The sequence below is a fragment of the Anastrepha ludens genome, chromosome 3 (genome assembly GCF_028408465.1).
Source record: "Anastrepha ludens isolate Willacy chromosome 3, idAnaLude1.1, whole genome shotgun sequence".
Taxonomy (NCBI): Eukaryota; Metazoa; Arthropoda; class Insecta; order Diptera; family Tephritidae; genus Anastrepha; species Anastrepha ludens.
In genome coordinates, this window is record NC_071499.1 from 119113061 (window position 1) to 119401418 (window position 288358).

A 288358-nucleotide genomic window follows, 5' to 3' on the forward strand; every position below is an offset into this window, starting at 1 on the left:
TATTTAATTTTTTTATTTATTATTAAATTTTTTTATTTTTGTTTTTTATACATTTTTTTAATATATACATTTTTTTTTGTAGAAAATTTACTGCTTAACTTTTTGACCTAAGCCGCAACTTTTTTTAAATATGCACCATATTTGCAAAATTTTATTAAAACCTTCGGTGTAATGCCAAATGCAAAGCAGATTATATTTACTCAATTTTATTTACTCTTTCATGTCTTAAACTCCTTGGAGCGTCCGTGAATGACCTTTAAAAATAATCTAATATATTTAGCATGAAACCTTATTCATGAAAATATCATAACGAGAGTTTATATTTTATTTTAAGTGACTTAACGAAATATTTATTTTTTAATAGTTTTAAAACATTTTTATTTTTTTAAATTTATTTAAAGTGACTTAAACACTCTTATTTTTTAAGCGTTCTAAAGACATTTTCTCATATCTTTTTTTCATTTTAAGAAATTCCTTTAAAAAAGTTTCAACTATTTAAAAAAAATGTCTCAGGAATTTTAAATAACCTCCGATTTCATCATCATTGCTCCCTGTTGGAGCATAAGGCCACACGAATTTCTTCCATTCGGGTCTGTTTCCCCCAATATCTTAACTTCACTCGAGCTTTGGCGCATGACACGGGTTTCTGACACCAGCAGTCGTATCCCGGGGTTCGCTGGTCGTCCTCACCTGTGGCTGTCAGGAATTGCAGTCAATCGCGGGCCCCAATCGCAACCGTATACTATCTCTTTCTCTCCGCAATACATGGCCGCTGCAGCCCCATATTATCTTTTTTACTTCTAGCTTATCCTACACTGACTTCAGGTATGTTTTGCCTCATAAGTCAGTATTGGAGGTGCCATTTGGTCAAAAAATTTTCAGGATTTTAAGAATTTGAAAGTATATACCTTTTCATTGTTTTAAGAATAAATTATATTTGATATAAATAATATTTTTCGGTTTAGCCGAATACCCAATAAAGAGTGGAAGTGTTAATATAAGTATTTTTTACTATCTTTCTGTTGCGGATTTTTTTCAAGTCCATTTTTGAAGGTTTACTTTCAACAAAAAACGATTTTTTTCCTATTATACGAAGCTTCTCAATTTACTAATTTTTAGTTAGGGTTCCTTCGAAAAATATAAAAATATTTTTTAAATATTTTAATCCTTTACCGTGGCACTCAATGGAACTTCTAAGATTAAAAAAGCCGCAGTTCTCGAGTTTTGAGGGTATCTTTACCGGACATTGTCCATTAGGTAACCCTGCGGTGGGACTTGGCATTGCTCCAAAGACTTTCTGCAGAAGCTGTCTGGAAGATGAGGGGGAATAATTTCAGCACCCTCTTCTCAGCTGCCCTACACTCGTCGGGCTAAAATTTAGACATCTGGGTTCTACCTTTTTCCTACACTGGTGGATACTTCAGGTTTAAATATCACACATCTGATGAGGTTAATACAAACCTAATTAGCGACTGTTGGTCGTCATCTCCTAATCCTAAGCCCCTTCTTCCTTTTTTCCACCTGCTTTGTTCTCTTCCATCTGTTTTTCCTCTATATGGAATCACACTGGATGAATTTTGATTCTTTGCCCAAGTGGGTCCCGCACGTAAGCAGCCACTAATTATATCTTATCCTTTATTTTTCTACTTGGTGTTGCTACAAAAAAATATTTTTTTTTCTTTTTCCTATTATTAAGTTTTACAATATATTAATTTTTTATGTTAGGATTCCTTCGGGAAAACAAAAAAAATTAAAATATTTTAATCTTTCTCTTGATGTTCCTATGAAAAAAATTTAAAAATCCTTCAAAATCTTTTTCAAGAACTTGAAAAGTATTTTTATTAAAAAAATTCCAGTATATTTTTTTTTTGATTTTTGTTTTTTGGGAATTTTAGAATTCAATTATTTCACATTTTCAATTTTCAATTATTTTAACAATCTACCATTTTCTTTCCCTATAGTAGTTATTTAAATATATATAAAAATTAATATACTGTAATATTTTATGCTGGGATTCCTTTGACAAAAAAAAAATTCTAAATATCTTAATCTTTCCTTTGGTTTAAAATTTAAAAATCTTTCAAATTTTTTTAAAGAAATCGAAAAAAAGATTTAATTAAATTAAAAGAATTTCAGTATTTGTTTTTGTTTTGTGCACAACATTTTTTTGGGCAAAAAAGTTTTTTTAGGAGTTTTTCAAAAAAAATTTTTTTGGGAAAAATCCTAAAAACTTAATTTTTTTTCAAGAACTCTTTAAATAAATTTTTTTTTATTTGCAAATATTCTGAAAATCTCTATAAATTTAATTGATTGCTTTATGTGGGGAAAAATCTTAAAAACTAAATTTTCTTTCAAGAACTCTTAAAATAATTTTTTTTTATTTGCAATTATTCTGAAAATCTATATAAATTTAATTGATTGCTTTATGTTCTTTTTTTTAATTTTGTTTCCGAATGACAGAAAACTTATGTCTAATTTTATAAATTTAAATTTTTACGTTCAAATTTCTAAATTCTACTGATACTTATGACTTAACGCTTTATTTTTTCTTTTTTCTCTTTTTTGCTGTTTTTTCCTTTTTTTCTTTTATTTTTTATTCGTTTTTTTTTTTCTTTTTAATTTTTTAGTTTGAAAACAAACAATTTACTATTTTTTCTCTCACAAATTAAATTCGTCCTTCAACTGGCGAACGCGTGCCCCAGACAACTCAGTCTTCATGCCTCGCTTACCCCATCTCTTCGCTTCCAATATTTTTCAACCTTGTGGTAACATTGGCCGACTTTGTCCAATTGAGTTCGATACTATTAGTTTTGCTTCACTGAGATGTGATGACTGACAACTGATAACGGTGCATGTACGTGCGCAACACTAGCACCGGTTCCGTAGCTGGGTCGAGGCCAAGTATGAATTCTATAAGCCAGCGGGCGTTTCATGAGCCTTCGAGCATTGATAGAATCTGTATAAAAGGAAGTAGAGTAAAAAATATGGAAAACGAAAAATTTCAAATATTATTCAGTATTAAAAAAGTTTGAAAAAAATTGATAAAAAATCTGATGTAACACTTCCTGTACCGCTGCTGCAGTAGCCACCCTTGCTGCAGCTCACGTGTCGCTCGTTACGTTTGCTGCCTCGTTGCCATGAGAGTTGCATTCCGTCTCAATTTGTGTGCACTTTTTTAGCTTTTTTTACTATATTTTGCATTTTTTTTATTGTAATACGCTGAAAAGAGTGCATCAGCAAGAAAAACATTTTTTGTATTTGATTTCAATTTTTTCCTGTGCTGCTGCACATTTTGTGTGTTGTGTTAGAATTGGTTTTTATTTTTTTTAGCGTTTCTGGTCAGAAATTCAATACCTTTGCGTTGACCGCTGCCAGATATTCTGGTAAAATAAATATTGATATTTCAGTGTTGCACTGAGTGGGTAAAAATACTCATACGAAGGGGTGTGAAGTATTCAAAGCGGAAAAAATAAATTTTCAATAATGGGAGCGATTTAGCAAAAATATTATCTAAATGTTGGCTTTACTATAAGTCTTAATCTAAATTCAATATTTCATTAGCTGACTTTAATTTTTTGAGCAGAGGAATTGGAATCTAATTTAAAAAAATGCGTAATAAAAGATATTAAATTTGGAAATTGAAAATCGACCAAACAATAAGGTTCATTTTTTTTTTTAATTGATTAAAATTTTACCGAAAATTTTTTCATGAAATTATAACAGTAAAGTTCTGCATCATTGACATGATTCAATAAAAAAAAACGAAAGAGAAAAAAAATCTTAGCTGAAAACCCAACGCTTCCTATTATCAGTACGAGTATTTAAATAAACAGAGTGTAAGTTTTTAAACATCAGCAAATACAAAAAACTTAAAAATTAATACATATTTTAATTATTTTGAACTATTAAAAATTTTAATTAAAATGGTAAAAAATCGTTCTATTGGGTTGGCAATTGCAGATTTCACTCATAGATGGCTTCAGTTAAATTTTTAAGTTTGCAGACGTAATACAAATGTAAAACACATTTTGTGTTTTGATAGTTGGCAATTCAGCTGTCAATCGGTAAGAAACATTTTTGATCGGTTGCGTAGTTTTCGTTTGGCGTTCGTTGAAAAATGGAATATCAGAACGGATATTTTCGTCATACTTTGCAGTATTATTTCCGCAGAGGGAAAACCGCGTCGAAAGCTCCAAAAAGTTATGTGCTGTTTATGGTTACGAAGCCTTAAAAGAACGGCAGTGTCGAAATTCCTTTGTTAAATTTCGTTCTGGTGATTTTTCACTCAAAGGTGAAAAACGCTCTGGTCGTCCAGTTGAAGTTGATTACGCCCTAATCATTCGATACGGATCGTCACAGTACAACGCGTGAGATTGCAGAGAAGCTTCATGTATCACATACAAGCATTGAAAATCACTTAAAAGGACTTGGCTATGTTCAAAAACTCGATACATGGGTTCCTCACGACCTGAAAGGAGCGCATTTAACGCAAGGCATTAGCAGCTGCGATTTGCTAAAAAAACGTAATGAAAATGATCCATTTTTAAAACGACTGATAACTAGAAACAAAAAATGGGTTGTTTACAACAGTATGAGGCGGAAAAGCTCGTGGAGAAGGCCAGGTGAACCAACTCAAACAACACCAAAAGCTGATATTTATTAAAAGAAGGTTTTGTTATCAGTTTGGTGGGATTACAAAGGAATTGACTACTTTGAACTCTTACCACCCAACCGACCGATCAATTCTGATGCCTACATTGAACAACTAACGAAATTAAACAATGCAGTTGAAGAAAAGCGGCCCGAATTGACAAATCGAAAAAGTATTGTATTCCATCATGACAATGCAAGGCCACACACATCTTTGGCCACTCGGCAAAAATTATTGGAGCTTGGTTGGGATGTTTTGGCACATCCACCATATAGTGCTGACCTTGCACCATCTAATTACTTTTCGTTTCGATCTTTACAAAACTCCTTGAATGGTAAAAATTTTAATAATGATGATGATGTCAAATCGTACCTGATTTAGTTTTTCGCTAACAAAAACCAGATGTTTTATGAACGTGGGATTATGATGGTGCCTGAAAGTTGGCAAAAGGTCATTGATCAAAATGGGTAATACATTACAGAATAAAGTTATTTAGTTCCATGAAAAAATTGTCTTTAATTTTCTTAAAAAATTAACAATTACTTCGTTGCCAACCCAATAATTTAAATTTGTTTAAATTTGTAATTAACAAGGAAATTTCAATAAAAGAAATAAACTAGAAACAAAGAAATAAATATAAAACAAAACTTAGTTACACATTATGTATTTATTTTTTTATCATTAAAATACGTAAACTAAAAAAAACATAAAAAAAATTAATTAAAAACTATTTTGAATTAAATTTTTTAATTCAATTGTTTATATTAGTTTTTTCCTGGTTTATTTATTTGGTTTTTTCTTATTAAAATTAATATATTACTTTATTTTTTTCTGGTTTATACATTTTATTTTTTGTTATTAAAATATTTCTAAATTATTTTTTATTATTAAAATAAATAAACTGGAAAAAAATATATAAAAAAATTTAATTAATTCAGTAATAAAAAATAAAAACAATAAACTCGTAAAAAAATAAATATAAAAATATTTAATTAATGTAATAATAAAAAATAAACTAGAAAAAAATAAATATAAAAAAATTTTAATTAAAATTGTTTTATATATTTTTTTCCAAGTTTATTTATTATATTTTTTTTTATTAAAATTATTATTTCACTTTTTATTATTAAATTAACTAAATGTTTTTATATTTATTATTTTCTAGTTTTTTATTATTAAAATTATTACTTTATTTTTTTCTGGTTTATACATTTTAGTTTTTATAATTAGAATATCAATAAATTATTTCTTATAAATAAAATTACTTTTATTTTTGAACTATTTTATTTTTTATTTTAAACAAATATTTTTGCAAATTTACTTTTTTCTGGTGCTTATTATTAAGATTATTACTTAATTTTTTATTATCAAAAAATATTATTTTTTAATATAAAATTAATAAACTGGAAAAAATATATAAAAAAATTTAATTAATTAATAATAAAAAAAATAGACTAGAGAAAAACAATAAATATAAAAAATAAAATAGAAAAAAATAAATATAAAAAAAATTAATCAAAAATCGTTTTATAGTTTTTTTTTTTAGTTTGATTTAGTTGAGATTTACTTTTCAATTTTTTTAATGCCAACTCTAATGCATTAAATCTAAATTTACCACTATTTTTATGTCACCAGAAACCATTGATAAATATTTCCCATTGACCTCAATTCTAATTTCATTGCCGTCTTACATTAACAATAATTCTCCATATCTTCCACCATTTCGACATACATCTAGTTATCAAAAAAAAAGAAAAACTAAACCTCATTTCTATTTCATACATATGAATTTCAAACAACTGTTTTCACATACTTTTTATGGCCGCTTAACTTTTTTACGCTGCATAAATTCTAATTGGTTTCCCTTAACGATCCTCTTTACATGCAACGTTTTTCTCCTAACCACCGACCGTCCGCCTTGGCCACTACTAATAAGCAGAAAAAATACGTAGAATATGCTTTTACAGCAGCATACCCAAAAGTGATAAAAAAATACAAGTTTTCTGACATTTTATTGCATTACACTTAAAAATATGTTGAGCCAAGCTTAATTGCATGCATTGGTTTGATGGCAGCGCGCTTTGGTGAAATGGTTGTTAGGCTACGAAAAAAATCTACAAAAACTGCGTGAATGAGGAAAAAATGGAAAAAATGTTTAGTTATTTGCTAAGAATGAGTGAGAGATAGAGAAAAATTAAAAATTCAGAGCAATGTTACAAGGAGAGTAAAGGAGGCCAAATTGAATGTGGTTTATAGCTACGAAAGAAGAATTTTAAGCATAAAATTGTTATATACCAAAAATTCGTAAATTACGCAAAATATGAACTTCAGTTGCAAAATGCGGGTGAATAATTAGAAACAAAAATAAAATCACCTTTTACTTTACTTTAAAGTGAGCATTTAGGAATAATTATAACTGGTTACTCATACGCCATGTTGGTGGGGGATAGTTTTGGCAGACATTTATGCACAAGCATGCATATATGTACTTTAACTGTGTGATAAATTAGTCAACCTTACATTATCTTTATTCCATTTCGGAGCTTGGAGCTATTTGATTTGATTAACTAAGGGGCAAGCTCCTTTTTCGCCTCTTTAAAGGCATGCAAGGTGGTAGAGAATTGTGCATCCGCTGCTATACATTACTATACTGATTCACTGCCTGTCCTCCAAAGAGAATCAAGACTTACACAAGCAATTAGTATACTAAGTGACTCTTACGCGCTTTCTCTTTTCAATAAAACCGATTACTTTCCCTTCCCCTCTTCACTTTAAAGATTCTAGAGCCAAGTACTTTAGCTTTCGAAGCACTTTATTTTTGTTACTGACTAGTAGGTTACTCCTAATATTAACCGCTGCACTTGTGTATAAAATATCTGCGAAACGAGTGTACCAACATTAAAAAAAATAATAATAATTGAAAGTATGTAGCCCGCGAAATTTGAAAATTCACACTGGTTTTGTACCTAACCTCGTATATACATATATTTAAATGCTTTAAATGGTCGTCTGCGAATACGCTTATTTTAGATGAAACCACGGAAAGGTTTTTAAGTTAAGGATAAGATACTCATTGGTCATATTTTTTACTCATCTACGAGTAACATTATAGGGCGAAGTCTAATAAAAACTGATTTAGTGATTCGTAATTTCGTTATTAGATTATCTTACATAGGCAAACTAGCAACTATAATGAGCTCCTTTCAGGGTCGCAAATATCATAAATTGGTATATTCAAAGCAGTGCTGGCCTCAAAACCAAGTAGTCCAACATCTCATCAGTCTGATGGTCTCAAGACCAAGATATCTTCCAGCTGTACATTAGTTTTATGAAAATGGATCTAAAAAAAATTCTATTTACTTCAATAATGCAGTAAGTAAGCAAATGAGATGAGTTGTATGGTAGGTTGGAGTATTCAACAATCGCACTGTGTGCGTGAGTTCGAGCTGCAAGCAACTGCACAAAAGTATAATTTCCCACCCTTGAACTCAGGTTGTAAACTCCACATATAGCGCATTCGGAGGTTTTATCAAAGTTAATAACGTTTAGACGAAAAGACATAAGTCAGTTCAGTTTTGGCAGTTGTGGTGTTGCCAAGTCTCGAGTGCTGCTTGAGCTTACTGAGGCCCAATTGACTAGTTGCGATCGCACTGTTGCGGCTCGTTTTATGCTTTCCTCAGAATTAATACTGTCTTGTAAGTTTAGTGCGCCTTAAAAATGCATAGATGGTCACTAAGCGCAGCTCACCCAAAACAACGAAAAAAGTAGTAGTCAAAGCAAAGCTTTCTTGCTCTCGATAAAGCATAGCAGGGCCAAATATACTGTCCGTCAATTTCTACTACACTTTTGCTGCTACTGCTATAAATTTGCTAATTTTGTTTTTTAATATTGGTTGAGTTTTCTACTACTTTTTCTGCTTTTTTGCACTTCTATTTTCTGTTTTTCTACTAATATTTTAGTTGCGTTTCCTGCTACGTTGTTCGCTATTTTAACAATATTATTCGATACATTTTTCCCCCTTTTTATATAGATTGTGTGATATGATGGTAGTAGTTTATAATACTGTTATACAGAGGGTTGTTTTTCGACCATTTCTAGGTCACTTTTACTATTACTTGTTTTAATATATATTTACTAAAACTTTTCTATTATTTTTATTTTCTAGTAATTTTTCTACTACATTTCGTACTAATTTTTAATGCGCTATTTTTTGTTCCCTGTAGTTTCTATTTCTTTACTAATATTTTATTTACGTTTTTTCTATTTTATAATTTGCAATTTTTTACAGTAATAAGTTTTGATTGTGATTATGATTTTTGCCTCTTATTTTCAATTTTTCTGCTACTATTTGGTTTCTCGAGTATTTCTACGTCACTTTTACTTTACCACTATTTGTTTCAATTTACTATAATTTTACTAATACTTTTTATACTTTTCTATTATGTGCATTTTCTAGTACTTTTTCTACTACTTTTCCAACTACTATTTCTAAAATATTTGCTACTTAATCTTTAATGCGCTATTTTTTTGTTCTCTGGGGTTTCTATTTTTTTACTAATATTTTAGGTACGTTTGCTGCTACTTTATAAGTCGCTAATGTTTAAAGTGATAACTTATAATAGTACCATATTTTATCTTCCACTACTACTTTTCCACTTGCTACTTTTAAGCTTAGTTGCTCTTTTTAAGCTTCTTTTTCTCTAACGATTTTTTACATTTTTGATTACATTTTTGTTTTTTATTTTTCTAATTTTTGTGCTAATATTTTTCTACTACGTTTTTGGCTTCTTTTATAATTTGCTAATTTTTACTTCCCTTTACCTACTTTCTCCATTGCGCCTTCTATTGCTTTTTTAATTCGCATTTTATATTTTTTCTACTAAAACTCAGATTTGCTACCAATTTCCCAACTACCTTTTTTAATATTTTCTTCTTCTTTGCTTTATTTCTTCTACTAACTACTTACTCTTCTATGCTTCATTACTACTTTTTTATAACTGTCTTCTTCTTCTGTGTGTACAGATTTCTCTACTTTTAAAATTTGCAAACTTTAGCTTCTCTTCATCTACTTTCTTTACTGCGCCTTCTATTCCTACTTTTTTAATTAAGTTACTTTTTATTATACTTTTTCTTAATTTACAATTTTTTTATTATATTTAATTTAATTCTTTTATATTTCACTACTTCTTCCGTTCGACAATTTTTGTATTCCGTTCAACTCTCCTTCTTCTAATAATTATATTCCCCGCTGTTTTCTCTACTGCGTTTTCTGTTACTTTTTAATTTGATTTTTGTTCTCTTCTTCTTCTTTTTTTTCTGTCACTTTCCCTTTTAGGTTTTGTATTACTTTTTGAATTCAATAATTTTTATATTCCCATTTTATCTCTTCCACTAATAATTATATTTTCTGTATTTTACTCTACTTTTTGATTCGTTGATTTTATTCTCTTTTGCTATTTTTCTATTTTTTCTCAAATCGGCATCATTTTCATCACTTTCTTTGCTACGTTTTTTATACTTCCTCTACTAAAATTTCTACGTTTTTTACTTGCTCATTCGTTTTTCCTTGTTCCTGTTTCCTACTAACAGGGTTGCTTTGTATTACTTTTTCTACTACGCTTTTAATTCGATATTTTTTCAGTCCCTTTTTTTAAGTTTTCTCTACTACATTTCTAATACTTTTCAACTACTTTTCTACTAGCTTTTCTACTACCTTGGTACTACGTTTCTACTTCTTTTTTACTACTTTTCTATTACATTTTCTACCACCTTTTCTACTATAATTTATATTTTTTTTATTTGCTATTTTTATTTGTTTTCCTTATTTTTCTACTCATAGAGTTGGTTTGTAAAACTTTTTTAACTCAATATTTTCGATTCCTATACTTTATTATTTTTTCTAATACTTTTCTGCTACGTCTTTTACTACTTTTCAACAACCTTTCTACTACTTTTCTACTATAATTTTTATGTTTTATTATTTGCTAATTTCTCTGTTTTTCCTTATTTTTCTACTAATAGGGTTACTTTTAGTACTTTTTCTACTACTATTCTACGTTTCCAACTACTTTTCAATTACTTTTCAACTACATTTTCTACTACTTTTCTACTACCTTCTTAATACGATATCTACCACTTTTTTCAATTCGCTATCTTGTTCCACTTTTACATTCTCACTTTTCATTACAAGCTTCACTATTTAAATGCTCGCCGACACTTATTTTTTTTAACTTATTCGCATGTGTATTCCTTACACAATTACTGCTCTTTGCTATGAAACTTTATTGCCATTGTTTGGATTTCTTCCACTCAACTTGAAGTGACAATTTTTACGCACTGACAGCGAAGAGCTAAGTAGAATTGTAGTTAAAGAAATTGAGCAACATTTTTCGTTTTATTTCTGAAGGCGGGGAGGATGACTACTTCGACGATCGCATTGACACCCTCACCAGTGCCACCAGCACCTACTCCCACTCGACTGTGACTGCTGGCTTCCGTTTAATGAATCATTTCATTTTTATGATTTCTCATCGCCGCCAGTAAGTCACGTGAGTCATGTGAACCCTAACGAAATGTTTGATAAATAAAACAAAGTGAGCACAAAAAATTGAGGGTAAAGTTGATGCAATATAAAAGTGGATAAAAAGTTTAAAAACTGAGCTGTGGTGACAAGGGCACGTACATTTACGTTTGCACAGCCCTATGCCTTTATTTTAACTGAGCGTAGGGCTAGGGAAGAGAATATCAAGTGACTATACTTTATATTGTTAAGTGAAGTGCTTTAAAAAAATTGCAAATTTCATATTTTATTTTATTCGATACCTTCACTTTCCCAACCGGCAAAGTAATCAACAAGATTGAAGGCACTGCTATGATCCCAATAACTAAGCAGATGATTTATTATTGCCGAGTGTTCTATTGAGTGTATGTGAAAAAATATATTGATTTCAGTGATGTCGCCTTATTAGTCGATTACAATGAATAGGATGGCAATGCTACTAGGGAATACTGAACCTAAAATGTGTCCTTGAGCAAGAAGGAAGGGGCAGCCTTACACAAGTATGGCTTTAACATATGAAACCTCCTCCTTTAATGCCCAGATTTAGGCACTTCAGACTATTATTTATTTCAGAAAATAAAAAAGGGCGTGGACGAAAAAAAATGTATTGCTGATGAAGAGGTTAAATGGTTTATGTTTGCCAATTTTTAAGCTTTAGATATAATGTTTTCTTTTCTGATATTACTTCTGATAAACTTAAGATAAATGATATGAGAAGTGAATTCGGTTTAACACGTTCGCGGACGTGAATGCCACAGCATTCAAATTTTAAAGCCAAGTTTTGTTCATTTAATTTCATGTATATTAACTTTAAGTTTTTGTAATTAATATACATTTTAAAGTCATGACCACTTGATTCATTAAGTACTTTCATATAACAGTTAAAATATGATGTTCTGACTACTCTTATAATATATGTGTAATCAGATTTAGGATATTACAACTAGTTTCAAAAATAATTGCCAGTCAATTTTTGCAGCTCCCTGAAATTTTTAGTGTCTGCGATCGTGTTAAATAAGAATCTATCGCAGAGAAAAATTAATCTCTTTTCCCCAAGCTTTTTGACCGCCTTTCAGACAGTTCATTCGATGAAATTAACATATTTTTCAATACAATTGTGGACCCAATTATCTTGATCTCACCCCTACCATCAACTGCATCAACTTTTTTTCGATACCATGGTGTAGATCCAAACTTGTCAACTCCTATAAGGAAAATATCAAATCTCTTGGGTATGCAGGTAGCCTATCTCTGATCTCGGTTCCTAGACATGGGAACATAAAGGGGAATGGATTTACTGATGAGATTACCAAGAAGGGGTCAACTGAATTAGCATCTTCATCTGCATCTTCCTGCCTGTTGTTAAAGGGGAATTACAATAACGTATTTCTTGAGAAAGTGCAGAAGAGATGGAGGGCCCTTTTTTCGTCTGCTATTTCGAAAACTCTTTCGCCCCAATACAATAGAAACAGGACTCAGAAAGATCTGGGAACTCCATGCCATTTCCTAACTCGTAGCTATGCTTATCGGACATTGGACGATCGGCACTCACGCAGAAAAGCTGGGTTTACAATTTAACCCCCATTGCAGAAGCTGTGGGGACATTTCAGAAAAGGAGACTATTGAGCACTTTCTCTGTAAATGTCCGGGCTTGGCAGCTCGACGATTAAGATCACTGGGTGCTCCTTTCTTCGACAGCCTGGGGCAGTTTGCCAACCTAAGTCCCATAAATCTTCTCCATTATATCAACAGTTCTGGCTGGCTGTAGATATCTGCATGTTGGAGGTCTCATTATGGTATTAAAACGGCGCTTTAGCGCTACTTGAAGAGTTCCAGACTGGCACTTCAACTATTTCACCTACCTACCTACCAGAAGATCGTAAGTTCGTAATTCACACGGCAACGACACTCATACTGAATTTTTTTGTCTTTTTGATTTCAACATCTGTGAGTCCCGAAATCCGTGTCGGCAGTGACATACCTTTTTTTGGAAAACCATTCTTTGAAGACTGAAAACTTTTTGAACGAACCTCATATGGCTAAAAAAAATTTTTATTTTATAACAGTGGATCAAAAACTAAAATAGTCAAAACAAAATTAAAAATCTGTTTTCTTTTCCATTTTACATGCTAATAAAAAAATACCCAGAAAATACCATTTCAGCTGAGGCGGGGGCCTTAAATCACTTTCTTTTATTATTTTCCTGAAAAAATAAGTCTCACGGAAGTTAACTTTGCATTCGCCAGAGTGGCCTAACCCCTTAAGATATGCAAAGCAGACAAAAAAGTGTTTATTTTTCATTTGTATTTTAGTAGTGGTTTATTTGGTAATCATTTTAAAATTATGAAATTACAAAAACAACGCATTCTATACGGCTTATTTAAGGAGTAGTATTTATTATATAATAATTTTTGTTTTTCTTTCAATTATTTAATATAATTTAATATCATTTCATTATTTCATATTATTTAGAATATTATCAGAAAGATACTAATAATTATCATAAAATATTTTTCGACTCATTTGCTTGTGCATAGAATAAATTACAACTAGTCACTTAATTAAAATTCAATACTTAGCCAGCACGAAACATACCATATTTTCATTCAAATTATATATGAAAATCGTTACTTATCCACTTAACGAAATACCTAAATCAATTTTAATTATCTTAAATTAGAATATTATTCAATAAATACTAGCTAATTTTAATTTAATCAACGAGTTAAACTGCGCTATCGAGGCCCACATCATTAACAACAATAAACACACAAATTCAACTAAGCAGAATACAATTGGCCCACCTCGCGAGAGCCCACCACAGCACTGCCCCACCCACACTCACTTCACCACTAACGCTGCTGCGGTCGGCCGATAACGTCGACTGCCATTCAACGATTGCGATGCTTGCGTACTCGTAAAGAGACTCGCATTGGCGCTTGTATTGCGCGCATGTGCACGATATTTGTAGCCGGTTATCAGTTCGCGCACCGTTTTCCGATATTTGTCCGATAGCACACAGTAGAGGAAGAAGTTTGCGGCTGCATTGATGGCAGCAAGAAAATTGAAAATATTGCCAATTATTGCTTGCACATTGTGATCGATATCGACATTCTCCGAAACAATTAAATATATAGCCCAAGGCAGTTGGCACACGATGAAGAGCAAAACCACGGCAATCAGTGTGACGGTGATGCGATTCTCCTGTGAAACGGATGAGCTATGCGACTTGCGTGGCTGTAGGGGTGACAGAAATGGTATGGCGATAGGAAATTAAAATATTTTTAGCAAAACAACAACAACAATAACACTCACCCCTTTGCCGCTCATGCGGGACCGTCGTATGCTATTCGCATTTGTCATCTCGCCGCGCAAACTCTTCGAGCGACGCACCAACATTATTAGGAAGCAATTGAAGGTAGCCAACAGGCATAGTGGCATCAAAACGAAAACGAAAAGTGTGAAAAAGTACCACAGACGTGTGTATAGCGCATTCTCACCCAAGCTTGATAGACAATTCTTATAGTAGGTGACCTAAATGACGACAGAAAGTTTGCATTAAATTAAAATTTTTGAAATTCACTTTATCCTGAAATTCACGTTAGTCTCTAGCTATGGCACTCACTTCTTCGCAATAATCCGTTATGTTGAAGAAGACAGCTTCAGCCTCTTGTGGTTCGAAGTTCTGCTGCGACTCACCCGCTTTAGTCGGATCAGCAGGTAGTTGCTCCCGCTTAAGCTCTCCGTGCATGCCATCCACTATTTGCTCGTTTCCGCCGACGTTACCTAAAAGCGGCGTACCTAAGCTCACCAAAAACTCAGAGTCGAGTAAGTGATCGGAGTGTTTATCCAAGGATAGGTAGCTTGCGACAATGCTAGGAATGTTTCTACTGGCTGTCGCTAAAAAAGCGGCTTTCGAAGCTGCGCCGTCGGAAGAAAAATAAAAATTATTATTAATATTTGTTAAGAGAGTATTTGAGAAAATAGAGGACTTATTAGGAAAAAGGCTAAAAAATTAGGTGCCGAAGGATGGTATCAATCCATGGAGTAAAAAACTGTTATGGTAAGCCCATAGCTTCTGCTCTAACCATGTGTTTCTCGCAATATCTTTATCACAGAATCGGCACCGATCGAGAGATACGAGAGATGCTACTTAAGTTTGTTGATAGGCAAGTAAAACTAACTACTCATTTTCGAAAATAGTTTTATTGTTTTTCAATTGTTGGCCTTGAAAATCAGCTATGCATCTTTTCATGTCTATTAATAAATTTTCCAAGCACTTTTTCCATTCCAGCTGAGGTAGATTAGGTTTTGTGGGTGCTCGTGGGAGAGATCACTGGAACGAAAAATCAAATTCGTCCCTTGAGATAGATACCATTGCAGTGGAAGAAAAGGCGGAAAGAACACAAAAGGAGGAAATAAGTTGGAGACGTGGAAATTCAGGGTTATGAAAAACAGACGCTAGCTAATCACACAAAGAAGTGACCGCCAAGATGCTAAAATCTTAGCACTGGGAGAGCAAGGTAGCTGAGAGGAAGGTTCTTCCCTCGAGGGCTGTGATTTTTTTCACCTTTGGAACTCACTCAGGCCTCGTTAATCTAAAAACAAAATAATTACAGGTGCGTACACTCCTTCTCCTATTCGTGGCATGAGTCTTGTTGTTTTCCCACAAAATGGAGAAACCTACTGTTTTAAGCCGATTCCCAACGACAAGTGGTTTTTATGACGAGGTTTGCCATTGCCTACCGAGGAGCTACCACTATTAGAAAAAAATTTGTTTCCTTTATTTGATTTTCAAGCAGGGAGACTCAAACCTACACTCTCCCGCAAGATAGTCACCCACCAACCCATTCGACTCCGATGGGAGTAGAATATCTCACAAAGGTCTTCAACCTGTCTATGGCCACTCTCATCATTCCTGATAAGTGGAAATTAGGGAGAGTGGTCCCACTGCTGAAGCCTGGGAAACCCGCCAACCAAGGGGAGTCTTATCGTCCGATAACTCTCCTTTCCCCAGTAGTGAAGACACTTGAGGCCCTTCTACTCCCACTCCTCACTCAACACCTGACTCCAGCCCCACACCAGCATGGTTTCCGTAGAGTGCACAGTACCACCACGGCACTCACCGTCATAAACACCCAGGTAAACCGCGGCCTTAACCAAAACCGCCCCTGCGAGAGGACTGTCCTAGTAGCGTTGGACCTACAAAAGGCTTTCGACACAGTCAGCCACGCCACGCTACTAGATGACATTTTACAGTCGACACTCCCGCCAGGGCTGAAGAGGTGGACGGCGAACTACCTGAGTGGTCGTCACTCGTCGGTAGTATTTCGAGACCAAACCTCAAAACAGAGAAAAATAAAGCAAGGAGTACCGCAGGGTGGTGTCCTTTCACCCTTGCTTTTTAATTTCTATATTTCGAAACTCCCCCAGCCACCAGAGGGAGTCTCACTGGTCTCATATGCCGACGACTGCACGATAATGGCGTCGGGCAATGACATTGATGGCCTATGCTCAAAAGTAAACGACTACCTCGCCAGCCTTTCTCGCTTCTTCACTGCGAGAAACTTAAAACTTTCTCCCACTAAATCCACGGCGACCCTATTTACCACCTGGACAAAGGAGGTCAAGCTGCCACTTCAGGTACACGTCGACGATACCCCAATTCCGACGATAAACAACCCCAAAATTTTGGGAGTCACCTTTGACAGCTTGCTCTCCTTTTCGGCGCACACAACCGCTATTGCAACGAGAGTACAGAATCGCAACAAGGTCCTCAAGTCGCTTGCCGGCAGCACTTGGGGCAAAGACAAAGAAATGTTGCTGTCGACTTTCAAAGCAATAGGCCGACCGGTTCTGAACTATGCCGCGCCTGTCTGGTCGCCTGGAACCAGTGATACGCAGTGGACGAAGCTTCAGACCTGCCAGAATACTGCCATCAGGACCGCGACAGGATGTCTCCTGATGTCCCCTATCTACCATTTACATGACGAGGCGCACATGCTCCCGGTTAAGGAGCATAACAAAATACTCGGCAAGCAGTTTCTGCTTGGGTGTCACCGTAGGCCTCACCCATGCAGACACCTGCTCGAGCCTGAGCCACCTCCCAGGCACATCAGGAGACACTTCCTCAACTACGTGGACGAGATCCAAGACAAAACGGACAGACCTCTCCAGGATCGGACAGTATACAGACAGGCTATTAACGACATTCATCGGGAGACACTTACCACCTTCCTAAGCTCCCGACCCCCGAATGCCGTTATCGGAGTCCAACCACCACCTATCGCAGACGAAGAGCTCCAGCTTCCTCGAGAGTCCCGCGTAATCTTGGCACAACTACGTTCTGGATATTGTAGCAGGTTAAACTCCTACCTATCCAGAATCGACCCCGACATACTAAACATATGTCCTGCATGTGAAGGTACCCCGCACGACACTAACCACCTCTTCACATGCCCCATCAAACCCACTCATCTAACACCTCTCTCCCTCTGGACCCAACCCGTCGAAACTGCCAGTTTCCTGGGCCTACCGTTAGATGAGCTAGACGAAGACGACCGGTAATTTACACTACACTGACAGGGCGAAGATACTGCTACAACAACAACAACAACTCCGATGGCCGGCCGTAGTTAATCTACACATAGCCAAAAGAATCACGCCACCTTGCAATTTATTATACTTTCACGCCCTCGCTGAGCTGTCGCGAAAGCTTCCCTTCCAGACGCTGAGCACAATTAGTCAAGGTGATCCCATAACTCCCATTTCCCAGGAAAACCCAGCTCACGAGTCTCCTGTCTAACTGCCTCATCAGCTCAGCAGTTTGCGGCAAGCCCTGTAGCCAGGTAAGCAAATAAGTCTGATTTCAAACAATTCAGATGCTGTTTAAAAGCATGCCTGGTATCCCTCGATCAATTTCTAGCGCGAGCCTAAGTATCCGTTGCCACCCAGCTGTAAATGATTACTTGCCAGATAGTTGTTGCACAAATGAGGTAACTCGTATTTCAAACCTAAAATTAAACGTGCGGAGTACAATTCCCCTTAAAGCTGACAAATTTTACAATAACATTCCCAGATATAACATATTCACAATGGTTTTTCCTTATTCCAATATATTTTTTTCCACCATTGTAACACACTTTTTCCCAAACCATGGTAGAAGAAACCCCTTTTATCTCCGTTCAAGTTTTCAGCGTTATAGTTTATTTAAACCCGATATGCCTCGTTTTGTTGCAGAGTTAAAATCATCTTTCTTTGTAAGGCTTAGTAAGACGAGTGTTTCACTTCTGCATTGCCCCAATTTACTACCCAATCGCTTTTGGGCATTCAAGAGCAAAAACCTGATTTAAGCTCTCGATGACACCACTCCAAAAACAACTACTACACAAAAGCATTTATGCATCATACCTTGGTAGCACTTCACCTCTCACCCCATTCACCCAATCTTTAGCATTCCAGTCGAAGTGCCCATATTACTCACCTTTCACTTGCGCGTCACTTGGTCTGACTGCTGCTGCTGTTGCTGCTGCTATTGCCATTGGCAAAGGTGTAACAAGAGAAATCGATGGTGTGAGCGAAGTTGACGGCAATATCGATGGGGCCGCTGCTTGCTTCAGGTCTACTGTATGTTTCAATCGACGCAATATTACATCCGGTTTTAGCTGCCATGCATTGCTTCCATCTTCTCCGTTACCGTCTCCTTCTTCTCGATTGTTTCCACTAGTGCTGCTACCGCTACCCAAATTGTCCCTTTTATTCACTACTGCCCCAGTTGTAGCAACTATAGCCTGCGCCTGCCAATGGCTATGCTCGGTGCGCTCATCCGCAATAGCCTGACCACTGCCTTCGAAATCGATGTATGGCGTCGTTGATGCCGGCAATGCTACATTATGTTGCAATGGTAAATGTTGTTCGTCGTCTTGTTGGTTCCTTGATCGATGTTGTACTTGTCGTTGTTGTTGTTGTGGTTGCTGGCGTGCGCTTTCGTTGTAATTCAGTTGTAGCAATGCCAATCGTTCTGGCGCATTCGCTGGGGTTATATTGCATACGCTGCCATGGATATCAATTGATTTCTTAGTGATGCGATACTGATGTTCGAATGCTGTCGAAATAGTGGAGAACAGGCAGAAGAGGACGACTCCTTGTTTTTTGGTAGTTGAGCATGTGTTGTTATTGTTGTTGTTGTTGCACGAACAAATGAATGCATAAGGTCGGTCATAGCATGAAGCGCATGATGGAGCAGAGAAAACATGAAAGTATGTGTGAAAAATATGCATGGAAATTTTCTACAATAAGGAGGTAGAATATCAACTACAACAACTACAACCACGGCACGAGCAACTACACATAACAGATTGTCCCTAAAGTACGTAAGTTGCTCGTTGGTCTTTCACACAATTTCACAGCTGGAATTCGGCCGCATGCAAACGCACATAACTACTTGTAAAAAGCCTGCATAGTAATGAGAGAAGCATTTAATAATCATCGATAAGTTAATTAATCGATTTATATACTCTAAAATTGGTGAAGAAGATATTTTTATTTTTTCTGACACACAAATTTTCTCTAATATTACCAAAAATATATAGATTTCTCAATTTATTTTTATTAGTACAAAAGCTTATAGGCCAACTGCGTAGTAATCGATATTTTTATAAATATTGAAAAATATTTTTAAACAAATCGATAAGTTTATTTTAAGTCAGTAGTTCTAATAATTTAAATAAATCTAAATTGTGGGATTTTAATGACGCTGCTTAAGCCTTAACAAATAAGTCGAATAAATAAATAAATAAATAAACAAATAAATCAAAATTGATTAATATTTGTACTAATCAATAAAATATTTGATATAAAAATATAAACACTCGTCTCCGTTTCAAATCTTAACGAAAAGTTAAAATAAAAAATTAAAATATCGATTTTTCGATATATATAGTTTCATTTATGTGAGAAAAACTTATTCAACAATCACTTAAGAACTGAAGAAATTTCATTACCAATTAAGTTAAATTGGAAATTAAAATAAAAACTAAAGAAATGCTGGTTTTCCATGGAAACCGATTAATATACGAACTTTAAGTAATAAATCGAACAGATGCTAATGCGTAAATGGATTTGTTTAGGTTTAACTTATTATCCCAATAAAATAAAAAATAAATAAATCGAATAATTAAATAAAAAAGTGTTGGTCGTCGATATTATTTTTTATCGAATTACCGAAATACATAAATGTATCGAAAGTTATCGATTTATTTTGGCAAAATATAAGAAAAAACGTATTAATAATATCAATATCCCGGTATCGCAATTTTAGTGTAAAAAATTATCAGACATATTTATCGATTTGATAAAATCGATAATAAATATGTTATCGATTAGATTGTGATGAAAATTAAAACCAAATGAAATTGAAATTAAGCTGTTCAGTATTCATTTAGACATTGAAAATAAAAAAAAAATTATCGATAAAAGTTCATGATACACTTTCATGAAAATAGATGTCGATTTTGATCTAAGAAAGTTGACTGATAGCTAAACTTTGAATATCAAATTAAACTGTTTAGATTTTAATTTAGACATTGAAAATTAAAAAATTATCGATAAAAATGTATCAAGCATCACTGAAAATATATCACGACGTCGATTTTGATCTAAGAAAGTTTACTTATAGCTGAACTTTAAATATTCAGACCAACAGTTGCATTTGAAAAATATCGAATTTAATTTCCATAAATTCCACACATTAATCAATTCATCAAAACTGGTTATAATAATAACACAGGTCGACACTGAAAATGATTCAAGCATCGGACCCGGCCTATCTTATAGATTTTTCATCGCTGAATACGAATCTGACCTTAAAAAGTTTCCATCACGTCAAGATTTTGAAAAAAATTAGTTCAAAAAGTCAAAAAAACGTGTTTTTGACCATTTTTGACCAAATGTAGTGGATGAACCTGAGGTGATGGAAGCTTCTACCTAGCCTTAAACTGAAGCCTGAACCTTCAGTTATAAGATCCAAATCGAAAATACTCTGAATCAATTGTAAATTTTGATGTAGCACAATTTTTTTAACTGCTCGCGCACGATTTTCATAGGTGCAGCCATGCAGGCTAGTTAGCCTTATCATAGTGGTGCGCTGACTTGTACCTTTTACCTATCATGTTTTTAGTTATTGGGTTTGCTTAGCACGATTCGAAAGTTGTAATTTCAAAATTGAAAGTGTCGGACTCAAATTTTTTTTTTTATATGTGCTTTTTTTTATATTAGATATATATGTTATCAGAACTGCACTTTACATATCTTTTGTGATAAAAAGTTCATTTTTAATTGACACTTCAACATAAATTGGTCAATCGATATCTTCGAAGTTTCTTTATCATCAGTTTTTTTCAGGACTACATCTCAATTTCTTAATATTAGAATCTGACCTTTACCTACATCAGATATTTTTCAAATATATAAGTTTTTTGGTTTTTATACTTTAACTGATTCCTCAGGTTTTACTATGCCTAGAGTTTGTAAAACGGATCCAAATTTATTCTGTTACATTTGTGGACAGTTTATGACAAGAAAGCAGAGACGCACATTAACTCCTGCTACTAAAGAGTCATATGAATATTATTTTAGTTTAAAAATAATAAATTTTGATAAAAGTTAGACTCCAAACTTTTGCTGTAATCATTGTACATCAAATTTGTTTTTATGGAGACGAGGACAGCGTCCTTCCATGTCTTTTGGTACTCCAATGATATGGAAAGAACCAATAGATCATTTTACTAATTGTTACTTTTGTAGTATAAATACTTCTGGTTATTCTGGGAAGAATAAATGTAAAATCGAATATCCAAATGTATCTTCAGTGACTTACCCGCAAAATCACAGTGAACTCTTACCTGTACCAAAACTACCAAAACTTGCTCAAGAAGACGATTTAGTGACAGATAAATGTACTTATTTACAATCAGTGGATGGTTGTAAAGAACCAGAAGAAATGTCCGATTCTGAGTGTTTTGATATCATTTCTGATCAACCAATTCTTATAAATCAGTCAAAACTAAATGATTTATTTAGAGATCTGAAATTATCAAAACTTCAGAGTGAGTTACTTGGTTCTCGGCTAAAAGAATGGAACATGCTTGAACCCGGAACTTTTATAACTCACGTTAGAAAGCGACAGAGAAATTTGGAATCGTATTTCTCTATGAGTGGTGAACTTGTCTACTGTAATGATGTTGACGGCCTTATGATGGAATTAGGAAGAGAACATAAGCCATGTGAATGGCGTTTATTCATAGACGCATCCAAAGACAGTTTAAAGGCAGTTCTTCTGTTTAATGGAAATTTATATCCATCTGTCCCTGTTGCTCACGCTGCTAAAATGAAAGAGACATATGAAAATATGAAAGTGGTTCTAGATTGTATTAACTATTCAAACTACAAATGGCAAATTTGTGCAGACTTAAAAGTTGTAGCAATTGTACTTGGCTTGCAAACTGGATATACGAAGTTCTGCTGTTTTCTTTGCGAATGGGACAGTAGAGCAGGAGATAAGCATTACAAAGTTAAAGCGTGGCCTAAGAGAAAGGAATTTATTCCAGGAGCCAAAAATGTCTCAAGTAAACCTCTTGTTGATTCAAATGACATCATTTTACCACCACTTCATATCATACTTGGCCTGATGAAAAATTTTGTAAAAGCCATGGATAAAACTGGTAAAGGATTTCTACATTTAAAAGAAAAATTTAAATAATATATCTGAAACTATTGAACTATTGAAAAACTATGAACGCTTGGGCTGCAACATGTCCTTGAAGATACATTTTCTTGACTCGCATTTGGATTTTTTCCCACAAAATTGTGGAGACGTTAGCGATGAGCATGGTGAGAGATTTCATCAAGATATAAAAACTATGGAGAAAAGATATCAAGGAAAATGGAATCCTAGCATGCTTGCTGATTACTGCTGGGGCTTATTAAAAGATGATGATTGCAATTACTCTAGAAAGTCACAAAGATTAACCTTCCCAAGTCTGCCGAATAAAAATCAAATTTTAGAAAATGAAAGTACTCAAAACTAAATTCTTTATCCTTTGTGTGTTTCTTCTTATTCCTTAAAACCTTGAGAAAACTTACAAAGATTAGAAGCATCCGTGAAACTTGTATTTGAAGAACAAATTGTGGATTCAAAAAATTCAAACAAAGAAGGAAGAAATTCCTTTCTAAGGAATAACAAAAAATTACCACAAATGCGAGAATATTAATAAACAAAAAAAAAACAAAAAGGAAAAAAAACAAACAAAAAAAATTTTTAAAAATAAAAAAGAACAAAAAAAACAAAAGTGGAGTGTAAAATACTGACAGCCTCCTCGTGGCACATTCTGGGGTCGTGAATTTAATAAATTTATTATGCACTAAAATATTGATTCACCAGCTAATGTCAGATTATAAAACTTTATTACTACTGTCAAAAATTAGTCTAATATAACTATATAAATTCATCTTTCAATAGTTGTTCGTGAAGTAAAAAGTAATTTAGATCACCAAATTGGTTTTGCCTTTTTAAATTATGATGTCATATTTGTCTTCAGCGCATCATAAAACCAAACATTGAAAGAAATTTTAACTAACTAAAACATGATAGGTAAAAGGTACAAGTCAGCGCACCACTATGATAAGGCTAACTAGCCTGCATGGCTGCACCTATGAAAATCGTGCGCGAGCAGTTAAAAAAATTGTGCTACATCAAAATTTACAATTGATTCAGGGTATTTTCGATTTGGATCTTATAACTGAAGGTTCAGGCTTCAGTTTAAGGCTAGGTAGAAGCTTCCATCACCTCAGGTTCATCCACTACATTTGGTCAAAAATGGTCAAAAACACGTTTTTTTGACTTTTTGAACTAATTTTTTTCAAAATCTTGACGTGATGGAAACTTTTTAAGGTCAGATTCGTATTCAGCGATGAAAAATCTATAAGATAGGCCGGGTCCGATGCTTGAATCAGAAAAATAATCATTTTTTGTCGACCAGTGTAATGAAGCACATTTTGTTTCAAAAGTTGGTAGAAATGCAAATTTAATTACTAATAATCGATAAATTGTATTCTATCGTATTACAATAAATAAGAAACTAAATCGAACAGCTAATTTAAAATATTTTGGTCAAGTATTAACTTGTCGACAATATTTTTCATCCAATTTACGAAATGCATGTATTTATCGAAATTTATCGATTCATCAAGAAAAAATAAAAAGAACAAACGTATTAAATATCAATTTATTGCAAAGGCTTAACAGTCATAGTTATCGATTTAAAAAAATATATTTTCGATCAATTTGTGATATACCGAACAAATTAATTTAAAAAATATCGAATTTAAAGTCCAATTACTCAACGCATTAATCAATATATCGAAACAAGACATAATAACAAAAGTTGGTAGAAATGCAAATTCAATTACTACAAATAATCGATATATTGTATACTAGCCTAATGCAGTAAATAAATAACGAATCCGAACATTTTATAGAAAAAAACAATTTAGTATCAACTCTTCGACAATATTTTTTATAAATTATTAAAATTCATTAATTTATGGAAAACAATTCAATTTCAAATCAATTCCAGACAACATATAAGAAAGGGGTGTATAAAATATTAATTTATCGACATCGCTTTTTTAGTGCAAAGGCTCATCAGTCGCAGTTATCGATTTAAAAAATCTTCAATCATTCAAGTAGTGGCGAAAATTAAAATCAAATGGAATTATCGAAATGTATCGATTTATTCAGGCACCATATAGAAACAGGTGTATAAAATATTAATTTATCGTCATTGCTATTTTAGTGCAAAGGCTTATCAGTCGTTGTTTTCGATTTAAAAGATCTTCTATCGTTGAATTAGTAGTGAAAATTTAAAATCAAACGGAATTATCAACATTTATCGATTTATCCAAGTACCATATAAGAGGGATGTGTATAAAATATTAATTTTTCGACATCGCGTTTTTAGTGCAAAGACTTATCAGTCATAGTTATCGTTTTAAAAAGTCTCCTATGGTTAAATTAGCTGAATTAGCAAATTAAGCTGTTAAGATTGGAATAATAGATATTGAAATTAAAAAAAAATCGATCCGTCTCGATCGACAGAGACACTCGTTCTCTGCATAGTTTCTCAGAATTTCTTACTAAGTGCACTGCGACAAGATGGCCTAATTTTTTCTGTAAATTATTTAAGATCATAAAAACAGCTGTAACCAAGGACCTCGACTAGAGAGTGTTAATATTTTGTTGATCCTCTACATAAATCATGAATAAACATAGTCTCTTCCGAGATATACAGAATTTGGTAATTGAGTTTTTTATCGATAATAATCGACTAATTTGGTTTTGACTTCGGTCACAGAATATTATAGTTTATTTATTTCAAACTTCACTAATGTGTAACTTAGTTGATAATTAATTATCGATTTATTAATCGGAATAAAATGTATCTATCTATCGACTTACCTTAAAACTTATCGATTGATATGTGCATACCACAAACAGTTTCCATCATAACACTCATCACTATTAAAGACACATCACTAGCGCACTAACCAACACGCTCAACCAACCTGGCACACTGACGCAATCCACACTCACACTCACCTGTAATGACTTTCTTCGCCAACGATTCCGTACAGAATGTCTGTCGTTTAAGCGGGTAGCGTATCGCTATAAATCGTTCGATCGTAAAACACACGGCAATGTAAATGGAAATATATGCTACAATAACACCAACAACAACAGCACGCAGAGTAGCATTGACAAAAGCAATGGCAGTTGATGTGCCATTGGGACGAGAAAAAAAGAAAGAAATGGGGGAAGAGAAAAGACCATATTAAGATATTAAGGCAGTGAAAGTACGTGAGTAAATTGTATTAAAAAAGAAAGAAATAAAACAATAACAACAACAACAAAAACAAAAACAAATTGTGAATTGTAGGCATATGAGTAACTCAAATTGGTTTCGCCACCTCAATAAATTCAGGCTTAATTCTGATTGAAGCACAAATTTGTGCGCATAGATGAAAATGGGGATGGTAGCGCTTCTTTAAGTGCGCCAATTAAATTGGCAAATTTTCAACTGCAGAGGACTTATAAGTGCTATTCCTTATATCCTTAATCACGCTTGCGAGTGCTTTTTCTGCTCATTTCTTTGGCTTAATTCGCAAAAAGCGATAAAGATAAACTAATTGATTTTCATGTCCAGCGTATACTTGGTTTTTTTTCTGTACATTCTATTTATAGGGAAAACTAGTTAATGAAGTAAAGTTAATTGATATTCCCAGCGAAGTAAATACTAAAATATATGGAAATAGCAAATGCTAAAAAATGCTAACAAAAGCATACAATTTGTAAGCGAACCTCTTAACGGAAAGATAGGACAATTCTAGTAATCATCTACTGCTGCCAAGTAACCTTTGTAAGCAAAAATGAGAGTCTCTTTGAAGAAACTCTGTTACGAAGAAAGATTTGAAATTTCTAAACCATAACAGAGTTTTTAACTATAGTTAAATTCCTAGGGAAATAAGTTAATGCGGCGCTACGTTGGCTGATTATCGTTAAAAATCGAACGTAAACCGAACATAAATTCCCCCGGGTGGTGGTGCAGCTACAAAAAAACTCAATGTTATATAGAAGTCGTTTTCCGAAAACAAAGGAGTGACTTGATCGCTTCTATTTTTTCAGCCTCATTAGGCCATGGCAATTTCGCTGTAGAGCAAACCGCTAAAATATATCTTTGAATAAGCGGCAATTGAGTAGAAATCAGATATCCTAATAGCGTGTTTATAATGTCTTTTGCAGGCCTTTCAAATTTTTCAGAAGGACGGAAAATTAATTAGCCATAAATCACAGTGGAGACCGCCACGTCAAATGTTCCTTTGAAGAGCTCAAAAGACTTAAATATTCATACCAATTTCGTATTTTCACCAACCAAATGCAGCAAATTTTAGCAGCTCTTACAATTCACCATTTTTTCAATTATTTTTAATCCATTATTGCAAAATCTAATTTCTAGTTTTCATACACGTGCTCACCATCGCACTTACCACAAGCATCACAAAGCCAAACCACGTAGCCATAGCACTTCCAAAAGATCTCCACATGACGCTGCACATAATCATAGTGTTTGAGAGATAGCAACAATGCCATGGTGAGGTAAATAATGTCGGTGATGGCGAGGGCGGTGAGGTAAATATTTGTTGTGCAACGCATGCGCTTTCTAAACAATTGGGAAAAGAAATAAAGAATATTGATAAAAAGTGGGAATTGAAAAAATTAACAATACAATTAATTAAATCTTAAAGGAACTTATGGCAATTTTTGTGGAAAAAGGAATAAAAAAATATTAAAAAATGGGAATAGAAACAAAAAATTAAGAAATGAAAGTAGTTATCTAAAAAAAAAGTAGTAATAAATAGGAGTAGAAAAAGAATTAGTAAGAAATGGGGGTAGAAAAAATTAATAAGCTATATCATTTAAAGACACTTTTGGCAGGTTTTATGAAAAACTAAATAAAAAATTATTAAAAAAATGGGGACAGGAAAAAATTAGTAAGAAATGGGAGTAGAAAAAATGGCTAAAATATATAAATAAAAGACTCTTCTGAGAATTTTTTTGAAAAAAAAAAATAAAAAATTAATAAAAAAAAATAGGGACAGAAAAAAATTATAAAGAAATGTGAGTCGAAAAAAAATTAGTAAGAAATGGGAGTAGAAAAAAATTTGTAAGAAATGGGAGTAGAAAAATTTATGAAATATCATATTTTATTTAGCACACTTCTGGCTATTTTTATGACTTTTTTCTGAACAATGAAAATTAAATGTTATAGATGATTGATTGCATTGTATGAAATTTTTCATAAAATTTCTCTTTTTGCGTATGTATTAAATTTTGTTTCAATATGTAATATTCTATTAGATACTTAACCTGAAATAAAATCAAACTTCATATATTTTTTGTTGTGCTTTTATAGGGAATCCGGAATGTGTGAAATTGAGAGCATTTTTTAAACATTTTTTTTCATTACTTATTTGATGCTGATTATCATTTAAGTATTTATTGATATTTATTTTTATTTATTTTATATATAATTTGTATTTTTTTTTTTTGTTTTTACTTTATTTGTACTGTGAACGTCTAGAATTGTTCGCAGGTGTACTATGCGGGAAAATAAAGCGATCGTTTCGAATGAATAAAAATCACTTGTAATTTGCTTGAATTTACATGAAGTAGAAATACTGTCAAGTTGACAGCTGAGAAATAGTGATGGCAACCCAGACATTTAGTTACATTTATTTATAGGTTAATTTCAAAGATTATTAATCAGACGCGAGCATGTACAATAAATAAATATTCTTCAAATATTTTACGACTCGCAGTATTGGCGATGGAGGCCCTTAGTTGAACATAATTTCATTTGAGAGAATTCCGTAAATTTTAGTCTTCTTAGGTTGAATTGGGTTAGATGAGCTGCTTTTAAAAATGATTTAAAGGAGCAACAAAGGCGCGCTGTGGTGATGAGGCATGATTTCTCTAGCCATAATCCTAAAATGCTCTTACTTTTCATTTGAAAAGCCTCACACATCAAGAAAACTTAATAACTCAAATAATGCTTTAGGCACCAATCAAAGAAGTGAAAAAGTGGAAAATTAAAAAAAATAACTTAAAGCCAACAATTTTTAAATTTCACTAGTTTGATTGTATTTATAACCTTTTTCCAATATTTATATCATTCGTATGTAAATGATGCACATTAAATGAAGTATGACTTTTTGTAAATTTTATTTTATCTCATTTGATTTTAGTTATTTATATATTATATATATATATATATATATACAGTGAACGGACAGTCCTTATAACCGGACAGCTCCAATAACCGGACAAATTTTGGGTACACAGGTTTTTCATTCATTTTTTCATACAAATATCATCCTAATAAACGGACACTCTAATAACCGGACGCGGACAAAGTACTTCAAACCATTTTCATAAAAAAATTTCTCATAAACGGACAAAATTCAAAAATATCACAAGCAAGCTTTGTTGTTCATTATAAAAATGAAATAGGTGATTCCCCTTTTAACATGTATGCACAGATTCAAGTCCTGTGTTTTAAATTAAGAGTAGTTTTCCATTCAGTTTGTTAAGTCAGTTGCATGCGAATGGTTGCGCTCAAAGTTCGTAATAATATGGCGCCGAAAAAGAAGGTACTTTCTATTAAAGAAAAAATGGAAATTATTAATGTTTTCGAAAAAGATAAATTATCAGTACGTGGAATTGCAAAAAGGTGAAGTACAGTGAGCCCAAAAATTTAATGGTAGGTACACGTTTCTTTTGCTTTGAAAGGTTCAATATTCAATAGGTTCAATAAAGAAAAAAATCGTTCTAAATGGGAGTCTGGAGTTAATGTTCATCAAAAGCGAAGCTTTCTTAAAGAAGGCGGCTCTGAAATAGACAAGATGTGTTTTAATTGGTTCGCTAAAGCTAGAAGTCAAAACATTCCGATTTCTGGTCCCATTTGGAAAGCAAAGGCAATAGAAATTGCAGGCAAACTGGGTGTACCTAATTTTAATGCTTCAGATGGATGGTTAAACAAATGGCGAATAAGGAATAATGTTACTTTCAAATGCGTATCTGGTGAAGCTGCAGATGTAAGCCAGGATGGTGTCGAACAGTTTAGGACAAAACTGCCATCTCTGTTGACCGGTTACAAGCCTCAAGACATTTAGAACGCTGACGAAACTGGGCTTTTTTTCGTGCCTTATCTGACAAAACCCTCGCTCTTAAATCCGAAAAATGCACGGGCGGTACACTATCAAAGGAAAGACTCACAATTTTGTTCTGTGCTAACATGGCTGGAGATAAGGAGCTGCTTTTGGTTATAAGTAAAGCAGCCCGTCCTCGATCTTATAAACATGTTCCAATCGCAAAACTGCTAGTGGATTGGAAGTCTAATAAAAAAGCATGGATGACTCGAGAAGTAATGAATGAATGGCTGCAGCAGTTCAATCGAAGAATGAAAGCCCAGAATCGAAAAATTATCTTGTTTTTAGATAACGCGGCTTCTTACCCAAAGGAATTAAACTTAACCAACATAAAAATTATTTTCTTGCCGCCAAATACAACGGCAGTTAGCCAACCCCTTGGTCAAGGTATAATCCAAAATTTTAATACTTTGTATAGAAGCTTAGTTTTAAAACACTAGTATTGAAATGTAAAGACTTGTACAATATACTTAATCGATATATGTACATATATGTATTTATATGCAATACTAAAGTATTCAAATATTCTTTACTTCCAAAAATTTCTTAAATAAACTATGTACAATACAATTTATATATGTGGTATATATTTTGTGACTTCATCCCTTATAAGCGGACATCTCCCATAGCCGGACAAAAACACTGCGACGGTGAGTGTCCGGTTATAAGGAATTTCACTGTATATATATATATATGTATATATTACAATATATTATTTTATTTTATTGCTTTCCTTTTAATCTGATTTAACTTTTCCTTTTTTGGATTCTTTTGAATTATTTTACTTTATTTAATTTTTCTGATAATTTTTATTTTTCTATTTTAATTTATTTTTATTATCTTACATAAATATTTTTAATTTGTTGTTATTCATTTCGACGAGTTCTTATTTTATTTTTAAATATTCGTTGTACTTATTTAATTTAATTTTAAACTACTTCATTTTTATAAATTTTTTTTTTATTTTATTTATTTTTGTTTTTCTTTTAGTTTATTTCCTTTTTTATTTATTCATGTCAATGACTTATTTCATTTGTAATTATTTATTGTACGCACTTTATATTATTTTATATTCAATTGTGAAGTATTTTATTTTAAGGGGGTAGCCTGGTTTATAGGGTCAAAAAAATTAATTTTTTTTTCGTTTTAAGCGATTCCTAATATATTTCAGAATATTCACACAAAGTTACAGAGCCTAATTCTCAATATTTCCGTAGATACCCGTAGATACAAAGCCGAAGGTAGGCGAGCGTTAGGTAGTTACGCTGTGGCCAGACAGGTATAGTAAAGGGTCCGCCATATAACTTTACGGAATTAAAAGTGCTATAAAAAAGAAACTACTTAATATTTTTCCAAACAGTTTTTTTTTATTTTGAAGTACAATCCTTCTGGTTAATGATGGAATACAACTTCATTCATATGGCTGTCTCGGCTAGCCATGCACCATCCCATACGATCGGTCCAATTTTTCAACACATTTTCGATTGTATGCGGCTGCATTTCAGCTATGACATCGCGTATGTTGGTCTTCAGTGCATCAATTGTTGCTGGTTTGTTGGCATAACACTGGTCTTTGACGGCACCCCAAAGATAATAATCAAACGGCGTCAAATCGCAGCTCCGAGGCAGCCAAACGATATCAGAATTTCGGCTGATAATGCAATCTTCGAAGACAGTGCGCAAAAGATTGATCGTAGCATTCGCTGTGTGGCAACTATATTAGTTGGAACCAAATGCAATATTTTCCAGCGTTCTTTGAGCGTATACACAACCATTTTCGTTCAGCGGAAGAATAAAACTAATTTTCTGTCAAATCAGATGACAGCTAAGTGTTACCATTCTTCAAATAATACCTAGTTCAAATCCGTAACGATAGATGGCGGGCCCTGTACAAACTTTATCTTCTTTTCTCGACTTTTCATTTTTATGATTTCTTTGAATTGGCGTACATGAATGAAAAAAAACTAATGAACCTTTTGAAATGAATCATAACTTGTTCCCTTCAGTATTAAATTCTCTTCTATTTGAACTAAAAAATAGATAAAAAAAAATGTTTCAAGATTTTTATACCAAGTTGAAGCGAATTTGTTTTTATAATATAGAAAGGCATTTTTTTTCCAAAAAGTTGAAATTTTGGAATTTTTAGCTTTCTCTCAGTTTTCTTAGTTCATCTAGAATAAAAAATCATGATAATTAGAAATCCATTTGAATTTTTTGCTTTAGATAATAATTACGAGCTGTATCTTGTACGCCAGTTGAAAACTCCAGCGTTGCAGCGCTCTACTAATTTCTATGTTAAACATTTTTTTCAACTTATTTTAACCAGTACAAAAATTTTTTATACTTTTTAAATGTTCATTAAAAGATAGGAAAAACTTGCAATTTTTAGACCTCATAAACCAGGCTCCCCCCTTAATTTATTAATTTATATTTATTTAGTTGTTCCTATTACCCATTATTATTATAGTTTTTAGTTATTGTGTTTACGTCATATTACTTTATTGTATTAAACATTTTATTTTTTATTTTATTTTTATATTTTTATTATTACTGTTTTCATAGTCAATTTTATTAACATTTTTTTATTGTTTCTTTATATTTTATTTTATTTGATTTTATTTCTTCTAATCTTATTTCATTTGTTAAGTGTTTTTTAATTATTTTATTGTTTTTTTATTTTTTATTTATTTACTTTAAATTCTTTTTATTTTACTTTTATGTATTTATTCATTGCTAAAACTTCTTATTTTATTTTATTTCCGTTAATTTGGATTTATTTGATACATTTATATTTAATATTTATTTAATTGTTTCTATTACCTCCCATTAACGCAGAAAGTGGCGATGGATAGGTCACACACTAAGAAAACGCCAGATAGCATCACGAGGATGACACTTGACTGGAACCCGCAAGTTAGCAGAGGTCGCAGTAGACCAAGAAACACTTGCAAAAACAACAGCACAGAACCGTGTAAGATGGAAGTGTCTTGTCGAGGCCCTATGCTCCCGAGAGGAGTGAACAAGGGGAAAAAAATTACCTCCCTTTATTTAATTTTTATTAGCTCTTATAGTTGCGTCACATATTTGATTTTATTAGTTTTGTATTTTATTTATTTACTTTTTTAAATTGCAAACTTCATAAATACTTTTTAATTTATTTATATTATTTCATTTTATTTTACTTCATTTCACATTTCTGCCTTTAATCTTATTTTAATTAATTAATTTGCTCTTATTATATATTTATTTCCATGACTTATTTTATTTTTTAATATTTGTTTGTACTTTCTATCTTCTTCTTTCATTTTTTATGTAATTGTTATTTTTTAAATTTTATTTATTTATTGATTTATTTATTACTTAGTTATTTATTTATTTACTTATTATATTTATTTAATTATTCATTTATTTGTTGATTTCTATTACCACTCATAAATTAATATTTATAGCTATTTTACTTAATTTTTTTACTACTCTTATTTTTCTTTTTTTTATATATATTTTTTCATTATATCAATTTCATTAATATAAATAGCTTGACATCTAATTCGCTTTGACAATTTTGCATTACTATTAACAAAAACCATATCAAAATTCTATATTGCATCACAATTTCCTACTACTTCCTCTATTTGCAATGCTGTTTATAAATAATTTTTGTCCTTTTTTTCGTACTCACCTGGTCAGCACATAAATGCTCATAGAATTTCCCAGCAATCCGATCACAAATACACATGGCACCAATATGCGTTGCACCACATGACGCACTGCGGCCACATCCGCTGAACTGAACATTTTTGGTGTCTAAATTATTTTGTTGTTCCATAAAATGTGGCTGGATGTTGTTGTTGTTTTTGCTATATTTTGCGTTGGTAACCACTTTTTCAGGTATGGTTTTATGGTGTAGTGATTTTCACAAATGTTTCCTTAAAATAATAGGGTTTTGTTATTACTGCGTTTAATAGTTGCTAATGGGAAGGTAAACGTTGCGGCAACATGTTGCTAAGGCGGCCAATGGTTTAGTGCGATGTTTTTGGTACGCAAATTTTTGAAGTTTATTTTAAAGAACTAGAAAGAGAGAAATAATGGAATAGGGATTAATATGAAGGAATTTTAGAACTTATAAATTAAAGAGCTGAGTTATTAAAAGAAATAATTATATATAATTGGCGCTTACACCCTTTTTGAGTATACCAACCCTTTCGCTTACTGCGGCCGAATTATTAGCTTCATTAAAAATTTGCTCAAAGAAAGAAAAATGTATATGGCTAATAAAAGCACTGAAGCACTCCATCAAATATGTAAAAACTGTGTAAGGCATAGATTTCACGAAGAATTTATGATCTTTATCAGCAATAAATTATAAACTGCTATCGTCGGCTCCATCAAAATGAAGTCAATGAAGAATGAATTAATGAAATCGAGCCTAATCGGAGTCCTCGAAAAGAAGCTGAATCGGAATGACGTTAAGACGCCAACGTAAAGGCACGAAAGCCAAACCCTCTTGGGTTGTAAGGAGTAATGTTTAAGCTCTGTTTTTTTGATTATTAGAGCGTTTGGAAAACCAATTCGTTTGTGTGGAGTGGTTGCTTATTGGTCTCGCAAAGCAGTTAACCTTATTTAGGTTACCGAGATAAACGACGTAGTATTGATATGAACACTATATATTTATTCAATTTACATATTTTTTTACACCCTATATATGTAAAAAAGTAAAAAATAGTGACGCACTGAACTTCAGCCCAATTTATTTGCTACTGAGGTGAGTCATTTGGGTTTATTTTCATGCTGTTATGAGCGGATATGCATTTCTTGATATCTGAAAAATTACATCAAACTAATTATTGAAAACATGAAAACTGTTTATTTTAATTCAATCACAAGACATTTTTTGCAATATAGACTATAGTAGACTATTCCATACATTATTTTTATGCTAACAAATTGCATCTGTTACAAAATCCCATTTATCATGTAAACATCACACAACTGCGAGCTCATCGATTCACCTATCATACATTGCAAAGCGTCTTCAATTCCTTGTTTAGTAATTTATTGTCAATCAAAAAATAGTGACTGTAATTGATTGTATAGTCACGTCACTCATATCACATCATGGTCTGAAAAGATAAGGTGATGCCGTGGACATCACATCACAGCATCAACACTTGATCTGATCTCAATCGCATGATGTCATGCACGTCACATCATAACCTCAACTCTTGATGTGATCCCAATCACATGATGTCATACACATCACATCATAACCTCAATGTGATCTCAATCATGTGATAGCAAAAATTAAATTCTTCTTTCCACTATTACCTGACAATCACATCACTCAGCTGCCTAGTCCCACATAGCCATCGATGGGCATGTGACAGCCAATTTTTTTTAATATTTTTGCTGATTATTTTCATTCAGTCGCCTCCAGATGCACCATGTAATTATTATTTAACACGTTTCTATCTACATACCTATATTCGATAAATAAAAGTTATTAGACAAATAAGAAATTGCGCTCAGAAACCCAATATCGCATGAGAAATATATACTTCACGTTCGGCAAAACAGGTGTGTGAAAATATTGATGCATTTGAGTTTTTGTTTTTTTTTTTTTGTTTTTAATTATTTTGCTCTGCACACATTTTAGCCAGCTGAATTACTGAAAAATTTGAAATTGGCACATCGATTCTTAGTGGTCGAAAATTAATCAGGTTGCCACTTTTATTTACTTTTGCCTTCATGTTTATGCTAAATGTGAAGAATTTTGATATTTTTATTTATAAATTTTATATGCATATGTACATACGTAATACTGTATGCAAACAAATTTTTCTCACTTTTTTTACATTAAACTGAATAATATTTGTTTAAAGTTTTTATCGAAGTTTAAAAATGCATTAAATTTGATTTACACTTCAGGCATACTTACATAACTGCATCTATACAAACATACATTCACTCACACACACGTATATATACACACATGCATTCATGTGTTTATAATTTTGTTAAACGTTAGAAATGTTTGTTTATAAAAACTTTTACCGTCAAAAATATTTCAACGCAATATTTAGACAAAATTTTCTGAGCAAAAAATTTGCTCATGATTTTTTTTTTCTACAGTTTTTCTGAAAGCTATGATAAGCAAAGTATAAACAAAAAAACTTTGGATTGCGTAATTTTTGTATACAAATTTTAGTAAGGCACTGTGCATCCAATTTTTGTTTTTTTTTAGCAACTAATCACCAAAATAATTTTGTGTAAATTGATCGAAATTATATTTATTCTGTCAAAGAAATAAGAAATTAAAAAAGTTTTTCTTATAGATTAATAAAAACATGAAATATCTTTCAATATTGCCAAAAAATCTGGGTTTATCAATTCCCCTACATATATTGCAAAGTATTTTCAGTTTTTATTTCATGATTTATTGTCAATAAAAAATTAATGACATTTATTCGTTACCCATTTTTTCCTCGTATTTTTAAAGTAATTTTTCAAGTAATAGATGAGTTGAAATAAAATCCTATATTTTCCACGCTAAGCACATTCAAGGCTAGCGCAATTGAATCTGCATATTCGTAATTCAGTCAGCAGCGGTGCTAAAATACAATTTGTCAAACCATCTTCAAAGCGGCGGTAAAGCGCTTATGCCTTGCGATTTTTGTCCATATTCCAATATCTCACTTACTTAATTATATCATGGCGACCCTACTCAACAATGCGTCTAATTTTCTTGAGACGCTTCGTAAACAAAATTCTAATATTATATTTTAATAATCTTATTCAAAAGTTTTATATTTTTAAGGTGGCAAACCTACTGAAAAAAATAATATTTAAAGTATTTCTAAACTTAATGGAAGCATTTGATGCGCATATTCCAGCATCCTACTTTTTTGAATAGATGGCAATCCTATTTAAAAATATTTCTGTGTCGAAGTATTTAAAAATATTTCTGTATCGAAGTATTCTTAACCCTTAACTGGTATCGTAAATTTGACTAACGAAACTAGTATCGTGGGGGCCGCGCGGCCCCCTATTAAAATTAGATTCTAGGATACAAATGTCTACAATTTTTTTCAAGAATTATTTTGATAGGACAAATAACAAGCTTGTTTTATGAAATTAATAAGTTTTTATTCATATACTTCTTTTAACTTATTTACTACAAGAGATCAAAAAATTTGGACAATTTTTTGGAATTTTTTTCTTACCACTATAAAAATAAAAAAAACTATTATTTCGAAAGTCTTTAGCTAACATATGTATGTTTTCTTATTTCTTATAAAATCAACTTTGAAAAAATAAACTAAAACATAAGTATTTCAACGTATAGTGGGGGTATAGTGGGGTCAGCACGGCCCCCGCAACGTACGTAGCTCCGCTCTGGTAAAAGCTTCAGCGCCGAACGTCCGACACCCGCCGCGTGTCGCGACGTAATGAGATTACCCAAAATGGCAGCCGCGTACTATGCGTAGTTTTTAAGAAATTCAAAAAAATAAAACGCGTGGGGTCTGCGCGGCCCCCACGATACCAGTTAAGGGTTAAATACTTTTCGTTTTATATGCATATTGTAATATACTTACGCTTGCGTAATCAAATAATTTAATTTTTTATATGTGGCAACCCTATTTACAAATGATCAAGATTCAAGCAATCAAAACAGATTTATTTTCCATCCAATATTCTGATATTTTCTTTAACTGCCTCATTTAACTAATATGAACTTTTTTTTAATTGCCAACTCTAATTTAAAGTGTTTCTGCGTTAAGGTGTTTTGAAGTAGGTTCTTTTTTGTGCCCATTTGCTAATATATATATATATATAGGGTTTTTCAGTAAGAGCGTTTCGTTCGGAGTCGGCTTGAAACTGTAGGTCCCTCCATTTGTGGAACAACATTAAGACGCACACCACAAATAGGAGGAGGAGCTTGGCCAAACACCTAACAGAAGTGTACGCGCCAATTATTTATTTATTTATTTAACTACCACATTTAATTATTTTTAACTTTTTATATAGGGGGCAACCTTAATTTAAACTAATTATTTCTGCATTAAGTTGCTCTAATTATTCTTCTGTTTTTTTTTTGTTGATTCCAATATGGTAATATATTAATTTACTTACATATTTAATTAAATTTAATTTTTTTATGCGTGGCAACTCGGTCTAAAGATAGGTTTAAATTAAAGCAATCTCGAACAGTTTTCGTTTCATACCAATATTTTAAAATATTGTTTTGTTACCGCATTTAAATTTAATTTCAATTTTTAATTTAATAAAAGTGGTAATTTAAACTACTTCCACTTTAAAGTGTTCTCATATATATACGTTTCATTTAATACATATTCTGTAATAAAATAATGGCAACGCTATTCACAAATATCTCTAGATTAAAGCGATCATAAACAGTTTTCGCTTTTATGCCAATATTTCAATGTATTATTTTACTATTATATTTCATAAGTTTTATTTTTTGTATAGGTGGCAACTCTATTTAAATCTATTTTTGGTATAAAGTGTCCTTAAATACTTCTTGTTTAATACCCATTTTGTAATGTAATAGTTAACTTAAATATTTATTTAATTAAAATTTTTGACAGGTTTCATCCCTATTCGCTGATATGTCTAGACTAAAACGATCACAAGTAGCTTTCGCTTCTTACCAATATCTTATTTTTATTATTTAAAACATTTAATTAAGTAAACATTTTAAATAGGTGGCAACTCTTTTTTAATTTATTTCCGTGTTAAAGTGTCCTTAAATAGCTTTCGTTTAATACCCGTATTGTAATATACTCGTTTTATTTCACTAACGTATTTAATTCAATTAATTTTTTTAAAAGGTTCCACTTCCAAACTCATGTCATTTGATACCAATATTGTAACATATAATATTTGTATATTTTTTAAGAAAGCGCAACTTTAATGCGTGCAGGAATAAAATTTTCGCACTCCCGTATTCGGATGCAACAAAGTGCCAAACTTTTAAGTGAATCGACCCAATATGATATTTCCATACACAAACATATGCAGGTTGAATTTTTATATATTCGCATAGATTTAACAGGCATTTCGTTTAAAAAAATGTTGTATATTATTAAGCGCAATATTATTTAGACTAATCCAGGAATTCAGTTTCAGTTTATAGAATAAAATGCATTTACCTGTTTTAAAAATTAATTTTCAAAAATTTTTTTGTAAGTAAGTTGGCTTGAGTTGTTTTTGGGTATTTTCTAACGTATACTTAAAATTTTCAAAAACATATTTTTTTTCTCAATATAATTTTAACTTTAATTGATTTTCTTTCGGCCCTTTCAAAGCACTATCGTAAAACTTGAATAGTTAACCAGACAGGAATTCTTCCTTTCTCTCTTTTCGCTCCTTAAAAGCTGCCCCTTTTGAAACACTTCACTTTTCCCTCTGTTGCACTTAATCCTTTCGTTGCTTTTGTGCTTGCCCATATTAATTTATCTAACACATATGTTCTGTGCCAATTTCTGTTACATGTGCCATTATTTTGCCATAAAATGTTGCATCCTTTCTGGCAAAGAATGTGAAAAGAAAAGGGAACAATGCTGTGCACTAACTCCCCCAATGCTTCAACTCTTTGCTTGCAGGTATGTGTGTGTTTGTGTGTATTCACTTTCTTTGTTTTCGTCACAAACAATATGTGACTTACTTTCCTTACTTTATGCGCCTGTTTATATGCTTCTTAGCTTGTTTTTAAGTGGGTTATTGTTTTTCTTATTTTTGCTGCTGTTGTTTATTTGACTTAAGGTTTTCTCCTGTTGTTGTTTCTGGATGGCACAGCCTTTGTGATGCTTATGGTGTTGGCAATATTTGTCTAATAACAGCAACATGAAAAGCCAACAGCCAACAAAGAGTGCAAAGAACATTGGCTAGCATTCATAAACCGCACAATTTGTGTAACTTTCTGTTGTTTTGCCATCAATGTTTTTATTATACGTGTCCGACAGAGGCCAAAATGGCGTACTTAGTTAACATACACATACATACATGCGTATATAACAAATTGGGTTGTTAAATAAGTTGCTTTTCAGGCTGCGTTGTTGGAAAAACAGGCCGTTGAAGGAAAAGACTTTCCGTTTAGTTGTATGGTATAGCCTTCTTTGAGGCGGAATCATTTTGCGACAACGTAATGAAATAATTTATCAAATAAACTGTGGCCAATTTAGCATCGAAAGCTACCTCTGGCAGCACACGTTCTTGGTTCTAGCCGAATATCTCAATATAAACTCCTCACTAAAAGCTTTAACATAAAATTTCGCTTTTCTCGAGAGAGAATTTCTCTTTCCTCATTTTTCCATAAATAGTCCCTTAGGAAATATGAAATCTTAGAGTAGTACGTTGCTAAAAAATTTTCTTCCACTTACTTCCTCGCTTCAGCTTTCCGCCTATAGAAAATCATCTTTCAGTCTTACTTTGTATATTTCACTCCCCTATAAATATGCAGCCCTGTAAGCCTGACCATTTTTGGTGATAGTCAAGCTGCGATCAAAGCACTGGCCTCAACGAGCGCCTCATTTCAAGATGTGTTAAAGAATGCAGGTCATTCTTGTCATGTCACTCTCGCTTATCCAACAACACAGAACCACAGTTTGTTGGGTCCCCGTCGACTCTGGAGTGAATGGAAATGAAAGAGTGGGCGAGGAAAGGTTCTAGACTCAACCTTCAGCGAGTGGTAGAGGGTCTAAGCATTCCTATAAACTAACTGTTCACTGCGATTAACTTGAGCGTAATCGCGGAAACCAATAGAAGTTGGTCTTCGATTACTAATTGCAGGGTCTTCAAAGGCCTCTGGCCAAAACTGAATCTTAAAACGAGAAAATGTCTGCTTGGACTCAACAGATCGACTATCAGCGTCCTCACAGGTCTTATAACGGGTCACTGCACTATTGGCACCCTAGCCAGTAGAATGGGTGTACCTCACAATGACTTCTGCAGGAATTCAAGAGATGAAGAAAAATTGAGTTGGTACCACACCTCCTACACTTCAAAGAAACCGAGCCAAAGATCTTGGCGATTATTTCTTTGAAGTGGCTTTTCAAAGTGGCTTAAGCAACTTAATTAGGATATGGAAGTCAAATACAGGTATCACAATGGGACTTAGGGCCACCGAGTTTCTTGTCATAGACAAGCAACCTAACCTAAAGTATGTAGCTCGCAACAGAAAATGCGTTAAGTCCATACTTTTGCGCTCGCCTGTCACATATCTGCACCACTCAAACGTCTAATCAAGTGGTACATTGAAAGGTACTCTACTTATATCGGTACTCGCTTTCCCCTCTCTTTATCACCACTCTATCTCACTCTTACCATCACTCTCTCTCTTACCTTCAAGCTCATTACTTCCTTGGACCCAGTTTTACACAAGCAGGACGTTTTTTTAAACCAGAAATCACGTAGAATAAATTGTGAGCTTAGTGAACCACACGATCCTCATACAGAATTTTAAGGCTCAGCCTCATTGGTCCACCACCAAGAAAGCAATACAATCTTTTCACAATAAATGATTGACGTTGGTGTATCTTTTGCTAAATTTGTGTTTGTATTTGTGTTTATATTTCTTTCATTTGTTCTCAGCAAATAGACAATTATTCCCAGTTAGTACACAGTTATCCAAATTCAGTTACGCTAAAGCTTATTTGTTTGTTCGCCTAGCGTTTGTCTGCACTTCTCACCCGGCTTATAAAGTGGTGCAATGTACATGCACCCTGATTCCCACACAATAGCAAGATTATTCACAGAAGTCGCAAATTGTCCGGTGCTATCTCTGCTCATGGTGAGCTCGCGAGTGTCCATAAAACAATGTAGACTGCTATATGCAAACGCTCTAAGGTGTGTTCTTCTGTACAGAGCACCTCTCTGATCTGATGCAGTGGATAAAACTTCATACGCACGCGAAATGAGATCCTTGTACAGGCTTTGCGGTAAAAGAGCTTGTAGCGCGTTCTGAACTTCATCAGAGAAAGCAGCGCTTGTAATATCTGTGCTTTGCCCAATTGAGTGAGTCGCCAAACAATGAGGGAAAGTTGTTGGACCGTTCGCTTGCTTCCTTCTGTTGCGAAGTTGGTTAAAAGGGAGGCAGTATTTCCCCCTTACGCAAATGTTGAGAGAGCACGGATGCTTCAAATTTTGTTTACATAAATTCGAACATAAAGGCGACCCACACTGCACCTCCTGTGCAAATGGGGTTATTGAAGATGCAGAACATTGTTTTTTGCCTGTCCGCAGTTGGAAACCGAAAGGGTTGACTTGAGAAATACTTGGACGGTTCAATAAGTACCCGTGTTTGATGGCGCAGGGCGTTCCTGTGGGAAGTTGGTGTTAGCATCGTATACTACCATCTATCAAACGACGGCAAAACCAATTTCAGACTGATTGATAAGTTAGTTTGGATTTGGCAGCTATTCTAGTAAGGGGTGTTTCGTTATTTTCGCTTAAATGGAAAAAGAGGAGTATCGTTTGGTAATTCGCTTTTTATTTATGGATGGGAAAAATGCGAGGAGATAAAAGCAAAGTTGGATGCTGTTTATGGGGGCATTTCGCCATCTATGACCACAGTTAGATATTGGTTCAACTAACATGAAGGCGGCCCATATTGCACTTTCCATGGCAATGACGGTATTGAAGACGCAGATCATTGTTTTCGTCCGTCCACAGTCTGAAACCGAAAGAATTGACTTGAGAAATAAGGTAGGAAAACCAATTCATGTTAACAACCTGGTTGATTTTATGCTTGAGTCAAAAGAAAACCGGTCCACTGTTTGCAATGTAGCAAATAAGATCATCACAAAGTTGCGTCTCCGCAAATTTTCGTAGAGAGGCAATCGGCCGCTCCCCCTCCGCGAGGTTTTATGTACATACCTAGCGGTAGCTCCACGGACAAACCGAGATGCAGTAGGGGTGGATTTTTAGTGCAGTGAACCAAAAGGTAAGTTCCACCCTTCGGCTTTCAATGATTTGTGCCACTTCTACAACAACAAAAAATTCACCCAAGCTATACAGCCCAAAATAAGAAGTATGCAACTAAAAGTTATGCCACTCACACACACCGAGTTATATCTCCACCACAACTTCCCACTGCTCTCTGCTCTTTCTCTTTTTCCCGCCACTCTAACTCGCCACTTTACGCTTCCTAAGCTAATCAAGTTTCATAGTTCCAAATAATTCCATTCCTACTGGGTTCCAGTTCGCATTGTGCCAATTTAAAGAAAGAAAGAATATTTGTAGATATATATAAATATGTGTGTAATGATCGTCTGTATGTGTATTACATCTTTCACGCACAGTTTTCTACGCCATTCGACTCGTCTTAAATACTTCATTTTACGACCCCAGTCGACCCAGTTGTAATAATTGAAATGAAAAATTTCCTATTGAAACATTTACATAACAACCTTTGCCGTCATGCAAGCTATAAACATTCAATGCCACACACATATTTGCCACTTGTCTATGGCGCATTCCTTTCGCATTAAGAAATGAGAATCCTTTAATTAAATAATTCCTTAGTTGAGAGATTGAGATGGCGATGAAATGTTTGTCGCTATTGTTATAAATCAGCGGCGGCGTTGAGCAGCGACAGCGGCAACAGCATTAAGCTCAACTACGATAACAAATATCGCGTAAATAACAACAAATGCATGAAAGTTATCAAAGACAAGAACCAAATGATATGCCGCAGTTGTCGCTGTCAGGCGCGCATTTGTCATTAAGCCAAATGTCATTTCTCCTACATCTACTCGTATTTACTTATGGGCTGTATAAACTAAAGCTAAATACGGCAACAAATACATATGAGCGAATGTGGATATGTGTACGTGTATGTGTGTACAATATTTATTCGTGCACATGCCCTTTCATAGATAAAACTATATCATGTGAGTTGATCAGCCATGAGGCAGACAACACTGTGCGACATTGAAAAGAGCAGAAGAAGCATTGGGAAGAAACCCAGAAGTAAAGAAATTTCCTGGAGCCGCCATCTGTATGTGATATTCTGCGTTCAAAAGATGCTCACTTTTTTGACTTGTATTAAAAACTTTGTAAAATTTAGTGGGCTGCAAGTAGGCCGGTAGATGCAATATCCTTTTCAATATTCTTTTTTATTTATATAAGAAGATAAAAATCTTTTTATTTCATAGACGGATTTTGGGCTCCCAGTCATTGCTTGCAAAAAAGTGCAAAATACTTAGGTTATGTTAGCCAGGTTGTTTGTCTAAGACAAGACACTCGGTGGCCCTCAGGCTCACTGTGATACCTGCATTTGATTTCCATTCCCTAACTAAGTAGCTTAAACCACTTAGATCTTTTCAAGAGGGTAACTAGTCACTCCAGTGAGTTATTTTGTAAATTTCCAAGGCCTTTAAAGAAATAATCGCCAAGATGTTTGGCATTGCTTCTTTGATGTGCAGGAGGTATTGTACCGATTCAATTTCTTTTACATCTCCTGAACTCCTGCAGAAGTAATTGTGAGGAACACCCATTCTACAGGGTAGGATGCCAATGGTGCAGTGACCCGTTATAACACCGGTGAGGACGTTGGTAGTTCATCTGTTGAATCCAAGCAGACATTTTGTTTTTTTAAGATTCAGTTTTGGCCAGAGGGCTTTGAAGACCCTGCAGTTAGTTATCACAGAGCAACTTCTATTGGTTTCCGCGATTACGCTCAAGTTAATCGCAGTGTACAGTTCGTTTATAGGAATTCTTATGCCCTCTACCACTCGCTGAAGTTCAAGCTCAGAGCCTTTCCTCGCATACTCGTGCACTCTTTCGTTTCCCTCTACTCCAGAGTGGCCGGGACTCAACAGAGTGTGGTGCTGTGTTGTTGGATAAGCCAAAGCGACCTGCTGCATTCCTTAACACTTTGAGTTGACACAGTGTCTTGTTCACCCCTTGACTATCAACAAAAATGGTAAGGTTTGCCGGAGGTGAGCCCTCAGTCTTATCGACTTTGTCTGCTGCTTTGTCTATAGCGTAGATCTTAACTTGGAGGGTAGCGAGAAAGGTATCAACATTTTTTCCGATAGTCAAGCTGCGAACGAGGATCTGACGGTGCAGATGCAAATTGGTCAATTCATGAAAGAAGGGGATTCAATCTCTTTGGTATACAGGTAACATTTCTCTGATCTGGGTTTCTAAATATACATAGGAACTTAGAGGGAAATGAAATTGCTGATGAGCTTGCCTGGAATCGACTCAATTAATCTCAGAGGTCGTCTACCCAGCCATCAGCATTTACTTGACTGTTGTTAAAGGGGAATAGCAAAACTTATTTCTTAGCAGAACGTAGATCAGATGGAACTTTCAGAGAAAAAGACTGTTGACCACTTCTCCATAAATCTTCGTGTTTGGCAGTCAGGCGATTAAGGTCACTGGGTGCTCCTCTCTTCGACAGCATGGGGCAGTGCTCCAGCCTAAATCTCAGCAACTTTTTGAGTTACATCAGCAGCTCTGGTTGGCTGTAGATACCTGCCCGTTTGCTCTGTTCCCATTTGAATTTGTCGCACAGTGTCATCGTTCACTCGTTCCCATTCCGCAAGTTAGAGTCTTCTTCATTCATTGAAGAACTTACAGCTTTGCTGTTGATTAATTAGCCAGAAATATGTGTTCGAGAATGGCCTCGTTGGGTAAGTATAATAAATGCATACGCAATTTCGATAACACATCACTTTGAGATGTGCACATCAGAGACGCAAATGCGTTTGTATGTTTATGTATTTAAGGCATATACCTAAATAAGCACAGAAATGTAAATAAACTATGAAGAACAAGTAATTGGCATTTGTGCAACTTGAAATTATAGCTGACAGTTGAACGAATATTATCATAAAATAGCTACGCTCGCAGTAATTCGTTCATGTGTACAAACACACAGATGCAAATATAAAGTTATCATATTGAAGTAAACATATTTGCTTGAAATTTCCGTTATGTAAGTATGTATTATTTATGTGTATTACAGAGGCATACGTATTTTAATGCAAACTCTTTGCTTTTCTAGCAAAGCGCTGAAAATTGTAGCCTGTCCAAAGGGCACTGTTTAAATTGCAGTCGCCAAAACTTGAATGGCTTTTGAAATAATTTAGTGGCACTTTAATGTAAATTGTATAATAAAAATTTGGTAAAATATGATCAAATATTTTTTCGCAAATATTATGCGCTGTATGGACTTTGTGACTGCTCGGTGAGCGATTCCGTGACAAGTGATTCTTCGAAAAATTTGTTTATTTGCACGCTTGAGTATAATATCAAACTAATTGAAAACAATTTTGATAAAAGTTTATAATTTTGAGATTGAAAGTTTTTAAGAAATAACGAAAAAAAAACAATTAACTAAAAACTAATATATATAACAGCTTTTTCTAAAAATACTAAAAAGCGACTTCAAAGAATTTTTATAATTTTCAAACAAAATTTTTTATTAGTATATTTTATCCAAAAAAAATAAAAAAACCTTTTTAAAAAGAACTGAAGATACTTCACTTTAAAATTTTGTTTAATTTTCACATTTTTGATAAAAGTTTGTAATTTTGACATTAAAAGCTTTTAAAAAATAACGAAAAAAACAATTAACTAAAAAATAATAAAAAAATATACAATATATAAAAATTTTTTATAAAAATATTAAAAAGCAACTTCAAAGAACTTTTATAATTTTCTTCTCAAACAAAATTTTTTATTACTATATTTTATCCAAAAAAAAATTAAAACAAAGCTTTTATAAAAGTGTTAAAAAGAACTGAAGATACTTACCTTTAAAATTTTGTTTAATTTTCTTTAAAATGAAGTAACAAATTTTTGATAAAAGTTTATAATTTTGAGACTGACCTTTTTTTAGAAATAACGAAAAAACTATTGTAATTAACTAAAAGTCTTAAGAAAAACCAATTTAACAGTTTTTTAAACAAATGTTAAAAAAAATACTTCAAAGTATTTGTTTCATTTTCTTCTAAAAAAAATGTGTTTATTCTTTATCCAAAAAAAAATTAAAAAAAACGCTTTTTTATAAAAATGTTAAAAAGAACTTCACTTTAAATTTTTTTTAATTTCCTTAAAAATTAAAAAAATAATTCCAAAAAAAAATGTTAAAAAGAACTTTAGAAAGGAAAATGCAATTAACTAGAAAATTTTAACAAAACAGATATAACTTTTTGTCTACTGTTAAAAAAAGTACTGAAGATACTTCACTTCAAAAAAATGTTAATAATTTTTTTGTAAAAAAACTTTTTTATAGGTATATTTCATCATAAAAAATTAAAAAAAAAAATTTCTGTAAAAATGTTAAAAAGAACCGAAGAAACTTCACTTCAAAAAAATGTTATAATTTTCTTCTCGAAAAAAAAAATTTGTATAGGTATACTAGCGAAAACCCGCCCGTTCCGCTGGTCGTCTTTAAAAAAATCTAGATTAATTAATTAAATTAAAACGAAAAATACTGTGTGTTTTTTATAAAAACTCTCGCACATGAAAAATAATGAAAGAAGTTTTGAATAGTAGTAGCAATTAAAAAACGTTTGATGTGATTTACTTTATTACTTTTTTTATTGTAATGCTCTTTGGTATACAATATTCTTCGTTTTTCCATGCGTTGTTGAATAAATGAACAATACCGATGGCTTACCAACTCTGGAGCATAAAACATAAAGTTGGCCATAAGAAAAACATGGGTATTCTAAATCAATACCACAAATTGATAAAGTTTGGCCTTGTGACTTATTAATAGTAATCGCGAATGCAAGGCGAACAGGAAATTGAAGACATTTGAATTCAAACAGCATGTCCGATGGTATTATTGGTATTCGCGGTATTAAAACGTCTTCACCAGAGTATTTTCCATTCAAAATTGTTGCTTCGATGACGTTATTCATCAATCTCTTAACTGTTAATCGAGTGCCATTACATAGTCGTGGTTGATTTATGTTTCTCAACATAATAATCATTGCTCATATTTTCAAGTTTAGCATGTGCATAGATGCGCTCCCCTTTACACATAAACAACAACATCAATCGTATGATACATACACTTCGTCGTGTACGAAAAAGCGGAGAAGGAGAAGAGAACTGTTATACTCCCCTCCGCTTTAACCCAGCTATGTGTTGAGGTGCGAATGACTTTTTTGCGTGAAGTCTGATATAAAATAAGTTCTATTTACTCTTCTTAAATTTATATAAACTTTTCCAGGCGAAGTAAAAAAACTGACATATATTTGCTTCAACCGTATATTTGTGAGTACACAGGTAATACGTAAATATATGAATGATATAGGTAATATCTCATATTAGCATAACCTTTCTGCAAAAAATTAAGAAAACGATCACCAATCACGCCGGCAATGATACAATGAATTTTACACTATAACTTACTTCAGATTAACGTTTATATAATAAGCGTATATGTAACATTTGAAAATTTTTTTTTAATTTTTAATAATAAGTGGTCTTCCTCTTCCTCTTCCTGTAGCTATTCCTTTTCCTCTTCCATCTCCCGCTCCATCTCCTTTCTTTATCCCGGAAACGGGCAGTAAAAATTACTTCACTTAAAAGCTTTCATCAACAGCTTCCATCTGATACCCTTATTGTACAAACACATCCAAGAGTACCTTGGTGCACCTTTTCGGCTACATCTCGAGACCCTGGTCACTCAGAGATCTAAAAAATACCCTGTATTAAAGCACTAATCAGTAGTTTTGATTTGATACCCACAATGTAAAAACACATCCTAGGGTTACCCGGGTCCTCGTTTTGGCCTTCGGCAGCGCCACCTGGTGGCGAGTGGAATCAATAAGCATATTAGACTAACCTTCACCGTGGAAAAATATATATATATACTAAATTTCATAATAATCGGCCCAGACACACACGACCAAAATGTATTCAATTCTAATGAATGCTATGTGCGGTACAAAAAATACGTGCGGCAAATAGCAAAAACACACTCACTTAACCGACGCACCACACACACACGCGTTATCGGATTTCAACCAAACTTCACAGAAACCTTTGCCAAAGTAACACCAACAATGTGTGAAACTTTCATTGTGTTCCTTAAACGCCTTGCTGAGATTACCGGAGACAAATGCACACTTTTTTTCGGCTTAATTTTTATATATGTATATAGATTTTATCATAAATAATTAATAAAAAAAGGGTTTTAAAATTTTTTTTATACTTTTCGTCTCAAAAAAATTTTTTTTGTAAGTATATTTTGTCCTAAAAAAATTTAAAAAAATATCTTTTTTATAAAATTGTTAACAAAAGAACCGAAAATACTTCAATTTGGAAACTTTTTATAATTTTCTTCTAAAAAAATGTTTTATAAGCATATTTTATTTTAAAAAATTAACAGAAATAAAGAAGTAAATTTTTATAGAAATAATAAAAAAATAATAATACGTGCAGGAAACATCTCCCTTATCTGGGTTCTTGGGCACAGGAATATAGAGGGAAATGAAATTGCCGACGAACTTGCCAAGAAGGGGTCGACAGAATCGGTTTTAGCTGTCCCCATCTTAGACATCGGTGTCCCCTTGACCATGTAGGGAAACTACACAATTACTTTCTAAAAAAAGCGCAGACAGATGAAGGTATCATGTACTATTGCGAAAACACTATGGCCTCAATGCGATATAAACAGAACGCTTAAGGTGATGGGAATCCCCCGCCATACAATTTCCAAACTCATTGCGGGTTCACTGGTCGCTGGGTGATCAGTACTCATGCGGAGAAGCTTGGAACTCCGCACAACCCCTACTGCAGATGCTGTGGGGTTCTTGCAGAGAAAGAGACTGAACGCTTTTTCTGCAAATGTCCGACTCTGGCGGGTAGGCGCTTGAGATTCCTTAGCATGCCCTTCGGGGATGACTTGAAGAAATTCTCCAGCCTAGCTCCCTTTTCTCCCCTCCACTGCACTGGATGGCTGTAGACGGTGTTCTCTGCCCAAAATTTTTCTTTGCACAGGTACGTAAGTGCTACTTCAAGTGTGCCTGGGGTTGGTTGGTTGGTTGGTTGGTTAGAGTGGAGATTCATCCTGAATCCAACTAGCGCTTCCGCACCATTTTGTTGCCACATCCTCTTTGTGCCTGGGGTACTCTTGCCATCTTAACTACCTACCTAATAAAAGAACTGAAGATACTTCACTTCAAAATTAATTTAAAAAAATAAAAAACAGAATTTGTTTAAACATGTTAAAAAGAACTGAAGATACGTCGCCTAAACAATGTTTGTATAATTTTCTGTTAGACATAGACGCTCCCTCGAGTGCTCACGATCCACCCGCGGCCAGAAGAATGTCTCACCTACTAAGAGACATATCAATCTTGAGCACGAGCGCGATGCAGATTAATTATTAATTACACTGTGTGACAAAAACTTCTCTTTATGCTCTGACCTATGAAAAATTAGTTTTCCGGCCATAAGTTCAGATTATGAGGGCAATTTTGCTTTTACTTGACGAGGCTTGTATTTTGATACAAGTCTCGAAGAAGGTAGATTTTTACTGTCACACAGCGTTATCAAGAATTAATCTTCTGCATTTTGGTTTATTTATTATTATTATTATTTTTTTTTTGTTTTAAATAATTATAATAAATCTCATTTTCCCCATAGTTACTTTTTGAAGTTTGGCAGCCATCAAAAGCTGATTGTAATTTAGTATTATAAAATTTTATCGCTATTAAAACTTTGTATTCACGTGAAATCTGTGAATTTCAGTTCCTTAACCAAAAATTTCATGCAAACTACTAAGAATCATAATTCTTGCCACCGCAACATTGGTAAGACACTCACAAAAGTTTCGAAACTTTCTTTCACTATCTTCTATGCTGCACCTACTCCACCAGCGCAATTCACTCCACTCCCTTTCTCCCTCTCTGACTCACTCTCGCTCGCCCACACACACACATATACGCAATCATATATGGCATAAAGATTGTATAATCAGAAAATACCGCAAACATAAAATAAACTGTCAGCATTTATGAAAAGAGTGGCGCAACAATGTGGCAGGCGAGAAGGCGTACGTAGAACGCAAATGACATAACGAAATTTGCCCAAATTTTATGTGGTTTTACTATGTATGCATATTACTTTGTGTTAGTATGTGCATGCATTTATGAATCTATGCATATATGTATGTGTTTATGTATGTATATATGTGTGTGTGTATATATGCATGTGTGTGTGTGCTATGAACAAATATGAAATACAAACAATGCGCCCATCAAAACTTTCGCACCTTTCCCCAGCAAACTAGTCGACGGGGAAAACTAGCGAGCAGCTCAACAACAACAACACCAAGGCACCAAGAGCAATTGCCAAAAAACAAACATAGCATGCCGAACAACAACAAATACAACAGACCACTATGGTATTGGCAACAATGTTGACCCATTTGTTTGTGTGAGTGCGCTCGTAACTTTTAACAAAAATTTATTAGGAACAATTGGTTGGTGCTGCATATGCACAGGCGTTCAAGCATACAATTGCACATGCATATGGAATGCTTGAATATGTAAGTATATGCATGTATTATGATGCTGCAGGGAATAGTGTTGCATTTGTGTTGCTTAGCTGGTGTGGGCGTTGATGGTTGCCGCGACTGCTGCTGTAACTGGGACTGTAGCTGTGGTTGTGGCTTAGAGACTCAAATACTTCACCCAGTCAGTCAGCCAGTCAATGCGTTCGTCGAATAGCGCGCTTCAGTTGTAAAAAATAGCACTCCCAACATGAACCAATTAGTGTCAGCATTTTTTTGCCCGCAACCAAAGCAGCTCCAACACAACAATGCAACCGATGGAGTTTTTGTTGCAGTTGTTGCGTAATTTCTAGTACAATGTTGAAATAGAAAACCTTTTTGCAAAATGAAATAAAATAATTGCATTTAGGTTGAGGCAAACATTTTTACGGCTCAATTAACTTGGCGCGAAGTGATAATGTTGAAAAAGGAAGAATAATAAGACTAATAAATAGCGAATAATACCTAGAAATGTATATGGACAAATATTTAATTTTTCTCTGGTGCCTCTGCGGTAAAATAAAATTGTAAAAAATACAATAACAAAATGTCATATTTGTTTTTGGTTTTGTACTTTTTTTATAGTCCCTTAGAAGCTCAAAAAATAGTATTCTAAAATATTTTATGTGGACGTATTCAACTTGCTAAATTTTATGCAAAACCGCCTGGAGCGCAGTAAGAAAAACGAAGAATAATAAATAGGGAACTAGTATGTAACCCCCGAAAATCGGGTTGGCTTTTTTCCCACGGAAAGTAAACAGCATATGTGACACTTTTATATATTAAAAGTTATGACGATTAGAAAAGTGTATATTTTTATTCATATGTAATATGTAAGAACTTATGCATATAACATTTTTAAAATTTTTTTCAGTTAAATCAGTAATTTTTTTTTTAAATTACTTCATTATAAACTACATTCACCGTCAAGTTTTTGTTATTGCCTATTTGAACTCGTATATTTTCCCAGGATCTAACCCGGCTTAACGCAATATAAAGTTGGCCGTGAGCAAAGCAATCCTCCTTTAAATGAAGCCCCACCCTTGATAATGTTTGCCCCTGGGCCTTATTTATTGTTATGGCGTAGGCTATTATAATGCGAAATTGGCGGTGCTTCAACGTAAAAGGAAGTGTGGTTTCGCTCGGCTGCAAATGTATACGAGGCAATAGAAATCGCCTTCCCTGAGCCTCTCCGCATAACACTTCCGCGTGCAAACAATTCGGATGCATTTGTTTTATGATAAGTCGTGTGCCATTCACCAATCCTTCTGCTGGGCTTAAATTGCGAATGAACATTATCACTGTTCCAATTTTCAGTTGAAGCTTATGCGGCGGGAATCTTACCTGATCTTGTGAATCTTCTAAAACAATCGTATCAGCGCTGAGATATGTACGCTCTTGACCAGGTAGCATATCGCCTATACTCGAGTTTATGATGGCACATTGATCATTTTTTGGACATAATATGGCTCGGTCTTTTAAATTATCGATTTCTATTATTCCATTATTTGGTTGGAAAACCCAGTCAATGAGGTTTCCGTTTTTTAAAAGAATTTGATCAAGAATTTTTACTATCTTGCCCTTCGCCGTGTCCTATGCGCAACAGAAAATTACAATAGTCGGGTTCTTGACTACGCATACTGATTGTGAGCTTAAATGATTTAAAACACACATTTCCACAAAGAGCAACGCTTTAAACAATTACACTGCCCTGCATCGGTTTTGCGAATAAGATGGGACCTAGTGATCCCGAAGGGAATTTTCGCGCTAAGCACGAATCTGAGTTCAAAAATTTTCCATCACGTCAGTTTTTCGAGAAAAAGGGGGTTGAAACCCCTAAAAATAGCGTATTTAGCCATTTTTCAAAAATTGTGGAGCAGAACCCTGACGTGCTACGATCTTCGTTATTGTCAGTAATTTAAGGTTGAACTTTGCTCTTTGAAATAAGCCCAAACCCAAATTGTTCGCATGCACCCTTAGAGTAGGGGGTGTACTTATGTCTACGGGGGTAGGGAAAAAAATGAACATAGGAACATATCTACACCCAAGATAAGATATAATGAAAAGTGCAGTGTTCCTAAAGTATTTAGTGTCGCTGACCAGTTCGCGTACTTCTCGGTACCACAGGCAAAACTTGCCTAAAGTCTTCACCCAGAATAATAATTTTCCCACCAAAAGGCGTCTCATTTTGGTGAATATAGCGCAAAAGATTAAATAGTTCTTTGCCCATACAAGAGTTCTTTGCTCATTAGAAAGAGAGCTAAACAAAGCAAACGTACTCATATACATGCGTATATTTGTGTGTCATCCCGCTTTGCATAGACATCGCTGTTATCAATATGAAAATTTTGATAACTTTACACGCAAATATTTCATGAACAAATTAACCAATTTTAATTTTTATAATTTTCCGGAAACATGCTCATCAAAACCTTTCTTTTGATATATATTTCATATCTGTACATATTGTATATTAGTTTAGTCAGAATAAGCGCCATGTTTTAAAATAATACTATAGATAATACCCGCCTCTGCGGTAAAATTAAATTATAAAAAATATATTAAAACAGAATTCCAAAATTTCCTAAAATATATTTTTACTATTATTTGACATTCACTTGTTAAATGTTTAACTTTTAAAGGGTGACTAGTCTTTTAAGGAGCAATCTTTTAGGGACTAGTTTAATTTTTTTCCAAAAAACCGATTGCTTTTTTTGTGTTTTTTTTTAATTTTTATTTTTTTTTTTGATTTTGTTTTTTTTTGTTTTTCAGTTTCTTTTTTATTCTATAGCACCTCAAAAAATGGTATTCCAAAATAATTTTTGGGGGCAAACATTTTTAAGTATTTCATTCGCAAATTTTTGTGCAGAACCGCCCCGTGACTTTAAACGCATTTATCTCAAAAATGCATTTCTCAAGTTGGATGTATGAGTCAAAAAATTTTCAGCCCATTCACTTGAAAAGTTAAATAAAAAATGGAAGTATGTGGGTATGTTAAGTACCTATAAGCGCGGGTCAACTTTTTTCTACACATTTCCTGGCAAATTCGAATTCCTAATTAAATGGAAGAAGGAAGATCGGCTTAAAAGGCTTCTTATACTCCGAGAACCTCCAATGGCAGGGCTGTAAAGCTCACCAGGGTCAAGACCAGTAAGTTCGTGATTATGGTATACCAGAAAAACTGAGGTATCCCCCTCCTGCACTGAGTTGAGAATACTACTTTCATAGGCTAATGCTATGACGGTGACCATTACGTCTCGTTAAAACCCCGGCAGGTCTTCAATTACGTTCGACGCTAAGTCATCATTAAGTTGGTAGTACAGGCTCAGTTGAGACAATATAATGAATATAAGCTCCCATAAGGACTCGTGCCAACCTTCGCCTGGCCTCCCTGCACTTGTATAGATAACCTCAGAAATTATTTTTAAAAGAACTTTGCGTCACGCGCAGATAGCAGCTTCAAGCGGAGGTCCATGAACACACAACTTGAAACTAAACAACAACAGCAACAGCAATAACTACAACAGCAAATAGATAAAAAAAACGCCGAGGAGAGAAACGTATTCAAAAGGAGTATCAGAGTACTACGGTCTCCGGTTCTGAGCACGCCTCATCCATCAAAAAACTCAAAGGAGACTAAGGAGGCTCCCGAAAGCGGCCTAGCAAAACACTAGTAAATACTGAAATCTTAACACCGAAGTAGCCAACACAGTGCTACCAAAACAGAAGCTCATAAAAAAATGAGAGCCGCCAAAGAAGAATCCCTAACGTAAGAAACGTAAAATGATGTTAATATAAGGAAGCTTGTGTTACTAAAGCAGAAGAACGTCTGCATGGACATAAAAGCCGGAGTATCGGAATGGTAGGAAATACTCGACGTAATTGGCAGTTACAGACGAAACTGAATGACGGTAGAAAAAGAAACAAAAGATTATGCTGCAAAAAGTGCAACTGACACACAACTAATCACAAGTCTTTCAGCTCACAACCCACGCTCGCAATACACTCACATAAATGACGAAGATGGCCAATGGTAAATGCAAAGTGCGGAAAAAGTGAAATAAACCCCGTTAAAAGTAAGACACAATCGGTAGCACTCCTAATCAAACCGCGGTAGCAAAATAAAGCCTGACGACATGGAAGCCAAAATAAAAGCCGAGGCGGAAGCGATACTGGTCGAGCTAGATAAAGGCGAGCAGGTAGGCTTGATCTTTTAGGAGGCACTATACAGGGATCAAGTATTATTACAGACCTTAAACCGAAAACTACAGCAGAGAAACGAAGCGAAACTTAGCACCAAAAGCAGAGAACAGGTTCGTGCTTACGCGGCTTTAATACAGGATAAAACAGATATTTTCCTCGATAAGTTACGCATAAAAATTCACTTGATGAGCTGCAGAATGCAACCCCAGCTAAGTATCGAGCGTTACTTCAAGTGCTTCAACCCAGGGGACCTAACATGGAACTATGAAGAGCCCGACAGAAGGGGCCACGGTTTCTACATGCGGCGAACCGGGCCATAAGCTCAAAAAATTAACCAAAATACCAAAATGCTGTTTGTGCTCTGAAGCAAATCACAGCTCCAGTGCTCATATATGGGAATCGAGAAGATGAGCAAAATCACAGACGCGCTCCTATCCCAACTGATAGCAGAAGATGGCACCAACGTTGTTTTAATCAGTGAGTAATACAAACCAAAAAATACCGACAAATGTTTGGATGACCCCACTGGTACTCCCGCACTATGGCTCCCGCCAGAAAGTGGGGTAAACGCAACAGAAAACGGAAGCGGAAATGGCTCGAAGAGTTTCGAAACAAACTAGATGCCAATGAGGATATGGCTCGCGAAATCGGGGGATCGGTAATTAATTCCGACGGTTTCAGCACCCAAGTCATCGAGAGGCTCTAGCCAAATACGAATTCGAGAGGCAGGAGGGTTCCAGATAAGGCGGCCAAGCTCGAACATACGACCATGAACACATTTATAAGACCTGGTTGCGAGTAAACCTCAGCGGATATTAATACGAGGGGTGCCTTTTATATTTCGGGATTAGAGAACAAAAACAAATTTTAATCATCGAAAATCACTTTATTGTTTTTCAAAATATTCTCCATGAAGATCTATACACTTCTGCATGCGTTTGAACCAATTGTCGAAGCACTTTTGCCACTCTGAATGAGGTGCCTCCAAAACATGCATTCTGAATGTCGCAACCGCTTCTTCAGGTGTCGAAAAACGTTGACCTCTCAGTTTGTTTTTTACGTACGGGAATAAAAAGAAGTCATTCGGTGCCAAGTCAGGACTATACGGCAGATGACCCATTAATTCGATGTTTTGGGTGCTCAAAAATGCAGTTGTTTGAGCCGATGTGTGAGAGCTCGCATTGTCCTGGTGAAGAGTGATGCTTCTTTGGCGATTGGTTTTCCTATTTTCTTGGAAGACAACTGGCAAACAAATGGTTGTGTACCACTCAGAATTTACTGTTCTGCGTTGTTCTAGTGGTACGGTTGCGACATGTTCAGTTTTTCCGAAAAAACAGGCGACCATTTGCTTGGAAGTGCTTCGTGCGCGAACAACTTTTGTTGGATTTGGATTATCTTGAAACACCCATACAGTCGACTGCTGTTTACTTTCGGGCTCATACGCGTAAATCCATGATTCATCACCTGTCACGATGTCATAGACGTGTTTCGAAGCCCCGCGATCGTATTTTTTGAGCATTTCCTTCGACCAATCGACACGAGCCTTTTTTTGAGCGATTGACAAATTGTGTGGGATCCAACGCGAACAAATTTTTGTGACAGTCAAATGTTTATGCAATATTGAATGTATGCTGGTCCCACTAATGCCTAAGATTGTCTCAATCTCACGATAGGTCAAATGACGATCTTGCAATATCAGTTCGCGCACAGCATCAATGGTTTTCGGAACAACATCTGATTTTGGACGACCTTCACGAAATTCGTCTTGGAGTGAACTAAGACCTCGATTGAATTCACCATACCATCGATAAACACTGGTCCTTGATGGAGCTTCATATAAGGAAAAGGGGATATCCGTAAGTGGAATATATCAAAGTTCAACCGCGAAGTGCTAATAGCCACGGAGCTACCCGGAGCTACCCTTAAAAGCAAAGTGGTGAGAGCGGAAAGATGAGAGCTAGATCCGCTTGAACTGAATTTGTAACAATGTTGAGAGTTACACGTGTGGCTCTTTAAATCCTAAGTTGCTGAAAATAATATTTATTTTTATATCTGCCACAATGGCAGTTTCCAGCACCGCCGACTTAGAACATTACCACTTATCGCCAACTTCTACGCTCTTCCAACACCAATGGCTTGCTACGCCCAGTACTACACGCGCTCCCCTTTTTTTCTCCTATCAAGCGCTGTGCGTGCATATATCGCTGCACTTCACTTCGCGCATCCTCGCAACCACTTCTGTTGTTTGTCACTTGTTTGGTGTATTTTCGAAAACTGAGGTGTTGACAAATGCGCGCATCTAATCAGCCACTTGACGCACGAAATCCAAACATATGTTGCACCAACGTCAACTGCAACAACTATCCACTACAACAAATCGACGGGCGGCATTTTAAGGTTCCACAACAGCAACCAAGAACCAACAGGCAACAACCAACTATGTTGAACATGAGTAACCACAACAGCTGCTGCATAAAAGCAGCTGTAGCATAAAATACACTTGTCAGCTACGAGTAATGCGAATATCCACTTATGCACGTCGTTGCAAATGTGCTGTGTGCTTTTAGGCGCATAGCTAATACTTTACTGACGCCTGAAGAGCACTCACACACTCATCTGCGTGTCTCAATTAATCAACGCACAAAATTTGTTGCAGAAGTGCTAAGCAAGCGCTGATATGCGCGGAGTGCAAAGAGGGGAGTTACGTGTGAAAGTTATAGTTTCGTAGTGTTGTATTTAAGCGCAGGATAACGGTGAACGTGGTGTTAAGGGAAGGTTGTTTTTTATTTGCACCGGTTCACTTCTAGTAAAGTATCTGAAAATTATGCTAACTAAGTGGGTGTGAATATGTATGTGTGTGTGTGTGTGCGAATTAATTTCAAAACTAATTTTGAATCTGCTGCAAAAATGTGCTGGAAGGTAATGAAAAATAGCTGACAACGAATGCAGCAGATGCATGCAGCGTAAGCAATTGACCTTGCGAAAAATTTATTAAGAAAACGTGTAAGGATTTACTGTGGAATTAATGTAGAATTCGTGGTACGTAAATTAAAGAAGCTTGAGAACAAAAACAAGGGAATAATATAAATGTTCATATAGTATATACAAAAATAGCTGGTACACGTGGATTTCACTCCACGCGCAGTCACGCGTAATATTTTCAACATTGTGACCGAGCAATGTGGCATTGGTAAAATATTTTTTCACACCAAGTCTCAGAAATAAGCAGTTTGGAGATTTCAGTTTGCATGGGAAGTGTCACGCCCCTTTTTCAATAGATTAATTTTTTGTATATTTATACGGGATTACTAACTTATGTCTCCATACCAAATTTCATAACTCTACCACAAATACTTCCAGAGACATACAGTTTGGAAATGTACATTAGTAGATTTTTCATGCCGAATCTATAGGGTTTTTCGGTAAGAGCGCTTCAACTTTTGAACTTTTTTGAATAAAACACAAACGGTTTGACTTTTTTAACTAATTTTTTTTTTTATTATCGAGTTTGAACATATACATTTAAGTATGAAATTCGATTTCTTTTGCATGACCACCGCGTGCACGTTTTACGAAGTCCAATCGTTGAACCCAATTTTCGACCACTCTTTTGCATAAATCGGCCGAAATTCCAGCAATTTCGCGTTCAATATTGGCTCTGAGCTCACAAATCGTCGCCGGCTTGTTACTGTAGACCAATGACTTCACATAACCCCAAAACGGGACGGCTTGTTAAATGGACCGTAAAATGGTCGTAATGCTCTTAAAGTAGCAGCAACAGAACGATTATTTTCATAAAAAATTTGCACGATTTGCAATATTTGCTCAAGTGTGTAGCGTTCCATGATGAAATGTATACTAATGAAGTGTACAAATGACAAGCGAAAAATAAAAAATATTGAAGCGCACCTATTGAATAACCCTATATAAGCAATATTTTAATAAAACCAATACATTCATTCCTGAGTTTTGTTTAGTGTGGATCATACAAAAAGCTGCATACCTAAAAAGTAAGTCTGTGAGCTTTAAAACCTTGTGTAGCGTAAAAGTTTCCAGCTGTGCAAATAAAAGCTCAAATAAAGCTCTAAGCTTTATATTTCTTGGACTAGGGTGAAAGAAGCATAGTAAGTAACGTATGCAGTACTAAAGCAACTAGAAAACACTTTAAGAGTCTCGACCCATCATTTTGCAGCTCGTGACTTGATTGCCTCGGTTCTGTGTTCCTTCTCTCATTTAAGGATATTGCGGACAAGAAGGATATTGTGGACCAGGACAACTTAAAGTCTACACCTTCATACAATCTCGTGACAAGACTAGGAACTAGTTTAGGTCGATAAAAGTTCAACGCTAATGATCAAAGTGAATTTTAACTAGCCATAAAACTTATAAAACTTAAATTCACTGGTTAAAATTTAAAAAATCATACAGAAATTTTATAAGTAAAGTTTTGAAAACTTGTCTAAACTGAAAACATGTCTGTATTAAATCATTCAATATGAAATGTGAACCAAACTAAAAGCTCTGTAAAGTTGATTTTGAAGAAACAGAAACAATTTGAAAAAAAAAATCATCTTACAAGCTTTCAAGCTTTGTAACTTTATTCATAGCTTAAACTTAAACTAGGCTGCACATCCACACACTAATAAAAGATAGCAGCAAGCAAGTCGACTTGAATGTAGAATCTTATGCTTAATGCTTAAGGGATTCCATCGAACAAAATTAAAGCTCAAATAAAGCTCCAGACTTCAATGACAAAAAGTACTTAATACAACAATGAAGCTTGAAGACCCTATTGAAAAGCTAGAGAAAAGCACATTTAGGCTTTTAACCTGAAGCCTCAAAAACGGTTTTAGGCTCGAAAGTCTACATCAGAGTATTTGGATGCTTAAGCGGCGAAAACCAGTTTTCTTTTTAAATGAATACAAAAAATTATAATTAACATAAATTAAAAAACAATAGGAGCATAAGAATCCTTTAATTTAAAACAGTTCAAAAATTAAAACCCTTAGAAAAGGTACATTTTTCCATTCCATTCAAACATATACAGATTCAAATATGTATGTTATTTTAGGGCAGCTAAAGTATTAGGTGCGCAACTAAAATCTCGCTGTTTTTTATGAAAATACAACTTTATTCTAAAAAAATGGTTACAAGTGATTCATGGACAGTATTGCCCATCGCTGGCTATTACTTTTTCCCATCTTTCTGGTAGATCTCGTATACCGTCACGGTAAATCAAATATATAGCATAATCTTCGCAGCGTGAATATTCGGCCGAGGCGACGCCGCAGAAACATGACCGGGCAGTCCCCATGGCTTTCTTTTCTTTGGATTGCTGTAATGAATCCATTTTTCATCACGCGTCACGATGCGATGAAGAAAACCCTTCCTTTTTTGCCGCTGGAGCAGTTGCTCACAGGCGAAAAAACGACGTTCAACATATTCACCTATTTCTGAACCATTCCCAAAGCATGCAATTGCTTGGAAATGGATTCGCGGGCAACTCCTAATACTGAAGCAAGCTCTTCTTGCGTTTGACATGGATCCTCATTGAGCAATGCCTCCAATTCAGCGAATTCAGCGTCTTCGAAGGTTTTTGGCCTTCCTTCACGGGGACGGTCGTCACCTTAAAATCACCGTCTTTGAAGCGACGGAACCAATGTCGGCACGTTGTTTCACTTAAAGCAGCATCTCCATAAACCTTTTGTAGCTCTCGATGCGCTTCAGCCACCGTTTTCTTTCGAATGAAAGAGGAAAGCTCTGACTTCTATTTAAAAATGTATAACTATAAAAAAATTTGCATTAAATAAAGTGAAAGCTTACTTTTAAATACTCTGATTTGAAGTATGGCCCATGAAAGCTTAATATTGTGCTTATTGAGCTTTTTAAAACTTAAGGGTTTGATAGCTTTTTAAAAGCTTTTAAACTCAGATTTTTGGAAATTTCGTTATAAAAAACTTTACATTAAGTAAAGGGAAAGCTTACATTGAAATATTTTGATTTAAGGTATGACGCATGAAAGCTTAATATTGTGCTTATTGAGCTTTTTAAAACTTAAGGGGGATGAGGGGTTTTAAAATACCTAAAGCTTCGTCAAAGCCTCCGTTTGGAACCGTCGCCCACTTGGTGTAAGCTGAAATGGAAATGAATTAAGCTTTCATAATAGTGTAGCTTCTGAAAACTTTTTAAATTTAAATTTGGTTATATGAAGTGGATCTGTGAGCTGTAATAAAATTGTAAAAAGTTTGAATATAGATAAGATTCAATTTCAGATTTGAAAAAACTGACTGAGCGCACTTTTTTAAGCTTTCATGCCTCGTTTGAATTGAATGTTAAGTTAAGCATTCGATGACACCTTTTAAATTAACATCCCGATTAGAGTGATTTGAGGGCTCAATAACAGGTATGCCCAGGGCTTGATTTCGCGAGCAAAAACAGTTTTTATGCTTTCACTTATACACAACGCGACGAAGCGAAAATACAACAATAAATTAACCAGTTTTGACTATTTTCCTTCCCTTTATTGAGTATTCATTATTTTTGTACAAAATCATAGCCCCGTGACTAACAAAAACCATATAAATCTTGTTCTTAATTAAGTTCGTCTTCGATTAGATCAGGTCAGGTGAATCTACTCTAATTGCATGTTATTTGATGGCCTAAGTCAAATGAGGGTCTTCCTATCGCATCATGACTACCCATCCCGTCAACCATATCGGCCTGTCAAAGCTTCTAAGGCAAAATCACTTATTTTAGTTATTCAAACTTCCGAGATCTCACTTCTTCTGCAAAATAGCCAATATGGCGCACTTGTACTCGTATGTAGTCTGTTGTGAATGCGATTGGATTTCAAAAATACTTGTACTCAACTCCACTCCAATCCAGCAAATTCCGAAAATCAGTTAACCGAAGAAATTCAAAATATTTCAGTTGCATATTTAGGTAAGTAAAATTTTTCTAACTAAGGACAAACAAATTGAAAATTTACATCAAAAGCATGCCGAACAGGCCAAACAGTATTGAGGTGCAATCGAATTTCCAGTGCAAAAGCAAATATCATAGAGGCGTAAATGTAAAAGGAGGCAGTGAGGCCGAGAAGAAAATGTCATGCAGCAGGTTTTACTGTGCTTGTATGTGTGTGTGTGTGTGGGGGGGCAAGTTGTTATCAAATCACATTTGCACGTTCTCAAAAAATATGCAACAATTTGTGTGGCTGTGTGCACACTGCACAAATGCAAACAAACGAGCGCACACACAAACTAACTCAAAGAGATGGCAATAAATTTGCATCTACACTCAGGTGCCCAGTGGCATCCTCGAACTCTCGAACCCAATGACACGCATGCATACATATTTTTACATATGAGCATGTGTATGTGTTTGCAGGTACTAACTATGTAAGTATATGCAAATATAACTACGATGTTCCGTATTTGCTAGTCTGTGAAGCGAGTGTCACCAATTTTCGAAAATTACATGCTACATGCCACACACAAGAGCGGCAGTAAGAGCAAACTATGCATGTGGTATGTGGCATGTGGCAGTATATTAAATGTACCATTACGTTACGAGCCGCATACGGAAGGCAAAAGGTGTTCTGCATGTTGCCAAACTGTATGTGCGAAATTACTGCCCACTTTTTTGGTACGTACTCGTACAGGAAATGATGGAGCTCGAAAGTGTGTAAATCCAAGCGGAGGCGAAAATGGGAATGGTCAAAAAGACGTAAGCAAGGAAATATTGTGGGTAACTGGTTAATCGGGTATCGAATACTATATAGGCAGATAGGTATGGGCGTAACGGGTAAAACGGATACGCGATGGGTATTACTGATGAGGGTAAACTGTTTAAGTGGGTATCTGGTAATTTACAGACGGCTTTTCATGAGAGTAACCGGCATACGAGCTGATATACCGAAAGGTATAGGTGAAATTATAGATAATCTACCTTATAAATATTTTGTTAGAACTTGGCATTGCTTGTGAGTAACCGAATATTACAATAACCAAATACTTTTCTACCAAATACTTTTTTACTTGTTTTAATTTTATTTTCGTAATTTATTTTTTTGTTTAATTTTTATATATAATAAATATTTTTTTTTGTACTTACTTTTTCCGATTAATTTTCATGACCTGCTAAATTTTTTTCGATTATTTTATATCATTTACGAATAACCGGTTTTGATCACGAGTAACCGATTTTTTTTTGCCGGCACTTATGTAGTTTTAACAATTTGGCAACATCTAAAATACCATCAATTAATAAAATGTTACTATATATATCTATAAGAAGCTCGTCATGTACTTGAGAACTCGTCTAGAGTCATTGTATAAGCATATCATATACTTAAAACTATTGTTTATTTTAGTACATAACATTATTAATACCAAATAAATAATCAACTTAAAAAAAAAAAAAAAAACAATTTGGCAATTAATTCTCCATTGTTTCGGTTCATCTACGAGTAACCGCATGTCATTATAAGTAACGAATTACTTCTTTTTATTTTTTCTTTTAATTTTTATTATTTTTTTTTTGTATTTACTTTTTTCATGACCTGCGAAATTTTTCTTTAATTATTTTATATCATCTACGAGTAACCAGTACAATTAACCGCCATCCTTTTCGATTATTTTATACCTCCTGCAAGTAACCGAAATGTTATTTCCGTTATTTTGTATAATTTGCTTTATACTTCTAGTCGGATTTCATCACCAGCAATCGAGTAATTATTGCGCTTAACCGGTTTTTATAAACAATACCCGAAATGTATAGCTAAATCTAATAATTAGAGAGGTACGCAAGATCTCCCAAAATTTTCATATGAGTGCGTTAAAATGCCTAGCTGGATCCTGGATGAATCATCACTTTAACCAACGTTCAAATGTTAAGCGAAAGTTCGAGCTCCTCTCTTACCATTAAGTGACTTAAGCAACAATTAGTCAGTTATTTTTTGCAAATATACCCGATTTTATGGGAGTGAATTTACTAAGTAATCGATAGTACGAGCAGTAACTATATTTTACAGCCCCTCTCCGCCATGATTGCGATGCACTCGAGCTCATATAAACCCACACGCACACACGTTTAATCACATGGATACACACGTGCATGTGATGCTTAAGCATTAGCATATCCTGTTTTCCATTCAACCGCTGGCGTTTACTTTTTTTGCAAATTTTTATTTTGTGTTTTCTATTTTGAAAAATTTGTTCGCCCTTTTCACAATCTCTTACTTTTTTATTTTTTTTTTAATTTTTTTTTTATATTTTTTTTTTTTTCGTTCGCAAACTGCCAGAAAATTTCATTTTCCACACATTACAGCATTACAAATGCAAAAGGCAGCAATGACAGGATAGAAATCATGTACATGCCCTGACAGCAAAATGCGCAAAAACGCATTAAGGAAACTGAAATGTGTAGATGTATAATAGATACGTGGGTGCAAGTGTGTGCTTGTGTGTGGTTATAGTTTGTGTTGACAGTAAGGAAAGATTATTTAGATTAGCATATCCGCTGTTTATAGGATTTTCTTTCAGCAAACTACGCGATCAAGCTGCACGAAAAATGAAATGTGGCATGGCACTAAGTTGTGATTACGAGGTCAACGGGTAATCGGTTTCATTATAAAGCATTAATGCATGTACTACTACTTAACAATTTTAAAATTAAAACCAAAATTTGGGATTTGTAATAACAACAAAAAAGAGTAGTAAAAAAAGTCTCCTGAGTTTTCAAAAGCTCGACAATCAAAGACTGACAAGAAGCTTTAAGCTGTAAGTAGAATAGCGCATGAAAGCTCAAAGATTAGCAAAGCTTTTATACTGCCTCAAATGCTTTGGAAAACAAAATTTGGACAGTTTTATAATTTGTACGAAGCTGCAACTTCTTTGAAAAGGTAAATGAAACACTGCCACAAATCTCTTTAAAAATCCATAAAATATGCTATAAGGTTAAGGTGCGAGGTTAAGTCTACACGACTTACGAAATACTGCAATTCAATAAAAACACTGCAGTTTGCAAAGCAAGGCAACAAAATAGGTATTGCATTTCAATTAGACTTTCTTAAATCGAAATTTTCTACAAATTTCTGTAAAAGCTTCATGAAAGCTGCAGGCATTTAACTGGCGAATAAGCTTTAGATGCCACAAATTATAGCTGCAGCCTTTTTGAAAGCTCTAGCGGCTTTTAAAAGCCTTTTTTGTACAAATGAAAAGAGTTTTCGAATTGCAGAATGCAGATCTTGGCAATTTGCGAATATTTTTCACAATAAATAATCTTTGAAGAGGAAGTTTTCAAAACCTTACAAACCTTTTGAACTTTTGGGTTAGATTAGGCTACGGTGGTACTCTCCATAAGGGTGCCCCATATAGAAACCTTAAGAAGCGTTTGAACAATTAGGTTTGGTTAGGTTAGGGTGAGTACCGCTCCCCGTAAGGGTGTCGAGGAGGCCCATTTAGGCCTATAGACCCGTTGCTGTATCACTAATTTGTACTCAAGTTCCCCCTCTTATTCTTAATGTAGTGAAACTGCTTGGTCTCTCGAATAAACTTGTGTGGAAGGCTGAAAATGCCAAGTCTGTCAGGCAGCAAAAGAAGTACAAGTTTAAATTACATTAGATGCTATAAGAGGTTTGCACTTCGACTTCATTTTCTTTTGTGCTCTCTACTCATCACAGTACCTCATCCAGACCCAATTCGCTTATCAAACTGAACATTCTTCGCGCTATAGCGCTAAATTTAAAAAGCATTAGAGTCTCCTGAGACTGATCGCAAAAAAGCAAGAGACCGTATACCAAGTCCAGATCATATGCACATGACTTTGCTGTCTCCAGTGGCCTGTGACGATGCCCGTGAGTAGTCTCTGTTTATCCTTTGGGAGGGAATTATACCTCTGTGTTCTGGGACCCAAATTAGTCGGTTGCTTTTTTGCGTTCTAGTAGATTAGGTTTGTCGAAACACTCACGGACCAATGATGATTTAGTCTCACAGGACATTAAGTCCATGATTGCCACCTGACTGTCACTCAGAATGGCAATTCGCTCATTCTAGACATTTCTGCCTAAGTTTATGTCTGCACGTAGCAGTGCAGGGTACACTCCTTGAGTTTCCTTTCAAATGCAGGTCTACTCCCGTTTACCTTATCATCCAGTTTAATTCTGAACTTATTTATTTCCGATTGCAATGACTCTAGTGATATCATCTCTTGGTAGCTGTGTAAGAGGGAGCTGCAGCCTTAGCAATTCCAAGTTTTTCGATGACATCACTTTTCCTCTCCCGTAGGCTTCCTTGGTAATATTCAGCAGGGTATGCTTGGCTGATTGTTGAATAACTATATGGAACGGTGTCAGCACCTCCATAGGTCTTAATATCATGAAGTACACCCACCTCAGAATCCTTGGGCTACAGCCCCAAGATTTTCCTGCCAGACATTTTCAGATCATAAGAGGCTTCAATTTTAGAGAGCGATATCGTGTGCTGGCAAGAGCGGGACAGTGGCAGAGGGAGTTCTCAAAGCTCTCCACCTCTTCTTCGTTCCTACAGCAACGAAAGTAGTCATTACGGAGAAATCCCATACGTTTCCCAATGTGTTCCCATAAGGCAGTGCTTAGTGATGAGATCAACCACTGTACTAATATGTTTCCTAGTTCTCATTCCTTCTAGGCCAGACCTGTTTAGCTATCTCACAAGCGAGCTTCATCTAATGTGCTTTAGCTTCATCTAAAAAGCTTTAGAACTTCGAATGGGATGACGTGAAATGGATTATATATATATATATATAATTGGCGCGAACACCCTTTCTGGGTGCTTGGCCGAGCTCCTCCTACTATTTGTGGTGTGCGTCTTGTTCCACAAAATGGAGGGACCTACAGTTTCCAATCGCCTCCGAACGGCAGATATTTTTTATTGAGAAGCTTTTTCGTGGCAAAAAACCACTTGGAGGTTTGCCATTGGCTGCCGAGGGGTGACCGCTATTAGAAAAAACTTTTTTTTCGTTTTGGTCTTTCACCCAGATTCGTACCAACGTTCTCTCTGAATTCCGAATGGTAGTCACGCTCCAACCCATTCAGCTACGGCGGCGTGTTTAGGTATCGGAAAAACATTAAAACGAACGTTTAGGAAGAGAATATTTTATTAATAGAAGTAACAGCTTCAGGAATTATACATGCGGTTTACGGTAGCTTCTAATACTTGAGAAGCTGTGATGAAAGACTCACCATAATGATTTGTGGACACTAAAGCTTTCAATTTATTTACTTTTTTTATCAGGTGATCGGAGCTCATGCGGAGAAGTTTGGAGCTCTGTACAACCCCCATTGCAGAAGCTGTGAGGATCCGGCAGAGAAAGAGACTATTGAACACTTTCTTTGCAAATGTGCGAGTCTGGCGGCTAGGCGCTTGAAGTTCCTTAGTGTGTCTTTCGAGGATAGTTTGAAGCAGATCTCCGGCCTAGTTCCCGTTTCTCTCCTTCACTACATCAAAAGCACTGGATGGATGGCTGTAGATGGTTTTTCTTCCCTTAAGTTGTGAAATTTTTCGCAGGTCTTGGCCTACATTGAGGTACCAAAACAGTACTCTAGTGCGGTTTGTAGTGTCCCTGTGGTAGTCTTGCCATCTAACCTGCCTACGTACTAACATTTTTTACTTTAGAAAGTATATGTTGTTACGAACATTCTGTTGAAACTGTTCTTCTTCTTCTTAATTGGCGCTATAACCGCTTACGCGATTTTGGCCAAGTTTAACAAAGCGCGCCAGTCGTCGAGAGAGGACTTTACTGCTCAGTTGCCTACTTAGTCCAAAGTAGCACTTGTTGGCAAGAGAGATTCTACGTTGGATTTCAAGGCTGACATTGTTATCGGTGTTAATGCTGGTTCCTAAATAGACGAAGTCTTTTACAACCTCGAAATTATAACTGTCTACAGTGACATGGGAGTCGATACGCGAGTGCGCCGACTGTTTGTTTGAATATAGGAGGTACTTCGTTTTGTCCTCGCTCACCACGAACCCCATTCGCTTTGCCTCTTTATCCAATTTGGAGAAGGCAGAACTAACAGCGCGGTTGTTAAGGCCGATGATGTCAATATCATCGGCATACGCCAGCAATTGTACGCTCTTATAAAAAATTGTGCCTGAGCGATTAAGTTCTGCGACTCGTAAGATGCTCTCCAACATCAGGTTAAAGAAGTCACACGACAGCGAGTCACCCTGTCTGAAACCTCGTTTGGTATCAAACGGCTCGGAGAGGTCCTTCACAATTCTGACGGCGCTGCTGGTGTTGAGCAACGTCATCTTACATAGCCGTATTAGTTTTGCGAGGATACCAAATTCAGACATAGCGTCATAAGGTAACTCCTTTCCGTACTGTCGAATGCAGCTTTGAAGTCGACGAAAAGATGGTGTGTGTCGATTCTCCTTTCATGGGTCTTTTGGTCGATGGTAGACTTTCCAGGTCTGAAGCTACACTGATAAGGTCCAATCCGTTGGTTGACGGTGGGCTTCAGCCTTTCACACAATACGCTCGCTAGAACCTGAAACTGTTCAAGTGACTTTAAAAAACTGAGAAAAAATGTCACGACTTTTTATTAGCATCTGATATTACTTTTCAACACTTCACTAAAAAAGTGAATTACAACGAATAAAAATTTACTCTCATTGCCAAAAAAAGGCGCCTTCTGCAAAAGTAAAATCAATTAATTTAATAGCATAACTGCAAATAAAAATTTACTATAACTACCAACTTGTGTCTGGTGCCGCGAGCTCCCTGATGAAGCACACCTTACAATACAGCGGCATATAAAAATACTTCAAAGCAAAAAAGTATTTCAGCATAGCCTCAAATGGCAATTGAGCAACGGTAAATATTTGAACAGAAAACTACTACCAACATGGAAATATAAAAAAGTATAGGTTGTAAATATGTACGGGTGGCGGTGTAAAATATTTTACATATAAAATGGTTTTTATATACATATATACATACTCTTATTTACGCACGCATGCGTGTATATACATACATACATATATAGCATAGTGCGTAGCTGTAATTGAAAATCTCACATAGTCAAACAAGGGTTAACGATTTGTTTATCAATAAAAATGTTGCTTGCAGTTATTAAATCGGATGCATAACACACACACCCTTGCACACACACACACCGTTGCGGAATATACATACGAGTGCATGGCCTTCGGTGTAGCGTATAAAATAACATTTTTTTTTTGTTTTGCATTTTGTAGTTGCGGAATTGTTGAAACTTATAATAAACTGGCGCGCAAAAGTTGAGGGAAATCATGTAGAGTGTAGGAAGAGATATAAAATTTTTATTGAGGGATTTGATGTGAATTTGAATGGGGTGTTTATTATCTGTTTCTGTTTCTTTTTGTTTTTTTTAATTACTTTTATCACAAGTTTGTAAATAATGCAAAGAAGGAAGCGAACTTTGGCGGTATTTTTGTATTACAATATATTTTGTATATATATATATATATATATATTATATTTGTATACAAGCAGTGAAAACTTTTACAAGTAACAGTTGCTACCGGTTGCTATGACCCACAATATCTTTTAATACTCGCGCAGATTATGACTTTTTTTATTTTTTTTTTTATTTCTTTATTTAATTTTTCCTTCGTTTTCTTTTTTTTTCACTTTTATTTTTCTTTATCTTGTTTTATATATTTTTTTTAAATTAATGTTTAAATAATTTATCTATACTATTTTTGCAATGTAAATATGGACACTTAAAATTGCTGACTTGAACAGGTTAGAAGTGTTCGAAATTTCGCCGTACAGAAGAATTTTGAAAATACCGTTAACGTTTATAATAACGAAATACTAGGGCCTATTAATCAAAATGGACAATTTTTAACCACAATTAAGCGAAGGAAGCCAGCGTATTTAGGTCATATCCTCACAAATCCAAAGTACAAATCGATGCAGCTGATCCTAGAAGATAAAATCAAAGACGGTGCGTCGAGCGAAAGGAATTGTCATGGCTGTGACACATTTTTTTTTTTTTTTTTGGTTTTATTTGTATGTATATTAATCCTTGTAAAAATTGATATATGAGCTTATATTATAATTTTAATTTTTCTTATACGATTGCTAAGCATTCGATCTCAAATATACAAGTCCAGAAGCAGAAGAATTTGGGTTTTAATTAAATTAAATTTTGTTTTTGTTTTTACTGTCTCCGTTCATTTTCCTTTAGTTTTCTTTTGTTTTATTTCATTTAATCTTATTTTTTTAACCTTTTATTTTTAGACTTAGTTCCTTAATTTATTTTTATTGAAATTCATTCTCATTTAATTTATTTTATTTTAACTAACTAATTTTTTTATTTATTTTCATTTGGACTTAGTTTCTTACATTATTTTCATTGAATTTCATTTTTATTTGATTTGCCTTATTTTGTTTTCTTTTAATTAATTAATTTTTTTTATTTATTTGCATTATTTAAAAAAAAAAATTAGTTTTAATTTTTTTTCATAGTATATTTGGATTTCTTTTTTATTTTTATTTTATTTTTATTCTATTTTAGTTTTAATTGATTATCACATGAATAGATCTATTTGTATGACTTTTTATATGTATATATTTTTAATTGGTTCTCCTATATTTTATTTTTAGTTTTACTTCCTTCAGTTCATTTTCCATATTGTTTGAGTTTATTTTTCTTATTGTACTTCAATTTTTTATTGTTTATTATATTTATTGATTTATTTGAACTACTTTGAATTTTTTTTATGATTTATTTATTACTTTTTAATATTTTTTTCTTAATTGGTTTTCCTTTATTTTATTTTTAGTTTTATTGCCTTTTATTTATTCTATTAGATTACATTTCATTTCGTTTTTTGATTAAATTATTTGTATTATTTATTACATATTTTTTATTCTTTTTTATATATTTTTAATTGTTTTTTTTTAATTTTCTATTTCCTTTGACCTCATTTCAGTGATTTATTTATGTAGGTTTTCATGTTTACATATTTCTATTTTCTTATTTTATTGTTTTTATTTTATTATATTTATTTTAATTGTTATATATTTTTTTAATTCATTATTTATTATTTTTGGTTTGTACGTGTTTTTTAATTGTTTTTCGTTTATTCCATTTGTATGTTATTTAATTTTTTTGTTTTAGTTTATCTAATTGAAGTTTTCATTTACTACATTTTTTTGGTAGTTTTGATTTCTTATTTTATTGTTTTTATTTTATTTTATTGTTTCGTTTTTTTTGTAGTATTTTTACGTATGCTCAACGTTTTTATTTTTAATTAATTATAATTTTCGTTTTATTTTTCATTGTTTCACTTTTATTTTCACCTAATGTCGCTACCTTTAGTTTCTATTTACTTTTTTTAATTTTTTAAAGTAATTTTTTTATTTTTGGGCGACATTTTTTATTTTTATTTCTTTTGTTTTTTTATATTTACTTTTTTCTTTTCACTAATTTCTAGTCTTTTTATTCTTTCTTGCTTTTTCTTATATTTTTATCAGCTCAAAATTTTGCCAACTACTCACAATCAATCCAATAAAATTATTTTAATTTTTATGTTATTTAATTTATTGCATAGAGCTCTGTGTGTTATTTATTTGACATCTTTTTTATTTATTTATTATTTTTATTATTTATATAATATTATTTATTATTTAAAATTTATTAATTTATATTTATCTTTAAGTTAATTTTTAATTAAAATTATTTGATTTCATTTTATTTTTCTTACATTAGTTTATTTTTATTTTCTCGACTTGCTTTCAATATTCGTAATAAACTTTTTATTTTATTTTACTTTGTTTGAGTGATTCCAATTTTTTATTTTTGTCAAATATTTCCGCGATCCAATTAAATTTCCAATGAAATGAATTCAGATTTATGCTGTTTTATTTCACTTTATTGTTTATTATTTTATTTATTTGTATTTTTTATTGCATATGTTTTATTTTTGGTTTATTACTTACTATTTATGATTTTGATCTTTGTACTTTTATTTTTCTTAATCTTTCCCTTCATTTTATTGATTTTCACTTGATTTATTTTTTGTTTTTATTTATTTATTATATGTTACTTTATTTTGTTTATATTTTATTATTATTTTAGTTTTTTGTTTTATTATTTTACTTAATTTTTAAATGTTGTTCTCTATTCCGCCAATTTGTGTTATTTTTTGCATTTATTTAACTTTTTACCAACTCACTCAATAAATTGCCTTAACTACTCGCGGTCTAATCAAATATCCAAGGAAAATTTAAATATTTCGTATTTCACACACACACTTTTAATTAAATTATTTATAGTTCGCATCCTGTCCAAGCAACAGGATCTGACGCATTCGAACGTAAACTTGGGACTCATCGAAGTATTGCTATTTTGTTCTACTTTTCATTTCGAGGTATGCATCATTTTGCCGCCTTTCCCTAATTGCATTCGAACCGTACTAACTTTTGTGTTGGCCGTGAAATTAATATATTTGTAATTGGGTAGATCTTCCAGCGCTTGTGCCCTTCACTTAAGTTAATTGACCTTTATCTTTACCCTCTCCGACCATCTACTAATTGTTGCTCAACGTTTTCGATTTCATTTCACTGCTCTGCGATTATCTTTGGCTCATTTGCTTGCCTGTGTTCACATAAATACGTGCGTGCATAGATACATGCATATATTCTTGCATTCACCCTCGCGCACGTATTTTCAGTAAGCTGACATTTCTAACGGAGCCATGTTTGCACGTGTCACTACTTAACTTTTCCGAACGCTGTCCTTTCTCATAGTTATTATTATTACGTATACGCCATGTACATTCGCTCAAAAGCTTATTGTTTCTGTCACTTACAATCCCCTTCCTCCGTACAGCGCTTATCAGCCGCCAGCCATTAACCATCAACCATCAGCCGTCAGCATGTTGCCTGCTCCGCCAACAATAACAATAATACTCATATTACTGTAGAAATCTATTAGCTTCGCTGTCAGAGACGTTTGTTCTCGCTCGCTAAAGTTAATTCCACCGCTCAATTAATAAAAATATATGTCTGTCGGATAAATTTTGACTCGATTTATCGTGCGGTTTTGGCTTGTTCATATTACAGCACACAGACACACATATATTACGACCACATTTACATTAATGTTAATCCTTTTCAAACTTTGCATTTATTGATTTGCGTTTTGCCAATCTGGTTGTTTGACGACTTGACGGTTACAATTAATAAAATTAATTAAGCAACAACAATGAAATTAACAAATTTTAATTATAGTGACTTTTATGATTGTGGGTGGAGATTTTCATAATTTTCACACCTAAAAGTATACCTCAATTCGAAAGGCGCACAAGCGCTGTGTGGGGTGGGAAATGTTTTTGTTTACTTTGAGCCATAGGTTGCTTCAATATTATGAAAAATGATTTGTAATAAGCCAGAGAAATTACCGAAAATGGTTTTAAAATCATAAGGTGTATTTTTGGAAATAATTGGAAATTATTTCGGTGTACGAACGTAGCTATATTTTTGTGTATATTTTTAGATTTCCGACTAAATATTTCGAGGTCATGTTCAATAATTATTTTGGATTACACCCAGCTCGGAGAGGAAAAGTGTTGCTCTACCACAGATAAAACATCTTGAATTTCCTATTAACGAGAGGCCTGTAGAGGCCAACCACCAGTATTAATATACCTTAAAGTCTGGTAACAATTTTTTTAGTGCCCTCTGAAAATTAAGGTAGTCTAATGTATACCCTTCTTTTTCTTCCAGCTCACAATCAGTCCAACAAGGGACCATTGATGGACCTGTCTCTCGTAGACTAAAGTTAGTACCTGGCAACAACTATGTAGGCAACGAGCGGCTTGCTTTCATGCGAGCTCCGAGCTGCGAAAACTTAGAGATTCCGGATCTGTTAGTGGAAAGCAATAATTCGGCGATGTGAGATATTGTAAATCATTATCACCAGAACCATGGAAATAGCTCTACTGATATTCTATGAGGCCATCAGGTACTGCCGATAGTAAGTTTTCATAGAGATCGATTTGGCAATGGGAGTACTGGTTTTATGGCGGAAAAAGCCCCCTAATCATTAGTATTGCTCGAAAAAGCTCGATATCGATAACAGCGCTTCAGTGCTACTTGAGGAGTACCAGACTGACACTTCAGCCATTTCAGAGCATCGAACAAGCGTGTGAGTACACATTGCACTACTCGGGAAAATGACCGGGCTGTTCGAAAATGGGCAAACAAACACGAGAGCTCTTCCACAAACCTTTGATTGAGTCGTTTTAAATGTTCCGGCTTGCAGAGGCCGATTTCTTTGAAAATCGCTCAATTCGTAATTATACTTAAACGTCTAACTCAGACCTCCCGTTTCATTCAATCGATGCAGTAAACTTAAATGGCCAACATATTGGGTGTATACTTTGGGCGAACATGAGATCCCACGTAAGATCAGATGATTATTATGAACTGGAACTGAGACTGTTGCTGGAACTGGATCTGAAATTGGAGCCGACTAGTTCCAAATGATCGCCGTCAGACATGAAATGTGTGATCCAATAAGTTGAAATAATTTCTAATAAAAATTTATAAATAATAAAAAATTACATAAATAAGACAAATAAAAAATAAAAAATAGAAAAAATTAAAACAAAAAAAATAAAAAAAAATTTTCTAATAATAAAAATTAAAAAAATTTCAATTAAAAAACAAATTAAAATAAATAAAAATAAAACTAAAAATAAAAATGAAAAAAATTAAAAATGTCTAATAATAGAAAGTGAAAAAAAATAAAAAATTAATAATAAAAATTAAAAAAAAACTAAAAAAATTAAAGGAATTAAAAAAAAAATAAAAATAAAAATTAAAAATTGGAAAAACAATATATTTAAAAGAAAAATAAATAAAAATAAACCAATTAAAAAAATAAAAATTTCTAATAATACAAATGAAAAAAAAAAATTAAAAAAAAATTAAAATAAATAAAAACAAAAAAATATTCTAATAATAAAAATTTAAAAAAATAAAATAAAATAAAAAAATTAATAATAAAAATTTATAAAAAATTAAAACACTAAATACGTTAAAAAAATTAAAAAATAATAAAAAGTTTCCTTTGGTTGGGCACCTATTGCGGCGCGTCCCAGGTGGTGGATAGGGTACGCCACAGTTATCTTCTGTGGTTAAGTAGGTCATAGCCTTGGTAAAAGCCTACTCGCGAACCAGCCTAGTTCTCGTCAACCAACAACTATGGTAGGGGGAACAACATGCTGTGCAGTGTTACTGCCATAATTGCTGGCAGTGACCCATATCCACTTCGGTGGAAGGCGAGAAGCCACTCGTATTAGTAGGTCATGTCTCTGCTAATACGAATGGAATAAACATGGACTCACGGGGAGAAGGCCACTTCCTTATATCAAAGACTACCAATCCAAGGTGGAACAGCACACGCCGAGGGATGCATGGCTTAGGGTGAGCTAAGTCGCTAGTATGCGGACTCTGGGGCACCTGTCGCACCCCAGTTTCAATTCGACTTACCACGGCATAGGGCTCTGGCGTGGCGAACCCCAGTATTTCCCTATCTAAATCCCAGGTCGCGACTGCTGACACGTCAGCTAAACAAAAAACAAACAACACAACAAACTCCTTCCCGACGCGGAAGACCCCTTTGCTCCACCAAACTTATGGCGGGGTCAAAAACCACCCCTTCGGTGGCGAAAGTGCTCGCTAAGAGCAAAACCGTCAAAGAGACACCACCGCATTCCCTTGAGGCTTCTACTTCCTCCAAAACCGACTCGGTTGCGGAAAACCAATTGATCACCAAATCTGTTTTGCCAGAAACTGGGAAAACAAGTCGGACAGAAGTCTCCAGAAAACCCATCCCTCCTCATCTCCGTCGATACAGAGATCGAAGACGCGCCACTTTCCTTATGGAAAAGTTCGGCAAAACCCCTGAGGAGGAGCTGTCCGACCAACAAAAGTCAACTCTCGATTGGGCCCGGGAGTTCCTTCGGAAGTATGAGGCGTCCAGATAAACCGAGTGCAGCTAAGCGGCAGCGGTCTTCAGAGGATCCTCATAGCTCCAACGACCCCAAGAAGCATAAAGCTTCCTCTGAGGTCAAATTACGCAAGTTCTGCGAAGTTGCCAGAGATAGTCTGGTCATGGCGGTGGTGGATAAGAGCCACCCTGACGGTTTCATCTCTCCATCAAACTGGAAGATTGTGGAGAGAAACCTTCAGTTGGGCTACCTGGACGTTCTGAAGCAGAACCCAGGACCCCCTCCTTTCTGCTCTGACGCGGGTTGGTTCCAAGCAAGGGTCAAGTTGATCGCGTGCTCAGATCAACGCTCTGTCAGCCTGTACGGCAAGGCCCTCGACCGACTCGGCGAGATATGGCCCGGAGCGAATCTCCAACTAATCAAGAAGAGCGAAATTCCCAACAAACCTCGCGGCAGAGCAAGAATACCTGTAGAGCCATCCGATCCGGAAACCATCCTGGAGCTACTGAAGATCGGAAACCCGAACCTACCCACCGAAAACTGGAGGGTAGTTAAGGTGGAAGAGCCTTCAGGAAACTCCAGACATGTCACGCTGCTCCTGGACCAGGAAAGCGTTAAAGCACTGGACGATCGCAAGGGGATTGTGGCATTCGGGTTCACTACCGCTACCATCTGGACCTATCAGCCGAAAAATCTCCTCGCACCCAGCGAAGAGAGTACGGCGGCCCCCGAGATGGATGTCGATAAGCCTCTCTCACAAGCTTCGACGATTGAGTCCGACTCGGAATCAAACAGCGAACTCGTGGGAAACTTATTCAACATCCAACTCGAGGACGAGGATAGACTTTTAGATAGCGGTGATGACGCGAACGCCACAGTCATTGAATGCTCATCTAACGGTGCTGCAGATTAATCTGCATCACTCTAAGGCTGCCTCAGCAGTCCTCATTCTTCGTCTCTCTGACCTCAGAGAAGACATCATTCTCATCCAAGAACCTTGGATATCAAACGACAAGATATGCGGCCTGAAAGATAGGCACTACACCTTGTTTCAAGGTGAGGCTAACGTCAGATCGCGCTCTTGTATTCTCATTCGAAAACATATTAATGCTTTTCTTCTTCCCTTTAGCAATGCTGACACCACTGCCATAGAGGTTGAAGCTGTCCACGGCCCGATTTGGATTGTGTCGGCTTATATGCCCTAGGACGCAGCGGAGGCGCCTCCTCCTGAAGCAGTGAGAAGGCTCGTCAATACGGCGCATCTGAACCAGAAACGCATAATTATTGGAGCAGACGCTAATGCACATAATATTGTTTGGGGCAGTACAAACAACAACACACGAGGTGAGCAACTCTTTGATTATATTCTAGCGAATAAGCTTGATATATGTAATAGAGGTGATGTCCCTACGTTACTTAACTCGTCTAGAAGAGAGGTACTCGATATTACTCTTGCTAGCGAATCATGTGCACAACTGGTGCAGGACTGGAGCGTTGATAAACAACACTCTTTTTCCGACCACCAATATATAACATTCACTTTAAAAGCCGAAACGGCAAAACCCATGAAGTACCTTAACAAAAAACGTATGAATTGGATCAAATATAAAGAACATCTTGCCAATGGACTTCCTGATATCAGGCAGTTTGAAATGGCAAATAAAAACGATATCGAAAACGCTGTCAACATGATAACGAAGACGTGTCAAAGCGCAGCACGACAATCTTGTCCCCTGACAAAAACAGGAGGTAAGCATAAACCTTTTTGGTGGACTCTAGAAATCTCAGAACTTCGCAATCGAACTCGGAAACTCTTTAACCAATCTAAAATAACAGACGAATGGGAAGAATATCGACAATGTCTCAAAGACTTTAAGAAAGCTGTCAGAAGTGCAAAACGCACATCCTGGCGATCATACACTCAAGAATTAGAGAACACTTCAGAAGTAAGCAGACTACGCAAGATTCTTGCATCAAACCCAATCTCTCCCAGTTTTATCATGACTCAAGATGGAACTTGGACTACTTCAACTGACCACACTCTTAGAATACTTCTAGAATCTCACTTTCCAGGCTGCGTTGCGAACTTACCTGCACTTCCCAGCACTCTTCAGAGTAATTATGGGAATAGATCAGATCTAATCAGCTCTAATAGCATCTCTACAGCAATACTAAGCTTTAAAAAATTTAAATCACCAGGTCCTGACAACATCATTCCAGCAGAATTTCAAGAAGGACTGGAAATTCTACTACCTTGGTTAACAAGGATCTTTAACAAGTGTTTAAATCTCTCTTACCTTCCGACAATTTGGAAGAAATCGAAGGTAGTATTCATTCCGAAAACGGGGAAGCCTTCACACTGCAAACCAAACGACTTCAGGCCCATTAGCCTGACCTCTTTTTGCTTAAAGGCTTTTGAAAAAGTCTTAGATGAACAAATCAAAACCCAACTTGATACTAAGTTGATCTCTGAGGCACAACATGCCTACACTAAAGGGAAATCGACTGAAACGGCACTTCATTCACTGGTGCAAACAGTGGAAACTTCCCTTCACAATAAAGAGTACTCTCTTGTCGTATTTATGGACATAGAATTTGCTTTTAATAATATTGAACCCAACGCTATTTTGTCTGAAATTGCCAAATTGGGTATCAATTACTCCATCCGAAAGATGATCGAACAAATGCTCCAAAATAGAATAATCACTTCAGAGCTTGGGTTAAGCCGCATGAGAATGTACGCCGTCAAAGGCACTCCTCAAGGCGGAGTACTTTCACCCCTTCTCTGGAATCTCGCTGTAAACAGTTTGCTTCGAAATCTTGAAAAAGCAGGCTGCAAGGTTGTAGCCTATGCAGATGATATTGCTCTCTGCGTGTCAGGCAAACACCTGAATACCCTCACTGAGCTCATGCAACGCTCAATCAATATTCTGTCAAAATGGTGCACCGAATGCGGACTAAATGCGAATCCAGCAAAGACAGATCTTGTTCTCTTCAATAGGAAACAACAATCTCCTCCACTGCAAACAATAACTTTAAAAGGGGAATCATTACTTCTATCCGATTCAGCTAAATATCTAGGAGTTATTCTAGATAGGAAGTTGAGTTGGAAATTGAACATCGAAAACAGATGTAAAAAAGCTTTCATAGCTCTCTATACTTGTAAGAAAGCTATAGGCAAAACCTGGGGTTTTTCACCTCGGATCATTTATTGGATATATACCTCGATCATCAAACCGATACTCTTCTACGGTGTGGTTGTATGGTGGACAGCACTCGAAAAACGGTGTAGAGTAGCCACAATTGATCGAGTTCAAAGAACAGCCTGCCTCCTGATAACAGGATGCTTAAGTACAACACCTACTAAGGCTCTAAACACGTTGCTTCACTTGTTCCCTATCGATCTGGCTGGCAAAGCGATTGCAGCAAAAGCAGCGACACGCATGAATGCTATATCGAAATGGAATAAGTATCTCGGCCATTCGGCCATACTGAACAGGAACACTGTTATCTCTTCCGACATACACTATCATGTAAGTCTTCCATCACCACCCTTGCTATTCTCCTGTTCACTTCCAACTAGGGAAGAATGGAAGACAAATCTTACCGAAATCGATGGCCCTCTGATTACATATACAGATGGTTCAAAACAAGACGGCAAAGTGGGATTTGGAATCTTTTCCAATTCCCCTCACATCAATCTATCATTTAGATTACCCGACTACTGTAGCGTATTCTAAGCGGAAGTATGCGCTATCTGGTATGCTACGAAAACTCTCTTAGAAAATAGAATATCACTAGAGGATATCCGCTTTTTCACCGACAGTCAAGCGGCCGTTCGAGCACTCAGCTCCTCTTATACCCACTCAGATGTGGTTCGATCCTGTCTCTTATCTCTTAACGAGATAAGTGTTCAGAATTCTGTCCAAGTTATCTGGATACCGGGTCACAGTGGATTCGAAGGTAACTGCAAAGCTGATGAGCTCGCAAGAGCTGGAGCTGCGCAATCAAATGTTAGTAACTTACCCACAATCCACATTCCGCTCTCAACATGTAAAATGCTCATCGATGGAGAATTTCACAGCATTGCTGATCGGAGGTGGCGAGTGGAAACTACTTGCGTTACGACCAGACAAATCTGGCCATCCTACAATCTGAAACAGACAAAAACCCTTATAAGTCTTTCGAAACACGAACTAAGGCATATAACTTCTCTTATCACCGGCCACTGCCTTTTGGGCACTCACGCACGTCGGCTCGGGGTTCCTCAAAACGACCTGTGCAGATACAGCGAGGACGAAGATGAGGAAGTATCGAGCAGACATTTGCTGTGCAGTTGTCCGGGTCTAGCCAGAAGTCGACTCGCTCTTCTAGGCTCTCCAACAATTGACAATCTTTCAGTACTCTCGGACCTGAAAATCGAATCTCTCATCAAATTTTCGAAACGAATTAATATCTTTGACCAAAATCTACAATAAAAATCTCGGTTAGGTGGGGAAATCATTTAAAATAATGAGCTCTAGGGCAACACAACGGACCCAACTTGCGGTCTATGGACTCCGATGCGGGGTCACCCTTAACCCAACCCATCAACCAAAAAAAAATAAAAAAATAAAAATTCAAAATTAGAAATTAAAATAAATTTTTTTTTTATTAAATAAATAAAACTAAAAATGAAAAGATAAATAAATAAAAATTTCTAATAATAATAAATAAAAAAATAAAAATAAAAATTAAAAAAAAATTAAAATAAATAAAAATAAAAAATTAAAAAAAATCAAAATTTCTAATAATAATTATTACAAAAAAATAAGAATTGAAAAGAAATAAAAAGTAAAAAATAGAAATTAAAAAAAATTAAAAAAATTAAAATAAATAAAAATAAAAATGTCTAATAATTTGGACCAGATCGCCTTGCACGGAGTGTGAAGAGTAAACGCTCAATAAGGCCTTTTGACTCATTCCGTTCGAGTCAGCCAAAGATTCCTCGTACTTGAATTGAACTAACATTAAGAGATTCCCAAACTTTTCTTAAGCTTAATAAGTCCACCTCGACGATTTATTGTAAGCGCTTAAAATCAGCAGCCCTTAACTAGACACTTTGCTGCACAAAAAAACTTCTTCAAAACACAACTTAATTTCTATTTTGATTAAAATTTAAAATTCTGAGTCATCTTCGTTGAGGGAACTTTCAGAATAAATCATCACGAAATATGACAAAAAATTTGACAAATTCTCTTCCAACGAGCGCTAAGTCAGAACGCTGAAACTAACAAAAACGCCATACTAACCCAAAAAAACAAGCAATTTAAACGTCAAACCAAGCAGTGTCAAAAACATACAAAATTCTAGCACATATACACACATACCTACATATGTGCACATGTACAATACAACAAAAAATATGCAACCATAATTTCTACATAAAAAAAAACCTAGGCAACTACGCTTTGCGTTAACTCAAACAAAAAGCGCCAAGTCACTTAGCGAAAAAGGTTTAGCAGGAAAGAAAAAAAGTTGGCAGTGTGGCCAAGAAGCCAGGGAATTCTTAACATACAAAATCGACAACAAAAAACAGCGCCCATAGCCGGCTGCGAACTTACCGATAAAGCAAGAAAGCAGTACACAACAACAACAAAAAATAAACGGACTTTAATTACCGTAACGTAATGGACATACGAAGCAATAACAATAATAATAGCTGTATTGCCCACGTAAACAATACTAACAGCAGCAACAACAACAATGGTCATATATTAATAGGAACAATGAAAATGCGAATATTTGCAATATTGCAGCAAAAAGTGTGTATTAATGTGGACGTCAGCTCAATTTTCAAAAATATTAAAAATTCACATTCCTGCCACGCTTTGTATGTTCTTGTTGATACCCGTACATGTGTACGTACATGTGTATGTTACATTTACATTTGTATTTGGTATATAACAGCGCATGCAATTTTTCTCTTCTAATCATTTTCCGCATTTTCCCACTTTTCAGTACATTTAATTTAAAATTATTATTATTGCTACTATTTTTCACACTTCAACCGTGACATTGGCGCTGCGAGTGCTTGCGCTTGTACTCATTCACACGCTCGCCTATAGTCGCATTAATGTCAAAATTATTTCAAAATATGTGAGTTTATCAATATTGAAGTGTGAAACGTTTTCATGCAGCTGAATATAGTGCGTGCTTGTGTTGGTATGTTTGTAAGTACAGGGGCGCACGCAAATATCCCAATGGAGCGGCAAGTGGCTTTTAATAGGTTGTTCAATAAGTTTTGTGGTTCGATAAGAGAGGGCCTACAATTTTTGTTATGTTGATACATTCCTCATATAAACGAATGTGAAGCTTCATTGCAATCTGTCAATTCATTCTTTGTCAATTCATTACAAGCCATTTCGTAACGACGTGTCACAGTATTTTCTTCAATGGAAAAAATCAAGTATGGTGCAGTGATTGAATTTTTAGTTTCTGGAAGATTTAAAAGCAAAAGAGGGAAGGAAATTTGTGAATGGATATTCAAAGCGTATAAACACTTTTCGCCATCAATTAGTCGTCACTTTAGAAAGGTGGATTGCAGAATTTAAAAGTGGTCGAACAAGTCTTTAAGATAGTCCACGTCAAGGACGTCCAAACAGCAACAACACCAGCAATCGTACAACATCAGCAAGCATAGAAAAAATACAGAATTTCAGAAAATATGCAGAAAAAATACAGGTATTGGAAAATCGTCGAGTGACTGAAAGAGATTTTGTAGAAGCCCTAAGCGTCTAATTGGGCAGTGCAAGCAACATTTTCACTGAAGTATTGGGTTTCAGAAAGCTATGTTTACAATGGGTGCCGCATTCGGAACAAAAATGGAGCGTTTGGCGTTTTCGAAAAAATAAAGTGGACTTTGAGCTTCTATTCAACACTATGGATGACTCTTGTGTCTATCACCATGCTCCTAAATCAAAACAAGAGACTAAAGAGTAATGTGAATGTTGTTGTTGTTGTAGCAGCATAAACATTCCCCGTGCATATACGAGGAATGCTGTTGAAGTAACAGTCTTTGGCCGGATAATAATCCAGGTCGGGATTACGTAGAACCGACTGTCGTGGGAACGATTCACGGTTCTGATGTGAATCTGGTTCTTTGGCTCCGAAAGAGTTCAGGTCCAGAAATCGCCCAAAAAAAAGCAAAAAAATTCGGTAAAAAGTACCAAATTTTCAAAGGATAAAAATTCTTTTTCATCAGGACAATGCACCGTGCACCAGGACAAGGGCATTTTGACAATGGCTAAAATCCATGAATAAAAGTTCGATTTCCATGAACTAAAGGTCGAGCATCCACCGTATTCAACAGATTTGGCTCCTGATAACTCATCCAGAATCCATCTAGCGCTTCAATTTCAATTTAAAATTTCAATCCAATAGCTTTACATTTATTGTTATTTTTTCTTACATTTTTTTTTTGTTTTTTAATTTTTTTTTAATGTTTTTAAAGCAGATTTCAATTTGAATTTCTAATATATAAAAGCTACTAATACTATTAATTGTAATTTTAGTTTAAGTTTTTCTTTCCATTTTTTTTTTTTTTAGAACTGATTTTAATTTCAAATTTCAGTACAATAGTTACAAATAGTATCAATTTTGGTTTAAGTTTTTATTTTAACTTTTATTTTTAGCCGTTATTTTAATTTTTTTTTGTTTGCCCTTTCAAAACTAAAACTACGAAAATTAAAATTTCAATAGACACGAATCCTAATAATTTTATTTTTATTTTTGGTTTTTGTTTATTTTCTTTTGATGTTTTTGTTTTCTTTTAGAACTCATTTAAATTTAAAATTTCAATATAATACCTTTAGTTTTATTTTCAATTTTTCTTTATATATTTTTAATTTTAGTTTTTTTTATTCTTTTAGAACTGAATTAAATTTAAAATTTCAATATAATGGCTACGAATACTATTAATTTTATTTCCTCTTTTATTTTTAGTTTTTATTTTCATTTTTGTTTTTGTTTTTCTTTTCGTTTTTTGTTTTTTTAGAACTGATTTAAATCTAAAATTTCAAGATAATAGCCACGAATACTATTTATTTTATTTTTATTTTTTATTTTTCCTTTTATTTTTTTATATTTGTTTTGTTTTTTCTTTTATAATTGATATAAATTTAAAATACTTTTGAAATTTTTTCATTTTTAATAGCTACGACTTTTTTATGCTAATCTTTTTCGGATTTATTTAACCGCCACTTTAGTACTTTAATAGAAATGCATAAATAATACTTTTAATTTGATATTCTTTTTGTCTTCTTATTAACTTTATTTCAGGAAACTGCTACATTGCCTTCAAAATCCAGTAAATTCAAGAAAAAAATTTTGGTCGCCACCACTGAAGTAATATACGCTCAATTAAATTCTTTACTTTCTTTATTTGAGCAACATTCTGAGCCTTTTGGCACTAGACTCAACAGGCGATCTCTTCTTAGCCCTCTGTGCACGTCGTTTGAGAGCGATGCTCCAATGAGGTTCTGAAATTTTGAGGCTCTCGAATGTATCATAATTTTACTAAATAACCCTTGGCATTTTGCGCTACCATTGAATTACACTACCACTAAAATTAGTGGCAGTTAAAATAAGGGTTTCATCATCACTAAACCTTCTGGTTTTCAGTTTTTTAACTATCTGCTTATTGCATTAATTATTTAGTGCACTAAGTCCAACTCTGGTATTACTATTCGTCCAAACTGAGAGGATATACTTAAAAATACTGATTTCCTTGAGAGCAATTTGATTTTTATTTATTTATAGTCTTATTTATTTATTTATTAGAAAGTTAATTAGTAGCTAAGACAATCGGCCTAGATAGAGCAAGTTTAGAATTACTAACTTCAGCTGTATGCGTTTCTGATTGAAAGGAATCAGATTAGCGCCTTGCCATACAGTGCATCGCAGAAACACTTTTTTTTTACACGGCCGTAGTTCGTCATTTAGACAACAGTGTCAGACAAAATGGAAGCTGACGAGCAGTTTCAAGTTTGATCTTTAGAGGGATATATTCTCAACAATAGAACTGCTCAAAAAAATATTTAGATACTTTTTTTTAGTTCCAAAAATGGCGGTCCACCCACGTATATATGTATATATGTATGTGATCCTTTTATTCCTATGGAACATAGGGCTTCAAAACCTACCCACGTGCGCGTCACATAACATCAACTCTATTTTTCGAATACTTCAATGGGGTGAACTCGGTTACAATGCTTTGAATTTACTGATTTGAGGAATCCATTGAGTAACTAATGAAAAACCAGTGCCAAAGGGACATTGCACTTTAACAGTTGCTAAAGTTCGCTGGACATTAACCGCTCATAAGACAGTTGAAGTAGGTTTTAGAGTTAAAAGAAGAACTTTTGGACTTAGAAACAGACACAAGTAGCACCAATATAGTAAATCGCATGCATCAGATTTCCAAATCCAGACATCTTATACACTCATTCACATTATCAGCATTCCATTTTTATACGCTGATTCAATTTATCTTTCAAATAAGCTGAGCGTATGATTTAAATTTTTGCTCCTCATTTGTTTTTACTTTCGAATTTAAAGCCATTTTCCGTTTCAAATTTGTATCGGAAATTAATGTCATTTTTCTAAACATCATTGCAAAAATAAATGGAAGAAGAACAAGAATAATGCGCAACCACATTTGTTCTACACCTACTTTTACTCAACTTTAGCCATGACTAAGTTCACAATTTCTGCTTTCGCAATAAATTCGTAAATACGAATAATATTTTTCACACATTCGAATAAGTAGCTGGCATCAGTACATAATTTTCTAAGTACATACAATAATTTCAGAAAATCGTATCTTATTTATTTTTAGCTGCGTTTCACACAGATGCTACAAATTTTGAGAAAAAGGTACTTAAAAGCCAAAATACGTAGATTTGAAAAAAAATCAGAAACAAGAAAGAAATATAAATAATAAAATATTAAAAAGAAAACAAAAGAAAATAAACAAGAAAAGTCATAAAAGAATTGTTGAGATTACAAACAAAGATGGCTTTGTATGGCGAAATGTGGAAAAATTGTTGTCACCAGCTGTGAGCAAGTCGACAAAATTATAAATAATAATTTGAATTGTGTTGAACACACATTAATATTTGAAGTATAAATGTTATAGTGACGTAAATGCTTTAATAGCCCGTCAGTGCGGTAAAATTTTGGAGAGCCGAGAGATGAAATGCGAATTTAATACCATAAACCTCGCAAAATAAAATAAGAGAGCAAGGAAATTTGGTGATTTTGATAATTTTTTAAGTTTACACCAAATCATTAAAGGTGGTGGCATTAGACCAACAACAAGAAGAAAATAACGAACTATGTTGCACAGCCGCCATGAAGTTGAAGGTCGAGACATACGATTAACCGGCATCTATAGAAGGTGATATGTTTAGAATAGTTGAGTTATCGTTCTTCAACTCGCCTTTAACTTAGGAATTGCACTAAAACGAAATTACGGAATGTTGTTGTTGTGCAGTGAGTGCGCGACAAACTAGTTTTATCTTTTTATATAATTTTATGTCATTTATTACAATCTTGTATTTTCCTCCCGTTAACAGTTCTAATCGTATTCATTAATTAGTAGTCTGGTCAAATACTCATTTTTTATAGATATTTTTTAGGAATTTTTTTTTAAAGAAAATAAAATGCGATCGTTTTGATTTTATGGTATGTTAATTTTGGCATCAAATAGCATACGAAAACATTTTTTTTTAGCATATTTTTTTATAGTAGTGTGGCACCAAAGAAGCGTCTTAAAAAAAGATAGGTGGCTTGTCAACAGGATTTTGGCTCTTCAGGACTTCTGAAACGAAAAATTTAGACTTTTCTACTTTCTGTAGGATTGTCATTCTGGCAGGTGCTTGCACTAGACCAACAACAATGTTTGCTTCATTCTGACAGCTACATGAACACGGCGAAAGAAAAAGCAAATCAGCTGATTTGCCGATACCACCTTTAATAGATTCGCCTTGATTCTAATTAAAAAAACGTTGTTTCGTCATTTCATTTTATGCTGACATCTGGTGTATCCAACGAAAGAGAAAAAGACAAATCAGCTAGTCTACCGATATCACCTTTAATAGATTCGCCTTGATTTACACCTAAGGGATAGGGCACCTATATTTGGATAGGGCTGCCAGGTGTCAAACAGAACACCAATTTCGTTACAAATTCATTATTAAAAAAATTAATTGGCATTTCTAAACTAGTAAATAAATATAGTGTTATATTTCATACGGCGGCCCCCGTAGCCGAATGGGTTGATGCGTGACTACCATTCGGAATTCACAGAGAGAACGTTGGTTTGAATCTCAATGAAACACCACAATTAAGAAAAACATTTTTCTAATAGCGGTCACCTCTCGGCAGGCAATGGCAAACCTCTGAGTGTATTTCTGCCATGAAAAAGGTCCTCATAAAAATATCTGCCGTTCGGAGTCGGCTTGAAACTCTATGTCCCTCAATTTGTGGAACAACATCAAGACGCACACCACAAATAGGAGGAGGAACTCGGCCAAACACCCAAAAAGGGTGTATGCGCCAATTATATATATATACATATATATCAACTAAGGTTTGTAGGAAGGGTTACCATCATATCAACTGAAATTTAATTACAAAAAAAATCAATAAAATGATTCCGTATTATAATACGGTTGCCAAGCTCTTTTCATCTGAAAATACAATAGTTGCAGGGTTGCCGTGAGATTAAAGAATTTCACTTTCGCAAAAAATCATTGGTTTTTATAAATATGGCTCTGGTTTGAAATACCTGGCGGAATTAATTAAAACAGTTATTGTAAATTTTTTCAGCTATCCTGCCAACATTTATTTAAAACATTTTTTTTTTTTTTTTATAGCAACTCTATCAACATCACGTTGAAATTAAAATTGTAAGATATGCAAATTGAGTGATTTTTTCATATTCTCCTCAAACGTGTCCGCAAATATTTTTCAAATTCTCCACAAAACAATTAAATTATTTTACTGAACCCGCCTTCAGTGCAAAAACCGAAAAAAATTAAGTAAGCATAAAAATGAAAATAGGGTTAACATTCATGACAATTCACAAAGTAATTAAATTATCGAAACTCCAACAAAATGATTCACTCTTAGTATTTGCTCTCCTGATACAATTTTGCTCAGAGTTGCACGGTAAATTTTTTGTATTAAATTTTTTTTGCAAAAATTAATCAATTTTGTAAGCATACTTCCATTTTGAAATGCTTGCCCGGTTCAGTTAATGCCAATTAGTTTTAATTTTAACAGGATTGCCATGAAATTGAAATATTCGTCATTTCTCCCGTATGAATTTTAAATTAATTTTGAAATTGGTTGCTATAAGATTTTTAAATACAAGTTATACAAATTTTCCAAAAAAATAGTTGCCGTATAATAAAATTATTTCTCTTTGCACATTATATAATAATTTCTAGGGTTACCATAAGATTTTTATACGTACAAAAATTTGCATTTATTCGAATTTTTAAATTTTAAACATGCTAATTGATTGCAACTTTCAGCTTTTTTTAATTTTAAGTATATATAATATAATAATAATTGTGAGTAGGGTTGACGCGAGATTTTAAAATACAAATAGTAAAATTTTTTCCAAAAAATAGAGCTGCTGTTTAATTAATTTGTTATACATTTTAAAATAATTTTTAATAGGGTTGCCAAAAGACATTGATAAAATTAAACAACATTTTGCAAGTAATTTAGTTGACGTTTTTATGATTAAACATACTTATTGAACCTTTAAATATATTTTTCAAATACAAGTTATTATTCTAATTTCTGAAATTGTTGCCACTAGATTTCCAAGTAAAAATAGTAAGTGTTTTTTGAAAATAAATGTAATTTTTCTAGCATCTAATTATTATACATTTTAAGGGTTGCCATTATTTAGTTCAGGTTTTAAATTTTACACTTACAAATTAATAGAAACTTTAGGTACTTTTTCCAAATGCAAAGAGCCATTAATTTTTTAAGCAATATTTGTGAATAGGGTTGCCACGAGATTTTCAAATAAAAATAATAAACGTTTTTCTAAAAAATACAGCTTTCCTATATATTTTAAAATAATTTTTGGTAGGGTTGCCAAAAGTCGTTGGTAAATTTAAAAAAATTTCCAAATCTTAAGTTTTTTAACCGTACTCACCTTTTTAAATATCCGAGGGACTTATTCGGAAGACAATTAGTGTTTGTTTTGAAAGTGTTGCCATCATTTAGTTGAAGTTTTAAATTCTAAACTTATACATGAGTTGATACAAGGAGTCATTAGTTTTTTAAGCAACAATTGTGAGTAGGGTTGCCACGAGGTTTTAGAATAAGAATACTAAAAGTTTGTCGAAAAAATATAATTAATTATATTATATTATATTATATATAAAAGTTACATTTTTAAAAAATTTTTAGTAAGGTTGCCATAACACGTTGATAAAATTAAAAAAAAAATTAAAAATCATTAGTTTAAACTCACAAATTGCTTGAGCTTTCAAAGACAAATTATTCGCTCTATCTAATCTGAAAATAATTGCGAGTAGGGTTGCCACGATATTTTCAAACAAAATAATAAACGTTTTTCCAGAAAATATAGTTTTTGTAAGAAACACTATGTCCGCTTGCATATTTTATAGTAAATTTTATGTATAAAAAAATTGTATATTTTTTATTAACTTTTGTTTTATAAATTTTCGTAAACAGTCTCGCAGGACTGATTTTCGAGAGCACACCATGTCACAAATTTTCGGAATAAGGTTGGAAGAAAGAAATTCGGAATTAAATTAAATACCGGGACAAAAACTTTTTAAAAGTCCATATCTAAATGTCCAAAACTCTTGGGCATCCAGCTTTAGATAAAATATTGATTTTGAAGCCTTGACTACTCTATACGAGTAAATCAGAATAGATGATCGGGTGCCGTGGAGTTTAGTTGCAAGTTTCTCCCCAATCTATCTCGAAATCTGTCAAGTACACGACAAAATGCACAACATGTATATCTGCATACTCATTCACTAAGTGAGAGTAGATACCTAGCCTACTGAGCTGGGTGTCGCAATCAGCTCTTCCATACTTATAAGTCACCACTGAGTGAAATTTCCCCCCATTAGCTAACAACTCCGTCGACGATCAAAGAAAGAAGTGCTTAAACTGGTTGCGGTTCCAGAAAAAATATATCATTCCTAGTTAAGCCCGTATGAGCCATAAGTGAAACAAGTGTATTTTGTGTATTTTTTTGAAATTGAAGGCCCGGGGTTTTAGAACCTAAGAGAAAAGTGAATTATCAACATAAACCCTTCATACTTTGGGCCAGAATCAATTTTGAAGTCTTCAATAAGATTTTTAAATATGTGAGCCTGGATTCGGTATTTAGATTAATGTAACTCCGAGCTTTAGGGATCTCAACATTCTAATGCTTCTCAGCGAATCTAACAGAAGATCTACCCATTCGTCCCCAGTATTACTTGGAAGGAAACAACCAGGGAGAGAAAGTCCTTTCTTTTGGAAATATCAGCGATCACTAGCTCAGTTAGTAGCAGTAACTAGGAGATCAGTTCTTTCTTCTAAACCGAATCGAATGAAAATAAGGTTAAATTTGTTTATAAGTAATTCAAAGTTCACTGAGTAGTAAAATCCTCAGCAGCTGTTCCCCATATCAAATCCTTTCGAGTACAGTAGTTGCTTTTTCTTTCGTGTATGTATAAGACACCATTGCAAATGCTATGACTCAATCGCTTTCCGCCTCGAATGTGACATGATTAGTTTGAGTTTTAACGCCTTGAATTTAGTCACTCACCGTTCAGAGGCAACAACCAGCGGTGTCCGCCAAATGGCCCACTTAAAAATCTACGCCATTAGTGGCACACTTCAAAACAAGCTTCCTTCCTTACCTCCCGGTGTTTTTCTTATGTTTTCATTCCTTTTGTTTTTCAACACAATTGACTTCAGGCGTATTAAACGCCCTCTGAGAGGGCGCGGAAACAAATGCAAAGCCATACGAACGAGCGCCCTGCTGTCAGCACCTTCAACTCAGTCAGTGCGCCGGGCATTGCCGGGCATTTACACTTTGCCCCTGCTATCCCGCGCTTTTAAATTTTTTTGTTTTGTTTTTCAATATACTCGACGTGCTGGTCCACTTTAGAATTGACATCAACAAAAAAACGGTACATAATTTTATTTACAAATGCGCCACACCTCCTTCATCCACACATTTAAGCTGCAAGTTGTTGAGTGTGTACGAGTATTTTTCCATCTGTGTTGTTTATTTTATTTTTTTTTCGAGATTTTACGCTGGCGTTGTCACTACCGTTTTGGCGACATCCAATGACGAAAAATCGGAAATGTTTTAATTTCAAAATGAAAAATATTCCACGTTCCACGTTTGATGACAACAAGATCCGTTGACCACAATATACCGTTGACGACATGTCACTTTGCTTTGCTGAACATCTGCGCGTGTGTGTTTATGTACATACATACATATGGGTGTGTAGGAGTGTATTCGATGCTTGTTTATTTTTGTTTTAGGTTTTGATTTTATTTTCTTATATTCATTGCACAGCATCGAATCGCTACTGTGGGAAAATTAGAAGTAGTTGTTCATCGGTAAAAGAAATGAAATGAAGCAGAATGTAATGAATAATAACCAAAGACAGCTAGAATTTTCAATCTCGATACGTTTGTCTAACAAAATTTGGGTTGAAAACTTCAACCTGAACTAAGACTCTTTACGGAAAGGAAAAAATAAACAGAATACAAAAAAAGCTTAGTGCAACAAAAGAAAATTAAAATTAAATTCGGCTTTCGCTCGAATAGGCTTGAGGTCTTTGGCACTGATGTGTTAAGAAGCGACAAACTTGGCTCCTTGACACTACAAGATCTGCTCACATTTCTTCGGAGGTCGGGCAGATTTAAAGAAAATTAAAAAAGGAACCCGGGTGCAGTACAATGAACTTAATTGTGTCTGAAAGGTATACTTGCTAGTAATGTCAAGTAAAAGAAAATGTGCGGGGTGTGTTCGAAAAGTAAAATTACTTTCCTAAAATTTGAATTCAAAAAAATTTCGCAGATAATTTACGCTTGATTTTCGATTTGGTTTCTTTTTTTGGGTTGCTCAAATATGAACGAGACTTTATCAATAAAACGGTCCGTGGATGACATATGGCAAAAATATTTTTTTTATTTTTTGATAGGACCGATATTAACATTATTTTTGTTCAAATAATCGCGAACAAGACGTGATGTGTGAGCTGGTGCATTATCGTGATGCAAGAACCATGACTTGTTGTCCCACAATTCCTTCCTTTTAAGACGAATGTTCTCGCGCAAACGCTTTAAAACGTCTAAATAATATTCAGCGTTAACCGATTTTGCGATTTGTGCGATTTTCAAGCACAATTACCTTTACTTTTCCGATGTTTTTGTCGTTTACTGATGTTGCTGGACGACGTTCATGAGGCAAGTTTTCAACCGATGTACGGCCCTCTTTGAACGAAACGTGCACGCGATAGAGCAGAGTCCCCATAGGTTGTCTGCAACATTTTTAAGGCGTCTGAAGCCGAAATTTTGTTGGAATAACAAAATTTCAAACAAATTCTTTGTTCAACTTGAATTTCCATCGTTAAATTCGAAGAGCACACTCGAGCTTGACTTGTTTACAGTAGCACAGAAAACAAACTATGTGACATCACGCTGAAATTTGCCATGTAAGCTTATAACAGTCCTATATATTTTGTTTTGTTTTTGAAAGATACAAACATTAGCCATGTTTTAATGCGCTTGGTCATTTTTGCTACCAAAAACAGGGATAAAAAAACTACGATGTCATGCCTCAAACACCGCATTTACCACACTTTGCACCAGGAGACAAAATTATGGGTCAAATAGGTATTGATCCATAAATACAATAAATATTTAAAAATTATTAAAAAAAAATTAAATTAAATTATTAAAAATAAAATGAAATTATTAAAAATAAAACAAAATTATTAAAAAAAATAATTAAATTAGAATGTCGACTTATTTCTTGAGCAAACTCCGTACTTAGTTTCTTGATTGCATTTATTAGAGCAAAAGCATTACTGGAAATGGAAAAAGCGCTGGCAAAGGTATATTATAATCTTAACGGGACTATTATATTATATTATTCCATAAAAATAAAAAGTCATCTAACCTTTAAAATACACCTTGTATATCAAATTAGCAAATTATTACCAAAACAAAATTTCGCAATATTTTATCTCACTACCATAAATGAAAAATTCGAAAGCATAACTCAAAACTCCCTACTTTACAACATCCGTACAAATTGGACTCATTTTAAAACCATTTTCATGGCAACACTCGACATAAAAGTTGCTCTTAAAAGCAGAGAAGATGTAATCGAGGCTACTAAATATTGAACAAAATACATCCAGGCAGTAACGTGGTCATTCACTACTCCTGTGAGACCCCAACAACGACACTTATAATTTCATTACTCATTTGGTCAAAGCCTACCCAATCAGAAATATCATCCCACCGCAGTGGAAAGTGGCAGAAATTAAAATGCTGCTTAAACTGGGAAAACCAGGCGAAGAAGTGAAATCTTATCGTCCTGTCAGCCTTCAACCAGTTCTGTCAAAAGTTTTGCTTAAACGTTTGATGGTAAGGTTCACTGATCGCAATAATTCCAAAATATCAGTTCGGAAATACCATTCGACAATTGAGCAAATCCATAACCGCATCAAAAACATTCAAAAAGCGCTCGATCAAAAACAAGCTTGTTTAGCAGTTTTCCTGGACATATTCCAAACTTTCGACCGAGTGTGGCGCCAAGGTCTACTTTTTGAAATAAAGAACAAAAGTTACCGCTAAATGCCTATTTGCTCCTTAAATCGTATCTAAACCAACTACTGTGCATTGTAAATTATGAAAACGAAATCGGCAGAAATGAAATCTACAAATCGTCCCCTTTCTGTGTTAACCTCGTAACTTAATTTTTTTCGAAATTGAGATTTTTAGTGAAAAACACTCCTTAGCACTCCTGTTACGTAAAACAAAACATACAATGTTCGTAATGATTGTAGAATTTTTTTCAGAGCGTTTCGATTTTTCTCGTATCTATGTGCATGTTCGAATTCAAAAACCTCGTATCTACTATTTATACGTATCGTATCAAATAAGTTATAACTTTTCATAGAAGTTTAGTAACTCTAAGCATTTTTATCGATTTACTGAAAATTATGATTTTGTAGAGGTTAACACAGAAAGGGGACGAAATGGCTCCGGAGTTGGCGCTTGAAAGTGGCAAGAAAATAAAAAATTTTACCGATATCGTCTTCAATCACACCCAAATGATCTGGCCTCTACTTTCATGTCACCATTGCGTGCCTTTTTAAGGTTGAAATGGAAAACACCAATCCAACTCATCTAAGAGTTACCTATAAAATTTTAAATTTGTTTGCTAGAAAGGATATTTCACTAGAAATGTACCTTTAATATTTAAATCAATGTCCCTTTTTAAATTAATTCGAATATTTATAAATGGCCTTCTATGAATTATAAATATCGACTGAATATAAAATAAAGTCAAAAAAAATCATAAAAGAAATATTTTATGAAACATAAAATTTCAAAAGCCAGATTCCTGAATAATATTTCCAAAAAATATCAGTAAAAGATGTCAGGTTAACTTGAATTTTTTTCGCCAAAAAAAATGTTTGTTTCGTATTATTAAAGTAATTTCAGTAATTTTTTAGATTTATACCGAAAATTATTCTTTTAATTATTATTTATTTCTTTAATATACATTATTTGGTTTAGGCTCAAGAAATGCTCGAAAATTTCGCAGACCTCATTTTCTAATACAATATTTAGAGACGGGTATTCAATATGTACAATTCTACTAAATTGAAAAAACAACAACAAATGTTTCTTAGAATTTTCAAAAAATGCTAAGAAAGGAAATGTCAAGACCTATTTTCATGTGTGGCACATTTTTTTGACTGCTGGGTATAGTACACGGACATTTCCGGAGGCAAAATATTTAATTTACTCGAAAATCTCTAAAACAAAAGTGGTTTTGAAGATAGACTAAACACAAACAATTAATAATTATTAATAATTATCAAATTCCAAATTCCCAGAAAACAAAAAAGTGGTTTTGAAGATAGACTAAACACAAACAATTAATAATTATCAAATTCCAAACTAGCTTCCTACACAATTTTGAATTGTGATTTTTGGAAGGTATTTTTATAGAAACCAACAAATTTTACAACAATTTTGAAACGAGCTGAGTTTTCCTAAAATAAATTCTGATGGCCACCTAAAAATCTGTGCTTTTCTAAGAATTCTGTATTAAAAAGTAACTGTATTTGGAAATTTAAAAAAAAATATATTTTTTTTATGGTAAGAAATGAAAAAAAAAATATAAGATTATGAAATTCAAAAATCAGTTTTCTACTAAATTAAATTACGATTTTTAGAAAGTATTTTTTTAACGTATAATTTTTGCAATTTTTAAATACAGAAATACAGACCTAAAAATACATCCCCCGCGAGTTTTTTAAACACAGATTTTCTTTAAAAGTTTTGAGCCAAAATAATGGCTTTACTCACAAATTTATAAGAGAGTAATTTTTTTTTGTGGAGAGCCAAAAAACAGCTACAGAATTTAAAAATAGGTTTTCTACTAAATTTATGACTTTTGAAAAGCATTTTCCAAAATTTTTAGGTGAGAAAGATTTTTGAAAAATGTGGTAAGCAAGGTTTTCTAAATTGAATTGTGACGTTTTAAAAACATTTCTCAAAGTTTTTTGTGTGTGGAAAATTTTTCAAATACATAAAACGGTTTTTTGCCAAATTTTCAATTATGACTTTTGAACAATATTTTAAAAAATTTTTAATTATGACTTTTGAGAAGCAATTTTCGAAATTTCTTAGGAGCGGAAGGTGTTCCAAATACCTGAAATACCTTTTTACTAAATTCTGAATTATGACTTTTGAAAAACATTTTCAAAATTTCTACTAATTTTCTGCAAATTTTCTACTAAATTTTGAACTACGACTTTTGAAAAGCATTTTTACAAAATTTTTAATTATGAATTTTGAAAAACGTTTTTTAAATTTCTGTAAGTGCGGAAGAATTTTTAAATGTAAATGTTTTTTACTAAATTTTTAATTATGACTTTTGAAAATCATTTTTCAAAACTTTTTATGTGCGGAATATTTGTAAAACGGCTTCTGTGAATTATAAATATTAACAGGATATAAAATAAATTCAAAAAAATACATAAAAGAAATATTTTATGAAATATAAAATTTTAAAACCCAGATTCCGATATGCTGAATAATATTTCCAAAAAATATCAGCAAAAAATGTCAGGTTAACTTGAATTTTTTTCGCAAAAGAAAATGTTTGTTTCGTATTATTAAAGTAATTTCAGTAATTTTTTAGACTTATACCTAAAATTATTCTTTTAATTATTATTTATTTCTTTCCACTGCTTTAATAGACATTATTTTGTTTATGCTCAAGAAATGCTCGAAAATTTTGCAGACCTCAATTTTCTAATTTTTAAAGACAGGTATTCAATATGTACAATCATACTAAATTAAAAAAACAACAACAAATGTTTCTTCGAATTTTCAAAAAACGCTAAGAAAGGAAATGTCAAAACCTATTTTCATGTGTGGCATTTTTTTTTTTGTTTGGTGGGTATAATTACACAGACATTTCCGGAGGCAAAATATTTAATTTACTCGAAAATCTCTAAAACAAAAAAGTTGTTTTGAGGATAGACTAAACACAAACAATTAATAATTATCATATTCCAAACTAGCTTTCTACATAATTATGAATTGTAATTTTTGGAAGGTATTTTTTTAGAAACCAACAAATTTCACAATTTTGAAATGAGCTGAGTTCTCCTAAAATAAATTCTGATGACCACCTAAAAATCTGTGCTTTTCTAAGAATTCTGTATTAAAAAGTAACTGTATTTGGAAATTTCTAAAAAAAAAATTTTTGTTTTATGGTAAGAAATGAAAAAAAAAATATAAGATTATGAAATTCAAAAACCAAACTACTAAATTTTAAATTACGATTTTTAGAAAGTATTTTTTTAACGTATAATTTTTGCAATTTTTAAATACAGAAATACAGACCTAAAAATACATCCCTCACGAGTTTTTTAAACACAGATTTTCTTTAAAAGTTTTGAGCCAAAATAATGGCCTTACTCACAAGTTTATAAGAGAGTAATTTCTTTTATGGAGAGCTAAAAAACAGCTACAGAATTTAAAAATAGGTTTTTTATGACTTTTGAAATACATTTTCCAAAATTTTTAGGTGAGAGAGATTTTTGAAAAATGTGGTGAACAAGGTTTTCTTAATTGTATTGTGACGTTTTAAAAACATTTCTCAAAATTTTTTGGGTGTGGAAAAAATTTCAAATACATAAAACGGTTTTTTCCCCCAAATTTTCAATTATGACTTTTGAACAATATTTTAAAAAAATTGTAATTAAGACTTTTGAGAAGCAACTTTCGAAGTTTCTTAGGTGCGGAAGGTCTTCCAAATACCTTAAATAGCTTTCTACTAAATTCTGAATTATGACTTTTGAAAAACATTTTTCAAAATTTCTACTAATTTTCTGCAAATTTTCTACTAAATTTTGAAAGAATTTTTACTAAATTTTTAATTATGAATTTTGAAAAACATTTTTCAAACTTCTTTAAATGCGGAAGAATTTTGAAATGTAAATGCTTTTTACTAAATTTTTAATTATGACTTTTGAAAATCATTTTTCAAAACTTTTTATGTGCGGAAGATGTTCCGAATACCTAAAATGGTTTTTTACTAGATTCTGAACTATGACTTTTGAAAAACATATTTCAAAATTTCTACTAAATTTCTCAAATTTTCTACTAAATTTTGAATTAAAACTTCTGAAAAGCATTTTTAAAAATTTTTAAGTGCGGCAGAATTTTCAAATGCTTAAAATAATTTCTTATTAGATTTAGAATCATGACTTTTGAAAAGCATATTTCAAAATTTCTACTAAATTTTAAAAAATTTTCAGAATTTTGCAACCGCGAAAATATTTTCTAAGAAGAAAAGAATTTTCGGAATTCAATTTTTTTTCTAAAATTTTGAGTCAAAATTATTGCTATACATTTTTGAAAACCATTTCTCTATTTACTAAAATTATAAGTTCCAGAAGCTATCAAATTTTAAAATTTTCTATCTGCAAACTTTTTTAAATACAGAAAATTTTAAAACAATTTTTAAGTTAGGAAGAATTTTAAAATATCTCAATTTTGGACAAACATTTCAAAAATCTTATAGACTTAGACTTCCTATCCTTTTTGGTGGTACACAGGGCATCAAATAATTGCATTTTATTCAAATTCTTAAATTAGAGAAAAACATTTTTTTTCTTTTTAATTTTTAAATATAAAAATTTGTATGATAAGTATTTCGAAACTAAGACTTCAAGGTAAAAAGAATTTTACACAGAATTAAGCACCAAAACAAATTCTGAAAAACAAAAATTTTATTATAGCATTTGTTTTTTTTGATGACAAAATTACGTTAAATTGACCAAAAAAATGCCTCATTCTCGTAACTTGCGATTTACAAGTTTGTATGTATTATGAATGGTTTTTGGGAAGAACCACTTTTGAATTCCAAGAAATTTTAAGCAAAAATATTTTTTTGAAATTTGAAAAAGAAAACTTTGTAAAAAATCCCACTTTGATCGCAATTTAACTACACTTTAAACTTAAAAGAGATTTTTTTTACAAGAATATGTGCCACTTGGTGGCACTGTTCCCATTTGTTTACGTTCGGCCGTGTGTGCTGCATACATTTACGAATCTCGAGAAAATCATCTAAAAATAATACTAAATATGTGACTCAAGGTGAAACAGAGAACTGAAAAAAATGTCAAAGTATTTACATTTGCTTGTGGCAAAATTAAAAATTAAAATAAAAAAAGTAGTGAAAAAATGCTACAAATTGACCAAAACATGAGCAATTGCGGCAAACAAATGAACAAGAAATGTTTTCTCATAATTGGTTACAGCTTTTTTTTTTAATACTAATTTAAACTCATAATTGCGACAATTAATTTTTGCTCCATTAGCCATTCGCGAGTTTAATATTTAAAAGTAAAATTAACTGTAAAGAAGAAATTCAAAGAAAAAATGGGTGAAATTTTCAGATCTTTCTCTTGTATGTACGAGTGCTGTTGGTCAGCTCGGCGATAGAAACCAATAAAATAGTTTAGTGAATTATATTTTTTTTTTATTTAAAAAATGTGTACATTAGTATGTATGTATGTATCTCGGATATAGCGTCATCAATACCAACGAAACTGTACTTAATCTCCAGTCTTTATATCAAATATGCCCAGATCCTTTGAGCTCGCGAGCGAAAACTACTTTTCTGTCCAGTTTAGTTTAGGTTTTTTTGGCAGTCAGTTTAGAGTAGCCAACTGACTTGTGGTGATACCACTGTGTAACACGGGAACCTGAGTGTAGGATATTTTTTATCGCAACACCGTATAATCCCGTAAGAGTGTCAAAAGATTGTTTTCCTAACAACATTGCTCTCCTCCTAGCTAAGGCTGAGCAGTTACAGCGGAAGTGTTCTATTGATTCTTCGTCGTCTCTAGAACTTCTGCAGTATTCATGAGAAAATACATACTCATAGATTAGAATATTACCTACCTAACAGCCAATAACCGGTGGCTCAGGAGGTTGATCAACTCTTCTGAACTTTTCTTAGCTTTTTGCGGCCAAATTAGTCTGGTTATAACACAAGTATTTTCTTCTCTCAATGACCTATTGACCTCCTGGAGAATATTATTTTTCATCCTTAGTTTGCAAGTGGTCATAGTAACTCTAATACGGCCTCTCTTTCAAGCTGATTAGTACCCTATCTGAGTAGCTCCTCGGTCTTGCAATTTCCTTCAATATCTCTATGTGCCGGAACCCATATACGGCTGATCTTGAAGACGGTGCTAATACAATTTAGACTGCGAGGCATAACCGAGCAACTTTTAATCTTAGTATAACTGCCCCCATTGATTTGATGACCGCCTGACTATCCGAGAAGATATTTATCGTAGATTTTGTTACGGCGTGTGTGTTAAGGTCACTGTGCACCTCCTTCATGCATATGGCTTCTGCCTGGTAGGCGTTACGGTAGTCCGGAAGTCGGATAGATAAGAATTATAATCCTATAATCCTAATATATTATATAATTGGCGCGTACACCCTTTACTTTCCTCCAAAAATACACTAGGAGGCTTGCCATTACCTGCCATAATTTGTTGGTTGTTTGTCTTTGGTGGTTCTTTGGCCAAGCTCCTCCTCCAATTTGTGGTGTGCGTCTTGATGTTGTTCCATAAATGGAAGTACCTACAGTTTTATGCCGCCTACGAACGGCGGATGGTTTTTATGAAAAGGTTTTTCATGGCAAAAATAAATTCGCCTGCCGAGAGGCGATTGCTATTAGAAAAACATTTCTATCATTTTGGTGCTTCGTGTCTACAGCTGAATTCGAACCCGAGCACTCACGAATAGTTTTCACGCAGCAACTGAATATGCCGTTAAATTCGAAAGAAAAATAAGTAAAGCTTAGAATTTTTCACTACAAAAAAAATAAAACAAAAACTAGCAAGCCCTTGAAGTATTTAAGTTTAAAAAAAAATTTTAAATTTAAATGCGGCGAACAATTTCGTATAACTAATTTTCGAATGGAATGCCGAATAAGATTCAATAACGGACTAGACAAAATGTACTTGACTCTAGATGAGCACATATACATGCATACGCAAATGTTTATATGTATTCACATATATTTACATACATCCCCACATAGTTCGATAAGTCGCCTTTTGTGCTTACAATGCCAATACTCGTAATTAAGCATGCACGTACATATGTATGTATGTATATACACATAAAGCATCACCTGCCAATACGAATAAATCAAGCGGAATCTGGCGAGCTTCACCAGTTGTCGCCAGCCATGGATGCGATCTTTTCGCAACCGATGCGAGATAAAGGTAAGTCATACGAAAACACATTCCATTTAAGTTTGTAGTTATTTTTGTTTTTGTATTCTTTTTTTTTTGGTTTTTATTTTTGTGTCGAAATTTTTTCGTTCACATAGTATCTCCTCTATCGCCATATGCCTTGAAAGATTAGGTTGCTGAGCCACCGCCACTTCTTTGCATATTTCAACTACTTACACGCACACAACCACACGGCATCATGTGGCTCAAGCACCCAAAGCGTAATTATTCAATTTAAAAGCGTGCTCACACATCTATTCGGCTTCAAATGGATATATGTGCATATATATGTATGTATGTACGTATGTGGTATACAGCAAAAACGACAATGTCCAGTCATAACGTTCTAGAGTAGTTCGTATTAATTGAAATGGATACAATAGCAATGGGATATGGAAATACCCGACGATAAAAATTTGAAAAACTAAATAAAAGAAAAATTAGGCGACTTTTGTGTGCTCATAAAAACTAGTTAAATTTATTTGTAGTAACAAAAAGTGCACAAAGATATTTATATGCATATACAGATTTAGTATATATGTACATACTTGCAATATGGCACTAACTGTGTACTTTCTGTATATACCCACATATATATATTAACCAAACGTATCCACGCGATCCATCGCCAATTGTTGTTTGTGAATATTGCAGTAAGCAATTGTTAATCGCTTGTGTTCTGCCGTGCACAGCTTGTCACCCGCTTGGCAGTGATCCAATCGAATTGTTCACTTTTTAGTGCACACAATTGCGGTAAAATATGTAGTACTTGATCTGTGTGTGATTGCTTGAGGAAAATAGATTTTGCCGTTGGTTGTAGGTTGGAGTATCTGCCGGTAGTTCACAAATAGTTACCTCCGACCCGGGAAGCAGGCTCATTGTAATACCCCGAAGATCTAGTTCCGCTCCTCCTATTCAAATCCAGTGATTATCAGCACACTTTCTACACCGACGGACCCAAAACCAGTGACGGTATCGGATCTGGATGGTACTTAAAGGAAGGCACTAGGTATTCCTATGCCACAGAACAAATGGCCACGGTATTCCTTACGGAAGTCTATGCCATCTTGAACGTGGCATACTGGACATTTGAGAAAAAGTGGCGGGGTAGCAGTATTGGAATTTGTAGTGACAGACAAGCTGCACTCAAAGCCCTTGCTAACCCACACTGCTCTTTGAAATTAGACCGTGACTGTGAGACAACACTGAACAGTGTTGCAAAACACAACAAAGTTAGTCTTATTTGGGTGCCTGGACATTGTGGTATTACAGGGAAGGAGTTAGCTGAAAAATTGGCTAATGAAGGCTCTGCAAGTATACCACTAGGCCCTGAAGCCTTTCTAGGTCTCAATTCTGCATCGATTCAACTATGGATTGACGATTTCATGAGGTCTACCCATAGAGGACGTTGGTCTAGGTTGAACTCTTGCAGAGTAGTCAAGTGCTTTGTGAAAGAACCAAACAGAAAATAGCTACCTTTCAAATAAAACCCAGCAAAAAGGGCTGAGAGTGCTGGTGGGTGTAATCACAGGGCACAACGCCTGTGGGTACCATATAGCTACCATAGAAATCAGTGGGGACCCAATATACATATCCTGCGTGAAAATGACGCCACTGCAAAGTATTTTCTCTGTAGCTGTCCGGCGTTTTCCAGAATCAGACTTAGGATATTGGGTTGCGTATACGTATACTGAGTATGGATAAAGTTTATACTCTTCCTCTTCCGGATCTCTTAAGATTCATCAATGAATCCAAGAGATTTGTGGAAGGGTGACCTCAAACTAATTTTTTCGCCTTACCACCCATATTTTATCTTTCGTATCTCTCTATTCATTGTACTGAAGTCTATCCGGGTGTAGTACAATGGTCTCCTGACTGAGTGCTTAACTTTTCCATATGACTCAGATCATCTAAAGGCTGCATAACCACAAATTTCCTTTCTCAAAAGACGAAACGAATATGTAAATTAGTTACTTAAATCCTCTGAAGAAGGCAACTCGTCTTATTTCTTCTTCTTAATTGGCACGATAACCGCTTACCCGATTTTGGCCGAGTCTAACAAAGCGCGCCAATCGTTACTTTCTCGTACAAACCGGCGCCAGTTGGAAACACCAACTCAAGACAAGTCCTTCTCCACCTGATCTTTCCAACACAGAGTAGGCCTTCCGTCACTCCAAGTGACTCCTAATCGAATATTGTCATCATCCAAGCTTCTGCGAGATAGATTGGGGCGGGCATGATGAGACCCTGAAGAGTGTTACTTTTCTTTGTCGAGATTGGAATTTACTATTCAATTGTCTACGTAGTCCAAAGCAGCACTTGTTGTCAAGAGGTTCTACGTTGGATTTCAAGGCTCATTTTATTTACGAGGAAATATATGTGGCTCAACTCCCCTTAAGGAAGTGGGCGGTGTGCAACATTTGGCGGCAGGGCATGGCAAAGATGTTTACGGATGGATCGAAGCTGCGCGAAAGGGTTGGTGGGGGAGTATTCTGCGGAGCTCCCCATCAGTCTCAAATTTAGGCTTCCGGACCACCGTAATTTTTTCCAAGCATAGGTAGCCGCAATTAAGGAAACAGTGAATTGGTGGTTTACTTCTGTAACTACTGTAAAGGATGTAAATATCTACCCTAACAGTCAGGCGATGATTGTGGCTTTGGGCTCGTTGCCTGAGCGTTCGAAATTAGTCGGGGAATGACTGACTTCTCTCTCGACTGCATCCGAATACTTCGGTATTAGGCTCATTTGCATAGAGATAAACTGCTGAGCTGATGAGTTGGCTAGACAGAGGACCGTAGTGACGGTTTCACCGCGAAATGAGAGGACTGTAGTTCCCTTGAGAATATGTGGTCTACTCTTGGATAGATGGGCTGCGCATCAACTGAACGAGCGCTAGGTTAGTGCGCAAACGTGTAAAGTCACGAGATTCTTCTAGCCATGGGTAGATCAGATACGCTCGATGGAACCTCTAAGGCCAACAAGCCCGCAGCTTTCGGATTTAGTGGATATCTTTACCGTAGATTGTCCTTTTGGTATCCATGCGCTGAGATTTGGTGATGATACTTATAGATATATATATGACCGTTAAAAGCTCTATAACTGTGTATATTTCCCCTCTAATTCTGTCCTCATGAATTTTATTGCAAGGGGTAATGTCTTTCCATCTTCTTAAAATCATCTAAAATTCTATGCCAGTGAATGGTCTTCTGCTCTTCCAAAGTGCGATTCAAGGAGTTTTCACAGAAGATTACTTCAATAGAGGCCCAACAAGAGATTTTATAAGTACTTTTTTTACTTTTGAAAGTTAATGGCTTGAATTTGGAAATTTCAATAGGGATATAAACAAACAATTGAGGCAGCAACGAACTACGGCATTTTGACGTTCAAAACACCAAGACACATGGAAAAAAATTAGCTATGTATTATATCGAAGGCCCTTAAGTGAGAAGCATTCGCTTATTAGTTGCCTTACTGTTCTTCTTCAATCTTGCGGCTTCTGCAAAAGTCGTCCCAGAGAAGCCTAAGTCTTTTCGATAATTATGTGACCATTCATAGTCCTATGGCTGTGGATACTTTTTTTCTACTCCACACGAGACTTCCTGCAAAAGTTCCACGACCCATTCTGGCCCATGAGTTTGGTTTGGTAGCAAGTGCCAAGGAATATTCCTCTTTCACCCATTTTTCTGTCAAAGATGTGGCTTTTATTGACCTTTAGGTGACGTCTGGTGTACCTTTTCCATTCCAAAATAGTGCAAATGTGCTTTTGATCTACCGCCTCTTACCCTCCTGATATGTGGTTGCGCTCTGATAGAAAAAGAACTACTCAGTCATCCCCTTAAGCATCCCATTCCATAAGCGGTAATTCGCTCGGAGTTATGGTGTTACATTTGCTGGGACCCAGCGCCTTAAACGCAGTTTGGCAGTCTGAAAGTACTTAGATGTTAATTTGTAACCACTCCTGATCGTAGATCATGCCTACATTGTTGCTGATTCGGTTTGAGAGAAACTGTAAAAGACTGGTAAACCTTGTTCCTAAGACACCTCACCGCCAACTTTGAGGCCGCCGTTGTAAAATCGGTTGGAGTTGGTGGATCCGGAAGCTGTCGCAGCACAAAATGATCTACTTGGAATTCTCTGTAGGACATTATTTTTTGGTCCCTCTCCATGTATATTTCATGGTTGGTAGGATAGACTTCATAGAATAGACTCTGTGGAATAGGTTCCGTGTAAAGAAGTAAGTATACGCAAAAGCGGAAAGTTTTTAACTCTCACTCGCCTGCTGTGATTTGAATTTAGTCTTTCTGTTTTTTTAGAGCTCAAATAGATCACTGCTACTTCTTTCGGTCAAGCTAGAAAAATACTTTTTTTAATAGCTGTCGCCCTACGTATCGCTCAAAGGTGGCATAAACCGGTATTTCTCCAATTGTGGAGCAACATCAAGCCATACACCACAAATTAGAAGAGAAACTCGGCCAAATGCTTAACACAGAATGGAGGGGATAAATATTTGGCAAATATAAGCAGAAACGATTTACCGATTTCAAAAAAGTTTGTGAATCGCATACTCTATTGACTTTCATGTTAAATTGTTTCCGGCGAAAATATTTGCATAAGACTTGCAAGTGGTTGCCCATCGCTTCTTGATTTTTATTACTTTTTTATTGCTTCTTTTCTGTTTTCCATAAAGTGTGTGCTTGTGTAAGTGTAACATTTGTAACAAAACACGTACGCTTTGTGTTTGTATTTAAAATAGATATTTATTTATATATTTGTATTTATAGATATACCTACATACATATATATATGCTTTTACCTATGCAATGAAAAATGTACAGCATTGTAGCGAATCTAAGCAGATTTTTTTTACTAAGTAATAGAAGCCGATTTTTTTCTAAAATAAATAACCTGCATATATGCATATTAATAATGCTTTCTCCTCTCAACTTTGAGGCCCAGAAAAAAATATAAATAAATATTTTTTCTTTAAAACTGCTAAAAGATTTGTTATCCAAAAAGTCACCTAAGTCCAATCCAGCAACCTTTTCTGGTATTAAGATTTCTTGAGCTGTAATTTATTGTTTATTTATTTTATTTTGAAAATTCCTTTGAGTAAGTGACCTCAAAAAATCGTTAGCTATAGCTACGACTAAAAACCCACTTGAGGTTAAAGGTATGCAAAATTTTACTACTATTTCACAAAATTATCCTAGGAGAGTAACAAAAAAAGCCATACCTTATTTTCATATGGCAAGCGGATTCAAGGATATAAGATTAGGTCGAAATGGTTTCCCGAAAGGCCAATGAAAAAAGTACACTTGCCAACAAATTACTTAGAAGAAGATATTACAATATTGGCACCATGAAAGGAGTTTGAGGGGACTTGAATTTAGAAATGTGTTAAAAGAACGTCACCATCCGGATATTAGAAGAAATTAACTATGCAAGTAATTGAAATATTCCAATATGAGTACCAAACGAAAGGCTTTAATCAAGAAATATTTTCTATAGGGTTGCCAGCTATCCAAAATATTAAAATGGAGTAACTATGCAAGCTGATTAAAACATTGTAATGTGGGTATCAAAAGAAAGGTATTTGAGAGCAATTTAATTCAGTGATATTGTAAGTAGAGTTGCCAGGTCTCTAAAAAATTAAATTAAAACTAAATAAATATTACATTGATAGTGTCAAACAAAAGGTGCTTAAGAACGCTTAAATTCAGAAATATTGTCTATAGCTTTGCCAGCTATCCAAATTATTAAAATGAATTAACTATGCAAGCTGATTAAAACATTGCAATATGGGTATCAAAAGAAAGGTGTACGATCAAACATTAATTCAGTAATATTCCAGGTAGGCTTACCAGGTATTTAAAAAAAAATCTAAATTAACTAAATAAAGTAATGCAATAATAAGTACACTTTACTCCATTTAAAAACAGTTTTCTCCAAAAAATGTCCATTAAGGTTGCCAGCTATTTAAAATATTAGAACGAATTAACTATAGAAGTTAATCAAAATATTACAATATGGGTATCAAAGGAAAAGTATTTAAGCACACTTTAATCCAGAAATGTAGGGTTGCCAGTTATTCACAATATTAAAACGAATTATTTATACAACCTAATTAAAATATTACGATACTGGTAACAAAACAAAAAACCACAAAAAAAAATTTAATACAGAAATATTTTAAGTAGGGTTGCCAGCTATTCAAACTATTAAAATGAACTATTTAAACAAGCTAATTAAAATATTACAATACTGGTAAGAAACGAAAGGTATTTAAACACACTGCAATCCAGAAATATTTTACGTAGGGTTTCCAGGCTGCTATCCAAGCTATTAAAATGAATTAACAAATTTTAATGGTTAAACCATTACAATATGGTAGTTTAATAGCGTTGCCAGATATGTAAAAAATTTGAATTAACTAAATAAAATATTTCAGTAGTGGTGTTTAACGAAAGCCGTTTAAAGACACTTTAATGCAAATATATTTCAAGTAGAGTTGCCACCTGTTGGAAATATTAAAATGAATTATCTAAACAAGCTAATAAAAATATTACAATACTAGTAACAAACGAAAGGTATTTAAGCACACTTTAATACAGAAATGTTTTAAGTAGAGTTGACACCTATCTGTAAAATTTAGTTGAATTAAAATACGAGAAATATTACAATAATAGTTTCAAACGAACTATTTTTAAGATCACTGCCAGCTTTCAAATTCATTTCAAATTTCAATTAATAAACTATGGAGGTTAATTAAAATATTGCAAAATCCAAAGAATTAAGTAAATAAAATATTACAGTTATTGTGTCAAATAAAAGCTGTTTGAGTAATCTTTAATATACTTATAGATATACGAGTATTTGTTAAGAGTGTTTGAACTCTCTAAAAAATCATAATTAAATACGTAAAATCTTACGTACGTATGTTTAGAAATACTTTCATTTTTAATTAAATTAATTAAAAATATTTTCGCAGGATTGCCAAAAATATCTTTTTTTTTATTTAAAGATATGTTCATATTTTTTTCTTACTATGTATTGTTTTTATTTTTATTTATTATTATTTTTTATTACTTTTATTTTTATTAAATAACAGATTACTAACAGCTTAGGCCACCGACTCTTATTTTTATTATTATTTTTTGTTATTATACTTACAATAATTTTTTTATTTTTATTATTACTGTATTTTATTTTTCCTTAAAATATTTGTAAATATTTGTGTTTCTAACTAAATATATTTCAACTAGCTTTAACTGCAGCAGTTTGACAACTTTTTCTAATACGAGTGTAAATATAGAAATTAGAGGATTCAAGTTGCTTAAATTTTGAACAAGACTGTTTAAAGAGTGTTTTGTATTATATCAACTTTTTTATATTCGAAGAATGTGTTAACATGAATTTTCTTGAAACCTATTGTAAATAGCTAATTTTTATTTTAGCGATGGCATGGCCTTCATTCGCATTAGAGTTTTTTTTTCGATGTTGTGAATTTTGTGAAGTTGTGAAAACATCGCAGAAATTAAATAATGAAATAAATAAAATAAAAATAATGTTCATAATGTATATATGTGAATTGTGTAAAGAAAAACAGGTGTAAACTTGTAATAAAAGGCTATTGAAGAAGAAGAAGAAGAAGAAGAAGAATTTATTAAAAGGTGTGTGTGTGTGCCAATGAAGTATTGATTTAAGTATTTTCAAATTGGCCGAGAAGACCTTACAAATTATTTAATTCCGAGTTGCCCTTCCATGTCAAAAATGAATCTCTTTTTTTATAGAAACACCCAATGCGAATGTATCAAAGTTGGTGTTGGTAAATCCACTGATTTCATCAGCTGATCCATGTAGCTGTCACCACAGAATAAAACAAGGCGAATTAGCTTCCTGTTTTCTACTTAGCCAATACCTTGCCGTGACAATCAAACGTACAAAACATTGTTGTTGATCTAGTGGCACCACCTTCAAAAAATGTGCCTTGGTCACACCTCATCGTATGTAATTCCTAATAAAAGCTTTGGATTTGAAGGAATCCCAGTGTATTTATCAGTAATAAACTGGTTTAAGTGTCAAATTTGTGAAAATTATGTTAAATTTATGGGATGCCTTAGTAATATTTCTACAACAAAACACACTGAGTGCTGAAAGAAAAGCCGTCATCTGGAAATCTGGAAATGCAATAAACTTGTAGTCAAGGATCATTCATTAAAGGTGGCCAACAACAACGTTTTGTACGTTTGATTATCACGGTAAAGTAGAAAACAAAGAATGAATTCGCCCTGCTTCATACTGTGCTGACAGCCGCATGGACGCGGCGAAAAACAAAAAACCAATGCGCTGATTTACCGATACCACCTTTAATAAATTCGCCTTGCTTATAGTATAAAGTACATTTCCGAGTCACTCTAAAAATAAACCAGCGCTAATACTTGGCTAGAAAATATTTTGAAATATTTTTTTTTTCAATCTCACAATATTGCCTTTTCAAATCGTGATTCACAGCTCATTTAGCTTATTTTCAAATATTTATATATTTTAGAACCTAAGTATGTATATAAATATGTACGTATAATGCATGCATGGGCATAAATACGGGTAAGATAACACTTGCGCATACTTAAATAATTAATAGCTTTCCACAAGTTTTACGAGGTTTGAAATTTTTCCTAACACTGTGTCCAGGGCGAATTCAAATCCCCTAACTCCTACTGCAATGTAGTACATTTACATGTGTATGTTTGTTCATTTTAAACATTTTAGATTCCTTATTATATTCTTATACTCGCGCATTAATAAATTTATAAAGCAAGAAAATAATGCTTATTAACTCATACCTGGCGCCAGTCAATTTATCGACGGTCCAATGCACTTTTATCTGCTCGTATCTATGAATATCGTTAAAAGCAAAATTTTGAAATATTTATGGTGTTGACGTGTTTTTTTTTGTTTGTTTTTAAATATATTTATTCAGCAATTTTAAAATGCCAATAAATAGAATATTTAATGGGTACTCTGAGCAATTGAAATTACTTGTAATTTATGGGGGAAATTCATTAGCAAACGTCATTTGAAGGCATTTTCACGCGTGCCAAAATTTAGACAAATGCAACGCTGTGCCAATAATATTTACATTTGGTTTTCTTTCATAGCTTTTTCAAGTGGCCTGTTTTCAGTTCTTGTGCAATTTATTGCACAGCTCAAGTGTCTAACTAAACTGATCTAGAAATATTTACGCTTTATCTGAGCAAAAAAAAAACAAAAAAAAACGATTTATTTGCAACATTATTTCTATCGAAGGCCAGTTACAATGCCTAAACATTACATTGTTTACTTAGTATGAATTGAGTGAATTTTTATTGAAGTTGGTGATAAAAGATTTTCAAAAAAATGCAATTTGCTTAAATAAATCCAGTGCTAAATTATCGAATGCCGCTCAATAGGGGGATTCTCACGCAGCTGCAGTTCCAATGGTTAATGATCGGATTAAAATGCAACAACAACGATGTGATCCTAATAGAGATCCGACTCAATTTATGATCCGTTCGTTTCGTTAGTTTTCCGTCATTAGTTTGACAGCAAAGTGTTTTGTAATTGGTAGCTCTTATAAGGTCATGTATATATATAGTAGATATGAAGTTGTATGAAATATTTCAAAAAATATTTGATTTCCGCGATAAATTTAATGTTGAGTGAGGTTTTCTACAAAATATTTAAGTCAACTATTAGGTGCCCAACTAAGTTCTCGCTATTTTTTTGATGAAAATACAACTTTATTCTAAAAACATGGTTACAAGTGAATCATTAAAAGTATTGCCCATCGCTGGCTACTACTTTTTCCCATCTTTCTGGTAGATCTCGTATGCGGTCGCGGTAAAACTGTTCATCTTTTGAGGCTATCCACGAATCAAGCCATTTTTTGATGTCTTCATATGAATGGAACTGCTGGCCAGCTAGACCACGTGTCATCGATCGGAACAGGTGATAATCGGACGGCGCAATATCTGGAGAATATGGCAGGTAGGGTAGGATTTCCCATTTCAATTTTTCTAGGTAGGTTTTAACGGACTTGGCAAAGTGAGGCCGAGCGTTGTCATGCTGTAGAATCACTTTTTCATGCTCAATCGCATAAATTGAAGTCGGTACCGATCTCCAGTGATGGTTCACAGGTGAAAAACGACGTCAACATCCCTTGGTTTTAACCCGTAAGTAACCAAAGTCCACTGTTTCTGAATCATTCCCAAAGCATGCAATCGCTTGGAAATAGATTGGCGAGTAACTCCTATACATGGATCCTCATTGAGCAATGCCTCCAATTTAGCGTGTACGAAGGTTTTTGGCCTTCCTTCACGCGGACGGTCGTCAACATTAAAATCACCGTCTTCGAAGCGGCGGAACCAATCTCGGCACGTTATTTCACTTGAACCAGCATCTCCATAAACTTTTTGTAGCTCTCGATGCGCTTCAGCCGGCGTTTTTTTTCGAATGAGAGGAAAATCAACACTTCCCGCAAATGACGATTATTCAGCACAAAATCAGACATTTTGACAAAACCAAAAGTATATGACACCAAAACAAAATCACTAATTTGTCGAAGCAGTTTGTTTACCATATGTCTAAGCTTGGTTTATGATGTTATGGTTATGTTAGAATCGACTAGCACACACTGCTGGCTACATCTATTTACAAACGGCGAGAACTTAGTTGCGCACCTAATATAAATTCAAATTAGTTACATTTGAATTGACCAACTCTTGAAAAATGTTGATTTACGGTTAAAATATCGTTTTCCAGAAATTGTGTATTATTACCAGGTTCTTCGACTTCTTTAATGTTTCATCCTCAATGCTTTCATGTTTCAAACAGGAAATGTAGTGTAAAATACATCCAAATATAATTATGGTAACGAATGAGTCCAAGTATGTGTGTTTTCCTTGAAATGAAGTAATCGTCTGAATCTTGTTTTAGTATCCCGGAAGCAGTTTTGACAACAATTCTTGGAGAAGAATCTATAAGTAGATGAGATTTTGATTTATTGAAGGTTTGCACTTCGACCTCGTGGTATTTTGTGCCCTCTACTCATCACAGTACCTCATCCAGATGCAGTTATCTTATTAAACTTAAGATATAGCTGAGATAGACTGAGCTTATGTGCCTTTCTTCTGGCTGCAATTGGCCGAGATGTCTCAACCTTCTCGGCACTGCATTCAATGAGAATGTACATTGGAGCCTCCGGATCAGTGCACCATATCACGATAGTGTGCACATGACTGCACAGTCTGCAATGGCCTTTTAGAATGCCCGTGAGGATTCCGAGTTTATCGTTGGGGAGTGTTATGAGATTTGTAAACCTCATTGGGTGCCAGCTAACCTACCTTAGCCTCAGCTCTTCCCTTCTAAGATTTTTCCTTGATAATGTGTTCGAGTCCTATTAATGACAAGACCGCAGAGTCTCTTGCCAATTCTTCCGCTACTTCGTTCACATTTATACGCCTGTGTCCAGGGTCCCAAATTAGCCGAAAGCGATTATGCGTATCTAGCAGATTCAATTTCTCGATACACTCAAGGACCAGTGAGGGCTTAATCTCACATGGAAGAATGTTTATATTTATGTTTCTTCTTCTTCTTATGGCCAAAACAGAAGTTTTATATCAATGTTGCCAATGCCCACAAAAATTATCCGGAACGTTCCAGTGGGAATTGATCGTGATACTAAACTCGATAACCCAAGGTAGCTCGTTATGTGTCTTGCAAACCCGTAAAAGATGCACGAATTCTTTTCACCGTCCTATTCTTCTTCTTCACGTTCTTAATAACTCGTGGGACATAGGGCATCAAATATTACATATTTCCTTGCTATGAAGTGTAGGAAAACAAAGCAGCCCTGTGACAGCTTTTCATGGTTGTTTCTTTGAAGGTGCTACAATTTTTAACTGTAGTGCTCATGGTCGTGCATATTTTAGTATAGAATTTTGCATTTCTTGCTATTCTGCAATTACGCAGGTCATAGAGAATGCCTCCAACGTGTAGCAAAAACGATTTACTACGTATTATTTAACTTGAACGGCTTTTTGACAAAATCTAAACAAAAAAACTTTTTTTCAAATACATTGAGAATGTAGTATAAGAAAAATAAATAAACAATGTTTCCTGAGGTAGTTTAGACGTAAAGTAAACATAATAAATACAAGAGTTTTGCGGATGCAGTATGAACTTAGTAAAAGCGAAATAAATAAAATATGTTTTCAGAGGCTGTGTGAACGTAGGGTAAGCATAATAAATAAAAGATGTTTTCTATGGCAAAGTGCAATAGTAATAAGAAACTGTTTTCCTGTGCAGTGTAGCTGAGGGAAGTGTAAACATTGGCAGCTAATCATGATTTTGTTAACGATGTAAACGTAGTGTAAAAATAATAAACAAATCATGAATTCAATTACTGTATAATGCAATATAATTTAATGGCGGACTAGCTTATAGTGAAAATATTTTAAAGTTAAGTTATTTGGCAGACCGTTATTCGGCGCTGAGCGCATTTGAAGTGGGCTGACGTCACTTGAATAATACACGAAAAAATCAAACAATGACACTTTGTTGCTGTCAGACCAACGACTGAATGGAGGAGTGTCTGAATATTTGTGTAATTATTGTGCAAATTCCGACTGTAGAATCTCCCAAGTGACGTGACAGCAAAAGTTTCCCTCACAATTCTCGTTTTCACCATAGTTAGAGAGCATACCTGGTAAATATTGCATCCTTGGGGCTGGCTGACAAAAGAAGAACTTAGAAATTAACAAGAGTCGGAAAGAGAAAGGCAGTACGCCTCTAGGAGCTTAACTTCTTGGCAATGCTGTTGATAGCTCGATAGCTCCGCGAGTTATCTCCCTACCAGCTGCTATAATAATTATATCAGACATGTCTATGAAGCACTAATGTGGCTTTTTGTGAATGCAATGTTGACAGCACAGCGACGCCGTTAAAAATATAAGGTAGATCTTGGAAAATAGTACATTTTTTAATAAAAGTTTACTTGTGAATGATCTTTTTTATAAAAATATAAGGTAGATCTTGGAAAACAGTAAATTTTTTTCATAAAAGTTTATTTGTGAATGAATCTTTTTTCTAATTTTCTGAATATAATATGTCTAATGCCTTATCATGTAACAGTTTTTTTCATGGTGAGCATTTTTCATGAAATGAACAGTGACAACTGTCGTAGATGGGTAATTCTATCTTCCGAAAAACCACTTTCGAAATTAGTTAATGGTTTGGGTTATTAAACTTAAGTTTTTTTTATACTTTGCCTGAAGTACTTAACAAGTCTGAACCTAACCCATGTCCCGTTACTATTAATTAATGAACGACCTCAAACTAACCTTCGCCCGAGAGTTCTTACTTACTTTCTTTTAGGCGCCTTCGATTCTTGCAAATAGATGAAGCAATTGATTCAGAGAACGTTAAATATATATTTAACGTTCTCTGTTGATTTAAATAAACAGGCTTTGGTAGCACTGGAAAGCACTTGAAAAATAGCATTTGTTTGGAAGCACTTAACGTGTGATAGTAAGGCCGCGTTCATACAGGGAAACATTTGTTGCTTCAACTTATCGCTTCTGATGCTTGTGCTCTGTCAACACCCTTTGTGTTATCGTTATTCTCGTTGTTGTTGTTGTTGACTATAGACTAAAAACATGGCGGGAACATCAAAAGAAAATTCGGAAAGTTGAAACAACTATGGCATCCTTTTATGGAAGCGGTCTAATGAAAATCTCTTGAAAGAGAGTTAGCAGCACTGAAAATAGTGAGTTTCGCCAGTTTTAGGAGCTATAACTGTACTCACCGGCTAATCTTGCTCGATAACTTTGTTGTTGCTTTCACATGCAAGCGAGCAGAGCCCAAACACAGCGAGCAGAGATGTGGCGAATCGAAGGCGCATTTTGAAACACCATTCCACCCTGGATCTGGGCTAGAAATCAGCCAGGAACCAAAAAAAATTGTTGTGTATAAAGCCTAACCGAATTGAAACAGAATTGATACAAGAAAGTAGTATCTAATGACAATTATTTAACGTTTCTAAGCTCGACTTGAAAACGATAGAAAGCTGATTTCATTCCCTTCCACAATTCATAATGCAATGCCCAGTCGTGGGTCTGTCTTCAAATACAACATGGAACTTTATCCGTAGCGAGCTAGAGCGTAATCTACACAAGTATGTAGTTTAAAACTAAATGGAATTGGGTGAGCTTTACACTTCCTTATAGTCTAGGTCATCCGTCGTTCCTGTAGGATCATAGCCTATGAATAAGTGTTATTGCATAAAATCAGTGCCTCTTTTGGCAAACTCACAGCGACCAAAGCGTTTTTACCATTCTGGTTGTATGTCTAGTCTCAGGCACCACAGAATTATAGAATTAATGAATCTTGTTTATTTTTCATAACCTCGCATGTTGAGTATCACTGCTCTTTCGACGAAAATTTATTCCGCCCAATACGACACCCATATCCAAATTTAATACGACGGCGAAGGGTTAAAGGTATTCTAATTGATTTAAATAAAATCTCTTGCATTTTTGTGTTCCAAATTTTTTTTATTTTTTTCATCTCATCTCTTCATCTCTAGTATTATACCTCCGTTGGGCACCCGGATGTGGCCAGACTGGCTTTTTCTCCTTTGGACGTGAATTTAACTTATTTCTATTACAGCTAATGATATGAGCTTCCAGGTAGCTTATTAAAATTAAATTTTCTTTCGATTTATGGATATAACTTTTTAAAAAGGATCCTTCAGCAGGACGAAAAACAAGGCCAGACACGGGTGACTAACCGGAGGTTTTAAACGGAAGGTGTCCAATGGAGGGTTAATATATGTATACGGCGGCGCAAAATTAGTCACCCTATAGTTTGCAAATGGCGTCGTACGTCTATCAAATTTGACACTTGTAAACCAGAAAGCTGCTTGCGGCCGCCGTAGCCGAAAGGGTTGGTGCGTGACTATCATTCGGAGTTCACAGAAGGAACGATGGTACGAATGTCGGTGAAACACCAAAATTTAGAAAAACATTTTTCTAATAGCGGTCGCCCTTCGACAGGCAATGGCAATCCTCCGAGTGTATTTCTGCCATGAAAAAGTTCCTCATAAAAATATTTGCCGTTCGGAGTCGCTAGAAACTGAAATTCCCTCCATTTGTGGAACAACATCAAGACGCACACCACAAATAGGAGGAGGAGCTCGGCCAAACAAACAAAAATTGGTGCACATGCCAATTATATATATAAACCAAAAAACTCAAGCTGCAGTATACAAACAGACAAATAATGGAGCGCGTGTAAGTTAAAATAAAGATTTCCATCACTCCAAAATAATTTTTTTTGGTTGTATTTAGTAAAAAAAGTTATTCAAAAACCAATTTAGATGATCACCTTGTCCAAAAAAAAAATGTTCTAATTCCATTTTCCAGAATGTTCTTTTCTTTTTATTAAGTAAAAGGAAGAACAAAATTACTCAAGAACCAAATTGGCTGATTAACTTTGCGCCACCTTGTACAAAAAAATGTTCTTAATTCACTTTTCCAGAAACTTTCTTCGTTTTTATTTAGTAAAACGAAAAAAAAACATACTAAAAAAAATTCAATGATTAATTTTGCGCCACCTTATACAAAAGAATGCTAAATTGACTTTTCCAGAAACTGTTTTCCTTTTTATTTAGTAAAAGAAACAAGTTTCCCAAGAACCAAATTGGCTAATTAATTTTGCGCCACCTTGTACATGCCTATGGACATATCTAGCATTTTAAGGCCTGCAAAAAACTAGGGATCGTAAAAATATGTACTTATGTGAGTACATGGAAGGAAAAAATAAGACTTATTGAACATATTTTTGAAAATGAGTCTAAGAATTTTTGATTTTATTTTATTTTATTTTATTTTATTTTACCTCTTTCTATTTTATTTTATTTTATTTTGTTTTATTTTATTTTATTTTATTTTTTTTTTTTTTTTTTATAATACTTGACTTTAATTGTATTAAATTTTTTTTATTGTTTTTTTTTTTTATCATTACCTTTTTTTGATTTACTTTATTTTATAGTACTTACCGTTAATTATGATTCCGTTTTGATTTTCCCAAGCCTCTTGCTTAAGCCACATTCTTAAATATTTCCCATCAATTTTAATTGCTATTATTTGTTCGCATATTTTTTGATCAAAGAAATTTTGAGGAAAGTAATTTTTTATTTTCTTTTTAATTTATATTTTAAATTTGAAATTTATATTTTATAAATGGAATTTTCATTAAAATTCGTATTTGCACAGGCATTTTTTTATTAAATTTTCTATTATTTATTATTTATTTATTTATTTTTCTTTGTACTGAGAAAAAAGTTTTGTTAGTTTCCAAGAATAAACGCGATCTTCCTTTCTTAATTAATAATATTTATGTTGGTAAACAATTAAATTTATTCAGCGCATTCGAAATCTATTTTCTACATTTCCTTAAATCTCGATCAAGTGAGAAATATGAATTTTTGACAAACGCGCACTCACACACACACACAGTTAACACTTATTCAATTGACTATTGATCTCGTAGCCAAAACTTTGCGAGTCGAAATTAATGTACACTTTTTTCGCCGTTTTTCACTATTTCACTTTGTCGCCAACATTTAGAGCACAACTGAATTTCACAAAAGAATTTTTTTTTGTTTTTAGCAAAGATGACTTGTTACCACGCAGTGGCGCCACTATTTTGATTGTTAGTTCCTAATAATATTGAAACACTCGACAAGCAATTATTCACACGCGCACAATACAATAGCAATAACAACACCCGACACGCGTCATACAAAAATACAAGTATATAGCGAAACTTATTAGTAACAAAAATGTTTAGAATTTTTTGTTTCAAAAACTTTTATCGAACGTTATACTTGGCGTAGCGGTTATAGACTGAACTGATATCCGATGTAAGAACTCAAAGCGAGCGCGATCCATTTGAAATGACTGCGAGCGACAGCGGCTGATGAGAACAAAACACGAATATACTCGTGTACTCGTATAAATGTGAGAAGAGTGGACTGATCGGTGGCGTGTCGCTAGAGTGCAAGGTGATTTCTTGTGAAGATGCTTCATATGGCCTCTGGTGACGGTCAAGCATTGTTTGACAAGAACTTTATATGTGTGCGTGTCGGCTGATTGACGCTAATATCTAAAATTTTTGATTTTCATCATTCAAAAGCCGACAACAAGTATGTGTGACACGACGACACCCGACTGCACTAACACACACAAAGCTCAGTCAAGCATGCTGTATCGTCTCCAGAGGCCATTAGATATACGAAAATATGTTAATCCAAATGCGCGTAGTTATGTGTGCAAGTATGTCTCTATCTTTTTAAGCAAGCATGAAGGCAACATGTTTGAAGGCGATCTACGTGCATACATATGTACATATCTATCTTTTATTATTGTGTACTTTGAAAAGTCGGCTCACTTCATTGCATAATTCTGTGTGATTTAGCTTTTTCTAAGAATTGGATAAATAAAAATGTGTGGCACTTGTATTATTACTGTTATAACAAAAAAGTATATTTATTATAATATACTTATTTAGTAGATTTCGTTTGGTGTAAGTTTCTTTCGTCATTTCCGGTTCCTTTGTCGCAATCGATTACAATAAAAACACCAAAATGCATTAACAAAATCATAAATAGTGGCAGCGTTGCTATGTTCCTGTTGATATACACATCAGCTGTGAAAGTTCAGTGATCACATGCTAACTACTTATATCGATTTTTCAAAGCAAGAAATCAGAGCAACGTTATCGACGTACGTGTTGACATTTTCGATTGTAGTTTTAATTTGGTACTATGTAAATTTTCTAGCTCCTTATAAAAGCATTAATGCTATTAAATCCAAATTAATTGCTAATAAATTTTTTCTATTAGAGTTCAAATGGTTTTTGTGTGGTGAAATTTCTACACGAGTTTAACTATGTATAGAAAATAAACAATTGGCGCGAGCACTTCTGTCAGCTGTTTGGATGAGCTCCTTCTTCTATTTGTGGTGTGTTGTTTGAGGATTGATGTTGTTTGACAAATGGAGAGACCTACAGTTTTCAACCGATTCCGAACAGCAAATGGTTTTTTTATGAGGAGGTGTTTCATTGCAGAAATACACTCGGAGGTTTGCCATTGCCTGTTGAGGGGCCAGCGCTATTAGAAACAAATTTTCTATCATTTCTGCTGTTTCTTGCACGGAGATTTGAACCTGTGCATAGTATAAAATAAACTAGAGAATGACAATGACATACGCTTACCCTTACTGACATGTAAGCTATTTATTTTTGATAAAGTTCTAAGAATATCGAAGGAAAAATGGTTTAACAAACCCACTTAGAGAATATATCCCCAATTATGACCAGCCCATGGTTTAATGGCAAACGCTCAGAAATTCTGCTATGGCAAAATGAGCATAGTCTTAGCACACTAATTTCCGCAATAATGAAGCACTGTCTAATAAGCAGGTACGCTCAGAGCATTAGCGCGCAGCCACACGTCTTCTGCAGAAGCTGTGTGAATGAGCAAGAGACGAGTTTGCACTTTCTGTATGTAAATTTAAGGTACCTAAAGTACGGTAGACAAATTTTCGATGAGTAGAAAATCAGGGATCTTGCAAAGTTTTGAACGGTTAACTTTGCTTTTAGAAGAGGGAAGTTCCTCATGATGTGTCAAAATGGGCTACGAGTCTGTGTGAGCTCCATAGTGAACAAACGCTTCCACCTAACCTAACCCGACCTTTGCTCTAAGACTGCAAGCAAAGTGTGTCCATACAATGTGCAACTTATTCGTTTTTCCTTTTTTGTCTGCAGCTTGGTGGTTTCAATGCCAAAGTGCCTTGCTTTACAGTTTATTTATGCCTTGAAGATCCGTCAAAATGGCCGGACAGTAAACTAATATAGTTTTTGTGTATTTGAGTCGAAGGTGTCACATACGTGCCGTACACCATGCCGGAATGCACTAAAATTGGCAACTTTCTACTTCTGCCGTACGGCGAGTGCCAAGATGATTTCAAGTTATGGTCGCATCCACCGTCTACGACTACCATAAATTCTACTTACGCTTCAAAAGGTATTAATTTTATAATATATTTGACAACCAACAAAAACTGTTTATACAACTGAAATATGGTATTTGTTTTCATGAAAAGAACATTTGTTGCTTTTTTGTTTATACGCGTTAATATTTTTAGTGCGGCACCACGGTACGTTTTACACGTCACGTCAGTCAAATGGGTTGCTGCAACGGACACAAAGGACCCATTGTAGCAGCCCCATTATTTGTTTATTTACATTCTCATTGTCCCGATTTACACGAGGAGACATCTGGAAGGGAGACACTGGAAATTCTCTTTTTATGTTTCTTTCGCGTACACACGGGCAAAAATGTTTCCCCGACATTTTGACATTTAATACTTTTTCTGGTTCGGATGTATTCTAACACGCGCTTACATGTAAAGTAGAGAGCGTTCGACAACAGTTTCTTAAATATATGAATGAAAAATGCAAACTGGTTAAATAATAAATAATTTGTTGTTTTTTTTATTGAAATATATTTATAAATTCTTATACTTGAATAAAAAATTAAATTAAAAATTCTTCGTATGTAAATAATTAACTTAAAATTAACTTGAGTATCTAGAAATGCAGGGAAAAATTAGAAATCAACATAAACATGTCCCATAACTATTTTAAATTATACCTACTTTACTCGCAAAAATAATCGTGCATTTCCCAAGCAGCGTTCGGATGTTTGTCATCGTTGTTATCTTCCGTTTGATTGAAAACCCACACATAACTTAGAACTTTCACAAGAAAAGAAGAAAACGAATGAAGCAACTGTCAAAAATTGCTTTAAGATTGGAAATACGAATAAGAAGAGCAAAGCGTGTCGCCGAGTACGGGAGACAAAATCCATTCTCTCTTCCCCGACCGTCCTTCGCCCTTGAACAAAATGTTTCCCTTCCAGATGTCTCCTCGTGTAAATCGGGTCATTGAAATCATTTTTTTATTCAAACCGACAAATTGCATTGAATGTTGTATTTCCTCTATGCGATGTCATCTGCTCTGAGTACGTCTTCAACGGAAAAATACACCAGCTACTTGTCATTATACGTATCATATATCGATAAACAAAACAAAATCGATTACAGTTACCAATCTTGGTGAAATACTTAAAATATAAATGTAAATAATAAACACTTCGCCAAAGCTACGCATTTAATTTTCGTAGCAATTGCTTACATTTTTACAAAACTTTGCTATTACTGTGTGAACTTAAAAAAGTCTTTTATTTAAGAACAAAGGCTATTTCATAAAACTATATTAATAATGATTACAAAATATGCTGTACTAAGCCGCACAGCGCGACTGCAATTTGTGAACGAGACCACGGAGCTGGAAAACACTTCATTGGAGATGCAAAATTATACAGTGGCCGGTGGTACTCTTGTTAAAATTACCCAGGAATCACAGATATTGGCAAATCAATCATCACCACCACCAACTGTACAGGTTTATGTATATGACACAGTGCTTCGAGAGCCCGACACCAGGCGCACTTATCAGTGTACGGTGGACAATTTGTTGCCAGTATGCGATAATTTCTGGCCTTTCATAGTGAGCATACCAGAACCACAACGCCGTTTGCAACTTTTACTTCACAAAGACCGTTGCGATTGGCTCAGTAGTGCGAATCCGGGTGATGTGGTTAGTGTGCCAGGACGTTGCTTAGAGCAAGATGGGAGTAAGCACTATGATTGTATTGTTTGTTACATTGGTCCAGTCCCGGAAATTCATCCAGTTGGGTATTTCTTTGGTTTGGAGTTACTGGTTAGTATGAAGGATTTGGAAATGCTATTTTATTTATATATTAAATATGTAAATGTTATGCATTTGTTTTACAGGACAACACTCCATCTCCGCAAAAAGATGAATTACCGTTCACAGGCAAGTATTTCGAGTGTGAAGCCGAAAATGCAATATTTACGACAGCTGACCGTATAATACCTATGGCACCACCACAAGAGGAAGAACCAGTCGCTGCTGAGAATCCAAATGAAGCACCTGCAAGTGACTGGTCGATAATTAATTTCTTCACTAATACAATGGTTCAAATACGTGCATCACTGCCAATTTAGCTTGTGTATTTAAATTTCATAATTCCATCAAGTATAAAATATCATTCACGGCATTAAATTCCATATGATTTTCCCTCATATTTTGCTGTGGATATACAAATATTCCTTTTGGCGGGTCCCTGCGCCATTTTACATATAATTATCTCACACATTTTGCGTAATTACTTGGTTATTTAAGTAACAGACTATATACCTAATAAATTAAATTAATACAAGTATTAAATCATCGTTTCACTGAAGAGTTTTAGTAAAATGGTCTATAAAACTTATATATTTGTTCATTTCGCCAGCAACAGAAATTAACTTAACGGAATAAAATCAGAGTTACACTACTATAGAAATTAATTAGTAAAGCAAACTACTCAGAGCAGACAATCCATTTTTGGAAAAAACCCCTTCTACGTTATCGGAGCGACACGGATTTATAACCGGCGAACAACTGTCATTCCAACAGCATTCCCCGTGCATGCATGGGGAATGTTTATGATGCTACAACAACAACAACCAAGCCCTGCCTCGTAGAGGATCTTGAAATGCTACAACCACAATTAAATCCTTGTAAATACGCAAACGACCTGAGTAGCCGATTTTTGGTTTAAGTTCACCCCAGTATACACAACAATTTAGTAATTTTTTATTGCTTCATTTATATTGATCGGGTATTTTTTTATTGCTTCATTTATATTGATCGGGTATTTTTTTATTGCTTCATTTATATTGATCGGGTATTTTTTCTATCTATTAAGTATGTATGTATAAAATTATTAAATTAGTATATAAAAAATCACGTGACCCAAAGTACAATGAAAAACAAGTTGCTTCACAGTCCGCATCATTTCTCCTTGAAATGTTGATGGATCTGTAAAAAATAAAAAAATCTTGTAAAATAAAGTTGTAGTAATAGTCTGTCGAGCCGGATTTTTGAATTTCGAAAAATTTAGCAATTTACGGCATTTAAAAAAAGTATGCGTTTTACGTCATAAATGTCACACTTTAATTATGTTTTTATGTTAAATTTTTTTAATAAAAATATGATAATTCCGGTTGACAGACTGTAGAGGAAACACTTTATAATTAAAAAAAACCGCATCAAAAAATATTAAAAACTGTATGAATTATCATGCAGACCGTGCCGGAAAAAGTAGTTTCGAGAAAATCGAGTTTAAACTTTCGAGTGCATTTCATAACGGCCAGCTGCCTCAAACGAAAGACAGCTACCTGTTCGTATCAAACTCTCGTCGGGCAGTTACATTTTCTACCATAACTCTGTATCTATGGACTTCCACAGAAATACGCCTAAAACTATAAATCTGTAAAAAACCCCGATTTTTTGAAAATTTTAAACGTATGTAACCCCTTAAACATTATGGTGAGAAAAATAGCTGAGCGAAGAAGGAAATGTTTCCACTACAAAACAATCGTATCAATTCCACAGTGCCTCCTTTATGGATGTATTTGTATTATTTCCAAATATTATGCTGTGATTGAACCGGTAACCAACATAATGCGGTCGAAGACCTATGACACTATTATTGATCGAACGCCGATGTATGATAGTTTTCAGGAATATATTTCAAGAAGAGTTTTAAACCGACTCCGAACGGCTAATGGTTCTTTTATGAGTAGGTTTTTCATGGCAGAAATACACTCGGAGATTTGCCATTGCCTGCCGAGGGGCGATTGCTATTACAAAAAACCATTTTTAACACTTTGCTGTTTCGTGCAAGGACATTCGAACCTACGCACTCCAGAATGGTAGTCTCGCACGAACGCATTCGGCTACGACGGCCGCCGTAGATTGGGTCTACACCTTTGATGCGATCTTTTTGCCTTGTATTTTTCTACATTTCTTGGCCGTGTTGCAATAGAAGATAAATCTCGCTGCGAAGATAAGTTGCTGCCGATGAGAATGAAATGGAATTATGGCACAGAACTCTTGTTAAAAACGGTAACATATAAATCTGGTTTGTGATTATGAGAAAACAGAATTTCAACCAAAAATCAGACAAGCGCTTGAAATTTAGCTTGCAACGCCTTGCAGCACAGCTACGATGAAATAAAATCATTTTTTAAGATAACCACATATTTTAAATATATTTTTCCTACAAGATGAACTGAAGGGGGGCAAACGGAGAGTATTTATTAAACGGAGAGAAATCATTAACTTAAAATACATTGCATATTAGTATTCATGCTTAAAATAAAAAAAAATTAAAAATGGCGGCGCTACAGCTGCTCAAACGTGGTTCCTTTAATTTGCGCCGTGGAATCTACAGCCTCTTGTAATCAATTGAAATCAACCAGGCAAAAAATTTTCATTAAAATAAGTTATACCGCTATGCACTTACTTGTTTTTAACAAAAGATAATGAAAATTTGAACTGAAAAAATTACACGGTTTTTTTATAAACAAATTGATGAAAACGATATTTGTAATGATAATTAATATAAATTTTGAGGTGCATGCAAAGGCCAGAATGTTAAAGAATATCTCTGCATACATTTTGTCAAAAAAGTACCGGGAATTGTTTAATAAAACACAACATAATTGTTTAATCGTCAAAATGTATTTTTCCGCCTTCAAAATAGGCTCCATTCGAAGCAAAACATATATGCCAACGATTAGTCCAGTCATCAAAGCCCCTCTTAAACGCCTTTGAAGAGATCTTCGTCAGCTCCCGCAGCGAATTCTCCTTAATGGCTTCTATCGTTTCAAAGCGGAGTCCGCGGAGTGGCAATTTAAGATTTGGGAAAAGGAAAAAGTCACAGGGGGCTCTTGGAACTCTCTTGGAACGAGTCGAGCAGCCACGCGTCTCATGCCCAATCGATGGTGTAAAATGTTGCGAATTAATTCGAGAAACACGCTAAGGTCACAAGCTACCTCCCTCAAACTTTAATGATGGTTTGCTAGCATGATTTCCTTGACTTTGTCGACGTTTTTCATCCGTTGCATACAATGATAGGCGACCAGATCGGTACTTCTTTGACAGAATGTACATTCATATATAATCCTCTAAATAAATTGGAATATTCGGAAAAATGTTACCGCTTGCTTAAAGGATACGATATGAAAAAAAAACTAATTAATTACGAAATTATTCAGCAACTTATCCTGTTATGATTTTAATTTCTAAAGATTTGTACATTTTCAAACATCAAACATCATTATTCTTTGGAAAAATATGTCAAATATAAATTTATCCATGTATGACTGGCACTTCAATAAAGTCCGCGAATTTTTCTGCCTTATTCCCAACGCGCAATCTTCTCACACAACATTTATTTCTTCTCTGGCTTCGACTTATCTACATCTTTGGCTACTTTATTTCTCACGTCCTTTATTGCTTCTACTTGTGCTTCCCATTCTCTTATTTCCATCGGTATTCCCTGTGGTTCCAATTTGGTATCAGGCTTGAATGACTTCAACTTGATGTGATCTTTCTCCATAGTTTTGCCGACGCGGAAATGCTTGTGTCGTACACCGATCGTATCGCGTACACCTTCTTCTTTGCACTCCATGTATACATCCGCCCACAATTCCTCCAATTTGATTTCTTTATCCTTTTTCACCTTTTCGGCCATTGCTTCGAGCTCTGTTTTAGCGTCAGCATCTATTTTCTAAACAACCAAATAAAAAGTAGTTATTAGACAATTTCTGAAAAACATTTTCAATTGAAGCATAAAACATACTTTGCACTCATCCTCTGTTAAAAATCCGTTTGAGATGGCCACCTCTTTCAATAATGAAATCGGATCGCGCTTGGCACGCATTTCTGTCACTTCCTCGCGTGATCGATAACTTGTACCTGGATCTGACATTGAATGACCGTAATATCTATAACAGTGCGCTTCTATAATCATTGGACCGTTTTTTTGTACATAGTCCATGGCAAATTGAGTAGCATTCCGAATGGCGAGCGCATCCATGCCATCGACATAGATGCCAGGTAGTGGGACACCACGCGTATAATATTCGATGGAGCAGGAAGCGCGATGCATTTTAGTGCCCATGCCTAGTGGGAATAAGAACGGAAGTATTAGGAATTTATAGATAAGTGCAATAAGTTTTGAAAATAAATTTAATGACATTTTTTTTTAATAAAATAAACATGTGAACAATTAACCGATTAGTTGTCGTCGTCGATGTCATTTAATGGTAGGCGAAAGCTGAAAGTTTCGACTACGTCGGACCAAAGGTTCAAGTGGACAAGGGTTGAGATAATTTGTCAAGCTGGGCTACTTAAAGCGGCCGTCGTAGCCGAATAGGTTGGTGCGTAACTACCATTCGGGAGAGCGTAGGTTGGAATCTCCGTGAAACACCAAGATGAACAAAAGGTTTTTTTCTAACAGCGATCGCTCCTCAGCAGGCAAAGGCGAACCTCCGAGTGTATTTCTGCATGAAAAAGCTCCTCATAAAACCATTTGTCGATCGGAGTCGACTTAAAACTGTAGGTCACTCCCTTTCTGGAACAACATCAAGACGCACGCCACAAAGCAACTAAAGCTCGGCCATGCAACTAATAGAAGTGTAAGTTAGAGTTTGTCAAGAATATCTTTGCATAGTGAAGAAAAATATAAAATTTTAGCTTAGATCTCTACAACTGCACCAAAGTTATTGATATTCTCGCCGAAAGTCCCGACATTAACCTAATCGAAAATTTGTGGGTTCATTTAAAAATAAAAGTAGGAAAAAGATCGCCAACTAATAAAACTGAATTAATAAGATTCATCGGAGAAGGGAAAAAATACCATTGGAATATGATATTCCGAAACTAATTAAATCAACTAAATAATTTCTTATCCCTTTCACATTCCATACCATTTGCAAAAAAAACCCAAATGAATGGAATTCGCGGAAAATAACTGCATTTTTTGTTGTTTTCATCAGTTATGCAACGATTCTTTTGACACTTTTTAAATAGAGTAAACATCTTTTTTGTTGTTGTTTTTGTAATGTGTGTGTGTTTATTTAATAACTGTTGGCGCCTAATAGTCGTAGACAAGTACAGTAATGGAATGTGTGTATATGTAAATTGTTTGTTTGCTTTTTCATTTGTTGTTGGAATTCTCGATCAAAGCTAAAATTTTAAATTTTTCTTCACTATGCAAAGTATTCTTGACAAACTGTATTTACTCGTATTTATATATAATAACCAGAACTTCATTGCGACAGTGCAACACAGGGGTGAGGAGACAGCTAAAGTTCTTCGTCTCCGATAGGAAATACTGGATGTGCTTACATTCTTGATGTTGTTAAATTTTTTTCAAGTACGTTTAACCCATAGATGATCAATGTCTTTGACAACGCTCAGTGAAATTTTCCAAGGAATCTTTTTGTAGAGCATATTAACCCTTTAATACCCAGTTTAAGAGGGCTTTTGAACATATTTTGAAAAATGGGTTAAATAGTTACATAACGGGTTAAAATGTTCTACAAAAAAAATTATCATTGAATTTTACTAAAAGTCTTCTAAGACGAAATTTAATAAAAAATCAATATTATTTGTACTGGATTTACCAAATTATTTGATCAATATTGCGAAACTTTAGTACACTGTAAAAGAATTGTGACCCGGTAGACCAAAACCCAGTTGGGGTTTTATTATTCTACATGAGTACTTTCATGTGCAATTGGTTTGGTTTGAGCCCGAAAATTGCTGTGGCATGGTGTAATTTATGTCCAAAGTAGGCTTCGAATCTGAGCCAATCAATACGCTGACTCCGCTACGATGGCTGCTCTTACTGTTTGATATCTTTTCTCAGCTTTCATCAGCGGATTGCACATTGTATACGGTCAATGGCGGAGCATAGGCTACAAAGTCCTTCTTCTTTTCTCTTCTTTTACCTAGTCTTATCCTATTCTGGGTTAGCTTTCCCTGTGCGATATTTTCAGCTGATACGATCCTGAATCGTCTCTTCTCTCACTCTCCAGTATCGCATGCCCTTTTTATAGTATTTTTCCATGTTCTTGATAGTCTACCTGACCCTTTTTTAACTCCTCCATCTCACTGCGTTGTTCTCTGGTCTTCTTATACCATGACCGTACCAGCGAAAGCGAGTTTCTTGAAGTTTTACACTAATCGTAGTGACTTTGCTGCTATCAGGAATAAAGTTGTTCTGCATCTTGCCCAACAGTGTTACGCCACTGACCCAACCCAGCATCCGCATTTCTGCAACGTGCAGTTTCTGTTCTAATTTGCGGAATACAGCCCAGCACTCGGAAGCGTATATCATTACTGGTCCCGAATTTTGTAAACTTTACTTTTAGCTTTTGTGGTATTTTCTTCTGATACAGCACACCAGAAACTGCTCTCCAGCTTTTCTACTCACACTGAATTCGGTGTGCGATTTCTCGCTCGAAAGAACCATCCACTTCTCTGGGGCGCATAGGACCTCGACAAGACTCTTCCATCGTACATGGTTCTGTGCTGCTGTTTTTGCACCGTCCCATGAGATGTCGGCATCTGCTAGTACGCGCATCATCGACCATCTTCAAGTGTTTTTTGGTCTACCGCGACCTCTGCTCTCTTACGGGTTCCAGTCCACAGCCATTCTCGTGATGCTACCTGGAGGTTTTCTCAATGTGTAACCTATCCATCGCCACTTTTTGCGTTTGATTTACCTAAGAATAGGTTCCTCCTTCGTTAATCTCCACAGTGCGTCGTTACTGATCGTGTTTAGCCAAAATAATCTGCAGATGATGCGGAGGCATTTGTTGATGAAGGATTGTAGCTTCTGTGTGATGGTGTTAGAGACCAGCCATGTTTCGCTTCCGTACAACAATACGGACTTCATGCATGAGCCGAATATTTGTAGTTTAGTGCGCCTGGAGGTTTGCGAACTCCCACATACTGTGTGCATGCGCCCGAATGCCGCCCTTGCTTTGTTTATCCTGCCGTTGACATCTTCATCTGCTCCACCACCTGCCGTGATGATGCAGCCGAGGTAACAGAAGCTTTCGACGCATCCCACCGGGCATCCGTCAACTAATATCTGTCTTGCGCTGTTGTGGTTAACTCTCATAGCCTTGGTCTTGGTGATGTTGACCTCCAGTTCGACAGTGCATGTCAGCGCGACTAGTTCGTCCGCCTTCGCTTGTATATCAGAGAGTTTGTGCGAAAGAAGAGGCAGATGTCATCGGCGACTTGGACCTCAATATGTCTGGTGAATCTCCATAAGATGCCGTTTTTGTGGAGCATCTGTTGGCTCAAGTCGTCATTAAGTACGATGGGGAAGAGAAGGGACGACAGGGGACAACCTTGCCTTACGCCTGCGTTCGGTAGTGAATGGATCGCTGATATCGCCTTTGTGAAGCACTGCCAGTTCGGAGTTCTCGTAGAGGGCTTTGATGAGGCAGATTATCTTGGCGGGAACTCCCTTTCTACTCAGCGCCAGCCATATTGCGTCTCGTTTGATAGTGTCGAATGCCTTCTTAAAATCTACCATCCAAAGTGGAGTTCGCCGAACTATGCGAATCGCAGCAAATCGCTTTGTCGAGTGCTTTTTTAGCGCGACATACCAGCTGGATGAGAAGGTTTTACTGCACAACTGCCTACTCTACTTAAATTACCAAATAAAATTAAATGTCTACAAAAAATCTTGGAGTATCGGGGAAGCTCATGCGGCTTCAGAATGTGGGGCAGGACATTGCTCGAACTTACCATATTCGTTATTTTCACAAACAAAAATTACTGGCAGCCTCCATAGACATGCAATATTGTACGCTTCAAATATTTGTCCCTGATTGGCAGCTCCGTCACCATACAGCGCAACACAAACATTGCCCTTAGCTTCGTTTTTAAGTGCAAGACCGATGCCAGCGCCCAAAGGTACCTATGAATTAAATATTATTAGTAATTTATTTTCATATTCCAGCTTTTGTTTCATATCATCTCTTGCACCACTTATGAAATCAGAAATTTCTTGAGCTTCTATACCAAATGTAAAGAGGAAACGTCGAGATGCAGGAGAAGAATATACCTTACGAAAAGAAAAGCTGTCATCTGCTGATTCAACAGAAAGTCTTGCCTACATCATGGTCCGTGACCAGCTCACTAAAGCTACTATTAAACAAAATTTTCGAAGAAGACGCGATTGACAATGTTCATTTTGAACTGCTTTACAAATTAAATCATAAACCATGTTAAATTCCAATAAAAAAAAATAAAAAAAAGCTTTGTCAATAGTAGCCTCGAGCTGCAAATGAGTCTCTATTCTATAGATTCTAAGAATGTTTAGTTTTTTATATCCACAATTCGTGAGGGTTTACAAAAAAAAAATATTATTATTTAATTCCCTGCTAGTCGTGACTATTTCCGAAAAACAATTATTTTTTACGATTAGCACATGATTTAAATGTTTTATTGTCTGCGGTGTTTTTTTTAAGAAACCATGGTAAATCCCCTTCAATTACTCACTAATTCTTGTGTGTCGCAACCAACTTAAAACCCAAGAACCGAATGGTGTTAGTAGATGACTTCAGAGCAAGTGAGTGATGAGTTGAATTTAGCTCGCAAGTGGAGCAGGTGATAGCTTCTACACAAGCAGGTTATGCATTTGACACAACAAGCTCAAACGTGTACACCAGTCAGATCAACCATTGAGTCACAATCTCGAACAAAAATTATTTCGTATGGCATTTCCCATTTCCACTCAAATATGTTAGCCCGCTCCTTTTTATAAAGAAAAAAAAAGTTTAGACAAATCATCGTGTCCAGTTATAAAGGCAACCAATAATGGCTTTGCTCGCGTACACAAGGTGTAAACGACGCAGAGTGATGCCCCATTGAGTAACCAATAACATAGAGTCACAATCACTAAATTTTTGGCAAATGGGCATATTTGATACGCCACCATACGGTCGGTCGCAAGAATAACGAACTGACACGATGAAACAACGATCTACGATACTACGGAACGGAACGGTGGTGAGAATTCATATACATAGGGCACTCATTAGTTTGATAGTGTCAGTTGAGACGGGCGTACGTTTATGTTGGTGAGTGTGAGCACCATGAGTAAATACCATACACTGGTTCAGTGCTTACACAAAGGCAAATCGACAACGCACTTGCTTCGTGTCGCATTCTTTTTGTGTATACGAGCAAAGACATCGTTCTCGCCAATTACAACTCGTCACGATGTTATTCTTGCGACCGACCGTATGATGAGCGTATGAAATATGCCCATTTGCCAAAAATTGAGTGATTGTGCCCAGAGCCGAATAACGGTCTGTTACAAGGATGATAGATACCAAGTTTGCTCGTTAGGTATTGTGAAAAAAAAATTGTGTGGGCGGAACTTTGGATTCTACGTCATTCGTTTTGTGTTTCACAAAATTTAGCTTTAGCTTAGTGAATGACGTCGGTATATCTGTCAAATTCGTTCAGAGCCGAATAACGGTCTGCTAGGTAGTACACCTCTAAAAATCTTTTCACCATGGGTCTGTTAAACAGCTCTTTTTACCATGAATAACAAACCTGCTCGTGCGTTTCTGCTATGACAAGATTCTCACAAACTGTCGTACCGAGACATCATGGAACCGTAGGTCCCTCCATTTATTGAACAACATTGAGATGCATACCAAAAATTGGCGGAACTTGGTAAAACACGTAACAAAGGATGTATAAACCAGCGAAGTATGTATTGAATATAAATCCCGTTCGGCCGGAGCCGTATGCGTTGGTGCGTGACTACCATTCGGAGGTGCACAGTTTCGAGTCTCCCTGCATGAAGCACCAAATAATAGAAAAAGCGGACGTCCTTCGGCAGCCAATGGCAAACCTCCGATTATATTTGAAAAGGCTTCTCATAAAAAACATTTTGACGTTCGGAGTCGGCTTAAAACTGTTCCATTTGTGGGACAACATAGAGATGCGCGCCACAAATAGGAGGAGGAGATCGGCCAAACACCCAATAAAGAGTGTAAGCGCCAATTGTAACTACCAAAATTATTGTTTGTATTGTTTCATTACAGATGCTTCTGTTCGACCCCTAGACCACTTTAGCTTGAATAATTTTAATAAAAACTTGCCTGTGCGCCCACGATACCATTGCCGCCATAGAACCTCTTGGCGTACATGTGCATAGAGCCGCCCTTACCGCGCTGACAACCGCACTCGCGCCCAGCCAGTTCTCCGAGTATTCCCAGTGGCGGGATGCCCATCACATAACACCACCCATGGCAACGATAAGCCGTTATGAGATGATCTGTTGGTCGCATCGCAGAATGTATGCCTATTTTTTATGTATTTTTTGAGGTAATAAAACGAATGCGCTTTCAATACCGATATTGCTGGTTTACCTACCCACACAGACGGCTTCCTGGCCGGTGTAGAGATGACAAAAGCCACGTACAATTTTTTCCTTGTACATGGCATTCGCAACTGTTTCCAAACGTCGTATCATCACCATTTTTTTATACATATTTTGCACCAGTTCCTTATCGATAGTAATGGAATCAGGGGGAGATGTTTCCAGACGTATGCATTTGTAAGCCTACAAAAATTTAATTCCTTTGTTCAATCAACTATCAAATAATCGCGTAATATCAGCCGTACGTACATTTTTTAAATCTATTGACGCCTCGGTGGCATAGTTGTGGGTGATTTGTGTTGTTTGCTTTGGAAATTCTTTGACAAGCCAACGAAAAAGTCGGGAATTATACGGCCAACGTCCGAGCGAAGATTCGCTGATTTGTGCACGCACTGCAGTCGCTAACATTTTCCAACTGGAAGCGTTTATTAAAGCTTTAATATATTTTGAATAAATTTTCTTGATATATTGAACCGTTTTGAAGGTAAGTATATACAAAAATATTATACAATAATTGAAAAGTATTTCGAAAAACAAAAAAATGTGTTTGATAATAGAGCGAAATTGCCAACCCATCTCTTTATATTTTTAATTTTTTTTTTTCTTTTTTGTTAATTTTTTCATTTTTATAACTTACTTAAGCATTGTGTAGTTTCGATGATCGATGATTCGAGCTCGCAAGGAAGGCAGCTAAGTTAAGCTTCGCGCATAATGCGGATGTTTCTCTAACTTGGTTCGGCTTTAGTAAGCCGTAGGTTTAGTAGATCTGGTCAAGGTTCGGTGAAAAAAGATCTACATTGCTAATCCCTCTTGACCGTTGCTCTATGTGCGGCGCAAAGCGTATCATTACTGGAAGCTGTCTTATGTGGACGCACGGCAAGCAAATGGACTTTATTTCAAATTACTTACATCTTAGCTGCAGAGATGAGGATCACATAGAATGCGTCTCCACCATAGCAAGTTTTCATTCGAATGCCTACAAGACTTGGAGTCAGTGCACATTCTGAACAGCATCCACCAAAACCTAACCTAACCTTCAGTTATGTATTGTTAGCACCAGATTAGATTAGGTTAGACTTGGTTGATCCTGTAGATCGTTAGTATTAACTTTTACCACAGCTACATTTCTAAGAAAGCCTGCTCAAAACATTTCTGACTGTAATTTCAAGATGGGCATTTATAATCAGAATGATTGCGTCGATAAATGTCATTGATGGCCTGTGCGTCAAATTGAACGTCTACCTCACCGACTTTTCCCGCTTTTCCACTGCAATTCGGACAGCGACGGGTTGCCTCCTGACGTCTCCTCTTCAACACCTTCACAACGAGGCACAGATGCTGCCTGTAATGGAGCACAATAAACTGCTCAGCAAGCAGTTTCTGATAGGGTGCTACCAACGGTTTCACCCTTGCAGATACCAGCTTGAGCCAGAGGGAGGCGGCTCTCAGGCACGCCAGGAGACACCTCCTCCTTATGCCGACGAGATCCAGGACGAAACTAACATACATTTACTGGACCAGACAGTGTTTAGACAGACAATAAACGACATTCATCAGGAGACCGTCACCACCTTCCTAAGCTCCCGACCACCGAATGCCGTAATCGGATTCCAACCACCACCTACAGCAGATGAAGAGCTCCAACTTCCCCGTGAAACTCGTGTAAAACTGGCACAATTACGTTCTGGAAATTGTAGCACATCCAGAATTGACATACCAAACATTTGTCCTACATATGAAGGCACCCCGCGTGGCACTAACCACCTTTTCACATGCTTCTTCAAACCCACTCATCTAACACGCCTCTCCCTCTGGACCCAACCTGTCGAAACTGCCATGTTTCATGGGCCTACCTTTAGATGAGCTAGACGAAGACGACCGGTGATATACACTACACTGACAGGGCTTTTATTACTGCTACAACAACAATATAATCAGAATAACGCGGAAAGTTAGTTTTTTATAGCAGTTACACCTCGGCAGACCTTGAAAAATTTATTTTAATTGAAACTATATCCCATTGGGAGCGATCATAAAAGCTGTTGCGTGCTTCATTACTTTGTCAAAATCAATACCACAAATCGGAAAAGAGGGTCGGCCTAACACCTGTCGAGGATATTTCATTATACTGCTACTTTTTTGTTTTTATCCAAGTATCCAGTGCAATGAGTAAATGGCCCCCAAGCCAGCTAAGATGCTAGCTATCTCAAGCGGCACTAATAAATCACGGAAACACTTTAATGCGTTCACTTATTATTATCTCTTCAGAGAGCCAAATCAGCACCAAGACTTTGTCTAATCGAGTTTTCACTTTCATGCAACTTAAAAAGAATTTTAAGGACGTTTTTCAGTATTTTATCTCAGGGGTGGCGATTATTGCCGGTGGCGGATTATTGCCAATAAAGCCGTCAACAAACTGATGACTGATATTTTATTTACTGTTCTCTTCGCAGCGCAAATATTTTGTTGTCTGAGTTGGATTGATTGATGAGTCTATAAACCCCCATCAGAACACAAAGGATCTTATAAGTGGCTTTAGTTCAGTACGATAACATTAGCAAAAGTTTCGGGGCGCAGGCTAAGTTCACCAACTTTAGCTCAGATATCCCTTTTGCATCCACCCTGACGTTAAAATCGCCGAAACAAGAAATCCATATTTAATGGGGTAGCAATCCCAGCCCTCCTTTGAGCGCACCTATCTTCTCGAATATACGGATTTCGATGAGTTACTCATTCACAGGAATGATTGACAGACTCGATGACATTTTTGTCTTAACGCGGCATTCGGACATTTCAGAGAAGGGAGATATTTTTGATCCTGACGAGGGCATCAATTAGCCGAGCAGAGACACCTTACCAGACTCTTTCATTTTGCAAAGAAAGTACGAATAAATTAGAGCTGACTGCTGATTTTATCTCGTGAAAAATAATCGCGTTTCTACGTCATTCGTTTCTACGGTACTAAAATGAACCGGATTTATGTCTATCCAGCCACGGACGGCTCCCATAATAGCACTTAAATTTGGTATGATATGCTTTTACAACAACAACTAGCACCTTCCCAAATCATACGCAGGACATTGGATATTTCTAAAATGTTTAGACCTTTTATTGATTAGTCTTTAAAACATACGAAAATCTCGTTGGTACAAATGAAATGGATTTATTTGGGTACTTTGAGAGTGTTGGTATTTGGCGGGGCTACACCGACACAATTTTTTTTTTACTTAGAGCCGACTGATGTAAGATCACGAACCCATTTATATCCATTTATATCCGATATCCCAATTCCATACCCAAACCAAAAAAAAAAAAACATACAAAAAAATGTTTACATAAAAAAATTCAAAGTTAATAATCTAACGCTGGGTTTTTAATTTTTTTGTTTTGCATTTTAAAGGTTAGCGGAAAATAAAATTTTAATATAAAAATATATAAAAAATCTGAGTAATTTCTTATAAATACTTAAACTTTTTTTTTAAAGGTGAAAAATTAAACTTTTTTTTTTGGTTTCAATAAGAAAACAAATCTTTTAATAAATAAACGCCCTTTATACATTTTGCTGGAATGTGAAAAAAGTTAAAAGTAAAAGGTAAGAAATTCTTTTAATTTTATTTTACAAATAGTAAATTTATTTCATAATTTATTTAATATCCCAATTCCATACACAAGCCAAAAAAAAAAAAAAAAAAAACAATAAAAAAAATGTTTACATAAAGAAAATTTCAGAATTAATATACTAACGCTGGGTTTTTAATTTTTGTTTTTTTCATTTTTTTGTATTTTAAAGCATAATGTAAAATAAAATTTTAATGTAAAAATACAAAAACAAAATCTGAGTAAATTCTTATACCCACAATTTTTTTTAAGGCACAATAAAAAAAATTTACATAAAGAAAAATTCAAAATTAATAATGTAACGCTGGGTTTTAATTTTTTTTTTTGTATTTTATAGTACGATTTAAAATAAAATTTTTATGTAAAACTAAAAAAAAAATCTAAGTAAATTCTAATACTTAGAATTTTTTTTAAAACACAATAAAAAAAATTTTACATAAAGAAAAATTCAAAATTAGTAATCTAACGCTGCGTTTAAAATATTTTTTTTTGTATATTAAAGTATAATGCAAAATAAAATTTTAATGTAATATAAAAATATAAAAAACAAATCTAAGTAAATTCTTAACTTAGAATTTTTTTTTTAAAGGTGAAAAAACAGAATTTCTTGGGGTTTCAATAAGAGAAATAATAAAATAAGTCTTTTCACAAATAAATAAATATCTGAAATGTGAAAAAAGTTGAAAGGAAAAGGCAAGAAATTCCTTCAAAATTTATTTAACAAATGAATATTTAATTATTACTTATAATATAAATAAATTTTTAAAAATCAATGTTTTTTAATTTTTTCTGAAAGATGAACATTTTTTGAAATCGAATTTACTGCATGAATTTATAAAACGTTGAAAAAGCTTTATTTAATTATCAAAAAGACAAATAATGAAAAAGTTGTATACTTTATTTTTTTTTTTTTTTTTTTTTGTTTTTACGGAACGATATGTAAAACTGAAAACAGCTGAAAAGCGGAAAAAGTGTTCGTCGTTGATATACCGTATATACCTCCATAAAATTTTTTTTTCTAATTTTTTTTGTTTTGTTTGTCTTAAAGTACTTACGTTTTACTGTAATCTTTTTTTTTCTTAATGAATCCCCTGCACTTCAATTCTGCTTTTTCGCCCACTTCCATAAAAGTGAGGTTATTTCGAAATGTCACAAAATCTTTGATATTTGATGGTTCAAAATAGTTTGAATTGTTTTATACTACTGAATTTGAAAATAAAATTGCACCAAAACTGCAAGATCAAATATGGGCCCATATGCGGTAAAACATTAAAGAAATGCAACTTCCGCAAAATGCAAAGTTTTCTAGCACAACTCCGAGCCGGAAGTTTGTTGTTATTGTAGCAGCATAAACATTCCACATACATGTGCGGGAAATGCTGTTGAAGTGACAATACTTGGCCGGATATAAATAAACGGGTAACGTAGAACCGACTGTCGTCGAATCGAAAGATTCAGTAACCTGACTCAGAGTTCATCAAAATATTCAAAGAACTCAGCTCATAAAGTTTCTTATCAACACCGTATTTAGGTTTCTTTGTGGTCACCTTGTTTCGACGAGTGCGGATCAAAGAGAAATACTGTTTAATGACTTGATTTAAGAGCAAGTTATTCTCATGTGTAGTACTTTTACCAATTCGTACTGCGTCTTATTTGATGGAAAAGCAATTAATTCTACTTGTTACCACACTGAAAATTAGTGCTTTGAAAAAAGAATCATTGAAACAACGTCAGGTTTTTATATACATTTTAGTTTTTTACTTTTATCAATTTAAGTATTTCAATTATAATGAACATTTTCTCAATAATGGCTACGCTGACACGTTTGCTTAAATTATTCCTTCATGAACGTGATTTCGCTCATTTGATTGGTATTTAAAGTATATAAATAGATAATGATTTTAGTGGTTTATGTTTTTTGTATTTACAAACAAAATACTAAAAAAAAAACTAATTACTTTAGCTTTACGTTTTGCATAAATCTGGCATTTTCAACAAAAAAAATATTAAAAAAAAAATTAATTACTTTAGCTCTATTTTTTGCGTAAATCTGGTATTTTCAACAAATAAAATATTTAAAAAAATAAAAAATAGTTTTACTACAATATCGCATTTTATGTCACTGTACTATGAAAAGCATGATTCTCCTAATTTAATATTTATATACCAGTTTTTGTTGAGAATTGTTGTGTTTTGAGAATAATTTGAGTAATTTTGCTAGATTACGCTACACAATTTTTAATTGCAACCTATAAGCAGACATTTGGCTGTTTGCTTGTTTCTGTCGTTTTCGATATTCTGCTATTACAAATGCTGATGGCTTAGTGGTTAACGCCTTTGCGTTGCGACACATGCGTAATATTATACGAGGTAAGGCCGCGTATCTTCGGTTCCAGATTGTTGGAGTAAACATCAGTCCACAAAGCGGTTGGCGGCAGCTCTTTGTCATTCTTAGCAATTTGTGTTGCTTCATCGATTTCCTTGCGCACTTTGGTGTCGATTTCCTACAAACAAAATACAAACGAATTAATAGATTGCCCACGCATATTTCTGTCAATTTTTGCACGCGCGCACCTTGATCTCATCCGCCGTCATGAGTCCCATTTCAATGCACAATTCTTTGAACGATGTGATAGGATCACGTTTCTGGCGAACTTCTTGTATTTCCTCACGTGTACGATAGCTGGTGCCGGGATCGGACATTGAGTGGCCCGAATAACGATAGGTATTCGTTTCCAACACAATGGGACCCACTTTATTCACATATTCGATGGCGAATTCGGTAGCACTGCGAACAGCTAAAATGTCCATACCATCAACCCAAATACCGGGTACTACATCACCACGTGTGTAGTAGTCCGTGTTAGAGGAGCCACGTTCTGTACTGGTACCCATAGCGTAGTTATTATTTTCACAAACGAAAATAGCTGGTAATTTCCACAATGCGGCCATATTATAGGACTCGAACACTTGACCCTGATTGGCAGCACCATCACCGTACAGCGCGAGACAAACGCCGCCATTGCCCTTGTATTTGCAAGCGAGCGCAACACCAGTGCCCAGAGGTACCTGTTAAATAAAGGCAATCGTTCAAAAGTGTGCCATAGAAACACAACGAAAAGCATGCTATGTTTATCTTTTACTTAGCTGACCTGCGCACCCACAATACCATTGCCACCATAAAAGTTCGGCGCATACATATGCATAGAGCCACCTTTGCCCAAAGCACAACCACTCTGGCGACCAGTCAACTCAGCTAGCACACCTACTGGTGGAACGCCCATCAAGTAGGTCCAACCGTGCACGCGATAAGCTGAAATGATGTTATCCTGCTGGCGCATGGCAGCTTTCATGCCTAGAATATGATTCAAAATTTTTAATTGAGTTGACAGTTGTGAAAGTTAAATTCTCGGCATATGTCCACTCCACTCACCTACAGCACATGCCTCCTGGCCGGAGTACAAATGACAGAAACCACGAATAATCTTCTCCTTGTACAAATTACCGGCGGCAGTTTCAATGCGACGAATAGTCTGCATTTGCGTGTAGTATTTGGTTGCATCTTCTTTGGTTAAAGTGACACTCGTTTCGGGACCTTTTTCGAGTCTATGTAGCTTGAATGGCTGCACGAAGAAAAGAACGTGTTTACTATTAGAAATGTCATGGTTTTTTTCATTATTTGTTTCATTTGTTAGTAAGAATAGTACTGATTTTTTTTCTGAGTAAAGAGGTTAGAATTTATGATTATTTAACGTTAGTATGGCTAGTCAATCATTATTTTACAGTGAAGGAAACATTGTTTTTACTTATTAGTAAATAAATAACAAATCTATATATATAAAAAGAAGTTACATTTCCTTGGTAATCTTATAACTCAAGAACGGGCTCACCTATCCAAACCAAATTTTTAGGCTTTGTTTGGACTATTCAGTGGATGGTTTGTGTTTTAAAATTTTAAGAATCGGATACCAGGGTCTCGAGAAATAGGCCAAAACGTGAACCCGGGTAACCCTAGGATGTGTTTGTACAATATGGGTAGCAAATGGAAGCTGCTGATGATTTTATAGTATAGAGTATTTTTGATGCCGCTCCGTGACTAGGGTCTCGAGATATCGCCCAAAATGTGGACCCCGATAACTTAAGGATGTGTTCGTACAATATGGGTAGCAAATGGGAGCTGTTGATGATTTCTATAGTATAGAGTATTTTTCATACCGTTCCGTGACTAGGGTCTCGAGATATAATCCAAAACGTGGACCCGGGTAACCCTAGGATGTGTTTGTACAATATGGGTAGCAAATGGAAGCTGCTGATGATTCTATAGTATAGAGTATTTTTGATGCCGCTCCGTGACTAGGGTCTCGAGATATCGCCCAAAATGTGGACCCCGATAACTTAAGGATGTGTTCGCACAATATGGGTAGCAAATGGAAGCTGTTGATGATTTCTATAGTATAGAGTATTTTTCATACCGTTCAGTGACTAGGGTCTCGAGATATAATCCAAAACGTGGACTCGGGTAACCCTAGGATGTGTTTGTCCAATATGGGTAGCAAATGGAAGCTGCTGATGATTCTATAGTATAGAGTATTTTTAATGCCCCTCCGTAACTAGGGTCTCGAGATATAGACCAAAACGTGGACCTGAATAACCCTAGCATGTGTTTGAACCACATGAGTATCCATTTCGGCAAAAATGTAAAGCACTTATGGATTTAATTCTGAAATTATATGTATTTGGGGAGGTGCGATGTGGGCATGTGGCTTCCAAATGGCACGCTGCGCATAATCAATCGTCGCAAACACATTTTCAAGCTAAGCCAGGGCGAATATATTGTACCGGAGAAAATTGAGAATATTTACACTCTGAGCCAATATGTAAATCAGGTGTACGTTTACGGAGAGAGCCTTAAGGTAACTCCATTTTTTGACATAATTTCTAGCTTTTCATGTTCACGCCATATTTACATACAACCCTTAACGCCCACTTAGAGCTGCATCATAGCCGTCGTCGTGCCTGATGTGGATGTTCTCAAGCAGTGGGCGAACGACAATCGCGTCAAGGGCACACTTTCGGTGCTATGCATGCAATAATCCACAAGTAAAAGAACTCAACGCTGAACGCGAACTAAAAAGAACGCTGAATTGGGGTAAGCAGAGCGGACTGAAATCCTTCGAACAGGTAAGTAGCCCAGTGCATATCTGCTTATACTAGTAACGTATGACGTGGTAATAATATCATAATTTAAAATTAATAATAATTACAAATTTTGTATTTATATACCAGGTCAAGGATATATATTTGCATCCCGATCCGTTTTCGGTACAAAATGGACTACTCACACCAACATTCAAAGCGAAGCGGCCACAATTGAACAAAACAGTGCGAGAAACCCCGTAGAGGAGTTAGAAGTAAAATGCGAACAATTTTAAACTTTATGCGAAAATAGAAAAAACATTAAATTGCTATTTATTTAATTAGGCATCAATTTAAATTTCTGTAAAATAGATATTTTAAATACCGGCATAAAAGCAAACTATTACCATTTTAGCCAAAACTATTCTTCAGGTACTAAATAAAATTTTATTAGAAAAGAATAATCAAATGTAAATATTATACTAATTTATGTACATAAAAACTAAAACGTAAACTTTTCTAATAACTAAACTAATTAATGTATATAAATAACTAAAACTAAAAAGTAAATTTGTCTAACACCAAACCTAATTTTACAATGTAAATATTAAAATAAATATCTAAAACTTAACGTAATTTTATAATGTAAATAGTAAATTAATATAAATAGCTGTACATAAATAGAACATACTAAAAAAATTATTGTATATTGTATTAATTTTCTTTAGAAACTAAAAATTAACTAAATAAATATTAAAATTATTCATTAAATAAATAATATTCAATAAATAACCATTTGTATCAGTAATTTTGAGGGATTATTGTATATAGGATCCGTAAGTATTACCTACAAAATTACCCTGTTGAAGAGATTCTGTTAGCTACATGTTAACAACGAAATTCACTTATTCATCAGATTCTGTTACCTACATGTTAACAACGAAATTCACTAGTCTATGAAATTCTGTTAACTACATGTTCACAATAACATTCACCAGCCCAAAAGATTCTGTTCACTACATGTTAACAATAACATTCACCGGCCCAAAAGATTCTGTTCACTACATGTTAACAACGAAATTCACTAGTTCATGAAATTCTGTTCACTACATGTTAACAACAACATTCATGAGTTCAGAAGGTTTTGTTCACTACATGTTACCCACATCATTCACAACTTGAGTGTCAATTAGAGCAGCACAGCAGTATTGAGAAATTTCTGTTAGTGCGAGCGAATAAAATCATCACACGTATAGACTGGAAGTAGGTAGCAATTGCACGGCGTAGAATATAAAATTACTACAAAGCTCACAACTTCACAGGTGAACGATACCCACAAGTTAGCAGTATAAATAGCAGGTAGTTGGTTTGCAGGGTATGAGCGTTTCTGTTGTACTGTTGTGGTTGTAAGTGTATTATGTTAATATTAATTTTGGGCGAAAATATAATAAAAACTGGAGCATTCAAAGAACTGGAAAAACATTTTTAACTTTATTTATTTTAGCATAATTTATTTAGCGTAAAAAATTTAAATGGAAATTAAAGAATCAAAGTTTAATTACAAGTTTTTATCGGATCTTTCACCTTACCTGTATATAGGTGACCACCACAATCAAATTTTAAAAAAGTACAAAAAAGGCTATTGTGACATCTTTAGAAAGTATGTTGAATGAAAAAAATCAACTAATTCAACTGTTTAAACATTTTACGAGTTCTATAAAGAAAACTTAATATGAAAAATTTCTTGCGATATAAAAAAAACATTTTATGTATGGTGGTGCGAAGCCCACTGGGTGATGCTAGTATTATATAAAAAAGTATTCTATTTACTTATAGATACGACATAACTTTTTTTTTTTTTGTTTTTTTTGTTAAATTGATTGAAATATTTATTTGAAGAATTTTATTTTTTGGGTTAAACTGATTTAAATATTTACTTAAAGAATTAATTAATTATTTTTTAGTCTTTTTGCTGTAACAACACAGTTTTAGTTTCAGCCAACACAAATTTTGGTTGCTAACAATACCGTTATTTCCTCAACAACTCAAATTTATGAAGAATTCTTTTGGAACATTTTTTTTAATGTTTTCGGTTCACTTACTTGCAGTACCTCCCTTTACGAAAACTTTAGGCATTTTTTTAACTCTAATTTTGAATTTCATTCTTTTATCGAAAACTTTCAAGTTGCATATGTTCCATACAAAAACAATGCCAATTGTATTTTCCTATAGTACAAAACTAATTTTGGCTAAACTTTCCATTACTGTCACGATATATTTGAATGGGAGGCGGAGGGGGAGGGGGCGTTTCACCACCCACTACGCCCATTAGAAAGAGCAAGGTCACTCCATTATAACTATAAAAGTCCCAACCTCCTAGGGTCCCTATAGAACCCCCAGGAGAAGTTTAAAAATTAGGTTTTTTACGACCGCATTTGTAGTTTGTACTGAAATACAGTTGAAGAGAAGTGTATACAGCAATCGTCAACCCAGCAAATATTTAAATTAGGTTTTAGAATTCATAGCACTTATGAAAATGTTGTTTTATCGTAAAATTTATAAGTGCCGCTGGCGAAAATTTGGGCTAAAAGTTGTCCGATTTTGTACTATTTCACTATTTATAAAAATTTGTTTGTAACATGTATGTATGTATATTTGAAAACAAAAAAGCGCCGGAGGCAAAAATTTGGACTATTTTGTATTTAAGTGAAATAAGCGTCTGCAATAGGGCATTTTTTAAGCTTATGCAAAAAATAAGTATTTTTAACGTTAAATATTGCTATTAATTCTTAATGGTAATTTATAAAAGGTACTATAAATCGAGAGGCTGATATTGTGACTACATTCGTGTGTTATAATTTTTAAATTCGCTTCACGCACTTAGACATTATAAGCAAATTTAATGTGGTAGCAATGAAAAGCCACCCCTAATTTTTACTTGTCCTTCAAAACACTTGAGCTATATTAAATTAAACAAATAGAATGGTCGGTAAAAACCAATCAAATGTATGTAAGTACTTGTTGTGAATTTAAGTAATAGAAGTGTATAGGATAACAGTTCATTAACATTTTCAAGATTTACAAAGATAGATAATTTATTTTGTATGTTTTGAGAAAGTGCTTTTATATCTGCAGCAGTATGTGATTTTCTAGAGGAACCTGTTAGAAAGCATTACATATTGATAACCGGCCGATGGCACACCACGCGAAAATTAAAAATAAGCAATAAAAAAAGACCAAATGATAATCAGACCATGCACGTAGCATGGCATTATAATCAAATTTTACTCGCGACATGTATACATATGTATGTACATACGTATATACATATGTTTTTATGTACGTTCACAACTTCTTTTCGCTTTCATGACCTTCACTAGACAAATGAGCGCCTAATTACTACCGCGGAAATATTAATTTCTTGAGGTTCAGGACACTAGGCAGGGCCAATTTACTGAGCTCTTTTTATGCATTATTTCTTTTTACCAATGCTTATCAAGAAAAAAAATTTCATTTAGTATCCGTTTTTTCATTCACTTTTTCGCAATTAATTTCGCATTTCCCCCTGCTCTGAGAACTACAAACCAAAATCGCACCGCTAATGTTGAGTCAAAAGCTGTTATGTAACTACACATGAAAGACGTGTAGTGGAGAAGAAGATAGTGCCGTAAGCATATAACACAACACATGGGTTTGGCAAACTCACGCGATGTACTTGTACGGTCGCCTCGGTTGCGTATTTGTTCGATTTTTGTGCACCAGCCTGGGCAGCATTCTGGAATAAACCGAAAAATGATGAGTACTTCCTGCACATGTAATAATTTGTTGTTTTGGTTTTAGCTGTCAATGCCGCTGCTGCTGCTGCCTGATGTTGTAAGCTGCAGCTAATCAAAGGTGTTACATGCTGGCACCGGAGCAGGGTCAACATGCTACCACCAATGGAATGACAGCCACGAGCAGTTGTCGTCGTCACCAATATGCTGTGATTACATACTTTTTGGATTTGTTTAGCCACAATTGGCAGTTCACTGCATCGGGAAAGTGTACGCAACATTTTTTCGTTTTTAAAAATCGGAACTTTCTATGTAAAATATGACTTTCAACCACTCGATATCGCGTAACACTTCGACCAAGAAGAACGTCTCTAATCTTCTAATCAGCGAATGTCAAATATAGGTAAAGAAAAGAAAAGTTGATAAATGTTATGCTTCTTCTTTAATGAAGCTGTGAATGAGTCGGGTAATGGTGCTCACATTCACCAACGTTAACTTACGCCGTACGCCCATATGAGCTAACTCGATGAAACAACGATCTATGATACTACTAAACGGAACGGTGGTGAGAATTTATTTACCTGGGGCACTCATTAGTTTAATCGTGTCAGCTGATACGGGCGTTCGCTTACGTTGGTGAGTGTGAGCACCATAACAACTCCTTTATATAGTATACGGTATTAAATGCAGATATAAGACCGCAACTTGTGGGAATAGGTGATTTTACTTATTCCTAACAAGTTACATGAAACAGGCAGCAGGTAGCGGCAGTTACTACAAATTTCGATTTTTTTTTTCTATTTATTTGGTCACTTAAGTGTAAATTTTGTTTAAATTACTCTAAAAAGTCAATTTTTGCTCCATATTTTTGCCATTCTAGACGCCAGTATCAAAAACAAACTCATGTAGTTTTTGCTCTACTGTTGATACCAGTTTAATGTGCCTATTCCTCATGAGGATATTGGTTAGTAGCAATACGCAATGTTCAACTTCTGATAAAGCATATGAACATCTTAATCAAGCTTTTTACGCAAAATACTACGAATGGTTTATCTGGAGTTGGTCCAAGTAAACACATTCAAAGTGCGCTAAACAAATTATCAAGTTAAACAACTTAAGCAAATTACTCAGAAATTAGAAGGAATCATGGGGGGAAAGTGGGATTTTAGAAAGTGCTGACCTCGCCTTTATTGTGCGTATCGCGTTTAACCCCAGAAGTATGGCACACCAACAAAATCCTACCCCCATCTCTGAATTTTCAGGACCTACCGTTTACTACATGCCCCATAACATTTTTACCAACAAATTTTAACATACTGTATGAATTACTGGGCCTTAATCTCATCAGCTTTTTTTAACTATCCGTTTGGCTCCCGGTGCTAGCCGGACTTTTTCGACTTTGACCGTGAATTTAACATATTTCTATTATAACTAACGACTTGAGCTTCCTGGCTGCTTTCTAAAATTTTTTTATTTGTCTTATACATTAACGATTTGTTCAGTGTAATTAAATATAGTGATGTCTATGTATATGCTGATGACGTTCAATTATATGTTAGTTGTCCCATTAGTTGTATTGATATTTGCATAAGTAATATTAATTCTGACTTGAGCCTCACAAGCAAGTGGGCTTCTGACAACGGATTAATTCTTAATCGTGATAAGTCCCAATGTATCGTTATATACAAAAAATATATCAAGCTCGATGGCTACACAGAAGTCAAACTAAATGATGCTGTGATTAAATATGTGGGCAATGTTAAAAATTTAGGGGTTACATTTAATAGAACTTTTACATGGAGCAGCCACATCTTTACTGTCATAGGCAAAGTTTATGATATGCTCTACATTCGACTGCTACTAGCTAAAACGTATTTGTTACCAACGTTACTGTATGGTTGTGAGATATATACTCCTTGTGATAGTGTGTGTCGTAGTAAGCTTAATGTTTTGTATAACAACATTGCAAAATACGTGTACTGTAAAAAACGTTATGACCATACATCTGCTTTTGCGAAAAAAAAATGCTTCCGTATCCTTTTACGACTTGCTTAGGTTTAAATGTTTAGTTTTTCTCCAGAAGATCATAAACACTCAGGATTCCAGATACCTTCTGTTTTCAAAGTACTGGCGTTCGTTAAACTTAGTCCCGATGAAATACAAATGTTTGGTGACTGAACGTCAATACTTTGTGTTCTCTGTACGTCTATGGAATACCTTACCTTACAAAATTAAACGTATAAAAGAAAGCTTGTGTTTCAAAAATAAATTGCTTCGCTACCTTGCCGAAAATTGCTGAATGTACTCAAATTAATCATTACTCCTATTACTATTATTTTTACTTTACTTTCGTTTTTTAATACTTTTCTCCAACTTATACATCTTTACTACTATCTGTAATTTTAATTTTACTGTAAATCCTTTTATGTAAACTATTCTTAATGTCAATCATTGTACAAAACCTATGGTTGTATGTTTGGCTTTAATAATAATAAATAAATATAATATACGAAGAAATTTTGTGTTATTGAATTATATGATAAGTTTATTTTTTACTTTGATTAAATACAAACTGTTATGAAACAAATGTAATGTTTGATTTAAAAAATAAATTGAATTTAATGTGGTAAAACGCTTTCTTCAAATTTAGTGCTTTAAGAAATTTAAAATCTGGCAGCTCTTCTTATAAGAATATTATTCTGTTTTGTCTATTACTTCGCGTTTTGGCATTTATGGTGAACGTACCAAATAGCAACAAAAAATGCAAAGCGGTATCAAGAATGATAAAAGTTCTCTACAACCTGAATCGGCGTGTTGTGTATTTCATGTATTGTTGAAGTCACATTTTTGTTGAAATTGTAAATCTTTTTAATTTTCCTGCTTAAAAATGCCGAAAGAGCAGTTTCGCGAAGCAGATGTCATAAAAAAAATGTAATTATAGTATAAGAAAGATTCGCGAATGTCCAATCAAATTTGTGTAATTTATTTTCCAGTTCCCATGTGCAATTTTGCATTAGCAGCCCAGAAGAAATCCAGCAGGAAGCGCATTTACGTATTGTTTCAAAAAATTTGTATCAAGGGCAACGTCAACCTGTTCCTTATGGCGTGCTGGATAAGCGCATGGTAAGAAAATGGTTTATGTACGTCCATTTATATATTAATATTGTTCCTACCTTTAGGGTGTAAGCACCAAAGATGCCACCTGTGATACTTGTGGCCAGGGTTTAAATGAGTGTATTGGTCATTTTGGTTACTTGGATCTTGCTTTACCAGTATTTCACGTAGGTCATTTCCGTGCAACAATTTCAATTTTACAGATGATTTGCAAAAGTTGCTCGCATGTAATGCTTCGGGAGCAGGATAAGCGCATATTTGAGAAGAAGCTGCTAAATCCAGACCTGTCGTATTTAGCAAAGAAGTCGTTGCACGGCCAAATTTTAGGTAAAGCAAAAAAACTGGCAAAATGTCCCAACTGTGATGCTCCTAGTGGAGGCGTTAAGAAAGGTCAAGGACTACTAAAGATACTGCATGACCCATGCAAAGGAAAAAAACCAGACGCTGTCATGAGTGATGCGCTAAACGAGTTATTGCTGGCGACAGAAAATAATCGCGAACTTCAACAAACGTTAACATCTCACAACCAAGTAGAGGAACTAAATCCATTAACAGTATTGGAATTATTTAAAAGTATACCGAAAAGTGATATACCTTTGCTTGGTATGACTTCCGGGTATGCTAGTCCAGCAAATTTAATAGTGACGCGCATTTTTGTACCGCCAGTTTGCATACGTCCCTCGGTTTTGTCCGAAGTTAAAGCTGGAACGTAAGTGAAATGTTTTATTTTTTCATATTCTTTATTTTATTTTGTTTTTGTGTTAAACCTTCACTGGATTTATCTTACAGTACTGAAGACGATTTGACAATGAAACAAAGCGAAATATTGCTCATCAACGATGTTATCCAAAAACATATGACTGGCGGTGGCAAAATCGAACTTATTCAAGAAGATTGGGACTTTTTACAACTACACGTTGCACTGTATTTTCACAGCGAACTCTCTGGTATTCCACTAAATATGGCGCCGAAAAAGATGACACGAGGTATTGTGCAACGCTTAAAGGGCAAACAGGGTCGCTTTCGTGGCAATTTATCTGGCAAACGTGTTGACTTCTCTGGACGCACAGTCATATCACCCGATCCAAACCTAATGATACACCAAGTAGGCGTACCAGAACGCGTCGCCAAAATACTTACCTACCCGGAGCGTGTGAATCCCGCAAATATACAAAAGATGAAAGAGCTCGTGAAAAATGGTACACAGAAACATCCAGGTGCCAATTATGTACAACAACGGGGTTCAACATTCAAAAAGTATCTCGCATACGGTAATCGTGACAAAGTTGCGCATGATCTAATGTGTGGTGACATTGTCGAGCGACATTTGTGCGATGGCGATATAGTGCTCTTCAATCGCCAACCCTCATTGCATAAAATGTCTATTATGTGCCATCAGGCTAAGGTGCAACCACAGCGAACATTCCGTTTCAATGAATGCGCATGCACACCCTATAATGCTGATTTCGATGGTGACGAAATGAATTTACATTTGCCACAGACAGAGGAGGCACGTGCGGAAGCACTTATACTCATGGGCAATAAATCCAATTTGATTACACCCAAAAATGGAGAAATACTCATTGCGGCAACACAAGATTTCATTACAGGCGGCTACCTATTGACACAAAAAGACGAATTTCTTACTAAGGAACAGGCTATGCAACTGGCTGCATGCTTTCTAGCTGGACCAGATGCTAATATGAGGATCGATATGCCACCGCCGGCAATATTAAAACCACGAAAACTCTGGACGGGCAAACAAATATTCAGTCTACTGTTGCGTCCGAACACACAATGTCCTGTAAAGGCGAATTTGATAACAAAAGGACGCAACTACACCAGTAACTACGACTTGTGTGTGCGAGATTCATGTAAGCTATTAGGGCAAATCGTATACAAATTATTTTTTATTAATTTTTTTTTATTTTAGGGGTCATTGTGCGTAATTCAGAACTCATTTGTGGTTCAATGGATAAGAGCACATTGGGTTCTGGTACGAAAAATTGCATATTCTATGCTATATTGCGGGACTTTGGAGAACTGTACGCCACCAAATGCATGTGGCGTTTAGCGAGGGTGAGTGGAATGCTTATATTAAACAAATATGTAGAATTTTCTCAATTAAGGTATCGAATATGTGCTTACTTGAGTCATTTCTTTTATACAATGAATAAATGTAGTCACGTAAAATTTATGCAGTAACTTGTCAGTAACTTAATTTCTGAGAATTCGCTCTCAAAGAGAAAAATATAAAAAAAGTACATGAACGCAAAACCAGGAACAATTTGCCAGTTTTACGAAAAGCTGGCGAGAAAAATCACAATTCAGTTGAGCAAATTCGTATTAAATTAAAAAAAAAAAATTAAGCAAATAAAATGCAAAATAACGGGCTTAGCATCACATGATTTCCTTTTGTCCAGAATAATTTGTTCCATTTCATAATCGCTGCCAGATGAAGTACATTTCATTTGCAATTGTATTGTGGCAATCACAGCTGTAACATTTGAGAATATGTTTATATGAATATATGTGTGCATGAATAAGTGTAGTTTTTACGCATGCATTACCCACCATATCATATCGTGGTGGGTTAACGTCCGTGATATGGGGGTTAAACCAACACTTAAGCCTCATCCCCACGGCAAGGGGACCAACTTGATGAGGAAAATCAAATATACATTTCAAAATCATCATATTTACTTTGAACTAAATACCATATACAATATTCTATAAAAACGTTTGCCTATGGTTATTCTCGAATTGTCGAATGCTGTACAATCGTTTTATGGAATATTTTTTATCCGAAAAGCATAAGCCCTTAGTTTGGGGGTGGTGCCGAAATATTTCGAAACACAGTATAGGTTCTTATGTGGTAAATATATTCCGCGTGTTCTTGAGAACAGTTAGAAATTAGTTATTTGCACAGGCTCATTAGTGGCGTTTGTGTCCCGCTTTCAGTTATTTGTTTTTCACATTTGACTAAAAAGCGTAACAAAAACTGGATTTTTGTACTCGGAGAATACAAAATTGTTTATCCCTTTACTTTAAGAATAAAAGTTTTTCTTTAGGACCGAATCAAGCCGAAATTAGCTGATATATCAATAAATTAGCTTAATTATTAAGCATTTTTGGTAACGTTGGACTTGCGCACTGTTCCTGTAACGAATTTTTGTACTAAATTATAAAGCAAAAAATAATACCTCTGATGCATTCGTTCGCCTCTGTTAAATTAATATCTTTTGGCATAAATGCATATGCCTCACAAGTTTAAGTTGCTACCGCTAAGACTTAGGACAAAAATGGTAGCTCATTACATTTATTATAATTATTAACAGCCAGCAATCCAATATTATCAAGAGTTATTGCTATTGCAGGAGCAACTTTATCAGTCTAATTACTCAGCTTTAAGCTTGCTAAATTAGCTTTAACTGATATGCCATATGTATTTCGTCTTGTGTTTGAATGCTAAACTACGCTTGTCTACAACACGAGCCAGCGTAACGCTGAAATTAATTAAGAATTATTGCTGATGTTATATTGCAACGCAATTACTTAAACACACACAGCCACAAGATAAAATAAAACAATTATCGAACATTGGTAAATCCCTAAACTCATTATTTACTATACCACAGATTTTAGCAGAACTACATGAGGAGAACAATTCATATTAAATCCTATTGATTGGTGCTCGATGTATTTCGTATCTTATCTGGGTAAAATTTCAAGAGCATCCGAGAAGCAATTAATGTGCAAAAACAATACAATAAATAATTTGCTACAAATACATTCAACCCGAATTTGTATCTCTAGTGGAATTTCGTTATTTTTTTTTTTTTTTTTTTTTTTCGTTTATATTCCCAGTCGTGATAATATACATATATGGGTATAATTTTAAACAAAACCATATCAAGTATTCTTGAGTTAGTTTTATGTTTGAATAAGAATTTTCCCCACGACAGTCGGTTCTACGTAACCGGAACGACCCGGATTTATATCCGGCCAAGGACTGTCACTTCAGCAGCATTCCCCGTATATGTATGGGGAATGTTTATGCTGCTACAACAAAACAACAACGAACAGTTGCAAAGGCACTTGAATCTACATACTTAACACTTGCTATGTTAATTGTGTTCTAAATGTTTAAATTAATAAATAAAATATGAAAAAAACAGTCACGCTAATTAAATTTAGCGAAATTTATTTAATATCCATCTCAACCATATCCTTTTAAGTACTATTGAAATTTATACCCGTCACTTGCGATATGTAAGCCAGGAATGAGGTTAAACGCGCATAACCCGACGGGTATCCCTCAGTACACATATCTTCTGCAACAAACGAATTTATGCCAATTTGCATCCACGTGCCACTCGAATCTTGCGTTATTAGCGGACCACCAGAATCACCGCTGCATATCGACATATCAGTGCCATTTTCGCCTTTAGCGCACAATGTTGAGCTAAGAACTACACTTGTTCCGAACACCGCTAAACACTTACTATTATTAATGATTTCTACTTGTGCATATAATAGATTATTTGAAAAATCCGTGTATTCATCATCGGTTAAACCAAAGCCAGCAATTATGGCCACTTGACCAATGAAATTGTAGCTTGCCGCTGAACTTGGTACCAATTGTATTGGTTGTATGATTGTGCTAAATGTCAATGGTGTTGGTAGCTCAATCAGTGACACATCATTATTTAAATTCCCTTCATTGTAATTTGGATGGACGTACAATTGTGTTGATGTCATATTTAGGGCATTAGGATTGTCAAATATTATAGTGCCAAACATGAGAAACATAGAAGTTTGTCCATAAGTGCAATGTGCTGCGGTGAGTACCCAAGATGATGCTATAATCGAACCACCACAAAGCAAATCATCTAGCGGATCTAATTTTAATATCACTTGCCAGGGAAATTGGCCAAGCGAGGCAGGTGTACCCGAAATAATGCGATTTTGCTGTCAAGGAAGAGAAAAGGAGAAAAGAATGTGTAAATTATTTTAAATATTCATAGCATTACAAAGATTACATTAAAAACGGAAGAGACATTTAACCGGCGCTTAAATAACACATCCGCGTTGCCAACGTGTATACATGCGGTTATAAGTGACGTTCATAGCCGCTCGTCTCATTTGAACACTTTTAATAAATTTATTATTTTAAGATACGTATATTTTTTAATCTCTTTTATGGTGAAAGACGGTTTTTGAAAATATAATGGACTATGAATAAGTTCGTGCGGTTTTACAACAGATGGCGTAACTTGATTATTATTCCATCGATCCACATTTCCAAACATTCATTGGAGAGCTACTGTCGTAAGGCACAAACGTCAGTATAAGTTTTTTATTTGAAGCGTAAACAACAATATTTTTACCACACTTGAAAATGTCGAATTTCGTGCCAAATAATGTGTTTTTGCGGGGAATTCTTCTTCATTATTTTAATATGAAGAAAAAAGCAGCCGAAAGTCATCGTATCTTGGTGGAAGTTTATGGTGAGCATGCTCTATCTGAGCGAACGTGCCAGAAGTGGTTTGCACGCTTTAAAAGTGGTGATTTTGGCTTGGAAGACGAAGAACGCGAGGGTGCGCCGCCAAAGTTCATGGATACCGAATTGGAGGAATTGCTCGATCAAGATCCGGCTCAAACGCAAGAAGAGGTTGCAAAAACTTTGGGAGTTGATCAATCAACCATTTCCAAACGTTTAAAAGCCATGGGAATGATCCGAAAGGTAGGCCATTGGGTGCCGTATGAATTGAAGCCAAGAGACGTTGAACGCCGTTTTATGGCATGCGAACAACTGCTTCAACGGCACAAAAGAAAGGGTTTTTTGCATCGAATTGTGACTGGCGATGAAAAGTGGGTCCATTACGACAATCCAAAACGTCGGGCAACGTATGGATACCCTGGCCATGCTTCAACATCGACGTCGGCGCAGAATATTCATGGCCTGAAGGTTATGCTGTGTATCTGGTGGGACCAGCTGGGTGTTGTGTATTATGAGCTACTGAAACCGAATGAAACGATTACGGGGGATGTCTACCGACGACAATTGATGCGTTTGAGCCGAGCACTGCGAGAAAAACGGCCGCAATACGCCGATAGACACGACAAAGTTATTTTGCAACATGACAATGCTCGGCCACATGTTGCACAAGTGGTCAAAACATACTTAGAAACGCTCAAATGGGATGTCCTACCCCTCCCGCCGTATAGTCCAGACCTTGCGCCATCCGATTACTATCTCTTCCGATCGATGCAACATGGCCTGGCTGACCAGCACTTCCGTAATTACGATGAAGTCAAAAAATGGATCGATTCGTGGGTTGCGGCAAAACCGACCGAATTTTTCACAAAGGGAATCCGTGAATTGCCAGAAAGATGGGAAAAAGTAGTAGTAAGCGATGGACAATATTTTGAATATTAAATTTGTAACCATTTTACGTCAATAAAGTTTCAAATTTCGAAAAAAACCGCACGAACTTATTCATAGTCCTATAAATATTTAAGTAAGTTTTTCACAAGCCCACATGCACATGTGTGTATATGCATACATATAAATATGTATTTTATGCATGTTATTCGGAGAGTAATTATAATGAATGAAGAGTGTATACCATATGAAGAAATTTGTGTGAAGAAGAAGAATTACTTATTTGAATTACGCTTGGGCACTTCAACTAAAGGTAGCGAAAGAACACATTTTATTTTACTTTCTTGCCGGAATGACTACGATTTCATATTAGCCAACAGCATTTATTGCAACAACAACAGCAATCAGTTTTATTTTACTTCACTTATTTTTTTTTTAATTCTTTTATTTATGCTTTCCTTTAAAATTTTTAAAATATCGTTAAACACTCACAATCTGCCCAAGCCTGATATCGGGAACATAACTCTGCGCAGTCGCCAATAGCAATGAAAGGCATAAGAATGCCAAAACTTTACGACTCATTTTACTGAGGAACTAAGTAGAAACAACAGCAAAGGTCCACAACAACTAGCACACCTTGCCAAATAATGTAACACACTGCTCTGTCGCATTGACCGTCGTCAAGTTTTATAAAAAATTCTTTGTGCTCCAACAATTAAGCCATATCTATACTATATGATTTTTTTTTATCATATTAAGTTGTTTAAAAAGTCGAAGCTCTCACTGGCGGTTTTTCCACAGATGCGATATCTCTCTTAGAACTTTTTTGTATTTTTTTAATTGTTTAATTCATTCAGAAATTGTCGTATTCAGTATCTTATCGCACCAACAGGAGTTCGTTCTCTTAATTATAGTGTTTACGGCATGTTAGCTGCTTGCAAAAAAAGCAAAATTTATGAAAACAACTATCAGCTGATTACAAAAAACATGTATGTAACTACTGTACAAATCCGGAAAGCAACTTTAATCAAAATTAGTATATACATATATCATATATTTGTTTATGATATAAGTGTACATATGTATATCCGGCCTCTTGACAAATACAACGTATTTGACTTAAGTAGTTTTTGCTTTTAGATCAAAAAAAGTCTGATCATGCAAAAAAATTAAAATTTTTTTTAACTCTTATTAAGATATAATCTTAGACTACAGCTATGGTTGAGTAATAGTTGAAATATCGAACTAGAACCCAGCAATATAGTGCTTGAGAGATAAAATGTGTTAAGTCAATTTAAGTCCAAAATACAAGTCCATAAATACGTGTTCGTGTAAATATGTTCTTGCACAGACACAGAAGTTTTTACGGTTTTAGTGTAAGAATGTCAGTATTTTATTCTTAGCAATTTGCTCATTCATCGATTTTATAACGGCTATTGTGCAATTGTTTTTTTCTTTTTCTAGCCCTCAGGGATTAAAGAATAAAGAAAATAAACTTGTAGTTCTTGAGAAAAACTTAAATTATGTGCTTTATTGCTATATAATTATGGCATTGCGAAATGTTTATGGAAGTGCAAATAATCAAAAGTTCAGCAAAACGTTTTTTTTTTTTTTTGTTTTTTAGCTATTTGAAAAAAATTCTAAATACACCGTGAAGTCCAAATTAAACAACACTGAGCTAAAATAAAAACGACAGGGTGTTCTGATAATTTCGACTTTATTTATTCAAACTAGTCCCCTCTAGCCTCGATACTCTGTTTGGCGCGATCTAAAAGCTTTTCGAAAGAGTACTTCAGGTCATTAACTGGAATGTCCTTCAGGATACCGATACAAGCATTTTGGATGGCCTCTACGGACGCAAACCGTTTTCCTTTCATGGCCAAATACAATTTTCCGAGTAGGTAGAAGTCACAGGGAGCCATATCAGGCGAATACGATGAGTGATTGATGGTTAAATTGTAATTTCTAGTCGAAAAATCAGTCACAAGAGTGGATCGATAGGATGGTGGATTATCATGCAATAAGTGCCAGCTTCCTCCTTCGCGGTATTCAGGGCGAATTCGACGAATGCGATGCAACAAACGCTCAAAACACCGAGATAGAAAATTGCATTGACGTTTTGGCCCGCTGGCACGAACTCCTTGTGGGCAATTCCCTTGTAGTCGTAAAAGCAAATGAGCATCGACTTGATTTTTTGAATGATGGTTCGTCTAGGGCCTTCCATTTGGCTCTTTGACGTTTAGTTTCAAGTTCATGTTAAAACACCATGTTTCATCACTAGTTGGAATGTTGTAAAGGGAGTTTCTGTCTTTTCTTGCCTCTTTATTGAGGTCTTTCGAATGTTAAAATCTGAGCAATTTTTGGTCCTCAGTTAACTCGTGCGGAATTAAACGTGCACAGACCTTTCGTAAGCCCAAATGATCAGTTAAAATGAGATAAATCGATATTTTGGAGATATTCAACTCCGATTCCATGAATTTCAACGATGATTGCGGTTCATTTTTGATCAATTTATGAACAATTTCGATGGAGTTTTCGGTGATTACTGATTCTCATTTATGTTCTCTCAATCATCTCTGAAATGTGTAAACCACTCATAAACTCTCATCTAGACAATCATCGCCATAAACTTGTTTCATCAATTCAAATGTTTAGGTACCGCTTCGTTTTACCGATTTTAAAACAAAATTTGATATTAGCTCTTTGTTCAAAACTCTCATGGCACAAACATACTGAAACTTTAGACGCAATAACTTCACTTCCACTGAACCGAATGAAACCAAACTTTCACTGGAAGTCAGCTAGGGATGTAACTTCAAACGCACTAACTTATTAAAAAGATGGCGGCATCAAAAACATTTTTATAACGGCAGTCTTGTTTATTTTGGACTTCACCTTGTATTATACCATTTGAGCGCGCGCAACTGTAATATTTTGCTGTCACTTCAGCAGCCTTCCTCGTATATGTATTGGGAACGTTTATGCTGCTATGATGCGTTACAACAACAACAACATTCATAAAAAATTTTCTATTCATAGATCGCTTCATATTTCATACAAAATCGTGGCTTCTCCTTTGGCATCAGCGATGTTACACCAAGCAATAAGTTGCTGGAGGAAAAACAAAAATTATTGGAAAATGGTTATGCTAAATGCGATGAATATATTTTAGAGATGAAAAAGGGTACATTACAATGTCAACCAGGTTGTACACCCGAGCAAACGCTCGAAGCAGTAATGTTGCGTGAGCTCTCATCCATTCGTGAACAGGCAGCTAAAGCTTGCTTCCGTGAGCTGCATCCTACGAATAGTGCACTTATTATGGCGCTGTCCGGTTCGAAAGGCTCCAACATCAATATTTCACAAATGATTGCATGTGTCGGTCAGCAGGCCATTAACGGCAAGCGGGTGCCAAATGGATTTGAGAATCGTGCTTTGCCACATTTCGAGAAATTCTGTAAGTCGAAAGATAAACTTGTTTTTAATTTAATATTAAATATTTATTTATTTTGTTTTTGGTAAAATTTATTAGCGGCTATACCGGCAGCCCGTGGATTTGTGCAAAATAGTTTCTACTCTGGTCTGACGCCTACGGAATTTTTCTTTCATACAATGGCTGGTCGTGAAGGTTTGGTCGATACAGCTGTCAAAACAGCCGAGACTGGCTATCTACAGCGCCGTTTAGTGAAGGTGAGTTATGCTCTTCTTTTTTTTAGATAATAATAAAATATCTTTCTAATGCGCTTTCCTAGTGCCTGGAAGATCTGGTCGTGCATTATGATGGTTCCGTGCGTAATGCCATCGGTGAAATAGTTGAGTTAATCTATGGTGGCGATGGTTTAGATCCAGTTTTTATGGAAGTTAAAAACAAACCAGTAGACATGGTGCGCCAATTAAATCATTTACGAGCTACAGTATCAGATCGCAAAAGCACACCACTAGGAGCGTCTGAAATTACGCCGGTGGCACGTAAAATACTAGCAGATGATGAGTTTACCATGAGTCGAAAAGATTTCCAAAACGAAATTATGTGAGAAAAACATACTTAATTCCTCTAATATACACAGATATATATAACAATTTTATATAATTCTTGTAAACAGTGCTTTCATTGAAAAAGTAGCGCAAAAGATCGCGGACGTGCAGGCAAAGTACAGACGACATCCGAAATTGGCGCACGAAATTGAACGCTTCACCGAAGAACAAATTCGCACTTTTATGCGTTGGGTCAATGATAAATACAACCGTGCCGTTACTGAGCCTGGCACGGCTGTGGGTGCCGTAGCTGCGCAAAGTATTGGTGAGCCAGGCACACAAATGACACTGAAGACGTTCCATTTTGCTGGTGTTGCCTCTATGAACATCACACAGGTGTGTATTAAAAACAAGTAGTAATTTCCCCTTTCGCAACGTTTAACGTTTTTCTCCTGCTATCTAATCCACAGGGTGTACCGCGTATTGTTGAAATTATTAATGCAACAAAAACAATTTCGACACCAATCATAACAGCCGAAATTGAAAACAACACGAACATGGAATTTGCACGTAAAGTGAAGGCGCGCATTGAGAAAACAACGTTGGGAGAGGTATGCATGGACGCTGGTGGTTGCAAATTTATGAACGATTTAATCCAGAGAGAAATAACACAATTTTTATCATCACTTTTATCATATCATCCACATAGATTTCATCGTACATTGAGGAAGTATACAGGCCAGATGATTGCTTCTTAGTCATACGTTTGGATTTAAATCGTATTCGGGTTTTAGGTTTAGAAATTAATGCTGAGACTGTGCGTTACTCGTAAGGATATTGTCGTTTATTAACATTTTTAGCATTTTCTCTTGAAATACCGTTTTTGTTCCCCTTTTAGTATTTGCACCTCAAAATTACGGATAAAACCAGCGCTGGTAGATGTTGTCGGTGCTTCAGTGATCACAGTGCATATTGATACGTCAAAACATGGTGCCACACTCAACGCTGAATTGCAACGTCTCACTATATCTATACAGAATGTCGTCGTAGCTGGTTTATCGAATATTTCACGTGCCGTTATCGCAATAGATGACGCGCGCACACCGTCCACTTACAAGCTATGTATTGAGGGCGCTGGTTTGCGCGATGTTATGGCCACGTTTGGCGTTGTGGGCACGCGCACCAAGAGCAACAACATCTGGGAAGTGTACAATACATTAGGCATTGAGGCAGCGCGCACTACCATTATGACTGAAATAACCGATGTGATGGAAGGTCATGGCATGAGCGTGGATCATCGTCATATAATGTTGCTGGCCAGTCAGATGACCTCGCGCGGTGAGGTGTTGGGTATAACGCGACATGGATTGGCAAAAATGCGAGAGAGTGTATTTAATTTGGCATCGGTGAGTGATAAGTTTGCGCGCAATTTATTTGCGTATTCTTCTATATTATTAAAGATTCTCGTTTATTGCGTTGTCTATATCATTCCATTTATTTTTATATGCCACTTTTGAAATTTAATTTATTTCAATTAATTATTTTAATTTAAAATATTAATTTGTCTAAATTTTAAAGTTTATTCTAATCGCAAGTTTGACAAATTTTGAATTTTTTTCTTTTCAAAACTTTAAATTTTCATAAATCTTAGATCTTAGGTGCAACGTATAACAACTTGCAGAAAATGTAAAAATATTTTAAATAATTTTCGTTCCATTCGCGTCTCATCTAGGAGAATTAGGAGCTATTAGCACTGAAAAATTCAACTTTTATGCGCGAATAAGGGGTCACCTAATTTTTTCGATTTAATTTTACATGTTGGGCATAAATCAGGTGTCAGAAACTTTTTTTGTTTTAATAAAAGTAGTGGAATCCTCAAAGAAAGCATTTTAGGGATATTTGAAATAAGAGGGGCTGAAATCCGAGAAATTGTTTTATCATTAGGCCTCTTTCGCCAAGCGCAATGAATGAACAATATGTTGGCGGTTGGTAGTGCCCTGCAGACACCTGCTTGAGCCCGAGCCGCCTCCCAGGCACGTCAGGAGACACCTCCTTGACTACGCTGACGAACTCCAGGACAAAACTGACCGTAACCTACTGGACCGGACAGTATTTAGACAGTCAATAAACGACATTCACCGGGAGACCGTTACCACCTTCTTGAACTCCCGTCCTGTGAATGCCGTAATCGGATTCCAACCACCACCTATTGCAGACGAAGAGCTCCAGCTTCCCCGTGAGACCCGTGTAACACTGGCACAACTACGTTCTGGATACTGTAGCAGGTTAAACTCCTACATATCCAGAATCGACCCAGACATACCAAACACATGTCCGGCATGTGAAGGTACCCCGCACGACACTAACCACCTCTTCACATGCCCCCTCAAACCGACTCATCTAACCCCCCTCTCCCTCTGGACCCAACCCGTCGAAACAGCATGTTTCCTGGGCCTACCCTTAGATGAGCTAGACGAAGACGAACGATGATATGCCTACACTGACAGGGCTACCTATGCTGTTAACAACAACAACAACAATATGTTGGCAACGCGGGAGTATAGCTGCCGTAAATTACATATCGCACTTGTTACGTTAAAGCGTAACAACTCAAAATTTCCAAATTTTAGTTTTTTGCAAGAAAACAATGTACAGTGGTCATCTCTACCCACTGTAATAATCGTTCAGTGATTTGTCTAGTCTTTCGTTAAAAAAAACCGTTATGACTCTCTCTTTGTTTTCAGAATTACTTCGTTTGTCTCAACTAAAGAGTTACATTTTTAATTGTCTCCAAGTGTTTGAACAAATATGTGTCACATAAAGTGTAACATTTTGAATTGTGCCTGTTTACAACCAAACGTTTTGTTTAAGTTTGTTTAAGTTACTTGTTATTTTTTTCAGTTAAACAGAGACAACTCAAAATAACACCACTAAGTGTATAAAAAATTTCAGGAAAAGAGTAACAACTCAAAAATTTGTTATTTTAGCGCAACTACTAAACAAATAAGAATGAAACAACCGTTATATTGTTTTTAATGATATTTTCGTGCAATTACATATTTTTTTCCTTGTAATATATTATTAATATTTACGGAAACAGTTTTTCGTCTCTACTGGAAATGTTCAGATTTTGAGTTGTTACGCTTTAACGTAACAAGTGCGATTGTTTGTAAGACAGTGAGTTACACCAGTTTAATGAGATATTAAGGTACTCGCTAGCGGCAAATCTTGCTCGGTAACTTTGTTGTTGCTTACACGTGCAAATTTTTCGTCAAGTGAGGCGACCAGAGAAGTGGCCAGTTTTTGAAGCCAATTTTTGTCATTTATTTTTTCCATAACTTACTTCCACTCACCATTTATCTCAATTAGACTTATCGCATGTAACTACAACCTCTATTTCACACAAATAATACATTGCAGTTTGAAAAAACCGCCGATCATCTATTCGATGCCGCTTACTTTGGCCAAATCGATGCCGTGGATGGTGTTTCGGAGCGTATTATTCTAGGCATGCCTGCCTCAATTGGTACTGGACTATTTAAGCTTATACACAACCACGAGGACACCGCATTGCCGCAAGTGGAACCACCAATATTTCAGACCGTTACAGCGTGACCCCTTTGGTGAAGTGAATATAAATATTTCGGTGATATTTTCGTGTTATTTAAAAGAAAGAACTGTTAAGAAGTACTGTTAATTTTATGTTTGTAAGCGGCAAAACGCGAAAAAAATATTTAAAAATAATATATGTATACTTATATGCCTTCGGCAACAAAACTACCCAGCTCATCTAACCCGTCAACAGTTATTATTGCATTACTCAGCTTCTCAGACAAACATACTCGTATATATATTTTTTAATTAAAAAAAAAATGAAAACAGTACATAATTCCTTTAAACACGTTATTTAGGTTAACTTAAATAACTACAATTCAAATCTGCGTCGAATATCCTACTAATATAATTAGAACAGATGTGACAGAAGTTGTCCGTTTCTTATTTTTGTTTTTTTGTTTTACTTCATGCTACATATTCGTAAATATAATGATATTAATTAATGCTCTTCAATGAAACAAGTATAGAAGACTTATGTATTTTTGTAGAAATAAATGTGTGCTCGCGCGTTTTTTAAAAGTAGATTCGCACAGCGTCATCGGCATTCTGCTCGACAGGGCAGTAGGGGCATTTGAGTATATGACCATTACTCAGCTTGTGCAATGCATCGTTGGAGATGACATGTCCACAGGTCAATCGCTTTGGCGGATTATCTTCCGTTGTTTGCTGTCGCAATATGGGGCAGGCAAAAATTGAATGGTAACGATACTCTGCATCAAGATCAATCTCTATCGGCAATTCATCGCGTGCATTCCAAATGCTTAACACTTGACGTGACTGCATCACCTAGCAATTAATATTAAAGCAGCATTTGTGGTTTGAATCTTAAACATATAACCATATAAAAATAACCGACCTGTTTGATATTGAGTAGCGCCGGTAATGCTGTACATCCAGCATTAATGACAACGGATAATGCCGAGTTTTTGCTGATTCCCAACGTATGACATGCATCCTTCATAAATACATAGGATGCCTCCATCCACACTTCTGGTGAGATCAAATGCTTATACGGCGACTTGTCTATGCCCATGGGCAAGTAAATGAAGCAGCCCATTAAATTTGGTATTTCATGTTCAAAACGATCAATAAATTTGTTAAAATTCTTGCGCGCGTAAGCAATCCCCTCTGCCTGTGCGCCAATACCGCGCGACATTATTTGCAAAAATGCTAAACGGTGTAATTTGAATTCGAGTGTGGAGTTTTTGGCAATCAACTCGTTAGAATAGCGCGTGGCCCACTCCAGCGCCGGACCCAACTCTTGCTGCTGTATACCTTTCCAAATGCGATATATTTCGGCGAAACTGCTCTCCGAGTCAAACACTTCTTGTGCCATTTCCTCGGGCATGCCCGACTCCTTAATAAGTAAACGTGCCACATCATCCATACCCTGACGACAATAATGTTTTGCCATTACTTTATTTAGAAACATCAAGTTGTCTTCATCTTGTAGCGCATCAACTCGTGTTGTGGCTGTGAAATCGGAAACGAAGTTGCGATCGATAACTTTGCCCACTTTTGAGACGGCACCGTGTAAATCACGGTGTTCTGCCGAAAGTCGTTGTAGTTTTTCGTTGGCTTTGTGCAGTGTGTCCAACACATGTTTGACTTGGCACTCGTTAAGCCGTGGCTTGGCCGCTATTAAGATAAAAATAATAATTTGAATTAAGACTTTACACGACGGAAGATTTGCGACTTACGCTCCATTTCCACTTGCATTTCAGCCTCATCAGCCATTGGGTCATCTACATCAGAAGGTGCATCTACCTGTGTGCTGGTATTTATGGTGCCAGTCATCTCTTGCTCGGCTTTGTTGAGCACTTTCAGCAATTCTTCCAACAATGTAGCGACATCGGCGATTTCAGCTGCTGCATTTTCTCGTATATCTGTAAATTTAGATACGACTCGATCCAGCTCCTTTTCTACGGCGGCCAAGGCCTCTAAATCAGCGTTTTGCATGTTGGCGTAAATGCAATAAACAGCAAATTATTATTTTTTATTTATATTCCGCTGAGATTATTGCGTGTTGACTGACTAGTGGAAAATGTGAAAAAAATCCTGATTTTTGCTTCTTTGTTTTCGCTATGAAGATAAGAAAAGAAAAAGAGCTTAAAGTTGATGAATTTTGTATCTCTAAACGACTGGTTTGCAGTTCGCAAATTAAATTGTGTTAGTTAATACGCCAGTTTTCTTCTCACCTTCAAAAAAAATTATACTTGTCTAAATACCAGATTTTATTTTTGCAATTTTGTTTTTCTTACCAAAATTTGCATTTATTTTTCGACGCTGAGGAAGAACAGACTGTAGAGAACGTTGTTTGCTTTGCTCGTCAACCGTAATGATGCCAGATGATTTCAATATGTACATTTTTTTGTAATAATGTAGGGGGATTCAAGCTGCGCAATAATTCAAGCAATATTGTAATGGTTCTTTCATACTACACTAAGGCCCGGAACGGAATTGCAGCGGGTAACATGTTGACGGGCGGCGATCAGCGATCACAATTGCGACGGGGACGGTAAACAATATTGCGACGGGCCAGCTTTAAGCTGTCATTTTGTGGTTACAATAAAATTAATTTTGTTATGAAATCTTTCGTTTGGTATATTTGCAATTTATTTTTTCAGGGCATGATATATGTACTTTCTTTTATTTATTCATTTATTAACAGCCCATCAAGACCAAAAAAGACACTTAATAAATTATAATTATTAAATCTATATACCATTTTTTACAGTACTGATACTTAAAATTATTTAAACTGTTACATTTCCTTATATCTCCCGGCAATTGATTGTATATTTTTAAAAATTTATAATACAGGTTTTCCTGAACATTTTTCGTTCAGCAAAAAGGAAGCTTAAAATATCTCCTGAAGTGTGTGAGTCGTTACTATGTTTTAATTTATCACTCAAATATTTTGAGAGAACTCCGTCCTGAATATTAAAAATAAACTTATATGAAATAAAAATAGCTGTTTGGCATTTAACCATATTATTTATTTGGCATTTAACATATTTAAATTATTACTAATTTCGTATCGTGTGTATATAATAGGATACTTTTTGACATACAACCCTGTGTTTTCCGTGTTATCGATAATTACTATTACGAATGTAAGGATAACCATCAAAATACAAACTAAAGGAAATGGATGCTGGCAAGGAACATTATTCTAATAAATTTTTTTACATTTTACAGAAAAAAGCGTGTGTCCATAACCTTTTGTCCTCTTATTACTTATTAGAAAATGTAATATAGAATATGCCAAGCACATTGCTGCCATAATTTTTTGCAACCTCAGTAAACGTCGCATACGGATTTCCTCCAACTGTTTATTATTAGCAGTCAATTGCGCAATTAAATTAGCTATTCCTTCTTCTTGTATTTTCTTCAAATCGTTAATAATAATTAAAGAAACCAAAAACACCGAATATTCCACCAAAATAATTTCTATGAAGAAAAACCTCTGAAAGTAGTATTGCCAGCTGATTGTCAACTTTGCAGGTATTCTGCCATATTTGAACGGGTAGATTAATTTGGTGGTTTTATAGGTTATTGATGCATATGTGAACGAATTATAAGGTCGTGAAGGCACTAGCTGCAACTGTTAATAATAGAAACAGAATTCACAAAAAAACAACATATTGGTAACATCTGCCATATCTCTATTTTGCATAGTGCTTATTCTGAATTAAGAAGAAGACTGTAAATATTTGTTTGTAACAATTTAGTGCATGAAAACAATGAAATAAAAGATGGATAAAACTGATATCTCGCTGTCTTCCAATCCGCGACGCAAAATTCTTGGCATAGCTGTGTCACAAATTTTATTGGAAAAGGGCTTTGATAGCATTGACAAAGAATGCCTGGAGACGCTTACGGAAATGTTGCAGAGCTGTAAGTTCCTATGTTCCTAAATTTGGACAAATTAAATTTTAATTACAAATTCCAGTGCTAGTGGAAGTAGGACAATCCGCGCGAAGCTACTGTGAACTTTCCGGACGTACCATTCCCGTACTGGGTGATGTGGTAGTGGCGCTTGTGAATATGGGCATCTCATTACAAGGTATGGAAGCTTTTGCTAAGCGCGAAGGTCGGCAGATAATACCGATGCCGTCACAAGCATCACAGCAGAAGCAATTGAATCTACTACAAGCGGGCACCAAATCTTCACACCCACCGCACGTGCCTAACTATTTGCCGGCATTGCCGGATCCACACGCTTACGTTCGTACGCCGGTAACTAAATAAATTAAATAGGCATAAATATCACTGAATTTCATTGAGACGATTATTTAGACCCACAAACAACCAGTTACCGAATATGAAGCAATACGTGAAAAAGCGGCTACCCAGAAGCGCGATGTAGAGAAAGCATTGACAAAATTTCTTTCCAAAACATCTGAAACGCACAGCCTGTTTGATAATGAGGATAATATGTTTCCGCGTAAGTAAAACGAATTTTATATTTATATATAAAATAAACAATTGATAATTAATCTCTACAGTAATTGCTTGCAAGCCAGCATTTCCACCTTACCTAGCCGCCTTAAACCCCACTGACCAAGTTTTTGATTTTGAGGAGCTGGAATATCATTATTTAGTAGCAAATCGCACAGAAGACGTAACCTCAAAGGGTATTACTGGTTTATTTTTATTTTAATGCTTGATCTGCATATGCATATTTTTTTGTCGTAGATGACAATGACGAGAATGAAAGCGGTAATGAAGATGATGGTGATGGTGAAATGAAGACTGAGACCAAAAGTGAAAAGGAAGTGAAGCCGGAAAACGATATCAAACCTAATTCCACTACTAATAAAGCCATCTTGGATAATCCGAATATAGACAACCCCTATCTGCGTGCAGCCACTTTGCCTAAACGTGCAAAACCAGATCCCGCATTGCTTGCACCGGCGGTTACTACCACACCTTCAAATGGTGCAAACAGCAACTCGTAGAATTCATTAATTTCAGAATTATTTTAGAATAGAGTTAAATTTTTTATAAAAATTATAAACCCTAATATGTGCGGTTATCCACATAGTGTTGTTTTAATCATATGTTATTTCGACAGTCATCGTTTATTTCCGTTGGGAATCGTGACAGAGAGTCAATGTCATATTTTCGCAAAGCAAAATGAATCGTTTTACGACTGCTTAACATTGGAAAATATTGCAAAGTTAATGGTGCGCCTTTATTGAAAGTAATTTTTCTTACAAAGCCATTCGTTTGCCTTTTTGTATAAACTTACAATTCGTCGTTGTTTAATACGACGCCGTCTGTCATGAAAAATAAGCGGCGCGGGACTTTAATATCAGCTGTTACCTACCGGCTGGGTATTGTTTACAATTAAGTTAGCGCACTGGCTACTTTGATTTTGCTAGTAATTTTACTTAAGGGGTTATACGCAGTTATGACTTTCACAAAAATCGATTTTTTTTTATTGAATTTTTGTAATGTACATATATTCAAAAGTATACGCATGAAATTTGAAGTAGATCTAAGCAATACTTTCGGAGTTATACCTAAATATGTAGAGATGCCTCGGCACGTTTTAAGGTAGGTATTGAAACTTTGAACGTGTTTTTTTCAAAACGGCATTTTTCAAGTCGGTGCACACGATATCTCGAAAACGGCTTGGTTGATCGGTCAACCGTTTTAACTCAATCTTTAAAGATACATTTTCTAGTAATTAATCGTTCCTTTTGTAAATCTGATATTTATTTTCCATTTTATAATCAATTTACGGCCAAATTTTAACGTAAAAATCGAAATCATTTCTTTTAAATGCTGCCATTTTGTGAAAATTCACTATTTTGATTAGCCGAACGATTAATTACTAGATAATCTAATATATTAACAAAATTTGTTTGGTTTTTTGATTTCAGATAATCCAATCCTGAGTTACGATGTACACCGTAAATCGTCTTTTTTTAAAGGAGGTTCCAGAAATCGCCTGCAGCGCGCTCTATAATCAACATTTTCATAAATACAAAATTTTGTTACGTTCTTGAAGGATGCTTTTATAACCGCCAAAAAATTTCAAATTAAAATATTCTGAAGTTTCTTCAGGATAAATCCTTGACAACCCGTCTTTTATTTGCTTCATAACTGCGTATAACCCCTTAAGTGAGCGTACATGCATACAATCATGTTAAATTTTTTGAAACAAACACGAAATTTTGTGAATTCCACTGTATGTAAATAATTATTATAGTTATATATTTTTTAAGCTCTTTTGTGCTTTTTAGGATGCTATATGCATTGTTTTGGGTAATGAATCTTGTGACTTGGATTCAGCTGTGTGTGCAATAACGCTGGCCTATCATTACCAACAACACAATCGTCAATATGATAACTCAAATAATGGGAGCAAAACAAATTTTCTACCTGTTATGAATATAGCGAGGCGCGACTATCCCCTCAAAACTGAAGTGCTTCACTTATTTAGCCAGCAAACAATCAGCGAAGAACACTTAACCTTCCGCGATGAGCTACAGCAGGACTTTTTAGCACGCAGTCAGTTCATTCTGGTAGATCATCACGTTAGTCCTTTTGCCGCGCGGTGCCTAGAGGTTTTTGACCATCGTGCGTTTGATGGGAAGTCGAATTTATCTAGCGATTGCAAAATCCACTTAGAGTTAGTTGGCTCATGTGCTACACTAATTGCAGAGCTATTATTAAGCACATATTTGGCAGCCGACCCTGCAGAACTGGTGCAAATTAAATCACAATTGGCAATGCTCCGCAGTACAATTGTGTTAGACACAGTAAATTTCAGTGAGGCGGCAAATCGTGCAACACCAAAAGATATTGAAATATGTACGAAGCTAGAGGAATTGCTTGGAGAGCTGCCTAACGGTGAGCCTTTAACTGAGCGAACTGAACTATTTGATGTACTAATAAAAGCGCGCGCCGATGTAAGCAGTTTAACAGCGCTACAACTTTTGCATAAAGACTTGAAAATACTTACTAATAGTGATGCCAACTTAAATATCGCAATACCGGGATTTCCATTGTTGGTGCAACAGTTCATTGAAAAACCTAACGCAGCAAGTGCTGTTAAGGAATTCGCCAAGGATACAAATTCGTCAATTGTACTCCTAATGGGGATGCTGGTAACGAATGGGAGCGTACAGCGCGATCTGGGCTTAATAAACATGGGATCGAGTGAACTTTGCGCAGCAATAAACAAAAAGCTTTTAGAAACTAGCGAACCAGCGCTTTGTTTGCAGCGCTATGAAGAGTGCAATTTTCTTAACGGCGTCTTCTACAAAATGCTTAACATAAAAGCTACACGAAAGCATGTTTTGCCTTTGATAAAGCAATTACTTGACCAATGGCAACAACAATGTAAGGAAAAGTAAGCGCTAACTTAATTTATAACTGTGTAAGTTTCAGGAACTAATCTGATCGTCTATATATGTGTATATTTGTATTAAAAATTCGTTTATTTATAGAATATAAATTCTTTTTATTAGATTCTCAGTTAAAAAAATTTAAAAGCATATAATATACATTTATGGCTCTGCGACATTTTCCTTTTCAACATTATCCTCGCCCATTTCTTCATCTTCGCATTCCAAAGCCAGATCTTCCAACATTTCTGCTAATGTAATATGTGGAACACTATCGTTTGCCGCGCTCTTGTCATTACTATCCACCGGCATTGTTTTTTTAGAGTCACGATAGATGTTAATCTGTTTACGGTACGCCACGTCCTCTTCCAAATCTTCAAGGAATTCATTGAAATCGTGTTTGCTGCGTTCATCTGTTGCTTCTTCGGCTAAATGACGCAATTTCCAATTGCGGCTGTTGGCACGCGTCTGACGGTCTGCGTAACATTTACGTACAAGCAAGACGTCAGGTATTTGATCCGACGATAATTTGTCAAATTCCGAGTTGTTGTAATTTGATTCGCCCAAATTGTAGCCCATGACATAATCACCTACTTTCAGCAAATGACCAAGATGTGAACGCGTATGAATCGTATTTTCGTTGATGCCCAGCTCAGAGGACCGTACTACCCATATGTCGCACAAACCATGTCGAAAAGAAATGTGTCCCTGCCCTGGTATATGTTTTCTATCCTTCTCCATAATGGGTTCGATATCCATAACAACGTATTCAACTAACTGCTTCGGATCGCATAGTGCCTCAAAGGGATTGCGGAAGAACATCTGCCCTGGCAACTCTGATATTTGCGCCGTCATAGGATCGATTAGATGAATGCCCGTTGCAACCTTATACACCAAGCAAATGGGCGAAATACTACCCAGCTGTTGTCGCAACTTCTTCGACAAACAAACGGCGCTATCCTTAGAGAGTGGCGCTATTTCCACTGACCACGTATATTTGTAATTAAAATTGTTGCTATGTATATCGTGCGAAATCAATCGTTTGGACGTGGTCACCTTAACTGGCACCATATACTGCAAAAAATCAACCATTTTCTTTGCGTGATTGAAGTTGGCATAATAGAAATCTAAACCGCCATGCAATGGTTTTATGCCTAACGTATTCTCGTGTGCCTTGTGTTTCAATATCAGCTGCTCCAAATAATAGAATGTCTTTTTATTCTCGGCGCGTTGACGTACTTGCACCAAACAATGCCAGTAATCTTTCGCTTCTGTACGATGACAATCATCGCACATTTGATTTTGCACTGTGAATTCCACAATAAATATCTGTTCGAGTACAGTGCCTCCAGAAAGTTCACCATGCACTGTCAGTTTTACCTTTAAGCGCTTGGAATGTGGCTCGGTCCAGATAAATCCGGCGTCTACCAATTTCACTTCTTTTAAACCTTTCAATTTCTTTAGGCACAAAGCCAATAATTCTCGAGACTCTAAAGCAGCTGACACCCATTCACCAGGTGGTTGAAGATAACGCTCACAATTACGGCAGAAATGTAATACCATCTGTTTGGGTATACCCTCTGTAATGTCGACGTGATTGCGAAGGCACGTTACGCACATATTTGAGGGATTCGGTTCGATCAGCACACCACATTCGCAACACAAGATCATATTGGTGTTGGTGGGTAGTGACGACGGCTCTATATACTCCATGTTGCCTTTTTGATGCTGCGTAGAAAAAACAAGCCTTAAGTGAATGTTGTAAAATTCTGCTCAGTTTTAGTGAATTTATTACTAAATTTAAATCGTTTAACGCGTATTTTTTGATAAACTAAAATTGTTAAACACGTGAGAAATTATATTCTCCGATGGGTTTCGTCAACACAAATGAATTATATTGCGCGTTGCCAACTATGGTTACAGAAATGTATTGCGGTAAATTGCGAAATGAGAATAATTGTGATGTTCATTGAACGGTTCGCATTGGGTATACAGATACTAATTTGATTTGATTAAGGAAATTTAATGATATTGTAAAGAAAGTAGGTAACCAATCTTCAATTAAAAACATAATTTATTTTATAATATTATTTAATAAATAAGAAAAATTATATAACTTTAGGCGGAAAATTATACAATTAAGAATTATTAAAAGTTTTAAAGTAGTAGATGATAAAAAACTTTAATTCTCAATTCTTATTTAATATAGGAAATCAGATTGATAATCAAATACGTAACCAAAGATATTCAATAAAATGATATGTAAGCATACATACATTTTATTTCTGCTCTTACCCTGTTTTTTTCTATCTCTTGCTGCTAAATTAAAGTGAACAAATAGTGAAAAGATTTCAAATGTGAGTTTTTAACATATCGTGATACGGCTTTGAGCGAATTCGACAGCATTGACTAATGGCTTGACGTCACTTGTGATCACGAAGCGGTTTGTTTACAAAAAAACTAAGACACGAAAAAAATTAACCAATGACACTTCATTGCCGTCTGAACAACGACCGATTGGACGAGTGTGTGACTATGGGTGAAATGATCGTGACGAATCCACAAGAGACGCAGCAGCCAAGGTTCTCCTCATAATTTGCTTTTCACCATAGCTAAATAGCCAAACTGGAACGACCCGAATTTATATCCGGCCAAGGACTGTCACTTCAGCAGCATTCCTCGTATATGCACGGGGAATGTTTATGCTGCTATAACAACAACAACAGCCAAACTGGTAATTTTTATCCTTCAGTGAACATTTAACATAAAATTTCTGAGGTATGTATATTTCCTAGACAGCTTTTGTTTATCCCCAAAATGAGGAACGGACCTGGACTGAAGCTTCTCTATGAAATCAACGTTCTCAGGTATTACAACAAACAAAGGGTATTTTATAAATTACATACATTTTTAAGTCAGATATTTTGCTGAAAGGCGGTCGCCGTAGCCGAATGAGTTGGTGCGTGACTACCATTCGGAAGTGCGTAGCTCTCATAAAAAATATCTACCTTCGGAGTCAGCTTGAAACTGTAGGTCCCTCCATTTGTAGAACAACAGCAAGGCGCACACCAAAAGTAGAAGGAGCAGTTCGGCCAAACACCGAAAAAGTGTGTACGCGACAATTATATATATAAAATTTACCGAAATAACATAAAATAAATAAAATTATGATATCAACAATAATATTTAACGGCGCTTTATTTTGCTGCTGAACTTTTAGGAAATAATTATAATTCATTATGGAGGCGCCTTCCGAAAACTGCAAATTGACATGCAAACGTTATTTCCAACATTGATCTACTGCAAATTACTAACTTCACATTCCTACGTACCTGGAAGATAGACGACGACCTGTTACGCAACTGTAATTTGTTTTTTTGTAACTTCGAATTTGCGATTCAGGTTTAAGAGGTTGTATACAGTTAGAAGGCGGAGATATTGCGAATTTTTTCTAAGAAAACTCTCAAATTTATTGATCGAAAAATTTGTACACATATTATGTTATCTTTTAACTGTATTTTAAGACTTAGTATTAGTAAAAATATTTATTTGGAAAGGAGCCACAGCTGATCTCCAGAAGCTCCTCCCAAAAAAGACGTTTTGCGGTGACCACTATATCTCTGAACTGGATCTTCTGAAATTAAAAAACCAAACAGATTTCGGTAAAGTAATGTTAAACCTAGTAATTAATCGAAGGAATAAGTAAAATTAAGTTTTTTGACAAAATGGCGGTTTCTCAAAAAAAAAATCGATTTTTGACCAAAATTACGGCCTTTAATTGTTAAAAAAAAAAAAATTATTACCGAGAAAAAATCTTCAATTAATTACTAAAAATATATTTAAGAAGCTCGTGGTAAAATTTAAGACTAATCGGTTTAGCCGATATTAAATTTTTTGTGTGTATTCATAAATATATGTGCATTAAGAAAATAAAAATAAAAAAAATGCTTTTTTGAAAATTCTAACTGTATATAACCCCTTAAAAATAAACAAAAGGCGTACCAAGCCGCATCCATACAAGGGTGGGGTTGCTTCATCAGCTGGTAGGTGTTTAGTTGTGAAAGGTGAGAGTATTTATAATTTCTTTCTCATTTCTTCCTTGAGCTGGGACTAGCCCTGAAATAGCTCACCAAATTGTTGTATTTGTAGAATAGATGCCTTCCTTGGGCGTATACTTTTTCAATATTACACTTTATTTTATAACAATTTCTTTTATTTCATAATAATCATAGTGTGATAATGCAAAGTGTGCCTGCCAGTTTGATGTATGCACATTTGAAGTTTATTGTATTATTATTTTTGAAAAGCGGCAGAATGCAAAAAAAAAAGTACTGTTTAGCTCTCAAATCTGCGCGAACTTAAAAACAAATGTTATTGCTACCTAGCACATTTTGTATCATTACACTATGATAATAACAATTTTCATTTACTTAGCAACGAGTTATACACAAGTATTCATCATAAAAATTCGTATGAATTACATAGTTTTTTTTACATTTTACAAATTATAACCTAAGTATGCTCAACAATTGTACATATATTTATATATAATAAAATATATAGATAGACAATTCAAAGACTGTGAACTTAGCAAAGGGTACATTATATAATTAATTCGAAATGTTTCAAAATATTCTATTAAATTTTAGCAAATATGTATATAGGAAGCGGTAGTTAGCATTATTAAAGCAGCGTTGTGCGTTTTATGTTCACGACAAATATGCGGACAGCATTTGTTTAAATGAGTATATATATGTAGATATATAGCTCATGAAAAGGAATAATGCTTAGAAAATAAAGTAGCTAACAACAAAAGTTTGCTAACTGTATGAATATGTGTATATGTGTTCGTTTGCTCTACTGTGTAGGCGAGAACTCAGTAGGAGCTAAAATGCGTGTATGCATATCTTTGATGAGTGGCACAGTGTAGGCTACACATTCATCCCAACCGGGAGAGCGCCAAGCGGCTTCGCGTGTCTCTTTGCGATCCAATAACGATTTATAACCTACAAAATAATAGTGGAAATTAAGACATTAGCAGTCGAAGATTATCTTGTTTTCTTACACCAAATATGATGCACATTGTACAGTCGGCCAACTTGTGAGAAGAAACCTGCAAAAGCTTCGTTGTTATGTTTACGGAAGTTAATGGCACGCGCCCAGTTATTGCCCCATTCAATCATAGTACCGGGTTTTAAACGATATGAACTGAAATCAATAAAAAATATAGTATTAAGTGTTTAATTGTGTTATAATGTATGGCAATTCTTATTTATTTATACATGAAGAACATTTTTATTATTTAAGCTATATATATCTTTTCCTTGTTCACTCCTCTCGAGCACATAGATCCTGGACAAGACTCAGTCTAGCGTTGGTTTCGTTAATCTGTTTTTGATTTCTGACAGGGTAGGTGATTAGCCTGCCGCTACCAGTCCTAAGTAGGGGGAATGCCCACCTGTCGTTGCTTAGGAACAACGCCTTCTTACTATTTGGAGCGCCATCTGTGTCTCACATTTGTCTGGCAGGATTGCACAGATGGGTTGAGGAATGGAATTGGAGGAAGTTTTTTTTTTTAGAAACAGGGAAAGTAGCTAAATTTGGAAAAGTGCGAGGACCGTACTTAACGTGGAATTCGAACCCACAACCTCTGGGATGAACAGGCTAAAGCACTTACGCTAGACTGCCGAGGCCGCCTGTGCCATATATTATGCTATATGAATCCTTAGCCAGTGAAGCGTTACGACATGCCGAAACATACAACTAAAGATGTATTTTAAAAATAATATAGGATTCGCCACTCGTATAAATTCAATCATATTGTTTAAAAGTGTTTCATATGCGAAACTGGCACAAATTTTTATGCCACAACGTTTTTTAGTACACCCTTATTGTTTAACATATTTTCGCTTCAACTTACCGCATTTCGTAGATATGTTTGCCTGGACGAAATTCAATTTTCGGCCAGTAACTGAAGGCCAGCAAGTATTGTAAATGGCGCGAACGTAGGTATTTTATGCGCTCGTTCATTAAACTCATGTACTCCTGAAGAAATTCAATTGTTAATTTTTAATCTATACTTGGCTACTCTCTAAGATCACCTCATCATGCCACAAATCTTCCTTGGCGAGGTCGATTTTTTCAAAACCGCCAGTGTATTTCCATAAATGCAAACACTGATCCATATCACCAACATGAACGGTCCAAGAAGCGACCAAGTTGCATGACAAATTCGCTTTTTTGTCATTCACTAATTGCACAGAGGTTTTACTAAAAATTTAAAAATGCACAATCATGCGAAATCAAACAGATATCAGTAGTAGGCATCATTTAGAAAAAACAAAAAAAATTCACAAATCTCACTTACTAATTTTTCAAATAATCATCCATAAAACCGGGACGTACATTGTGTGTATGCAAGGCATAAATGATTTCCTTATCACTAAGCATGCGACTATGTGACTCTTTAGTTGGCTCTATTTTACGCACCAACAACTTGGAAAACCATGAATCAACTTCGTTGAGTGGTGCTGAGGTAGCTATGGAACTGTTTGAAGAGTAAGTAAATAGATTATACAAACACATACAATTTACTGCAATTAAAAATATTGTATATAAATATCTATGTTCCCTTACCGTACTGCTGTGTTATTGATAACGTTCGATAAATTCCTTAATTTTATCATTTTGGTGAAGATTGTTTGTTAAAAGCTGCAATGACAAGATTAAATCTGATTTCAGTCGTAATCTCTATACAGTGCAGATCACGTATATATGTATAATCGAGTGCATATATGTACATATGTAAGCATAAAAAAAGCAAATAAAGTCTTAGAAGGTGTCTAGTAATTCCTAAATAGAATGAATCGTTTAAGAGATATGAATGAATCCATCTTTTTATACCACTTACTTGAGGCATTGCACAAACATACATTGGTTTTAAATCGATAACGGTATGTAAAAATGAACCATCCGCCTTTTGACCAAACAAATTTCCTTATAAAGATATCCCAGTTGGCAAACGCAAGAATAAGTGCTCCCCATCCGCTGCACAGCTGGCCAGAATAAGTTCAGTACTTGGCGTACATTGCTGTAGCCAACAATATGTGCTCTAATTTACACCTCTGTGCCAATAATCAGCACCGGCACAAATAAAAACAAAACATATTCATACGTACACGTATGTATGCATACACTGTCGGTACGAATAGCATCAAAAATTATGTATGAAAGTAAAAAATAGCCCAATATATGTATGTATGTATACATGAGCATGATTGTTGATTTCTGACGGCATTTATATGTGTTTTTGTTGTTCCTTTCCATCTGGCTATTTTTGTCAGCACGTAGTATAGAAAAGGTTGTTCATATTTACGTCAGGAATTCGTTGGAGAGGTTGCAGATAGACGGGGATAGTGACATTAGTATATGTGTAAAATTTGATGGTCTTATCAAGAATAATGAATAAGTATACATATACAATTATGAATTGCAGAAAAAAAAAAATTCTCAACATACGCTATACGTCCAGGAAAGGCACCAGCTGAAGATTTTATTTTAATTATGCATATTATGCCCCAGCCAAAAGTATTTAAAGTCGTATTGGTTTTATTTTATGCAATTTTTAATTACCTCTTCCTTTTTTGCCGTATATGCAAAAACTACGTTATGTGGTAATAACACCAACAGCGGCAATAGCAGCGACAAGTAATAGAATTGGAGCAATAGCAACTATAAAATTGTTTAAACTCAAAGCAAATTACAAATAAACACCACTAACTGAAAAAATTACGAAAATTAAACAACTGCATAAAATTCTACTTTGTGCGCTCCACTTTTTCCACTAAAAAAACCACCCTCGCTTTTAAGTTCTTCTACACTTTTGCACTTCCACCATTGGCATCGGCACCAATTGGTGACAGCTGATCGGCGTTGCCAATGACGTGACACGTTTTATTTAGCATGACAGTATCAAAACGAATAAAAATGGCAATATATGTGCTGCCTGATTGTTTAGATGCAATTTTTATTATTTATTTATTTTCTATTTTTTTAAGCTTAAATAACAATAGAATTGTTAAATAAATAAAAAGATAACGCAACGCTAGCAACGGAGGCTTTCAGCTGGCTAAATGCAATTAGATTAAGTTCATATATGTAAGTTGAAAAACAAAAACATATTTAAAGCGTGTAAAGTGATATATTAAAAAGAATAAGAAACATAATTGGTGCGCTTTATTGGTGCCATTTAAAATTGACTATTTCGTAAGTACTTGACGACTATTATATACCAAGCCGTACTTTTCAAAGCAATATAGAACTTTTTATACTAAATTCTAGTTATTATTGGAGCAAAATATTGTATTCGCTTTTGTTACGTAGCACGAGATTTCCGATTGAATAAAACGGGTTTGCAAAATTAATCAACAATTTCTAATTATTCTACATTTTAGACCGTTTTAAAAATTTACTGACATGGCTTCGTATTTTTGTTCAGACGTTGCCATAATTTTCAGGCGTTCGGGCTTTCGCTGGAAGCGTTCTTGGGTAGAATATTTTTCAGCAAAATGTTCAAAGTTGTACGGCTTCAACAAAATTTTGGTGACCTTTATATGACACGAAGAATTTAAGTATTATTTTTTTTTTAAATTAAGTGCGAGTGTAATCAGATTGGCGTCAATAAGCTTAGGCACATATAAATATCCTGTGTTTTTGTTTTTAGGTATGCCTTAGCCTTACTTTATTGAAAATCTTAAGCTGTTTTTATTTTCAAAGACAATTCGCTCAATAAAAACATATATCTTTTGAATAAAACATGCATAGATTCAAGGCACATCCAGTAAAGGTGGTGGCACTCGACCATCAACAATGTTTTTTACGTTTGATTATCACGGCAAAGTACAAAACAAATAACGGATTCGCCTTGTTTCATTTTGTGCTGACAGCCACATGTACACGGCGAAGGAAAAACAAAAAACAAATCAGCTGATTTTCCGATACCACCTTTAATAGATTCGCCTCGCATAGAATAATTAAGAAAAAGTAAGCCGAGAAAGATTTATCTTATTAAATGTAGCTGCGATAAAACTTTTCTCGTTAGTTTACTCATACATACTCGGTACTTTATCCCACTTCTGATTTTTTTTTATTATTTTTAAATACAAATATGTCCTATAAAGTAAATTTCATATTTTTAATTCAGAGTTGCTTACCTTCAAATCTTATCAAATAATTCATGTATGTGTTTTACAAACGAAGCGGCTATTATATGTTATAGTCGGCATATTCTGCTCCAGAGAGGCATTTAGCTTTCACATTAAATATTCCTATGCCAGTCGCGTTTTTGCAGCTTTGTGGAGTTTTTTAAGTATTGTGTTAATGCTTCATAAGCGTCAGAATGATGAAAACCACTTGCGCTTGAACTTTGAAACCTAAAGTGCTTGCAAATGCGGACGATAACTAAGAAAGGTTTGGCTATTACTCTAATTGAATGAATGTGAAATGCATCTAATTAAAAAAATTTAGTTAAACTTTCATTCGTAACCAAACTTTCAGACCTGAGAAAATTTTAGCTGCTATCACAAGAGATTGAGTCCCACCTGCAGCTGAAAAACGCGAGGAAGAAAGACTTCTAAGCGATTGGTGTTTACAGAGCTTTTCGCTTCCTTGAGGTTTATAGGCGTATTATTTTTGTTTTTGTAGCACATGATAGTTCCGGGAGCATAGATCATACTTTGACTTATAGTTAGTAGGCCTCTTATTTTCGCCAAGCGTTAGCAAGTGGCGAATAGATGAAGCAACCGTTATAAATTAACAATACGTTGGCAAAGCACGAGTAGAGCTGCCTTAAATTACATGTATTTGTACGACAGTCAGTTGTACCAGTGTAATGAGCTATAGCCATACTCAGGAGCAGCAAATCTTACTCGATAACTTTGTTGTTGCTTTCGCATGCAAATTTTTCGTTAAGTTAAGCGAGCATAGAAATAGCGAGTGGGGAAATGACGTATAGTAGAGGCCTAGAGTTTCTGTGTGTGCTTGTAGTGTTTTTCGGTTGGCAAGGACATAAACTTAAAAGATTTCTTGGCGTTGGCGTGCGTATCATGCAATATGGGTGTGTAAACGTGAGAGTGTGTCTCGGTTTTCAGTCCCCAATTTTTCATACAGCTCTTTCTTCCCTCAACATACTATTTAAATGAATTTACTTACCTTTTTTATTCCGTTTTTGAATTCGCATTACCAACTACGCACCAAACTAATGCTTATTTTTTCTAAATATAATTCAATTCAATTTTATTCAGTAGCGATAAGAAAATTTTGCGAGTACATAAGTGTAAGTGTGCAAGTACATACCATATAGTAGTGTTTACGTATTCACAGTTAAATAAATTAAACATAAAATCTTACTTTATTAAAAATAAAGGAAAATAAAGATTAGCTTTAATTTAACTATGCGTTTCGATCTTGAAACAAATACATCCAATAGAATCATCGATCGTTCATGTGTATTCTTATATTTAAAAATTTGTTGTTATCAAATTAATTGAAAATAATTACGATACCTTACTCTTACATTAATACATAATTAAATTACATTCATGTCTTTCTTAAGGTTGACTATAAATAATCAGTTCGCCTAATCGTTATCTACAAAAATTTAAGTCTTAATTTCCTGCATATAAAAAATAGGAATTTAGACGTATCTATTAAAACGTACTTATTTGCATGTGTTGGAATCTAATTCATCTTATTCATATCGTAAGACTCCAAATACAATACACAGTATTTTAACACTTGGTAGCTGTAATAGTATTTTAGCTGCTTAAATTATTAACAAACAACATATCCGCAACTTCAATCCATTAATTTTTATATATTTTATATAGGCAATTCCATCGGGCTGCACTTTGTTACTCATTTAGTCAATTTGGCCGGTAAACTGTATCTTATTTTATGGCTTGCCGGGCAGGGTTTAGTTTCTTTTCGTTTCACTTTTGCCGTCTTGCGGTATTTGGTCATGTCAGTTGGTATCACAACTACGCGCGGCGTTATGTTGTACAGCAATTGGAATTTAGATATATTGATCCTAGTCTCAACAGTGTCTGCTGCTGCTATTTTAATAAATATTTTGTTCAAATCCAATTGCTGAGGTGGCTCTCCATAAAAGCTAAAAGGTTGCAGCTCATGCTGCTCCGGCTGGGCCGCTTCATTATCGCTTGCGCTTGGAAAATCGTCTACCACCGCAGATTGCGTAACCACTTCAGGAGGAGGTAGTAACGATAAATTATGCTGCATTTTGCGTTTTTTGCTACTAAACGTGGTTACACTTGGCGGACAATTCATAGTGAAATGCTCTATGGCAGTCTCATCTCTTCCCAATGCAACCGTGCTGCGACGTTTCATTATTCTTTTGGCGGCAATTGTGGGTTGCAGAGATTTAGCATTATTACCCGCCAACTGCAAAGCCGCCGCTGTCGAGGCAGATGCTGCCTCTGCTATCATTGGTGAATTCCCGCCCGTTTCAGCCATCTTCGCTTCGATGGATTTCCTTGCGACCAAACGACCTAGCGAAAGTCGCGGTATAGGCGGCTGTTGTGAAGTTTTTTGTATCTCATCGTATAGAAGTTTTATATGCTTATTGCCATACTCTTTCAGGCATTGAGTCAAGCGTAGATTGCATAAGTCCACAGTTAAGCCATTGGGGAATATTAGCTGCAGCTGCTGTAGGTATCTACTAATTTTTGTACAGGTATAGATGTTGCAGAAATCCTTTATCTCCTCGCGATGATCCGAGTAACAATGTTGCATATAACCATTGAAAGTTGTCTGCGGCTGTCCGCAAAAGTGGCAACGCTGAAAACCGCTATAGTGATCGATCATATGACGTAACACTGTCATTTCACTTTGTGACGTATATGTACATATCGGACAGGAATAGATTAGTTTATCCCGTAATATTTGCGATATAACATCAGACTCATTCGGATGCGCCTGAGCTATATGCGCGTCAAAGGCAGATTGATTGGCAAGCAATTCCATGCAACTGAGACATTGCACGTAAGTTAGAGGTGAACCCAAAGCTTTTAGTTTTTCTAGCTGCACTAGAGACATGACCTTTAAATCCAGGGGCTTGTGACGCATACGAGTGATGTGCTGGCTCAATTGCCCTAACGATTGGCCACGGTATTCACAATGGCCACAAGTTAAACCGGCTGATGTGGCATTTGGGTCGGCGGCTATATATTTTATTACCTTGTGTATCTCTTTCATATGGTCTATCAATTTGAGACTGTTGCCTACAAACGAGAGGCAGCACGGGCATTTGACTTCAGTGCAAATACGAAAGCGAAAAGGCTTCATCGCATTAAATCTTTTACATTTGGAAGCTTGGAAATGTTTTTCACGCAAGTCCTTGAGAGTTGGGAATTGCGCATTACAATAATAGCAGAGAATTCCAAATTGGTCTAAATTTAAATTCTGAAAATTTGCAAGTAAGGTTAAGTTAATAAAAAAGAAAAAAAAGAACAACGGTTTACATTGCTACCAGAAAATGTGTTAACATGCAGTATGGAAAGCATTTAAGCAATAGTGTAAAAATATTGATGATAGTATGACGCAATCGTTTGGCAACGCGGGTGTTGTATTTGAGGCGTACATAAGCAAGTAGCTTGGCAGTTTTGTCTGTCGCTCTATTCTTCAGACTAGAACGGTAACACTGCCAATAACGAAATTAGGACCAAAAGTAAAAGGAATTCATTCTACCATCATATCATACATATTTTGTTATTCAATAAATTAATTTGAATATTACATACTTGGCTGCATTAGTTTCAGTTTATTTTTTTCGATAAATGAAACGCAGCTGACCGTTCGACATTTTGCACAGAAGAACTTGGAAAAAAGAACTTTGGGCTACATTCTGGAAATTTTGATTCAAAAATAGGCTAAATCACTTTAACAAATTCGGTCTCGATTACAATAATCGCTTTCCTGTGACCTTTACCCAATTCTAAAAAAGCTTCAAATCTGACCTGTAAGAGAATGTCACTTTTAAAAGGAAACATTTACTTAACTTTGTTGTGTGCATCTCGAACTTTTTTGCTAATGGCGGACTACATAATTTTACACCAGAATTGAACTCCAAATTATTTCCAATGAGAAGCTACTACATGGCGGAAATGCACAACATTAATACCAGATCGATTTAAAACGCTAAGAAAATAATTGCAAATATGGAAGATGCGTTTTAAAGTAAGGCTTTTAATCAAGATACGATTATATTTTTACGGAAATCACTCAATACATAGCAGTAGATAGAGCTGTTAAACTAGCGAACCTGGCACCAAATTGACGCGATGAGTACATAGGCAAGGGCATTTCAGTTCTGCACAAATCAGAAATATTCTAAAACCTAACCTAGTAGTAGATTCTTCACTGAAAAACTGTCAAAATTTCCCGACGTTGAAACGAATAGAAGTAGACAAATTGAGCATCAAACTTTAAACTTGATAAAACTTTTACTGAAAAATTTCAATTGATCAGTGATTACTGCAGATCTCAACAAAACTGTGCGTGATTTTATCAAATTCATTAGATTGGAATTGAGATTCACAAGAACATCACTTCAGCATATTTTGGCCTGACATACATAAGTATGTGTATACAAGGTGAGGTCCAAAATTAACAAGACTGGCGTCATCTTTTTAATGAGTTAGTGTGTTGGAAGTTTCATCCCTAGCTGACTTCCAGTGAAAGCTTAGTGACATTCGGTTAAGTGGAAGCGAAGTTATTGTGCCTAAAGTGTCGGTATGTTTGTGTCATCGCTACAAAAATGAGTTTCGAACAAAGAGCTAATATCAAATTTTGTTTTGAAATCGGTAAAACGTTAACCGAAACATTTGAATTGATGAAAAAAGTTTATGGCGATGATTGTCTATCTCGTGCCAGAGTTTATGAGTTGTTTACGCGTTTCAGAGAGGACATAAAATGTCCCAAAATCATAATGCCCAAAATCAGTAATCGTAAATTTATCAAAAATTAACCGAAATCATCGTTGAAATTCCTCGATTTATCGCATTTTAATTGATCATTTGGGCTTACGAAAGGTTTGTGCACGTTTCATTCCGCCCAAGTTAACTGAGAACTAAGAATTGCTCAGAATTCAACATTCGAAAGACCTCATTAAAGAGGCGAGAAAAGACGAGAACTTCCTTCACAACATTGTAACTGGTGATGAAACGTGGTGTTTTAACATGAACTTGAAACTAAGCGTCAAAATGCCAAATGGAAGGCCAAACAATCGCGTTTGGAGAAGTCAAAAATCAAGTCAATGCTCATTTGTTTTTACGATTTCAAGGGAATTGTCCACAAGGACCATTTTCTATCTCGGCGTTTTGAGCGTTTGTTGCATCGCATTCGTCGAATTCGCCCTGAATGCCGCGAAGGAAGAGGCTGACGCTTATTGCATGATAATCCACCATCCCATCGATCCACTCTTGTGACTGATTCTTTGACTAAAAATCGCATTTTAACCATCAACCACTCACCGTATTCGCCTGATATGGCTCCCTGTGACTTCTACCTATTCGGAAAATTGTATTTGGCTATGAAAGGAAAACGTTTTGCGTCCGTAGAGGCCATCCAATAGGCTTGTACCGACATCCAGAAGGACATTCCGGTCAATGAGCTGAAACAGTGTATCGAGGCCAGAGGAGACCATTTTGAATAAATAAACTCGAAGTTATCAGAACAAAGCTCTTGTCGTTTCTATTTTAGCTCAGTCTTGTTTATTTCGGACTTCGCCTTGTATTCCTCTTTTGGAAAAAATGGGGTCCTTGCGATTTCTGAAAAGTCGGGTTTAACTTTAAACGCACCCTGTTGTGTACGACTATCGCTAATACATAAATGTTTAAGCATAAAGTATGTATGTGAGTAGTAAAATGTTAATAACTCTTATTGGTGTTCGCATTGAAAGTGTTAATAAATGAATAGATTTCTGCAATTTACGTTGACTAAACTTTATTGCATACAATTAAATAAGCTTAACTTCTATTTATATTTAAAACAAGTTGAAACTTATGAAATAATTATTATCTCATACAGTGTATTATTACTTCATTTTAATTGAAATTGAATTTCAATCCATTTTGCTTTTCTTCATGTTATATTTACTATTCTTTAAATAAGAAGCGAAACTACAGATTACCAATAAATCTTAAACACCTACCTCATCGCTATCGCCGTTTTCTGTCCCATCATCATTATCATCCAAACATAAACGTTTCCGATAGCGTTCCGATTCTTCCTCGTCCTCCATTAAAATTCCGCGTATATGTCGTACACGCGTAGGATCGTCGCGTTGCCAGAGCGGTCGTGTATCAATCGTATTTACACTGTTACTATCGTCCGCTTCTTCGCATTTTTCAAACACATAACGCGCTTCACGCTTTTTACCCGCATGCTTCTCATCGATATGTGACATCACTTGCACCAATTGTGTTGCGGTAAATGTGCAATGCATGCACTGATATTGGTGTTTGCAGGAATGTTGAGATGTTGTATGCGCAACTATTTGCTGCTGTGTCATTGTTTTGTGACCACATAAATTACAAGACCATTTGTATTTGCCGCCTTTGGATTTAAGCGTATCGGATTTAGCGACTGATAGTGACACGGGTGTTGCCGAAGTGATAGTATTATCGGTTTTTTTGACTGTTGATGTGATATTTTACCGAAAACAATTCGGAAGGAGATACAAAGAAATCAATTGAAGAATTAGTATCGAGCCAGAGAGCCTTTTCATGTTTTAAATATATTTGTATTTATTCTAACTTAATAAATATGTGGTTTTGGGTATATGCGCAGTAACTTTATTTTCTTTTTCAGCTTAAAAGTAGCGTAGCTTGTTTCATCATACTGAGAGTTCACTTTAAAATGTAGGAAATTCCTTTTTTGCGTTTGTTCAAAATAATTTTTAGTTCATTCTATTTATGTCAATATTATTGGCGTGACGCATATGAGAATCCAGCAAAGGTGCTGAGGCAGAGCCCTTTCCCACAAATTTATAACTTTGCAATAGTATATTGCTTATGGAGGGTAGTTTTTTTTCATAGTAGATTTGCCACGAGGAGCTTTGCCATTATCTGTCAGCCACTATTGGAAAACTTCTGTAATTTCGTTGTTTTATGTTCGCAGCAGCTTTTGCCGCTAGCGATGCAATGGAAACAACTAAACACAAGAAATTATACGCTCACACACATACTTTCTCGCGGCTTTATTCCGCATAAAAACGCAAAAAACTGCATTTGGAGGCTTTATATTCATTTGTGTTTTCACAATTCATTAGTTTGATTAGTTTAAATCTCACAAATCACAATACTACCAAGCCATTCACTGGATATTCACAAACATGTAATTTCTCCTACTTTTGTTTGTTTTGTATTGCGAAGGGAGCTGACATCAGACTTGCCAAAATCACGAAAAGTAAATTAACTGTTTTGTAATGGCGCAACCTTATATACTTAATTCGCCTTGGCTATAGCTCATTAGACTGGTATAACGCAATGTCTTACAAACACTTGCATGTAATTTAAGGCGGCTATATTCCCGCGTTGCCAATATATGTTCATTTGCGAGTTGCTTTTTCTATTCGCCACTTGCTAACGCTTGGCAAAAAGAAGAGGCCTATATTTTATTTCATTTTAGTTTATTCATTATTCATTTCATTTATTTTATTTTTGTTATTATTTTCATTTCGTTTTATATTATTTTTTTACTTTATTTTATATCACTTTTTAATTAATTAATTTTTTAATTTTTTTACTTTTTAATTAATTTTATGTGTATTATATTTTTTATTAATTCAATAAATTGCATTTACATAATTTCATTTGTTTTATTTTATCTTGTCTCATTTAATTTACACTTAGTTGTAATGTGAATTGATTTCATTTATTTAAAACGTACGTCCTTTCCTAAATTTTATTTTATTCTGTGCGCAACGATTCGCGCCACTTCGTTAAATTTCATTTCAAACGCTTCACACAGCACTGCACTTCAATTAACTTTATTTGGATTCATTTCAGTCTACTCCTTTATATTTATTCCATTTCCTTAATTTCGTTTCGTTTTCACCTCACTCCTATTTACTGCGTCTTTTTCACTAAATTTAGAACTGTATCTTCTTCTCGATTTACTCACCTGCACTCTCTTTCGTTCGATCGTGTTCGACCACCCTCACATATGATGGCGGATGCACGTCGTGCTGGCGTATATGGCGATCTACCACATTTCTCATATAATGTAAATATCCACAGAATTCACACTGATACAATTTCGGTCCATGAAAACGTAAATGACTCAAAATTCGTTCAATCGACAAAGCACGTTTACAAATCTCTTCTTTGCAATGTGGACAATTGTAATACAAAATGTCGCTGTGTAACGCATTCAAATGCGATCGAAAAATGTCATCCGAAATTGTCAAGTACTGACAATTGTCAACGCCACAAGTATAACGCTTCGTATCAGGCACATATTCGTAAATGCATTTGCCCTTGACGTTGACAGCGGCTGCATTACTACCGCCAGTTGCTGTGTTCGTTGTATTCCCGCTTGTACTACCAACTACCAATGAAGAAGAGGCCAAGTTTGTCATCTTATCAAAATGCTTCTCACTCGAATTTAGACATGGCACTGGATTCACAGGGTCGACATTAGCAACATGCTGAGTGCCGCCATTACTGTCATCGGTGTGCATTTGCAAATGGCGCATCAAATTCGTGCGCACTTTCGTTTTATATGGGCAAACGGAACAATTCAAGATTTTATCAAATATTGGCGTCAAAGGTAGTAAGCCGATTTCACTTGGTTTGAAATGTGTACGCGAGTTGGATTTTTTGCGTTGCCATTCGTCAATCAATTTTTCACGAAACTGTTGAATTTCATGTTTACGTAATAAAGTTGTAAATGCCACAAAGTATGCATGGAATGAACATTGCTTTTCTGTCGGTTTGTAAGGCAACGGCGTGGAACGTAGTTTCTTAGAACGCCAATGCCTCTCCTCAAAATGTTTAAGCATTTGTTCCATATTAACGGCAGTAGCCGTGCACATATAACAAAAATATCGATGTATACCGTGTGTTTTTATATGGGCCTTGATTTTTTGAGGCTTTTGAAAGGTAATTGGGCAATGTGGGCACCTGTATGTATGGGCACTAATATTGTTTTGGCCAAGTGTGGATAAATGATAAACAACATGTGAATAGTAGCTCGAATCAGTAAGTTTGGTCTTACAATCCTTAATGGTGCAACGGAAGAGTTTTGAGTCTGAAAACACGGGAGAAGTTTTTTGTAAACTTAAAACTAAGGGAAGATTAAATGTAAAATATACGTGTTTTTCTTTTAACCGACTATGTACATGTCCTGATCTATGCGAATAGGAGCGGGGAAATGGCTGATGCTCTGAAATTGAAGTTTTTTTTTTAACCTTTGTCTACCGCAAAAAAACTTGACGTTCGGATAGTAGTTTACGCTGGTAAATTTTTGTTAGCAATACCAAGTATTTAAAAATACTAATATTGTTAGAATAATACAACAGACATAGAAATAAACACAGTAAAAGAGTTACAGATATGCAAAGCATCAGATATTAACATATGTAGCAATACAAAAAAAACTCATTCCGGTTCATTTGACTCGGGCGGCAGACAAAGGATTAATATGAAAACGCTCAGAAATCTGATAAATGAGGTTAGGTGCAGAAAAGAATGAGCCGCGCGGTACAGTGTTGGTGAATCAAAAGGGCACTCTATACGTCTAATGCACCCATTTGGAAATAAAAAAAAATTTGGGCATGCCCTTATATCAATCACCACTGATAGCACGATTGTCTTCCTTTTTGAGGAAATTTTACCTGATTGAATAAATACTTAGACATACGGGGTGGCCAGAATTTTTTATCATATGTTATTTTGTCAGTGACAGCTCTGCTCTGCTGGAAATTTTAACAGAATATCGGTATCATATCTTCGTGCAAAGATATTAATCGGATTCGCTTGAAAAAAGTTGGGAAATATTTCAGGCTTATTTCCAAAGTCAACATTTTGTAGCGCAAATAGTGCGTTTATCGAAATCATCTTTTCTGGTGAAACGTATTTTCATCTCGGCGGCCATATTATCAAGCAAAACTGGCGCAACTGAACATCGAAAAGGCCGTATGTGATCGCCGAGAAGCCAATGCATTCTCAGCGAGTGACAGTTTGCTGCGGATTTCGGAACGGTGGCATCATTGGCTAATTTTTTCTTGGAAAATGTTGCGGGAAACGCCAGAGTGGTCAAGTAGAGCTCTACAGAAGCGTGATAAACAATTTTTTGTAGCCAGTAATTGAAGACATGAACTTTGGCGAATTTTGGCTTATGATAAGCAAGCCTGCATGGATGAGATAGAGACAGAAACCATCGCCAAGGTCTTGGAAAACTGAGTTAACCTGATGCGCTACTGTGAAGCCAGTCACGACAGTCAGGTTGGGTTGGGTTGGGTTGGGTTGGGTTGGGTTGGGTTAGGTTAGGTTAGATTAGGTTAGGTTAGGTTATACTGGCTGGGTGAAGCCACGCAGATACCATTTTAGTCCATAGCGATATTAGATCAGAGTCCTATTCAGCGAAAATATATATCACTCGAGATGTGCGTACCATTCGTGAATTTTCGGAGTCACTCAAGCTCCAGTTCGGGGATAGGTTCTAGCCTTTCAAAGCTGAGAGCGCTCAGGTAGCATAGTCTAGTTTTCGAGAGAGCCGTACAGTAACATAGAAGATGCTCCAGGGTTTATCTTGCACCCGGCGCATTACACTTCCTGCAAACGTAGCGAAGGGTTAAATTTAGCTAGTGAGCGTGTACTGCAACTAGGCAGTGCCCAGTTAGCATACCAACTAAAGTTCAAGTCAAGACAGTTACATGTATGAATTTGTGTTTCATAAATAATGTGAATGTTTGTTCTTTCGAATAACCCAATACACCGAAAATACTTGATATTTGCATGAACCACCCTGTATAATAACAGAAGCAAGATATTTACCTGGCACGCCAGTTGCCGAGACAATCTCCCTCAAAGCTGTCTCCCACGTTTCTTGAGTAAAAGTCTGCACGAATTCTTGGCTATCCGGGTTACGTAGTATATCTCTTATCGCCTCCGTATCACTAGCATTTCGTGCCAACATACCATGCTTTTCCTCCGCATGCTGCATAAACCCATCTACATCTTCAGCTAAATATGAGCATTGTGAACAGCGCAGATATTCACGTTGAGCGCTGAAGTTTTGACGGTCATGAAATTGCAAATGATCACCCATGGCCACGGCTAAGCGTGTCTGATATTTACAACCATTCGCCATACATTTAAATTGTGGCGCAGTCGATACCACAGCTGATGAGTTGCTAGCGCTACTACATGAATCCGAACGGCTTAAACGTGTTGAAGGATTATTCGCAATCGATATATTAAAACCCAAACGTCCCTCTTCGTATTGTGCCGAAACTGATTGCGTTATAAGGTAGTTTCCGGTTGTGGCTTGTGCAACGGGCAGCGTTTCGGCAACTACTTGTGGCTCGGGCGAATCACTGGCAATGACGGTTTTATCAGCATCAACATCACTCACAGCAAGTCTGCTAGTGGTACGCGGTGTGGAAAGTATGCGTGAAACTTCCATAGATTCTGCAGCTGCATGTTCCAATTCCGATCGCTCGTCCGCTATGTGCTGTGCCCAAAGAGAGCTGATATTATTGATTGGCGACGCTACAGAACGAGCATTTAAACTGCAAACATTTGATATGACTGGTAGCTGCGAGGCAGTTGTAGATGGACTCGGAACACTGCTCTCGTTCAAGCTAACCACACTCGTAATTTGTAGTTGGCATGGCGGTGTTTGTGCATGGGCTGTCTTACTTTGCGTATTATTATTTGAACGAATCATTTGAGCGCCAATATTTTGAAAGTGTCGATTCTCAACTGGTTTCTCTACCGTTGGCTGTATTTTGTTTAAAAACGATGTTGATATCGTCGGTAACGAGCGTTGCTCTACGTTTGTTAACTCGACAAGTTGTGCATTTTCATCAAAGGCCGATATTGGTTTTGAACTATTCGCTGAAGTTGGGGTCGGTGTTGTCGACAGACAATCGCCTGTCAAGCGTCGAATCTTAATGCGCGGTCGTTCTTCATCAAGCACTGGCGAATTCGACTTAGATGGTCGTTTCAACGTCTCTACAACAGGTAAATTGGGTGTGATCGGGTTCGTTAAGTGTTTCGAACGCATGTGGTTTAGTTCGGCTGACAGCGCGAGTTTGTTTTCTTTGCCGTTATCGCCCTCAACTTGAGCTTTACAACTATGACAATAACCATTCCACGAGCTTTGCGCGTGTTCACAACTAAAATGACTCTCGAGTCCAATCGCTTCACTTGAATAGAGAAAAGTGCAATTCTCAGAGAGGCAGTAAAATTTAAAAGTTGTATCCTCAGCCGATTTTGAAAAGCCGATATTTTGTATGCGTTGGATTGAAGGTAATGCTAGTAGTGGACCGGTCGTATTGGCGATTGGCGTACCGGCAACATTACCCTGTTCGCGCTGTTGTTCCTTAACGAAATCCAAAGCCTCTTGCATATTAGCCTGTTGGCTATCGTTATTTAAATGTATTGGTGTTGTATCTGGCTCCCAATTGTCTGACATGTAATCGGAATTTAGTATAGAGGAAACATCGTAGAGATCTTGCAACGATTCCATTGGTGTTAACTCTGGTACCAATTCGATGGGGTCGTTGCATGGTGAGTCAGGCAATAAGTCATCCAGATTGGTGATTAAGGGTCGAAATCCGAGATTTGGTTCAGCATTTACTTGAGGCAAATTTGCCAAAGTAACCGCTTCGTTTTGCGGCTGTACAGCAGAAGCTAAAGCTGGAGCTGAATCTGTAGCCGGAGCTGGAATTGGAACTAAAGCTGACACCGCAGCTGGAGCTGGAGAAACATTCGTTTTATCTACACCTATTATAACGTTGTTTGCCACATTTTCGTTACTTGCCGGCTGAGCAGCTTCAATATCTCTTTTTTCGTCTGTTGTTTTCTTTCTGTTAGCCATCGTAATTGATAAACTTTTCTTCAACTTATTATTCGTCGCATATAGCCGATTCAGCTTATGTAACACATTCTTATTTCTACTTTTGCTGCTCTTATTCAACGTGCCAGATGCTGTCGAAACCACCGACGACGCTGTGCTTGGTGCAGACTCTGTAATTTCAATATCTTCCCAATTATCATCATCATCCTCAATGGGCGAATCGACGGCGGTTTCAGTCGCCGCAGAAGTTGCTTCATCTCTTGGCGGCTGATCGAATTCTACCGTTACGCTTTCACCGTTTGCAGTGAACGCAGGTTCGGTGGATGAATTTAACTTATTTGATAACGTTGAGTTTTCCGCACCTTTCGGTGCTAATGCAGCAGTCTCACTTGTTTTATTTTGAGCCTCTGACGTAAGCCCAATAATATCAATGGCATTTGAGGCTTCGGTGTGTGTTTTTTCTGTTGATGCTGCAGTCGCTGTGGTATTAGCGGTGACGTTCCTACCACTTTTGATATTCTTAAATCTTTGGCTTAGACGTTCTGCAATCGAGATGCTACTTCCACTTCCAATGGATGCCGCACCACCAATTGCGACCTCTCGCTGCTCATTTGTGATGGTGAATAAACTTTGTGCGAAATTATTCATTGTGGGTGACTCATTTGTCTCACGTGTGGGCACGAATACATTGGAGTTCAATGCTTCTTCCACAGCTGCCTTTTTAACGTGCGAACTTTCCTTACATTGTAAACTTTTTGCGATCGGCATATCATCACTGTTTACACTTTCAGTTGGATTTGGCGAAACATTTGCTTCTCTCAAACTGTTGCTTTGCTCATCGATTTCGATGGCTTCTTCTTGATTTTCTGCATCCACGACCTCATCTCTATCTAAACCTTCATTTAAAATTTGGCTTTCTATCTCCAACGCTTTTAGAGCGTCTACAACTTTCACATCCCTTATATCAAAAAGATCAATTGTATGCCCCAGTTTGGCAATTTTCGATTTAGCAATGTCATGTTGATTGATAAAATGGCTATCGAGATTTGGTCTATACAGCTGAATAAAATTACACAGATGACACACATGGGCCGATAGTACAGACCCATGTGGTGCCGGGTTCTTGCGCACAACTGTGCCCCCTATACACTGAGTTTTTATATGATTGTCAAGTTGATGTGCCTTTGTGAAGGGACGACGACAGTTACTACATTCAAAGGCGTATTCGCCTGTGTGTGTAATAAAATGATCCATCCAGCTGGATTGAATGGTGCGATTATGTTGAAAACAAAATACACAGCGATAAGACCAGTATAACGATTTCTTCTGAATTATGCCAAAGTAAGGCTTGGACAGTTTGCCCATTTTCAACTTTTCTAATACCTCCGGCGACAGGCGCGAGGTATAGTGTTCAGGGTGGTTTCGCTTGTAATGTGCCGCCGGATAACTGATTCTTGTGTCGCACAAGACACACCATTTGGCCCACTTCGATTGCGAGTGCCATTCTTTATTAGTATTCTTTATTATGGTAGATTTGTTCGTAGCCTCAGTTGCTTTCTCTGCGGTTTGTTCACATTCTTCAGCACCGTCTTCCTCATCATCTGATAACAGCGCACTCTTTGGTTTCTTGCTTTTTGGTCCCGGTTTAACTTTCTTCACTTCAACGTTTAGATTGATTTTCTTAATCGCAGGCTCCCCAGTCAGTTCATCAGCAGAATCATCCTCTACTTCGGATTGTTTTATAGGAGTATGTGGCTTAAGTATGGGCATTTTACGTCGTGGAATTTTTTCAGTTTTGGCATCGCTATTTAATTCACTTTCGGACTCCTCGGAACTGTCATGCACCTTTACTTTATTTACTTTTAACTTAATTTTTATTTGCTTTTGAAGTTCTTCGACATTTAATTGCTCCAGCACAACTTTGGATTTACGAATACGTGGCAGTATTTGTGCTTTATGTTTTACTTCAGCATCCACTTCTGTTTGCTCGGTTTTCTCAGTGGTATTGTCATCACATGTACTCACTTGCTCGGCTGCAGCAACTAGCGTGCACATCCGTCGACCCGTGGCTGTTAGCACGCCTTGACTTATGAACATCGTGCGTATATCTTCGTTTAGACGATCTAATTCATTCCTTTTCTTCATCTTCGCCTTTGCTTTCATCGGCTTGCCGCCGTTACTTTCACTTTCCTTCGTTTCTTTGGAATCGTTCGATTTATTCAAGTCTTCACATGACATCGAAATATTTTCATCTTCAACCGCTTCGTCGTTTGCTTCAATTTGTGCTGCATTTTTTTCTGCTTGACTTTCCACAATTTCTTTTACGAATTTCAGATTATCTTCACTAAGGATTTGCGACAACAAACTGAAAATTTGCGCTTTATCCTTTTTCGGGTTGAGTATATCCTGCACGAAACTCTCCAACAAGTATCGTTTTTGTGTATCTTCGTCCATTAAGGCGTCAACCCTAGTGGGATTCGTTGACTTTTCAATCTTTTCTGCTGGCGTTTGTTTTGCGTACTCCATTCCCGCTGCAGTTTGTTTGCTTATTGATGGCTTTTGTAACTTAGCAGTTCCTTCATCTAACTTCTTTGTATCATTAATCTCTTCGGTCGCTTGTTCGTCCAGTTGCTGTTTTGCCTTTCCTTTTGCTCCTTTTTTACCTTTGGGTAAGGGTTTTTTTATTATGGGCGACGCTTTTTCGCTCGAATTTTTTAATGGTTCACTACGACGTTTGTGGTTAAAAACTTCTAACGATCGTTGCACTACGTTAAAGTTCACGTTAGTACGCGTACGGCGCTTACCCGAAATTATGTTTTGCGTTGAAACCTTGCAATTATCATCGGTTTTTTGAAAAATTTCTGCAAGACATTTGTTCTTCTTTGGCAGCATCAAATCAATCTGCTTGCGACGTTCTTCTTCGTTAGCTCCTTGAATATCTTCATATACCAAACACTTGAATGGAAATATTTTTTCTTTGTCCACTTCCGGTAAACTACCACGTACAACCATCGTGTTTCGCCGCTTCAAAATACGCGCAGGTTTTCCTGCATTGACGAGTTCATCCAAAAACGCAGTTTCCTTGGTAGGCGTAATATCCGCTTTCGCTGAATTGCTTAGCCTTTGTGGTTCGCTCTCATTAGACTCTTGTATTTCAGTGACAATCTCGGCGGAAGTTTTAGCCTCAGCAGCTTCTTGCGTTGAACTTATTTTTTTCTTCGCATCTGAGGTGCTTGCTGGCACTTCGCACGACGCAGAATTAGATTGTGGTTTTTTGATAACCAATTCCGTTGTACTAGTGTCTGAGAGAGTTGAGACATCTTGTGCATTTTTACTCTCAATTTCGGGGTTGGAATTCACGGAGGATACTGTTGCGTGAGCGTTGTCTTGCGCCGTACACTCGCCGGTATCTTTCGGTTCGACTGCAGGCTTCCTTTTCACTTTCTCACTACATTTTTTATTTACTCCTACAGTTGTTTTCATAGTATTTTCTTTACTGTTCTTTTTCTTTTCTATTTTCCCTTCCTTTCCCTTCACCTGTTCCTCCTGGTCTTTCTGTAATCCAATATTATTTGCAATTACTTTCTTTTTATCCAAACTTTCTATCTTTTGCTCTGGTTGATCTTTTTGTTGCTGATTTGATAAATCCGGTTGGCTTTTATTTTCTTTAGCTTCTTCCTTCTTTTCAACCAATTTCGTCTCAGTTTCGCTTTTATCAGCCGTTTTTTCGGTAACCTTCTTTGGTATTTTAAAGCTTGTTTTGGCTTTGGGAAAATCACAGCTACTAAAATTAGTGCTACGATATAATTTATCCAATGTCGAGACGGTTGGTGGATGTTCGGAGAGCTTGGCTATTACGCTACTGTCCACTTCACTTACTTCACCAATATCTTTGTCAGTTGCAGCTGCCGCTGCCTTTGCTGTCTCTTCGGCTGCTTTTCTGGCCGCCTCTTCTGCTGCAGCTCGCGCCTTGGCCTGTTTATATTCCATATAGGTACGTGGTTCAATTTTCTTTTGCTTTTTCGACTCGAAATATTTACTGCGTTCTGTTTTATCATTAAGAACTGCACTAAATTTACTGTGATTAGAGTTTGGGGGCACTGCCGTGGAAAGTTGGTGGAGGTGAGGGTTTACAATAAGCGGCTGAATTGTGTTTCCAGTGTTAGGACGTCCGAATACCGGTGTGGGCAGCAACGGAGCTTTAGCTTGTCGAAATCCACTATGTAAATCTGTTCCTTTTGGATATTCTTTAAATGGACGATTTTGTGGAATTTGCGGTGCCTGCGGTATAACTTTTTGTACAACTGCCGTATCCGGATCAGAGTCCCAGTTTTCTTCGCTGCTATAACCGCTTTTACTTCGCTGCTGTACCATCGGGCGATCCAGGTGTTGGTTCCCTCTTGTGCCAAACTCAATGGGTACGGGTAGTCCACCATAAGCTAATGGTACAGTATTCGTAGGAAAGTCTCTTCGCGTAAATATACCCGCTTGTGGTATATTAATTGGCATATTATTTGTTAATTGTTGCCTGTGATCCATTGAGCCACTAGGGAAACTTGCACTAAGTGCGATACGCGGATCGATCGTTTCAACTTCCATTAAACTGGGTATGTGCGACTGCCTCACTGGTGTCTTGGCTATTGCCGGAGTAATAAGTGGTGGCACAACTTTTGAATTAATATGCGTCTGCGAAGGAGCGGCTTTGTGTTGCATTATTTGGGGTTGTTGATAAAGGCTTGTGCCCACAATGGTGGTTGCGGCTTTACGTAATCTGGGATCTTGCGGAAGTGTTGAGCTTGACGGACTTGTCGCAACGGGTTTATTTGAAGCACTACTAAAACGATGTGGATTCAAGCGCGGATCGGTCGGCTGGGTAAGGTGTGTATCACTAATATTCTGGTGGCTGTTTCGCTCTGTGCGCGGATGTGGATTATATTTTAAAGCTATGCGTTCTTTTGGCAAAGGATTTTGCGTATCTTTTGGTGTGATTGTGATCGGCGATTTTAACACGTCCGGACTGTCCCGTAGATGTGGTGAAGATTGTGTGACAATAGCAAACTTTTTACGCACTTTATCAAGTGTTGCTGCTGCACTGGGGGATATAATGCCAGCCGAAGTTATGGCGTTATCCAGCGATTTAACTGGACGGCGTGTACCAATTTCCGAAATGCTTGGTACACTATTTTCGTTCGGTTTTTCATCGGCCTCGCTAAGTAAATCCGATATATCACTAGCCGACAAGGGCGGACTCTTCAACACTTCCGGTATGGTAGGCACTTTCACAGGTATTGAAATGGGAGCAGATCTATTAGATAGCGTGAGAGATTGTTCAGGATTACGCACACGCGAAAACATTTCATTTGATTTCGGCACGTTTTTCTTAAAACTGAAAGCTGTATCATGATATCTCTGCTCTTGCGATTTCGAGACAGAAGAGGAGTCAGGTAAAGCTCTTTTAGCATGATTTCGGTTTGCTGATATACTTTTGTTGCTCGAAAAATCATTCCAACAATCTTCAGATGAGTAGACTTCATGGGCGAATTCGTTAGACGAGCGTGGATCGCGATTACGTTGTGGTTCTAAGTGGTTTTTATCATGATTTGTAGTGTTTACATTCAGATTTCCAGAATGACTTGATTTGTCAGTGCCAACGCTACGCCTGTTAAATATCCTTGAGGAGTCATTTGAACGATCAAGACTGCTATCACGCGATCGATTTGACTGATTAGACTGTTGTCTATGATGTTCATGCGAATGATGACTGCTTTGATGGTGCTCATGGCGTTGATGATGAAAATGGTGACGATGTTTATGAAGTCGGTCATTTTTTGAACCATGTTTATGTCTATCTCGTTGCTCAGATTTTGGCGACTTTTCATCATCCCTTGAGCTACGTCTCTCTGTGGGTATTTCCACAGGTGGCAAATCCTCTAATTGTTGCGGTGGAGGACTCTCTGGTCCCGTTATATCTACTACCTCAACGCTAGACACTTTATCTAATTTACTTCTTAGCACTTCTGTATTTGTTGTTGTGACACTTATGTTGGAAGTGGGCTTCGTTGGTTTGGAAGTTTCAATTTCACTCTGCAAAAGGGGTATCTGCTCATTGGTTGGGAATATTTTTATGGAGTTTTTTTGTTTTGTGTATACGGTTTTATTCAACGAAACGCAAACATTTTAAAACGAACATATAGGAATAAAAAGAATAAAACAAAAATAGCAAATTATAAAAAAAATTAGTACGCACAGGAAAAATAAAAAAACTAAACTTATTTAAGCTTAACTTATTATTAAGTTATATGGGTTATAAAAAGTAGCAGAAGTCTAAATTTCTGTCGCACTTAGCACCGATTTCTCAATGTCCAGCTATGAATTTTAATAATATAAAGAATTTCTACAGCAGTTTGATTCCATGAATGAAGCCAAAGCGAAGGTAAGTAGTAAAGGTGGTGTTGGAAAATCAGCTGAGTTGTTTTTTTTTTTCTTTCGGCGTGTCCATGTGGCCGTCAACTAGGAATGAAATAAGGCGAATTTATTATTTGTTTTCTAGTTTCTCTATACTTTGCTTTGACAATCAAATGTACAGTGTTGGTCTAGTGCCACCACCTTTAATGAATGCACCTTCAAAGAAACGAAAGTAAGAACAATATAAAATTATTTCTTAAAATCAAATAAGCCTTTTATAACTAAAAATTGTGTGACAAATACAGGGTGTGCCTTGTATATCACGAGACTGAAAGTATACATCGTATCAAATCGCTGAACGAATTTCATTTGACAGAGTGATGCCATCAAGTGACATTAGCCACAACATCTCTCCCAGAACGAAACTCGCATCAGCTTTTAATTCATTTTACGTTTATAATGTACAAGCCAATTTTGCAAATGAGGCAACGTTTACGAAGAAGATGGTGGCTGCGTTCAATAAATTCGAGTGGGAGAGCGCTTGGTTTCCAAGCTACATGCTTTCCGCAGTTGAAATTAAAATGTGAGAATCACTTCTTTAACACAACAAAGTTTATTGTATTTTTGTAACATTTTTATTCGGTATGGGAATAAGTATCCGTCCTTTCTTAGCCAAAGTTACGAATTATTTAAGCAACTATTGGAAGCCAAAACTTTACTCCATCTTTCAGGCCGCATACGGATTCCTATGACGAACAATTTGAGTTCTTTTGACTTGATCCATTCATTGAGCAAGTTTGCGATGCTTAAGAAGTGAACCGCTCTCCAATAAGGGCTGAGGGCATTTATCGGAACAGATGGTAATCCGAGGGTGCAATGTCTGGGGAATACGGCGGGTGGGGCAAGATTTCCCAATTCAGTCACTCTAAATATTTCTGGACCGATTTAGCAGCGTGTGGCCTTGCATTGTCATACAGCAAAATCAGTTTTGTTTTTTTACCGTTCAAGAAGTAACCGTTAACGTCACCAAACGTCTCTCGAGATCCCTCTCCTTCATTAGATATGGCACCCAGTTATCTGCGATCTGGACCATTTCCATCGCGTGTAAATGTTCATCGACGGTTGATCTGTCAACATCCAACTCCTTAGATATATAATCAAGAGTTCGACATGCATCTTCATCTAATAATTGTTGTAGTTGAGTATCTTCGAATTTTTTCGGTGTCCCTTTGCGATCTTTATCACTCACGTCGAAATTGCCACTTTGGGAGTGTCGAAACCACTCTTTATAAGTTGTATTTGATGGAGAGTGATTACCGTAAATATTGATCAATGTACGACACGTGTCAGCTGTACTTTTCTTGAAGCATGACTTCGCGCAAATGCTGTTTTTTCGGGATGAACGTAGACATTTTTGACGTCAGATAAAAAAGGATCTTTACGTTTCAAATGTATGTCAACTACTCTGATCGAGAGCTCACATATACATACACCATCAAATCACCAGTATATTATTACACAGAGCGAACATAAAAATAGTATCAGCAGCGACACCTCTTTTACGAGGGCGGAAACTTATTCCCATACCCAATATAATTTTCGTCTTCACCTTGGTTGCGTACGATCGTATATACTGCGTGTACATACAGTGTTTTAATTTTGAAAGCGAACGTCCCTCCGACAAAATTCGGTCAGCGATCTGATACTGTACTTTGATGCTTTAAATTTTAGTTTTTTTTTTTGGTTTCATAAGTATTTACTTATCACTTTCAATCTAGTCTGTTTAATAGAAGCAAACTGCATTGTATATGCTTTATTATACGGAATATTTGTGATATAAAATACTTCTTATACGGAATATGTACGAGGTGTGTTAAAAAAATAAGATGAATTTTCATTTTTCTTAAATAATATTTATTTATTCATCAATTTGTATTTTATCTCTTTCAAAGTAGTCCCCCTCAGGTATAAGATCACTTGTGCCGGCGTTTTTTCCAATCCTCGAAGCAGTTCTGATATCCACTTTTTGGTATGTCCTTGAGCACTCTCAGTGATTCGGTTTTTATCTCCTCAATAGTCGCAAACGCCGTCCTTTCATGGGTCTCTTCAATTTTGGGAACAGGAAAAAGCCGCAGGGGCCAAATCTAGTGAATATGGTCGCTGAGGCATGATAACAATACCGTTTTTTTTGCTTAAGTAATCTCCCACAACAAAGATGAATGAGCAGGTGCATTATTATGATGCAAAAGCCATGCATTTTTTTCCACAATTTCGGGCGTTTTTTTCGTATTGCTTCACGCAAACGTCGCATAACTTCAAGGTAATACTCCTTATTTACCGTACGACCTTGTGGAAAGAGCTCCTGATGCACCACGTCATTTTAATCGAAGAAAACAGTGAGCAACACCTTGACATTTCATCGAACTTGGCGTGCTTTTTTTGGGCTTGGCTTCCCTAGGCTCTTCAATTGGGACGATTGGGATTTGGTTTCGATGTCATAACCATATACCCCTGATTCGTCAGCAGTTATGACCCTTTTAAGCAAATGTGGATCATCGTTGATGTCATTCAACAATTTCTAAGCGATGCTCATGCGACGTTGTTTTTGTCCAAAATTCAGCAATTTTGAAACGAACTTCGTCGCCACACGCTCCATGTCCAAAATTTCCGAAAAAATTGCATGGCATGAGCCAACCGATATGCTGACATTTTCAGCAACTTCTTTAATTGTGATTCGACGATTTTTCATAACAATTTTCTTCCCTTTTTCAACATTTTCATCGGTTGTTGATGTGCTGGGGCATCCAGGGCCAGCATCGGCATTCCTATCTTCTCGACCTTCTGTGAAAAACTTGTACTACTTATAAACATTTTTTGATTCAGAGTACTCTCATCGTATGTCAATGTCAACATTTCAAGTGTTTTTAAGCACCATTTTTTACACAAAATTTGATGCAATTTCTTTGATCCATTTTTTTCGATAACAGAAACACGCCAAACACGCAAAACACTTCTCTTATTTATGCCTCTCACGAACGAACTAAACATGCTATGTTGCTAGAACCGGAACATATCTTCGAGACGAGTGTACAAACATAAAAAAAAGATAATAATCGAAAGTCGAATGAACGTAGCCCGCAAAATTTGAAAATTCACCTTATTTTTTAACACACCTCGTATATTAAATAAAATGTATAGACACCACCACTAGCTATAATGGCTTTAGATCTTCGAATCATATTTTATGTTAATTTCTGCACCAGTTGTCGAAGTAAACGGCCTCAAAACATCCGAATTTGCCCTCATAACTCTTTGATCGCTCATATTTGCTCTTTTTTGAGTTTTTGCTTAACTATTGCACAAATATTTTCAATAGGGTTGACATCAGGCGACTGTGCAGACCAATCCAACATTTCAATTCAATTTGGTGTTTTTATTCTACACATGTTCGGCTGCGGTGCTGGGGATCATTGTCTTCTTGTAAAATCCAAATTCGACTAGTTCTTCCAAACATCTTTGCACCAGTTGGTAATAGTGATTTTTAGTAAATTTTATTAATCAAAACTGCAGCATTCAAATTGGCAAACACGTCCAAATCCTTTTTCGAGGAGGCCCTAAGCATGAACCTTAACTAGATGCTTAGGTTAGGTTAGGTTGACCTGGCTGGCTGAAAGAGACCTATTAGTCCTTAGTGTTACCAGATGGTGCTAGAGACCTTTACGTTTCCTTGTGGTAGACCTCTTGTAATACGTCGTCTGCGCCTTTTGCGAATCTATATAAACTCTGAAGCTTTAACCCCAAGAGGCATTCTAACTTCTCATATTGTAGAGTTCCTAAGCATTTTAATCTGATTCCAGCTAACGCAGGGAGAAGGTGTTCTCCTCCAGTTCGTTGCAATATCTGCAGCTCTCGTTGTTTGTAATTCCTATCTTGTATGTGTGTGCCGCTAGCAAGTTGTGGCCTGTCAGTATACCTATGATAGTTCTGCTTTCTTTTCTAGATAGGGCTAGTACGAATCTGCCAACAGATCCCTGCCCCTACTCCATCTGACATTTTCGAGTCATCGGTAAATATATTAAGAGTATTTGGGTTAGGTTTCATTCCTCTTTTCCATCCCTCTTCTTCTATTGTTGTACGGAATTTCTTCACCCAATTGCATTTCGGAGTCATATAGTCCGTCTTGACCTTGTAACTCATGCCTATTGAGCTATGTCCGAACGTTTTACAGGTAAATTCGCCTGTCGCACTGAGACTTACGGCAGATTTAGTTGCTAGACATTCCGCCCCAATATCAATCGGTGGCAGGTTGAGTATTCTTTCAAGGCCTGCCTTTGGAGTTAACTGGATAAGTTGTCGATTATCAGCAGTACACCAGGACGTATGCAACTATTCGGTTTCAAAAGATTCATCCTCGAATACTACAATTGCCCATTTCCATTCTGAATTAGTCTTAGCCGAGTAAGTCTTTTTTCAATATGTGCTAATGTGAGCAGCGGTTTTTTTCTATGTGCTCCGAAATTTGAGATATTCTGCACGTAAACGTCTTCGAATCGCGCCTTTGGATAGATGAACTGTTGCAGCTTCACGTAACGATAAGTTCCACTTTGTCACAAGCAAATCAATGATCTGCTGATCTTGTTTTGGAGACGTATTTTGTTTTTTCTTGTGTCCCGTCCGAGGAAGTCGTCAATGTTTTTAACTACGTTATACCATAGCACCTATTTATTTATGAACGACTGCGACTTCTTCAAATATTTTTTGCTGCGGATGCACATGGCACTTTTACACCTTTAGTTGTGTACACAGGAATACTGCTTCAAATCGTTTTTCATACGCGTAACTCACTTTATAAAAACAACGTATGCTTTCTAAATTTCTCACAAAACTAACACATTACACATTGCACAACACGTATTGTGAAAAGGGTACGCATATTTAGCAGCATTTATATTTTTTTAACGGCACTCTAAGTTTGAATTTTTCCAGTCACGCTTCTATTAGACGACTGTACATGAGTACATAAGTATTGTTACGAATTTTCTTACGATAAAATTCAAATAAATCTCTTACAATAACTCCGCTGTATGCGATCACTAGATTGTCAAATAAAAGTCACAAATTAATGGCAACATTTAACTTATTTCCAACACTTTACTTTACATGTCTTTAAATGTACGCGGTTCACCTTAAGACTGAATTACTCTTTACTTTTCGTTTATCCACTTACAAGTTCAATTTCCAACTGTGAATATATTTTGCGCATGCACCTCTGCTTATATCCATGTGCTTAATCGTAATTTCTAGAAACTCATATCTTCTGGCCAGTTCTGCTGTGTTAGTAGCTTACTACACCCTGTCTGTACGATGTAGTCACGTATCATCTTCGTCTAACCCATGTAACGGTACACACAGAAAGCGTGCTCTTTCCCACTATTTGCTGTCGCAATCAGGGCTAATTCGTACATCTCGTTCGCTATTGTTACTATTGTCGGTACGCGAAACTTCACCATTCGCAATGATATATGCACATTTCTTCTATCTCAACAGGGCTTCGTCCAAATCTTCAATTGTTCAAATATACTAATTTGTTTGCAGAAGCGAGAGGTACTGGTATTAAATTCTAGAGATACAGTTGCTGTGAACTTCGCGGCATCAGAGCCTTATCCGATTTGTTAATATCTGGATTTCGTAGAGGGTGGTTACTTTAGTGAGTAAATATTTAAAGTAAGCATTTTAGACAATTTTGTACAGCTCTGTTGAGATCCTTATAACTTTAAATTCCCAATTCTTAGTTAGCATTTTTGTGATTTTATCATAGCACATTCATAACCTTTAAATTGATTAGGCATTGCACTTGTTTTTAACTAAATTTACACATATTTAGCCATTTATTTCACATTAGATGCAAAAATTGTGTGATGCGTTTCAAAATTGCTATATTTAAAAACTGCTTATTTTATATATTTAATAAATTTTAAGGGCACTAATTATGTAACATTAAAAATTCGGTTAAATTATGTTATTAAAAATATAACTTAAAAAAAGTTTTAAATCTGTGTTTAAAAATTATATACGAGTACCTACTTAAAAATATCTGTCAATCTTTCTTTAAATTTAGACGGTATATTTATGATATTCTAACGGTTTAATGCATAATAACTAGACATTAAGAAACAGGCGCTAAGTGCAGTAATAATAATTTTAAAACAACATTTACAGCTACTTTTATAAAACTGCTTCAACATACAATAAAATAATCAAGTCAGCTAAAACTTTTTGCAAAAATATTATAATATAAAATCTATTATAATTAAAAAAAAAAAAAAACACAAATGCAGCTCAACAACATAAATAGTTAAAAATTCGAAATATGGACCTACCCTTTCCATTTTGCTGGCAAGTTTTATTAATAATCCTTCACATTTTAGTAATGTCTCCATTTTTAACCTGAAAATTTTTTTTACAAAAAAAAACACGATTTCTCATTTATTTGTTGAATTCATCAATTACGATAAAATATTTGTCTTCTAATATGACCATTATTTCTAATTTTTTATTTTTTTTTTTTGTTCAACGTACTTTTTCCCATTACTCTTGAGCAAATCGTGAAGCACCTCCATTTTTTTCAACTGCGCCTTGCGCGGATTATCATCATCTTGATCGGAGCTGTTCCGCAATTTCTCGATGACACTTTTAAGGAATGGCAGATATTTCTGCATTTCCAAAAATTTTGTATCAAAATCAGCCATTTTTATAGAGTAATTAAAGTCGAATATCTAAAGTTATAAATTCATTTCACTGCAAGTAAAATATGAAAATAAATTGAAATAGAATATATGGTATGTATGTATGTATGTTAGTGATATGTCTTGCATTTTATAATATAACGTTTACAGGTATATTTTCCGAAGCTTTTTTACAGGCAAATTTTATTACTAAATTTGAACGAACTGGTAATGCTTTCAACAATCAGGTTGCTGTGAAAGCAGTCATTTTGTGCTGGTTAACGCGTTGCTGTCGCTTAAGATGGCGTCCACTTAATTCTATGGTAGCGATTGTGCGCAATTTACGAATGTGTGTGAAAGTTGCTGGATCTTTGACAGGAACACGATTTTTGTCACCGATGCAAAAAAGGGGCAGTCAATGTTAAAATTACTACTACTACTGAATGTACATGCAATATTTTAGTATCACTGTAAGAAAAATGTGTATCATAGTTGCACTGTTAGCGTAGGTTACAGGTAAAAAAATATGAGCGAAAAGTTCTCGCTCAAATGTGTGGCACTTTTTTTTGTAATCAGCATCATTGCAGGTGGTCCTTGTAGTATATATTTTTTTTATTATAACTTATTTTGACAGTGGCCGATCTTTTCACAGGAAAATTTGGCACAATGTCAGTATCAGAAGTCGCAATAGATATTTCTGGTCGTAATGCTAAGTCCGTTTATGATAGTAATAATCAGTATCATATCTTAGGAAATCGACATTAATCGCTTGAATTAAGTTGGGAAATATTGTAAGTTTCACTGAAAAGTGAAAATTATTTTTTCCGACAAGCGCATTTTCAACTCAGCGGCTGTGCTAATAAGCAAAACTGGCGCATTTGGGGATCGAAAAACCCGCAGGCGATCGTCAAGAAGTCATAGTGTAATAATTTGGTGTGAATTTTGGAGCGGTGGCATCATTGGTCCATTTTTCTTTGAAAATATGGCTGGAAGCGCCATTTCGGTTAACGATAAGCGTTACATGGGCATGTAATCAATCTTTAGCGCGCCAAGTGCCATCAGTCATTACGGCGATTTCAAGTGGCTACCTCGAATTCGGCTCCGTAGACTTTTTTGTGGTATGCCGTAAAGGACCGACGCTACGCCAGCAATCCATTGACGATTCAGGGCCTAAAGGTGAATTTCAAGCAGGCCGTTGGTGAGAGAGAGCCGAGCTTTCAGACGAGGCAGCTACAGGAACGAAGTCGCGTTTCACGAATAAAGGTCATATTTGCTCTTTCGAATCAACCAATGATTTATCGAAAAAATTTGATTTTTGTTAGTTTTATTATTATTAAAAGGAAACCACCCTGTTTCATTGAAAGTGTTTTCTAGAAATAGACGGGCCACCGATGCACAATTTTATTTATTCTCGCACCGGAAGATAATTTTTTACGAGAAGATTTTTCGTGGCGGAAATACACTCGGAGGTTTGCAAGCACGGCATTTTTTATGAGTTCTATGGCTAATGATTCAATGGCACTAATTCGAATACCGAAATCGCAGACGATCACCTTTTACAATAAACAATAGTCAACTTTCGAAATATTTTCAATTGACAATTCCGAACGAGTATTAAACTTTAGTTCACTCAATAACCAAAAAGAAAGTTTTAATTATTATTTTCATTAGTGATATCTGTAACTTTTAACGGAGTTCTCGGTGAAAAATTAAAATCGCTGGGAAGGATAGCCACAATTAATTAGTTTTTGTATATGAAAATCACGACAGTCACAATTGCGAAAATTATTTAATTTCTCATGTTTTCTTTGTTTGGATTACTTTTCATATTTTTTAGTTTTTTTTTTTAATATATATTTTCAATTCACACATTCACACTTACACATTTTTTTTAAAGAATTTTATCAAATGACATATTTTCAACTGAGTACTGTTTTTCTATTGCCGTATTCAAAGTACAAAACACTAAGGTGATTACGATTTTATAAACCTGAAATAAGCTGTCTCCACACAATAGAAATGAGAAAAAAATGTAAATGCCACCCTTAGGTAGGTAGGTAGAGGGTCCGGCACTCGAAGTGTTTATGCACGGGCACCAACTGTCTGTTAGTTGACTCAATGACAGTCCAGAGTATTGTTTACAAGCGCGTGGAAGCATTTTGCCGAGAGTAAACGCGAAAAAAGAATCAGTCACAGACAAACATTTCGGTGGCAGACCATGGACCTCTCACAAAGCTCTAGTAAATCAAGAATGGCTAAAAAAACAACGTTCCAAACTTCATCATATTCTCACTTCCTTTCAAAGTAAATAAAATGTTGATTTTTTTTTCTCTTCGTGTAACAGTATATGATAGAGTGAACTGCTACCCCACTTTAGTATAATTTTTCAAACGTTAGTCATACTTCGCATAATAACAGTTAACCTGCAAATGAAGGAACGTTTCACGATGTGAGCCTGACTCATTCTTTGCACTTATTGCTGTGGGCGGGTATATACACATGTAAGTTCGGTTCGGACCGAATGTAAAACTTACTTATTCATAATATTTCGGTGATCCATGTGGTGCATTATGAAATAAACTCAAAATTACCACCACTTTAAAACAAAGCGAATTGTGACAAAGAGTTATGAGATGTTGTTATTTAAACTTATTTACTGCATATACAGTCATGTGAAGAATAATATGAATAAAAATTTTGCCACAATTTATCGATCGGATTTAAGGGGTTATATACATATACATATATATAATTTTCGCGTACACCCTTTTTGGGTGTTTGGCCAAACTCCTCCTCCGATTTGTGGTGTGCGTCTTGATGTTGTTCCACAAATGGAGGGACCTACAGTTTCAAGCCGACTCCGAACGGCAGATATTTAATGAGGAGCTTTTTCATGGCAGAAATACACTCGGAGGTTTGCCATTGGCTGCCGAGGGGCGACCGCTATTAGAAAAATGTTTTTCTTAATTTTGGTGTTTCACCGAGATTCGAACCTACGTTCTCTCTGTGAATTCCGAATGGTAATCACGCACCAACCCATTCGGGTACGGCGGGGTTATATACACAGTAAAAAATGATGGTTTATATTTAATACCTGTTGCTATTGAATTTATACAATTTTGGAATTAAATTTGATTTTTAATTCTAAAAAGTTTTATTTTAAGACGATGAAATATTCTTGCAATTATTTTAAATCCAAAATGGGTTTAAAACAAAACTTTAATTGGTGCTGAGCGTTGCGTTTTGGAAATTTAATACCTATTAGATTTAACGTAAGACCAAAAAAACATTAAAATGCTCTCTTTAATGTTTCAAGCTATTTTGGTTTCAGTTTAAGTTTCAATTATATTCAATTTAAAATTTATTGGTTTAAAAGTAAAACCAAAAAAGTATTAAAAAATGTTCTCACTCTCAATTAATTTTAATGTACTCTGAACTTTAGTATTATTTGCTTTAAAGTAAAACCAAGAAAGTATTAAAAAATTCTCCCACTCTCTGTCACTCACTCACTCTCAGTGTCATTTTTTCCACTATTCTGTTTTTAAAAGTGAAATACCACGCGGAAGGAAAGCGATGATATGGCCTCTGGAGACGATACAGCATGCTTGACTGAGCTTTGTGTGTGTTAGTGCAGTCGGGTGTCGTCGTGTCACACATACTTGTTGTCGGCTTTTGAATGATGAAAATCAAAAATTTTAGATATTAGCGTCAATCAGCCGACACGCACACATATAAAGTTCTTGTCAAACAATGCTTGACCGTCACCAGAGGCCAATAGCGAGGTAATTTCTGAAGAATATCTTCGTTTTTTTTCAAAACTGCATAGTTAAAGACGAACTGAATTTGGTGCAGCAGAAATTGCGAGAAACGTTAAAATCGAGACAAAAATTCATCGCAACTGCGTGGAATGTTTTGGAAATATGAAAGCAGTGTGGAACAAATTTTTATTGCTGCGAGTGGCGGTTCTAATTTGGGAAACTGTACAGAATGGACGTCTGAAGTAATACCTTATTTGATTTTCTTAAAGTTGCTGCCATCCATTGCCAGTGGACGCGAACAAAAAAAAGCAAAATTCCAAAAATCTGTCGACAGTTTTATTTTTGAAAACGTAATTTACTATAAATTTTCTGTTCTTAATGGGCATAAATAAAAAAATTTGTTTTTACAGCTTAGAAGAACATAAAATAACGTCTGGTCAGCCCACAATCGTTGCAGTTGGACAAGACAAAGCCACAATTTGCCAATATTTTATAACAATTGATGGTAAGAAGATAGCAGTTCCCGAGCATTATGAATTTAGGCAAGTTTTTGACTTGTACTTTAAAGCATTTTACGTATTTAATATACAGTTTGATGTAACTTATATATATATTGTCGATAACGAAATTTACTTAAGTTTAGAAATCTTTGTCACTAAGGAATTTAATTCCATTTTGCAGTGTTATGAAATTATTTCAACAGATCTTTCAGAACTAATTAAATTTAATAGCCTTAAAAATGTAAAACCATTTGAAGTGTACTTTATAGATTCAAAAATGTTTTTATTAATTCCGTGTGAAATTATAGAATAAAATTTAAATATGTATTATTATTTCACTTATGTATATAAATTTATGTCATTTTAAATAAAATGTAAATTTTTATTTAAAAAATTTATTTTGTTTTTTGTTTTGAGGATTCGTCAACAATGTACTAAATCTACTACAATTTTGGTTTGGATTCAATTCCTTTTTGGAATTAAAATATCATTCAAGGGTTTACTTTCAATTCCAAGAAAGTTCTACATTCAATTCAATTTCGGATTTACTTTAATTCTAATTATTATTAAATTTATTTCAATTCTCGTATAAAGTCAAAACCATTTTAGCTTTATTTTTAAACCCTTAAAGTATATAATTTAGTCTCATTCTTGGTTTTTTAAAGAGAATATTTTAATTAACTTCTCTCTCTCTCTTTTCTGAAACCGGAATGGTTTTAATCTTATACTTTCTGGAATTGTTATATATAAACACCAAATTGGTATTAATATTAAACTAAAATTTTTACTGTGTACAGTTAGAATTTTCAAAAAATTGTCTTTTTTTATTTTTTCTTAATGTACCTATATTTGAGAATACACAAAGAAAATTTAATATCGTTCCGGTGAATATTTTCAAAGTTACACGCAAAATGCGTTTCAGAGTATGTAAAGTGATTTTCAAACTTTAAACGCGTTTTTCTCAAAATGTTGTTTTCAAAGTCGATGACCAACATTGCTCGAAAACGGTTTTACCTATTAGTCTAAAATTTTAACACGAGCTTCTTAAATATATTTTTGAGAGATTTTTTCTCACCGATAAATGTATTTTTTAAAAACAATTTAAGGCCGAAATTTTGGTCAAAAATCGATTTTTTTTTTTGAGAAACCGCCATTTTGTCAAAAAAAATTTACTTTGCTTATTAGTTCGATTAACTACTAAATATAACACTACTTTAAGGATCCAGAGGATCCAGTTCAGAGATATAGTGATCACCGCAAAACATCTTTTTTGAGAGGAACTCCCGGAGATGTAGCTCCTTTCCAAATAATATATATATAATTTTCGCGTACACCCTTTTTGGGTGTTTGGCCGAGCTCCTCCTCCTATTTGTGGTGCGCGTCTTGATGTTATTTCACAAATGGAGGGACCTACAGTTTCAAGCCGACTCCGGACGGAAGATATTTTTATGAGGAGCTTTTTCATGGCAGAAATACACTCGGAGGTTTGCATCGGCTGCCGAAGGGCGACCGCTATTAGAAAAATGTTTTTCTTAATTTTGATGTTTCACCGAGATTCGAACCTACGTTCCCTTTGTGAATGTCGTACGGTAGTCACGCACCAACCCATTCGGCTACGGCGGCCGCCTTACTAATACTAAGACTTAAAATACAGTTAAAAGATAACATAATATGTGTACAAATTTTTGGATCAATAAATTTAAAAGTTTTCTCAGAAAAAATTTTGGAAAATTCGCTTTTTTTTGGCCAGCTTAAGATGTTGATTTTTTTATCCGATCACCATTTCTGGGTCAACTTCGAAATATGTTTCGTGGTCTTGTTCATCAAACTGGCACATAACCATCGGCATGAGTAACATAACCTCATTTAAAATAGTGCATAGCTGTCGTTGTATCCTTAATTCGATATATCACAACAACGGGGCAACAATTTAATGACTGTCTATCTGAAGTGTGCTCAATAGCTGACACTTCGACCTGAAAGATCTTTTGTGTCCGCACCAGCAACTTGATAGAAGAATCACCTCCACGCCAAAATTGATCCTCCTTCATGTTTAATAGTTTTAATTGTATAAGTCGTTTTGAAAATGGTTTTCACTAGTCTTATTATTTTGTGTACCCGATACCCAGGATTTTTTTTTTTTGTTTTTCCTTATTCACTCCTCTCGGGGGCATAAGCCATTTTAATCTATTTTGATTTCTGACAGGGTAGGTGATTAGACTGCCGCTAGCCGATAGCCAGGATAAAACATATTAAATTTAGACTCATCCGAATATTTCCATTTCCGCCATTTCTTCAAGGAACTTTCCTTGTTTATTTTGATTCTAATTTTTTCTTAATTGACGTTTTGCGAATGGTGGAAGTGTCGATATTTAAATAAAATTCACTTTTAATGTCACAATATACCTACACTGGTTCTTTTTCACACAGTTCTTTAACCACAGTTTTTTTCAAGAATTTGAGATACGTTTTCCTCCGTGTTTCCTTTTATAGCATCTATTTTATTGTATTTTCTTCCATTCTCGTAGATCAACTTTTCGGTATAAAAAATCCTTTATTCCGAAGGGTTTTCATAAACCCTCACAGCTCAACGATGCAATGTAGTCGTCTACCCACTGAGATTAACTAAATTATTAAAATGCTCTTATTATATTTCACATGACTGTATAGAATAATATTTTATTAGTCCAAAATGTACGGTATAAACAAAGTTGAGACTTTCCCCTTCCTTTTTTTTATCTTTCTGAATATATATTTGGCGCATATGTCCTTATTAGACGTTTGGTCGAACTTCTCTCGCAAAATATGGTGTGAGCCTCTTTAATGAAAGGGTTTTCCATAGCTGGAGATTCACTTATACCTTTCGATGGACGGCCGTTATTGGAAATAAATTGGCTTTCAATTATGTTTCATGTTCAAATGGGTATCGAACCCGGAACCCAGCGAGTTGTATTAACGCATAAGCCACTTGGCTAGGGCAGTCGCCTGATAGTATATTTTTGTTTTTTTTTTTTGCGTTTTTATACTCCTTTTAAATAATCTTGTTTTCTATAATTTTGTCACCTTGCCTATGTACATTGGTGTCAATTCGGCTTTGCTAGCAATTGGATGCTTCAGTTTGCTTCGTTTACCAGCACTCATTCGCCTTAAACTATGTTGCTGCTTTTCGTGTCAGCATTCGCTCCAGTTCCACGAGCTGCGTTTTGCACCCAGGGGCACAGAGTTGCTCGCAAACAGACAACTCACTTTGTGTTTTCATTCTGCCCAATGCTGTTGTTGCCTGTAGATTCAAAAGTAAAGCAATTGCAAGCAATAAAGTTGCCCTGTGTGAACGACAACGACAACAACAAAAGAGAATTTGCATAGTTGAAGCAACAAAAGTTTCCTTTTGTTAACACGGTCTTATGTATGTCATAACTAGTCAAAGTACCATTATAGTCTTGAAAGACGGCGACGTTAATCCTGATTAAAATTGTAGTGTGACAGACGGTTGTTATGCGAATTAGTGAACAGCTGATTTGCTTGTTGGATAGTTTTGTCAGTAAAAAATGGACCGCAGGCAACAAATATGGGCATTAGTTGCGCTGATAATTATTTATATGAATAATTTTTTTTATTTAAAAGAAATTTTAATTTGCAATTTCTCCAACTGTTCCGAAATATAAAAAAAAAATTAATGTAATTTTGAAAGTGTAGCCGTAGCCGAATGGATTGGTGCGTTACTACCATTGGGAATTCAGAGAGAATGTATGTTCGAATCTCGGTGAAAGACCAAAAATTGACGTAAAACTTTTTCTAATAAAATAAAATAAAAATATCTGCTGTTCGGAGTCGGATTGCAACTGTAGGTGTCCCTCCATTTGTGGAACAACATCAAGATGCACGCCACAAATGGGAAGAGGAGCTTGGCCTAACACCCAAAAAGGGTGTACGCGCCAATTATATTTAAATATATTCTAGTCTTACTTCTTTAAAAGTTTCAGCATATTACATTCACAATAGATATTAACTGTCATTTTTCGGCAATGTTGCCATCGCAAATTCCCCTAATCCGCTTAAATGATGAGAATTAAGTTCAGTTGTCAATCCGCATCAGTTGCAATTAATTCCTGAAATAAATCCGAATTTTATCGTTAATCCCGATTAACGACACCGCCTGTCTAGGCTATTATATGCCGATCTTCCTTAGATTTTCGGACTGGATTGCCTTTTTCATTTATTGATCCATCAGGGGCTGGTTTATTTATAACAGCGAAAGAATTTAGAATGAATACTAGTAACCCATTTCAGTATTATTCTCTTACCACTGCATTATGGCCGTAGCAGCGAACTTTTTTCGCAACGCATGCCGCACTTTTACTCTTTTTTGTAGTAAAAAAAAAAAAACGGGAATGTTCACACTATTCACTCATATTCATATGCAAATAACTTTTCACTAAATAATACGACAGCTTAATTATTAATTTAATTTCAATCTTGAAAAGGCTGGGATTCGTATAATGTAACTTGGGCAATTTTTGGCAAACTATAATGTTTTAATTAATGAAACTTGGTGGAGATGTTAAGAAGGTGTTAAGGAACAATCTTTATAACTACCTTTTGTTTTTACTTATTTTTTATTTTTATTTTTTATACTTGTATTCGAATTATTTTCATTAAAATTAAATGCAAATGCATTTATCCATATAATCACTTTCCAATTTTAAACGCGAATAAGGAGATTGGAATGACAACAGTATAGTGCTGCCGGATGCCTGCAAATGAAAAAAAAAATGAAGTATTTCTGTTTAGTGTTAATGGTGAGGATGGGAGTTATTGTGCCTCATTACTACACACACGCATATGACGTTTTAATTTTCGGTTCAATGGTTTTAACACGGAAAGGAGTTTTACGCAAAAATACTGTGGATTGCGTAGCCGGAGTTGCACTGATGAGAGTTATTTTTTTGAAAGAAATCGAGTTTTTTAATAAAGACAACTACAACCACCCTATTTGTTTTGCAGACATGATAATCGAATATTTGTGGAGAAAACACCAACTTTTCGCTATATTACACCACTTTAACATTATATTACTTAAAACTATAAGTCTCCGGAGGGTGCGATTTTCAGTTTAGAGATGGGGATACACCCCTCTATCCCACCCTTCAAACCTTTTTTTTTTTCAAAGTAGCTTACATTTTACTAAATGTTTCCGCTTTTTTATAGTAAAAAAAAGGAAAATGTTCACACTGTTCACTCATATTCATATGCAAATATTTCTACACTAAATAATACGATAACTTAATTATTAATTCAATTTCAATCTTGAAAATATCAGTTAAAAAATGTTTCAAACATTCAAAAATATTATCAGATCCGGTATCGGCAATTTGTTACCGAACGTTTTAAACCACCCATTATTTTATGTATTTACTTATTTACGAATGCAGACAATTATGAATGCATTACCACGAAATGTGATCACTATTTCAACGACATACATATTTGAAACATACATATGTACAGCGTGCAGCATAAACACTTTTAGGTATTTCTTATCTCACTTAAATATTTCTTTGTATGCATTACATACTTGTATCTTTAGTGTATCTGCGACCGCGCACCTTCTTTCTGCCTGTAGCTTTACTGATTTTTTTCTCTTCTGTTTTTCGTTAACCTAAATGAGAGCCTCAGCACTGCTGGTAAGGGTAAATAATGTGTGTTGGTATGTTTGTATGTATGGGTGTAAACACATGAATATACATTTGTTTTCAATGATGATCCTGTGTTTTTCTGTTGGTATAGTGAAACAAAAGACACATTTTCGCACACATTTCAATTAACACAACATTCAACTTAAGCTAATTTCTCATTTAAATATTATTTTTTATTTATGTATCTATTAATAGTTTTAGTATAATTAAAGGAGTTAAATGCAATTAACTACAATTCGCATTATATCCAAACAACGACCGAAGCAACACTAAAGCAAATGTACAAATATACGAGAACGAACACAAGGCGCAATAAGCAATTGTCTGTATGCATACATACATAATATACATTTGTACCTAGCCACATGTTGGAGTGGTTAATGCTCTCGACTAGAGGCACTAATGCAGTGCTACCAGAAGGATGTGTTTTTAAAAAGAATTTCGACCGAGACATTTAATTGCAGCGATAAATTTATCTCTATTGTCGTCTTTGGTGTCAGCGGTAAATTACAAACTTTTGTGAACTAATTTTAAATATTCTAAGGTTTATAAGTCGAAATTTAAATTAGTTGTTTTGTATTGTTATTTGTAAAAATTTAACTGTATTAAAAGCTAGTTCCCAACATTTCTGGTTCTTGTTGTACCATTTATTTCTTATTATTGAATCCCTTTTGTTTTCTAGAAGTTTTGTCTGTTATATTCGATTATCTAAAGCTAATATAGCATCTAGATTCTAGACTAAATTTTTTACAGTAATACCTAAATTAGAGCGCTATGAGTTGAATTTTCTAACGCCTCCGATGGGCAACACGCGTTAAGAATAGCCGTAATGATGCTCACACTCGCCAATCTAAGCGTACGCCCGTATCAGTTGACACAATGAAACTAATGAGAGCCCTACGTAAATGAATTCTCACCACCGTTCCGTTCCGTAGTATCGTAGATCGTTGTTTCATCGTGTCAGCTGATACGGGCGTAAGTTCGCGTTTTACGTGAAATGGCTGTCCAAATCCATACAAATTGCATAGCCGTGAAACATGCGTGAATTTTATATGCATTTCATGGCAAAGTTTTACTCAGTTCACGCCGAGAAAACACGCGCAACATGCCAATTATTTAAAATGCACATCTCATTTAAAATTGAGCGAAAACTGACAGTCCGTTTGCGAGTGAAGTTCCTGAATTCGAATACTCCGAAGGCAAAGCAATTTTAACCGAAACGTCTTCGCAAAGAGTGTAAATAAATCATTTTTATATTTCTTGTGTCAATAGATATGTGTGGTAATTTCTTCAAAAACACTTTTCTTACCAAAATTTGTCAATTGCTTCTGGGGCGATTCTCATAAATTTGACGTTTCTTCTCATTTGACAATCAATGTTGCTAGCAAAGCACGGCTGTGATATTAGTCTGTATACCTTTATTAAGGTAATTTTTTTTGATTTTCATTAATATTTTATGTAACAAAATATGAAAAGTATGAGTTTTCATGCTTAATCGTTATCAAATTATCCTTCTCTTTACTTTTTCCTTTGTCTCACTTTTGTCTTCATTCTTTCTCACGTCAACTCCGTATTACTGTACGATGCTCAAGGTGAATTGAGTACTGAAGGTGGCATCTTCCCGAACAGTTTTGACAAGTCTGACGTCAGGCTCTTTCCAATACAAAACAAACAAAAGGAGGAGAAATATATATCATGTTTGCGAAAATTCAAATAATGGCTCGGTAATATGGTGATTCGTGACATTTAAGCTAAACAACCTAATGAGAACAAAGTGTCTCCCGTTAAATTATGAAAGCACAAATTAATATAAAGTCACCAAATGCAGTTTTTTGCGTGTTTTTACTTGTTTTTATACATGTATTCGAAATATTTCAATGAAAATCAAATGTGCGGCCTTTGATTTATTAAAAGGCTAAATTGTTTGTTTAATTTGAAAATCCCAATATTGCCACCTCTATCACTGAATATTTAGGAACAAGTAATTTCTCCTCCTTGTATATTGTTTATTTGTTTTACTTCATTACAAGTGATGACGCCAAACGGTTGTCAAAATTGCAAAAAATAAGTAACGGCTTTCGGGAAGCATCATCTTTAGTATACCGGGTATTTGTCACGTATAATGACAGATCTTAGTCCATGTAAAACCGGCGCCTATGCAAAATATACAATTATATCTAAACTATCTGGCTTTGATAGCTGAATCCAAGCACATTGTGCAGATATAGGAGTAATATAATACTGTGACGAATAATGAACATTCACTAAACGACTGCCAGCAATATCGGACGAATGAGGTACTAAAACAAAAACAAGAATGACAAATGACAAGACAGAATTTGCCAGAAAATACGAGTTGCCACATCTAGAAATAACTATCTTATATACAGAGATGCTGCGCACAAAATATTCAGTCTTAAGTTAAAAGGGTGAGCGTTTAAATGTACAGAGTGATACAAAGTGATTAAGCATTAAAATTAAGATGAGCAAAAAAGCTGTGTTGCTATTAGCCTATGGATTTTATTAGCCAGTGATCGATTTCAGAGGAATTACAGAGAGACGTTTTATTTGGAGAAAAAATTAACAAAACATTTTCACTAAAGAGCAGGGTTTGAGAGAATTGTCAACAGTTTCCATTACGTGTTTGATGAAAATTGTGTTTAAACTGTAATTTGTTTGTTTCGACCGCATTCACACAGAGCCGAGTCTCATGTGACTTGGCAGCCGAAGTTACTGGTAAAAAAAATTCAGAAGGTGTAGCCAATATCAGACCATTAACCAGGTCTCAGCGAATTTGAAAGAATCAGAATCAGCTTGTTGGCTATCGTAACCGGGCCATTTTTTTACGAAAAATCTGAGCTTGTGTTGGTGATATACGAACAACAAACAACGCAGTTTCCGGTCATATTACTTCATTGGCGTCTGAACAGCGGCTGATAGGCGAGTGTGTGAATACGTGAAATGAGCGAGCGGAATTCTGCTGCCGGGTACCCGGTGACGTGGCAGCCGAAATTACTCACTTAATTACGTTTTTCACCATAGCTGAAGGCCAAACCTGGTAATCTTCAACCTTGATCTGCCTTTTTTGAATACGTGTGAAATTAGGGGCAGAACTCTGTTGGCGTTAACGTGGCAGTCGAAGCTAGAGTGCCCACACTCACTGACGTGTACGTATGCTGCCTGAGTTAAACAAAATTCAGCAAAACTTATGATCGTATGGCAACGTAAATGCAACGCTTGCATCGACACAGTGTTGCCACTTTTACACATATCAATTACAATTTTTCAGTATATAATAAAGCAAAACTAAAATCCAACAAAAGCAAATAATTCATCTATCTATAAATAACATTATGAAACATCGCTTTTAAATTATTTAAATAAAAATTAAAATTTTTATCAGTTTATTTTGTTAATGATTTTAAAATGAACTGTATGGCAACACAAAGTTTTGAGAAAGCACACAACTTCGCAGTAAAAATCAAAATTCCTCACATTACACAAGTACATGTCACGCGTAACCGTCCCACGTCACCGGGGGTTCGGCAGCAGAATTCTGCGTACTCATTTCACAGGTATACGCACACTTGTCCAATCCGCCGCTGTTCAGACGGCAATGAAGCAACAGGAGCGTAGGCTGTGTCGTTTATTTTCGTATATCACCAACACAAGCTCAGTTTTCTCGTAAACAAACCGCTAGCATGACCCCGGTTGCGTCAGCCAATCAGCAAATTCTTGGAAATTCGCTGAGAGCCGGTTAAAGGTCTGACAATATTGACCACACCTTCTGCATTTTGTTCACCATGAGCACACATGGCACTCTCATACGTTGAGTATTCACGATGTAGAGAAAACAAAGGTGGCAACATCGCAGTCCCCCTTGACGTCAGCACAGAATGTAAACAAACTTTTGTGTGCAAAATTATTTGTTTGTGAAACAATCGGTGAATATTGTAAGCTTTAAATTCAACAAAATAATAAAAATGAAGAGCCGCGTGTTAAATTCTGAAAATAAGTATATTTCCATATGTAAATATTTTTTTTACTTGTTTTCGATTAATCTTCCACTTCTTTTAGATTTTTTTTCTGTGCTGACGTTTCGGCCTTGGAATGGCACACTCTTGTATTTTACCACTCTTAGGTCATATCAGCTGACACCATCTGGGGGTTTACTTAGGCAACTCGCTGATATATTTAATATAATTATTAACTTTTTTTCTTTAACAAATATTGCAGCTTTGAACATCCCTGGTTTGTTGGTCGTACAATGACAAGAAATATTTACCATAATATAACGTTTTAAGGCGTAAGTATTGTGGAGTATTCACAACAGATCTGTCGTTTTAGAATTACACCCAATTTTCCGTCGTCTTGTGGGCGAGTATTATAAAAAAAAATTCTCGGCCGTTAAGGGTTAATAATGATTTTATGAGGTCAGGGACAATAGATTATATTGAAATTATAATAATGCAAATATCCTAAACAGACTCCTTCTTTCTATATTTCGATACAAACAATGGACACTGCATTAGTTATTTGTGTAAATATGTATGTGTAGTACTTTTTTATGGCGAATTCGTTTTCAGCCAGACGTAAGTTTTTCTTAAAAAGTTCATCAAAATTTGCAGTAGTGCATATTATGTCGTTTAGGTTATTTATAGCTACTTGTGCAAATAATACCATTAAAATTCGCCCAACTCTGCGCCATACTTTCACATATCCATAGTTTTCTGGTTTTTTACATACATATTTTTTTCACTTTTTTCGTGCGATTTTAGGCATTAATTTTCTTTTTATCATACACAATGCTATAGTTACAGTATTTTTTCGGCACAAAGATCTTAAATGCGTAGTGCAAACCTCCTTTTGTTCTATTCCATGCCATAGCCACATATTTGCAATTTTCCGCTGGAATTTCAAGGCAATTATATTGCGGACGAACGATTTTCAAGTATGTGCCGCCTTTGTATAAAAGCAATTGTGTTCATGTGTATTGCTTTCGCTATCTTAAACATCACTAAATCCGTGTATAGTCTTAGTTTTCGGCATATAGGTAAATTCAATTAATTGGCGTTAAGGCATACGAATGAGAGCGTGCATAAGTATAGGTGTATATGTATATTGACATACTTTGTATGCAGGTATGTGTTTGACTACTCCTTCAGCCATTCACATTGTAGTTCTTTGCTGGTACTTATTCATTTTAAATACGCATTTTAATTACATTTACAAAACTAAATGTATACTGCTCGTATGAAGTGCCACCTCATCGATTTACCCAATTATTTTCTTCATACATAAGCAGTGATATTTTTGCGCTTCATACCTAAAAGTGCATATAATGCGTCACTCTGTTGTCATCCCATTGCATATTTGGCTGCAAAAGTTTGCTGCTTTACTAAACTATTATTTTGCTTGGACTTTATATATAATTCCCGTTACTGCACACTTTTTCCACTCAAACGAAATCGAACACTAACTTAGATACATATATTTAAGATAATTTTCCCACTATTAAAGACATATTTCGTTGCAATAGGAAAATTGGTCTTATAGCTTAGGCTTACAACCCTTCTGAAATAAAATTTTCAATGTTATACTCAAAGCAAAATGTTAGTACTACAGAAATGAACTATTTACTTAGTGTTGTTTGCTTTGGACTCGTAGCACAAATAAAACAACGGCGTATGTGGTGTTCGTGCGCCAGCCGCTTATTCGGCCTTATAGTCGTGCCACAACGAAGTGAACACGAACAACATACGAGCGTTGTTCATACTGTACACATATACAAATATATGTATACGACTTTGTGTGTATTTATGAAAAGTATCGGTGTAGATATTTATGAATAAAAAAGAATAAATGAGTACGGATTTTATATGTACATATGTATATTCCTACATCTGTTACGTAATGCATGGTCACGCACAGAATCTACTACTTTTTCATTAGAAACGAAAAAAAAAAAAAACTTTCTAGAAGAAAATTTGCAAAGAGGTTCTCATTAAAAATTGCTCAATGATTGTGTTGTTTCGTAATTATTGCTTTTTTGGATTTCTTTCTTTCTACTTTTGTTCTCATTCACGCAGCGAGAATAATACATTTAAGCTTTTGCTTCGCTTTTGCAGTTCAACACAGGCAACTATTATTTTTCTTAACAGACACACTTTCACATCCTAATTTTGGAATAATGCATGTTTTATTATTACTTATGCTTAATTTAGTAGATTTTTATATACTAATCAGATTATCAGCTTACAAAAACTCAACTGGAAATCTAATAATGTAATGAGAAACTGTTTGCCACAGCTACCTTCCTGACAAGTGAACGCTGCAAAACCGAACCGAATATCAAAATGAAGAAATATTAAAACGAAACAGAGTAGTAAAGGCAAAAATTGTGGAACGAACCATGCACATACATATCTATAAATAATATACATCTGCAAGAACGACGAACGCTAGGTAATGTTTCGTGTGAAAACCAGTCAGTTAGTTGTTTGTTGGCAGCTGTGGGATGTGGTTGTTCTGCGGATGGCAAAATAAAAATGTACGCGACAGCACATGAATACTAGCACACACTTATATATGTACACTAGGAATATATAAAGTATGTACAAATGCTATGGATCTGTTGTACGCGCACATAAATATGCTTGCGTATCTATGTGCACTTTTTTAAATGCTGGATTGAAACCTTTAAAACAAGAAGCACAAGAGAGTCGCAATTGCTTAGACTGCTGAAATGGAAAGAATTATGAACCTGAACAGTTTACTGTAAGGAAAGGGCATACGTAGCAAATTACGTCAACCTTCTTGTGCTTCCCGCATACATCGAGAGATATTTTATTAGTGGTAGTGTTGCTGTGGTATTTGTTTTAAAAACATCTACAATATATACACATCTGTTTGAGCTATAATATCTGGACGAAGCTTGCAACAACAAAGTTGTGCTTAAGTATGCTTATCTCTGCGCTCTCATGGGAATAAATAGGAAGTCGAAAACGAAAATTGTATGAATATATGTTAATCGCACACGTATTTGGCTACTTCGCATTGATATGTAAACAAAAGTTCCTGCTACGTTCTAAACGCGTTTAAAAAAATTTGTCCACTAAGTGCATACATCGGTACACTGTATAATATGCAGATATCGCCCATTTGCTGCAAACACACAAGAACTTTTTATGATGTGTAAAAAATTGATGGCGTTACCAATTAACAGTATTTAAATAAATGAAAATGGGTTTTTACTTTTACTTAGAGAGGCATAGTAAATTGAACACTTTGACGTCGTTTTTCTCGACACTTTAGTTTTTTTCAAGGCGAATCTATTAAAGGTGGTGTTGGTAAATCAGCTGAGTTATTTTTTTCTTTCGCCGTGTCCATGTGGCTATCAGCTCAGAACGAAACAAAGCGAATTCATTATTTGTTTTCTAGTTTCTCAATACTTTGCTTTGACAATCAAACGTATAGAACAGTGTTGTTGGTCTAGTGCCACCACCTTTAATTAATGCGCCTTTTTTTTCATTGAAACTTAAGGCGACTTCATAGGAGATGCAACATTTACATGTATTTTGTTGCAATTTAGTGGTATTAATGTTTTAATGAGAATGTAAACAAATAAACAAACACGGCGAGGAACACTTTGACATTCAAACCACCAAATTGCAAGAGAAAAAAGAAATCATCTACCGAAGCAAGAATGATAGAGAAGATTGCGGCTTCCGAATTCGCCGTGTCGTAAGAATCCATAAATAAACAAGGAAAAGGAAGGGGAATCACTTGTTTGTGAAGAAGAAGAGTAGGCGAAAGCAATCGAAACAACCAAACACAAGAAATTATACGCGCACACACACTTTCTAGCCACGGCGTCCTCCGCATAAAAACGCAAACAAACTGCATTTGGAGGCTTTATATTAATTTGTACTTTCACAATTTAACACACGGCACTTCGTTTTCATTAGTTTGATTAGTTTAAATCTCAAAAATCAGAATACTACCAAGCCACTCACTGAATTTTCACAAACATGTAATTTTACCTACTTTTGTTTGTTTTGTGCGTTTGCTTTGTATTGCGAAGGGAGCTGACGTCAGACTTGTCAAAATCGCGAAAAATAAAGTAACTGCTTTTAATGGTGCCACCTTAGATATTTACAAAAAATTCCTCCCTGCAGACCAAGAGAATCTATTAGTTTCGGGAATTTTTTGCGGAACAATTTTTGGGCAAACGGTTTAAAACTATTTTATGGTCGATCTCCAGCTCCTGGGTGATAATACGATTACTAATATGCCGGTCAGCTTTGATTATTTCTGTGATTTTATCGACATTTTCTTTATCATAAGAAATGTCTGAATGGAATAGATGAAAGAAAAATTACACGTAATCAGCTGTTACAGTATCGGCACCATAAACAACATTCACAATCCTCTGAGGCTTGTATTTTCGCCTTTATCAAAGAAAAACTGTAAAACGTATCGAATTTTATCTCCATTGTCAACATCCTGTAACTTACAACTGAATCTATCAAACAAAGAACAGCAAAATAATTTTTTAGTGTTAAGTGACATTTTGACAACGAGCATAAACTTTAAATCGCTATTTTTATAATTCGTGCCTTAACAATTTAACAAGCGACATTTTGTTTTTATTAGTCTGTTTAGTATAAATGTCACAAATCACAATAGTACCAAACCTTTCAGATAATTTTCATAACTATGTAATTTTTCCTCTTTTGTTTGTTTTTGCATTGTTAAACAGCCTGACGTCATACTTGTCAAAATCGCGAAAAATAAAGTAACGCCATCTGTATTCAATTCGCCTTGAGTGTTTGCTTGTTTTTTTTTTCTTTCACCGTATACATTAGGATGTCAGCATAAAACGAAAACCCATTCAATTCGCACCATCGGTGTATGCTTCTAGCTCCAATTGCATATCGGCTATGTCACGTAGTTCCTCATTTTCTTTGTATTTTCTACTTTCTTTCGCTGTGACATTCTAGCATACGAAACATTGTTCTTGGTCTAGTTACCGAGTTACCTAATAATTAAGGGTTGGCAGGGATACTTTTACTTTAAGTACTAAAAGATTAGGAATTCGCAGTTTATTAGCGAAATTTATTATGGTAAAACCCGAGTATCGGCGGCCACCGTAGCCGAATGGATTGGTGCGTGATTACCATTCGGAATTCACAGAGCGAACGTTGGTTCGAATCTTGGTGAAACACCAAAATTAAGAGAAACAGGTAATGGCAAACCTCCGAGTGTATTTCTGCCATGAAAAAGCTCCTCATAAAGATATCTGCCGTTCGGAGTCGGCTTGAAACTGTAGGTCCCTCCACTTGTGGAACTTTTGATCCATTTGTGGATCAAGACGCACACCACAAATAGGAGGAGGAGCTCGGCCAAACACCCAAAAAAGGGTGTAAGCGCCAATTATATATATATATAGCAAGTTAGCATCATTCTGAAATACGCATGCCGAACTTGCCAAAATTGCATCAAACACTTCTGACATCACTGGCATCACCCTACTTTGTTCCACCGTAAACTTTTTCTATCATTTACCATTCTCAAAAATACTTGTCAAAATTATTACTAAATTATTCACAATGTAAATATACATTACTTTGATTATTCTTGGAAAACCCCGACTAAGGAGCTGTCTTAATCTTTTGGAGTAGTTCTGCTTATTAGCAATGTGGTTGTCACCACTTCAATTTGCTGAACTCAGATAATATTTTATCTTATCATCCAAAAAGATTAGAAAATCATTTAACCACATGTACATTCAGAATTTAGTATATAAAAGTGTTTTAATAAAACATAGAAATTAATTTATTCCTTTTTAACTTTACAAATGGCAGCACTTTTCACAAAGCTAAGCCGCAACCCTACGCACGAACACTTTTACGCTACTTGAAATGGCGATGCTAGCCTTCAACACAACTGGCACAATGCAAAGCAATAATTACCCATCTCCAAAAAAGTGTCTACCTTTTATAAATTCTTTCAACGCACATCTTAAATATAATACATAAATTAGTTTTAAAACTTTATTGAACACTGGCTGCCACACACTACCTGAACACAAATTCGTGGAATAAAAAAATTTAACTTCACCACCCGATAGCAGAACGAATAATGAAAAGTGTAAAAGCAAAACGGGCATAGATTTATGGAATGTGGGAAGTGGAATGTAGTGGATAGTATTTACGAATTTCGTTGGGTGTGTCATGCTAGTATTAAATAAATCAGCGAATGCTTGATCAAAAGTACCGCCAAACTAGTACATATTTCATGGTTGAATAAAATACTTTGTTCAATTTTCAAATTTCAATATTTTTGATATCACGTTTTGCTAATTTTCAACAAATTTTACCATTATAAACGCAGTCAATCACATGACCTTTTTTGTTTTCTTTCTTTGTTCTCCTTCTTCGTAACATTCTACAACAACAAACTTGGTGTCAAAAGCGTGTGGGGGTCTAGATTCCCCACATGTACTTTTTATTTTATATTAACACTATTTATTTGTGATGTTTAATTCAAGACTGTTAAGATAAAAACTTATAACTTATAAAGGAACTCTAATTTTATATGTATTGTCGTTTGCAAGAACGCTTCTCGAATGATCTCTTTCTTAGAACGAATAACGACGTCAAATTAAATTGAATAATGAATAAAAATGAATAATGAATTCAGTGTGGCCAAAAGGATAGGTATAGGTGTGTTCCCGTACGACACTTTCAGCTGCGTTCCCACAAGCGCATCGTCACGTCCAGAAGTTTACTTTTTCTTTCTCTTCCGAATACGAGATCTGCATAGTATCTCCGCAAAACTAATACGGCTATGCAAAATGACGTTACTCAATACCAGCTGCGTCGTCAGAATTGCGAAGGACCTCTCGAAGCCATTTGATACCAAACGAGGTTTCAGACAGGGTGACTCCCTGTCGTGTGACTTATTTAATCTGATGCTGGAAAAGATCGTGCGAGCCGAGGAACTTAATCGCTCAGGCCTAATTTTTTTTATAAGAGCGTACAATTGTTGGCGTATGCCGATGATATTGACATCATCGTCTTTAACAGTCGCGCTGTTAGTTCTGCCTTTTCCAAACTGGAAAAAGAAGCAAGGCGAATGAGTCTGGGGTGAGCGATGATAAAACGAAGTACCTCCTGTCATCAAACAAACATTCGACGCACTGGTTTATCGGCACCCACGCCACTGTTCACAGTTATGGTTTCGAGGTTGTTAGAGACTTCGTTTAATTTGAAACCAGCATTAACACCGATAACAATGTCAGCCTAGAAATCTAACGTAGAATCTCTCTTGCCAACAAGTGCTACTTTGGACTGAGTAGGCAAATGAGTAGTAAAGTCTACTCTCGACGAACAAAACTAATACTTTATAAGGCTCTTGTCATGACCGTCCTACCCTATGGCGTAAAAGCTTAGACGATGACAATAACCTATGAGCGTCCCTTGGAGTGTTTGAGAGAAAAATTTTGCTGAATATTTTTGGACCTTTGCACGTTGGTAACGGCGAATATCGCAGGCGATGGAACAATGTGCTGTATGAGCGTTACGACGACGTACAGGTCATAGCGCAGGGAATAAAGATCCAGCGGGTTGGCTGGGTCATGTCGCCTGAAAGGAAACAAACGCTCCGGCTCTGAAAGTATTCCAGTTGGCATCAGCTGGTGGTGACAGATGAAGAGGAAGGTCCCCTCTGCGTTCGAAAGATCAGCTGAATAAGGGTTTGACTTCAGTTAGCACGAGAGAGAAACGACAGGCACGCGTTGCAAAATCGCGGCCAAATCGCGTAAACGGTTATCGCGCCAATTATCAAGAAGAGGCTGCTTCAAAAGGTGCAGCTGCTGCTCATGGAGTTGAAACAGTTCGTATGAAGACACTCTTACTCAGTATAATAATTTTTTAACAATTTCGTTTTTTGCTTCCATTGTTATAAAATAACTTTTCCTGGTTAAAGCTTAACAAATGAATTGCGTTGGTAAAAATTTCAAAATTCACATGTACCAAGGCGAATCTATTGCAGGTGGTGACACTGGACCTACAACAACGTTTTGAATATTAGAATGTCACGACAAAAGAAAATAGAGTACTATTAAGATAGAACGGCTATTCGCCATTTAATTTTGAGCTGATATCCTAATCAGTTGGCCATGTAGTTGGGTCATGTCACTGCGTGCGGAATAAACAAGGTGGGTCCTTCTGAAAGCCGCTACTTCATTTTTCGTGATTTTGACAACCGATCATCTCAATGATGCGAATAAACAAACAAAAGGAGGAGAAATGCCGCATGTTAAATTGTGAAAGCTGTGTGTTGTAATGCACATATCTGAACTGTCTTTTAATTAAGTGGCAACTAAAATGTACCTTCTGCTGAAATATGAACGAGACGTTATCAATAAAACGGTCCGCGGATGACATATGGCAAAAATAATTTTTTTGTTTTTGGTAGGACTGTTATAAGCTTACATGGCAAATTTCAGTGTGATATGTGCTACTGTAAACAAGTCAAGCTCGAGTGTGTTCTTCGAATTCTCTTTTATGACTTCAATTGTCTCAAAATGTTTTCCACGGAGCGGCAACTTGAGCTTGGGAAACAGGAAAAAGTCACATGGAGCCATATCAGGCGAATACGGTGCTTGCGGAACGATATTATCATTATTTTTGTTCAAATAATCGCGAACAAGACGTGATGTGTGAGCTGGTGCATTATCGTGATGCAAGAACCATGACTTGTTGCCCCACAATTCCTTCCTTTTAAGACGAATGTTCTCGCGCAAACGCTTTAAAACGTCTAAATAATATTCAGCGTTAACCGATTTTGCGATTTGTGCGATTTTCAAGCACAATTTCCTTTACTTTTCCGATGTTTTCGTCGTTTACTGATGTTGCTGGACGACGTTCACGAGGTAAGTTTTCAACCGATGTACGGCCCTCTTTGAACGATTTGTACCACTGGAAAACACGTGCACGCGATAGAGCAGAGTTCCCATAGGTTGTCTGCAACATGTTTAAGGCGTCTGAAGCCGAAATTTTGTTGGAATAACAAAATTTCAAACAAATTCTTTGTTCAACTTGAATTTCCATGGTTAAATTCGAAGAACACACTCGAGCTTGACTTGTTTACAGTTGCACAGAAAACAAACTATGTGACATATCACGCTGAAATTTGCCATGTAAGCTTAAAACGGTCCTACCAAAAAACAAAAAGTTTATTTTTGCCATATGTCATCCGCGGACCTTTTTCTTGATAACGTCTCGTTCATATTTGAGCAGAAGGTATTCTTATAAGTTTTTATAATTTTAAGCCAATTGGCAGCACCAAACCAACGAAGGGAAGACAACGGGAGGTAGAATGAAAAAGGAGAAGAAAATGACGCTTCGTTAAATATCCCGTTAGAAAGAACAAAAAAGCGAATAGATAACTGTTGCTTTTTTTTTTGGGACGCGCATCGATTTCCGATTGTCGATTCAGTTTTTGGTTTTTTACAGTGGAAACGAGTTATTGTGTAGGCCTTTTGAAATAGGCAGAACTTGTAAAACAAAATCAACCCTCAGTGCCTGCTTTAATTAGAGTGTATAATTTCTTAATTTTGTCTGTTTATTCGCAGCGCTGAATCTACATCTCATCTACAAAATTTCAATGAACGTGTAAACGAACAAACAAGGCAACAACAAAGCGGCAGGGCTCTTTCAAATTTAAGTATCTTATAAATCGATCATCCAAACAAGGCGAATCTATTCAAAGTGGTAGCATTCGAGCATGAACAACATTTTTTTTTGGCGAATTTGACGGAAGAGCACAGAAAATAAACAAACGTTTGCGCGCAGTTATTTGCTGCTTGTGAATCAGAGAAAATAATTAAATTTTTAAATTCAACAATTTGCATAAGAACGAAATAACTTTTTTTATTTGCTTCCGCTATTCTTCCATTTCTTTTCGATTGTTGCGTTTTCTGTGCTGTCATCACGGCCTTGGCAGTGCGCAATCTTGTATTCTATCATTCTTGCTTTGCCGCAACAAATTCAACGTAAAAGGTTAGTTCTGTGAAATATTAAACTCTTCACGTGCACTTGTAATAATACAAATTGTTTAATAGAAATTCTAGAAATATTTACCTGCCCACGCTGAAAACACAAATGCCGAAGAAAAGGCAACACACCAAACGTCAGCAAAACAGAAAATGATAAAAAAAGCAAAGAGAAAGCATCGGACAGTGGAACTTAAGTGGATGGTATGTAAGGCGAATAGATTACAGAAGGTGGTGTCTTCCGAAAACACAACTTTTTCTCCCGATTTTAACATCTGGCTACCTCTGCACCTTAAATGGCAAAACAATTAAACAAAACGAACAAAAGAAAGATAAATTACTTGTTTGTAAATGTTTAGCGAATGACTTGTTAATATTCCGATTTGTTATTTATATGCGGATGATGCCGTGGCAAGAAAGTGTGTGTCTTACTAGAGTTGAATTGAAATTGATTACTGAGAATGTAAAGAGAAACGAAAGAGGACAACTTGCTTTTAAAGCATGGAATCATATAAAAACAGGCTAAAACTAAACAGAAACCCCAACCGAGAATGAGAAAAGTTACTTTCAAGGACTCGTGTTAAACCAGAAGAAGGAGGAGAAAAAATAAAAAAACGACTGGTGGAGTTCTACTTTTAGTGGAACGGTGTAGGTCCAATTTATCGTATTGAAGAGAGAATGGATGCGGCCAACTACATTCAGATACTTCAAAGTGTAATGCTACCTTTTGCCGAAGGGAATTTACTGGTGATTTGAAAATTTCAATAAGACAATGATCCGAAACATAATTTTCGTGGGTTTCGAGGACAATTTGACCAGTGTTCCGGATTGGACACCTTCGAGTGGCGATTTAAATCGAATGAAACATCTTTGGAAGAACGTAAAAAACGCACTCAGTACGCAAAATATCAGAAACTTGGATCGACTATTTGAAAAGATCAAGGCAGCATGGAATCCATTCGAGTTGAGCATTGTAGATGTTTAATAATGCCAATTCAAAGGCGCTGTGCAGCGGTAATTAAGCAACATAACTAAATACCAATGTATACCTTTCCCCTTTACCTGCATTTTTTATAGTTTGACTAAAATTTTGCTTCGTTCTTAAGTATTTTTCTTCAAGAATTTACGAATTGTATTAACTTTTGTACAGGAATTAAAAAAAATCATGTTTCTCTTAGATAAAAAGACTGATAGAGATTGAAAACATTTTTAATTTATAAAATAAAAATTAATATGCAAAATATTTGAGTAATTTTATTGAAAAAGTTACAAATGGAGAGAACTGGTTATAGTTCTTAAGTAATTTTCAACGGCTGTGCATGCTTACTGAGCTGCTAATATATTTTTTTCAGTGCGAATATCAAAAACCTTACCAACTAAATTAATTTAAACTTACATCTTTGAAGGATTGCCCTGTTCAAACACACACAAAGGTTTGTGACTCTGATTCAAAGATTGTATCATGTGTATGAAAATCAACACGAAAGCCTTTAATGCAAATAAGTATTGATGATTCGTTGGTTGGTGTATTGATGCTAATTTAAAAAAAAAATGTTGATAATAAATAACGTCAATCACTTTGCGAATGAAATTACCATAAGTTTCTCGATATTTTTGAGTAGATACAAGTATAAAATTATTCATAAATCTACTATTTCATATTCAACTTTTTTGAACTTTATAGTTTTAAACACATGAATCACTCTGTGGAGTAAATTAATAATGCATGTAAAAGAAGGGTCTCTTTTTTGGTGTTTTCTCTTATTGCACTAATTTGTGCTAGCGCTGTAAATTGTTTTTCTTTTCTCAGCATATTGATAGGGTAGCGTTTTCTTTACTTAATTTGTTGAACTCACACACATTCGCCTGTGACACTTTCTACGCTCTCCAAAAAGTGAGGATGAGCGTTGTTCACTTTTTGTTTATTTGTGTACTGAAGTAAACATTTTCTACGCTCCGCAGAAAGTGAGGGTAAGTGTTGTGTAACTAATTTTTGTTTATCTGTGTACACAAGTTCGTAAAAATGGTTCTACGAAAACTTTAATAGTTACAAAAAATTTAAGTAAATCCTTCTTTTTCAGTTACGCAATTATATTATGTACGGATAATATTCGTTTTGGCGCTGGGCCAAGAAGCTGAATAAAAATTGGAGATGAAAAGTGAGTCCGGTATATAGAATTGCCAAAATTAGTTGATTTCAGTTCAAACAGTTGTCGATCTGTTACAATGTGCCCATTTACACGAGGAGACATCTGGAAGGGAAACATTTTGTTCGAGGGTGAAGGACGGCCGCGGAAGAGAGAAGGGAATTTGTCTCCTGTACTGGCGACACGCTTTGCTCTTCTTATTCGTATTTTCAATCTTAAATCAATTTTTGACAGTTGCTTCATTTGTTTTCTTCTTTTGTGGGAGAAGGTTCTGAGTTATGTGTTGGTTTTCAAGCAAACGAAAGATAACAAAGATGACAAACATCCGAACACTGCTTGGGAAATGCACGATTATTTTTGCTAGTAAAGTAGGTATAATTTATGGGGCATTTTTATGTTGAATTCTAATTTTCCCCGCATTTCTAGATACTCAAGTTAATTTTAAGTTAATTATTTATGTATGAAGTATTTTTAATTTAATTTTTTTTATTCAAGTACAAAAATTTATAAATATATTTAAATAAAAAAACAGCTAATTATTTATTATTTAACCAGTTTGCATTTTTCATTCATATATTTAAGAAATTGTTGACGAACATTTTCCGCTTTACATGTAAGCGCGTGCGAGAATACATCCGAAACAGACGATGCTAAAGCATTAAATGTCAAAATGTTGCCGAAAACAATTTTGCCCATGTGGCCGCGAATGAGACATGAAAAGAGAATTTCCAGTGTCTCCCTTCCAGATGTCTCCGTGTGTAAATCGGGTGAATGACCCGAACCAGACGATGCTAAAGTGTTAAATGTCAAAATGTCGCGGAAACATTTTTGCCCGTGTGAACGCGAATGAAACTTCAAAAGAGAATTTCCAGTGTCTCCCTTCCAGATGTCTCCGTGTGTAAATCGGGTGAATGACACTTTAGCATCGTCTGGTTCGGGTGTATTCTAGCACGCGCTTATATGTAAAGCAGAGAGCGTTCGACAACAGTTTCTTAAATATATGAATGAAAAATGCAAACTGGTTAAATAATAAATAATTTGTTGTTTTTTTATTGAAATATATTTATAAATTCTTATACTTGAATAAAAAAAATTAAATTAAAAATACTTCATATGTAAATAATTAACTTAAAATTAACTTGAGTAACTAAAAATGCGAGGAAAATTAGAATTCAACATAAACATGCCCCATAATATATTTTAAATTATACCTACTTTACTAGCAAAAATAATCGTGCATTTCCCAAGCAGTGTTCGGATATTTGTCATCTTTGTTATCTTCCGTTTGCTTGAAAACCAACACATAACTCAGAACCTTCTCCCACAAAAGAAAAAAACGAATGAAGCAACTGTCAAAAATTGGAAAGATTGGAAATACGAATAAGAAGAGCAAAGCGTATCGCCGAGTACGGGAGACAAAATCCCTTCTCTCTTCCCCGACCGTCCTTCGCCACCGAACAAAATGTTTCCCTTCCAGATGTCTCCTCGTGTAAATCGGGTCAATGTGAGCAAGATTTATAGAAACAAGATTGTGCCCATCAGAGAGTGCGCGAGGTCCAATTTGTGCAGTTGCAAGAGAACGAAGAAGTTACACAGACAACACACGAATAAATTGCACATGTGCGATGACATACACACAGATATTCTGTCAAATTCGCTGAGAGCAAGGTAGCGGTACTACGATCGATGCCACTTTACTATTCTCTACATCGTGAAATGCAAGAGCTTCTAAATAGAAACAAAAACAACATTGTGCACAGGATTATTAGCCCCAATCCCATGATGATGGGTAGTTCGTGTCCGCCCTTTTCTTTTCTGGTGGACAGCAAGTCCCTCATCAACAATCAATTCATTTTGTGTTTACAAGTCATTTAGTATCGTGGTATCATACTATTTTCTATTGAAAACAAATTTATGACTTTTTGACGTGATAACGTCTTATAATTCGATGTAGCCGGCTGCACGCACCAAAAAATGCGTCGTGACCAGCATGTTAAGTTCAGCTATTCTTCAACAAGTTAACTACCGATTGCAGCAGATTGCTGGCATATACGTTAAACCTTTCGGAGACATTCACGTTATATTATGTGGAGATTTCAGACAGTTTCCACCTGTACGAGCAACTCCATATTATACTATGCCGACCAACCAATTAGGAGGTCCGATTCTTTGGCACAGTATTGATTACTTCTCACTGGTTCGTGTTGTGCGATAAAACGATGAGCGGCTTTCAACGATTCTAACAAAAATCGGCGATGGACTTCAACTAAGCAATAATAATATCTCCCTTACTGAGTCCAGACATAAAACTCAGGCTTGGTGCAAGGAAAACGTGCCTAATGCTGTCAGGCTGTATAATAGTAACAATAAAGTGGATTCGTACAACCGAAGCGCAATTCTACAGGTAATTGCATACAACTGTCTCGCACATGATATTATGCTTGGTCATTCAAGTGAACAAGAGAAGAGAGTTTATCAAGGTAAACTACACAAGATGACAGTGGCAAAAACCGATGGATTTCCGTACCTGCTGCCTTTGGCAGAAGGATATCCCTACATGATAACTTCTAACATAGATGTCGCTGATGGATTGGTAAATGGAGCTATTGGTGTCTTGAGACATATCGACAATTCTGCAGAAGCAGGACCATCGACCAGTACAACTTCGCCAGCAGCTAGAGAAGATATTGTTACTTTATGGTTCGAGTTTCCGGAAGAAACAACAAAGCAAGCCAAACACTTTGTCTACAAACTGGATACCAGTTTATAAGAAAATAGTAACCATTACAGTAACAAAAACTACGAAATGCAAACGAAAACAGTTTCCTTGCGATCATGCTTGTGCCATCACTATTCACAAGTCACAAGGTGGGACGTTTGCTGTCATTGTTTATAAATACTCATCCAAGCAACCGCAATAGTTGGTGTACGTGGCGCTGAGTCGGGTAACAAGTATAGAACACTTGCATATTATCACTGAAAAAGATGTTCCATTTCATCAATTTAAACACGGACGGGAGGGAAACGATTCACAGACAACAAGTGATATCCGTAACGAATACATTCGACGTCGTGGATACACACTTCGAACAATTACTGATACTGCAGTACAATTCTGTAATGACTCAAACAATGCTGGACAAACTCTAATAACGAACCTTAATTCACAGAGTTTGCCTGCTCACTTTGCAGATATTGAAAAAGACACAGTGATTCCAAGGTCTGATTATTTGATTCTGACTGAAACATGGATGCGTGACAATTGTGATCCAATTTCAATGGAAAATTTTGAATGTGTAACCCGGCAGAATAATCGATTATATTCTGAAACAAACGCAGCAGGTGGAGTGGCAATTTATAGAAATTTATCATGGACATACACGGCCAACATTGTCAACGTTGAACTACCGAATACAACCCGCCTTATTAGAAACACTGGTGACGTTTGCTTGGCAGAAGTTATATGCTCCACCGCTGATACCACGTTTAAAATGGTTCTTGGCGCAGTTTATATTCATCCTGGAGCAAATATCTCTAACATCCGTGTTCTGCTGCATGAATCACTATTTCCAGTATGTATATCCCATCTTGGAAGTTTGTACCGGTGTACCAATTCTTCTTGGTGGTGACTTAAACACAAGAATATAACTTGATCAATTCCATTGCGTTTCCATTTACCCCCTTCTCTATATACATACAAAATATCTATCAAACAAATAAAATTAAAATTTTCTTTTGAAAAATGCAACCATTCCATCAATGTTTTCTTATGACGTTGTCACGTTAAACTATCGTCAGTAAACTGACTTTACAGGCATCCTGGTTTTTTTGTATATTTTTTTAAGGATTAAAAGCGAAGGAAATTTTTTAATGAATGTTGAAATGGAGAAAGTGTGACGAAAGTGTATCAGGATTTTTCGCCATCAATTAGTACAGTAGAAAGATGAGTTGCTGAATTTTAACGTGATCGTACAAGCCCTAAAGACGATCTATGTCAAGAATTTCCAAACAGCACCAACACCAGAAATCGTAGAAAAAATACAAGATATCGTATTGGAAAATCGTCGAGTGACTGAAAGAGATTTTGTAGAAGCCCTAGGCATCTCATTGGGCAGTTTAAACAACATTTTGACTGAAGTTGAAGGTTTCAGAAAGCTGTTGCTACATTCGCCAGCTTTTTTCATTCGAATAAGACTTTCTCAGCAACATTTAGAGCTTTTTCGAAAGGATAAAGCGGATTTTGGGCATTGATTCATCACTATAAATGAGACGTGGATCTATCACCGTGATCCTAAATCAAAATAAGAGGTTAAAGAGCGGTGTGAAACTGATTCTTCGGTTCCGAAACAAGTACGTGTCTGGAAAAAGGCCAAGAAGATGTTAGCATCAGTTTTTTGGGATGCGAAACGAATTTTGTTTGTGGATTATTTGCAAACTGGTAAATCAATGAATTCCGCATATTATTTTAACCTTTAATACCAGCAAACAGCTATTCGAGAAAGACATGTTTCCTAATTTTCGTTAAAATGGAAAAAGAGCAGTATCGTCTGGTAATTCGCTTTTTTTTCTGGATGTGAAAAAATGCGAGGAGATAAAAGCAAAGTTGGATGGTAGCTATGGGGACGCTTCGCCATCTATGACCGCAGGTAGATATTGTTTCAACGAGTTTAAACGTGGGCGAACATCCGTTTTTGATGAGGAGCGACCAGACGTGGCCCGGCAGACGTGGTTACCGAGGAAATCATTCTAAAAGTCTGCGACATGATTATTGCTGATCGACAAACGAAAGTGCGCTAAGTAACAGAGGCCATAGATGTGTCGACCAGAATGACAATTAATATTTTACATGATAAGTTGGCGATGGAAACATTGTCGGCCCGATGGATGCTGCCATTGCTCATAAGCAACAGCAAGTCCGATGCGGCTGTTAACTTCGAAGCAGTGTTTGGAGCAATTTAAGCGTGATCCGAAGGTTGACCTAAGTTGTCATCCTTACACACCAGAAACTAAGCAACAATCAAAACAATGGGTTTCTCCCGGTGAATCTGCTCCAAAGAAGGCGAAGACAGTCCCATCGACCGGAAAGTCATGGCGGCGATTTTTGGGATGCGAACGGCGTCATCCTCATGGATTTTTTTTGGAAAAAGGAAGAATGATCACTGGAAAATTGGACAACTGAGTTATTGGACCGCTTTCACAAATTTGAAGAAGACAATAACACGATAACGCAGTAGCACTTTCATCCGGAGTTGTCGCCGCCACCCTGATCGGGCTCTCTGTGATGGCTCGCGGGAAAATTCGAACAGGCATCAATGTGAAAAAGAAGTTAAACAGAGATATATTTAAAGTGACTTGTCGGACACTTTCCATGATCATTTTGGGTTGTTTAGTGAGCCTAGAGATTAAAGGAAGGATAATTCCTGCTAGCAGGTGTTACTTAGGGATCAGTATGCAACTGAGAGTAATTTGAGAGTACAAAAGCCTAATTATCCCCGGCCTTGTATATGGCGCAGCAGCTTGGACGATGACGATAACTGATGAGAGAGCACTGGGAGCTTTCGAGAGAAAAATTCTTCGGAAAATCTTTGGCCCTCTTTTTCCTAGACGAGAATGAATTCCGTATCCGATGGAAAAGCGAGCTGTACGAGCTACACCGAGATGTGGACATAGTGAAGCGTATTAAAATACAGCGGCTGCGCTGGCTGGGCGATGTCTCGAGGATGAAGAAATGACTCGCGAGAAAAAAAAAGTTTAGTTCAAACGGGGAAGTCATCGCCGAGACAGAGGCGTATTTGGGAGAGTTCGACAAATCCTTTTTTTTTGGGGGGTTAAAAAAATGACCGAAGCGTTGGGAGAAGTGTATCTTTCGTAAATTAATTACCATATTTCCTTTTCAGAGAAGCAAAATGCAGTTTTCTTAATTGTTTATAAAACTACTCTAAGTACAAATTTTATTCGTTATGTACAAAATACTTTTGGAACTATTTTAACTATTAATTTCATTGGTGTAAAAATTTACAACTAATTCGTATTTAAGTAAAAATATACGTAAAATACTTTTTAAATTGTTAAACTAAACGCCTATCGATTAATCTAAACAATAATTGCCTTCATTTTCAAACATTTTGTGTTCGCCATAGATATCAACAAGTTTTGCGCGAGCAACAATTCTTTGAAAACTTAATGTCGTTTCATATATTTTTGTATTATAACAAACGTTGTGCATTTAAAAAAAAACTTAACAAACTAAAATATTTTATAACAATCTTAAACAATTGTTTGTTTCTTCTTTTTCACAGTTTCAATCGTTTCAAATATACAAAATACGCATAAACCAATCATTTGGAACTTAATAGCTAAAAAATACACACTACGAGTGAGGTACGTGAAGATTTAGAAAAATTCGTAAACGTGTCGTCGTAAACTAAATTTCAGCAAAGCAGTTTGCAGCACTCAACATAAAAACAAACTCATCCGCGTTGTCGCATACGTCCTTGAGTTCATTACAATTACACATTACAGTCTGCTGCTCTCGCGCGTGACGGGCGTGTACTTTTCATGCCCATTTGTCGACAGCTGCAGATGTTGTGGAATCACCGCTGGACGTCCATTGTGTGGCAGTGTTTCATCGACGCTGAATACGGAATTGTCATGGCCGCGCATTTGGCGTGTGTGCGCCTCCAAGCCATCGATCTTTTGCTCCCCTTCTGCGGCGGTAGAATCATTGTCCTTTGGTTTGCCCTCCAACAACAAGCAAGTGATGAGGAAGAGGATCGAGCCTAAGCAAATAGATAAGATATAATTCCATAAAGACTTGATTCAGAAACGTTTTTTCCAAAACTTTGACTTACTTATGCCGTAGAAGCCGGCGTAAAAGATCATGAACGCCTCCCGGAAACCGATCATCTTAGCTACAGGATCCAGCAGTATGGGCAAATTACCACCGATGTTGTTCATAACGAATAGGAATACGCCAATTGTTGAAGAGCGCACCTGCAACGGCACTATTTCAACCACAATGGCAAATACAATGCCGAACCACATCTCAGCAAAGAAATAACTGGCACCCAATGTGATCATAGCCCATAGAGGGTCGTAGTATACCGAACCAAATGCTGGCAATGTGGCGATCAGTTGACTTATAGCGAGCACCAAGGCGCGTGAACGTATACCCAACTTAGCGACAATCTTGTCGGATACTACTCCGCCAACGACCACGCCCACACTGCCAATACCTATGGTGACGGCAAACAACCACCAGCCGAGATCCACATCGGGGAAGTAAATGTTGTAGTAGAGATCAGCATTGTAAGCGAAGGTCATGCCACCCGAGTGCCGAATGGAGGCGGCAATCATCAACATAATCATGGCCGGATTGGCTAGCACTTTCCATAGGCCAATTTTCTTACCATCCTTGCTGCGATCAGCCTCGCCAATTGCTTTGCGTTCCGGCTCCTTGAGTGTAGTGCCAGTCAGTGCGGCCAACAACACGGCCAATACACCAGTACCCAGGTAACACATACGCCAGCCAAGATTGAAGAAATTCGATTTGGTAATATAACGACCCACTGGAAAAGCAATACCGTAGCCGCCGTAGATACCCCAGTTGAAAATGGCCATGACAAGTGCACGTTTATTTTCAGGGAAAATGTCGGACATGATGCCTGTGGCCAGCGGATTACAGCCTGATTCACTGTTGAGCGAAAAGATTCATTTATTCATAATTTGCCCACAAGTTGTGGTATCCTTAACACTCACCCTAATGCCAGCACCATACGCAACAACAACAGCTGCCAGTAGGCATTTACAGTACCCTGTAAAATTATGGCGACTGCAAAGATTAGTGTGCAAACTGTTAACATTTTGACACGATTATATTTGTCTGCCGCGAAGCCCATGAAAACGCCAGCAATAGTGAAGACCAAGATGAAGGTGGGGCCAGCGAGTATTTGATAATCGATACCCAAGCCATTATAATTCCATTCACAGTACGAAGTTTCATTCAGTCTTAAGGCAAGACAGCTGTAGGATAAAGCGAAGAAAATTGTGAAAAATACTTGCACTTCAAAAAGGGGAAGTGTCAATGTGTAAATATGAATATGTTACACACATACCTGTCCTCTTCCTTTACTACTGAGCATTGCTTTGGTAAATCATGACGATTAAAATTGGTATTATTCTGCTGACAAGCTTTGTCGCCATAGTCCAGTTCAATGGCGGTCTGTTTCGATGTAACACCGATGAGGTAATGACCCAATTCACCGAGAATATAACCAACTGTTAGTACCCCTAACACATAGGCATTGTAAAAGCCGCTTAGCTTCTGAACTATTGGAACCATTTTGTAGCTAAATTATATGCTGGAAATATAGGAAAAGAAGGTAGGGTTAGTTAATGATTTCAAAAACCAGAAATGGAATAAAAAAAAAACAAAGCATTGAACATAATTTAGAAGTGGAATAATTAGTGATAATAATTAATGATAAAGTTATATGTTTGAATAATTGCAAAAAAAAAAACTCTTACTTAAATAGGTATAAATAGAAGACTAAGTTTGAAAATGTATTAAAATGTCTCTTAAAAGTAGGCTGTCTAGCCTTTATACTGTATTGCCATTACAGATCGCAGGCACCGAATCACCGTAGAACTGGCATTAGAAGTAGAAAGATGGGTTGCTGAATTTAGATACGGTCGTACAAGCCTTGAATAATATCCACGTCAAGGACGTTCAAAAACAGCAGCAACACCAAAAATCATAGAAAAAATACAGGATATCTGTAAATGTGTAGAAAAAATACATGTATTGGAAAATCATCGAGTGACTGAAAGAAGTTCAATAGAAGCCCTAAGCATCCCATTGCGCAGTGTAAGCAATATTTTGACTGAAGTATTGGGTTTCAGAAAGCTGGTGCCATATTCGCTAACAATTTGCCCACTTTTTTCATTCGAATACGACTTTCTCGGCAACATTTAGAGCGTTTTCGAAAGGCTAAAATGAATTTTGCTCGTTGATTCATCATTATGAATGAGGCTTGGGTCTAGCACAATTATCCTAAATCAAAACAAGAGGCTAAAGAGTGACGACATTCATCGGGAGACTCTTACCACCTTCTTAAGCTCTCGACCGTCATCGGGGTCCAACCATCACCCATTGCAGACGAACACCTCCAACTTCCCCCAGAGTCCCGATTAATCTTGGCAAATTTACGTTCTAGATACTGTAGCAGGTTAAACTCCTACCTATACAGAATCGATCCCGACATACTAATCATATGTTCGGCATGTGAAGGAATCCGGCACAACACTAACCACCTTTTCACATTCCCCATCAATACCACTCATCTAACACCCTATCCCTCTGGACCTACCGTTAGATGAGCTAGACGAAGACGAGCGGTGATTACACTATACTGACAGGGCTTGTATTACTGCTACAACAACAACAAACGCCATCAGAATTGGAAGTAACCTCTCCGAGCGGTTCGATACCAAGCTTGGTTTCAGACACAGCGATTCTCTATCTTGTGACTTTTTCAACCTCTAGTTGGAAAAAATCTTTCGCGCTGCCGAGCTGAACCGCACTGGTACTATCATTCATAAGAGTACCATGCTACTAGCATATGCCGATGATGCCATCGACGGCGAAACCAACCGCGCTGTATGCTCGGCATACTCCAGTTTAAAGAGAGAGGCGTGCAATGTGGGTCTTGCGGTGAATGAGGGTAAAACAAAGTACCTGCTGTCAACACATAAGCAGTCTTCGCGTCCTGGACAATATGTCAGTGTTGACAACCAATAATTTGAAGTTGTGAAGGACTTTCTCAACCTTGGAACCAGTATTAATAACAGAAATGACGTCAGTCTGGAGATCAAACGAAGAATAACTCTTGCCAACAGGTGTTACTTTGGGCGCAGTAGGCAATTGAGAAGTAGAGCTCTCTTCATCATTCCCGTCCTAATATAATGAAAAAGTTTTGGGAGCCTTTGTGAGAAAAATTCGACGTAAGATCTTTGGCCCCCTCCACGTTAGTGCGTAGTAGCGCTTACGGTGAAACAGCGAATTGTGTATAGTTAAGCGTATAAAAATACAGCGACTACGCTGGCTTGGTTATGTCACCCGTATGAAAAAAGACGCTCCAATAAGGAGAATTTACGTCACGGTACCTCAAAAAAGAAGGCGTGGAAGACCACATCTCCCTTGGAAAGATCAAGTGCTGCAGAACCTGTTGTCACTTGAGATTTCCAACAAGCACCAATGAGAGCAGGACAAAAACAGCTGGCGCGCCAATTTGGATTGGGCCAAAACCGACTCACGGTTGTAGAGCCTTATAAGTAAGTAAGTAAGTAGCTTAATTATTCGCTGAACCAGCGAAAACAAAAAATATGTAGAATAGAAACTAATTTAAATGTTTTCCTTCAATTGAATATACTTTTCGCCTTTTTTCACGCTTCATGCATTTCCGAAGAAAATAATATTCAATGTCAATAAAATTGATTTACTTGTACGAGTATATATGAATATATACAGTGGCTCACAGCTTATTTCGTGTGGCTGTATGTTAAACTAAAGAATTGCAAAATTATTTTTATTTGATTTACTTTAAAAAAAATTTAAATGCACAATCAAAGATAAATTATTTCTAATTAAAAACATGTATAAATGCATTCAAATTTTTTCTGCTTTAGTAGAATATTTACAACAAAAACAGAACACTAGGTAAATTGACGTCACAGCTTATTTCGTGTGTTCACTTTTACCGTTATCGGCGCCAGTAAACCGGTTAGCAATTATAGGAAATTTGTTTTGCATAGTATATTAGATTATATCCTTATTTAGTTTACACATTGAAAGTAGTCGGTTGTCCAGCTTAATTTAAAAATACCGTGATGGGTCGTCGTACGTCGATTGAAAGGCGCGAATTAGTGATTACGCACTACAAAAATGGAAAGTCGCAGAAAAAAATTGCTGAAATTGTAAATTTAAGTACTTCCACAGTACAGTACATTATTCAACGCTTTTCTCGCGAAAAAAGAGTGGTTGACAAAGGCCGCCAAGCTCCAAACAAAATTTTTACAGAAGCTGATGAAAGGTGGATATTAAGAAAAATTAAAAAAGACCCACGAATTAGTGCGCCAGCTTTGACAAAAGAGGTTGAAAAAGTACTTGGTAAGTCATGTAATCCTGAAACAATAAGAAGAATTCTGCGCAAAGCTCCATGGTCGTACAGCTCAAAACAAACCGTTTGTTAATGAGCGTAACAGAAGATTAAGGGTGGAGTTTGCAAAAAACTATGTTAATAAAGACCAAACATTTTGGAATGACGTTATTTTCGCCGACGAAAGCAAATTCAACCTCTTTGGTTCCGATGGAAAGTATTTCGTTTGGCGTAAGCCCAACGCGGAGCTGGACCCGAAGAATCTGCGTGGTACAGTAAAACACGGTGGGGGCCATGTAATGGTTTGGGGCTGCATGTCAACAGCTAGTGTCGGAAACTTGGTTTTTATCGACGAAATTATGGATAAAACAGTTTATTTGAATTTATTAAAAAATAATTTACTACAAAGTGCTGAAAAATTAGGCATTCGGGACAGGTTCAGGTTCTATCAGGACAATGATCCGAAGCATAAGTCGGAATTAGTGCAACGGTGGCTTAAATGGAATTGCCCTCATGTGGTAAAAACGCCAGCACAATCACCTGATCTCAATGTAATTGAGAATTTATGGAATATTCTGGATCAAAAAATTAGAAAACATAACATAAGCAACAAACAAGATCTAAAAACAGCATTGCAAGTGGAGTGGGAGAAAATATCTCCTGAATACACTGGAAAACTTGTTAGCTCCATGCAATCCCGGTTAAAAGCTGTATTAAAACAAAAAGGCTACCCCACAAAATATTAGATTAGTAAAAACTTAATAAATTAAAAAAAAAAATCATGTTTTTTCTAGTTTGGTTAAGCACACGAAATAAGGTGTGACGTTGATTTACTTATAATTTTGATTTTGCTGTAAATATATTACTTAAGAAGAAATAATTTAAGTTCATTTATGTATGTTTGTAACAAGAAATAATTTATCTTTGAATGTACGTTTAAGTTTTTTTTCTAAATAAAGTTTATACAAAAATATTAAACTTTTTTATTCTGATAAACGGGCACACGAAATAAGCTGTGAGCCACTGTACATATACATATCTACACACGACGGCAAACTCCATCTGTTGTCGACACTTTAACATATCAATTCTGTTACAATTCCGAAATAGTAATTTATTATTATACAAGCAAAAAATAAAAAAATAAATGATAGTCACGATAAATTGTCGTCAAATGACGCAATGATTGTATTCGACCGTATAAATGTTTCTATTCTTATGTGTGCATGTGTGTCTGTAACATACATTCGCTGTGAGGAAAAGCAAGCAAGTCTGAACTGTGATTCTTCCAGCGAAATTGAAATCACTGCTAGCTCGCTTACCCGCCCGCCTACTTTCACTGCAAGTTAATGCTGTATTTTACAAATTTACTGCCTTGGTAGTTTAATGTAGCCATTGTTTTATAGTTCTTGATGCCTGATTTGACAAAAAAAAGAGTTAATTACCCGTGTATTCCTTTTTCCAGCTGTAATTCTGCTCATAAAATTGTTAGATTGTCTATTTTTGCGCCGATTTCTACTAGTGAAAAACTAGTTACTAGTCACTACCAGAGTGGTCTCCTTTTACTAATGATTCTGATTTAAAAAATTACCTTACAAGCTCACACTTTTCCGGCAGGGTTAACATTTCCTGCAGAGAACGAATGAATTCACGTTCTCTGTTTCGTGTACGAGTATACAAATTCCACAATGATTTATCGATATCGGCACGATTGTGGTTTCGCATCGAATTTTCATGTGATTGCTTGTGTGAGTGTGTTTGGTATGTGTTAGACAAATATTCTAATAGTTGCTCTCATTTTTGACGTGTGGTAATATTCTAATTGCTCACTTTTTTGTGAGAACTGTTTTTGTTTGTTGTTTTTGTCTGATGCTATATATGCCTGTGCAAAGTTTTGCCGAAAAACGTGACTGGTATTTGAAAGGCAAAAAGGAAATTAATTTTGTGCGCGTAATGAGCAAGGTTGTTAGGACTTCAGTTTTACCTTTTTTAGGAGAATAATGCAATGGGAAGTATCCATAAAATTCATGTGATGCTGGAGTGATTAATTTTGAGTGTGTCGTGCGTGTGTATATACATATGTATGTACATATGCAGGCATATCGAAATGAAATCAGAAGCGATTTTTTTGCAACATTCGTTTAAGAAAAAAATAAAACAATAAATCTATAAGTAATACAAATATTCCGTTTTTTATTTCCTACTTTACTACCTGTGTGTGGGTAGTTAATAAAGAAGAATCTTAATTAAATGTATCCATTATTATAAAATATAAAAATTGCATGTATGTACATATCTACATACATACATATGTACAGTGAAATTCCCCATTACGGACAGTCCTTATAACCGGACAGCTCCAATAACCGGACAAATTTTGGGTACACAGGTTTTTCATTCATTTTTTCATACAAATATCATCCTAATAAACGGACACTCTAATAACCGGACGCGGACAAAGTATTTCAAACCATTTTCATAAAAAAATTTCTCATAAACGGACAAAATTCAAAAATATCACAAGCAAGCTTTGTTGTTCATTATAAAAATGAAATAGGTGATTCCCCTTTTAACATGTATGCACACATTCAAGTCCTGTGTTTTTAATTAAGAGTAGTTTTCCATTCAGTTTGTTAAGTCAGTTGCATGCGAATGGTTGCGCTCAAAGTTCGTAATAATATGGCGCCGAAAAAGAAGGTACTTTCTATTAAAGAAAAAATGGAAATTATTAATGTTTTCGAAAAAGATAAATTATCAGTACGTGGAATTGCAAAAAGGTAAAGTACAGTGAGCCCAAAAATTTAATGGTAGGTACACGTTTCCTTTGCTTTGAAAGGTTCAATATTGGCAAAACACTAGCTGCTGAAATCAATAAAAATAAAGAAAAAATTCGTTCTAAATGGGAGTCTGGAGTTAATGTTCATCAAAAGCGAAGCTTTCTTAAAGAAGGCGGCTCTGAAACAGACAAGATGTGTTTTAATTGGTTCGCTAAAGCTAGAAGTCAAAACATTCCGATTTCTGGTCCCATTTTGAAAGCAAAGGCAATGGAAATTGCAGGCAAACTGGGTGTACCTAATTTTAATGCTTCAGATGGATGGTTAAACAAATGGCGAATAAGGAATAGTGTTGCTTTCAAATGCGTATCTGGTGAAGCTGCAGATGTAAACCAGGATGCTGTCGAACAGTTTAGGACAAAACTGCCATCTCTGTTGACCGGTTACAAGCCTCAAGACATTTAGAACGCAGACGAAAGTGGGCTTTTCTTTCGTGCCTTATCTGACAAAACCCTCGCTTTTAAATCCGAAAAATGCGTTGGAGGTACACTATCAAAGGAAAGACTCACAATTTTGTTCTGTGCTAACATGGCTGGAGATAAGGAGCTGCTTTTGGTTATAGGTAAAGCAGCCCGTCCTCGATTTTTTAAACATGTTCTAATCGCAAAACTGCTAGTGGATTGGAAGTCTAATAAAAAAGCATGGATGACTCGAGGAGTAATGAGTGAAGGGCTGCAGCAGTTCAATCGAAGAATGAAAGCCCAGAATCGAAAAATTATCTTGTTTTTAGGTAACACGGCTTCTCAATCAAAGGAATTAAACTTAACCAACATAAAAATTATTTTCTTGCCGCCAAATACAACGGCAGTTAGCCAACCCCTTGATCAAGGTATAATCCAAAATTTTAAAACTTTGTATAGAAGCTTAGTTTTAAAACACTAGTATTGAAATGTAAAGACTTGTACAATGTACTTAATCGATATATGTACATATATGTATTTATATGCAATACTAAAGTATGCAAATATTCTTTACTTCCAAAAATTTCTTAAATAAACTATGTACAATACAATTTATATGTGTGGTATATATTTTGTGACTTCATCCCTTATAAGCGGACATCTCCCATAGCCGGACAAAAACACTGCGACGGTGAGTGTCCGGTTATAAGGAATTTCACTGTATATACATACATACTTGTATGTACAAGTGAACCTACAAACGCAATTACGTAATTCTACTGTCTTCTACATAAACCGGTATAATTTCTATATAAAAATAGCTTTTAGTAAAAAATGATTATTTATTTATTTTCTATTATTTTTTATTGGCCAAGCAAATTGCTTCGTAGCCAAATCAAACGCCAACTCCGCATCACATCTTCAAATAATAAATCATTGACGCGTTCAAGGCATAAAATTAAATTTTTTGATTAAATTTTTTTTATTGATAAGCTTCCATGTCTGTACCTGTAGGTTTTACATGTTTTGCGCTTTTTTGAGCATGTGAAAGAAATAAAGAAAAAATCAAAGTCAGATGTATCGTAGCTGAATATATAAATTATAATCAGTGTATGTATGCTTGATATTATTTGTTTAACAGATCGAGATATTTCTTATATCTCATTATATTTCGAAAAGTTATGTACATGGTCTCAAATGATTAAGGGGCGTAAAGGTTCTTAGAAAATATGTATAAAAAGCTGACAGTCAAGTAAATCCGACGCATATGCATACATATGTACAAAGTGGCACAAAATTAATCATCCAATTGTGTTTTTGCAGAACTTACTAACTACAGAACTTACTTTCTAACCTTACTAAATAACTTTTTTCCTAAACAGAAAAAAATGGCTTTGACTGTTGCAAATCTGTATTTTGACCTTTACACGCTCCATTGTCTCCTTATATCTGCTTCAAAATGTATTTTCATTACTTCAAGATTAATGCTGCCGATTTCTAGAAACTTTCTGTTTACTTTGTGGAGAATGCTGAGCAACTGTTCCCTTCAGACCGACTCAATTTTCTAGTAGAACGGGCTCAATTTTCTAGCAGAAAGAAGCAATTCAATTCTTCAACTTTAACTCAGTGTGAAGTGGCCAAAAAAAATGTCCAAAAGACGAAAAATGAGTACTTTCCGATCGAACAATAAAATGCCAAGGGTGCATTAAAAGCTACGAGATCCAGAGAAAGTGGACACCTACTAAACACATTCTGAAGCTGGGGAACCAGTGAGCATTTCGAAGAGTAATCGAAAGAAATTTTTTTTTTGTCAAATAATGGCATGATTCATAAAGTATCTTGGATAGCGAACATATAGGTCACCCCTTATATTACGATAAATTACTAAAAACGAGACAACCATATACAAATAGATGCGCATATAAGTATATGTATGTTATAGTACTGAAACAGCGAATTTGAATGCTTAAAAAATATTAAAAAAAAATGTCATAGTCTCATAGCCTCATAGCCTGACGTAAGAGCAGCTAATTCGCCGTATGAATTGGTGCCAAAGGTTGCTAAAAATGGTTGATATAAAGCACAAAAACGGCTCGTAAATAGTAACGCGACAGGCGCGGCGATGCGCCGACCAAGGCTCAAAATAACTCTCCGAAACTCGCAAATTTTCAAATCGAGCGGATTCCTTGCCAGCTAAGTGGTACACCATGCAGTATCAGTCATTATCATCATCATCGTTTCCTTCATCTCCCGTTGGAGTATAGTACATCCGCCTATGCACCGGGTTGGTGCACCTGGAAGTAGTGATTCATCCAGAATCCATGTAGCGCTTCCGCACGATTTTGTTGCCTCATACTCGGTTGTTTACAGCATGACTTTATCCAGTCTTGCACTTCGATCTCATGGCCTTTTGTGCCCTCTGCTCATCACAGTTTTTCATCCAAGCCCAGTTCCCTTATCAAACTCAGGATAGAGTTGAGTTGGATTGGGCGGATGTGCCTTTCCTCTGACTACAATAGGCCAATATGTCTCAACCTTCTCCACCCTATAGAGCTGCATTTCCGGAGAAGGTGCATTGGAGTATCCTCAGATTGATCGCAGAAACTGCAAGAGTCCGTAGACCAAATCCCGATCATATGCAGATGACTTCACAGTCTGCAGTGGCCTGTGAGGATCACCGTGAGCATTCTTAGTTTATCCTTCGGGAGGGTTATGAGTTTTTGTAAACCTCTATTGGTTGTACCCTCCCAGTAAAGATTTCGCCCCATAGTTTGGTGCCAGCACACCTCGCTTAGCCCTAGCTCTTCACTCCTCAGCTTCTCCTTGATGGCGTGTTGTCCTTCTCTCATCAATGCGCCCGCTACTTCGTTCCCAGTTATACCTCTGTGTCCTGTGGCCCAAATTAGCCGGATGCAATTGAGCATTCCTAGTAGATTAAGTTTCTCGATACACTCAAGGACCAGTGAGGATTTGATCTCGCAGGACGTAAGGGTCTTGAGGGCCGCCTGACTGTCACTCAGAATGACAATTTGCGCATTCCAGACATTCCTTTTTAAGTTTATCTCTACCCATAGACAATAGCATACATCTCCGCTTGGAAGATGCTTAGAAAACTACCCACCGGCATAGACCATTTGATTCTGGGGTCGAAAATTCCAGCGCCTATGCCTTCTGGAGTTTTCAAGCCATCAGTGTACTAGTGCAGGGAACATTCCTGGAGTTTCTTTCCAAATGCAAGTCTACTCCAATTCAGCTTATTGTTCAGTTCAATTCTGAGCTTCTTTTTGAATTTGATCACCTTAGTGATATCATTTCTGGGTAGCTGGGTGTGTGGGAGATCCTTATTAGGTAATTGAAGTCTAAGCTAGCAAGTTGTTGTAGTCTCTCGAACAATGGTTTGCCCAAGGTTGACATTCTCCATCTACAATCCGTGATTTGCACCCAGTGGTGTGAATACCTATTCTGCAAGATTTTAGAGTAAAATGTGTCAAAATTTGCAATGGAAACGTTTAATGCCACCTGACAACACTAGAAGTGCCCAAGGCCTGAAATATAAATAGCAATTCTCGTAGTATACCTACTTGAAAATAGTAGTAGTATATCTGCTAATACCTATTTCAAAAATATTTTCGAAAAAAGGGCTTTATTATATCCTATACTCCTTTAATTCTAGTCTAAATTGAAATACCGCAAGCATTTTTAAATACCATTTCGGCAACCCTTTGGCATGCGATTGAATGAATAGTTAAATCAACCACTACTTATATAAATATGTATGTATGTGCGTGTAGTTCGAAGGAAGTTCACTAAAATTGTTTGAATTTATGTAAATGTGACATGTTCTACCGCCTAAACTAGCACGTGTGTGTGAAGTTATAGACAACCATTGTTGAGTATTCATTTTCCGCTTGCTTTATTATTATGTTGTCTTGGGCTTTTTTCACATTTTAAGCGGATATGCCGGCTAATGGAATTCATATGTAAAACATTGTTTGGGTTCAAAAGCCAACTTGAAGGTTCAGCGCATAATAAGAATCTATGAACAATCACCATCACCTGCAGATAATCGCATAAAAACGCTAATAGCATACATACAAACATACAATAGCATACTATATAAATACACACACACGGGCATACATAGCCATACCTACGTAGCCAAAAACAAACGTCAAACATTTTGTAATTGCGAATGCCTTTCATTTCGCACTAAACAAATTAAGAAATCACTCAATGATTAAGTACACGCAAATTATTCCATTTCATGCATTAACAGATACATCAAACGCAATTTGACAGCGAAACACAGTAAAAGCTACAGTGGTGCCACATTGACAGCCGCTCTTTGTGCCATAAAAATCAATGAAACAAGTCAAAAAACAATGAGAAAGCGTAACAGTTCAATTATTACCACAAGTTTGCGGTTTTATTAATTGACTTCTCGGACACATCCATATGCATAAAAGTTCCTAAGCAGGCTTTGCGGCTTACAATAAATTAACTATATTATCTTTTTTTTTTAGACGCTAACCACAGCTTTTCAGAATTTATTGTACCCACACTTTGCTGTACTCAGGGTATTCACACAGTACGCTAAATGCACTAAGTAAATGACAAACCCATACGCGGGTTGTCTTAAAAGTAATCTGGTCATGCAAGAGAGCCTCTTAAGAGAAAATAATAAAATGAAACTCTACTTAATTCAGTTCAGTTGATTCATTAGCCTTCTAAACACCTTAAATTCCTTCTTAATTCTTAAAATGTCTAGGCAAAGTGCTCAAAACAGTTGTTGTTGTTGTTGAAGATGAATTTTCTTTTACTTAGGTTAACAAGGTTTTATCTCAAGTAATACTTAGAATTGTATGCCCTTAGCGATAAAAGGTAATTTTTTTATTTATATTTTATTCTTGCATGAGTACTTCATAACTGTGCCGATTTTATGCGTAATGGCCTTTTTGCGGTTTAGGTTTTTTTGCATGTAAATAATTAACGGAAAATACGTTACAATTATTCAATATTAAATAAGAAAATAACGTAATTAGCGAGTTCAGTAATTTAATTATGCTGTTAAGAATCTTATGCGGCTTCTTTGTTTGTGGAGCTTTTACAGCTCATTCGATGCTGACTGGACTGAACAAATGAATCGAACTGCGATAGGTGGATATATCTACTACACACTCACTCACCCATACTACTATGCGGAGAACGTTACTATGTGTATATGAAAGTGTACGCAAACAGGTGAATGTTGACAGCGCAAAGTGAGAGGTCAATGTGAATCATTTGAGTTAATTTGTTCATATGAGTTGAGATAGTAAGTGGAAATGAAGGGATTTGAATAATAAGCTCTATAAGTGAATTTACCTTTTTTGGAATTTCTATTTTTACATAATAATTTTTGTGCATGTACGATGTATAGTAGGTGGTGTTTATATATGCATATGTAAGTCCATAAGAAGTTTAAGGGCAATTCACGATTTATGGCATTTTTGGTAAAATAATACAATAAATACAACGAATCGTGCGCACACTCAGTAGAAATTTGTTGTGCCGCGCAACAGCAGCTAATGTTTGTTTTTATTGATATTAAGTCTGTTCATGAAGCAAATACAATAATTTATAACAATTGTTACATGTTGGCGTTCATGTATCCAAACAACTTGCAAAGTAGGGGAAAGTGAGAGAGCGAAATGGCATTTCATTTCGAGGGGAAGTTGTAAGTTTTCACTGCACAAATTTTTACTTGTACGAATTCGCAATTGCTATGAATAATACAAAATCAGAATATAAATACCAAAAGCCCTTAACCCTTATAGTGTGAAGGACCAAGCACAAAAACCACTTCACAGGTTGCAGTCTGCTATGACCCCATAATAAGTACAATAAACAAATTTATGATTTTCTATAAATTCAAACAATTCAGATTCGAAAAAAAATTTAATTTAATTTAATCAATGTACTAAAATTTATTATTCAATACTCGATTCCCTCATTTTCACATACATCTAAGTTAACAAGTTGATTTAAATAATATTTTTATTAGCACTAAAATAAAGTTCAAATTCTTGATAATTTGCCACCGCACTTTTGCGGCTTACAGCGATTAACCCCCAACTAACTCAAGAATGTGACAGTGTAAATAACCAGTTTGTCATTGACTTTGTCTACGAATTCCAAATAATTACGAGTACAATCGAACCGGTTTTTTTACATCGTTGTAGGCTGGCGCCTTGAAATCATAGCAAGCGCATGGCTGCTGCATGACTCACTTCAGATTTACCTTGAAATTATCGCATGCAAACGCAGTAAATATTCCAAAAAAATCGCAAAAACTTATTGTAATGCAACTCTTAACGGCTTAACCAAAACTCGATGCAACGATTGGGGCATCCCCTTTCGTGAAAGAGAGCGAAAGTGGTTTAAAAGGTGCTGCACTGCAACTTGTCGCTTCGCCAAACTGATGGCACCGTGGTGCGCATACGCGTCGAAAGGAGATGAATGCGAAGAGGAGTGCAGCCGGTGTGAAGGCAATTTAAAGAATTTGAGCTGCAAGGTGGCGCAAAAAGTGTCATGCGACTATCTTTTGTTTGTAATTTCAAATATATTAAAAAAATTAATTATATTAAAAAAAATTTAATTTGTTAGATACATAGTATAATTTTATTATGTTATATTATGCTGTGGTATGTTATGTTTTGTTTTGCTATCTTATTTTATTTCATTTTGTTTTGATTTAAGTTTTAATTTGTCAGATACATTTTATGTTGTATTATGTTATGTTGCGCTATGCTGTGTTGAGTTATGTTTAGTTTTGTTATCGTATTTTATTTAATTTTGTTTTGATTTCAGCTTTAATTTGTTAGATATATATGTAATATAATTAGTATAATTTTATTATGTTATGTTGTGTTATGCTATGCTTTGTGATGTTATGTTTTAGTTGGGTTTACTCTCATAATTCGATGTAATTCATTTTTACCTTATTTTATGTTCTACCTTTTTATTCTATTCCATTTTGTTTGATATGTAATTTTATTAAGTTTATTATGTTGTGTTATGTTATGTTCTTTTTTGCTATGCAACGTTATGTTTTGTTATGTACGCTTATTTTAGTTAATTTTTATATTGTCATATACAAACTTTTATTATGTTATGTTATGCTGTGTTATGCTATGCTCTGTTTTGCCACACTATGTTAAGTCTTGTAACATTGTTTTATTTAATTTTTGTTTTTATTTTTTATTCTATTTTGTATAATTTAATTTTTATTTATTTATTTAACTTATTTCACACATTTTATTTTATTTCATTATATCTTTTTACTATTTCATTTATTTTAATTTATTTAATTTTGCTTGCTGCAAAAATGGGCTAGGTATGCATTTCCAATGCCACAATGACAGACATCTGCTGCTGCCAACATGAGTGACACTTCGATTAATGTGTTGCGACAGTGGCGATGCTACGATTTGTCATTGCATTTTGATAACATATTTTCAAGAATAGAAACTGCAACCGATTTGGAAGAACAATACATTTTAAATGTCTAATATAGTCAATGGCAATTTGAAGTAAATATCAATTAGAGAATTCTTGAACTCTTGAACTGCAAAATGCATTCACTTCATACATTATACATACCCGTATATAATAAGGTGTACTTATTTATGTACATACTATGTATATACAAGTATAAAAAAACTGGGTTAGATTAGATGTAAGCCTTATAAGTGTAAATACCGCATTAATATCCATTTTAAGTAGAAGTCTACAGTTTTCATAAAAATTCCTACAACTTTGCCCTTTTAAGTGTCTGCTGTCTGGAAGCCTGAATAGTTTAAGCGGCTATCTCGCTTAACTAACCAAATTCTGTTAATGGCAATAGTAATCCAACTTAAATTTTTCGCCGTTTTATGAAATATGAAGAAACGGCGAAATTTCCAATCACTTGAACTGCCTCGAAATGTTAGAAAATTTTGAGGTTACTAAGAGGGCTTTACTATAGGTATGTATGTATTTACATAGGTATGTAATAAAGTTGGGCCAAACATCTAACAGAAGCTAACGCGCCAATTATTTATTTATTTTTTTTAATAAAGTGCATTTTAGGAACTTATTGACAATTTTTAACAATTTATTAGTTTCTTATTTATTTTTAATAATTTTTTCTAAGAAAATGTAGTTAATTCTATTGTATGGTTTTTGTACCATATAAATCGAGGCTTAAAACTTTGTGCAAATTAAAAAAAAAAATCAAAAAATTTCCTTCAGATATTCAAACCAATTCAGATATTTTAACCAGCTTTTTTTTAGTTTTATAGCCCATTGAAATTGAGTATTTTAAAGTGTAAGTTTGAAGTGGTTCTAAATTCGCTGTGATTTTTCAGAATTTGTTTTGCTGGCGGTTTTGCGTGTTTTCTTCCACATACGAAAAATGTTGCTTCATCTTTCATTTGAATGTACCAACAATCTTTGAAGCTATGAAACGTTTGGATTTGCAGAATTCATTACGCAAATGGCTTTACTTCATCAGCATTTCCTTATGTAATCGCCTAATCCTCATTGTAGAATTCACACATAATAATAACTGAAGCGCTCTTATTTGATATAGAACAAGCATATTTGCTTTAGGTGAAACTTGCATAGCTCATTTTGCAACTGGTATAATTGTAGTCACTTTGCAACTAGTGTGACTGCGCCCATTAAATATCAGAATGTTTCTTGACCAGTTGAGTTTTTCACTGCAGGAATCGTCAAAAAATTATAATAAATATGAGTGTATTTCAAATATTGTGTTAAGCCATCTACAACCAAGGTACTAATCGTTTTTTTTTTTGTAAAGTGAGTATACAAACGCACGCTACACCTTTACAGCTAATAATTTAAAAAAGGGCTTAACCCTTCAATTTATTATTTTTATCATAAAAACAAAACGTCTGACTTATAAAAACAATATTTATCTCCAATAAGAATACATCGTTACATAAAGAAAACAAAAACAATAACAAAATTGCACATGCGTCTGTGCACTTAAGGGAGTAGTGCATAAATTAGCTATGTAACCGGTTCACTGCGCCAGTAGTGCAAGTGTCGTTGCGGTCAAGTGTGCACACCTACCTGCATTATTAATTTTTTTTAACGTAATTTTAAAATCAGAATTAACTGGTGGTTTTGCGCCTTCTCAAAAATACCGTTTTCCTGTTAAGCAGAATTGTGAATTAACGACAAGCCTCGTGCTTGGCCACATAGGTATATTTTTTAGAACAAGTAACCTGAAAGGGACGCATTTCTGAGTATACTTAATTTTTTACCGCACTCTGGCAAAACATGCAAATATTTACCTAAAAAGAGATCACAGACGTACAAATCTGGGGTCATAAATCACATGAGGGAATAGTCTAAAAACCGGAAAGTATAATAAAAAAAAAGATGAATTATTTAATTGCGAATTGTAGTCTATGAAAATTTACTTCACTACGATTTTCAATATTTAACTCGCTTGTTGCCAGCTGCACTTGCATTGCTTGTGCCTGTGGCCACATGCAGGAAGTCTGAAACTACAGCACGCAGTCATTTTTCTTGCAGTTTTAGTTATTTTTGTTTTTGCTTTTTTACTTCATTTTGGGGTTTTTCACAGATTTCGTTTTCTTTACTTCTTTCTGGATTCAAGTTTCTGCAGCCGACCTGTTTTGCCATAATCACGAACATTCTCGCTTAAAGTAAAATGACTCAAAGACAGGTTAAATTTTTATGTTTGGCAAAGTTTATTACCCAAATAAATGATACGTATGGAATACTGCCGAAAAGACGGTATCTGGCTGAGAACATAGATTTGCCAGAGTTAATTGAAGGTAAACGAGTTGAAGATTCGGGCAGAGTTTGTCTTGAAAGCTGTGGTATACATTAATTTTGATGTGGCGCTACAAGTAAAGGGACTTACAATTTTGTGGCAGTAAATGGTATTTAAGCGATTGAACTCCACAAGAGGCACATATTTTCTCGCCTTATAGAAGAGCATCAATTAGGCTCCTAAATTTGGATAGAGAGCGCTTACGAACACTCCCTGAATGATAAATGGAACATTGTAGCCTTAGTTAGTAGTAGAAACTAGATCTGCGGTTTTTACGAGCTTTACGTTGAAACGCCAGAACACATACGCTGCAAATATACAGCTCTCGCAAGATGAACACGCACGCACACCTAGGTAATGCGACTCTAAATCCATTGGTGGTTTGATTGTACCCCGTAATTAGTGATCGCAAGGTCCCAATCCCTCGATAGTTAAATGCAAATCAAAATGGGGCCAGTCACCAGAAGACCGGTGAACGCGTAAGTTGATCCCATGGATTAACGAATGGATCTGCGGAAAACAAGGAAACGTTGATTTTTTCCTGATGCAGCTTTTAAGCTGCAGACGCGGATGCTTCCAAAAATATCTGCATCATCTAGTCTTAACTGGTAGACCTTATTGCGCAGAATGCTTTGACGAAGTGGAGACTGCCGGACAGGTGGCCTTTTATTGCATCAGGTTCACTAAGGAACGGAAGGACCTAGCAAACAAAACTGGTGTGTTTCTAACGCCAAATAATCTAGTTCCACAAAAGCTTGAGTCGGATGAAAAGTGGACGTACAAGCTTTTGCAACTCGAATTGTCATGGAACTTCACAACATTAATTGAAGCCAAGGAATGATGCTGTACGAACGCAGCAGCAAGAACAACTGCCGTGTTGATAAAATGTTGTAAATGTAACTGACGATTGAGCTTATTGCTCACTATGGCCTTCATAATTAATTACTAAATCCGCAGCCCTGTAGGATGAACCGTCAGACTTGAGGTGTTTTTAGTGACTAAGGCTTTCGATTGCTTTTAAACCTCATAAAAAAAAAAGAAAACCAGTGCTCATCGCTCACTCATCCTCTGTCTGAGAAGAACTTTTGTTACCATCCTATCAGACCTTTTCTGGAAATTTGCTTGTTTTGTTGGTGTCAGAACTGCGCCAATGGCTGTCATGAGATTTACCCTATGGCCAGAAAGTATCGGAAATGTTAAAACAAAACAGAGTTAAATTTCAGGAAAATTTATTTTATCCCTGTCAAAATATGACGCGTCTGAGGCCACACACATGTGCCAACGTTTAATCTAGTCCTCCATGCACCCCTGATAGGCCGACGAAGGGATGACCTTCAGCTCGATCGTCGCATTTTTTTGATCTCCTCTATCGACAGAAATCTCCTTTCACGAAGTGCTAAATAAAAAGAAGTCGCAAGGGGCCATATCAGGTGAATACGGTGCTTGCCCGATAGTATTTGCTTGGTGTTTGGTCAAATAATCCAGCACAATTTGGGCCCGGTGCGATGGCGCGTTGTCATCATGCAAAATCAAAGAATTGTTTGCCCACATTTCCGGCCGTTTGCGACGTACAGCATCTCTCAAACGCTTCAAACCGGATAAATAATATATTTTATTGACTGTCTGGCCCGATGGAACAGTCAACATCATCTTCCGGGTACTTTCTGACCATAGGGTATTACTGAGAGCCTTGATGTATCCGACAGTTCGCGCTATACTTGGCTCTAAAATTGGATTCGGTCGAATTGGGCCATACAAAAGTAACCGCAGTTTGCCAACTCATTAGCCAGTTCGTTGCCTTGAACACCACAATGTCCCGGCACCCAGATGAGTTCAAGCTTATTTCGCCAGGCAACAGAGTTAAGCCTCAACTTAACTTACATTCCTGAACAATTTTTGTAGAAATGCGAGCGGCTTCTAAGGCCTGTAAAGCAGTTTTGCTATCACTGTAAACCCTGAACACAACAACAAGAACAAAAATAAATACATTTTCGCGTATGTGTGTACACATGTATGTGTTCTAATTAGTGTATAGTGAGATGCGCTTAAAAGATACGAACAATCGTTTGGCCGCACTTACAAAGAAGGCGAAGTGCTCTGAGAAGGTATTGCATTAAATAGACCAACGGGTCGCACAAAAAATTCCAATACAGTCGAAAGCATTGAAGACCACTTATTGCAACATTATAAGGATTTGCTCGCGTGTTGGAAAGCAATTAGGCATACATCCATACATTCATACATGCATGTATGCACAATCCATATAAGTGTGTGTAGAGTTCTTAAAATAAATTAGCACAGCAATTACTTAGACCATAAAACATCATTTTCTTATTAACTTAAATGACAAATTGCATGCTGATGCTGCGCGTGTAAGCATTTATTGAATACGAGAATTTCAAAAATTTTTCAAATGACACAATTTTTGAATAATTTTGCATTTTCTCTCACCTATTTTTCTCTAATTGAATGCTGTTTTAATGTAATTTTAAGTAGTTTATCGCGCGCTTATAATTATTTGAATTAACTACACATATGCATACCTATGTATGCACATGTATGTATGTAAATATGTATGTATGTATGCATGCATGTATATCCATCAATGCAGCCACTATCAAGGTTAACCGGTTGCTCCCTTCATTCAACGTTTGCATACAACTCAATACAGTTTTATTGAAATTCATATAAAGGCGTTTATTTATAGCTGCTTAACGTTGTGCCAATACGAGTGCGCTAGGCAAGAATCAATTAATAACTATAAAAAAGTACTTACATAAAAAAAAATCATAACTACGAGTGGGTAAGTGAGTATTATAATTTTGATATTTTTATATTGTAGTTAGACAGATATGTTTAGACTTTGATATCTGTTTTTCTAGAAGCAAGTTTATGAAATGCGCATGCGCGCGCACCGTTCATTCTTGTGCTTACGTATTTGATTTATGGCAACAGGTGTGAATTGATAAAGAAAATACTATCGTGCATGACAACAGTCACCGGAATTACAGACACCAAGCGCAGCTGTTCGGCCAGATGTGAGGCGTTCGACAGTGGCGGAGGTGTGCATGGAGGAGGAATGAGGAGAAATGATTTGCAAAAATGTGAGAAAATGAAAAATGTAAAAAAAAAATCTGAGAAACTTTTAATTGTATATATTTTAATATTAAAATGTAGAATTTGCTGATTGCATGCTTACAGATAACGATTAAAAAACAAAGAACAAAAAACAAAAAAAAAAAAATAAATTACGTGGAAAATAGACGTTGAATAGACATGAATAGACGTTGCCCATTAATGTAAAAGTCGAAGTAACAGGTGTGCAATTGTATAAAGCCCCATTTAAATGTCATATACAGTCAGCGTTATGGCCCACCTACAACCGCAAACAAACGTCAATGCACACGACAAATATGAAACGAAGTGATGCCTGCAGACTTACGACGGTGATAACTGGTTTTTGTTCTATTGGGGAACAGACAGCCAAAATGGGCATCTCTTACAACGCACACTGTCACAATTGACCAGTCAACCAGAGAAAAAGGAAATTATCCGCCACTTCGTCTGTGAATGCCTCTCCTTATGTAAGGAGAGAATGTCAAACCTTGGCAAACTACTGTTCGAGTGGTCTCGAAAAACCGTCTGGCTTAGACTGGATATAGTCATGTTGTAAATAACCATGAATCGCCACTTTAACCAACCAACCTGCAGTTAGATTAGATTTGATTAGATTTGTAGGGGGTTGGACAAGTCCATGCACTCAGTCAGGAGACCATTGTACTACACCTGGATAGATTTCAGTAGAAAGAATAGAGAGATATGAAAGATAAAATGTGAGTGGTAAGATGGAAAAATTAGTTTGAAGTCACTCTACCACAAATCTCTTGGATTCATTGATGATGGAAGAGTATGAACTTTATCCATACTACAGCTACAGAGAAAATGCAGCCATATGCTGACCACACTCGTTGTGCTGTGATTACACAAACCAGTACTCTCAGGTCCTTTCTGCTGAGAATTTGTTGCTGATTATTCTGATATCCTGAAAATCTGCTGAGTCTAAATCCGAGGTCCGAATGGCTAGATTAGCGCGGTTTTTCTGAGATAATCTCAAGTAACTGCCAAAAATTCAAAGTACAGGCTTACATGAATTACAGGCTTTTTTCAAAATATTTGTCCCCGATGAGTTCAAATCCGAAGTCCGAATTGATCGATTTTTCTTGGGTAATCTCAAAAAACTACTCAATATCACGTACTAGATGCCCAAAAACTCTTTTTCCTAACGTATTTGTTCCTGCTGAGACTGCATTCAAAGTTTGAATCACTAAATTGATCGATTATCGCAAAAACCACTAGAAAAACATTATTTAAAGGAAAAAAAATCTTTTTTCCAATTTTTTTTCACCCGAATTCAGAATTGCCAGAATGGTTTTTTCTTTATAAATAATCTCATGAAATTGAACTAAAGTACAAAAATTATTTTTCCCATTGCATTTGTCTTCGCTGTCCGTCCGAGTCCAAAGTCTGAATCGCAAGTTTGGTCGGTTTTTTTCTCAAAAATTACTATAGGACGAAAATCCTTCACCAAAATGAATTTATTCTTACTATCCGTCCGAATCCGATGTCTGAATCGCTAAATTGGATCGATAATCCCTAAAACTACTAAAAAATATGAATTAAAGACGAACAAAAACCTTCTTTCCGAAGTATTATATTTTGTCCTGATGAGTCAGACATTTAGATTATCTAAAAAAATAATCAACAAAACAAATTTTCCACCCCGCTACGTCCGAATTTGAAATTCTCATTGCTGAATTGGATCGATTTTTTTCTTTTTTTGGTAATCTCAAAAAAAAAAAATTTATTCAAAGGAAAAAAGTAATTTTTTCTGTATATTTTCCATAATCTCTACTAAAACCATCATTTAAAGGCAAAAAAGTAGGTAATTTTTTCATTGAGTGAAATCCGAAGGCTGCATCGTCCGATTTTTAGAAAATTTCATAAAATACTAAAAAAAACGCGGAAAAAAGGCAACAAAATATATTTTACCCAATGTATTTGTCGCTGCCAAATCCGAATCTGGAGCCCGAATTGTTGGATTGGCAGTTTGGGAAACTTTTGCTTATCTTTATGTGGGAAAAGTCTTATGAGTATTTCAAGTTAGGAGTTAAAATATTCTAATTTACAAGAAATTACAATATTATTATTTTTTTTTTTGATTTTTATGCTAGAAATGTGTGCTGAAATTCGTATGCAGTGTGGGCGCGAAGTGCTGAGAAGTTGGCAACACTAAGCTTTGTCGCTAGTTATCAGCACCCGGTGCATGCGCTTTAATAATGACTTAGACCTCAACTCACTCCACTCACATGTAAAAATGATTCATTTGAGATTAAAATTCTTATTAAAAGTTTTTAGTGGTTCGTCTAAGCTCAGCGGATTTGATAATAAAAATTTTATTATATTGTTTTTGTGTGGAAAATTAGCTTGGCGATAGAATAAAAAGGCGTAAAACGATGATTAATTCATTAGCATTTGTCGCTGGTAAATAATTATAAAATGTTGTGCATTGAATTAGTTTAGCCGCAAATTATACATTTTAATTAAATGCAGTCCACTTGCTCGCATGCGTTTGTGCATTGTACATACCTATTTACATATTCGTTATGGGCAAGCATTTGAATATCTAAGTGTGCAAGTTTGTATGTGGCATGACTTTCAATTTTAGTTTTTTTATTCACTTTAATTTCACTAGTCTTTTTTCTGTGTCATTGTCTGATTTACCGATTTAATTACATAACACACACACACACACACACACGTATTCATATACGTATCGAACGCTTGGGTATTTAGCAAGCGTCATGCTTCAACGCTTGATTAGCGGTGGTCAAATAAAAATTGGAACTAGAACCGGCTAACCGGTACTTAGTAAGAATTGCGTAATATGTAAAGTTTTATGTACCTTTTCATGTTCGTGTTGGTACTCCAACACTGTAGTGATTTCTCTTTCTATTTTGAAAAATGCAAAATTATGTAATAATTTAGTAAATACTGGGGCTTGAAATTCATTATGTATTCATACAATACACCCAAAGTGGGTAGAAACTGTAACTGTTTTCAAGTCGCTAATTTACCTTAAAGCCCATAACTAAGTCCATCGTAGGCTCGATTTTTCTCGATTGCGTGTTTGCACCTTCGAGTCTTGCTTTTCACAATTCTACATATTTACGTTCTCACAACAATCGGCTCTACGTTACTAGAACGACCTGGGTGTATATTTGGCCAAGGAGTGTCCTTGCAGCAGAATTCTACGACCAGCTAATAATGACTTACCACGTATTTCTACAGGCAAGCACTCATCACCGGAAACTGTTTTTTTGTTTCCTTGTTCACTCCTCTCGGGAGCATAGGGCATCGGTAAGACTTGGTTGGTTCCGTTAATCTATTTGATTTCTGACAGGGTAGGTGATTGGCATGCCACTACCAGTACTAAATGGTGGGAATACCCACCTATCGTTGCTTAGGAACAACGCCTTCTTATTGCTTGAGGCCCCATCTGTGTTTCACATTTGTTTGGCAGAAGGATCGCACAGATGGTTGAGGACTTCGCTAAATTTGGTGTATCTGCGCTATTACCGCGGTTGCCCGCTTCCTCTTGCTGGTGCCACTGATGCAATGTGTAACTGTGTGTTTTTCTTTGTTGTTGCTTTTTTAGTAGCCACAATGCAAATGATGCGCTGGCTATTGTGCAGAGTAAGGATGGAAAGGATAAGTTTTTTTGTTTGGGCTTGAGGAATGAGATGTTATTTTTTTCTTTTTCTTGTTTTTTTTTTTTTGTTTAGAAGCAGGGAAAGTAGGCAAATTTGGAAAAGTACGAGCAACGTGCTTTACGTGGGATTCAAGCCCACAACCTCTGGGATGGCAGACTAGTGCACTTACGATAGACACCGGAAACTTATGTCAACTAAAAATTGCCAATTGGAGGCCATTCGTTGTCCAAAATCTGTCTAAAGGTAGTTGTGCCTATGTTGAAGGTAGTGGAGAGAGACTTTACTTTTCACTCAGGAAGTATGCCTCGTTCTCGTAAGCATGGAAATACGCAAATTCCGAGGCTAGAGGTTGTGGCTATGCTAGGCGAGATTGTGGAAACTGTGTGAAATCACAGAAGTTTACATGTTTCTATTTGTGACAGTCACGCCATCCTAGAGGCATCAATCAACCCTCTAACTACCAAATGCCCAAAAAATTCTAGTAATTAAAATGTACAAGCACTCCGGAAATAAGGGAGTATCAGAAAATAGACATCCCATTTTGAGCAGAAAAGGGAGGAAATTTGCCAAGAAAAGGCTCTTTTCCGCCATTCTTTGCTTGCAACCAGTCATCATAGTTCTTCCTACTTCGGTTTATGAAATCATCGATCGATCCCGAAGTTACCCTTTTTTTGCTCAATCATGACTCGTAGGCATTAAACTAACGCTTATTTTTTAACCTCTCGACAGCTCAGTTCATATCAGAGGTGATTTCGTTATCCAGTTGGTGTACATCTGTCACGTATTCTAAGGTTATGATTTTTTTTTGTCGGCACAGACTAGTAAGTGCACCACTCAGAGACAATTAAATCCATTGTACTGAAGAAGCTTATGGTGCTTTCAGTGAAGGAGATCACTAATCACCTAGGGTTTGCTTCGTCTCATTCCTCTGTGCGGCTTGCGAAAAAGGCGAGACGGTATAATGGCGCGGTATGGCGGTATGGTCTTTAGTCAGTCTTGCTTATGGCGGTTTCGAGGCGAGCATCTTCGACAATCGATAATCTATTAAAATTTTTGTAATAGACAGCCGGCGACGTTATTCGGGATTATTGGCGCAGTTAATTTTATTAAAATTGCAGTGTGACAGACGGTTATTACACGGATTATAGCTATTTTGCTTATTGTACAGTTTAGTCAGTAAAGGATTGGCCGCGGACAACAAATACCGGTATAAGCTGCACTGATACTAAAAAATAATTATTTATTCCAAAGAAAAAATCTGAAATTACAATTTCTCAAACTACTCCGAAACATCATAGCAATTAATGTAATTTAGCATTGCAATCTAATAGCATCGCATCCGGTCTTTCTTGTTCATCTCTTTAAAAGTTTAATCATTTTTCATTCACAATAGATATTAGCTATCATTTTTCGGCAATGCTGCCAGCGAAAATTTCCCTAATCCACTTAAATTATGAGAGTTAAATCTAGTTGCAAATCCCAATGAGGATTGCTCTTAATTCCTGAGATAATTCCGCACTAAGTAGTTATGCCCGATTAATGCCACCGTCTGCCTAGGATATACCTAAAGAAATAGGAACTACTATTTTCTTGAGAGTTTTTTTACTGCATTCAGGCTCATTAATAAGTGCTAAGTTCTGTTTCCGCTTCGGTGCCAGTTGTAGTTTCTTAACACTCCGATAAAAAAGTTCCTCATGACAATATTTAGAAAGTCTTTGCTTAAACATGCCGCTACTGCATTAGCGATCAAAACAAAGCTCGTGATATCTGTCGCAAAGTTTTTAATATTTTTTTCACTTCACTTCATTTTACATTGGCGCCAGAAACTTGCGGATACAGTTGTTTGCATTCACTCAACTATTTCGCCGAGCAACAAATACGCGCACTTAGATGCTAATTGAAACTTTCGCAAAGCTGCCAAATATAGCTGCTAATTGTCACTTGCGTAAGGAGAAGTTGCATAGGCGACGAAGTTTTGCAGTGTTGATTTACATATTTCACACCTTTTGAAGCTGTTGATCAGTAACATATTTATGTACGCGATTACTTTCGTTTTTCATTGACAAATGCAAGTTTATAAAATGAAATACAAATACAAGCAATAAAATGTTACTTTCCGGCAATGATAAGCCAAGTACATACATATGTATATATCCTGCAGTGAAACCTGGTTAGAAAAAATACTTGTAAATGGTAGAATTTTCTGATTAAAGTCGAACTAGTCCGAAAAATACCAGATTTGTACCGATTATAAAACGATTTTGTTTATGCCTATTTTATTTGACTTAAACTTTTTAATACAATTTTATTTATGTATTTTTTAAATTATTAGAATGAGCGCATATTCAATTATATATTAAGTATAATTCAGAATATACCGCGCTTCGCCAACAAAAAAATATTTAAAATTGTTGGGAAAGACAAAAAAATATTACTTATTTTACTGGAAATCGTTTACTTTTAGTGTCACTTGAGGCACTTCAACCAGACTGGCATTTCAACCGTTTCACCTACCTACCTAGAGGGAACTGCGCAATTTCTGGTGGAAGGTTGGTGAACATATTTCAAGAAACTGGTTCTCTCGATGATAGTGGCATTCCAAAAACTGGGTGTTCTGTCGTGGATAGAAAAATAGACCAAAAATTTGATGTTTTGGCGAGGATAAAAAAAGGTCTGGCAGATCAAAAACTGGACGTTCTGTTGAGAACGATCTGGACGATCTCGATAATTATACATTCGGCAATCGACTGTTTTGTCCGGATTTTACCTATAGACGTGCTCTTGGTGAACATTTAAATGATGTAATTTGTATATAATTTTTTCATAATTTCACATAATTGTTAAGTGCCGTATTTTGAATAAAAATAGTGAAATCTGAAAGCATCTAAATTTTTACGTGTTTAATTTTAAAACAACATCTAAGCTTGTATTCTAAAAGACTTTCGTAGAAATGTTTCGGAAAAATGGTAAGATTTTAATACTTGAGCGAAAATATTTATTTTTAACACGTTGAGCGCGACCCTGGGGACCGTCGTGCACTTTTCGTAAGACCGACTGTATTAAAGTTAAAAGACTGTATAAAGTTATTGATGCATTCTAAGCAAAAGTGTGGCTGGGACTTGCAAAATGTAACAACTTTTTTTGTGAAATTCTTGGCTTTCTAATACCCAAATAGTCTTGAATTTTCATCATAACAACTAGAACAGTATTTCCAAACTTTATGGACGTTTTTCTTTCTGTAATTTATGAAAAAAATGTTCCTTCTCGAAGTGAGATTTGTTCATATAATCGCTGTGTCAGTCCACTTACTAATTGTCTCCGAAATTCCGTAAGTCACATTTTTTGTCCGGTTGCTTCTTGAAGGGTGCACAGGGAATTGATTGCTGATAATATTGTCTCATATTATACTAACAGAGCGACCGCTTTCTGGAAGGCGAGAGAAAAGGCGAGGCGCTCAACGTGTTAAAACAACATCCAAGCGCGTCTTTTCAAAGACCCATTATTTGAAGCCTTAAGCAGAAATGTTTCGCAAAAATATTAAGATTTTAAGACTTTGCCAAAATATTTATTTTAAAACAACATCTAAGCACGTCTTTCGAATGACCCTTTATTTTATGCCTTCGCAAAAAAATTTCGGCAAAATATTAAGATTTTAAGACTTGAGCCAAAATATTTTAGAAAAATATTCAGCGTTACGAGGGTAGCTTTACGGTACTGAAAGTAGCTCCAAAAATCTAATTTTTTTAATTCTTTTGATGAAATTTTCCAAAAATTTTGGGTAGATATTTTAAGCTTAAACTCTTTATCAACTGAAACGACTTTTTGGAAAAAATATTTTTGAAAATAATTTTTGTTAAAAAAAATTTGTTATATTATAAATTTTATCACAAAAAATTTTATCATACATTTTTGTATAAAAAACCAATTTTTTTGAGTTATTTCCAAATGGGTGCGCTCACTTAAATCTTCATATTTTTCTGCTATATTCTGGCGAAAGTCTTAAATTATAAAAAAAATACATATAATTCCGGTAAAAAATCGCAACTTTTTTTTTAATTTTTAATTCTCCTTTCTTTAATTCTATTGTTTACCTACATACATTTTTGTATTTGTATTTAATTTATCAAATGTGCAATATCCGCTAACATTGCTATGCTCGCCTTGTCTCTTATGTATGTATGTAATGTATGTAAGAAGTGATTATCTGTCACTATGTTAACCTTGAGTCAATGTTAAGAAATCAGGCGCTGTGCATAAGTTTTTAAATAGTAGCAAGAAATAAAGGAGCACTCACTTAAATTGTCTACAACACGCAATGTTTAATAATGAGACAAGGAACGAACATACATACCTACATACTAACACATCCATATATAACTAAGTACATTTCTAACAAGCAAATAAATGCACCAACACTTGATCGATAGATATCTTACCACATAGACACCTGACTAGTTACATACTAACTAAAGAAAAGTGCCAGGCTTTTAAATGTTAGGTATGCAGCTCCCGACTCTGCATAATCGTAGGTACACATCTTACATACATTATTAATTACAATGTATCCGCACTTACTATGCATTGCTAGACTGTTATATAGTAGTATGCATAGATATGTACATACATACATACATACATATGTGCATTCATGTATGAGTATGTATATATTACTAATTGTTGCCAATTAACGTCCATTTATATTCGTATCACAAATTACGTGTAATGATCTGCATAGTCGCGCATTGCATTTTCTCAATACCAAAGGTGTTTTCCCGTTAACAGAATTGCACTTAGGAGCTGACTTTTTAAAGCAGTGTAATTAAAAAAAATTATGTTTAATAGTAAAATGCATGTATTCTATATATGAGTATGCAATATAAGTACATACTAGCATATTTATATTTTTATAATTGCCTAGTTACACTTAACCTGTTAACGGCCGCCGTCATTATTGTAAGAATCCTGTTAGACCACAACTTTTTTGAAATTGATTTTTCTTAGAATAAAATTTCAGCCAAGCGAGTGTTATTGTACATCCTTCTTTTCTATGTAGTATTGGTCATTGGCTATTTGGCAGGCATTCGTTGAGATGAGGAGTTTTCTCCCATAAATATTGTAGAAGTTGCAGAGATGAGGAAGAGGAAGACACAGTTGAGCACTTTCTTTGCAATTGTCCTGCTTTAGCTAAAATCAGAGCAGTTTTTCAAGGTAGGCACTTTTTCAAATCTCTTACGGAACTGTCCGGCTTGGGTATTAGACCTATTCTGAGCTTCATAAGAGCCCCAAAATGGTTTCACGAACTAAAGAAACTTTTAAAATAAATGATTTTTGACACCGAAAGGTCAAATGGATAACAAATTCGAACTCAGCAATTCCAAAAACATGTGTATCCATTTTTTTTATTTTCCGGTGAATATTCTGTGTTTGATCTTGAGATGACCTTCAATTTGAACCCGAAAAAGCAAATGGATAAGGAATTCGGACTTAGCAACCCCAAAAACGAAAATATATAAATTTTTTTGGAATTTTTCTGGTGAATATTCTAGGTTTGTCCTTGAAAGAAATTAGTTTTTAAGTTTAGATAGTTGGGTGATGATTTCACCTCTTAAGAGGGGGGGGGCTAGAAATTTGCGCACTTGCCGGAATGTATTACCGTCGATTGGAACTACAATAAAAAATAATGTAATAATAAATGTTTTTTTTTTATTTTTAATCATGAAGAGCCAGTACATGGAGGCGCAATATATAGAAATTATGAAGGTTCTTCTCTGGTAAATATTTTACGGTGTGTGACAATGAGTCAAAAAGAAAGGAAGGAGTCAATAAAAAATCAGAGCTTTTCAAATTAAGACTGTTTCTTTACCGCATAAACAATTGGCGTGTGCACCTTTCCACTCTCACATGGCAGTTAGCGTGTTAATTGATTTTTTCCCTTACAACATTTACAGATTATCAGGCAGTCGTAATTAACACTTAATTACGTTTCAATGTTGCATAAAAAGTGTGTTAGGTATTCAATTCATAACTTTTTACGGTACAGATTAATGCAATTCATTTGAAAGCACTAATTGTTTATAAATTTATTTCTTTTGAATTTTTTTGCGTAATTCATAAAAAGCATTTAAATTAATTTAGTAGTGCGTTTATGTAGCTGATCAAATAATGCAATTCACTGAAAGTGATTTACTACATACATGCAAACACATACTATATACATACACACATACATACATATGTACATATTCAGTAGTACTACAGGTGCTTGTGTTTCAGTAATTATTTTTTACTAATAATCTTTATTAATTTTTAATTGTCGGCGACTAATAGATTTAGAATAATAAGAAATATGTAAGTTCAAATACCGAATACAAGGTTAAATTACGAATATGGAAAAAGGAAAATTCAAACTTCTGCATCTATGAGGATTAAATACCTCAAATAGAGAGAATAAATGTTTTAAAAAATATTATATAGATATATATATGTATATAATTAAAGAAAATACATTTTCTTAAAGCTATTTTTGAAATTTTTTAAATTTATATTAAAATTATTTGTAATTTTTATGTAAACATATAATATATTGCTATATATATAAATTACTTCAGTGTATATAGTATTGAGTATTGTACCATATTGAGAGAAAATAATTTTTTTGGGAATAGGTAACTTCCGTTTTGTTTGGTAAAATATATTAAGGGTATATAATTACATAAAATAATTTTTTTAAAAATATTTATAAAACTAATTTTTAAATTAAAAAAGTTTTAAATTTTTAATTTATTACTTAAATAATTACTTTTCTTTAAGTAAGGATATTTTTTAAAATATTCAAAATTTTAAGAATTTTTTTTTTGTGAAAATAGACAAACACCATATACATACATACATACATACACATATACATACCTATATAAATAAAATTTTATGCAAACTAAAAAGAAAGTTCAACAAACTTTCATACAAATTTCAAAGTTTCACACTTTTTAATCAGAAGTTTTAGAAAAATTCCGAGTATGCAGTTTTACAGCAAATTGAATTTTAGTAAAATAAATTGCAAGTGTGAAGTGGCTCAAAAATCGCATTGTCTTTTGACACTTTTTTTTGCAGACGGTTTTGGAGACTTTCCCATATAAAAAAAATGATCATTCGTTTAAATTAGTTCAGTAAAATTAAATAAGAGACATATCAAAATTCAAATCTTGTCAATAAGTCACTATACTGCAGCTATTTAACACATTGAAGACACATAATGGAAAAAATGGCTCTTCTAAATTTTGTTAAATTATTTAAAGTTAGTATCTTAATTTTTTAAATTTATTTTGAAAATTTTTTAAATCTATTTTTTAACTTCAGTAAAATGGTTTCATTTTTTTCTTTAATTTTGTAACCTGAATTCAATTTATATTTTCATGTTTGTAAAATATTTTAGTTTTTTTTTATTGTATGAAGCTTTTGTGGCTTATTTTTTTGAATTTTGTAAATGGTTTAAATTTAGTTTTTCAATTAATAAAATTTTTGCAATTTAATTTTAAAATTTTTTAGTTTACTCTTTAAATTGCGTAAAGTTTTTTAGCTTATTCTTATATTAAATTGCATAATCTTTTATTTATTTTTTAGTTTTGTAAAATTGTTTAAGTCTAATTTTTAAATTTTTTAAATTTTTTTTCTTATATTTTAAAATATTGTAATTTTATTTTAATTTTGCAAAATTGTTTAATTGTGTTAAGTTTTTTTATTTATTTTTTAAATTCTGTAAAATTGTTTAATTTTAGTTTTTCAATTTTTGAAATCTTTTAAATTTATTTTTAGAATTTCACAAAATTTTTTGGTTTATTTTTTAAATTGAATAAAGTTTTTTATTTGTTCTTTATATTTTATAAGATAGCTTAAATTTACAATAGTTTTTCAATTTTAAACATTTTTTAAATTTAATTTTTAAATTTTGCAAAATGTTTAGTTCATTCTAAAATTGTGTCAAGTTTTTTTATTTCTTTTTTAAGTTTCGTAAAATTATCTAAATTTAGTTTTTCAGTTTTTAAAATTTTTTAAATTTTGCAAAATGTTTAGTTTATTCTAAAATTGTGTCAGGTTTTTTTATTTCTTTTTTAGGCTTCGTAAAATTGTTAAAATGCAGTTTTTCAATTTTAAAATGTTTAAATCAATTTTTTAAATTTTGCTAATTCAAAAATTTTTTAAATTTATTTTTTTAATTTTGCAAATTTTTTAGTTTGTTTTTTAAATTGTGTAAATTTTTTTATTTATTTTTTCAATTTTGTAAAATTCTTTACATTTATTTTTTAAATTTTGTAAAATGGTTTCAGTTTAGTTTGTAAATCTTTCAATTTGTTTTTAAATTTTGCAAATGGGTTCAATTTATTTTTTTAGTTTGAAAAATTCTTAAAATTTATTTAAAACTATTTTTAATTAATTTTAAAAATTTTTTTAATTTTATATAGGCACATAATTGGTAAAATAGGTATAATTTGCATAAATAAATTAGCTTCACATACACATACATACATATATTTACTTGTAGCATACATAAACACATACATATGTACTCGTATGCATGTAAATATATGGCCTCCAGCGTAGCAGGCATTTCACATTGTGCATGAGGCAAAAAAAACCTACTTTTGTTGCACAGTCTACTGATCAATATCACTCAATCCCAAACGGCCACGCATAATTGCTCACAAATATACCTACATGACAGTACATATTTACTCAGCAGTTCATAGTTATTAAAATAAAAAAAAAAATCAATTTTCCATTTGTCATTGCTCAACAGCGTTGCTTGAGTGGCAAATACTTTCACACCGCACGAGAAATATCAATATTGACACTAGAATAAAAGTTTCCTGCATGACAAATCGCTTAAGTGCGGGTAAGTAAGTACCTACAAATAGCAACACACATTCGTTAATATGTATGCCTGCACATAAGCGCAAATGTATGTGTGTATGTATGTATGCGCGGAAAACACTAAATTGAACCAAGATTGATGCTGGCAAAAAAGCTGTGCTAGTTTATAGCAAACAACTGACATAAATGTTGCAAATTAACAACGTAGCTATTAGAATTGTATTTTCAACAACTTACCAGTACTCATTTACAGCTGCTATTTTTTATGTTTGAAGCATAAATTTTTTTATTACTGCTACTGTGCAGGCAAATAAAATCGATTAGCGCCGTTGGCTGCATGGCTTTTAATGAGTCGAGTGTAAATGTTTGAAAGTTATCAGCATACGGGGAGGAGTTGCAAACGCGCATGCACATATAAGTACGTATGTATATATACTAGTATACGAGTACATGTAAATATCTTCTGGTTATTGATGTACTGCTTAAAAATATTCACATGCCGTTTGTTAGCTGTCAGCTTGAAGCATACAATTAATTATTTCTTCTAATTTTTTATTAGCCAGCGGATATGAAGTGCATGAAAAGTGTAAAATGCGTAAAGTGTTTATATGAACAACATACCATTTATATCTATGTATATCTGTATATCTGTACGAGTATAATTAAGTTAATAATTTTGCGCTTCAGTTGTTGACGTGTAAACATACAGTGAGTGTCACAGAAAATCGTACAAATATTTTTCTGCAAAGTTTTTTTTTATTTTATTAATTTGAATATATATTTTATGAATATAAACAAAATTTTATGCTCTAATAGTAACAGTATAAAATGAAATTCCAAACCTTTTAAAAAATTTTAAAAATTTCGTAAAATATTTTTACAATATTTTCCATTTCTTATTAATTTATTATGAAAATATATTTTATATTTTAATACCACATCAAGAATTGAAATTCCAAACTTTTTAATAAATTTCATAAAAATTTAGAATAACAAAAAATTATGTTTTCTAGTATGCAGCTTTTAGTAAAAATTTATTTTCTTTTATAAAAAAAAAATTTATAAAAACTTGCAATTTTTTTTAAAGTTTTGTGAATTTTTCTAAAAACTTGTAAATTCTTTTAAAAGTATGATATTTTAAAATTTTACTTAAAAAGAAATTTTGTAATATATTAAAATTTTTTAAAACGTTTTTTTTATTAAATTTTAATGAAAATGCAAACATGAACTGGGTATCCCTAACAGCGTAGAAGTTATGTGACTGTACGCTGAAAGTCTTCCGCATTTTTCCCAAATTACGCATTCAAGTGATTTTTTCTTGAACGTGAAGCTCAGCTAAAAAAACCATAAACTGTTAATACGAGGGTCGTTTCAAAAGTCCGTGCAAAAATAAAAATTATTTAATTGTTTGGGATAAACCTTCTTTATTTTTCGGAATAGTCTTCTTTTAGGCTTATACACTTCGTCCAACGCTGTTCTTGTTAGTTGATCCCTTCCGAATAATAGAATTTGAATAAAATCTTTTTCCCACCAGTCATTTCTTCAAATTGGTAGTCTGATGGATCCATGGAAGACAAGTCTGAAGAAGCGTTGAAATGTGAAACGCGTTGGCACCCTATTTCCATTCATTTTCCGACCACAACTGCTGAGACTTGAGCTAGTGCGTTGTCGAGGTGGAAAAGAAAAATCACTCGACTTCCTCGATTAAACGAATGCCAAACTCAAAAAAATATTCCAATCTGTCTAAAACTTAGTGTGTGGTCTTCCAAGAGATGCTACTAACTAAACATAACCTCGATACGCACCATCTCTCTGACTTTGCACGGACTTTTCCAACGACATTCATATCAGGAAAATATATGGTCCGGTTGCAACAATAGATGGCAGCTACCGCATTCGCTACAATAATGAAATCGAAGAAATCGTTCAAGGACAAAATATAATACGTTTTATCAAAGCCCAACGAATTAGATGGATTGGGCACGTACTGCGCATGCCGAAAGAGCGAAATGCTAGGAAAGCTTTTATTTTAACACCAATTGGAGGAAGAAAAAGAGGACGCCCACGAAAGCGATGGTTAGATGACGTCGAATCAGATCTTAAGCAAATGAACGTACACAACTGGAGAGATGTAGCCATGGATAGAATAAAGTGGAGAAAAATTGTTGATGAAGCTATGGTCCACCACGGACTGTGAGGCTAAGAAGAAGAAGAAGATTCATATCAGACACTTCAGACTTGTTTCACTACAATAAAATTTAATGGGCTGCAAACTATATTACATAACTTAGAAATTCTAAAAAATTCTAAAATTATAAAAAATTCTATTGTAAAAATTTATGAATTTTTTTATAAGTTTTTATACAATAAAAAAATCTAAAGTTATATTATAAAAAATTCGATTGCAAAAATTTTTAAATTTTGGAATACAAACTATATTTTTATAATAAACTAATAAAAGTAGTAAATATTTGCAAAAAAAAATGGGCTTACGATTTTTAGTGTCAATCACTGTATGTACAGGTGCATTTGTATGTACATATGTGTGTGTAGGCAATTCGCGATAATCGGTCGCATAAATTGCCATGAATAAATAATTATTTTGAAAAATACCCAGTAAATCGGGCATTCTAAAGGCCTAAGTAAATGATTGGCCATAAAATATGCCATAAAATATTTGTATCTTATTTTCAAGATTCCATCGCTGCATGAAACCCGGCAGAGTGGCTACGGTTTTTATTTGTGCGTTTAAGTTAATAGCTTATTTTTACTATTTCAAGTTATATTTTACAATTTGTAATACAAAAAAAATATTTAAAATAATAATAAAAATATTAAAATATTTTTCCACTCTTATATCATAGAATAAAAAACAATATCAGTTGCGCTAGTTTGATTATTTTATAATGTAAAGGCAGAAGAGAAATTCCCGCTCTGATTTGTGCAATTCAATTCATTTTGATGAAAAAATAAATAAATAAATAATTATAAAATTGCTCAATGAAAATTTATTTCTTAATTTCTACATATACGCTTAATATATCTTCTTTATATATAAAAATGAATGTTTGTCTTATGTCCTCGATGAACTCAAAAACTACTGGACACTGCAGAGTAGCAACTTCTGCCCCGTTCAACCGATTTTTTCGAAATAAACAAAATCAATAAAATGGTTTAGAATGAATTGAATATTTGTGTACCAATTTTTCTTTAAAGTTAGTTTTCTTAAATTTATTTTAGTTGTTGGCATGGCAGTGCGCTCCGGGTACAGCTGTTGTTGTGTTGTTGTACAGCTAGTAATAAAAATAAATAAAAATTAGAAATGCCCGAACTCTTAGTGCAAAACTTGGTTTTAAGCCTAGCATTCAAGCAGCCCACATTGCATTGCCACTTGCAGTTCTAGCGAAGAAGCTTATATGTATATTATTCTCTAAGTAAAGAAGATTATCTGTCTCCTTTTGGTATCAGCATCGCCTTGCCTTGCAGCTGCCAGCCAATTTTTGGCATCACATTACGTGGAAAAGATTAATATTAATATTTGGGTATTCTGGCAAACTCTAAACTAAAATTCAACTCTTTAACTGTACTGTAATAAATAATTATGCTTCCTAATGTCAAAATATTAAATTTTATAATTTCCTTTTATTATTTTTTCTATTTCTTAATTTATTCACTATTTATTATTTAAAAAAAAAAACGTTTTCTAAATTTTTCCACGGGCTGTAACCCAAAGTTATGAAACTCTCTCATCTCAGTTAGCTCATTTGCCTGATAGCCTAAGGGTTTGAGTGATCTTAATTTCAGGTTAAGCACAAAATATCTGTTTAAGTCACACTGCGCGTAGTGGCTATGTAATAATAATATTAGTATCCAATCCAATAATCAAATCCAATCATTTTACACCATTTTTGGTGATGAATTTCCGGAAACTCTGATTAATGCTGATTTTTTATTGAATTATTAACGAATGCGGTACTATTTTTTCGAGCACCTTTTCCTCATGAAATTCTTCATAATTTGGACTGCAGTGTTCATCGGAGCTGCTTAGAGTAACAGCAATTTCACGCTTAGTCAGAGTGTGATCTTCTCGCATCATTTTATACATCTGCTGCATGATTTCTGGTATTGTTGCCTTTATTGGACGTCCGCTATGTGGTTTATCTTCAACGCACGTTTAACCTCTTAAAACCATCGACACAAAATTGGAAAAGAAAAAACAGTTCTCTTTTAATACTTTCACAATTTTTGATGAATTTCTGTTACTGACAAAGAATTTCAACACTGCCTGATACAACTACAAATGGCTTGTAAGCAAAGAATGAATTGACAGATTGAAATAAAATTTGTATGTGTTCAAATGCTAGATGTAATATTAAAATGGCGTATACATTTTTTGATTCCTCTACTAGTTAATAAAACTCGCTTTCAATACTTTCCCACCAGCCTGTAATGAGCGTATCGCTGAGTACTTTCGATGGCATCATAACCTAAGCTATCTATCGTTAAAAACGAAACGGAATAATTTTTTAAATTGACTATTAACGATTTTGGATCATAAACAGCCCACTTTGAAGTTTTTTCATCTATAAAATTTGAATTTTTTTTTTAAATCAGCCGCTTACTAGTTAGTAGTCATAAAATATACTATATGCCTGAGCCTTTATTAAAATTTTTTTTTTCTTTTTTTTTGATGATGCAAATTAATAAAAAAAAATATGTAGACAACAATAATAATTAGCATGTTTGCGAAAATAATCAAGTACTCGCATTTGCATTTCAATTAAGTGACAGGTTGCCTTTTACTTTGGTAGTTAGGCAGTTGCCGTAAATATTCATAAGTACCGGATCATAAGACAAGCCCTTTTGCAAAAGCAAATGCGCAAATAGAAGTGTGAAAGCAACGTTTAAAAATCATTATTTCGTAAGAAATATTAATTTAAATGTATGACTAGATTAATAATAATTGCATTGCATGCCCAACTTTGACAGGTTTAGAGCGAACGCATTGGGGGAAGTCTAAAGGTGTTTCGCACATTTCAGTGCTTTCAGGTTAGATTTCAGGCAATTGGCATAACAACGCAGTTAGTGAACGCCTGTCACTCGCTTTTAGGATAGACTAGCGGTGATTAAGGCCACAAATGCAGAAATTTTAACAGGCCATTGAACTACAGATCCACTCAGAAGAAGTGGAATCTAATAAACATTTCCTGCCTTGAAGTATCTACTTTAATACATTCCAGGTTTCTGGGACATCACTTCTTCACGAGCTGAGACAGTCTAAACTATGAGTGTTACAAAGCGAACTGTGCTCTGGTTAATCATTTGACTCGTTCGAAGCATCCATCCACCTCTGAGCCTGGCGAAAACATAAAAATCGTAAGGAAATTATGCTCGAATATCATCGTGTGGCCATCTACGGGATATCAGCTGATATTAGTGTATACCTCGGATCAACGCAGCGGCATTATGTACGAATTATTAATTATGAGAGAAGTTCGAGCGCGCATTGCACCGAAGGCGCTGAGTTTTTGCAAAAATAGCAACGCCGAGCGTTCGTCCAAAAATGCTTTCTTTGGACCAACATTTTATTGCAGGCAGTAACCAAATATTAGTAGAAATTGCGCTACTCAGACGTTTCAAAACCAAAATCTATGGCAAAGGCGAATCAGCCCGTGCCTTGTTGACCATTTCTTTATTGCAACACTGTGACAGATTTAGAACAAGACTTTATCAAAGACAGTAACCAAATATCAGAAGGAATGGCGCTTTTCAGAAGAGTCACAAGCCAAAAGGGTCCAACTACCACCCATCGCAGACGAAAAGCTTCAGTTGGCTCGCGAGACCCGAGGTACTTTGGCAGAATAACATGCAATAGTAGGTAAAGCTCCTACCTATCCAGAATCCAGAGAAGAAAGTGGCAATGTATCGACCTCATATAAACGTCAACGACTTCACACAGAAGAATATAAAAAGTCAATCACTCAAAAATCAGGTTTATCAAAGTTTCAGTGACTTTTTTTCTATCGACATCGACGCAGTAAACATTAACAGCTGTTAATGGTGGGTAACTGTTAATAAACTACCAGTAATTACATTGTAAAATATAATTTTTATAAAGCCACATACATTTGCTTGCAATATGGTGCACGTGGCATGCATACATACCTATCAATGTTAGTGCAGCACGTTGCAGCAAATAAAAACAAGCGCTGAACATTAATCGTGACTTCATTTATCTAATAAATCATATTGATGTATGTTAATGTGGTAACAACAAAAACAACAAAGGAAAATATTTGATGCAGATGGCGCTCATCAATTGTATAATTAATTAGTTGACTAGCAAACAGGCAAAGGTAACAGAAGTAATATAGAAAAAAATAGAAAAAATAATAGAAAAAAACGGAAAAAATAGAAAAAACAGATAAATAAATATTTTGAAATTAAAATGAAATTAAATATCTAAATAGAGATTCATTTGTTCATTAAAGTATTTGTTACGCAACACAGCACCTAAACACGAGTTCACATTTTTATTTTATAAACAGCTGTTAGTTCGATAAATTAATAGAATTATGCAAGCAATTTTTTAATGCTCATTTGATGACTTATAAAAAGTCTAGAATCATTTTAATTGTGCAACTAAAAAGTGTTTGTTAAAATAAGAAATTGCACAATAATACGAAATGTGATGCAAATCAGATACATGGCGTAAAATGCGCGCAGAGTATTAAAAGATATTTCAACAGTATGGAGGAGGCGATAGGCAGGCGTAATGATTGACTGGCGTAAGCAGTAGAGCAAGTGATTTATTTAAATATGAAGGTGACTGTAGGGATGCCTAATGAGTGACTTGAGTAAGCAGCAGCAAATTTGGTTTAGTTTCTGGAACAAATTTCAGTTCTAAAGCTACTCCTCAGTGATTTGGCTAAAATTATTTTATACTTAGATGCCGTTTCAAAAGTATTAAAGCAGCTGCGGGGGTTCTAATGATTGACTTGATTAAACAGCAGAAAATGTGATGGTTTTCTGTGACATATTTCAATTCAAAAACTACACCTCAGTAATCTTGTCGACAAATTCCCAAATCTTACTTGGCCAAAATGGCGCTTAGATGATTTTTTAAAAGCATTAAAGCAGTGATTTTTTATATGAAATCGACTGTAGGGATGCCTATTAATTGAATTGAGTATGCAGCCGAAAATGTAATGATTTTCCAAAATCAAACCTTAGTGATCCTCTCCCCAAATACTCTCTTTTGCCCAATATTAACCATGGGTGCCTTTCTAAATATACGAAGAAGGCTATTGGGGCGTTTAATGATTGACTTGAGTAGCCAGCAGAAAAATTTGTGATCCTCTCGACGAATTCCCCAATCCCATTTGGCCAAAATAGTGTTTAGATGACTTTTTAAAAGCATTAAATCATTGCTTTTTTGAAGTTATTTTTTTATTAATATGAAATCGACTGTAGGAAGGCCTAATACTTGACTCGAGTAACCAGCAGGAAATTTGTTTTTTTCTGGAAACAATTTGAGTTCTAAAAGCGAGCCTCTGTAATCTTAATCTATCTAGCGAAAATATAATTGAGTGAGTCCTACAGAGCTATTATATCTGAATAAGATGCTATAGGATAAATCACATGAAATCATAAGGATTGGCAAGGGTTGACAAGGAGTCTCAAGCATATGTCTGCCAATGAACTTTACCTCAGTGTTAACAATACAGAGGTAGGCGTATTTTAACCTATATTTAAGGACAGTCTGGCAATGGCTACAGTATCAAGCATTTATCAGGCGGTTCCTTCATTTATCAGGTTCGTGCTCGCGAATGTCAATCAAATGAGCCAGAAAGCTTTATTATATCAGACAGTCATATTGCCTTAGAGGCCTCAGACTCTTACGAGAGGGCAGCAAGGTTTGTGGATAGTTGCAAAGTTACTCTGAACTGATTGAAGTCACCGAATACTATTCGTCTTACATTGTGTTGTCTCCCAGAGTATAGTAAATGGCAATTGAAGAACTAACTATTTAGCACAACTTGGCTATTTTGCAAAAAAAAAACTATGTTGTCCGTTTAATACCTAGTCTTTCCACCCTGCGGATCATTCAGCTTGAGCTTAGAAAATTAGATAAACGCTAGTTTTTCAACCTCTGCCTTGACGTAAATAAATTTTAATAATCTTAGAGAGACATATGCATGTATGTAATATAGTTTCTGCTCATCATCTCTAAATGGCTTATTTGTTACTGCTTAGCACCTCTTAGAGAGACAAGGGCAAGCGCAACATTTGAAAAATAAATTTAAAAATTATATTAAATTTACTTAAATTGAATATGCATTAGATATTTTCTCCAAAGCAAATAAGTCAGAATTTTACATTATTCCTTGATCAGACTTCTAGCAGGTATCCGTCAGATACATCGACGAATAAGGATTTCCCGTGATGTCAGATTTTTTATCAACCTTCCATGGGTTTCTAATCGAGTCGCCCAGATATCTAATAATTTTCCTAACTGGGTATGAGCTAAATTTTTTATGTTGGAGGTTGAAATTTTAACTTTAGTATGAATACTAAGTTTTTGGAATTTATTGTGTCGTGTATCAGTGCAGGGCAATGCTCAAGTAAGTGCCTTGGCGATTTCGTTCTTTGTTCTGTTTATCACCTCCAAGACAAATTTCAGACTCAAAACCCCAGTCATGAAACTACAATTGATGGGAAAAGTTTCAGTCGCTCCTCGACACACAATGGCAAGTCTTTCGGGTGTATTTCTGTCCTAAAAAACAACTTCTCATAAAAAACCACCTGCCGCACGGAGGCGACAAAATACTACAGTATTCCATTTGGAGAAAACATCAACGCACACCACAAACACCCTAAATATATGTGTACACATACATATATGTAAATATGTACGGGCAACTCAAATTTCATTGTTAAAATATTTTATTGCTCTTCTTCTTCAGTCTTAGTCAACGAAATAAAATTTTAATATTCGACGTTTTTTTTTAGAAATAAAACGCGACGCACAGCAGACTGCGAATTTATAATCAAGTAATAGGTCTATTTATAAGTTCGTGCGGTTTTACAACAGATGGCGTAACTTGATTATTATTCCATCGATCCACATTTCCAAACATTCATTGGAGAGCTACTGTCGTAAGGCACAAACGTCAGTATAAGTTTTTTATTTGAAGCGTAAACAACAATATTTTTACCACACTTGAAAATGTCGAATTTCGTGCCAAATAATGTGTTTTTGCGGGGAATTCTTCTTCATTATTTTAATATGAAGAAAAAAGCAGCCGAAAGTCATCGTATCTTGGTGGAAGTTTATGGTGAGCATGCTCTATCTGAGCGAACGTGCCAGAAGTGGTTTGCACGCTTTAAAAGTGGTGATTTTGGCTTGGAAGACGAAGAACGCGAGGGTGCGCCGCCAAAGTTCATGGATACCGAATTGGAGGAATTGCTCGATCAAGATCCGGCTCAAACGCAAGAAGAGGTTGCAAAAACTTTGGGAGTTGATCAATCAACCATTTCCAAACGTTTGAAAGCCATGGGAATGATCCGAAAGGTAGGCCATTGGGTGCCGTATGAATTGAAGCCAAGAGACGTTGAACGCCGTTTTATGGCATGCGAACAACTGCTTCAACGGCACAAAAGAAAGGGTTTTTTGCATCGAATTGTGACTGGCGATGAAAAGTGGGTCCATTACGACAATCCAAAACGTCGGGCCATGCTTCAACATCGACGTCGGCGCAGAATATTCATGGCCTGAAGGTTATGCTGTGTATCTGGTGGGACCAGCTGGGTGTTGTGTATTATGAGCTACTGAAACCGAATGAAACGATTACGGGGGATGTCTACCGACGACAATTGATGCGTTTGAGCCGAGCACTGCGAGAAAAACGGCCGCAATACGCCGATAGACACGACAAAGTTATTTTGCAACATGACAATGCTCGGCCACATGTTGCACAAGTGGTCAAAACATACTTAGAAACGCTCAAATGGGATGTCCTACCCCACCCGCCGTATAGTCCAGACCTTGCGCCATCCGATTACTATCTCTTCCGATCGATGCAACATGGCCTGGCTGACCAGCACTTCCGTAATTACGATGAAGTCAAAAAATGGATCGATTCGTGGATTGCGGCAAAACCGACCGAATTTTTCACAAAGGGAATCCGTGAATTGCCAGAAAGATGGGAAAAAGTAGTAGTAAGCGATGGACAATATTTTGAATATTAAATTTGTAACCATTTTACGTCAATAAAGTTTCAAATTTCGAAAAAAAACCGCACGAACTTATTCATAGTCCTATTAGTTTAACAGAAAGGAATAGAATTTCTTTACAAAGTAAGTAGAAAATGACATAGAATAATTATCAATGAGATTTTTAAGAAGAAAAAACCCAACAGTTACACTTATTTAGAGGTGACGCGGTTTTTATCTCACAAAAAAAAGTAAGCAAAAATAACGAAAGATATACGAACAAAAGAGATAGGTGCCTACATACCTATATATGTATGCATGTATGAACATATGTATGTATGTATGTAGACAATAACTTCAAAAACTCTAGTTTATGAACCGCAAAAAAAGCAAATGCGAATCTAATGAACGCTTTTGGGAAAAGTTGAAGATGGAATCAAACGCCGTAGTTGGCGAAAATGAAAAAATTTGTGTATAAATATGAAATCATGGCACCGAAAATATACAAAATATATTTAAAAGATGTTTCGTCTAAACTATAAACGTAAGGAAGACTGCGGCACAAAGCATGAATTTAAATATAAATTAGTTAGTTCCTTATTATTTTTATTATTAATATCAGTAAATGGAACTAAACTGCCAATCAGCTTAAAATTCCAAGCAAGTTAAAACTAGTTATTATAAAATTTTTATTTATGTATGAATGTAATTAAATAATACATACATACACATTTGCGGTTGATAACTAAAGGAAAGCACAAAATATTCTTTAAACCTAAATCCAGTTTAAATGTCGTTGGTACTAGAAAAAATTGCTTATTTTAAAAATCGCTGTTTATTGTTTAGAAAGATATTCACATACATACATATAATACATATATACTTCCTCAGCCTCCTGATTCATGAAAATTGTGTGAAATTTGTATAGATTGCATAAATGGCAAAAAATAATATTTTTAATGGTAAATATTCAAAAAAAAAAGATAATGAAAACACGTATCATTCTGAACATAAAATGAAAAACAAAAATTTTTTTCAATCAATCTCATTCGGCGCTTGTATATAATCACTGCACTCACATTTTTGAAATAAAATTTTTTCTAATTTAAGTAAATTTAAAGTTAGATAATTAAAAGTAACAAACTATTTTTTTTTTTGATTTTCTCAGAAATGTATTAATTTTTTATTCAAAGAAATTCCTTTAGTTTATTTTATTTTGAAAGCATTTGCATTTATATTTTTATGTGCGGCTTAATAAAATTTTTTAATGTGGACTACATTTTGTCAATAAATTATTGTCTACTAATCTTTGGTGTCTTTTTATTTTACAAATATTTTCCAATTTGGTTTTTTGATTTAAAAAAATTTCTTTCGTTAATTTCATTTAAAAAATATATTTTTTATGTTTGGATGGCGATTAAAAATTTTTTAATGTAATGCTAATTTTTTCAACATTTTGTTTCAAAAATATTTCTCAATTTGGTTTTTTGATTTAAATAAACTTTTTTAGTTGATTTTATTTAAAAAATATTTGTATTTAATATCTTGTGTGCTATTTAAATTAATTAATTTTTTAGTAAACATGAAATTTTTTCAATAAATTATTGTCTACTAATCTTTGTTGATTTTTCATTTTGAATATATTTTTCAATTTGGTTTTTCGACTTAAAAACTTTAATTTATTGTAATTTTTGTAAACATTAAAATAATTTCTTTTTTTTTTTTAATAAATTTTGTATTACTCTTTTGTGATTTTTTATTTTAAAAATATTTTTCAATTTGCATTTTTAATTTAAAGAAATTTCTTTAGTTAATTTTATTTTAAAAATATTTTTATTTATTTATTCGTGCTCTATTTAATTAATATTTTAATGAGCTTAACATTTTTTCAATAAATTATTATCTACTAATTACTTTAATTTTTAAGGCATTAAATTAAAAATTTTTTTTCGATAAATTATGTATTAATCTTTGGTGGTTTTTATTTCAAAAATACTTCTTACTTTGGTTTTTTTTTTTTGGTTTAAAGAAATTTCTTTAGTTAATTTTATTTTAAAAATATTTGTATTAAATTTTTTGTGTGCTGTTTAATTAATTTTTTTGGTGATTTTGTATTTTTAAAAATATTTCTCAATTTGGTTTTTCGATTTCAAAAAAATTGCCTTCGTTAATTTAATGAAAAAAATATTTTTGTTAATTTTTTTATGTGAATTCAATTTAATTTTTGTAAAGATTAAATTAAAAACCAATTTTTTTTTCAATAAATTATGTATTAATGTTTGCTGATTTTTTAAAAATATTTTTCAATTTGTGTTTTTGATTTTAAGAAATTGCTTTAGATAATTTTATCTTAAAAATATTTTTTTTATTCTTTTATGTATCGCATTAATTACTTTTTTGCGAACATTACAATTTTTTTTAATATAATTTCAATAAATTATGAATTAATCTTTGGAAATTTTTTATTTCAAAAATATTTTTCAATCAAATATTTTACAATAGATTTAAAAACTCTTTACTAGTTTTTGGACATTTTTATGTTAGAAAACATTAAGCTTTGAAGACTTTATTATAGAAATAATTTTCGTGCAAAAATAATAATTTTAGCAAATAATTTGAGCAAATTTTAAAATAATCCAATTTGTAATTGTAAAGAAACTCAGCGCAATTTTTTTTCTATTCATTTTGTGTTTTTGCTCAGATTTTTAAATCTGCACGTTAATAGTGAAATTGTTTTCTTAATTTTTTTTGGCAGAATTTTGCTATGCAATGTACCTATCAACAAATTAATTTTTAGTTTTTTTTTTAATTTGCTTATATTTTTATTTAATTTTTTTTCAGCGTTAAAAATATTTTTCAATTTACATTTTTATGTAAAGAAATTTCTTTTCTTCTTCTAATTAAATTTTTTGTAAACATTTCTTGATTGATTTTTACTGATCTTTTATTCAGCTTAAATAATATTTTTTAATTTACATTTTTTTTTAAGAAATTTCTTGCGTTAGTTTTATTTTAAATTGCCTTCGTTAATTTAATTTAAAATATATTTTTATTTGTTTTTTTTTATGTGCGATTTATTGTAATTAAATTCTTTGTAAACATAACAATTTTAATACACATTTTTTATTATTATTTTTTTTTTTTGCTTTTTAATAAATTATGTATTAATTTTTGGTGTCAAAAATATTCTTCAATAAATTTTTTTTTACTTTTAAAATTCCCATCGTTAGTTTTTTGACCTTTTCATGCTAGTAAAAAATATGGATTACGCTTTGGAGACTTTGTTATGGAATAAATAAAATTTTGCTATTTTAAAATTATTAAACTTTTCATTTCACTTTTGAATTGCAAAGAAACTCATCGCTATTTTTTATTAATTTTTTTTTTTTGCTCAGTTTTTAATTTAAGATCAGCGAGTTAATATTGAAAAATTATTTTTAAATATTTTTGCCCAGAATTTCGCTATGTAATTTCTGAACAAACTCATTTTTGGTTTTATTTCCAATTCTTTCCTTTTTGATTTTATTCTTGCATTTAACTTCATTGATTTTATTTAAAAAAAATTCTTTGGACCACGATTTTATTTAAAAAAAAAGTTCTATAGTTCAAGATTTTATTGTTTAATTTCTTATGAAAACAATTAAATAATATTTTTTAGACCCTTTCATTATTTTTTCTTTTTTTGCATGTTTCCTCGTTAAAATTTGATTACTTCATTTAAAAAAATCTCCTTGAGCCAAAATAATATTAGTTTTATTGTTTCGAAACCTATTTTTAGCTTTTGGAAATTTTCATATTGAAAAAAAAAACAAAAACGAAAAAAAATGCATTAACCTCCTTTGATTTTGTTAAAGAAATGTTCTTTAACCAAAATTTTACTATTTTATTTCTTTAGAAGCTCGTCACTAGTTTTCAGAATTTTTTGCTTAACTGTATTGAAAAAAGTATCTGCGCACTAACCTTTGGTGATTTTATTTAAAAGTATACTCCTTATAATCCAAGTCTTTCGCCGATTTTTTATCTCCAAAAATTCTTGCGAACTTGTACTCCTTTTCTAATCAAACACTTTCTTAATGAATTGCTTTCACGCAATTATTGCACGAAACTCAACGCCTTCTAAAAACTCTTTTATACGTGAAAAATAATAATTTTCTTATCTAATATTCGCTGCACAACCGCGACACTCAATTTATTCGATTTCTTCTGCACAATTGTTTATGATTTTTAGATTTATCAACTTCGATGCTCAATAATTAGAACTTCTGCGCTACACATTTATGTACGTAGATAAGTGTATATGTATGTGTGTAGATGGGCTACGTTATTAATTAAAACTTAAATATTCTCGTTTAACCGTCGCGCAGAATCGAAACACCGTTTACGCGGAGTTCCGTCCGCTTTGTATTTTGTGAACAGAAGAAACTGAACTTGGCCGTCGTCGTTGTCTTATAAAGGAAAATTTGTTCATTGTGATCGCACCACAGCGCGGCGGGGCTTTATTATTGCTGTTAGTGTTGTTGCTGCTGCCGCGTCATTATGATTGTTTCTTAAAAATGTTTTTTTATTTTTTTATTTTTGTTTGAATCTTGTTTTTGCGCCTGTTTATTTTTTGCAAAAAAAACAAAAAAAAAACAAACACAATCACAAGTAAAAAAGTAAATCAATATCGGAAAGAACATTCACTGAGCTTCAAACTTGTTCGAAACGAACCGAGCAAAAACATGATTCAGCATGATTCAGTTAATGAACTTGTTGCTGCTGTTGCAGTTTTGCCTATTGCTGCTGCTACTGTTGTTGCTGTATAGTTGACAATCGAGCCGACTTAGCAGCAACGCTAGACGGAACTTCTACGCACCGGTACTCTCTCTCTGAAATTAGTGCACTTTGAAAGCATGTACGTTTATTTTCCCCCTCATTTTGTCTAATTAACACATAATTTATTATTTTAGCATTTTTAAGTAGGTATGTGCGTGTCAAAAGTACACGAAAATGCCTTTCTCTTACACACTCGAGCACTAGGAAATATTTTCTAAGCAGTCGCGTGACCTGCCTTACGTAGGGGTCGCATACGAGGGTCGTTTGAAAAGTCCGTGCAAAGTCACAGAGATGGCACTACTGGCGCGTACCGAGGTTATGTTTAGTTAGTGGCATCTCTTGGAAGAACACACACCAAGTTTTAGGCATATCGATCTATTTTTATGTGTTTGACATTCGTTTGAATCGAGCAAGTCGAGTGATTTTCCTTTTCCATCACGAAAATGCACCAGCTCGCGCCTCAGCAGTTGTGGTAGGGAAATTAATGTAAATGGGGTTCCAACTCGTTGCACTTCCCCCCTGTTCACCAGACAAGGCTTCCTCGCACTACTCTTTGTTCCCCAATGTGAAGAAATACCGGACGATTTTATTCAAACGAAGAGGTGATTGCAGAAACGAATGGATATTTTTCAGACTTGGACAAATCCAAATAGAACAAACCAGAACAGCGCTGGACGAAGTATATAAGACTATGCCGAGAAATAAAAAGAGGTTTACGCCAAAGTATAGTAGTAGTTTTTATTTTTGGACGGACTTTTCAAACGAGTCTCGTACATTTAAATTTTTTTTCCATTTGCTTACTTGCTTCAGAAATCAATAGAATTGTAGTTTCCAAGGAAGTTTAAATAAGTATCAATTAAATTGTGATTTAATATTTTCTTACGTTGGCAAACCTTATGAGGCCAATAAGCCAGCATTCGTAAGTTTTAAATATTCAGAATACACAGTCTGGGATTTAAGTAGTCGCACTTGCAATGACGTTACAAATTTTATTACTTTCGCGTAGAAATTTCGAAAGGAAGGAAGTAAAATGACAAGGTTTCAGACTTGGCGCTTGCTTCTCTTTGTGGTAATTTAAAGAATTTTGTTCGAGCTGGATAGCCCACACGTCGTGGCACTATCATTTATAGGAACTGCAGACAGGTGGTTGGACTGATGACGGGCCACTTTCTATGGACAAAGCATGTGCGGAAATGGTAGGCATCTCAGACAGTGTACTCTACCCAGATTGTGAAGAGGAGGATGAGACGGCGGACCATTATCTGTGCGCCTGCCCCGCCTTCGCTCGAAACAGGCTTGAGGTCTTTAGCACTGATGTGTTAACAAGCGACCAGCTTGGCTACTTGGCATCACAAGATCTACTCAGATTTCTTCGGAGGTCGGGTAGATTTAAAGAAAATTAAAAGGGAATTCGAGTGCAGTACAATGGACTCAATTGTGTCTGAGTGCTGTACTTGCTAGTTGTCCCGAAAAAAAAAGCAAAAAAAAAATCATTTATAGCAGCTTCCAAATTTGGAGCTCAAAATCGTATTGAGGGTTTCAGAAGGGTGCTATGGTTTTCTGGTTATATATTAAATAATTGGCACTTACACCGTCTTTATGTGTTTGACCGAGCTCCTCCTCCTATTTGTGCTGCGTGTCTTGATGTTTTCTACAAATT

General features: G+C 35.1%; 14 protein-coding genes and 2 long non-coding RNA genes across 26 annotated transcripts; 7 read left to right on the forward strand and 9 right to left on the reverse strand.

The window, feature by feature from the left end:
• Window positions 1–13592: 13592 nt before the first annotated feature.
• On the reverse strand, window positions 13593–118914 carry LOC128858892 (uncharacterized). Of its 2 annotated transcripts, none has more exons than XM_054095455.1 (8): window positions 117999–118914; window positions 33712–34100; window positions 27312–27484; window positions 25867–25983; window positions 18694–19353; window positions 14836–15131; window positions 14526–14744; window positions 13593–14447 (listed from the first exon to the last, which is right to left on the reverse strand). In XM_054095455.1, exons 2-8 carry the CDS (start codon window positions 33825–33827, stop codon window positions 14052–14054), a joined length of 1977 nt encoding a protein of 658 aa, XP_053951430.1. In that variant the 5' UTR covers window positions 33828–34100; window positions 117999–118914; the 3' UTR covers window positions 13593–14051. The 2 variants fall into 2 exon arrangements, with proteins under 2 accessions (XP_053951430.1, XP_053951431.1); XM_054095456.1 differs by lacking the exon at window positions 117999–118914 and adding an exon at window positions 63892–64018.
• Window positions 118915–122102: 3188 nt separating this feature from the next.
• Window positions 122103–123311, forward strand: LOC128856732 (uncharacterized). Its single transcript, XM_054092046.1, has 2 exons — window positions 122103–122788; window positions 122863–123311. The coding sequence occupies exons 1-2, from the start codon at window positions 122288–122290 to the stop codon at window positions 123094–123096; spliced, it is 735 nt and encodes a 244-aa protein (XP_053948021.1). The 5' UTR covers window positions 122103–122287; the 3' UTR covers window positions 123097–123311.
• A 2890-nt stretch (window positions 123312–126201) lies between these two features.
• Window positions 126202–133892, reverse strand: LOC128858894 (pyruvate dehydrogenase E1 component subunit alpha, mitochondrial-like). Its single transcript, XM_054095457.1, has 6 exons — window positions 133659–133892; window positions 133403–133592; window positions 133129–133331; window positions 130757–130928; window positions 126786–127108; window positions 126202–126713 (listed from the first exon to the last, which is right to left on the reverse strand). The coding sequence occupies exons 1-6, from the start codon at window positions 133815–133817 to the stop codon at window positions 126375–126377; spliced, it is 1386 nt and encodes a 461-aa protein (XP_053951432.1). The 5' UTR covers window positions 133818–133892; the 3' UTR covers window positions 126202–126374.
• Window positions 133893–138762: 4870 nt separating this feature from the next.
• On the reverse strand, window positions 138763–146332 carry LOC128858895 (probable pyruvate dehydrogenase E1 component subunit alpha, mitochondrial). Its single transcript, XM_054095458.1, has 6 exons — window positions 146158–146332; window positions 145870–145938; window positions 140461–140650; window positions 140180–140382; window positions 139602–140096; window positions 138763–139531 (listed from the first exon to the last, which is right to left on the reverse strand). The coding sequence occupies exons 1-6, from the start codon at window positions 146215–146217 to the stop codon at window positions 139349–139351; spliced, it is 1200 nt and encodes a 399-aa protein (XP_053951433.1). The 5' UTR covers window positions 146218–146332; the 3' UTR covers window positions 138763–139348.
• Window positions 141661–142522, forward strand: LOC128858896 (long-chain-fatty-acid--CoA ligase 5-like). Its single transcript, XM_054095459.1, has 3 exons — window positions 141661–141940; window positions 142019–142208; window positions 142314–142522. The coding sequence occupies exons 2-3, from the start codon at window positions 142047–142049 to the stop codon at window positions 142425–142427; spliced, it is 276 nt and encodes a 91-aa protein (XP_053951434.1). The 5' UTR covers window positions 141661–141940; window positions 142019–142046; the 3' UTR covers window positions 142428–142522.
• Window positions 146333–148698: 2366 nt separating the features above from the next.
• On the forward strand, window positions 148699–163412 carry LOC128858897 (DNA-directed RNA polymerase III subunit RPC1). The gene is made up of 13 exons (XM_054095461.1): window positions 148699–148867; window positions 148930–149059; window positions 149116–149759; window positions 149840–150924; window positions 150984–151129; window positions 158478–158895; window positions 158971–159128; window positions 159191–159468; window positions 159542–159809; window positions 159884–160024; window positions 160123–160241; window positions 160312–160819; window positions 162834–163412. The coding sequence occupies exons 1-13, from the start codon at window positions 148824–148826 to the stop codon at window positions 163026–163028; spliced, it is 4134 nt and encodes a 1377-aa protein (XP_053951436.1). The 5' UTR covers window positions 148699–148823; the 3' UTR covers window positions 163029–163412.
• Window positions 153217–156116, reverse strand: LOC128858899 (brachyurin). The gene is made up of 2 exons (XM_054095464.1): window positions 155931–156116; window positions 153217–154021 (listed from the first exon to the last, which is right to left on the reverse strand). The coding sequence occupies exons 1-2, from the start codon at window positions 156018–156020 to the stop codon at window positions 153284–153286; spliced, it is 828 nt and encodes a 275-aa protein (XP_053951439.1). The 5' UTR covers window positions 156021–156116; the 3' UTR covers window positions 153217–153283.
• Window positions 163234–165386, reverse strand: LOC128858898 (E3 ubiquitin-protein ligase RMND5A). 2 transcript variants are annotated; one of them, XM_054095463.1, is made up of 4 exons: window positions 165290–165386; window positions 164729–165110; window positions 163885–164666; window positions 163234–163814 (listed from the first exon to the last, which is right to left on the reverse strand). In XM_054095463.1, exons 2-4 carry the CDS (start codon window positions 164985–164987, stop codon window positions 163542–163544), a joined length of 1314 nt encoding a protein of 437 aa, XP_053951438.1. In that variant the 5' UTR covers window positions 164988–165110; window positions 165290–165386; the 3' UTR covers window positions 163234–163541. The 2 variants fall into 2 exon arrangements, with proteins under 2 accessions (XP_053951438.1, XP_053951437.1); XM_054095462.1 differs by having other exon boundaries at window positions 165227–165363.
• A 1287-nt stretch (window positions 165387–166673) lies between these two features.
• Window positions 166674–168073, forward strand: LOC128856733 (transcription initiation factor TFIID subunit 8). Its single transcript, XM_054092047.1, has 5 exons — window positions 166674–166928; window positions 166984–167270; window positions 167331–167478; window positions 167540–167668; window positions 167730–168073. The coding sequence occupies exons 1-5, from the start codon at window positions 166787–166789 to the stop codon at window positions 167990–167992; spliced, it is 969 nt and encodes a 322-aa protein (XP_053948022.1). The 5' UTR covers window positions 166674–166786; the 3' UTR covers window positions 167993–168073.
• Window positions 168074–169147: 1074 nt separating this feature from the next.
• Window positions 169148–170570, forward strand: LOC128858901 (exopolyphosphatase PRUNE1). The gene is made up of 2 exons (XM_054095466.1): window positions 169148–169230; window positions 169286–170570. The coding sequence occupies exons 1-2, from the start codon at window positions 169174–169176 to the stop codon at window positions 170399–170401; spliced, it is 1173 nt and encodes a 390-aa protein (XP_053951441.1). The 5' UTR covers window positions 169148–169173; the 3' UTR covers window positions 170402–170570.
• LOC128858900 (60S ribosomal export protein NMD3) lies at window positions 170489–172309 on the reverse strand. Its single transcript, XM_054095465.1, has one exon. The coding sequence runs from the start codon at window positions 172103–172105 to the stop codon at window positions 170555–170557; it is 1551 nt and encodes a 516-aa protein (XP_053951440.1). The 5' UTR covers window positions 172106–172309; the 3' UTR covers window positions 170489–170554.
• A 2255-nt stretch (window positions 172310–174564) lies between these two features.
• Window positions 174565–178312, reverse strand: LOC128858902 (protein NipSnap). 2 transcript variants are annotated; one of them, XM_054095467.1, is made up of 7 exons: window positions 178025–178312; window positions 177029–177103; window positions 176760–176939; window positions 176494–176662; window positions 176313–176437; window positions 175458–175600; window positions 174565–175398 (listed from the first exon to the last, which is right to left on the reverse strand). In XM_054095467.1, exons 2-7 carry the CDS (start codon window positions 177076–177078, stop codon window positions 175250–175252), a joined length of 816 nt encoding a protein of 271 aa, XP_053951442.1. In that variant the 5' UTR covers window positions 177079–177103; window positions 178025–178312; the 3' UTR covers window positions 174565–175249. The 2 variants fall into 2 exon arrangements, with proteins under 2 accessions (XP_053951442.1, XP_053951443.1); XM_054095468.1 differs by having other exon boundaries at window positions 177029–177123.
• A 2342-nt stretch (window positions 178313–180654) lies between these two features.
• On the reverse strand, window positions 180655–225734 carry LOC128858904 (uncharacterized). 7 transcript variants are annotated; one of them, XM_054095476.1, is made up of 7 exons: window positions 225664–225734; window positions 205481–205699; window positions 205282–205348; window positions 190468–198580; window positions 187592–188719; window positions 185619–186103; window positions 180655–182869 (listed from the first exon to the last, which is right to left on the reverse strand). In XM_054095476.1, exons 2-7 carry the CDS (start codon window positions 205648–205650, stop codon window positions 181307–181309), a joined length of 11526 nt encoding a protein of 3841 aa, XP_053951451.1. In that variant the 5' UTR covers window positions 205651–205699; window positions 225664–225734; the 3' UTR covers window positions 180655–181306. The 7 variants fall into 7 exon arrangements, with proteins under 7 accessions (XP_053951451.1, XP_053951444.1, XP_053951448.1 ...); XM_054095469.1 differs by having other exon boundaries at window positions 190468–198595; XM_054095473.1 differs by having other exon boundaries at window positions 190468–198595; window positions 225577–225666.
• Window positions 225735–228955: 3221 nt separating this feature from the next.
• LOC128858905 (uncharacterized) lies at window positions 228956–230885 on the forward strand. Its single transcript, XR_008454068.1, has 2 exons — window positions 228956–229649; window positions 229712–230885. It is a non-coding gene; the product is annotated as an uncharacterized LOC128858905 (long non-coding RNA).
• Window positions 230886–237713: 6828 nt separating this feature from the next.
• Window positions 237714–286313, reverse strand: LOC128858906 (putative metabolite transport protein HI_1104). Its single transcript, XM_054095477.1, has 5 exons — window positions 285844–286313; window positions 239904–240149; window positions 239548–239811; window positions 238641–239482; window positions 237714–238568 (listed from the first exon to the last, which is right to left on the reverse strand). The coding sequence occupies exons 2-5, from the start codon at window positions 240128–240130 to the stop codon at window positions 238306–238308; spliced, it is 1596 nt and encodes a 531-aa protein (XP_053951452.1). The 5' UTR covers window positions 240131–240149; window positions 285844–286313; the 3' UTR covers window positions 237714–238305.
• LOC128858907 (uncharacterized) lies at window positions 258675–265354 on the forward strand. 2 transcript variants are annotated; one of them, XR_008454069.1, is made up of 3 exons: window positions 258675–258837; window positions 258913–259134; window positions 265265–265354. It is a non-coding gene; the product is annotated as an uncharacterized LOC128858907 (long non-coding RNA). The 2 variants fall into 2 exon arrangements; XR_008454070.1 differs by having other exon boundaries at window positions 258675–258833.
• Window positions 286314–288358: the final 2045 nt, after the last annotated feature.

Excerpts from the sequence above, each read along its gene's own strand:
- LOC128858892 (XM_054095455.1), bottom strand. The coding sequence starts at position 33,827 with ATGTTCAGTTCAGCGGATGTGGCCGCAGTGCGTCATGTGGTGCAACGC. Across the intron at positions 15,132-18,693 it reads AAGTGACGCGCAAGTGAAAG|CTTCGAAAGCCGCTTTTTTA; the intron begins GTGAGTAATATG and ends CCGACGGCGCAG. Across the intron at positions 14,448-14,525 it reads CCCGCATGAGCGGCAAAGGG|CCACGCAAGTCGCATAGCTC; the intron begins GTGAGTGTTATT and ends TCACCCCTACAG.
- LOC128856732 (XM_054092046.1), top strand. The coding sequence starts at position 122,288 with ATGATTACAAAATATGCTGTACTAAGCCGCACAGCGCGACTGCAATTT. Across the intron at positions 122,789-122,862 it reads TCTTTGGTTTGGAGTTACTG|GACAACACTCCATCTCCGCA; the intron begins GTTAGTATGAAG and ends TTTGTTTTACAG.
- LOC128858894 (XM_054095457.1), bottom strand. The coding sequence starts at position 133,817 with ATGTTAGCGACTGCAGTGCGTGCACAAATCAGCGAATCTTCGCTCGGA. Across the intron at positions 127,109-130,756 it reads TTGTGAAAATAACGAATATG|GCATGGGCACTAAAATGCAT; the intron begins GTAAGTTCGAGC and ends TATTCCCACTAG. Across the intron at positions 126,714-126,785 it reads TAACAGAGGATGAGTGCAAA|AAAATAGATGCTGACGCTAA; the intron begins GTATGTTTTATG and ends TTGGTTGTTTAG.
- LOC128858896 (XM_054095459.1), top strand. The coding sequence starts at position 142,047 with ATGTGGATGTTCTCAAGCAGTGGGCGAACGACAATCGCGTCAAGGGCA. Across the intron at positions 142,209-142,313 it reads GACTGAAATCCTTCGAACAG|GTCAAGGATATATATTTGCA; the intron begins GTAAGTAGCCCA and ends TTTATATACCAG.
- LOC128858895 (XM_054095458.1), bottom strand. The coding sequence starts at position 146,217 with ATGTTGCGTACACTTTCCCGATGCAGTGAACTGCCAATTGTGGCTAAA. Across the intron at positions 140,383-140,460 it reads CCAGGAGGCATGTGCTGTAG|GCATGAAAGCTGCCATGCGC; the intron begins GTGAGTGGAGTG and ends ATCATATTCTAG. Across the intron at positions 139,532-139,601 it reads TGACGGCGGATGAGATCAAG|GAAATCGACACCAAAGTGCG; the intron begins GTGCGCGCGTGC and ends TTTTGTTTGTAG.
- LOC128858897 (XM_054095461.1), top strand. The coding sequence starts at position 148,824 with ATGCCGAAAGAGCAGTTTCGCGAAGCAGATGTCATAAAAAAAAT. Across the intron at positions 159,469-159,541 it reads GATTTCCAAAACGAAATTAT|TGCTTTCATTGAAAAAGTAG; the intron begins GTGAGAAAAACA and ends TCTTGTAAACAG. Across the intron at positions 159,810-159,883 it reads CCTCTATGAACATCACACAG|GGTGTACCGCGTATTGTTGA; the intron begins GTGTGTATTAAA and ends TCTAATCCACAG.
- LOC128858899 (XM_054095464.1), bottom strand. The coding sequence starts at position 156,020 with ATGAGTCGTAAAGTTTTGGCATTCTTATGCCTTTCATTGCTATTGGCG. Across the intron at positions 154,022-155,930 it reads ATATCAGGCTTGGGCAGATT|CAAAATCGCATTATTTCGGG; the intron begins GTGAGTGTTTAA and ends CTTCCTTGACAG.
- LOC128858898 (XM_054095463.1), bottom strand. The coding sequence starts at position 164,987 with ATGCAAAACGCTGATTTAGAGGCCTTGGCCGCCGTAGAAAAGGAGCTG. Across the intron at positions 164,667-164,728 it reads AATGCAAGTGGAAATGGAGC|CGGCCAAGCCACGGCTTAAC; the intron begins GTAAGTCGCAAA and ends TTATCTTAATAG. Across the intron at positions 163,815-163,884 it reads CGCTACTCAATATCAAACAG|GTGATGCAGTCACGTCAAGT; the intron begins GTCGGTTATTTT and ends ATTAATTGCTAG.
- LOC128856733 (XM_054092047.1), top strand. The coding sequence starts at position 166,787 with ATGGATAAAACTGATATCTCGCTGTCTTCCAATCCGCGACGCAAAATT. Across the intron at positions 167,479-167,539 it reads TGAGGATAATATGTTTCCGC|TAATTGCTTGCAAGCCAGCA; the intron begins GTAAGTAAAACG and ends TAATCTCTACAG. Across the intron at positions 167,669-167,729 it reads AGAAGACGTAACCTCAAAGG|ATGACAATGACGAGAATGAA; the intron begins GTATTACTGGTT and ends TTTTTGTCGTAG.
- LOC128858901 (XM_054095466.1), top strand. The coding sequence starts at position 169,174 with ATGCATACAATCATGTTAAATTTTTTGAAACAAACACGAAATTTTGTG. Across the intron at positions 169,231-169,285 it reads GAAATTTTGTGAATTCCACT|GATGCTATATGCATTGTTTT; the intron begins GTATGTAAATAA and ends TGTGCTTTTTAG.
- LOC128858900 (XM_054095465.1), bottom strand. The coding sequence starts at position 172,105 with ATGGAGTATATAGAGCCGTCGTCACTACCCACCAACACCAATATGATC.
- LOC128858902 (XM_054095467.1), bottom strand. The coding sequence starts at position 177,078 with ATGATAAAATTAAGGAATTTATCGAACGTTATCAATAACACAGCAGTA. Across the intron at positions 175,601-176,312 it reads AAACATATCTACGAAATGCG|TTCATATCGTTTAAAACCCG; the intron begins GTAAGTTGAAGC and ends TATTGATTTCAG. Across the intron at positions 175,399-175,457 it reads CAATGTGCATCATATTTGGT|GTTATAAATCGTTATTGGAT; the intron begins GTAAGAAAACAA and ends ATTATTTTGTAG.
- LOC128858904 (XM_054095469.1), bottom strand. The coding sequence starts at position 205,650 with ATGGCTGATTTTGATACAAAATTTTTGGAAATGCAGAAATATCTGCCA. Across the intron at positions 198,596-205,281 it reads TTGCCAGCAAAATGGAAAGG|ATACCCCTTTTGCAGAGTGA; the intron begins GTAGGTCCATAT and ends ACCAATGAGCAG. Across the intron at positions 188,720-190,467 it reads CTCGGCAACTGGCGTGCCAG|ACTCAAAACTCTTCCGTTGC; the intron begins GTAAATATCTTG and ends CCGTGTTTTCAG.
- LOC128858906 (XM_054095477.1), bottom strand. The coding sequence starts at position 240,130 with ATGGTTCCAATAGTTCAGAAGCTAAGCGGCTTTTACAATGCCTATGTG. Across the intron at positions 239,483-239,547 it reads CGTATGGTGCTGGCATTAGG|TGAATCAGGCTGTAATCCGC; the intron begins GTGAGTGTTAAG and ends TTCGCTCAACAG. Across the intron at positions 238,569-238,640 it reads CGCCGGCTTCTACGGCATAA|GCTCGATCCTCTTCCTCATC; the intron begins GTAAGTCAAAGT and ends CTATTTGCTTAG.